The sequence below is a fragment of the Myodes glareolus genome, chromosome 3, assembly GCF_982192425.1.
Source record: "Myodes glareolus chromosome 3, mMyoGla1.1, whole genome shotgun sequence".
NCBI lineage: Eukaryota > Metazoa > Chordata > Mammalia > Rodentia > Cricetidae > Myodes > Myodes glareolus.
Genome location: NC_142028.1, coordinates 121,919,746 through 122,208,103, shown reverse-complemented (window position 1 = coordinate 122,208,103; position 288,358 = coordinate 121,919,746). Strand labels below are relative to the sequence as shown.

Below are 288,358 nucleotides of genomic sequence, written 5' to 3'. Positions count from 1 at the left end.
GCAAGAATTACAATTACAATATTTATAATTACTTTATCTTTTATCATAACTAAGAAAAACTATATTATTACTATCTATACTTCAACTCCATCAAAGACCCCAGAAGGATATATTACATGTAAACAGGAAGTGCATTGTAAGGAACTTCCAAAACTCTAGAATTGACAGAGTCATCGCACTACCTAGACAGTAACCCAAAGTTCTTCTGTACCATTGAGGCAGCCATCTTCAGCCTAGAGGCCCATAGTATTCTGTAGACTTTTCCACAAAGCAGGAAATTTTAAAGACAGTTCTGCCTATATTAGCAGTTTGCCAGTCACTTTCTTCTGTATTCTGCAGAAGGTCTAGTAGAGTCTTTTATAAAGAAGGAACCCCAAAGGACCATTTCACCTTTAGGCAAGCTCAGGAGTCATTTCTCTGTGGGTCCTGCATTTCCAGTCAAGCAGTCTAGGCAAGAGCAGATTCTTGCCCACATTGCTAGAAAACTCTATAAGAAGACTCTTTGATGCCTATCTTCCTCTCAAAGTAATTAGTGCTGCCAGGAGTAGACATTTCTCATTGTCATAAAAAGTTCTAAGTTTTTAAAGCATTTAAATGTAATATTCTGAATGTCTCTGAAAGATGTGAAGAATACCTAACTAACTTTAGTATTTCTCTATATATCTAGAAAATATAACTAAGATGGCTAAAATCTTGACTATTATAGATAATTATCTATTAACCTATATTTCTTAATTATACATTACATTTTTAAATGAGGTACACAAATATAACACCTTAATTAAGATCAGAAACATATATATATACATATAACAAAATTGATCTTAAATTTGTATCAATAAATCAAGATTTATACCAATGCAAATTATTCATATCTATATCATATCTCCACTTAAATATAAGCAAACATTTATAGATAATATTTGGGAATATGGGTATAGTTTTATCCAAACTGTTTTCTGTTGCAGGGGAGAGAACCAACTTGTAATTCCTGACTGCCCAGCTAGTTAGCTCTGAAATAACCACAAAGAAATTGTATCAGTTAAATCACTGCTTGGCCCATTAACTCTAACTTCTTATTGACTAACTCCTACATCACAGTTTAACCCATCTTCATTAATCTGTGTATTGCCACATGGCAGTGGCCTATCAGGAAAGACTCAGCATGTCTGACTCTGGCAACTCCATGGCAGCTCTCCCTCACTCTGCCTTCTTCCTCCTAGCATTCAGTTCTGTCTTCCATGCCTACCAAAACTTCACCCTATCAAAAGGCCAAGGCAGTTTTTTTATTCATTAGCCAATGAAAGCAACACATATAGGAGGACCTCCTACACCATTTCCCCTTTTCTGTTTAAACAAAAATGAAGGCTTTAACCTAGTAAAATTGCATACAACCAAACAGTTATTAAGCAAGAATTACAGTTACAATATTTATATCTACTTTATCTATTATTATAACCAAAGAAAACTATAACTATAAATTCTTCAACTCCAATAAAGACCTCAGAAGGATATAATATTACCCAAGTAAACAAGAGGTACATTTTAAGCAACTTCTAAAACTCTAGAACTGACAGAGACATCTCACTGCCTAAACAGTTATCCAAGTTTCTTCTATAACATCGGGACATCCATCTTCAGGCTACAGGACCTTAGTATCCAGCAAACATTTTCATGAATCATGAAATTTCAAAGACAGTTCAGTCATTTTTTTTTTGTGTCCTACAGAATGTCTTGCAGACTCTTTCATGAAGCAGGAACACTGAAGGACAATTTCACTTTTATGCAAGTTCAGCAGTCATCTCTCTGTGGGTCCTGCATGTCCAGTAAAGCAGTCCAAGCAAGAGTAGTTTCATGCCCAAATGGCTAACAATCTCCATAAGGAGTCTCTTCAAGATCCATCCTCATTCTGAAGTAGATTGGTGCTGCCAGGAGCAGATTTGTCTCATTGTCATGAAAAGTCCTAAGTTATTAAAACATTTTAAGTGCCATATTCTGAAAGTCACTGAAAGATTTGAAGAATACCTAACTGTTTCATATATCTATACATCTAACTAACATGACTATAAGCTTAACTATTATAGATGAGTATTTATTAACTTATATTTCTTAATTATATTACATTTTTAAATGGACTACACAATAACAATACCTTAATAAAGATCAGAAATACAAATACATATAACAAAATTGATCTTGAATTTGTATCAATAAACCAAGATCCATACCAATGCAAATCTCTATTGCATACTTATATCATATCCCCCTTTAAATGTAAAAGAACATTTATACACAATATTTGGGAATATGGGCGTAGATTCATCCATACTGCTTCCTGCTGATTGGGGGCACTGTTAATCACATCTTTTATGGTATATCCTGTGTTCTAGATTCATCTCTGTCAGCAATTGAGTGAAGTAATAATTTGAGGATGTTCACGGGGACCTTTCAGGGGGATGTGATCTATCAACCCATACTTGTCTAGAAGTATTCTACAGGTTCTCGACTTTCATGGAAAGAAAAGAAAAATCTCTTTTCCAAAGCAGAATATCCTTAGAATAAAGTTTGGAATCAAGATGCCTTTGTAATATACATGCTGGTTTAGTTTAGCAGCCCATACAATGAATTGTCTCTCTGTACTTAGCTCCTTCATAGTCAAAAATTTCAAAGGAAACACAATATACATAATCCAGAATCTGTGAATTTTCCATTTTTCTCTACTCTTTTTAATTAAAATTTAAAAAACACAATAGTATACATAATCCAGACTCTGTGTATATTCCATCTTTACATGGCTTATTTTTTAATTCCTTTTAATATATGATTATCTGTACACTGTTTCTTTAAAGACTTTACCCTTTTTCGAAACATTAACTTTATTTTATGACCCTATATATTCTTTTTCATTTCTTTTCCAAGCCTATGGACATTTATTCAACACTATGTCTCATCTGGATTTGTCTTTCTTGCATATCTGTAATTCTTTACTGTCCAGGAGCACTTTTTAAAATGCTACGTTCCTCCTAAAATTTAAGCTGTGACATTACTTGGTATATATAGTACTTTCTGCTTGTCCACCCAGTCTAAAACTTTAGTTCCACCATTACTGTGATATATATGGACTTCCTGCTTGTCTGGCCAATCCAGCATGGTGGAGCTGCTCACCCACCTCTGAGCAATGCACACAACCCCATTCTCAGGCACACAGTCCATGTTGCCATTAAACAAGCTGCAACAGTCTGCTAACAAATCCCATCTAAATGGTATAACTGGATATCAACACGTAAAGGAATGAAAATAGACCCATATCAATCGCCATGGGCAAAACTCAAGTCCAAATGGATTAAAGACCTCAAGAGTTGTAAAAGGAGTGGAAGGCTGCATCCTGCTACCTGGCTAGTTTAACACCCGAAATAGCCACATGAAAATTCTATTCATTTAAACATTGCCTGCCCCATTAGTTCTAGCCTCTTATTGGCTAACTCTCACATCTTGATTCAACCCATTTCTATTAATCTGTATTTCACCACAATGTCATGGCTTACCAGGAAAGATTCAACATCTCTGACCTGATGACTGGCTCCATGGCGGCTCTCTCTGACCTTGCATTCTTCCTCCCAGAATTCAGTTCTGTCTACCCCACCTACCTATGTTCTAACCCATCCAGCCAAGCAGTTTCTGATTAATTAACCAATGAAAGCAACACATAGATAGAAGACCCTCCTACACCAAAAGCAGCCACACTGAACCTCATAGAAGAGAAAGTGTGAAATACACTTGAAAGCATTGGCACTGGAGACCACTTCTGAAATATAACCCCAGCAGCACAGACACTGAGAGAAACAGTTAGTAAATGGGACCACCTGAAACTGAAAAGCTTCTATAAAGTTAAGGACATGGTCAACAAGACAAAACAACAGCCTACAGAATGGGAAAATGACTTCACTAACCCTATATCAGACAGAGGTATGATCTCCAAAATATACAAAGAAATCAAGAAATTGGACACCAAAAGAACATATAATCCAATAAAAAAAAAATGGAGTACAGACCTAAACGGAGAACTCTCAAGAGATGAATCTAAAATAGCTGAAAGACACTTAAGGAAATGTTCAATATCCTTAGTCATCAGAGAAATGCAAATCAAAACAACTCTGAGATTCCATCTTAAACCTGTAAGAATGGCCAAAATTAAAATCATTGATGACAATTTATGATGGAAAGGTTGTGGGGGAAAGGGAACACTTTTGCATTGCAGGTGGGAATGCAAGCTGATACACCCCTTTGGATGTCAGTGTGGCTATTTCTCAGAAAATTGGGAAACGGCCCTCCTCAAGATCCAGTAACTTTGGGGTAACTTTGGGGTATATATTAAAAGGATGCTCAAACGTGCCACAAGGAAATGTGCTCAACTATGTTCATGGCAGCTTTTTTGTCATAGCCAGAACCTGGAAACAAGCTAAATGCCCTTTGAATGAAGAATAGATACGGAAAATGTGGTATATTTACACAATGGAATACTACACAGCAGAAAAAATAATAACAATTTGAATTTGCAGGAAAATGGATAGAGCCAGAAAACATTATTTTGAGTGAGGTAAGTCAGACAAAGACAATTATCATGTGTACTCACTCATAGGTGTTTTTTATTATTATTATTTTTATTTTTTTATTTTTCTTTTTAAAAGTTTCCATTTCCGCCCCTCCTCCCAACATCCTCCCACTCCCCCCACTCCCACTCCTCCTCCCTCTCCATCCTTAAGAACAGTCAGGGTTTCCTGCCCAGTGGGAAGTTCAAGTTCCTCCCCCTTCCCTCCAGGTCCAGGAAGGTGAGTGTCCAGACAGACTGGATCCGCAAAATCCAGTATATGCAGAGGAAACAAGTCCCAGTGCCATTGTCAATGGCTTTTCAGAAAGACTCCGGCCAGTCACATTCAGAGAATCCGGCCACATTCAGAGAATCTGGTTGGATTGCGTCCTCGTTCAGTCCCAGTCCAACTGGCCTTGGTAAACTCTCATTAGATCCGTCCCCTTGTATCAGTGGGTGATCACATCCCTCACAGTCCTTATTTCCTTTTTCATTTTCTTCCTCCTTCTGCTCCTCTTCGGACATTGGGGGGCTCAGTTCGGTGCTCCAATGTGGGTCTCCATCTGTATCGCCATCTATCGTGGGATGAAGGTTCTCTCTGATCTTGCCGTCTTTGCTCACGTTCTCTTTCCTTCTGCTTCTCGTTTGGACCTGGGACTCTTGTCTATTTCCAATCTCCAGGAGGATAGCTACATGATTTTCATCAGATTCATCTTCTTATTTAGCTTCTCTAGGATCTCGAATAATAGGCTCAAAGACCTTTAATTAGGGTTAGAATCCACATATGAGTGAATACATACCATATTCCTCTTTTTGGGTCTGGCTTACCTCACTCAGTAAAGCGTTTTCTATTTCCATCCATTTGCATGCAAAATTCAAGATGTCATTGTTTTTTTACCGCTGAGTAGAACTTTAATGTGTATATGTTCCACACCTTTTTTAACCATTATTCTATTGAGGGGCACCTAGGCTGTTTGCAGGTTCTGGCTATTACAAATAGTGCTGCTATAAACATAGTTGAACAAATGCTATTGTAGTATGAAAGGGCATCTCTTGGGTATATTCCCAAGAGTGGAATTGCTGGGTCCTGAGGGAGGTTGACTCCCAGTTTCCTGAGAAACCGCCACACTGATTTCCACAGTGGCTGCACAAGTTTGCATTCCCACCAACAATGGATGAGTGTTCTCCTCATTCCACATCCTCTCCAGCATAGGTTATCATTGGTGTTTTTGAGTTTGACTATTCTGACAGGTGTGAGATGATATCTCAAAATTGTTTTGATTTGCATTTCCCTGATCGCTAAGGAGATTGAGCATGATCTTAAGTGCCTTTTGGACATTCACAGTTCATCTGTTGTGAATTCTCTGTTCAGATCAGAACCCCATTTTTTAATTGGGTTAATTAGAGTTTTAGTGTCTAGTTTCTTGAGTTCTTTGTATATTTTGGAAATCAGACCTTTGTCTGATGAGGGGATGGTGAAGATCTTCTCCCAGTCCGAAGGTAGCCTTTTTGTCTTACTGACAGTTTCCTTTGCTTTACAGAAGCTTCTCAGTTTCAGGTGGTCCCATTTATTCATTGCTTCTCTTATTGTCTGCACTCCTGGGGTTCTGCTTAGGAACTGGTCTCCGGTGCCTATATCTTGTAGACTACTTCCTACTTTCTCTTCTATCTGGTCCAAAGTGGTCGGATTAATGCTGATGTCTTTAATCCATTTGGACCTGAGTTTTGTGCATGGTGACAGATATAGATCTATTTTCATTCTTCTACAGGTTGACATCCAGTTATGCCAGCACCATTTGTTAAAGATGCTTTCCTTCTTCCTTTATATGCCTTTATCTCCCTTGTCAAATATCAAGTGTTCATACATTTGTGGGTTAATACCCGGGTCTTCTATTCGATTCCATAGGTCGACTTGTCTGTTGTAATGCCAATACCATGCGGTTTTCAATACTGTTGCTCTGTAATAGAGTTTGAAGTCAGGAATGGTAATGCCTCCAAAAGTTCCTTTATTGTATAAGATTGTTTTGGCTATCCTGGGTTTTTTGTTTTTCCATATAAACTTGATTATTGTTCTCTCAAGGTCTGTGAAGAAGTTTGATGGAATTTTGATGGGAATTGCGTTGAATCTATAGATTGCTTTTGGTAGAATTGCCATTTTTACTATGTTGATTCTCCCAATCCAAGAACAGGGGAGGTCTTTCCATTTTCTGGTATCCTCCCCAATTTCTTTCTTCAAAACCTTAAAGTTCTTGTCAAATGGGCCTTTCACTTCCTTGGTTAGAGTTACCCCAAGATGTTTTATCCTATTTGTGGCTATCATGAAAGGTGATGTTTCTCTGATTTCCCTCTCCGTTTCTTTATCCTTTGTGTATAGGAGGGTAACTGATTTTTTGGAGTTGATCTTGTATCCTGCCACGTTACTAAAGGTGTTTATAAATTGTAGAAGTTCTTTGGTAGAGTTTTTGGGGTCTCTTATGTATACTATCATATCGTCTGCATAACGAAAGTTTAACTTCATCCTTTCCAATTCGATTCCCCTTGATCCCCTTATGTTGTCTTATTGCTATTGCTAGAACTTCAAGCACTATATTGAAGAGGTATGGAGAGAGTGGACAGCCTTGTCGTGTTCCTGATTTTGGTTGAATGGCTTTGAGTTTCTCTCCATTCATTTTGATGTTAGCTGTCGGCTTACTATATATTGCTTTTATTATATTTAGGTATGATCCTCGTATACCCAATCTCTCCAACACCTTTATCATAAAGGGGTGTTGAATTTTGTCAAATGCTTTTTCAGCATCCAATGAAATGATCATATGTTTTTTTTCTTTCAGTTTATGTATATGATGGATTACATTGATAGATTTGCGTATGTTGAACGAGCCCTGCATCTCTGGGATGAAGCCCACTTGATCATAATGGATAATTTTTCTAATGTATTCTTTGATTCGGTTTGCCAGTATTTTATTGAGTATTTTTGCGTCAATGTTCTTGAGTGAGATTGGTCTGTAATTCTCTTTCTTGGTTGTGTCTTTGTGTGGTTTTGGTATCAGGATAACTGTAGCTTCATAAAAAGAGTTTGGCAATGATTCTTCTGTTTCTATATTGTGAAATACATTAAGGAGTATAGGTATTAGCTCTTCCTGGAAGTTCTGGTAGAATTCTGCATTGAAACCATCTGGTCCTGGGCATTTTTTGGTAGGGAGATTTTTGATAACAGCTTCTAATTCTTTGTGACTTACAGGTCTATTTAGATTGTTCACTTGCTCTTGATTTAACTTTGGTAAATGGTATTTATTTAAAAACCAATCCATTTCTTGTACATTTTCCAACTTTGTGGCATATAAACTCTCGTAGTAAGATCTAATGATTCTCTGAATTTCCACTGTGTCTGTTGTTATGTCCCCCTTTTCATTTCTGACCTTATTAATTTGAGTGTTCTCTCTCTGCCGTTTGATTAGTTTGGCTAGGGGTTTGTCAATCTTGTTGATTTTCTCCAAGAACCAACTTTTTGTTTCGTTGATTTTTTGAATTGTTTTCTGTGTTTCTATTTTGTTGATTTCAGCCCTCAGTTTGATTATTTCGAATATTCTACTCCTCCTGGGAGAATTTGCTTCTTTTTTTCCCAGAGCTTTTAGGTGTGCTGTTAAGTCTCCAATATATGCTTTCTCCGTTTTCTTTAATTGGGCACTTAGTTCCATGAACTTTCCTCTTAGAACTGTTTTCATTGTGTCCCATAGGTTTGAGTATGTTGTGTCCTTATTTTCATTAAATTCAAGGAAGACTTTAATTTCTTTCTTTATTTCTTCCTTGACCCAAGGATGATTCAGTAGTTGACTGTTCAACTTCCACACATTTGTAGGCTTTCTGGAGTTCGAATTGTTATTGAATTCTAACTTTATTCCGTGGTGATCCGACAAGACACAGGTGATTACTAATTTTTTTTGTATCTGTGTAAGTTTGCTTTGTTACCGAGTATGTGGTCAATTTTCGAGAAGGTTCCATGAGCTGCAGAGAAGAAGGTATATTCTTTCCTTTTTGGGTAGAATGTTCTATAGATATCTGTTAAGTCCATTTGATTCATTACCTCTAGCAATTCTCTTATTTCTCTGTTGAGTTTCTGTTTGATTGATCTGTCCAGTGGTGAGATAGGTGTGTTGAAGTCTCCTACTATTAGTGTGTGTGGTTTGATGACTGCCTTGAGTTCTAAAAGTTTTTCTTTTACATAAGTGGGTGCTTTTATATTAGGGGCGTAGATATTCAGGATTGAGACTTTCTCCTGATTAATTGTTCCTGTTATGAGTATGAAATGTCCATCTCCATCTCTCCTGATTGATTTTAGTTTGAAGTCAATTTTGTTAGATATTAGAATGGCCACACCAGATTATTTCTTAGGTCTGTTTGCTTGGAAAACCTTTTCCTACCCTTTATTCTGAGTAGATGTCTATCTTTGTGTTTGAGGTGTGTTTCTTGTAAACAGCAGAATGTTGGATCCTGTTTTCGTATCCAATCTCTTAGTCTGTGCCTTTTTATAGGTGAGTTGAGTCCATTAATATTAAGTGATATTAATGACCAGTGGTTTTTGATTCCGTTTATTTGTGTGTGTGTGTGTGTGTGTGTGTGTGTAGTAGTAGAGTTTGTGTGTTTCTCTTCTTTGAGTTGTGGTTGTGAAGGGTCGCTAGATGTCTGGGTTATTGTAGGCAGTGATGGCAATGTTGGATTCCTTGGGTTGCGATTTTCCTTCTATTACTTTCTGTAGGGCTGGATTTGTGGCTAAGAATTGTTTAAATTTATTCTTATCCTGGAATATTTTGTTTTCTCTGTTGATAGTGAATGATAGCTTGGCTGGGTATAGTAGTTTGGGTTTGCATCCACGGTCTCATAGTTTCTGCAGTACCTCTATCCAGGATCTTCTGGCTTTCTTGGTTTCCATAGAGAAGTCTGGTGTAAGCCTGATAGGTTTACCTTTATAAGTCACTTGACCTTTTTCCTTTGCAGCTCTTAATATTCTTTCTTTAATCTGAATGTTTTGTGTTTTGATTATTATATGGCGAGTGGACTTTTTTTTGATCCAGTCTATTCGACGTTCTGTATGCTTCTTGAACCTTCATAGGAATATTGTTCTTTAGATTGGGAAAGTTTTCTTCTATAATTTTGTTAAATATATTTTCTGGGTCTTTGATCTGCAGTTCTTCTCCTTCTTCAATCCCTATTATTCTTAGATTTGGTTTTTTTATTGTGTCCCAGATTTCCTGAATGTTTTGTGAAGAGAATTTGTTGGATTTGCCCTTTTCTTTGACCAGAGCATTTATTTTCTCTATGGTATCTTCAGAATCTGAGATTCGTTCTTCTATCTCTTGTATTCTATTGGTTATGCTTGATTCTGTAGTCTCCGTTCGTTTACCTAGGTTTTCCATATCCAGCCGGTTCTCGTTTTGTGTTTTCTTCATTGACTCCATTTCAGTTTTCAATTCTTGGACTGTTTCCTTTACTTGTTTGATTGTTTTTTCTTGGTTTCTCAGGGTCTCATTCACGGATTTACTTATTTCTTCAAACTTTTTGTTATATTTCTTATCCATTTCTATACTCATTTCTTCAAACTTTTTGTTATACTTCTTGTCCAATTCTTTTAGGGAGTTATTCATATCCTGTTTAATGGACTCTATTGCTTTCATAATGAGACTTTTTTCCACTTCATCTGGGTTAGAGTGTTCAAGTCCTTCTGTTGTAGGGTCGTTGGGATCTGGTGATTTCATGTTGTTTTTCAGATTGTTGGAGGAGGTCTTGCCTTGGCATCTGCCCATCTCTTCATTCAAATGCTCTCTATTGGAACTTCTGGTAGCAGGTCAAGTTCCCTTGTTGGGCAGGGAATTCACTGATAGAATGCCTACCTTTCCTCAGGCAGGCTATTGAAGCACAGGCACTCCCTCTTTTTGAGATGCTCCTACAGAGCAGGCCCAGTGTGCAAGGCAGCTGAGCTGGGGAAATTTTATGGTCCCAGTGGGAAGGGAGAAATATAGGAATTTGTACCTGGATGAAAGCTGGGATGGCAGGCGGGAGAGCTTAGCAGGGTGGACCCAGCACTGCAGGTTGACCTGGGAGTCTATGGGGTCGGGGAAAGTCCGAGCTCCTCCTCGCCGGGCCCCTGCCGCAGACCCGAAGCATACTCACCCCTCCGATGGCCCTCTGGATGTCATAGGTGGTTTTTAAACATAAAGCAAAGAAAATCAGTCTACAAACCACAATCCCAGAGAACTTAATCAACAATGAGACACTAAGAGAGACTTACATAAATCTAATCTACATGGGAAGTAGAAAGTAGAAAAAGGACAAGATCTCCTGAGTATATTGGGAGCATGGGGACCTTGGGAAGGAATGAAGAGGGTGGGGAGATGCAAGAACAGGAGCAGAGAAAAATATAGAGCTCAATAAAAATCAATAAAAAATACAAAAAAATGGCAGGTTTTTTTTTTTTTATTTTGCTATCACTGAATTGGAAAACTCTTCTTAAAGGAGCTGCTGCATGCTGTCAGCAAACAGCAAGAAACTGTGTTAATTGTGTTAAACTCTGTATTTTTGTGTCTAGGTTTCCTTTTCAAGCTTTCTTAGATTTCACATGGAGTTTAGTACACTAAGTTGGCACCAATTTGTGTGAAAAAAGCCTCCTCTGTCTTACAGACACATCACTACTTAAAGATGCCTTCTGATTCAAATGTATCTTGCTCTCTTGAGTCTCTTTCTTCAGTCACAGTTGCAAACAACACAGCAATCACCATCTGACTGATCATGTTCAAATTTGAAAGTTCAGTCCAACAAAGAAAATGATAACAGATAACACAAATGGCCTGTATGTTCTCCATGCAGACTGGGAATGCATTCAAAATTCATTCTTGAGTCCTGCAGTCAACAATGAAGTCCTACACTTTCCCATATGGAACCAATAATTTGATTTTCTGCTTGATTTTTCCATTTCTCCTTTTGATTTTATTTACTATGCTTATTTTTCTGAACTATTTAATATTGTACTTCTTTGATACCAAAGACAAAATAAGCAAACTAATAAAATAACAACAAAAAAGGACCAAGATATGACTTCTCAATGGATTTTGCATATAGCCTGCCACAGCATCTGACCACATCCTCGATTTGATCTCATTTTAAATATCACTATTCCCCTTTAGGTCCATCAGATCCTACCACAAAGAGGCTCTTATCTTATACACTGATGTTTTCCCCAATGGTGTCTTGCCAGCTCATGCTAGTACTTCAGTTACAAATGTGCTATTCTTACTCTACATCCAGTTTGCTCTATTTTGCAATCTCATTTCCCCCTGTTGTTACTATGAGAAGCTAAAATCATTCTATCCATGTTCTGGCATCTATGGACAATGCTTGCACATGGTACACATTTAGGCAAACAAAGCTGTAACACATGAAATAAAAATAAATAAATCTATTTTTAAGTGACATTTTACTATATATTCTAAGCTGACTTTTAACACATAATCTACTTGCCAAAGGCTTCTGAGTTCATAAATTACATGCCTGTTCCTTAATATTAGTTATAATAAGATATATTGGAGGTAGACTCAGTTTTCACAGACCCAAATCTCAGGGTCTTTCTTAGTGTTACAGCTTAACACTAGCTCAGGCTCGCCTCTCTTTTGTTGACACCTCCTGTGGATTTCAAAGGCCGTACCCTCATTACCTTCCTTATAGTCTTGTCAATGTGTCTTAGCCCATAACTTGAGTAGATACCCCTTACCCAACCACATTCCACACATGAGAGACCAAATAGGCTGTCCAGAAAACTTTTCCACTCTCTCTGTTTCCTTAGACCAACCATTTACCAAAGTGAAATCAAGATCAGATAAACAATTTAAATAGAGATATAACCCCCAAGGAAACAGACATATTTACTAAAAGTGTCACAACCAGAAAATGACCAGAGGCAGATGGTTTTAGTCTAGAATTCTGCCATACCTTTAAAAAAAAAGCTAATACCAACATTCCTCAAATTATTCTACAAAATAGAAACAGAAGGAACATTGCCAAATTCTTTTTTATGAGGCCACAGATACTCTGATACAAAAACCACATAAAGACTCCATAAAGAAATAGAATTTCACACCAGTTTTCCTCGTGAACAGAGATGCAAAAATACTCAATAAATACAGACAAACAAATCCAATGACACATTAAAAAACATCATTCACCATAATCAAGCAGGTGTGGTTCCAATGATGCAGGGATGGTTCAACATATAAAAATCTGTCAATGTAATCAACCACATATGCGAACAGAAAAGCAAGGACATGATCACTGCATGCCTTTTATCAATACCTAGCACTCATTTATTATAAAAGTCTTAGAAAAGTCAGGGATACAAGGGACAGCTCTATGAATAATAAAGGCAATACATAGCAAACTAATAACCAACATCAAATTAAATGAAGAGAAACTCAAGGCAATCTATTAAAATTGGGGCCAAGACAATCTTGTCCACTCACTTTATATCTGTTCAATATAGTGCTTGAAGGAAATCAAGAAGATACAAAATGAAAAAGAAGTTAAAGTATCTTTATTTGCAGATGAGAAGATAGTATACATAATAATCAACCTCAAAAATTCAACAAGGGAAATTCCATAGCTTATAGATACCTTCAGTGAGGTGGATGGAAAGGAATTAACTAAAAAAAGAAATCAGTAGCTCTTTTATATACAAAAGCTAAAGAAGCTGAGAAAAAAATCAAGGAAACAACATCCTTCACATCAGCCACAAATAATTTAAATTACCTTCAGGTAACTCTAATCAAACAAGTGAAAGACCTGCATGACAAAAACTTCATATATTTGAAGAAAGAAATTAAAGAAGATATCAGAACATGAAGAGATCTCACATGTTCACAGGTTGTCAAAATTAACATAGTGAAAATGGCCATCTTACCAAAAGCAATCTAGAGATTCAATGCAATTCCTATTAAAATTCCACTACAATTTTTCATAAGTTTTGAAAGAACAGTGCTCAGCTTGAATGTAAAGACAAAAAAAATCAAGGACTGATAAAACAACATTGTAAAATTGAAGTACTTCTAGAGGTATCATTATCCCTAATTTCAAGTTGTACTAGAGATTAATAATAATAATATAAAAAACTACATGTCATTGGCATAAAAACAGAAAGGTTGATAAATGGAATTGAATCAAAGGCCCAGAAAGAAATCCACACACCTATAAGCACTTGATTTTCTTACAAAGAATCCAAAATTATTCTATAGTAAGAAAAAAAGCATCTTCAAAGAATGGTGCTAGTATAGAGAAATTGGTGCCTAATTCAACTGTAATCAGAGAGGCTTCACCCAGCAATTTATGCAAACAAATGCAGAGACCCTCAGTAAAACATTAGGCTGAGCTTGTCAAATCAAGTAGGAGAGGGGGAAGAAGGCTTGGAGGATCCAGTGATGTCAAGAACACCACAAGAAAACCCATAGAACCAACTAACCTGGGATGATAGGAGCTTATAGAGACTGGACTGAGAAGCAGGGAGCTTGCATGAGATTGGCCCTAGCCCTCTGAAAAAGTGTTGTAGTTGTGTAACTTGGTCTTTGTGAAAGACACCTAACAGTGAGATGAGGGGATGTCTCTGACTCTGTTGCATGTTCTGGTGACCTATTCCTCTTGTCAGCTTGCTGCACTCAACCTAAATAGAGTAGGAGGTAATTACTCTCACTGCAACTAGATATGCCATGATATACATGGGACGTTTGCCTATATCTGAAGAGAAACAGTTGAGGACGAGTGAATGGTGTGGAAGAGAAGAGGTGGGGGTGGGGGACTTGGAAGAGGGAAGGGATGGGGAATTTTACTTGAGATGTAAAAATAAACAAGTAAATAAATAATCAGAATAAAACAATAACATCATAAAATTTGCAAGCAAATGATGGAACAAGAATAAAAAACCATTCTGCACAAAGTAACCTAGGACCAGAAAGACAAACATGGTATTTACTCACTGGTAAGTTAATATTAGCTGTTAAGTAAATGATAATCATGCTACAATCAGATCCCAAGAGGTTAGGTAGAAAGAAGGATCTTTGGCACGCATGGATTTCCTTGAAAAAAAAGTCAATAGATGCAGATGGACTGGGAGCAGGTTGGGATAGGAACTGGAGGAGATCTTGTTGAGGGGGTAGAGGGATAAAATGAGGGAAGAAAGAATTGGAATTGGAGACCTTGTGGAATTGGGCCTTCCTGGAACCTATGAGGTTGATCCTAACGAAGATTTCTAATACTGGAGGATACAAAGTGTGAAGTGGCCATCTTCTGTAGCTAGGCAAGACTACAGTGGTGGAACTACCTTGTATTTGAGTTATTGGATGAAGGGCTCATGGAGATGCTGAAACAATCTCAATGCTATGACAAAAGGTCACTCCCTGGAAACCGACAGCTGGGCCCCATTACAGAGAGCAATATCTGCACAGCTCATATAGAAAATAGAAAGGATAAGTGGGTACCTTAATGGAATCTTCACCCCTAATTTCTAATCTCTTTGGTGTGGGAAGGTACTCTGCAAACTACTAAAAAAGAAACCTGGACACCAAACAAGCCACAAAACTTTTAACCTCACTCTATTCTATTTGAAAGATGTTCTATTTGAAAGGCAATATTGACCCACAACTTGAGGGAGACCATGCCTTACACTGCCTGGAAGACCAGGAATTAGAGACTGGATAGCCCAGACACCTAGGGAAAGACCAGACAAACATAACTAGCAAAACCAAAACAAAAACTCTCAATGATATTCTATTGTGCTTATAGATGAGCACCTTGTCCTGTCCTCTTCAGAAAGGATTCTCCTGTTAGCAGATGGAAGAGGGTGCAGAGACCGCAGAGAAAATCATTATGTGGAGGGACTCTAAACTGGAGGTCTCCATTGTGTTCCTCCCCTCCAAGCTCAGGGAATCCAACAGAAGAGAGAGAAAAAAGATTGTAAGAGTCAGAGGGGATGGAGAACACCAGGAGAAGAGGACCCACTGAACCAGTTAAGCTGGCCTCACATGGGCTCACAGAGACTGAAGAAGAAAGCACAGGTCCTGCATGAGCCTGCACTAGACCCTCTGGTTAGATGTTATGGCTCTTAGCTTGATGTTTTTGAGGGACACCTAGCACTTGGGAGTGGGTGTGCCTCTGACTCTTGTGCCTCCTTTTAGGACTCTTTATCTTCTATTAGGTTTCCTTGTTCAACCTCAATATGAGGGCTTTAGCATTCTCTCATTGTGTCTTGTTTTGTTGTGTTTGGCTGTGTCTCTTGGCTGCCTGTTCCTTTTTGAAGATCAAAGTAGGGATAATGAATATGGTGGAGACAGGAGGAAGGGCAAAGCTGGGAGAAGTGTTGACAGAGGAAACTGAAGTCAGGATGTATTATATGAGAAAATTTATTTTCGATAAAAAAATGATAAATTTATAAACAGTATATTGATATATCTTTTCCTTTAATATGTTATTAATAGTCTCATTTTCGTAGTTTTATTGATAATTTCTTTCATTCTTATCTGAAAATTTAAATTTTATCATAAATGAACATGAAAATATATATTAGCTAAAGTTTCTAAATAGAATAATTGAAATATTACATTATATATATTGAATAAATATGTATATTGCATACATATATATGTTTATGGAGTATATTGGGTCAGGTTGCATGATAGTAGGATAGACAGGCAAATTATTGAATATATTATTTGAATAATATATTATTCAAAATAAACATTGAAGAGGCAGAGAACCTGGTAGTTCTCCTGTACATGAAGTTGAAAGACTAAGTGGTCATAGTTCATGTTGAAGGTTTAAAAGTCATCTGGAATATCTGCTGTTAAGTCCTCTTTGTAAGGACAAAGAAGTTGTAGCATGTGGATAATAATAGCACTGTTAAATACTAGTTCAGGAAGAAAAGAGCTTGAAAATCTGCACTGGCTTCTCATCTGATTGCCCCTCTGTCTAGCCACCTCAGACTACTAAATAGATGCTTTCCACATCTATTTTACCATTCCTCCATTATTTAATGACCCTTGCCAATCTTTGCTACAAACTCCATTGTAGACACACTCTGAAGTGCATCTTACCACCTACTGGGTAAGCATAAGTCTAGTCAAGTTAACTGAATATTAACCATCATATATATGACACACACATACATGCAAGCACACACACACACACACACAGAGAGAGAGAGAGAGAGAGAGAGAGAGAGAGAGAGAGAAAGAGAGAGAGAGAGAGAGAGAGAGAGAGAGAGAGAGAGAGAGAGAGAGAGAGGTGTACTGTGATTTGGGTATTCATAAGGAATCGCAGAATCTATCCCCCCTAGATACCTAGATAATGGAGCACTACCTTATTTATGCCACCACCCAAACACAAATGTACAATTCATGTCCCATCTGGACTTTTTTCTCTCTGCTTTTCCTTCAAATTTCAGATGATAATATCAGTATAGTCCACTTAAGAACATTATGAACAAACCTCTCCTGTGCTCTCTGTCCTAAACATAAAGAAACCACCTCTCTCAGATAAGTTCTGAAGCTGCTGCAACATTTGTGTAGAAGATGTCATCTCTCCTTAATCTTATCTGTGTCTTGGAAAGTCTGTCCTGTGCTTATTTCATATGGCATGACATTTGGTGTTTGTGACCGTCATACTGGAGTTAACAGCATACGGGAACTCACCCACTCTGAATACTAAGCTTATCCAGTCTCTCTTCCAGAACCAACATAAGACAACTAATAAAAACGCTTGCAATAACAGAGGGTCATATAAATGTCAAACACAGTAGTGATCCCTCATTTTGAAGTTCTATAATGTCAGTGCTTTACCAGCATCGTGGAAGAAAGGAGGGGAAGGCAAAACCTGGTACTTGAGTAACTAGAAATTGTTAATCAGAATTTATTTCAAATTTTTCTATTAAAGGTAAAGACCCATTTTTTAGGGTCACCTTGAATGTGAGATCAAGTTTCATAGTGGAATTAGAAATTGTGTATCCCTTCCAAAGTCCTCTCTTTGTGTTTATACAATTTCCCATACCAAAAAATAAAAATAATATAAAAAGCTATAAGAGAAACCTTTAACTAAATCAGATGCAGATGGCTGTTTGATCAAGCAGAGGTAATTTTTATCATTTTAAAAGCTTTTGTTTTCACAAAGGAAAGAAAATGGGACATGTTTCTTTGCCTCTGTTTTTAAGGGAGAAAAAAAAGCATATGTTTTTTTTTTTAATTTGAAGTGGAGTATTAATGGCATTATCTCCTGAGAATTGCTGCACTACAGTGAATTGTAGAAAACGCATTTATTTGCAAGCTTTCTGGTAAATTTTTCTCTGACTTAGATAGTTAGTGCCATATTACAGCAGCCTACCGCTCCAAGACAATATGTACACACCCAGAGAGTTAATTCCTGAGCCTCTTTTACTAGATCGTCTTGTTTTCTTTGTTTATATTATTGATTTAGAGAAAATCATTCAGTAATATTGAGTGTTTCCCTAAACGAGAAGGTGATAAAATATGGCAGGGAGACTGAGGAATACAGTGTAACTAGGATAATAAAGCCTTGTGTATCTGCTGCAATTTATGACTCACATTATCTTGTGTGAATCTCTCTATACACCTGAGCATTATGGAGATAGGCACAATCACACCAATTTTATAGTTTGAAGTGAAAACATGTGGCATTTAATTGGGTTTCCTATGGTGCCCTCCCCCATACCATCAGGAATTAAATTGGTGCTTGCAGATTCACCAGTCAGTCTAATGCTCCTTTGGCATAAAGATGCTTCTACATTAAACATCAGCCAAGCCATTGAGAGCCTTTTGACTACAACTACTGTTTACCTGACTCTGGAGTTAAAACCATGGCAGGGGTAACAGCATTTTGAGGATTTGCATCTGAACAAAGATGCTTACCATTGAATCTCAAAGACTAACCTGAAATCTACAAATTATGTAAGAGTAAGATACACAAATGAACAACTGCAAAGGTGTTATGTGGCTAAATGAATGAGAAGCCTTCCTAGGCAAGAGACCTTCTTTAAGGCCTATGGTGATGAGCATAAAGTTAATGTTATAGTAATATTTGTTGGACAAATACATCCCTTCCAATCTCTTCAGTAGTGAACTCAGTTACTCAATCAATGAATATTTTCTGGGTATTCATCTCAAGAAAGTGCTGGGATATATAGACAAGAAACTCTGCTTGAATACTTTGAGAACCATAGTTATGAAGCTTCATATTTCTATTCATTAAAAAATGGTTTAGAATACCTTTAGTGATGTGGCAGGGTACAAGATCAACTCCAAAAAATCAGTTGCCCTCCTATACACAAAGGATAAAGAAGCAGGGAGAGAAATCAGAGAAACTTCACCTTTCACAATAGCCACAAATAGCATAAAATATCTTGGGATAACTCTGACCAAGGAAGTGAAAGACCTATTTGACAAGAACTTTAAGTCTTTGAAGAAAGAAATTGAGGATGATACCAGAAAATGGAACAATCTCCCCTGCTCTTGGATTGGGAGGATCAACATAGTAAAAATGGCAATTCTACCAAAAGCAATCTATAGATTCAATGCAATCCCCATCAAAATCCCATCAAACTTCTTCACAGACCTTGAGAGAATAATAATCAATTTTATATGGAAAAACAAAAAACCCAGGATAGCCAAAACAATCTTATATAATAAAGGAACTTCTGGAGGTATAACCATCCCTGACTTCAAACTCTATTACAGAGCTACAGTATTGAAAACAGCTTGGTACTGGCATAAGAACAGAGAAGTCAACCTATGGAATTGAATAGAAGACCCAGATATTAACCCACTAACCTATGAACACTTGATTTTCAACGAGGGAGCTAAAGGTATGCAATGGAAGAAGGAAAGCATCTTTAACAAATGGTGCTGGCATAACTGGATGTCAACCTGTAGAAGAATGAAAGTAGATTCATATCTATCACCATGCACAAAAATCAAGTCCAAATGGATTAAAGACATCAACATTAATCTGACCACTTTGAACCAGATAGAAGAGAAAGTGGGAAGTAGTCTACAAGACATAGGCACAGGAGACCACTTCCTAGGTAGAACCCTAGTAGCACAGACAATAAGAGAATCAATGAATAAATGGGACCTCCTGAAACTGAGAAGCTTCTGTAAAGCAAAGGACACTGTCAGTAAGACAAAAAGGCTACCTTCTGACTGGGAGAAGATCTTCACCAACCCCTCATCAGACAAAGGCCTGATCTCCAAAATATACAAAGAACTCAAGAAACTAGACACTAAAACTCTAATTAACCCATTTAAAAAATGGGGTGCTGATCTGAACAGAGAATTCACAACAGAAGAACTTTGAATGGCCAAAAGACACTTAAGGTCATGCTTAACCTCCTTAGCGATCAGGGAAATGCAAATCAAAACAACTATGAAATACCATTTTACACTGGTCAGATTAGCTAAAGTCAAAAACACCAATGATAGTCTATGCTGGAGAGGATGTGGAATGAGGGGAACACTCATCCATTGTTGGTGGGAATGCAAACTTGTGCAGCCACTGTGGAAATCAGTGCGGCGGTTTCTCAGGAAACTGGTAGTCAACCTCCCTCAAGACCCAGCAATTCCACTCTTGGGAATATACCCAAGAGATGCCCTATCATACCACAAAAGCATTTGTTCAACTATGTTCATAGCAGCACTATTTGTAATAGCCAGAACCTGGAAACAGCCTAGGTGCCCCTCAATAGAAGAATGGGTAAAAAAGGTGTGGAACATATATACATTAGAGTTTTACTCAGCGGTAAAAAACAATGGCATCTTGAATTTTGAATGCAAATGGATGGACATAGAAAATGCTTTACTGAGAGAGGTAAGCCAGACCCAAAAAGAGGAATATGGTATGTATTCACTCATAAGTGGATTCTAACCATAAATAAAGGTCTTTGAGCCTATTATTCGTGATCCTAGAGAAGCTAAACAAGAAGGTGAACCTGAAGAAAATCATGTAGTTATCCTCCTGGAGATTGGAAGTAGAGAAGATTGCCAGGCAACCTCGGGTGCATTGAGGGGTGAGGGGGTTGTTGGAAGGGGAGAGGGTTAGAGAGAAGGGAGTAGGAGAGGAATGGGGAAAGCTCGGGGTATTGGGATTGGGGGGAGGGAGGAAGGATGGATATGGGAGCAGGGAAGTATATATCTTAACTAAGGGAGTCATTTTAGGGTTTACAAGAGACTTGATTATAAAGGGGATCCCAGTTCCAAGGAGAGATCCCCAGATTGTTCTCTGGACAGAGGAGAGGATGCCTGAACCGGCCTTGGCCCATAACCATACTGATGAATATTTTGCATATCACCATAGACCCTTCATCTGGCGATGGATGGAGATAGAGACAGAGACCCACATTGGAACACTGGACTTAACTCCCTGGGTCCAAACAAGAAGCAGAAGGAAAGAGAACGTGAGCAAAGAAGGCCAGATCAGAGGGAACCTTCACCAGTTGATGGATGGAGATTGAGACAGAGACCCACATTGGAACACTGGACTGAGCCCCCAAGGCTTAAATGAGGAGCAGAAGGAGGGAGAACATGAACAAGAAAGGCAGGACCGTGAGGAGTGCGTTCACCCACTGATACAAGGGGACTGATCTAATGAGAGCTTACCAACGCCAGTTGGACTGGGACTGAACGAGCACGTGATCCAATCAGATTCTCTGAATGTGGCCTGATTCTCTGAATGTGACTGGCATGGAGTCTTTCTGAAAAGCCATTGACAATGACACTGGGACTTGTTTCTTCTTCATATACTGGATTTTTGGGATCCAGTCTGTTTGGATGCTCACCTTCCTGGACCTGGAGGGAGGGGGGAGGAACTTGAACTTCCCACAGGGCAGGAAACTCTGACTGCTCTTAGGGATGGAGAGGGAGGAGGAGAGGGAGTAGGGGGAGTGGGAGGGTGCTGGGAGGAGGGGCAGAAATGGAAACTTTTACAAATTAATAAACTTTTATAAATTAAAAATAAATAAATAAATAATAAAAATTTGATTGCTGGAAAAAAATGGTTTAGAAACTATACCTGGTTTTGTAAACTTTTTGTGAACTTATGTAATCTAAGATAAAGTTTTGGCAAGTAACTAGGTTCCTAGGACAATATGAGCTTTTTATTTAATGATTATAGTTATTTTTAATATTCTACTTAAGTCCTAGAAATACAAACCGAATAAGAAATTAACGCCTGTATTAATTAACCCTATCAAGACAAAGTCTGCACACTAATATGGGATTTGCCTCTGTATGCTGTGAATACTATTGGCTAATAAAGAATCTGTTTTGTCTAGTGGCTTAGTAGAACAGAGGTAGTTGGGGAAAACTAAACTCAATGCTGGGAGAAAGAAGGTGGAGTCAGGGAGAAGTCATGGAGACACCACTAGAGACAGGCCACAACCTCATGGTGATACACAGATTAATGGAGATGGTTTAAATTAAGATGTAAAAACCAGCAAATAAGAAATTAGAGCTAATGTGCCAAGCAGTGATTCAAGTAATACGGTTTCTGTGTGATTATCTCTGGAGTCTGGAAGGCTGGGAAATGAACAAGAAGCCTCCTTATAACAGCACATATTTCTTCCCTTACGTTTGCTTGGTCTGCAACTCCTTTTTTGCCTTCTCATTTATTCCCATGGCTTATTAAACCTTTCTTTTTTCTCAAAACCTGTGTGTTGTCACATTCTCTTTCTCCTTCCCATGATTATTTAATTAGTATCTACTCTTTAGCAGTACAAAATATAATTGGTTAGTTTTTAAATTTATACAAGACACTGGCCCAGTCATTAAAGAGATCTCACCAAGGCAGGAAATGGTTCAAAAGCTGCAAACCATTCTTATCATCACTAAATATTGATCACCATAGGAAGTGGTCATGGAGTATAAGCATGAGGGGATCTAGAGAGAGAGGTAGCAGGGCACAGTTACTCTGAATGGGGAAGGGAGGATTGAATCAGAAAGTGTGGAAGAGGGAAAAACAACACTAAGGATGTTTGGAAAAGGCATAGAAAAACCAATAATATTATGAAGAATGTATATATCATAATTACCCCATATAATGGGATAATGAGGTCCCTCCCCACCCCAGAGTCAGGGCTTATCTTACACAACTTCAGGGTCTGGTGGTGATACCTCACCTCTAAGTTGTTAGTCTGGGGGGTGGGGGTCTTAGAGGTCACCCAAACAATATAGGTTATTGTACGTTCTCTTGGTCACCTACAAGAAATTCAAAGTAAAAATCTATTACCAAAGCTACTGCATATTTTGGTGACAGGTTTGAGAAATCAAGTGAGTCCTGATAAAGAAGTTTCCTATGATACACACCCAGTGCCATCTCTCATAATGTTGGGAGGTGCTATGTGAACTGCCGAGGGAGAGAAGTTATGAACAGCCTTATACCAAGGTAAAGCCTGAGAACTCCAACAGCAGACCCAGGAGGATAAACCCAGATGGGGAATATACTGGCACTACTTTCTTAAAAACATCTAGCAGCTGTCTAATTGGACTCATAGCCTGCTCAGTTGGAAGGAACCTATGACTGGTGGTGTAAAGCTATCCATGATGGGAAGCTGCTACTGTATGACTAAAGAAGCCTGCTTTCCAATTGCCTTCCAAATACTCATCCTTATATCCACAGATAAGTGCAACTCCGTTGTCTCATCAAAGAGGCTTCTTTTGACAGTAAATGGAGAACACTGGAACAATTTACACTGCCCAAAATGAAGATCAACAATGACCCTGAATGCCCAGGACCAAACAGAACATTTATAATACACCCCTTACTGTTAAAACCTAGGGGATATTGTAAAACAAAAGAGGGAGAATGCAAGACCCTAATGACCTGGATTACCGCACTATAACAGATTCTTCTGAACAGGATAGGATGTTACTCCACATACTCTGAACAACATGGTTGCCTGCATAAGACGAGCAGATTGTTTTACTGATGTCATTATTGTTGTTTGCTTTTTGTTGTTTTTGAGAGTTATCCTGGTTGGATTTTCATGGATTTTGTTGTGGTCACTGTCAGTATTATACTATGTGGAATTATCTGAGAAGAGGAAACAACAATTAAAAAGTGACTCAATAAGATTGATCTACATTAACGGCTATTGTACATTTTGTTTACTGATGATTGATACAAGCGGCCCAGCCCATGTGGTGGTGTCACCCCTGGGCAGGTGACCCTGAGTCCTATAAGAAAATGGACTAAGTAAACCATGAAAAGCAAACAAGGAAGCTGCATTTCCCCATGGCTTCTACTCCAGTTCCTGTTTCCGAATGTCAACCTTGAGTTTCATTTTTAACTTCCTTCAGTGATGAACTACCATGTGGAATGTTAAAATCATAAACTCTTTCTTCTCCTAGTTGCTTTTGCTCATGGTGTTTTATCACAGCAATAGAAAGTTGACTGAGACAGGGGTTTTATACTGTTGTTGTTTTTCAGGGACAATATTCTAATACTGAGTTATGATCATCCCAAAAGAATATAATTAGGTGAAACGATAAGTGGACACCTTAAGAATAAATAGTTTGCATTTGTGTGTTCCTTTGTGTGTGTGTGTGTGTGTGTGTGTGTGTGTGTGTGTGTGTAGAGGTTATGAATTTGAGGTGGGGTAGTTGGAGTGAGTGGGAGGAGTTAGAAAGGAAAAGAGCCATAAAAATAATTTTAACACACTATACTCCTATGTAAAATCGTCTAATAAAATAAATCCTGACTAGGAAAACACTGTGTGTCTTCAGGATGTAGTAGAAAGTTCCATGACTATTTATTGCCTCAAGCACTATTAACTTTCCAACAGGAACACTAAGATTTTAAGAAATATAGTGAATCAAGTTACATTTGCTGAAGATGCGATAAGAAAAATATACACTGAAGGAAAGTCTACATGACAAATGACTCAGCTGTTTTAAAAAAGCAAAGTAATATGAACTTCATATGAAGTAGAAGATAATCTCTTCAAACAATGCCAAGACAAAGCTGCATGAAAAATTATAGAGTGATAAGTTCTTGCAAAATCAAGGACAAGAATTTTCTATTCTACAGCTAAATTCTGGAGTTAACTTAAGCAACTACAGCTCATTGCAACTTGTACTAGTCCCATTTCAAATGTTCAAATGCCTATTAGTATATAGCTATGTGCTTGGGATTCAAAAGCTGTAGTAGTTTTTCATTTTTATTTTAATAAATAAAGCTTCTCTGAAGATCAGACAGTAAAACAGTCCCACTGGTCAGCCTTACAGACCAGGCTGTGGTACCACAGACCTTTAATCCCAGTAGCCACACTAGTTGCCATAGAAACTGGGTGGTGCATGCATTTTATATCAGTGGTGCATATCTTTAATCCCAGTCCTAGAGAGGCTTATAAAACAGGGTGTGACAGCTCTGTGTCACAGTCTCATTCTAAGATTACTGGAGGCAGGAACATCGTTTTCAGACTGAGGTCAAGGTAAAAGCCAGTAGCTGGCTGCTTTGTTATTTGGGTCTTCAGGTTGAACCCCAATTTCTTTTTTAAATTGTGCTTTAAAAAGTTGTACGTTCTAGGCCTATAAGAAGTCTGAATCTGAAGCCATAGATTGTTTTTGAAACCATCAGTATTCCTATGAACTGTTGGGGTATGAAAGATTTCCACACTAGTCCAGAATGAAGTATAATAAAGGTTTATTTGTTAAGGGGTAAACTCACAGAAAGAGTAGTGATCTACATTTCTTTGCACACTCTGGGAATTGGAACCAAATCCAGCAGCCAAAGGGCCTGAACACACTTTTTGTCTGCATATATGAGACCACGTCCAAAATGGGCCAGTATCTTAAAGGTTATTGCCTGAAAGAGTTTCTATAGCACTGGCACAAATAATTTTCACAGTAACACACAATACTATTTATTGGGCTGAAATTTTTCATTAATCCTGCCATAGGGGGGAAAACGGGTTTATGAAGTTTCAAAGATAAAATTTTCTTCTAGTGGACATGGAATGGAGAATATCTTCAACATACAATGTTCATGAGGCAAGTAAGAAAAACTGCACTTTTCTTCATGTCTTATATAAATATGTCTTATTTCCAAAGAACTGCTGTTGAATAATCCTTCTGGACATTGTGAAAATATATTGGTTTCATTGTTAATAAAAGGTTAACAAGATGATAGCTAGGCACAATTTTCAAGGCAGACAGAATGCTGAGAAAAAATAGGGCAGAGTGAGAGGAGTCAGTATCCAGACAGAAAGGAAGCAGGACATGCTGGAGATTAATAGGAATGAGTTTTAAGTTTTAAGTTGTAAAAGCTAGTTAGTAATTAGTCTCAGATATTGTTTGGGGTATTTATAATTAATAAGTCTCTGAGTGGTTATTGAGGGTCTGGCTGTCAGAGAAGAGCTGATTCTGGTTCTGATGAAAAACTCTGCCTACACACAACTGTTTTTTGAGAGTCACACCAGGAAGAAGCAAATTCAGAGACAGCTTTTGCTCCAGTCATTGCCCTACTTCCATGTTGATGTATAGCATTTTTATCTACTGAAGTCTTTTCTCTTGTTTAGTGGTCAAACACATGCTCCTAGGTTTCCCCTTTTTAATCATCTTTGCTTACTTAACTTGCTCTGGAACATTGAGTCCATCTTCCTTCAGTTCTTAAATATATTTCATTATGAACTTGAAGTTCATCTAAGGGTTTAAACAACACATAAGAGAGTTACTCACTATTGATTGATCATGCACGCCACAAAAAGATAAAAAGGTGTTTTCAGTCTCAGATTCAATATTTTCACTGCAAAAAAAGAGGGGGAGAGAAACTGAGATGTAGGTAATTAAACAGAAGGCTAGGGTCACCCAGGATCTAGGTATACTTGTCTTTCTCTTGTCCCTGCAGTAAAGTGAGAAGGCTTGTCCAAGTACTGTGGGATATTTCAGAAGAAGAACTTTGGGAAAGTTTGCTAAACTTAGGATCCTTACTTGGGAACCTCCTATGTTTAGTTGGGGTGAATCTCAGTTTAAGAAGATTCTCTTGCATTTTGAACAGAAATTAATAACCCAATATTTTGAGCAAAGATTGAAGGAGTAGGATTATTCCCACCTCTGCTATTTTTAAGATAGCAGACAAAAGGGAAAGGAAGAAGATTCTAAATGCCATCTAAAGCTTGAATTTAGAATTCAAGAAAAAATGCTGCAGTCAAACAAAAATAGGGTTAACTGCCTCAAAATGAGCGTATGGAGTCTGAATGGTGGGTAGTTCTGAAGGACAGAATTTGCAATTCAATGTCAGCCACATAGCATTTGTTGAAGGAAAAAAATAGAAAGAAAAACAGCAGATTCTACAGGGAAATCAGAGGCTGTTTATGCTTTATCATTTGTATACAATAAAATACATTGGGAAGAAAAATTGATCCTGGTTCATTTTCTCATTTGAGTTTTATTCACCTAACCTCAGCTTCTTGGCTGAGGCCTGTACCATCCACGTTTATGTGAAAGGGCCTGATACCGTACCCTTGCCTTTCAATAATTATAGGTCTCTCTAGGATGTGTCTTTACAGGGGAATTTTATAAAGGTTTTAAAGATTTTTATTATGAAGGATTCAGCCCTTCTACACTTATTAGTTTTAAAAGGTACTTTGTAGCCATTGCTAGTGGATAGCTATTGATCCCCTTACAAAGGGGAGGCTCACTCCTGTACACCTGCCTAAGTGCTGTACCTCAGCATCTCTTAACCTGATATAATAATGCTGAGAAGTCCAATCATTATTTTCTTGTTGAAAGGCCTTTTATCCCTCCCTATTAATGGTTGCAAAATAAACTTTAGGTCTATGGACAATAGTAGTCACAAAGTTTACATTGGTTTTAACAGATACATGGAAGACATCGATGAATTTCCTGTGCACAATTAATAAAAACCCAGAAACAGAAATTGGTGTTCAACTTGAAGGTCAGAAAAGCAAAACAGTCAGTCACTGGCTTTTTCCTCTACCTTGGTCCAAAATGGTGATCCTACCTCCAGGAATCTCAGAATGAGACTGTGTCTGAGAACGGTCTCCTCCTGCTTTATATTTCTCTGTAGGGATGTGCACAGTTTCAACATTGACAAAATCTCAAAACTGAGCAGTACAAGCAGACACAAAACCCCATGCCTGAGTAAGAAACTATTTGTAACTGATATTTTCTGGCAAAAGGATAATCAGTTTTCTTCCAAGGAGTGTCTCTGGGTATATTAATCACACTCTATGGCATACTCCATTCCCAGAAGTACATAGTCAATAAAAATGAACCCCATGTTTTCTGTTTTGTTTCATTTTAGTTTTACATGTGTTCTTTGTTTTGGTATTTTTGAGTCATAATTGTTTCCATTTTATGATGTTTGTTTGCCTTGATTGTTACTTTTTTGTTTTGTTCTGCTTTTGAGAGAGATGAACGCAAATTTGGATACAGAACTAGCCTGAAAGGATATGGGAGAGGATTGACAAGAGAAAAACACGATCAAAACATATTGTATCAAATAAATCTGAATTGGAAAATCATGAAAATATTTAAGAAAGCAATAATCTATGTAAGTCATAAGGATTGATATGTTATTTAAATGAAAAGAATACTATTGCGCTTAAAATATAATTCAATGTGATAAAGTACAGTGATAAATGTAATAGTTCTTATTCATAGAAACTGCTCCATCTACTGCAGGAAAAGCAAATGTTTACAGAGTGTTAACATAGAATACACATGTGGAAAGACCTTCAAATGCTCTGAAGTTTAAATGAAACCCATTTGCATTAAAGAGCTCTGCCTATAAGAAAGTGACCACAATTTGAGCTGGAAGGTAAAGTGATATTCCAGAGTACAAATTTCTTACAAATAAATCAAACTGAAGCAATGTCAGGGATGGAAAAAGTGTGGAGAACACTGGGGCACAAAGATAATGGAAGAAGATTTAATGGGGTTGGAAGAATATAGGAGTTTAGCCTTGGGTCACGTTTAATGATAGGAGAATTTGAACAGCAGAGAGGCATAGTCAGAGAACAGTTTAGAAAGATGAATTAGCAATAAAGGAAAAGAGGAGGGACCACATGGAGATATGGAGGCCAGTTAGAAGGCTGATATAATAATCCATGTAAGAGTGACTAAGAGAATTAAGAGGCTTAGAGTGCATATTAAATGACGAGTCCAGTGGCTGGAGAGATGGCTCAGAGGTTAAGAGCACTGACTGTTCTTCCAGAGGTCCTGAGTTCAATTCCCAGCAACCACATGGTGGCTCACAACCATCTGGAGTGAGATCTGGCGCCCTCCTCTGGCGTAAGGGCATACATGGAGGGAGAATGTTGTATACATAATAAATAAATAAATCTTTAAAAAAAAAATGATGAGTCCAGATGTGAGAGAGGCTGGTGCTGTGCTAAGAGAGTAAACAATTTTACAGCTATTAGTACTCGGGGAACATTGTAGTTTCTCTAAATTATTGTTATGTTCTGCCCTATAAACCCAGCAAACATTTTTATGTCTACATAAGAAAAAATTATTTCATCAAATGTAAATTTCCTTAAAAAATAAGTTTCTTATGGACACATATTATAGGTTTAAAGACTGGGCTTAGAACACAGATTGGTTTGATATTAACTGCTCTCCAGGTCTGTACTGTCTCAAAAGGTAGCAGAAAATACACACCTTCATTCTGCCTAGTGAGGGGAGGAAAAAAAAATAAACTTCATAGGCAAGAGGCACGGAAGAGAAAGACTTTGCCAATGAATAGGAGAAAGCACTACAGTACAAAGGAGAAATCCTATGTACTGTGGGCCCTGGAGAAAATGGGCAAGGTATTGGCTAATATATAAAAGGAGGTAAATAAACAAACCTAGTTTTGTTGTCAGTGCTGTTATTCTTAATTCTTTTTCTTTTTCATTGATTTATATTGAGCTCTACATTTTTCTCTGCTTCCCCTCCCTGACTCTCCTCTCCCTCCCTCAATCTTCCTCCAAGGTCCCCATGCTCCCAAATTACACAGGAGATCTTGTCTTTTTCTACTTCCCATGTAGATTAGATCTATGTATGTGTCACTACGTCTCCTCATTGCTGTCTAAGTTCTCTGAGATTGTGATTTGTAAGCTGGCTTTCTTTGCTTTATATTTAAAAACCACTTATGAGTGAGTACATGTGATAATTGTCTTTGTCTGTCTGAGTTACCTCACTCAAAATGATGTTTTTTTTCTATCCATTTACCTGCAAAATTCAAGATGTCATTATTTTTTCTATGTACTATTACATTGTGTAAATACATGACATTTTCCTCATCCGTTCTTTGGTTGAAGGGCATTTAGCTTGTTTCCAGATTCTGGCTGGGACAAACAATGCTCCTATGAACATTAGTTGAGCATTCGTACTTGTGGCAAGATTGAGCATCCTTTGGGTGTATACCCCAAAGTGGTATTACTGGGTATTGAGGAAAGTTGTTTCCTAGTTTTCTGAGAAATCGCCGCATTGATATCCAAAGTGGCTGTACCAGCTTGCGTTCCCACCAGCAATGCAGAAATGTTCCCTTTATTCTACAACCTCTCCAGCGTAAGTTGTCATCGGTGTTGTTGATCTTGGACATTCTTAACAGATATAAGATGAAATCTTAGAGCTGTTTTGATTTGCATTTCTCTGATGACTAAGACTATTGAACATTTCCTTAAGTGTCTTTCAGCCATTTTAGATTCCTCTGTTGAGTTTTCTCTGTTTACGTCTGTACTTCATTTTTTTTTTATTGGATTATGTGGTCTTTCGATGACCACTTTCTTGAGTTCCTTGTATATTTTGGAGATCAGACCTCTGTCTGATGTGGGGTTAATGAAGATCTTTTCCTATTCTGTAGGCTGTTGTTTTGTCTTGTTAACCATGTCCTTTGCTTTACAGAAGCTTTTCAGCTTCAGAAGGTCCCATTTATTAAACATTTCTCTCAGTGTCTGCGCTGCTGTGGTTATATATATGAAGTGATCTCCTGTGCCAATGTGTTCAAGTGTACTTTCCATTTTCTCTTCTTGCCAATACCAACCTGTTTTCAGTACTGCAGCTCTGTAGTAGAGTTTGAAGTCAGGGATTGTGATCTTTCCAGAATTTCTTTTATTGTACAGGATTTTTTTGGCTATCTTGGTTTCTTTTGCTTTCCATATGAAGCTGGAAACCGTCTTATCAAGTTCTGTGAAGAATTTTGCTGGGCATTGCATTGAATCTGTAGATTGTTTTTAGTAATATTGCCATTTTTACTATGTTAATTCTGCCTACACAAGCGCATAGGAGATCTTTCCACTTTCTGGTTCTTCTTCAATTTCTTTCTTCAAAGATTTAAAGTTCATGTGATACAAGTCTTCCACTTGTTTGGTTAAAGTTACTCTGAGAAACTTTTGCTATTTGTGGCTATTGTGAAAGGTGATGTTTCTCTGATTTCTTTCCCAGCCCTTCCTATTGTCTGTGTACAGGAGGACTACTTATTTTTTGAGTTCATCTTCTATCCTGCTACATCACTAAAAGTGTTTATGAGTCATAGAAGTTCCTTGGTAGAATTTTTGGGATCACTTATGTAAACTGTCATATCATCAGAAAAAAAGTGAGAGTTTGACTTCTTCTTTTCTGATTTGTATCCTCTTGACCTCCTTTTGGTGTCTTATTGCTCTAGCTAGGACTCAAGAACTATATTGAGTAGATATGGAGAAAGTAGACAACCTTGTCTTGTTCCTGATTTCAGTGGAGTCGCTGGGAGTTTCTCTCCATTTATTTTGATGTTGGCTGTTGGCTTGCTGTATATTGTCTTTTTTATGTTTAGGTATGTTCCTTGTATCCTTGCTCTCTCCAAGACCTTTATCATGAAGGGATGATGGATTTTGTTAAAAGCGTTTTCAGCATCTAATGAGATGATCATATGATTTTTATTTTTCAGTTTGCTTATATGGTAGATTACGTTGACAGATTTAATGTTGAACCATCCCTGCTTCTATTGGATGAAGCTGACTTGGTCATGGTGGATGATGATTCTGAAGTGTTATTGGATTCAATTTGCTAGTATTTTCTTTAGCATCTTTGCATCAATGTTCATGAGTGAAATTGGTCTGTAATTCTCTTTCTTAGTAATGTCTTTTTGTGGTTTTGGTATCAGTGTAATGGTAGCCTCATAAAAAAGAGTTTGGTAATGTTCCTTCTGATCTATTTTATGCAATAATTTGAGGAGTATTGGTATTAGTTTTTCTTTGAAAGCCTTGTAGCATTCTGAGCTGAAATCATCCGGTCCTGGGCTTTTTTTGGTTGGGAGACTTTTGATGACTGTTTCTGTTTCTTCAGCAGTTATAGGTGTGCTTAATTTGCTTTTTTGGTCTTGATTTAAATTTGGTAAGTGATATTTATCCAGAAAGTTGTCTGTTTCCTTTAAGTTTTCCAATTTTGTGGGTTTTTGAAATATGACCTGATGATTCTCTATATTTCCTCCATGTCTGTTATTATGTCCCCCTTTTAATTTCTGATTTTTTAAATTTGGATATTCTCTCTCTGCCTTTTGGTTAGTTTGGATCAAGGTTTATCTATTTTGTTGAATTTCTCAAAGAACCAACTTTTTGTCTCGTTGACTCTCTGTATTGTTTTCTTTGTTTCTATTTTGTTGATTTCAGCCCTCAATTTGATTATTTCCTGCTATCTAGTTCTCTTAGGTGAGTTTGCTTCTTTTTGTTCTAAAATTTTCAAATGTTCTGTTAATTCAATTGTGTGGGATTTTCCCAGCTTCTTTATGTAGGCATTTAGTGCTATGAACTCTCCTCTTAACACTGCTTTCATAGTGTCCCATAAATTTGGGTATGTTGTGTGGTCATTTTCATTGAATTTTAGGAAGTCTTTAATTTCTCCCTTTATTTCTTCCTTGACCCATTGATGATTCAAGTGATCATTATTTAATTTCCATGTGTTTGTGGGCTTTCTGGAATTAGTATTGCTGTTGACTTCTAGTATTAAATCACAGTGATCTGATAAGATTCATTGGGTTTTTCCAATATTTTTGTATTTGTTGAGATTTGTTTTGTTACCGAGTATGTGGTCAGTTCTTGAGAAGGTTCCATAAGATGCTAAGAAGAAGGTATATTCTTTTCTGTTTGGATGGAATATTCTAAATATGTCTGTTAAGTCCATTTGAGTCATAACATCTGTTAGTTCTCTTATTTATCTGTTCATTTTTTGTCTGATTGACCTGTCTAGTGGTGAGAGTGGAGTGTTGAAGTCTCCCACTTTTAGTGTGTAATGTTTAATGTGTGATTTAAGCTTTAGTAGTGTTTCTTTTACATATGAGGATGCCCTTGTATTGGGGGCATAGATGTTCAGTATTCAGATTTCCTCTTGATGTATTTTTCCTGTGACTAAAATGAAATGACCTTCCTTGTTCCTTTTGATTGATTTTAGCTTGAAGTCTACTTTGCTTGATATTAGGATAGGTCCATTTGATTGGAATACATTTTCCCAACCCTTTACTCTGAGACGATGTCTGTTTTTGAGGTTGAGATGCATTTCTTGTATGCAGAAGAATGGTTTCTGCTTTTGTATACAATCTGTTAGTCTGTGCCATTTAATGTTGAGTTGAGTCAATTTGTATTAAGGGATATTAATGACCAGATATTTTTATCTTCTGTTAATTTAGTTTTCATTGTTAGTGATGCCAATTTGTGTGTTTTTCCCTTCTTTGGGATTTGTGGCTATGAGACCATCAATAGTCTATGTTTTTGTTGATGTAGTCAAATTCCTTGGGTTGGAGTTTTCCTCCTAGTAATTTGTGTATGTCTTGGTTTGTGGCTAGATATTGGTTAAATCTGGTTTTGTCATGAAATATCTTGTATTGTCCTTCTATGGTGATTGAAATTTTTGCTGGTTATAATAGTCTGGGCTGGCATCCACGGTCTCTGAATGTCTGCATAACACTTGATCATAACCTTTTGGCTTTCATTGTCTCCAATGAGAAGTCAGGTGTAATCCTGATAGGTCTACCTTTATATGTTACTTGGCCTTTTTTCTTTGCAGCTCTTAATATTCTTTCTTTACTCCATATATTTAGTGTTTTGATTATTATGTGGCAAGGGGACTTTTCTTTTTGGATCCAGTCTATTTGGTATTCTGTAACCTTCTTCTATCTTCATAGGTATATCTTTCTTTAGGTTGGGAAAGTTTTCTTCTATGATTTTGTTAAATATATTTTCTAAGCTTTTAAGTTGAACTTCTCCTTCTTATGTACCTATTATTCTTAGATTTGGCCTTTTCATGGTGTCCCATATTTCCTGGATATTTTGGGTTAAGCTTTTGTTAGATTTAATGTTTTCTTTAACTGATGGTCTATTTCCTCTGTTTTGTCTTAAGCACTTGAGATTCTGTCTTCCATCTTTTGTATTCTACTGTTCATGCTTGTGTTTGTGGTTCCGGATCATTTTCTCATGATTTCTGTTTCTGTAATTCCCTCGTCTTGTGTTTTCTTTATTGTCTCTATTTCAGTTTTCCAGTCTTGAATAGTTTCTTTCATATGTTTAATTGCTTTCTCTTAGCTTTCTTTAGTGGATTTGCTGATGTCTTCCAATGTTTTGTTTGTCTTTTTCCCCATTTCTCTGAGGGAATTTCTCATTTCCTCTTTAAGAGTTTTAAATATTCTCTTGAAGTTATTGTTTAGGTCATTTTCTTATGCTTCATCTATATTTGGTTGTTCAAGTCTTACTGTTGTAGGGTCTTTAGGTTTTTCTGGTGTTGTGTTGTTCCGTGGTATTGTGTGTGTTCTTACATTTTCTACTTATCTTTTCCTTTAATAGGTGTGGTTGGGGATATCTGAGATTCTGTTGATTAACCTTCTAGGTGCCAGTGAATACAAAGTTCCGATGGCTGTTCCTTGTGGTACAGTCAGTACCACAGTTCTAGTTATCCCATTGGATACTCTGTGTTCCTGGAGGTAGCTCAGTGCTCCTGGACTTTGCTCCGCTCCCTTGGAGTTTGCTGTCTCAGCCCCACTTTGGCCTAGGCTTTGACCTGTTTTTGTAAATCCTGGTCTGGATCTACTCCTGCAAAGGTCCCTGGCTTGGAGTTGGTCCTGCAAAGGTCTCTGGCTTTGGTCTACTGCCTCAGAGTTCCCAGGCTCGGGATTATCCAGAACTGCAGGGGACCTGGCTCAGGTGTACTCCCTCAGAGTTCCCAGACTCACACTCAGACCCTCGGAGGTTTCATTTTCCTGCCCATTCCCTTTCATGTCCCAGACTAATGCCTGGACCCTCAGAGGTCCTAACTCAGGCCTATTCCCTAAGAGGTCCCAGACTCACACCTGGCCCTGCAGAGATCTCTGGTTCCTACCTACTTCCTCAGAGGTCCCAGATTCATGCCCATACTTGCAGAGGCCCTGACTCAGGCCAAGTTCCTCAGAGGTCCAAGACTCATGACCAGAGCCACAAGGGGTCCTGGCTTAGTTCTACTCCCTTGAAGATTCCAGATTCAAGTTCAGACCTTCAGCAGTCTCTGGCTCTGGCTCACTTTCTCAGCTGTTACTCCCCTGTACCTGTCCTGGTGGAGTCTGCTGTCTCTGGTCTGCTCTGGACCAAGCTGCTGGTTCAGTCCTAGTCTGCCAATGTTCTATGACTGGATTGTCTCCTGGCTCCCATGAAGCTTGTTTTCTCAGGCCCAATCAGGCCTAGGTAGTTGGTTCAATATCACTCCTGTGGAATTTTTGCCTTCTTATTTTTTTTTTCTTTTGAGACAATATCTCACTCTGTACCTTGCTGGTCTCAAACTTCTCCTAACTCCCCGTTGTCTGCTCTGATGTGTCTACTCTTTTGCTATAGTTATAGTTTGTCTACAGTTAATGTTTTATAAGTTACTACTGTGTCAGGACCTGTGATAAAACTTTATGGTCTTTTTTCACTTAATTTGTGCAATGGCTTTATTAGGCAGAAAGTAATGGGCTAATCTTTATTATTACCACAATTATTAGCCTTCCCATATTAGTATGAAACTAAGGCTTATAAAAACTAAACAGAATTTCCAGAGTGTGCTGCTTGTTCATGGCTGAATATAGGTCACCAGTACTTAGTGATAGGTATGAACTGTGAGCCTACATGTCTCCACATATAATCAACTATGTAATGTTTCATAATTATTTGTGTGTTCTTTATATTCAAGATAAAATATTTTTAGCTATTTATAAAAGTACTCTTTCAAAAATATTGTCATCTGTCTTTCATATAATCATGGGAAATACAGGTTTATTGTCTCTTAAAATTTTTGTTGGAGCTAGAGTCGGCAAATAAGTGAGTACATACCCTATCGACCTTTTTGGGTCTGGGTTATTTCACTCAGTAAAGTGTTTTCTATTTCCATCCATTTGCATGCAAAATTCAAGATGCCAGTGTTCTTTACCACTGAATAGTATTCAAATGTGTATATATTCCACACTTTCTTTATCCATTCTTCCATTGAGGGGCATCTAGGTTGTTTCCAGGGTCTGGCTATTACAAATAATGCTGCTGTGAACACAGCTGAATAAATGCTTTTGTAGTATGATTGGGCATCTCTTGGGTATATTCCCAAGATTGGTATTGCTGGATCCTGAGGCAGGCTGATTCCCAGTTTTCTGAGAAACCATTCACAGGCCTAAAGAAGCCAAATAACAAGGTGAACCCAAAGAAAAACATATATAGATCCTCCTGGAAATTGGAAGCAAACAATATTGCCAGGCAAAAGTTGGGAGCATGGGGGTGGGGGTAAGGATAGGGGTGAGGTTAAAGGAAGTGAAGAGGGGGAGATGGAAGGTAGAGGGGAAAAACTGGTGAGAGCTTGGGGGAGTGGGAGAGTGGAGATTGAGAAAGGGTGGATATAGGAGCAAGGAAGAAGATATCTACATTAAGGGAGCCATTTTAGGGTTGCCAAGAGACTTTGCTCTAGAGGGGATCCCAGGTGTCCATGGGGATGTCCCCAGCTAGGTCCTTGGGCAGCAGAGGAGAGGGTGCCTGAACTGGCCTTGCCCCACTATCACACTGATGATTATCTCGAATATCACCATAGAATCTTTGTCCAGTGACAGATGGAGATAGAGACAGAGACCCTCATCAGAGCAACGGACCGAGCTCCCAAGGTCCAATTGAAGGGCAAAAGGAGGGAGAAGACAAGCAAGAAAGTCAGGACCGCGGAGTGATTGGTTCACCAACTGAGGCAATGTGCCTGTTCTAATGGGCGCTCACCAAATCCAGCTGGAGCGGGTCTGAACAAGTGTGTGATCAACCTGGACTCTCTGATTGTGGTTGACAACGGGGGATGACTGAGAAGCCATTGATAAAAGCACTGGGACTTGTTTTTACGGCATATTCTGGCTTTTTTGAGACCCAAGGCTATATGGATGCATGACTTCCTAGGCCTGGATGTAGTGGGGGAGGGCCTGGCTTCCCTTAGGGCAGGGTTCCCTGCCCTCTCTCAAGCAGAGAGGGGGAGGGAGGAGGGTGAGTGGGGGATTTGGAGGGGATTGGGAGGAGGGAAGGAAATGTAAATATTTGAATGGAAAAAAAAATCTGTTGTAAAGGAACTGTTCATATTGGTAAATATAGATAACTATAAGAGAAAAAATAATGAAAACATGTTTCTTTCAAAGTTCTCTTTTCAAAGAACACTTCACCAAACTATATGTGTGAAATTCATGTATGGAAGTGGTGTGTTTGTGTCTGTGTGTAGTCTAAGTGAACAGACATATGTCTCTGTGTGAGTGTCTGTGTGTGTAGTATAAGTGCACGTGTGTGTGTCTCTATGTGCAGTGTAAGTGCACATGTGTATGAGTGTGTGTCAGTGGTATGTAGTGTAAGTGCACATTTGTATATGTATGTCTCTCTCTGTGTAGTATAAGTGTGTGTGAGTGTATGTCTGTGATGTGTGGTATAAGTGAACATGTCTATGTGTATATGTGTCTGTGTGTGCAGTGTAAGTGCACATGTGTGTGAGTGCGTGTCTGCATTTGTGCAATGTAAGTGCACACATGTGTGTCTGTGTGTATAGTGTAAGTGCACACATGTGTGTCTGTGTGTATAGTGTAAGTGCACACGTGTGTGAAATGGAAGTACATATGTATGTATGTCTGTCTCAATGTATGAGTGTTTGTGTGTTTTTGTGTGTGTCTCTGTGTGTATGAGTGAATGTGTGTGTAGTTGTGTGTGTGTCTGTGTATGTGAGTGTCTGTGTGTATCTCTGTGTGTAGTGTAAATGCACATGTATGTGTAGTGTAAGTAACCTTGTGTGTGTGTCAGTATGTGTGTGTGGTGTAAGTGTATCTATGTATATATTGTGTGTAGAGCTTTCCAGAATTGTTGAAAACAGCTGCTAGTACATGTATGCTGTATAAGAAGGCCAAAAATAGTTGGGGATCTTACATTGCTTTTTGTTAATTTTCTCTAAATACAGACTAAACATTATGCCATAGTTGTACAGAAACAAACTATCCGTCTTTGGAGTAGCTGTGAGACATTCATCATGTGAATATTATTTAATTCATTTGATTGACATTGAGAGATAAATATAAATAATATCTTTGCATATATGAGGTCAAGAAATCATGGTATGTTTTAAACATGAAATGTCAAATAGGTTAAGTTGTGCAGATTTAATCTTAACTAGATCAGCCAATCTCAGTGTATCCATCCCTCAGTAGTTCATGTGGATGATTCGGTTGCTCCTTTGTTTCAGACAAAGCAATAAATACTTTGTTCTTTTCATTTTCTTTTCTTTAATTAAGAGAGAATGTGGCAAAATTGATCTCATGTATTTCTTCAGCAGTGTATTTGTTTCTCTGTCACTGCACAGATTAATTTTCTGTGAAATAAATTTGTTATTCTGCCCACTTTCTCACTTGTCAGTAGACTTTTACTTGACTTAAGTGCTGTTCTTAGAAATTTTAGGTATTTGTCCTTTGTAATCCATATTAAAATCTCTCCTATCACTTTTTGACTTTGGATATGATTCTAAATATTATGTAGAAATATTTATTTCATTACTATGGTTAATAAACTGTGTCTGGGTAGCTTCTAACTTCATAAAATAGGAAATGATCTTTACAATTAAAGATATTTTAAGTTAAAATAAATTTTATTTATTTAGTTATTCACTCATCAACTCCTATTTAATGTGGATGTACATTTATTAAGGGAAGATCAGAAATAGATTCTGCATGTAAGCAAGGATCAGGTAGCAATACCTAAACTGAAGTTATATTTAGTGATAAGAAAATATCCATAGAAGTTTTATATACTAATAGATCACTACATAAACTTTCACTATCTGCTTACAGGATATGCTATTTAAATGACATTAACATAGTTTACATCAAAATATTTTCATTTCTTTATTGTAGAAATATTCAAAGTAAATCTCTAAGATTTTTCAACTATTCAATGTGTCATTTCTAATTACTTTGATATTTGTTTTCTAATTTTAAATATCTTAAAATCATTGGACCTTAAAAGACTTATGTTAATGTACAAACTAAGATGATGCCTTGTCTCTAATGTCACCAACAGATATGTGCAACTTAGTTTGAATTTATATACCAATATATTTTTCCATTGTGCTTTTGTGCCTATTTGGAGAATTTGGATGTGTCCCTAATTTGTTGCCTGTCATGTTTGTTTCTACCCTAGGTCTATGTTAAGCAGCAGTCAACAACGTGTTTTCTTTGCCTTTTTCTGATTATCAAGGTAATATTTTTTTCAAACTTCCCAGACTTTTGATTAAATAACATTAAATCTATTTGCGTCATGTTTTGTTAAACATTTGAAGGAAATGAATAACAAAACCACTCAATAAAACAACTAACCAAACAAAACAATAACAGAAACATTTGTGATGTACATGTCAAAGCAAGATTGAGTCTTATAATTGTGTGGGAGTCCCCTCTGTGTGCTGTGTTTACAATTAATGAATAAAGAAACTGTCTTATTCCCGACCCTCTCTCAAGCAGGGTGGGAGAGGGAGGATGGGGTGTGAGGGAGCTGAAGGGGATTGGGAGGAGGGAAGGAAGTGTAAATAATTGAATGGAAAAATAAAGATAAAATATTCATCAGTATGGTTATGGGCCAAGACCTTCATCGGGCGATGGATGGAGATAGAGACAGAGACCCACATTGGAGCACTGGACTTAACTCCCTAGGTCCAAACGAGAAGTAGAAGGAAAGAGAACGTGAGCAAAGAAGGCAAGACCAGAGGGAACCTTCATCCAACGATGGATGGCCATACAGACGGAGATCCACATTGGAGCACCAGACTGAGCCCCCCAAGGTCCAAATGAGGAGCAGAAGGAGGAAGAACATGAAAAAGGAAATCAAGACCGCGAGGGGTGCGATCACCCACTGATACAAGGTGACTGATCTAATGAGAGTTCACCAAGGCCTGTTGGACTGGGACTGAACGAGCACGTAATCCAACCAGATTCTCTGAATGTGTCTTTCTGAAAAGCCATTGACAATGACACTGGGACTTGTTTCCTCTGCATATACTGGATTTTTGGGATCCAGTCTGTCTGGATACTCACCTTCCTGGACCTGGAGGGAGGGGGGAGGAACTTGAACTTCCCACAGGGCAGGAAACCATGACTGCTCTTAGAGATGGAGAGGGAGGAGGAGAGGGAGTAGGGGGAGTGGGAGGGTGTTGGGAGGTGGGGCGGAAATGGAAACTTTTATAATTTAATAAACTTTGGAAAAAAAATAAAGATAAAAAAACAACCCCCCAAACAAAACAAACAAAAACAAAAACAACAACAACAACAAAAATAAGAAACTGTCTTAGCCTGTTGATAGGGCAGAACTTAGGCAGGTGGGGAGGATTGGACTGAATGCTGGGGAAAAAAAGTGCAGAGTCAGGGGGACGTCCAGTATCTGCCACCATAGAGAGACGTGATGAAACTTTGCTGGTAGGCAGCGACATCTTGGTGATACACAGATTAATAGAAATTGGTTAAATTAAGATATAAGAATTAGCCAATAAGAAGCTAGACTTAATGGGCCAAGCAGTGATTTAATTAATATGGTTTCTGTTCAATTATTTCAGTTCTGGGCAGCTGGGACGAACAAACCTCTCCCCCCAACAATACAGGGCCTTCCTTAGCGAGACCTTTTCAAACACACAAAACAAACATTTCAAGTATGGATAAATGTTACTGTCAATTTGCTTGAGTATTTATTGTGATCATTATAAGGATATTTTATTTTAGTTTACCTATATATTGCATAATAGCAATGTTATATTTAAACTGGAAAGAACTTTTATTTAATAGAAAAATGTTCATGAAATGCAATTTGTTAATCTATCTGATTAGATAAAGTTGCATTCTATTTACTAAATTGTTAAGGTATGTATATCAACAGTTACAAAAGATAGTATTTAAATTTTTTCATTGTGTCCTAAGTGCTTTATTAAAGAGTCAATATTGTCTTTCTCCCTTTATTCACTCCACTTCCAACATAGTTACACACGTTCTGCTTAGTTAATGAATATCCCATTTTCCCAAATAAAGACTTTTTATTATATTCATTAATCCTGATGTTTTTGTTTTCAAAATCATTAATTTCAAATTTATTTATTAATTCTCACTTTCTGTTTTCATTAGCTTTATTTGTTTTTCATTTTACTATCTTTTAAGTGAATGACTAATTTATTTAATTTCATGTTTTGAACAGAGAAATGTGTTCACATCTGGAATTATGCTCTAAACATAATTACCCCTTTTCTATATGGCTTAAATTTGGCATCTTCATTATTACTGTCTTCTTAATATTTAATATTTCCTGTTGTGTTTTTCTTGTGATAAGGGTTACTTACAGACTGCAGTGATTGTCAACTTTTAATGTGTTTTCAGCCCATTTTGATTGTATTCAGATCAAAAACATTATCTTTCATCTTTCCTTAGCTTTTTATTTTATTATTTATTATTTTTAAAGATTTTCTAATGTGTATATTTGTGCCTGTTTGTGTGTGTGTGTGCACATGCATGGTGGTGCACACAAAAACCTGTAGAGGGCATCAGATCTTTTGGAATTGAAATTTCAAGTGATTGTGGAAGTCCAAACTCCTGTTGTTAAAATAGCGTACTGTATCTATAGCTACTGACCATTCTCTAGAACCCCATCTTCTCTTAGTGTTAAGTGTTGTTTAAGTGTTAATAGACAAAACCACAGAGGTGGGCTACACAAATGGTCCTTGACACTTGGAAACAGCAGGTATATACTATTCTCAGATATAAAATCGATCATATCTACTTTATTGGGTATATAATTTAGGTTAGATTTCCTGAAAAGATTTTTTGAATATGTGCTAAATGCATCTTTTAAAATTATGAGTTTAGTTAGAAAGCCCTGCAAAAATTTTTCTTATGTCCTAATTTTAAGCTATTTCTACACAGTTTTCTTGACAGGATCTTTGGGAATAATGATACTTTCATGGGTATATCATTGAAATATATACTTTTAGTTGATAAATTTTATTCTCATTTAACTTATGCTTATAAATTAATTCCTGAGTTAATTTTGTTTAAAGAATAGTCTTTGTTCAGAATTTTAGAATTCACAGATATCCTTCTTTTACTTCTAACTTCATGGTGTGTATAACTCAATATGCTTGAGGTTTTTTATACAGTAACTTGCCCTGTCATAATAAATGATGTCTTTTTACTTAGTTCAGTCATTTACCTCATATTCTTATTTCCAGTTTTGCTAGTTGTATTTTCATACATATTTTCACAGTTTATACCACATAATAATTTTTACACTACAAAATTTTAGCTTCCTTTTACCTCAGTTCTAAATTAAAAGAAGTTTAGTGTATGGCACCTTTGCTGCCACAGAACCTCCATTTTATGCAGTTTATTTTGCTTCACTTTGTGGTTCAATAGATTTTATGACCATCTCGTTCTTTATGTAAGGCTCAGGGGTGACATTTACTCTCAGTTCTACTGTGAATAAAGTGCAAAATGGCTTTGGGGTGACTTTATTCTTGAGCTCCAAATTTGTATGGTATAAAGATTTTGGGTCACCTTTTCTTACCCATGATCAGTTAGGCATAGTTATTATAAAGTGCTACACTGTTTCTATCATTGACTTCTGCCCGGAAATGAATAAGGTTTGCCAGGTGTGGTGACACATGCCTGCAATTCCAGTTTCCAGAAAGGAAAAGCAAGAGAATCATAAGTTTAAAGCCAATCAGAGCTAGATATGAACATATTGTCTCTAAAAGTCTTGTATAAAGAATAAATAGGAAAACTCATCTCTTTTTTCTCCCCTTCCTGGTAGGAAATGTGTGTGTAATCAGGAGGGTAAGATTCTAGATAACTTTAGAAGTCATTCATTGTCTTTGAAACATAATAATTTTATAGCTATTTTGTACATTAAATATATTTTTGTATAATGTATGTTTAAATAATTTTTCTAATATTTGTTATACTCTTGCTAGATGAATTTTCTTATTTAATTCAGTACTATTTTCTGTTTTAAAACATTGTTTGTCTAAATTTTTTTCTTCATCAGAAATACTAACAATTCAAATGTTTGCTTTCTTCTGTAATTCATAGCAATAATTTCTTTTCTAAACAATGTCATTCTTTATCTTTTCCATATTATTCTATATTGGTTTCCTAAATACTCCCTCCATAATCCTGTTGTTAGTATTTACTGATGCCTTAACTTTACTCTTTTTCACAAACCTCTGGGAATTTTTTGTTTACTATTTTATAATTTCATACATGTACACTATATATTTTCATGATGTTAATTCCTCACTTCTTCTAAAATGTTTTAAGATTCACCCACATTTCTGTTCTCTTCCAAACTTCTCATTCTCTTTGATTTTTTTCTGTTTTATAAACTGTCAAATTTGATGTGTGCAGCCATTTGAATTAGTCACTATTTGCAGCAAAAGAAGACTCTCTGAAGACTGAGGAAATCACTAATATACAGTTACAAACACAAAGACTTCAAATCAATTTGGCAACATATCCATTTATCAAAACAGAAGTAATGGGCTCATCCTTCAACATTATGATATCTGCAAACATCAGCCTTTGATTCTACTGACTACATCAGGCATAAGTTCCCTCCGATGGAACAGACCTCAGAATTCAGTTGGTTACCTACAAAACAGGCATGCCACTATTACACCAGGAGGCACATTCTGTCATTTATATTGGTATTGCAGCATTCATAGTGCACAGCTTAGAAAAACCACTGATGACTTCTTCCACTTGGCTTCTTAGAAACATCTGTCACAATGAAAGATAGCCATCGGAAAGTAAGCTTTCTGCTCGATTCCAATGTCAACACTCTGTCTTCTACACCCAAAGTGTGTGTTGTCTCTTGAAATAGGGTCTTAGTATCTAGATCTGGTAAGCTACCAAGATTAATGACAATAACCTGTAGTGCAGTGGGGGTTGGCTCTGTGGCCTTTCTGAACAAAAGCTAATTGGAGGGTATCTGACACCTAATTCTGTGTGTCATTTATAATATGTGGACTCTGTGATCATATATTCACCTGTACAACCTGATTCTTTTTAAATCTCTTTAAAATATGTTTTAAAAGTCATCTTATGAAATGATTAGTTTTTCTGTGGGTTTTTCTGGATATCCTTAGCTTTGATGAACCCACACCTGCTTTTCCCTCAACTACGTACATTATATGTACTTCGATGTTCCCATACCCAGTATTCCCTTCCTCTGCAATCATATCATACGTGTTCTACTACCAGTACTCTCATTATGGCCACCCCTGTGCCACCTTTCTAGTTTCCAGTTCTCTGTAAATATTCCAAGGTAGATATGTGATATTTGGTTTTCTGAACCTGAGCTATTTTCTTGCAAAAATCATTCCTGGAAAAGATTACCTGTGGTAATATTTTATTAGTATTTTAATAAATAAAGCTTGCCTGAAGATCAGAATGCAAAGCTAAGCCACTAGAGCCCAGGGAGTGGTGGTAAGCACCTTTAATCCCAGGGCTCGGGAGACAGAGGCCGATGGATCACCGTGAATTCAAGGCTCCCCAGGGATATACAAGATTGATCCAGACATAGATCCAGGTGTTGGTGGTTCACACCATTAGTCACCTACCTTCAATCCCAGCACTAGAAAGGTGGGAACAGGAATAATATGGCTGGGCAGAGAGAGGAAAATAAACAGGAGGAGAGAGAAGCTCACTGGAGTGTAGAGTCTGAGGTTTGGTGGAGACACATGTCCTTCTAGGCAGCCTAAGGATGGATTGCCCCTTCAGCCTGAGCATTAATAGAAGTAAAAGGCCTCTCTGGTGGCTTACTACTCTGCTTCTCTGATCTTTAGCTTTAATCCCTATACCTGTCTCTGGGTTTTTAGTATTCATGATACATCTATTGCTCAATGTTTAGGGTACAAATTGATGAAACATTTGTCTGTGACTTTACAGTCAACAACATAGGCTGAATCTACAAGTCACTGCACCACCAGCTAGTTTTTTCTTTTTTCTCTCCTGGCACTCTTTCCATGAATTCCCTTTTCAGGCTGATGCCAAACTAGGTAGCTTCCTTAAAATCTAGTCAGGCTTTTAATGTCCTATGCAGCAACAATAGCACTCACATCTTCACCATCATAGGTGGCAGATTTGGTAAGACAATTGGAAATTCTAAAAGGGAAGAATTAGTTAAAAGAGGGAGTTTCTTTCCAATTTGAAAAAATGAGAAACACCATTACAATGGAGAGATTTCGGTCTCTGTGTGATAATACACTGGACAGTTTAAAAATGAAATGATTAAATCAGATAATAGCTAATTCATAAGGAATTTATATAATGTCAATTGCAAACATTATCAGTTTTATCATTTTTGTTTTATTACTAAAAATGTTGGTTAATCTGAGTGCTAAGATACAATTTTTAGAAAAACTTAATAAAACAGATCATAGAGATATTCAAATTCAAGCAGAGTAATTTGATGGAGAACCAACTTTTACCATTACATTATAAGAATAGAGAGGAAGAGCCTAAGGTTTTCAGACAATCAGTATATCCAGTAACCTTACAGGAATTGCCAAATGATAGAGACTCTGTAGAAGCTGAATAGATTCCTGTGCCAAAGTTAGATTTATAGATTCAACGAAGTAATAGTCTCATAAGGCATGCATTCACCTTTTGTGAAGCAAAGGCTAAACTCATAGTCAGTTTGTAATAGACTGTTTATACAAGTTTTAAAGCCTGATCCTCAATTATAATGGAGCATCTAGTTCAGAGAAGAGGCTAAGACTATTGAACAATGGAGTATACCTAGAGAAATGGAAATCTCCCCAGATCAACTACTTGGAGAAGGGTAATATTTTACTATAGAAAGGCAATCCCTATATGATGGGCACACCCTGGCTTTATATCATACAGGAGCTTTGAATTCTTGGAACAGTATTGAAGAAATAAGAAAGAAGATTGAATTATTTACTAAAGTCACACAGGGCCCCAAATGAATCTTTATTGATTTCTTAGAAGATTGACATCTTCAGTATATCAGCAATGATACCAAAATCAGGAACTAGAAAAATAATAATTGAATATCTGGCTTTTGAAAATGCTAGTTATCAATGCAAAAGGATAATTAGGTCATGAAAAGCAAGGTCAACTGTAGGGCCCGGGTCTACCCTTGCTCCTGGGGTGCATCTTGAGGACAGTCTCTGGTCAGCCAGCTAAGCATCCTGTTTGTTCCTGTGCTCCCTCTGCCTTGCCTAATGATTAGCTGTAGGGCATTGTTTCATTTTTGGTATGGTAATTTCCCACCTGCCTGGTCGAAATCCTTGTGTAGCAGCCAGGTATAATAGGATTTCCCCTAAATTGAATAAAGGGTATTCGGCTGATCTCCTTTCAAATGACTCAGGTCTCTTGTGTGTTCTTTCAATCTCCAGGCCCTTGCCTGACTTGCGTATGGTACAGGTACAGTGGCGTGCAAACTGTACTGAGGGGGTAACACAGAATTGGGTGTTACAGTCAACACCTTTGAAGGAATCAATCTGAGATACAATTAATATTCAGTCTCATGACCATAGTGATGTTTGCATTAGGAGAGGTGATTTGCAGAGGTTTGAAAAAAAAATGAGATGTTGTGTGTTTCAGTTGTACAAACAAGGTTAACATAAAAGGGATGAAAACCAGGTAATTTATAGGAAAAAAATTGTTTTTTCTAAGAATAATCCATTCAGACTGCTCCTCCTTTCTGTATTATGCAGAAGATGAGTTAAAGGCAGGCATTGGACTAATGAATGCACATCAATAAGAGATATTCAAGGTAATTCTTTGCCATAAGGAAGATCATTGAAAAGTCTCATAGGCCCCTATGCCAAATCCAGTCCAGTCATTTTCTGCCATTGTAGATTAATTGCTCCTCCCCAGGGCAATTAATAAAACCTAAAGTCTATTGTAAGAAACCATACTCCTCTGGACAATAGAATGGTTATAGAAGAGAGAACAAGATATTCAGGAGAAACCATAAAGTGAGTATTTTGGCAAACTTCAGTAAATGAACAAAGACTAAAATTAAAAATACGAATAAAAATGTTTTCACTGAATATCTGGTAGACACAGGTGTGAATGTAACAATAATTTTATCAAAATCTTGGTATCCAAAATGACCTCTTCATGATGCAAATGTTCAGGTTTTAGGGACTGAAATTTTACCTCAGGTAATGCAGACCATGAGATGTGTCAAATGTAACCATATGTGACTAAGATAGTAAGAAATCTGTGGGGACTTGATTTGTTGCAGCAATAGAATACTCAGATTAACATCCCTCTAATCTAACAAACAAACCATAAATTAACCATTGTTCCATAAAAAGCATTTACTGATCATTCAGGCTGTACAAGATCAGGTCATAACAGCTGTTTATATTTCAAAGGAACCAACAGCTCCCCCCGTTCAGTATGATTGATGGACAAACATACAAGGGTTGTGCAATGAATGGCCTTTAACAATTGAGAAACTGTGCAGGCTTCAGACCAGCTGGTACAAGAGCAACTGATTGCTTAGCATACTGAAGATCAACTAGCCCTTGGAATTCTCCTGTATTTGTTGTTATAAAGAAATCTGAAAAATGGAAAATGGTAACACATTTAAGAGTTCTTATTAAAGCAGTTCAGCCAGTGGGCTTTCTAAGGTCTGGAAATCCTTTGTTTTCTCTATGACTTAAAGGATGACCTCTTATAGTTATTGGTTTGAAAGATAGTTTCTTCTCTGTACCTGTACAGGAAAAAGGTAGATAAAAATTGTCCTTCACAAGTGCCTACTTATAATCATTCTCTGTCTGATAAGAGATATCAATGGAAGATTCTTTCACAGGAAATATTAAATATTTCCCCCCTGTGCCAATATTTTGTATGATAACCATTGGAAATGATATGTATGCATTTTTCTCGATCTATGGTTTACCATTGCTTGGACCATGTTTTACTTTTTGATTCACATGTGGATACTTTAGAATGTTTGAAGAAGTAAAGAAAAGTTTGTCCTATTGAAAATTACAAATTGCTCCTGTGGGGGGAAAAAACACAAAGAGGAGTTTCTATTAATGTTTTAGGCTACAAAATAGGTTAACAAAAAAATTAAACACCACAAGGGCCAAATTAGTTGAGATCTATTGCTAACCATTAATAACTTTGAAAGATTACTAGGAGAGGTTTTCCATCTACAGTCCACTATGGAGATAAATCCTGATGAACTGCTTAATTTAAACAGCAGCTTAGATGGTGACAGGACTTAAATAATTCCAGAAAATTATCAGCTGAGACTGAGAGAGAACTATCTTTGATAGATGAGAAATTACAGAAGGTACAGGTGGATCATGTGGACCATGTAGATCAGAATCTTAGCTGAATTCTGGTGATATTACTCTCCAAATATTCTCAGGAATTTTAATGCAGAGGGAATATATTATCTTTGAATGGGTCTCTTTACCACATGAACAGAGAAATTAAAAAGTTATATGGAAAAAGTCTCTGAGTAAATTCTAAAAGAAAAATCAAGACCTTACCAACTAGCAGGAATAGACCCAGCAGAAACTTTAGTACCTTTTAATAATAAAAAAAAATGACAAATGATGGACAGAAAATGAAATCTTGCCAAGAGCTTTCAGTAGTTTTTGGGAGAGATTAACAATTAATATCCCCTAGTTGGATACTTCCTCACACTGTGCAGGAAACACAAGTAGCTGGAGCCCCTTAATTTTATACTTATGCAAATAAATCTGTAAAGGCAGGATACGAATCAGAAAATTAAAGTAAAGTAGATCAAAGTCTTATAATTCTGTCCAAAAATCAGAATTATATGCTAGTCTCATGGTACAAAGGGATTTTTAAGAACTTCTCAACACATGTGATCAAACCGGATTCTCTGAATGTGGCTGACACGGGGGCTGACTGAGAAGCCATTGACAATGGCACTGGGTCTTGTTTCGTCTGCATGGACTGGCTTTTTGGGATCCTGGCCTGTTTGGATGCTCACCTTCCCGGACCTGGAGGGAGGTGGGAGGAACTTGGATTTCCCACAGAGCAGGAAACCCTGACTGCTCTTGGGAATGGTGAGGGAGGAGGAGAGGGAGTGGGGGAACAGGAGAGTATTGGGAGGCGGGGAGGAAGTGGAAATTCTTTAAATAAATAAATAAGGAAAAAAACAAAACAAAACAAAACAAAAAGAACTTCTCAACATAGTTACTGATTCATAATATGCTGAAAGAGTTGTTTTGGATATTGAAACCACTGAATTTACACAAGATGATACAGAATTGATTGCATTATTTATTTAGTTACAGACACAATCCTTAGTAGGCATAATTCTATATCCATAATATACATCAGATCCCATATGGGACTGCCAGGTTCTCTAGAACAAGGTAATACACAAATCAATCAATTATTGATTGAAAATATGCTTCTTAAGTCCTCAGAATTTCACAAAATAAGAACTCCATGTCAATAGCAAAGGTTTAAAAACTGACTTTTTCATCATGTGACAACAAACCAAGGAAATTTTTTATGTAAACATAAATCACTACCTGCAGGAAGTAATTCAAAGGGTACCCAAGAAATGAAATCTGGCAGATGATAGTGTTCCATTTTATGAAATTTGGAAAACTAAAATATGTACACCACACTGTTGATACCTATTCAGATTTTTGATGGAAAACAGCTTTGAGGTTGAAAAAGGCTGATTCAATAATCACACATTTGTTAGAAATTATGACCATGCACAAATAAATAAAGACAATTCTCCAACACATGTCTCTAAGAAAATAAAACAGTTTTTGTTTATTATAAGATAAGGCATATCACAGGTATACAACATAATCCAATAAGTCAGTCAGTTATAAAAAGATCAAATCAAACTCTAAAAAATAAGTTAAATAAACAGAAAGGGAGGAAAAAATACTCACAGATAGATCATATAATGCTTTACTAACTTTGATTTGTTTTAAATGCTAATGATAAAGGAACAGCTGGAGAGAGGCATGGGATAGCAGAAAAATGTTCAGAATTAAATCAGCTGATAAACTTTAAAGGTGCACTGAGCTCAGAATGAAAATAATAAAATGCTTTACATTGGTTTTGGTTTTGTTTCCACAGGAGAAGAAAAGATAGGGATATCATCAAAATTGATAAAGATTTGATTTGAACAAGAGACATTTCTTAATTCGAAGTGATGATAGTTCATCAAGCAATATGGCCATTTAATCTAAACTAACATATAAAACTACCAAATGCTCTTCATTTTATTAGATGTAACCTGTCAAAAAGATAACTTCCCAAAATTAGGGTTGGGGAAGGGTTTTCTTTCTGTCTTTTTTGGAGAACAAAATACCCAGCTAAGGAATCTGAAAACTACTGAACAATTGAGAAATCTGTAAAAAAAAAAAAAAAAAAAAAAAAAAAAAAAAAAAAAAAAAAAAAAAAGAAAGAAAGAAAAGAAAAGAAAAGAAAAAGAAAAAAATTATCCAGAAAAAAAATAGTCTCAAGAAAAAGTTTTATAAGGAAGCTATAAAACTTTGTTGGTTCCCAGCTTCTCAGCCCTTAAATAATCACACAGAAACTATATTATTTAAATGACTGCTTGGTCCCTTAGCTCTAGTTTCTTATTTGTTAACTCTTATGTCTTAATTTAACCTATCTCCATTAATCTGTGCATTACCATGAGGTTGTGGCCTACCAGCAAATTGTAGCATGTCTGTCTCTGGTTGCTCCATGGCTTCTCCTCGACTCTGCCTTTTTCACCCTGTGTTCAGTTTAGTTTTCCCTGCCAACCTCTATTCCTTCTGCAGGCCAAAGACAGTTTCTTTATTACCCAATTGTATTTACAGCATACAGAGGGGATTTCCACATCAAAAAAGAGTAAATTGGCCTATTGTTATATCACATTTCCAACAAGATAAAATTTTATAAATCTCCCCAAATGTTTGTTTCTGTTATTCCCTACAGACATATAATGCAAATGGTCTTTTTGTAGTTACAATCAAATTGAAGATTAAAGATGACTTTGGAGTTGGAGTATGATACTTTCCTTCTGAAAACCCAAACATGCTTGTGAAAGTAAAATCCAAAATTTCTGTCTCATGTCAAAAGAGCCACATGAAAAGGAATAGAAGAAAAACAAAAATTTAAGAACTATTTATTTTATTGCCACCGATCTCATAATCCTTTGATTTGATATTGACTCTTTAAATGTTTTCTTAAGAAATAAAATTTATAAGATTAACATATATTAAACTCTTTGTCATGAGACTAATAGTTACATAGATTACTATCTAATTTTAGAAAAACACTTCATTTATTTTTCTGTACATACTTTCAGTATTGTGTCTCTTATAAGTTTTCTGCAGTGAACTATGAGCACACCTAACAGAAACTTTTGAAGGCTTCAAAAGGAGGATTGGGCCCAACAATGACCATTCGTCCAGAACTATTCACTCATCACTGATGTGAAAAATACCACCTAAAGACCATTTATGGATTACAAACTGCCCCAAACAATTTCAAGGTGGCTCGTTGAGATGATCTAGTCTCAAAGAGTACTCTGGCCTGAGTCAAACTTTACACTTTCTCATTATGAAGAAACTGGACAACAAATGACAAAGTTATGTCTCCAAGGATCTGGCGATTAAACCAAATTTTTCTTTTCAGGATCCCCTAAAGATACCATTATCCCTAGACAGCAGGAAGTAAATTTAAAAATGCTGCACCCACATTCCCAAAAGTTTCCAAGTTTTTGGTCATTCAGTGGGTTATGAATATTTATCCTTGTTTAGGGGAATTGGTTACAAGTTGTTATTGGTTACAATTAGGAACAAAATTTAACAAAGGAGACTGGTCTTAGAGTTCTTGTTTTGAAAAGAAAAAAGGTAGGATGTAGATATGACAAGATAAAGAAGCAGATTATTGAATCTGTTTTTAAAAAGCAACTACTAGTTTTAAACATTTTACATTGGATTAAACTTTTGTATATTGTATACAATTTTTATTTATTGATACAAATTTGAGATTAATTTTGATGGAACATACTGTACATACATCTCTACTCTTGTTCAAAGTATAGTGTACATACATCTCTAATCTTGTTCAAAGTTGTATTTACCAATACAACTCATTTAATAATATAATGCAAATTTCTAGTCATTGAAAATTAATATTAATGAGGAAATGCAGGTTAGTAGTCAATCGCATATTAAAATCAAACTTGTATTCACATTAGGTTTGTCTTCCAAGGTCAAATAAAGATATATTTTAGATAGAAAGCTCAATTTCAAACACTTCAGAGATCCACATAATATGACATTTAGGATGTTTTAAAAACATAAGCTTTTTTTTTCAATGAGACTTGTCTGCTTCTGGCAGCACCAATCTACTTCACAGAAGATGATAGGTATTGGAGAAACTCCACATGAAATTTATTTTTATTGTGGCAAATTTAAATCACCAGGCAAGAAAATGCCTCTGCCTCAACTGCTAACAGTATGCCATCCTAATTGAACAAGCAGGAGGAAAATAAAATTGACTCCCAAACATTGTCAAGACAAGGAAGGACAGACCTTCAGCATATCCTGTTTCACAGAAAAATTTGTTGTATATGCTAAGCCTATAGGCTGAAGATTGCAGAAGACTTTGGGTGACTGTCCAAGCAGTCAGCTATTTCTGTCATTTCTCACAGTTTTAGGATATTGCTTGCCTGCATTTATACTTACTCAGTTAATATTATTGCTTTATTTGGTCTCTGAGGAAGTTGAAGATTAGATAGTTACAATTTTCTTTGTCTACCAGATGCAGAAATCAAGTTACAATAGAAAGTAAATTAGGTACAAGACTTTGGATATCAAGATAGATAATGGAGTATTTCCTTTGAATTTATTAAAGACAAATAGATGAGGCATTGTTGATGTACTTGTTGCTTGTACAAATTGTTTATAGTTATTATATTTATTGTACAAAGTTTTTCTTATATTAATTATGGCATTTTTATTTTTAAAAAAAGAGATATGAAAAGCAATATTTTATTACTATTTTATTTTTTTTTAAAAACAGCCTCCCTGAAGATCAGAGTGCAAAGGTAAGCTACTAGAGTTCAGGGAGTGGTGGCAGACACCTTTAATCCCAGGATTTAGCAGACAGAGGCAGATGTGTCTCTGTGAGTTCAAGGCTACTGTGGGCTATACAAGAGTGATCCAGAAACAGATCCAGGAGATAGTGGTTCATACCTTTAATCCCAGTGTTTGGGAGCCACACATCTTTAATCCCAGCACTAGGGCAGTGGAAACAGGAGCAATATGCCTGGGCAGAGAGAGAAATGTGAAGAGGAAGAGACAGGAACTCACTGGAGTGTGGAGTCTGAGGTTTGGTAGAGACTCAATTCAGTCTAGGCAATCTGAGGTTCACCCATTTGGTCTAAGCATTGGTAGAAGTAACAAGTCTCCCCAGTGTCTTACAGATTTGTTTCACCGATCTTCAGCTTTAATTCCTCTATCTATTTCTGGGTTTTTATTATTCTTGCTCCAATTATCTTCCATTCTCCTGACTGCTTTTTCACTTGACTGACAGTTTCTTTTCTAAAGAATATCATGAAGTTTCATTTGCTGATTGATAACTTTATATCCTCTGTAACTAGAATCCTATTCAGGAAGTCCTTATGTATGTAATTGTGCCCCTCATTATTATGATTATTTTTTCATAGTTGGGTTAAGTAACATATTCCTCAATGAACATGGGTTGAAAGTATAGGCACATAAGTATTAACCACTCCCATGTTTTACACCTATGAAACATGTATTACACTGAATATAATGTACTATACATATACTCTTAAGTGATAAATTTCAATGTAACTTTGGTTTACATCCTTAACTTTTGTCTTGTGTTTATTATATACAGTACAGCATACACATACACACATGTGTTTACACACATGCTTGTGCATGCACACACATACACACACACACACATGCTAGTGAATGTCATTATTTTTCTTTGAATAGATGCATTTCTATGAAAAAAGGGAATTGTCAGTTAGAATCCTAGATTACAAAATATTGAATCAAATGCCTGTCTCAACATCTCTGCTATGTCCTCCTGCCTCAAGATATTTGATGTCTTAGTGGGAAAATCTCTATGAATCTGAGCAGCAATAACAATAAGCAACAATACCAGTATTTTGCGTGTCCCTACAATTCATACGGATCCAAATTTGACATGTAATAATTTTTATGTCTTTTTCAGCTAATTTTCCCATATGTAATAGATTAGAGATATAATTCAGCAGCAAAATTCCATTCCAAGTAGGAATGCAGGAGATGGGTTCAGGGAAGATCATTAGGAAGTCTGCAATTGTACTACTAGGAGAGAAATCCAGAGTTTTCATCACCTGACCAATGCACCTTTAAAACCTGTGCAGTTGTTCATCCATATGGGAATGGAATAAATGACCAATTCTTTCAAGGCATCATCGAGTAAGTCATCTCTTCACTCTTACTCTGTCTGACTAGCACATATTTCTAAAGGCTTTGCTAGCCAACTCTCTGAATCTTCCTATAATGACCTGAGAACATGTCCAACTTTGAAAGTAATGAGTATCATGGATGAATTTATTGAACTGTCAAATGAAAATATTTGCAATATTGGTTGGTTAAAATATAGAACTATGAGAACCCCTATTGCTAGTGGCAGTTAGCATTGGTTAAGTCATCAAACACAGTTCAGTAGTATCTGACAAAATGAAACATAGTATTGACAATTGAACCAATAGTTGTCTGTCCATGTACCTACAAAACTTAGCTAAACAGTTTCATCTACATAAAATCTGCATATGAATATTTATAGCAGCTCTATTATGAATGTCCCAAACTGGAAGCCGCCAAGTCGTCCTTCAACAGATGAGTGTGTAAACAAATGGATGCACCTGTTCAGAGGGCAATTAAAGGGAATGAGTTATCAAGGCATCATAAATGTGGATAGGCCTTAAATGCACACTCTCGGGTGAAAATAAAGGTAACTGAACATATGACTCCAATTATAAGACATTTGAAGGGTTATCATGGACAATGCAATTAAAGTATTTTCCTAAACTTAAAATAAAATTGAGTGAATGAAGCAAAATGAAAGAAATTATAGGTTGATAAATACTTACTTTTAATCCTTTAACAAGTGATACTTTCCAGTGAAAGTCTGAGCATCTGGAACATCCTCGAGAGTGGCTAATGAGAATATGCAGTTGTCTTCCTGATGCACAACTTTAGGTGTGCTCCACGTGGAAGAAATAAGCCTCATGAGACAACTTCCATTTCCCCTTCCTGGACACATGATGTGACTCATGCTGGTCAGCATCTAGTAAACCCCAATATGATTGCTAAAATCTTCATTCATTTGTTCCCTCTCTTTCTTCTACAGCAGGCTAAACAGTTATGTTGGACATATTTCAAAAACAGAGGAATCTGTATCTCAGTGATACAGTTCAGATTAGAGCTACTAGGAAGAAGCACAAATCCACATGAAACTGTGATATGAATGTGATCTGTGATTTTATTGAATTATAATGCTGAGATGTGGGAATATTACTGTTATGACAAACTCCCTAAGTAGTCACTCAAAAATGTATCTGATGTTTACTAAATATTAAGTGTCTGAGCTCAGGTTTAAAAGTATGACAGTAGAAGCACAATGAACAAACACTGAACTATTTATGGAATAAACTGTAATAAGGATAGTCATAGGTTCCGGAATATTTATCTGTCTATTGTTCTTTTGTTTATTTATGTGTGTGTATGTTCATGTTTGAAGAAATATTTATATGGGGTAACGATTTTGAAGAATTTAGTTTTAGTCTTTTTTAATAGTATGAATGCTGTGCTTTATTGTCTGTGTACAATGTAAGAATAGTACCCATAAAGCCGGAAGTAGGCAACAGATCCTCTGGAAGTGAAGTTGGAGATGGTTCTGATACTAGGTCTAGAATCCAGGTCTTCTGAAGGAGCAACAACTACTTCTAATTGTTGAGCTTTTTCTCCAGCCCTAGTTCTTGTTTTTAAAAGTCCCCTCCCATTCTACAAAGATCTATTAATGTCTATAACAAATCACCACCCATCTGCCCTACCTATTTCTGAAAGTTCTGAATTTCATACTTGGACTTATGAGGAAAATTGATTATGAAGGTGAAGGTGGTTTTACTGTACATAATACTGATAAAAAGAAAACTTCTGGTGCATTACAAAAGGCATTATCCCAATTTTCTTTATCAGCCATATATCTTAATTATTTTTCACAAGGTAGAGGTTAAATAGAAGCACACAGAAAGCTAAAGTTCCCACACTTAATTAGGAACTGAAATGGGTCTGGAAGTGTAACATTTCTGCCCTCAGCATACCATTCTGTCTTAACAATGTGTTTTCTCTGAATCAAAATAAATGTTCTAGTGTCCAAGGGAATCGCAGAATCCAATCAACTCCATGTTTATGTCAGGAATGTAACCCTGAAGTTCGTGAATGACCAGTAAAATCTAAGGACACTTTAGGGTTTAAACACTGGCTGCACAGACATTTGAGGCAATCAGAACACACTCTAACTACTGGTTTTGGACTAGGCCATGCTGCATAGTTTTCAGAGTGAAAGCCTGATGTTGGGAAGAGATGATTTTGAATTTTATCTCTAAAGGGAAACAGATGTGAAAACTTGGTCTCTTTATATCCCTAAAAATCAATCTTTGAATGATTCGCGTTTAAATTACGAATTCTATCTTTAAAATTTTATCTGGAACAAATAAACTATTAAGTAAATCTGTAATCATTATAATGTAATAATTGTTATTGTGACTAGGTAGACAAGGGTTGTGGCCATATTTAGGATTAATTCCAGCTTCAGTGGTATTGAGTAACCTCCTAGTCTACTAATACTGTATGTGAACTGCCTCAGTTTGACTATGACACCTTGGAGCCAGTGAAAAACACACAAAGAAAAGAAAGGACTAATCCATCTACACACCCTAAAATAATCCTATCGTAATAGGAAATTGAATTATACCAAGTATAGCTCTTGATCCAGAAAGAGTAATTTTGTCTTACTTAGTATACTAAATTGAATTTAGGGGCAGGCAGTTTCAATAAGAAAAAGTGGGATTCATTTTGAATGGGTTTTAAGTCACTTTCTCATATTACCACCAAGTATGTTTTATTTGTAAATACTGGATACAGAATATGACCAATGCCTATATAATATGTAGCATTTGGGTGAAAATATATGCTATTTGATTAAAAAAGAACAGTGGTTCCGATTTTGAACATTATTATGTTGATGATAAAATTAGAATTCATTGCAGAAAATACTTGCAAATTTGCAATGGATTGTAAAATTTACTTTTAATCCTACCAACTGTAAACAAGCAACATCAATATTCCTTCATTGTATTTTAAACTATACCTATACGTATTAGATATATGCACATTATATTTCTATTATATTTAGCATTATGAAAGGGGATGAGAATGTTAAATATTTTTAAGTACAGCATCATTTTTTTCTCAGGTAGCAAAGTAAAGAAAATAGTTGCCACAGAGAAAAATATTTTGTGACAAGAAAGTCTTTATCCTTAATGAACAAATATACAATAAATTGTTTAAATGTTTGTGGCTTTGCTGGAATGCATCTAAGAAAACTGTGTTTGAGTCAGGTGAAGCATTTTTCTCTCCCTCATATTTTATTTTTATAGTTCAATTACGTAGAATTTGTTTTGCTTCTAGGTAACTCAAAATAATGTTTGAGTCTGATCTGAATTAGTGGGATCTGAATTAATGAGAATGACTTATGCTTGATTTAATTTCTTCAATTATTTTTTTTCTTCCAGATAATTCCTTGCAATGAAGAACAAGAGTAACACTTAAAATATACATCAACAGAGTACCAGTTAAGAGCACACTTTAAAACATCCATGGGAAAACACTAGGGAATTAAATTTTGCCTTGAAACCAGGCGAATACTTGTGACACCATTTAGATAAACAGTTACAGCATTTATGATCATTCTAGAAAGATAAAACTCTAGATTTCTAGAAGCTCAATTTGAGATCCATTAACAACAACCTTACAACATAATGTATTAAGGAATGTTACAAGGTAAATCCAGTCCAGAATAAATGGCACTGACATTAATGTAAATTGAACACAAGCATGGAGTTCTGTAGAGAGTATCTTTCCCACATGGTGTTGAGTTTCGTTTCCATCATGGTGTTAAGGGTACCAATAAGTGGGAGTTCACAAGATCATAAGTGGGTGTTAGAATTAATTGAGAAATGAGGTAAAGAATATATAAATAAAAAGCAAGAATAGATACTTTGAAATACATGTAAGAACTCATTGATAAGCAGATGAACCAGTTCCTCATCCATACTTTGTATACTGCAAATGTTTCTAGTTTTGGTTCTGGAACACTGACCTCCTTACTTTGTTTGTACTGGCATATCCCACTTTCTAAAACTGAGGATGAACACACTGAGGCAAAGATTTATATGTTCTGTTCTTTAGATTTGAAACAAAATCTTTTATGCTACAAATGTTTATTAAATAAGCAAATGAGTGGATTAATGAATAAGAGAAAGTAAAAAAAAAAAAACCCACTGGTTTCAGAATAGATTTTATTTGTAGGATCTCCAAGAGAGAAGAGGGCTGAGAAATGGATAAAAATAGGATGAGAGTCAGATCTGAACATTTGCCTGTGCTTTGATTTAATGTGAAGTGATTTGTGATAATTAGAGGTTTGTGTTTATCTGAAATATCAGGTATTGTCCTTGAAAATAGTCTTGGGTCTGAAAAGATGATTGTTTTCATTAAATATATGCTATTTAATTAAGTTCAATGAAGGCTATTTGGACTTTTTCATATTAAGAAACTGTAGCATTCTGTATCATGCAGAATCTGAATTTTTTTAAGTTAACAATAGAAGTGTTTGCAGGGAGTCAGAGTAGACCGATATCAGAGAACACGCTTGACAGAGGACATGGCAGAGGAGTAAGAATTCCTGTCCTGGCACTGATGCTTGTTTCCTACAATGTCCAATGTCCGAGGAAATTTCTTTCTTCCTGCTTACTAGCTGGGAACAGAAAAGTACCATTAATTAGAAGCTCACTTCATGCATTTTTTTTCTGTTTATTTATTCCTCACATGAAAAGAATCCATGATTTTTTGGTTGTATTTGAAAGTGCAAGTCACTTTTCCCTTTTGGTATCTGCCTACTTATTGATTTTCTCTCTAATGTCTTGTCATCTTAAAATAAAAATATAGCTTTCAGCAACAGAGGCTTTCAAGGTTGTCTCTGATTTGCAGGTATTTGGTAGTTTGAATAAAAATGGTTCCATAGGCTCACAGGGAGTGGCACTATTAGGAAGTGTAACTTTATTGGAGGAAATGTGTCAACTGGGACAGGTTCTGGGGCCTAAGAAGCTCTATTCAGAACTAATATGCCTAAATCTTTTTTCTTGTAGCCTGCAGATCAAGATGTGGAACTCTCAGCTCTTTCTCCAGCACCACATCTGTTTGCAGGCCACCTTGCTTCCTACCATGGTGATAAAGGACTAAACCTCTGAAGTGTAAGCAAACTACAATTGAATATTTTTCTTTAAAAGATTTGCCATACTTTTATAATTTAATAAACTTTAAAAAATAAAAAAAAGATTTGCCATGACCGTGGTCTCTCTTCACCAAATAGAAATCCTAACAAAGACAAAAGTTGGTGTCACCATAGTGTAGTATTGCCCTGACTGACCTGAGTCTTCTGGAGCAAGATTGTGGGAGGACTTTGAAACTTTGCCCTAGGAAAATCATTGAGTTTTGAGACCTCTGTGGGATGTCCTTTCTCAGCTTAGAAGAAAAGAAGATTGAAAACAGTGTAGAAAATGTTGTCCTGGCTTATGAACTTTCAGAGGGAAGGTAAAGACTGTCAGGGCCATTTGCTACTTTAAATTAGGATTCTCTCATTTTAGTCAAATAGGATTGAAGAGTCAGCCACAAATAATGAGAGCAGAGCCATGAAAGTTAAACCTTTGTGTTACTGGGGCAATTGATGCTGGTTAGCCAGATCTAAAAAATTAATAGTGATTAGGACAAGACCAGCACCATTTAGGTAAAATCTTCTGCAAAGTGTTTTCTGAGATCACAGAGAAGTTATATTCCAGAGGTGGCCAAGGTTGTAGCTAGTGTTGGCTAGATTGGTAATGAGTAGGAGTCACCCAAGTGCTATTGGGATGAAGGGGTCATTGAGAGAAAGCTGAGCCTTGATACTGTGTGAGGTCAAGAGCCCATTAGTGAAGGTACAGTCTCAGTAGCAGTTAAATACACAGAAATGAAGAGTCTTGAAGAGAAGATGAGGCATGGCACCAGAAAGAAGTCCATGTGAGGCAATTAGTAAATATCCAGTCCATGTGCAACAAAGAACCTCAGCAGTTTTGGAGATAGTAGTACCATAATATGACTAACAAGAATAGTGGTGCAGTAGAGCCAGCCAGAGCCTACAAGACAAACTGTGAGCTTCAGAGGGCAGGCTGGAGAAGTTTCCCTAGCTCTTTGAAGGAGTCCAGAAAACCCAGAATGGGTCCCAGACATTGGAAAGTTGGAGTTTGGTTATGCTTTGATTTTACTGATTATGACCGTCCCCTGATTTTTCGATCTTGAAGTAAGAAAGTAGTTTACTGGAGCCCACAGAGGAGAGACTTTGGACTTTAAATGACTGGATTACAAAAGGGATGACTTATTTTAAAGGCACTGAAGTCATACTGTATTTGAGTTTGTAAAGTCTGTGAAACTTTCAAAGTTATTCGTGTTTTTAAGTTGAGAGCTTGGGGATGAATAAGAAAGAATGGGACATGACCTAATAGTTATGAGACTGAGTGTTAAATTGACAAGAGGTCAGTTGTACTGAGCGGACTTGTGTTTACTTTATCCAAGCTAGAATCATTAAAGAGGAAGCGAGGCTCAGTTGAAGAAATGCTTCCATGAGATCGAGATGTAAGGCTTTTTCTATATTACTGATCAATAAAAGAGGTCCCAGCCCATTGTTGATGGTGATATTACTAGCCTGTTGGTCCTGGGTTCTACTAGAAAACTGGGTGAGAAAGTCAGTGGATGAAACCAGCACTTCGTCCTGACCTCTGCATCAGTACCCACCTCCAAATTCCTGTCATGTTTGAGTTCTAGTCCTGACTTCCTTTGATGATGAACAGAAATATGGAAGTGTGAACCAGAGAAACTCTTTCCTCCCCAACTTGTTTTCGATCATGGTGTTTCATTGCATCATGAGTAACCCTAACTAGACAGTTGGGTATATTCCTCTCTATGAAATAATTATGGGAAGTATTATAACTCATACCTCAGCCTAATACTCCAGCCTCAATTCAGTTCATGTAACGGGCAAAGTTTGGGTTTCTGTTATTCAGTCTCAGAGATTTTGAACAGAAATGACCCTAGCCCCAGTGACACTATCCAGAAGACACTTGATCTCAGGAAATAAAGAGTCTCCTATTCATAAAACATCTCTGTCAGGGTAGGTATTCTCAGGCTGTGGATGGAGGGTACAGAGAAATGGATTGCTGTATTAAAGGATCACAGGTTTAACTTAAATCTGATGGTTCACTAGGATGAATGCAGAAACTCAAAATGTGCTACACTCTTCAATGATTTTTTTTCTGGGAAAGTTGAAAATTAAAATACTGAGCAAGAATGATCAAAGTTCAAAGGTGACTAGTTGCACACTTCCAAGGATCAATGCTTTGTAGAACTTCAAGAGCATTCAATTCCTTAGTGACTGTTCAACAATAACCAGGAAATATCACCACCTAGGGACACTCACTTGAGCATTGGCATGTGATTTTCACTGAGGATGAGTTAAACAAGCATGCAATAGCTGCATGATTAGCTTCAATCACAATGGCTGCTGGTTTCTAGAACAAAAATATGTTCAGAGATAACGCTGAGAAACAGAAACAACAACAACAAAAAGATTGAGGAACAAAGTCATGAACATAGAAAACTTCTCTCAAAAGGCAGAATATTTCAGGATCTCAGAGATTATCTCCTAAGTGTTAGCCAAAATCCACTTCTAAAGGAAGCTGTTCTTGGAAGTGCTCATGATATGGTCAAGCCACACATTCTTTCAGCACAATGGTCAGTGAGAAAATACTGAACTATTGTGCTCGCTTCGGCAGCACATATACTAAAATTGGAACGATACAGAGAAGATTAGCATGGCCCCTGCGCAAGGATGACACGCAAATTCGTGAAGCGTTCATATTTTTTTAAAAAAAATAAAATATACTCCCAATAATCAAGATACTACTTTTGATAAATCTATAACTGTTTTAGGTAAAATAAATGAAAATATAAAACTAAAAAAAATACTGAACTATTTCTGAACATATCTTTCATCTTGCTTTGAGCTAGCAAGCTATGTAAGCTCAATTCTAAGTCTAGAGTAGGCACTCAAGTGCATGCTATAGTAGAGGAAAAGAATGAAAGTTTCTACAACATAAAATGGGTTTTTAGAGAGTTTTGTTGGTCATGCTTTCCAAAGCCTCAAGGATGAAGACATTTTAAGAGTCAGCTTTCTATCATGGTTAATGAAAATGGCCACACATACTTTATTTTCATGATCTTTTGGACAGTTAAAATATAGAAATAGGACTCAGGGTCAGGTACACAAACAAACTATGCTTTCTTCATGGGGAAGAAAGCAGAACGTCCACCCTTTACCCTGTTCACCAATGAGCTTCTCACTCATTTATTGCATGGACTTGGCAAGAGAGCCAAGAAAGATTTAAAAGAGGAGCCTGTCCATGTTTGGCCTTGCCCCTGACAACAGCAAGGGATGCCGCATCATCTGAGAAGGAGCATTTCTGGCACATCAGCAGTACTGCTTTAACTTTGTGATGTTTCCGTTTCCTTTGCTTCACATCAGATCTGAAAGGACATCTTCAAGAATTCAAAAATTTATTTTTTAATCAGCTTATTAGTGAGTTCCTTATACTATGAAGCCTTTATATGGCAGCAAATCCCTGCTGTCATGAAGACTTTCTTGCGATGTGACAGATTCAGGTCAGTGTCATTAACACACTTCCAGATTGATGTTGCCAGCCTGATGATCACAGAAGATGGCAAATTCCCTCTGCACAGGGCAGAGGCAACGAACATTTGTCACACTAGATCACTGTGCCCATCCATTGGCAGAATCCTGAAATACTCTGATATAGATGTGCCTAGAGAAATGAAGCTGAATGTCTACACAGGTTTTCAGTTCAGGATTAGAATGGAAGTCAAATGTTTTCCATCATTTCTCTGTTATTGATATACTCTATGGGCTTTGCTGAATTTCTTTCCAACTCAGGGCTTCTGTGTATTTGTAACTGGAGGAAAATACACAAACACTCAGCCAGTGATTACTGAGCACAATCCTGATATCCAGGGCTCTTCTTATTCTATAGATGCAGCAGAATGACAGAAATAAATATGTCCTTTATCTTATTAGTTACCTTTAATTTCTCCAGATGCTTAAATAAAATGGACTTTAGTTTATTCTATAGCACACAGATGTCAGGAATGTTAGTTTCAATTCTTTTAAAATTGCACCTGGCACTGAGTTATAGCATTTGTGATTGTGTGAATGTGCTTGTGTGTGTGTGTGTGTGTGCATGTATATGTATGTGTGTATGTTTATATTAGTTACACATTAATATCGTCGTTTACATATCTACATGTTGGTATATGTGAACATGGAAGACGGAGGTTGACTTTGTATCTTTTTCTATTACTCTCATTGCATTTAAAACTTAGCCTTTTACTGATACTGAAGTTAATTGATTCAAGTATGCTGGCTAGCCAGTGCACTCTGCCAAAATAGATTCAGAGAATCTTGTCTGTCTTCAGCTTCCAACCTTCACTGAGGCCATAGAATTATTCTACCATGCCCAGTTTTTTCATGGATGCTATGGATCCAAATATAAGTTCCCATGACTGTACAGAATATACTTCACTGAGTAGCCATCTCTGTGACCAACAGTTATAACCTTTGTGATTAGCAAGATACCTGTTAATTAATGAAAATCCCTTGATACTTCTTTAAAATTCCATTAATCTCTAACATATAGAGTTCCATGAAAATAAGGGGTGGCTCCTGGTATCTATCTACTGTACTTATGATGCAATAATTATCTCTGGATGCTTTTGAAAAATTCCATAAAGTTACTGCTTTTGTAAGGACCTATGTTAGAACTGTTCATAAAGTTCTCTTATTTGCCTCAGCATCTTCACAAAGGAATGTTGATACTGACTTCAAAGTCTCATAAAAATATCTGTTCTCGGTATACCAAGGTCAAAGTTGCAATAATGGAGTTTCCTGCATGAAAGTAATATTCCAGTTTCCATCCACTTAGTCATGAGACGCCCAACCTACCATGTCCTGTCTCAAAGAATCATCCCTCTTCTTTGATTTAGGCACTTTCTTTATGCTACTTGTCCTGGATCTCTCTTCACAAGACAATAACTCAGTTCTTTTCTATGCCACTGACTAGGTCTCTAAGGTGTGTATAAGAAAATATCATAAATAGATGATTTGAAAAGCATAAATAAACTGTGTTTTGATTTTGTGAACTAAAAGTTCAAGATCAAGATACAACATTTTAGGTGTCTTCTGAGACCATTCTCTGGTTTTTAGATGACTATTCTATGACTTTCTAGCCTTCAAGATAATTCTTATATAATGGCCTCAGAAATGAAGGGAATAGAAGCTTCAGATTTTTTTTCTTCAAATTTGAGAAGAGCCTTTAAAGAATAGAAATGGCAAAATGGGTAGATACCTCAATGGGCTTGTATCTTAGTTAAGGGACCTAAGTTAGGGGCTATGAGAAAACACCATAATGAAAAACAATTTGAGGAGGAAAGGATTTATTTCATCTAATGGCTTTTAGTACACTAGGGAAGTCAGAAAAGGAACTCAGGAAAGGAACTCAGAACCTGTAACTGATTTAGAGGCCATAAAGAAATGTTGTTTGTGACTTGTCCTTGTGGCTTATTCAGTTTGTTTTCTTACACACCACAGGGTTCAGGAGTATCACCATCCATAATGGTCTGTGTCTGGCTATACAAAATATTAATCAACAAAAAAAATCAGGTCAATTTTGTGGCGTCATTTTTTTCAATTGTTTCTCCTTCCTCTCTGCTGACTTTAGTTTATGTCAAAGTAACATAAAACTAGCCAGCAGTAAGTAAATGTGAGAATCCAAGTACAGATTATCAGAATCTGCCACACCTTCTGTAAATGACTTAATTCCTGTTCTTGGGAGTGGCTGATCACGTGTATTTCCTGTACTTTGGGGCTAGAGACATATATCCTCAACACTGAATTGCTAATTCTATATGGGAGCTACAGATTCAGAAATAAACTCTACCTCGGTAAATAAAGTGAAGAAAAATTGAAGAAGACATGAGATAGAAACCTCTAGAATCCATGTGCATGTGAACCTACATACATGTGAATCTACACACATGGAAACATACATATGCACATGTGCACACAGCATACAAATGTAATAAAGAATAGTTTGTTTTTCACATGGTCACACATAAATACCCATAAATGAAAAACCAAGGTAAATAGTTATCTTTGGTTACTTATGATGAACCTACATTTGGGAAAATAGGATATAGAAAATCCTTCCTTTAGTATATGATGCTTCATTAATAATAATAATTATAATAGAAGCTATAATTATTTTGCTTTTACTGTGTTCTTAGTGTTTTATATGCATAGTCTTTTTAATATTCTAATCTTGAAAAAAATCATTGTAAAATTGGAGATCTGTGCAGATAAGGAACTTTCAGAGGATAAGTAGAGTAAATAATATTTACTTCTTTTTACTATATGAGAGGTGATATTTTAGATATTATCTTCATAATTGCTACAAGGAATTACATTGGAATTAAAGATGGGTGATAATATTTTCACATAGGCTAATAAAGACAGCCCCAGAAAGATGAACTGAATTTCTAAAGTTCATATAGGTAAGTGTTGTTGGAGACCAGGATTTACCCTCAAGGAAAGTTGAACAAAGAATTTGTGGTTTTGGTTATTATTCTAAAGCATCATGTCATTTCCAGTTGGCCTAAACCTGAACTGGGGCAAATTATCTGAAGGGAGCTAATTGGTTGCTGCATAGTTGGTAAAATGTATAACAAGATAAGAAAGCTATCGGATTTGGCTGGCATTAGGAGAATGGGGAATGTAGTGATATAACTCAATCTAACAATATTAGAGACTGATGGTTTGAAAAAAAACATGGCTCCCAAAGGGAGTGACACCATTAGAAGGTGTGGCTTTATTGGAGTAACTATGGCATTTTTTTGAGGAAATGTGTGCCTGTGGAGGTAGGCTTTGAGGTTTCTTTCTTTCTTTTTTTTTTGAGTTGGATTTTTTTATTGTTGTAATAACTAGCAAGGCCAAGGACCACTCAAGGCATTCAACAATATGGTAACTTTAAATATAATTTTTGTTTTTTTTTTTCATTGAGCTCTACATTTTTTCTGTTTCTGTTTCCAACCCACATCCATGTCTCCGATCACTTGTTGCCTGCACAAGATGTAAAACTCTGTTGCTTCTCTAGCACCATGTCTGCCTCCACGCTGCTACATCCCACCATGACGATACCTCTGTGTCTATGAAACTGTAAGCAAGCCACCTTTATTACATATTTTACTTCATAAGAGTTGCCGTGGCATAGAAACCCTAACTCAGACAGAAAAAACAGAACAAGGCAATAGCAAACAGAATAAGGTGGTAGGGTAAGTTCTGTGATTGACAGTTCCTAACAAACAAGTCAGAAGAAAATTCAGGGAGATATATATGAAATGAAAGCCAATTGAAGAGAAAGATCCTAGGTCTGAGTACCCACATAAGAAGCAAAGATTTCATGTAATCATATGAAAGATCTTGTCTCCCACTTTCAGCACTGTAAAACAAAACAAAACAACAAGAAAACCAATTATATACATTAGAGAGAACATGTATAACACAGAAAGGTTCTCTTTCTTCAGGAACATGAGAACTTGACAAAAGACAAAGCCAGAAGTGTGAAAGACTAAAAGAAGAATCCAATATATCCAAGAATATAATAATAGAATGTATTATGGTTTGAATAGCAAATATTTTCCCATACATTAATGTTTTTAACAGCTAGTATCCAGAAGGAGACGTGTGTTTAGAATGTTGTAGACCTTGAAGAACTTGATCTTCAGTGAAGGAAGTAGGCAATGAAGGATGGGCTTTAAAATATTACAGCCTTATATTTCATAACACTGAAAGTGTCTTGTAGGCTGCTATGGGAAAAGGCTATCAAGTCTTCCCCAGTTATGAACTTTGTGAGCCACAATAGTGACTTTCATGGAAAGATAGTCCCATGAAGCAAGGGTGGGACACATGATGGTAACCAATGACTTTGAATTAGATTGAATTTAAGCCTGTTCCATAAGAGGACACACATGTCTTAAACTATAAATTTAGCACATATTTCAGAGGGCCCACAGGCCCTAAGATTAAACTTAATAACTATTATTCTGCAAATGGACAAGCTATCAATTGTTCAACTAAATATGTATCCTTGTACTCACAGACCTCGCAAGAAAAGTTTCTTTGTGAAGTAGATGAAAAAAAATCTGACAACTGACCAAAATATAGAGAATAAGTGATTGGGAATAAGTGATTTCTTGATTTAAAAAAATGGGACATCCATAACACTCAAAACCCTATGGATTATGAACCGTTATGGATCATGGAACCGAAAACTTGGGACATCAAGAGGTTATAGATGACTCTGACCGTGACAAGCCCACAGAAGTCATGAACTCTCAGTAGCTGAAGTTGTCTACAAAAGACTTGCACAAAATAAAGCTGGTCAACAATCTAGTATAGGAGGAGGATTTGTGACGTCCCTGCCCCTAGCTGACGAGCTACTGATATTTAATGGCTTCTGGTGGGAAATGGAATGTCATTTTCTTTTAAAGATGAGGACCTTGGCAGGATGATAAACTCTCTTGAGCATATGGGCAGCTCGGAAGAGTTGGGAAGGTGGAAGTAGATCTGATAAAAGTTAATGGGAGGTGAAAATTATATAATTACATTGTTAAAGTTTTCAAGAAATTTATAAAATGTTACATTTAAAACATTGCAAAACTTTTATTGCTTCATCTATCTACTGTCTGTTCCTTGTTTCCTGAAGTCAGACTTAAGGTGACCAGATGCCTCAGGGTAATGTGTAAAATGATGAACTTTATCTATTTGGTCAGAGCAAGAAGGAAAGCAATAAACACCAAGTGGATAATGAGACTAACTGGATTTCATATAAAATCATTTGTTGTCTATTTGAAATTCTAAAATGGCTGCCAGTTCCTCCAGGGTTACAATTGGGAGTCCTCATAGGCGGATTTCTATTTTCAATGTGCTTTATCACATAATAATCTTACCATCTGCTGATTCTACCCTGTGTCCCCAGTCTTAAGTTTCTTGTTTTTTTCTATCACACTATTGTCTCAGGTAGACCTTTAACACAGCAACAACAATGGCCTGTACAAAGATCACTAACTGTTTTTCTTCTCATTTTACTCCACTTACCTTATCATTTGTGATTCAGATATCTGTACACTCTGGTAGCATATCACCCTCACTCTCCTTAACGCATACCACACTTGAAGATACTACCTAACTTCCTCTATCAAATACTAGCTTTGAAAAGTATCTGTTCAATGAATGAGCGAGCTTAGAATTGAACTCCTTCCCCTTCTATTTCTGCTGAGGATAATATTTTTTCCAGATATTTCTTTGAGATTGGACCTGAAGCTGTGAAATAGTTGCCCACATGAACTAAGAACAGGTTATGTCCTGCTGGTCTCAATTGTCATGTCAAAATTCAATAAAGCAGGCTCACCAAGTCCTTCTGTTGGCAATTCTCTGAACACATCAAGTTTCTGCAGTGTTTACAGGAAAAAAAAACTCTATTTTACCAATAATTTAGAGAGGTTATTTTCTATTTTGCTTGTCTTCTCTTCAGTCTTATCCATCAAAGGACTCTTCTTCGATGTGCTTCCAATTTGCAGGAGTCCCTGTCCTGAAGGTGGAGCTTTAAGTAAAAGTTCAGTCTTTGGTAGAATTGCAGTAGTAGCCATTAATGCTTCATCACTTAACTTTTTCTGCTGTTTCTGGATGGGTTGCTAAGCAACAACCCTATTTGCCTGGAAATGGAGTAAGACTGTATGAGGAGGTTGGTTGAGAAAGGATACTGGAAATAGTTACTCAGGGCTTCTTACAAATTTAGTCTCCTGTTCATGATGCCATCTTTACTACTTCATATATATATATGGAGAGAGAGAGAGAGAGAGAGAGAGAGAGAGAGAGAGTCATTGAAAGGATTTGAAAGAGCCTACATACATGATCAAGGACATTATTGGAAAATGATTTCAAGTCTTGTGGGTGAGTCATGCATAATTCAAATGAATCATGAAGGTTAATTTCTATTCTCTGTACCAGGGGACACTAGGCAAGCACGAAAGCACTAAATCCTATAAGGGGTGGGGAGGAACTCCATGAAAAGAATATCTAGTGAAAATTTTGGGAGGCAGCAGTTATTCTGCAGAGGTGACATATGAAAATATTGAAGTACATGGGAATCAAATGACCTTGAATAATCTTTCTATGTACAAAGAATATTACCATGAATTGAGCCCTTCAGGCATCAGAGTCATTATGGAGAAGAACTTTGTGCTTATGCTAAGTTGTAAAGTTGAACTCATCTTATTTTGATTGCTCTGATTTCTTCTCTTGTATAATGGGAATAATGACAACTTTCTTAGAGTTTTCTAAGAAATAAATAAGGTGCATATCAAGTATCTGAGATATCATAGATGCTCAGTAACATTATATTTGTCTTCCTCTTATGTCAGTGTGTACAGCATCCCATTTTCTGAGACTGACAATGAACCTATGAGATTTGAGAGCACGTTTACCTTGTTAGAGTAAACAAGGTAAAAAGTTAACTTAATTTTTATTTCTTTATATTTTATGCATGAAATTTAATGTGTATGTACATGTGTTCAGCATGACATATATGTGGAGGTAAGAAGACAGCCTGTGGGAGGTTCTTACTTTTTACCAGATGGTTTTAAAAGATTAAATTTATATCATTAATCTTGGTGGCAAGCATTTCAATGGGCTAGCAATGACATATATATATATATATATATATATATATATATATATATATATATATATATATTCCCCTTTAAAGAGTGTTTATATGCCAAGCATGGGAACACAGAATTTGCATTTGATCTATAAGTTTCAAAGCTTTTGGAAGAGAAAAAAATAGTTATATATGTTACAAACAATAAAGGTAATTAATTCTATGACTTTGGGTACCATGTTATTCCAATTATTACAATGTGCCAGGAAACAATGTGCCAACAGGGAGTTTATCGAAGACGATATCCTCACAGAACTTATCTACTGTCTATAAAAATCCCTGTTTCTGTATCATCCATTCTAAAGATACCTACTGGATATGTCTGATTGCAGAGGATGAATCTGAAGTGTCTGTTCTGGAGCCTAGGATCAGGCTGATTCTGGCTCCCTGTACACTATTGAAATGGAGGAATTTGTTCAAATAACCAAAAGATTCTCTTTTATGGCAAATTTTTTTTAAAAAGATGAAAATTTTAATCTCCTGACTTCAATTACCCATGCCACTACTTACAACCTGCCTGTTTCAATCCCTCTATTGCTCTCTCTCTCAGGGAAGAACAACAGACATATCAGTAGTGTTTTGCCAAGGATGTAGAAGCTCTACCTGGAGTCAGTAGGTTTCCTAAGCTGTTGGAGAAGGAACAAAAACTACATCTGGGCTCTGAGCCAGAGAGTGTTCTTCCAGATGGAAATCTGCCCTAAACATCCTGCTCTCCCTGAGCTCCTGCTGCAGAAGTCTGAATCTGATGTTAGTGCATTTGATACTATGCTTGACTTTATGTTATGGAGGGACTTAATGTTTCTGTGATAAAGAAGTAGTGCACATGACTTTCAGAGTTTTTTTTCATCTACTTTAGATTGCATTTTTGTGCCTATTACTTGAACTTACTAAGGCAATGAATGTTGTCTTTCATAGCTAAAAACCATGTTTTTCTACAGTGACTGATCATAATATCATTATTGTATAGAGACAGGCAAAATACTTTTTAAGACGAAGTTTCTTTGTGTGTAAAGCTATGGTCTACATTCTGATGTTTCTTCAACAAACTGAAATACTATAACTGATTATGCAATGTGAGGCCATTGAAAGTGGTTAATTTGTGAGAGTTTTACCATCATTGCCATTAATGTGATCAATTTTCTTCTAAAAGAGGCTTGCAAGAATTTCTTTTTCTCTTCAAACCATGTAATGACAGATAGGATGTACCATTTAGAAGGTACATTCCCTCATCATTCCAGACATCAAGTTTATTCATGCCTTGTCTTGGACTTTATGACTTCCATACTGATGAGAAACACATTTCTAAGGTTAACAATTACTCAGTTTTGGTATTGCCTTGTAGTTGTTTAAGTGTACACACACAAACACACATGCACACACGCGCGCGCGCACACACACACACACACACACACACACACACATATATACTGCATGAAACTCTTACTGTTCCACTTAGTCTGTAGAGTGAGCTGAACTGATCACAGATCTTATTATTTTAAGATGCAGTGCTATCTAATTAGTATTTATGTCATTTATTTACCAAATAGGTAGACTTTGTACATGTCAGGCCACTGTTTAAAAATGTTTACTTCTCTCAACAACCAGGTTAGAGAAGACCTATTAAGCATCTCCTTTCTACAGAGAAGAGAATGACTCAGAGAGAGATTAATAAATAGGAAAGCCGCAGATCTGACCACCAGCTTTAAGTTAGCATGTCTATCTACGGTTCTGAAACCTCTGTTACTTTTTTCATGCTAGGAACATTGTCAAATTGCTGTAAAAAAAGTCACTAACCTGGAAATCACAAAATACAAATTCTGTTTCTGGTTTTGTAGGCACTTGATAACCCCAGAATATCTATTAATAATGTAAACCCTCTAAGCTTGGAATCTTTCTGTGAAGTAACAAAATATCAGGTGACATTACTATTAATTGATAATTATGTACTACATGGTAATACCATATAATTAGCCAATGCTTGGCAGTGTTTATAATCATCCTCTAATTTATAAGAACATTATAATTTTCTCACTTACACAGGTGTGTGATAAAGTCAGATCAATTTTCTATTGCTGCCCAACACTTGTAGGAATGGCTAGACGGAGAGAACACAGACATTCTTCATAACAGCAACACCAAAATTTAGGCTTTCAGGCCAGCAATTCTTCCATTCAAGCCCTATGTCTAATTTTAACCAGAGCCCCTTTTCACCCTTGAGGGGAATGGTTTCATATAGAAGTTTGACTAAGACTGGAGAGTTTTAGCAATAATGCATATTGTTTTCCCTAGGGAAAAGAGAATTTGAGGATGTCTCCCATGCAAGGAATTTGGGCTTTGAAGATTAGATACTAACTCAGGGTGAAGCTCACCTTGTAATCCTTGGAACCCATTGGCTTTTTAAGGAAAGAAAGGCTTTCCCTTGCATTTTTAGCACTCTCCCATGAAATTTCATGCCCTCCCTTATACTTGACTAGTGAGTTTGGTTCTGCCTCTGATCCAATATCAAATCTTTATTTCTCATCCTCTTCCCAAACTCACTGATGTTTGGTGTAATAGCCCTTTATTTAGTTAGTACTTACAAAGCACAGATTAATATAATACATTTCGATCTAGAATATGTTGATTTTCATTAAATTAATCATACTACAATTACTATCAACTGGTCCATACTTCAGTAAGCAATGGTAGAGGCAAGGTGATGCCACATAAACTACATGGACTTGGAATGATGTCTTAGAACAAATTGTGCTTCTACCAAATTGGTAGTGTAATGTTCACCAGATGTACTTACTTAAGTTTTGCAACATTTCAGAATGTTCAAGAGAAACTGTTAAGGGATCATGGAAATGTTGATTTAAAGTGTATATTAAGGTACATTCTTTTTTTTTATTAGAAAAAGACCAAAGCTTTTATATCTTTCAAAGACAAGAGCTGTTTCTATTTGTTTTCAATTCTACAAGCATTTACTAAATCTATATGATAAAAGTAAGGTGACTTCCTTATCCTTGATTGGTCTCTATCCTATTTAATCCTTCCATCTTTCTTGATCTGTAAGCTTGTTGAGTAGAAAAGATTGTTATAAGCCAACATTGGGTGCCATGCAATTGACTCAGCATGCTGAAGGTGCTGGAAGGTAATGAATTCTTGTGCTTGTAACTGCAGCCTTTGATGCTTGTTTAGAAGAAGCAATGTCAGAATAGTAAAGGTCACACAGACAGCCATTTCCCTCCAGGACTTTTAGGTTGACAAATCTGTAGCTTCTGATACTATATACAAGGAAGGAAGAAAATGACCTCAACTCAGTCAGAGATCACTGGCAACATCCAAGAATTTGGCTGATCCCTAGTAAGAAATCCTTCGAATACAATTTTGGTGAATAAGAATAAGAATAAGAATATGAATGAGAATGAGAATGAGGAGGAGAAGGAGGAAGAGGAGGAGGAGGAGGAGGAGGAGGAAGAAGAAGAAGAAGAAGAAGAAGAAGAAGAAGAAGAAGAAGAAGAAGAAGAAGAAGAAGAAGAAGAAGAAGAAGAAGAAGAAGAAGAAAAAGGGGATGGTAGAGAGGAACAGGGCAGGGGAGATTATAAAGAATGCCTATAAACCACATGACTGTTGTTTCAGTAACCCACTAGTTAAAATTTCACAAGACAGATTCTTGAATTGATTAGGAAATTATCATTGGTGACATTTAATTTTGAGATAATAAAAAGGGGACTAAGTTCACAGTCAGTAACAAAAACTGATAAAATATTTTTTTCAATAATTCTTTATTGCAGAAATTTGAAAAATCTTTAAATACTAATTTAATGTTAAGCATCTTATTTTTATGTATTTGTCTGCTTATTCTTAATAAAGTGATTATTTTAATCCTTGAATTCTCTTGAAAGCCATTAACAATGGGGCTTCTGTTTTATTTTGATATTTTTCTAGCATATCTGTACTCATTCTGTTATCCTCAAAATTTATTCATGTTTATTTTTAACCAATAATTTGCAACCTGACAAACTGCTCTTTAAAGTATCAATTTTGTCCAGTTACAGTTATTCTGGTTATCTAGATAAAAAGGTTTGTTGCTGTGTATTTGTCTGACTTTTTTACTTTTTGCTTTTCTCACCTTCTTAATATTTGCTTTCCTCCTCTATTAACTGGCAAGTGATATGTCCTGCATCTATTTCATTAGCAGTAGGTCACTCCTCTGCCCTTTGATGCTGTGAAATCTTCTTTTAATCATTTATCACCATCTAGTGGATCCACATTTTTATTAGAATCATTTTCTTCTCACAGAACCATGAATAGGTTAGATTACTTATCATTAAAATATTTGATTTTCGTTTAGAGAAGCCAAGCAGGAACTCTTCTACATAACAACGTTTCTTCCACATGGAAAGTTGTAGTCTCTGGGTAACTACGATTTTAATCTCTGAAGAGAGCCTTACTGTTAGTGCAATCCTTTCCTTGCCCTCTACTTTAAAGAGGGCAACTATACAATGATCTAGAAATTTCCAATGATTTTACTTGATAACTAATTAATGGCTTTCTGTAGTTTCCATGGTAATGACATGCTTTGCTGCCAAGCCTTATCCAAATGGGCATTCTGTTCACTCTTGTGTCTTAGCATCAGCATATTAATAAGAGAATTTAGGTCTTCAGTTGCTGCATCAAATTGGTCAGGGTCTAATTGAATTAAAATCCCACTCGAAAGTTTCAGGATTTTCTTTCTCACAGCAAGAAACAGTCACTGTAGTTCAAAGGGCTCAGAGTCAGACTAAAGCAAGAGACAATGGAACTCTTCAGAATTCTTGTGTTCAATAAGTACAAATTATTTTTCTCTCACCTTAGACTATATTTTAGTGATTTAGTTTTTCTTCTTGAAAATTTCTATATTTCCATAATTTCTCTACATCATACACTATTGTATATCAAAGATGAAATGACTGACTCAATATTTCCAAGGTGAAAGGGGAGTGGCTTTTCCTACACATACCATTGGTAAAGACTGATGAGGACTTCAGATTGAAGGTCTTTATGTCATTTTGATAAGTATGAGACAGTGCTGTTGTGAAGATGAAGACTACCTAGCAATCTTCCAAGTTCTTCACCTTACAAGGAGACTTCAGTTAGAAGTTATAAGGAAGTCCTTGGAAGTTGGAGATAAGTGAAAAAATAAAATGAATTGAATGTAATCTCTCTGAAAAATTGTTTCAGTCATGAACATTGTGAATGGCTGTTTCTATTTCTCCTAAAGATCCAACCTTCTCACTCCTCTAGATAGTATATCCATTCAACAATCACACTTTTAAAAGTTGTTATGGCTAGTCCCTAAACGGATTTTAAAAGTTGAATTTACATATTTGTATTTTGTTTTTACCCTATCTTTGGTTATCATGTTTCTTCTACTTGTCGAAGTTCTAAACCTTTTCCAACGTTGACAATGAACCTATTCCTTCTAAGAGTCCTTCTTCTCAAACTGCCAAGCATATTATAGCTTCCTCAGGCTCCTCTCTCTATGCCCACCTCTATGACACTCATCTTGGTGATATATATGTGTGTGCCCTGAATATGTATATATAATAAATAGTATATATATAATATATATATAATATATCTAAATATATATTTAAACATTGGTTTACATGTATGTCTTCTTAATTACTATTTGAATGGCACAAACCATGGCCCATTTTCTCTCAATATTTGTATTTCTGACATTCTCCAATCATTTACTAGAAACTTCAACAGTTTGATGAGTTCCTGGATCTGTTCGTGTTCTAGAAATAATTGGTAATGTGATTCCTTACATAAATGATTTCCAAACTAAGTGAATTCTGAAGATTTCAAAAGCTGAGATCTAAAAACCTATGCAAGCATGTTTTAGTCAGCACAAAATGTAAATGTATGCTAACTCATACCAAAAATGAGAATATTTAAATTTTAATTTACAATTTTAGGAAAAATAATCTTTTGCCCCTCAGCCTCTCTTTTAAAAGTCAGGAACTTTTCCTTTTGTACTCTGAAGCCCCCATTTTTCACTTTAAAGTATCACTAGTGGGGTTCATATGGTGTACTGATAACATCTAGACTGTGGAGAAAACATCATGAAAGACAAATGCACGCAATAGAACTGAAGTCGGCGTGTGCTGGTGTGAGGGATGTGGAAAGTGTGGAGTGATATCTAATTATTAGATAGTTTTTGTAACAGAAGCTGAAATGAAAATTATTGCTACCTTTTGGTGAAAGCAGCAGTCAAGGAAAATAGAAAATAGAACTAAGCAGTTTCCTGTGCAGACAAGCAAGCAGTGAACAGTGATGACTTAGACCAGAATGCTTCTATTCTCAACTGCACGCTTTCAGGATTCTGCATTTCACTCCCAATGCACAAATGAATATCTAGATTGCAAACAAGTGCCTCTTGCAGATACTACCTAGTGAAAAAGCAAATGCTGATCTCCTAAGGCTAATAAGCAAGGTCTGCATAAATCTTCTGCAGAAGTGTTTTGAGAAGAGCATGCATTTTTGTGTTTCTCATTCTACTCAACCCAAGTCGCTCACAAGAAAACGCAGTGTTTATACTGAGCATACATGTGTGACAAGAGGGTGATGCAGGTACAAGTGTGCTCATGTGTATTGTAAGTTACTCCAATAATAATTAAAAAGTATTTCAGAAGCCTTTCATACTCCATACAGTACTGAAATTTACATTATCATTATCATTATTACTGTTAGTGTTATTACTTGGTCACTGGCTATAGTCAAATTAAAACCATCCTAAATAAGGAAAACATTTCTGAACATTATGATACTATATCTCTTTTTAGAGAAAGTAGGTGGAAAAATGTTTCTTTATGCAAGCAAAACAACTATCAAACACAATCTTGGATAGAGAAATCTTTTTCCCTTTTGTAAAAGCATTTGAAGCATAAAGCCGGTGTCCAGAGTGCTTAGGAAGAAGTGGTGCTGCCTTGTGAACCAGAAGATCAGATTCAAACCCATGTTGGGGCAGTTATTATGGGTGTATTCATGAGAACGCTGCTTTCCTTTGGCCCTAATTTCTAAACAAATCTCTCAAAGTTTGGTTTGAGAGGCTAGTATTTAAGGTTATTCACTCTTCTAGAACTCTGCCAGTTTATGTTCTCCCAGCCCCACCTAGTAGCCAGCTTCCATTAGCTTCCATTTATTTAGAAGTAAAGAAGCCATGTAGACTTTGTAAGACTGCAATGCTTTTGCAACCCCCAACCACATCAAAGCGTCAAAAGAAACACAAAGAATTAAGCATAAAGAGGGAAGAAATCTTAACAGAAGAAATATCTTCTTTATCTACGTCCATTTCCTCTCACAAGGAAAAATGGCAGTGTCAGAGGTACATTACATATATCTCTTTCTTTCTCTTTTAGTGTTTAATCTTAGCACCTGCACAGCAGAGGTCTTTACAATTCATTGTATATGCTCTTCCCTTCTCCCCCCCTTTACACAGCACCTGAGGCCCAAGAAGCCACCACCTCCAAGCTCCACAAAAGTCTGAGACCCTTCTTCATGACAGAATATAGTAGTAACAGACATGCCCCACAGTTTTATACAGTTGCTAGAACACTTCAGTTTCCAACAATTGAAGATTTTTTCCTCCTTTCTTTTGAATATTAATTACATTTTACAAATTGTGTTTGTGTGTGTGTGTGTGTGTGTGTATTTTATTTTGTTTTGATTTGTTTTATTCTGTTGTGTGTACAACAGAAGGGAAAGTACACACCGAAGGGTCCCCAGTTAGCAGAGTTTGGCTGTCATCTGGTCGGACTGTTTGAGGATCTCAGTGTTGTAGAGGTCCAAGGCATGGTTCACCCTGATAATCTCACTGTTAGTCAGCTTCAGGCGGTGCTTCAGCATACAGGAAAACAAGTCCAGCTGGGGCTTTCCTGGAGCCACCGGAGGGGCCAGACGATTTATTCGGTCCCGAATGTCCAACATGAGGAGCATCACAGATGAAGAGGAATAGAACTGACCACCCTGTGTGTAGGACTGATTCACTTGTTGCACGGCACTTCGTAGGAGGTCAGCATTGAACCTCAGGCTGTACCCGAACACCTGCACGTCAGATATCTTAATGTAGAATTGCCTCTTGGAGGGATCCGACAGGTCCACGGGGCCCTGACCGGTCTCATTACGTAGGGTGGGTAGCCGAGTCCGACTACGCAGGTAAATATGGACAGTCTCAAAAAAAGTTTTCCACCGATTGCCCAGCAAAAGAGTCCAGTTGTAGCATTGGCTGTTTTGCAGACGGATCTTCTCCCAGCGTGGGTAGCCGAATTCCCCAAAGGGCATGTTCCAGCCCTCTGAATGGCTGCCACTGAAAGGATTGACATAGACAAAGAACATGGGGTCCAGGCTGCTGTTGCGCATCTGACAGATACGCATGGACATGCCAATCACCATGTGGATGAAGTCCATGCGGTTCTTGTTGCTCTTGAGAGTGAGGGACATGCGCTTGCGCCACCGTGGGTCAAAGAATGTATCAAGGCGAATCTCATTGCTGATGAAGGTAGTGTGAACATAGAGGCGTGAGTCCATCTTCTGCAACAGGTACTTCAGTTCCAAGTCCTGGAAATCCAGGTCGGTCTCAAAGCTAATGAACTGCTCGCTCCGCTCAGAATCCACATTCTGTGGTTCGCAGCGGCCTCTGTACAGCTTGTAGCCCTTATTGCAGGAGCCACAGAGTGAGATGTTTGCCAGGCTGCACATGGCACAGCTGTTGTTCCCACCTATGATGCATGGGATCGGGCGCTGGCACAGTGTGGTACTACCATGGCACACACAACTCCTCTGGCTCTCCAGGAAGGTTCCCCAGAAGCCGTTCTCATTGCAGTAGAGAAGTGACTGGACCCGTGCCAACCACTGCTGAATTGTCCTGAGAAAAAGAAGGAAAATGAAAATGTTAGCTATCATGAATGCGGTTACACAATTGACCATGCAAGTTGGACCCTCCCAAAGAATGAGAAAGGGGATTAAAGTGCTTAAAAAAATACATTGCTGTTCTGCATACTGCCAGAAAGCAGATGTACCACTTTGTATCTGCCTCTCTAACATTCTCTGTGGACATCTATAAAGAAGGGGTTTTCCATCCACTTCTATACACTGCACTATACAGTAGACACTGAGAAATTCGGTTTAGGAAATGTAGTGTCTAAATGTGAAAACACTTTCTGGATGAAAACGAATCATGAAAAAAAAAACCATTGGAAAGATTTGAGGGTCGTTTTTTTTTATGTAAACATCAGAGGACTTAGTGCTTTCCACGCCTTTCTTTAATGAGGTTATGCAATACCCAACCCTGCTAACAACAACATGAAAAAGCCTAATTGCATCATATTCCATAATTCATGGGTGCTTCCATCCAAATCACCTGGCATGATTCTCACAGTGGCTTTTCATAACATGCAATAAAGGTATATGTTCCTCAGGTGTCCAGAGATCTAAATTCTTAATTGTGTGGCATTTCTATTGGAAACTGTATCTCTAGATCTCCTGATTACTGCTTTCCCACATTGTGAGTGATACAATATATGTATTTCAATGATGACAGATTTGTGAGCCAATGAGAAGTAGGAGAAGAATACAAAAAATATGCAAGGCAGTCAGTCCAGAGGCCTCTCATTTTTTTTTTTTAATTTCTGTGGTAGTCACCTCTTGGCTGTCTTTCATGTTATAAATAGTTCTATATATCTGCCTAACAGTCTTTATCCGGGACAGGTCATTTTTACTTCCAGCTTCTCACTTGTACCTACCAACAACACCCAGACAATGACTTGAGATTCAAGTATCACCAGAGATTTCATGAAATTTTGGCTCCTCTATACATGAACAGAGGAGGCAGTGGACAGTTTAGCCTTCCCATTCACTTCTACCACACAGGGCTGTTATAAAGATTACATATGTCAGAATGACCAAGGTCAAAAACACTGATGACAACTTATGCTTGAGAGGATTTGAGATAAGGGGAACACTTCTCCATTGCTAGTGGGAGAGCAAACTTGTATAGTTATTTTGGAAATCAGTATGGCAATTTCTCAGGCCCAATAAAACCACTTTTGGGTATATATCCAAAAGGATGCTCAATCATAACACAAGGACATGTGCTCAATTATTTTTATAGCAGCATTGTTAATAATAGCTAAAACCTGGAAACAACCTAGATGTCACTCAACCAAAGAATGGATAAAGAAAATGTGGTACATTGACACAATGGAGTACTACTCAGAGGTAAAAAACGACATCTTGAAATTTGCAGGCAAATGAATAAATCTAGAAAAAAAATACATTGAGGGTAGTAACCCAGACTTTGAAAGACAAATATGTTATGTACTCACTCATAACTGGATTTTAGTTATGAGTGAGTACATAAAGCAAAGGAAAATCAGCCTACAATTCACAATCCCAGAAAACTAGACAGCAATGAGGACCCTAAGAGAGATCTACACAGATATAATCTACACGGGAACTAGAAAAAGACAAGATCTCCTGAATGGGCGTGTGGGGGTCACAGGACAAGGTAGAAAGGAAGGAAGGGAGGAGAGTGGGGGAAATGTATGGCACAATAAGAACAATTGAAACAGATTTAAAAAAATCACAAAAAAAAAGCATGGCCACAGAAGCTGCAAGGCTAAATGATGAACTTACAGTCATATGACCAGTGAGAAGGGAAGTCTCCGGACACACTCACTTTGCTTTGGGCATTATCTGTCAATCCATAATTTAAAAGGAAAAAAAATAAAATCCTTTCTGAAGACTAAATGAACAGGCTGTGATAGTAGTGATGATGGAGTCCATATTCCACATCTTCCAGTGCTATGAAGCCATAAAGAGACGCTCATCTGAATCCTGCATCCTGAGCTGGAATGTTAGCAAACTGTCTGCCCTATTATGGGCAGTCCTGATTTATAGTCAACAAATGATAAACCCCCACGCTGTTGGGGAGATAGTAGAAGCTAAAGCTGAAGAGCTGGGATGTTGTTGGTTCAAGCAGAACTGATGTCAGAGAAAAAAACCAAAACAAACAAAAACAAAAAGAAAAAGAAAACAACAACAACAAAAAATGAAATCTATCCTAGCACTGAGTCATTGCATCTCTTGAATCCTTGCCATTCTGAGCTAAAATGAGGATAATAAAGTCTGTCTCAAGAGTCTTCCACGAGGATTGCTGAGATGATATATTTAAAGTGCTGAGAAAAGTCTAGCATACAGAAATTACAAAAAAAAGTAATAATACACAGTGCTCATATCTCTGAGAATAACTCTTCCTTTGAAGGTCCTGAGGCACTCTCTGGGATGCTCTGAAGTCTAAAGGAAGCCATTTTGTTACAGTCGTTTGAAAATGGATACTGTTGAAATGGCTGCCTGACTGACTTAGGCTTTAAAGAAGTTGCTTATCGGCTGAGAAAAATGGTGGAATAATTAGCTTCCTGAAACTGTCTACCTACTTAATCCACAGAACCATACCCACCTGGTAATGAAACCTCCCTCACAACACCCCAAGGTATTGCTTTTAAACTCTCTGCCCACTTTTTCTCGTTTGTCCTTCAGCTCCTCAGGTTTGGCAGGTGGGACCCATCTTCCCCCAGCAACTAGCACACAATATAGATAGCTCTACAAATGTTTGCTGAAAGAACGAACAAAGAATATTAATATTTTTCTTCTTACGTTTTATTAACGAAAAGAAATAAAAGAAGAAAGAAAACAAACTTCTCCCTTTCCCTCAAGAGCGCAGTATTAGTTTTCCATACCACCCGCCCACACAGCCGCAGGCCTCACTGGTCTTTTCTTCGTGAGACCAATCCTATTACAGCCTGGAGAGCAGCAGGCCCAGCTTTCAGGAAACGAAGCAAGAATCATAATGAGCTGTGTGGCTCTCACTTCCCAAATCAGAACATTGACTGAATATTGGCGTATGAGTCATCTGATATTTTTTGCGAGCTGCAGGGGCTCTCCACGCGGCTGCGATTGCGTGGTTACATCTGACAAAATGCCTCTTTCAAATGGCCCACACTTGCCCCTGTCACTCCCTCTCCAAGTGACAGCACAGTACCCCATTTAGATCGCCTCTGTTCCCATCTGCAAGGCATTCTATAACCCCGTAGAGCGCCCCCTTTCTCGTGTCTCATCTTTGGGACCCTTTGTAGGGATCACAGCCCCCGCTAGTCCTATCAATGCTTCATTGTGATGGAACTCTCAGAATCCTCGGTGAGGAAAATAAAAAGATGAAAGTTCCTGGTGATGCTGCTACAAGCAAGGGGGCTGCTGGGGAATTAGGATTCCAGCCTTGTCAGGGAGGAGGGATTGGGGACAGAGGCCCTCTGAGACACATTAGCAGGCTGCATGGCACCTGCATCTCCTGAGCTTGGAATAATCATGAGGTTGTGGGCTGTATCAAAGGGGGCATTAATGACACAGCACCAGGACCCAGAAGGGAAGTGGTGTGAAGGAGTGCAAGGCCCAGGAAAGAGGAAGCAGAGGGGAAAGTGCCCTGATGGAGGGGGAGAAATGACTTCATGTTGGGGAAGGGTACATGGGAGCTACTGGGCAGAATATACAGCACAGTTAGAGTGGGAAGGATAAAACAGGTTCAATTATCATCAGTTACATGATTCAGAGAATGTAGACAGCAGAGATTCATAGGCTGGGACAGAGATTACTGATTCATCCCCTTTTATACAAGAGTGGGTGCATCAGAAAGAGTGAGAGCAGTGTTGTCGGAGACTGCTAGTCCACAAGATCGGTGAGCATCCTGTTGCTTTAAAATACTTCATTTTGAGAAGATTAAAACCTGAAAAGAAAGCTCAGTCCATTTCCTCTGTGTGTGTGTGTGTGTGTGTGTGTGTGTGTGTGGTGTGTTTGTGCATGTGTGCACATGAGTATACACACTGTTTTTTTTTTAAATACATGCAACTTCAAACAGTAAATGCCTAATCAAAATTATGTCCTATATCTTCTCCATCTCCACCTAGTGACCCGGGTAATAAAACTGTCACTGGAGGTGGAACTCCACACCAGTGGAGGGATTTCACACCCTGCGTGAGGGATTTACACAGTCGGTCCTACTGTGTATCATGGATGGTGACAGGAAGTGTTCGTGTATACTCTTCCCCTGAGTGTCACATGTCACCACCATGGTGTGGCAGAAGAAAACTGAGCTTGAAAATGAGGTAACCATTGGAACCATATTCCAATACCAACCTTTAGACATCTAGTATAGGTACACTTGGTGCCAGACACCATAATATGGTATTAAAGCAACAAGGAGAACACAGAAGAAGGAGTAGCCATAAGAAGAGAAACGAATGGAAAGAATGGGGAAATAACAAAGTCTGAGCATGTGAGAACCTATTATCACACGCCTTGCTTCCTCTGAACCTTCCAGGGTCTCTCTTCTCCTTTCACAGATAATTGGAACTGTCTGATGAGTGCTCAGGGAGCTGAAGGGGACCAGGGGTAGGAGGGACTGTGATCTATAAATACCATTTCCCAGGCTAGCTGGTGACAGCCACCTCAATGTTGGCGACAGGGAAGCAGCTTAATAGGCTAGTTCTGTATGGGAGGGTCTCACAGGGCTCACACAGACCACCGTTATGCAGTCAGTATGAGACAGCTAGAACAATGTTTTAAAATGCTTTTCTCCTTCCCCAGGGATCCAGTCACAGATTCTTCCATTTGCAGCCAAATCAGCATCTTTCTGTTGGATGAGATATTCAGTTCATTCTGATGGGAGGCAGAGTGAAAGGAGGGGAGAGCAGGAGGGAGAAAATGACAGAAGATAGAGGGTGGGGGAAGAGTAAGGAGGAATGAGGCCCGGAAGGTGAATGTTCACTTCCTAGCTGGTAAAATCTGGTGCTTGTCTGACTAGCACCTATAGTGGCTTCAGACACAAGCAGAGAACTCATAAAAAAAAAAAAAAAAACTGTCAAATCACCGGCCTATCTCTCTCAACTCGACAGCACTGGGTTGATGACTTGGAAAGCCAATATTAGATCACAGCAGTTATCTTTTCACCCACATGAGATAGGATTTGCATCTGATTTCCACATTGTAGGAGGCAGCCATGATAAGCTAAATATAAACAGAGCCCCCAAAGGATGATCTTTACTTCCAACCATTATCACCTGCCAGAGCAGGACTCAGCCATCTATAAGTTTAATGGAGGCCAGAGTCTCAGTAGTTTACCCTGAAGCAATACCTGGTTGCAGGAAGGACCATAAGCTAAGATTACTGAGCACCACCCAAGAACAGAGCATCCAAAGAAAATGTCTAACGTTACAACCATTGTACATAGGATCACCTTCTAGCACACTCACCAGGACACCCTAGACAAATGTCAGCAAATCAGGAGTCCTGAACCTCAGAAACCCCTCACCCCCACCTTTACTCTATAAAAACCCAACTCTAACTGAGCTCTGGGCTCTCCGTTTATTCCAATACATTGGACATGCGGAGGGACCGGGTTTGCAAACTTGCATAAAATAAAGGCTCTTTGTTTTACATACGGGACTCAGTCTTCTTGTTGGGTTTTGGGGGACTTCACGGATTTGGGCATAACACACATCACTGACAGAGGTGATAAAACCGGAGAAGGACTGTCACTGACCCATGGTCACACAGCATGATCACATCTAACTATGATCTCAGCATACTCTTAGTGATCATACTATATATTGCTTGCCCTCTAAACCCCAGAGTGGATCCAAACCATCTCAGAACCCTGGAGACACCTCAGCTGCTTCCCTGCAGGTCCTGTCTTTGCCTCAGCCAGGAAGTTCTGGCAACCTGACAGGTCTCCTAGCGACACAGCATGAGTCCCTTGTCATTTGGAGGACAGAGGCTTTGCCACCCAGGGCTTCCCATCCGTTGTTTAAAGGCTCACATCTCCCATTCAGAACTATCAGCCTGGGGAGCCCTGGCTGGGATTCCTAATTCAAGCAACCTCCCTGCTGATTTTAATTGGAGGTTTTGCCTAAGCTGGGAATGCGGTGCCTGGCCTGTGGCATTTTAGGGGAGATCACACAAATCTAGTGCCAAGAGGTTGGGGGGTTGCATCTAGGCTAAAATAGAAAGCTATAATCCTTATGGCCTATTTGTTTAATAGAAGTATGTTTTTAAAATTGGAGAGGAAATGAAACAAGAAGAAAGAGGGAATACAAATTATTCTTTTATTTATGTCCTGTGTGTCTTCCTAGGTACTTTTTTTACATTGTAATGGGTATCTAGGTAAAGTTGCATGGCTCCACAAAGTGTATACTGTCTAGAAAGCAGGCTAAAACTGGGAGACATATACTCCTAGGTATCAGGTATGCACTGTTTTGTGTACACTACACGTGAATGTCAGCATGTATACATACATACATACATACAAACATACATATATACATGTGAGTGTGTGTGTGTGTGTGTGTGTGTGTGTGTGTGTGTGTGTGTGTGTGAGACTATGCAGCCATGCTGACGCATGTTCTTAAAGAATGGTTTTGATCATACTTGCATACGTCTATAGTATCAGAAGCCTGGAGTATTGGTTCATGGCTATGGCATCTTAATTATAACTAGCTATCAGGCTCACTCTGTTCAACATTTTCCCTGAACAAATATTTATCTTTTACTCATTGTGCTATTTGAGTTTCCTCCAAGGTCTTAATAGACTGTTTCTCCTCAGTTCTTCACATGATCTCAGAGCTCAATGAGCAGCACATGACAATGAGGAAGGAAAGACCAAAAGGAGAGCTGCGTGCTCTCCTGCCATGCTGAGGACATTTTCTAGTTTGAAACTGTGGACTGAAGGCAGTAAGTGTGTAAGCAAGCTTGCAGGGGGCAGGTGTGAGCGTGGAAGGAGGAAGAAGTCAGGCTGCAAAGTAGAAATCCAACCTGGTCTTTGAAATTAGGTTGTCAGAAACTTAATTGGGGAGGATTATGAAACAATTTTTGCAATTACACTGTTCTGTGTCTGGAAGGAGGTGACAGGCAACATCAGCTGCATATTCAAATTCAGAGTTTAGCTTTGGGGCATAGAAGCACTGAAGTCAGATGATGGAAGGAGCTCTCAGAGACACAGGAAGGAACTGAAGGCAGCAGGCGCTCCCATGTGGATGCTGTCTGGAGCGTGCTGTTTGTCCTGGGCAGTAGATATGAAGGAAAAAAGTCTCAGACCGAGAAGAGAAAAGGCACTAACCATAGCCTAGGGCCTGTTTTAAATTTGAAGTGGCACAACAGCCACATAGGCCAATGCTTTGGTGATCACAGGGTGGAAACCAGTTAAACAGAACTGCATTTGCTCTAACACTATTTAGTCTTAGATGTTTGACCTTGAATGAGTTGCAAACTCTTTGACACTAAGCCTTCCTTTCTTTCTTTGTGAGCACATTTTCACATATGTGTTTGAGTGTGTGTATGTGTGTTTATGTGTCCATGAACTTGGAAGCCACAGGCTAACCAGAGTTTCCTCAGGAGCTCACCACATTTCCTGTGCCAGGATATCCCATTGGGAAAGAAAGCTTGCTGGTTGGTCTAGACTTGTCAGTCACTGAGCTCCCAGGATCCACCTCTCTCTCTCTTCCCCGTGCTGGGACTGTCAGCATGAATTAAGAGGGGAGATTTTTCTTAACATGTGTGCTCGTGAGGGAAGCCAGGTATCCATGCTTACCAGGTGAGCACCTTACTAACCGAGTCGCCGTTCTCAGCCCTGACTCTCAGCGTTTTTACCTACCTACTGAGGATCATAATATCAACCTTGTGCTTTGTTTTCAGAGCTAACCTGAATATGAAAAGCTTCTGAGAGTTTCCAGTGCAAGGAAGTGATAAGTACTAGCCGTTGCTGTTATTGAGGGCAAAGAATGATCGCTTATTAAAAATATCCCCTGTGAAAATATTCTTCTGTGATACTAAAACAGCCCAGGTGATTATAATCTAATAGTTTGGTATCACTAGTTACTCATTCTCTACAGTTCTGATGAACTTTGCCACTAGAATGCTTTCGAAAGAAAGAGCTAGACTAGCCATGGGCATTGGAGTCAGAGAAGAAGAAAAATTGTACTAATGAGCATATTCCTTGCAAGGTTGCTCTGAACGTCAGATAAGAGAAGGCATGGACATTTCAGACTTACAGTAGGTGTTCAGAATCTCTTATGAAAAGAGGGATTGTGTTCCCGCCCATGATCTCACATGGTAAATGGTTCCTTGGAAATCAGTAATTATATACTGACAAAAAAAATAGCCTGTAAACCTCCCAGTCACCATAGATCCTTCATCTGGCGAAGGACGGCGATACAGTCGGAGACCCACATTGGAGCACCGGACTGAGCCCCCCGAGGTCCAAATGAGGAGCAGAAGGAGGAAGAACATGAAAAACGAAATCAGTACTGCGAGGGATGCTATCACCCACTGATACAAGGGAACGGATCTAATGAGAGTTTACCAAGGCCAGTTGGACTGGGACTGAACGAGGACGTGATCTAACCAGATTCTCGGAATTTGGCCGGATTCTCTGAATGTGGCTGGCCCGAAGTCTTTCTGAAAAGCCATTGACTATGATACTGGGACCTGTTTCCTCTGCATATACTGGATTTTGGGGATCCAGTCTGTTTGGACACTCACCTTCCTGGACCTGGAGGGAGGGGGGAGGAAGTTGAACTTCCCACAGGGCAGGAAACCCTGACTGCCCTAAGGGACGAAGAGGGAGGAGGAGAGGGAGTGGGGGGAGTGGAAGGGTGTTGGGAAGAGGGGCGGAAATGGAAACTTTTATAATTTAATAAAATTTACTTTTTAAAAAAAAATAGCCTGTAAGAAAGAAAAATTCGTTGGGTGGTGGTGGCGCACCCCTTTAATCCCAGCACTTGGGAGGCAGAGGCAGGCTGATCTCTGTGAGTTTGAGGCCAGCCTGGTCTACAAGAGCTAGTTCCAGAACAGGCTCCAAAGCCATAGAGAAACCCTATCTTGAAAAAAAAACCAAAAAAAAGAAAGAAAGAAAAGAAAGAAAAATTCAGCAAGTGCTGATGGCTGAGTTAATATTAAACAATGGAAATTTCATAAAAATTGCTTCTATTCCATCAAATCAAAACAAATGATGGGAAATCTGTGAAAAGTAAAAAGCAACAAGGACTAAATTATTTAATAAAAAAGGCAAATATTTTCTTTAAAGCACTTACCACAGAGTCAAAAATATTGATTAACAGAAAAAAGCTAAGATTAAACCATACCCAGAAAAAATATTGAAATTAGAGACAACACAATGAATTAATGTACATTCAGGCAACAAAAAATTTCATTATTAACCTAAGCCATGGTCAGACTGTGTGTGTCCTGCTGCGGGAAGGTTCTGATTTCCACCCTCAGTGTCCCCTAAATCCATCAACTGACATCTCAGTTTTCAAAGCAATGGAGATGGGGCTTTAGGGGTGATGAGACCAAGACAATGGAGTCCTTATGAGTGCAATTAGTGGTTTTATATATGGGGATCAAAAGAGACCCGTGAAGTCTTCTATCATTGTAAAACACAGTTATAGGAACCAGAAATTCCTCCTCAGACACTTGTGTAGATATTTTAGTTTTGAATTTCCAGGCCTCCAGAACAGGGGAAAATCGATTTAGCTAATTATGTGATACCCAGTCTATAGAATTTGCTGTAAAATTTTTAAAAATTTAAGACACCACTTTAAGCACCATAACTCCATTAGAACTTGTCGTCACCAAAAATGGAACACGGATAATTGATAAAAGCAGGCCTTTCATTTAACAAGGAGCTAGTAAGCCTATGAAATTCTACTTTTTTCCTCGATAAGATATAAGTCAAAATTTTAATGATAAAAACTTCTGATGAACAGCTGAGATAGAATTTAAATTGGCCAAAAAAAAAAAAAGAAAGTAATCTAGGAAAAATGCTAAATATTGGCAAAGACATAGAGCAAACACAACTTCCCTATGCAGTGATGGGAAAGAAATGAGTTCCAGCAAAAAAAAAAAAAAAAAAAAAAAAAAAAAAAAAAAAAAAAAAAGAAAGGAACTATCTACGAAAGTATTTAGTGAAATGAACATATTAAAATATGTGTTCCAGAATAAACCCCCTTGAATATCCACAACAACAAAAAACCCACAGTACCCTGAAAGGCATTCATTAGGATTGCCGCAGTAGTCATTGCAGCCCCAACCTGGAGATCATGCAAAAGTCAATCAGCAACAGAATATGTATCTGCACACATTTGAAATATCCTGAGAGATGAGCCAACCACAACTACACAAAGCAATGAATGGTAATAGCCACGAAAATTAAAAGGAAACAAAAAAGGTGAAGAGTTTGCACTAATTTTAAAGGGCAGATTTGGGCCAATGATATTGCTCAGAGGGCAAAGGTATATGCCATTAAGCTTGACAACCTAATTTCAATTCCTGAAACCCAGAAGGTAGAAAGAGGGTGATACTCTCATCTCCACTTGTATACTATAGCAGGAATACATGCACACCTACAAATTAAAGTACTAATAATCAATTAATATTTTTCATAATAAGGACAGAATTAACCTAGGGTAAATGTGCCCATCAGAAGATAATTTGGGACATGGAGAGTCTTCATACAGATACAGATAAGATCTGATACAGGTAGAGACATAGATAGAGATACAGATATAGATGTAGCTATAGATGATATAGATATTTGTATAGATATATAGATAGTAGATAGATAGGGTTCTATATGTGTGTACATGATATATACATGCATGTGTGTGCTTACTTTTTTACTTTTTAAATTAAAACATAATAACATCATCTTCTCTCTTCCCTTTCTTCCCTTCAATTCCTCTCAGATATGATAACTCCCAACCTTGTTTCCTTTGGAAATCGTGGCATCTTTTTCCTTAATTGTTATTATTCCATATATACATACATACATATACATACAAATATATACATATTGTGCTCAGTCCACTTAGGGTTACTTATATGCACATAATTTCAGTGCTTACCACTTTGTATAGGATAATTTTTAATTTTAATTCAGGCATGTACACACACACACACACACACACACTCACTCACGAAGGGCACATGTGTGCTGGTGCTTGCAGAAGCCAGAAGATGTATGATCAGCTATTGCCAGAGTTATAGGTGGATGTGAGCCATCTCATTTAAGTGTTTGGAACTGAACATAAGTCCTTGGGAAGAGCAGCAGCTTTTCTTAACCCCAAACCATCTGTGCATCTCCAAGGCCTTATGTCTTGATTTTCTTGATATTTATATAGGTTAAATGAATAAAATTTCACATTGTTATACATTTACAAGGTTTGCCATTGCTGTAAGAACACAACAATTCTATAAGACTTTGCAAAATTAATCCATTAAAATACTCATAATAATAGCATAAAGTAGACAACCAACTGCAGCCGTTTTACATCACCATTAAACCTTTAAGGTCTTTTGTTTGTATATTTCATACTTTCATCTTCACCCTTTTTCTCTGTCTATACTGTGTAAAAAGAGGATTAAAACTGTTATTTTAACATTATGAAACACCGAAGCTCACAAAAGAAGAAGAGATGGCGAAATCGTCACTAGTGGTTGGTTGCAACATTGAGACTATATCTTACCCGTGCGCAGGCTGAATGTAAGGCTGGGGGATGGGATGCAGCACAGAAAGACATTTATGAAGGAAGATTAAAACAAAACGGAAGAAAGACCTATCTACAAAGATTGCGAGAACTCAGTTCTATTTCTAACGCAATCCCCTGAGCCTCTAGATTCTAATCCAAATAAAAAACAACTTTCAAGCTACTGGAAAAGAGGTGGGAAAAAACAAAGAAACAAAATACAATATAGAGAAACTGGAGATACTGATTTTCTTGTCTTACGTCAGCTGGGAGTGAGTCAACTGGCCTATCTGCTACAAATGCAGGATGACAAACATTGGTGGAAATGAAGATGTCCCTGCTGATCATGGCCTTAGTATATTGCACAATGTGGAGAATGAGCTTTAGGCATGCACCTCCACCCCCACATGAACTGTACTCCCTTGGGTTACCAGAGTGTTGGGACTCACTGCCAGTTTTGTTTCTCCATAAATAGATAAGAAATGCCAAAATAATTCTAGCTCACAACTTGATTGTCACATGGTTAGGAAGAAATCCTTAGGCTCGAATGATTGACAGACAGCTGCCCCAGGCTATGCTGGATTTATCTGTGGGCTTGATCCTTTTACTTAAGAAGACACTTTAAAACACACTTAGAATAAGTCATTGCCACCGAAACTATCACCTTTAACACACACAAAAACAAACACACATGCACGCGCGTACACACACATACATACATACATATACACACAAGAAACAGGTAGTCAAGATCTATCAAGGTAGCAATTTATTCTGAGAGGAACAGCTGAGGAGCCTATGCTGGCAGAACATCAAAATCACAGATATAAATGATTCTTCTGTAAGGTCTGGACTATGAAATAGATGGAAAACTGAGACTAGAATCATTAAGTGATTTGCCTATGTTTACACAAATTATATCTGGTAGTCTATAACCTAAATATGTCCCTTAAGAAAGAATTTACACTTTGCCCAAAAAAACAATGTTAATCTTTCTTTATGCTTTCTCCAAAGGAATCTTCATTCCACCAATGTTGTTCTGCACTAAAGAAAGGAAGTAATCTTACTGTTAGGAGTCTGCTGAACACTGGCCCTGAAGACACTAATTTTAGGAGACAGGAAATAGCACTGTGAGTCAGTTCCCCCCTCCCAATTAGGACAGGAGTTCATAGGGTTCAAGTACTTCATGCCTTTTTTACAAGAGCCCAGTGATTATTTTCTGGATGCTTATTCAATTGTAGAATGTACATTTGGAGAGTTTTCCATAAATGACATCTCCAGCAACTTGGAGAATGTCCTTTCTCTCTCCTGGTACCCACACTGTAATCCACCCACGAAATAAGACAATGATTACAGCTTATGTGAAACCATCCCCTATAGTCATTCCCCAGAAAAGCCAAGAAAGAAAAACAATAATTATTAAAACAAACAACAAAATAAATACCTTGGTGAAACACTTAACAATAAGTTCAAATATTAAAATAAATTCACTAAAAAATAATTTTGAGTAAGTTCAATTTTATGTTAAAAAACGTTTTCTCATGAGGTCTATAAGGAATGTGCACCCTTCTGCTGTAACGTGGGTTGTTTGATTAAAACAGAAAAATGAAAACTGTATTCTATATGTAAACTCCTTATAGAGAAAGGAGGCTGGTTATCTTTTTGAAAAATCATTAGATTTGCCATGGGTTTTATTAATAAAATGAGGTAGAACAGACTACTATGCACCGAGAACTGAAGCAGCCAGCTGATTCCACCTCTGTCCCTTGGAAAAATACCTGGTGAGGCTCAGAGACCGTTCTGAACCACCTGGCCATTCTGATCAGGGACCACATGAGAGACCCTAAAAATAAACTGTTGGTCAATAAAAAACAGCCTTCTGACATCTCTGCTTAAGTACCATTGGTGCCTTATTGGAGCCTCCATGACTGGCCAGCTACTAGTTGTACACAATTGAGAGCTATAGTCGACAGTAGGTAGAGAACAATTGCTTTAACAATCCAGGTATGAATTTCTAATCTACGGATTCTGAGTTTAGACAATAATTCTTGTTTTAAGCCCCTAAATGTGGGTTAGTTCGTTGTAGAAAGATAAATATTCTGAATATTTTTTTCCTATTCTGTTGTAAGCTGGCTGTGCTCCTATATGAGGGAAAACTCTAAATATGCTTACTTCCTCTGCATTTTTTCACAATTAAATCTCCTATCACTGTTATTATGATAAGCTGTCAGCTCAGTAATTGTGTTATTTTATATAAGGAACCTAAAGATAGAGAGGTTATCAGGAAGGACTTATTCAAATTAGTTGTGTTACTTAAGAGGAAATAATTTTCAAGTCAGAGGCATCTGAACCTATGTAAAGCATGCTATTCATGACTTTGAAGAGGGTGGGATAGTTTAAAAGTATTGGACAGTGACAATGATGATCTTGCAGAGAATCCTAGCAAAAAAAAAAAAACAAGAAGAGAATGATGACCTGGGTCCTACAACTTCAAATCATTGGAAGGAACTTAAAAGTGTAACTCCATGAATTGCAAAATATAAGGGCTATTCTAGCCAATGCTTTGTTTTTTACTCATAAAATATAACCATATCAAAATATATTGTAGTCAGACTCTAACTCATGGACATTTTAAGACTGTACATCTGTCATTTTTATTTCTAGATTTACAATAGTTTATTACACATCAATACAAACTAATTCAGTTACTCTAGTGGAGACATTTTTTATTCTATTTTGTTTTATCTTTTAATAAAATGATGGCAATTAGTTATGAGATCTTTTAGGTTTCCTTCGAGGAATAACATGTGGTTTTAAGTTTTGAGGTCAATTAACCTTTAGGATGTCACTAAATAAGCTATATTTCAAATAATCTTCCAATAACGACATCTACTATCTCATTCACAATCTCAGTACTTATTTATATAATATACATAACGTCTGGAACTTAGCAGGTATGCACTAAAAATCTCTCAAGTGAAAGACTAGTTGGAGGAATAAATGATTTGGTGCAAACATGAATGCAAATCATTCTGAGGCAAGTAAAGAGGATTAGAGTTGGGCAAGATGGCAACAGGAGAAAGTCATATGTCATAATTCTGAGCAAGTCAGAAACTGAAGTCAACTTTGGCTTTTTAACATAAAAGAGGAGATGAAACTTTGTTCCTACTTTCCCACAGATTATTATAAGGAATAAATATATAACCATCAATGTACAAAGTTCTTTGCAAACTTGAAAATAATCTATATTTATATTGGAGGCTGTTGTCTTGGAGATGCTCATTCTTCAAAATTAGACATGTTCCAAAGCCAAACATGACAAATTTATTCCCAAATTCTAACAGGGATGGGGTATTTTCCTGATGTTACATTGATAGCTGCTGGTTGCAGTTATGTCCCCTCTCAGTAAGGATGATACCTGCAGGAAGACAAAGCAATCAATGTGCACCTGCTTAGGCAAAAATCTTTGGAGCATCCTGCTTAGACAGACTATCTGGAGGATGAGGATACCTACTGACAAGGGAGGGAATCACCATCTTTGACAGCCAGGGCAATCAAAATTCAAAAAGTTGGAAGACTGTTCTTCATCTGGGTTTAGTTCCTTTGTCTGAGACTTTGTTATGAAAAAGATCATCTCCAAAAGTCTTCCAGAACAAAAGTTCTATAGCCAGAAAGTCTTGGGAAATACCCAAACTTTGCCTTTTCTTTATTTAGTTTTTTTAAATACTAAATAGTATGTAAACTTTACTAATAAGATATTACTTTCTCTGTTTTTGCCTTTCACAACATCGTGGAAAATTCATTTCACTTAGTCAAATTTCTCTTTGTTTTCTCTCTATCAAGTATGTACATTGAGGTGAAACCATATGTGTAGCAATAAGTTGACTTTTCTAATAAGAATGTATGGAACTTTAAAATCAACCATATCAATATCAACTAAGATGTAGGATGTCTCCCAGATCTTCTCATTTATAAATCCTGGGTAGGGTCCATTCTTCTATAGTAAAACAGTATTCCAGGTGAGTGTGTCTACCACTATGATCTCATCACTGTAAACACTCTTGTCAACAGAGGGGAAAAAATATATCCCTTAAGTTCAAAAGATAGCCAGATAGCCCATTCTTTCTTTTCTTCCTTCCGTTCTTCCTTCCTTCCTTCCTTCCTTCCTTCCTTCCTTCCTTCCTTCCTTCCTTCCTTCCTTCTTTCTTTTTGTTTTTTTCAAGACAGGGATTTTCTGTGTAACAGTCCTGGCTTTCCTGGAATTTGCTTTGTAAACCATGCTTTTCTCGAACTCAGAGATTCACCTGTCTCTGCCTCCCGAGTGCTGGAATTAAAGGCATGTGTCACCACTGCCCGGCAAGCACATTGTTTCTTTCAAGTTGTCTTTCAAATAACTCTTAGAAAATGTTACAGATTACAATATCTTGGTCATTACCAAGGCTTTGAGAATTCAGTTTCTCATTTGCTGTGGACATGATCATAAAAAAGTTCCCAATAGGTTTTTTTTATGTGCTACTTGGCTAGCAGTTAACCTGTTGGGAATATTTTATTCCTGATGAGCAAATACCTATGATTATGTTAGAATGCTCAGGTACTGACCCCTACCTTGTTCTTGTTATGCAGGGTTTAAGAGTACAATCAGATGGAAGGTGTGTATACAAGAAACACACTGAAGGTCATTTCAAATAGGGCTTGTTAGGCTGTGAAACCAAAAGCTCTTTACGCTGTGACCAAAGATTGATGTTCTTCACAGAAGAAAGCAGGCACTTGATAGTGCTGTGTTTTTCTGAGAAGATACATGCATTTTCCCAGTCAGAAGCTGTGAGAGTTTAACTTAATTCTTTTAACTCCCTTCAGAAATCTGGAAACCATGTGACTCAGGATGTAGAGCAATGGAACCAAATCCCTTAAATTAAAATTTATTGTTTACAATAAAAAACAAATTACAATATCCTATCTATTTTTTCTCTCAATTTCTTCTATTGCCAAAATGATAAAATTACAACTTTACGTACAAGCATTTAATCCCTTTATACTTCCGTATCAGCACAGAGATACAGCTTTAATAACAGTAAAGGCAATTGCAAAAGGTTCTGGTATGTATTGACCATTGTTTATGTGCTTATGAATACCACCTTCATATCTAGAATCATCCTCACAGTGGCCCTGTGGAGGAATTACTAGTATTATACTGTTTTGCAGATGAGAATGGTTTGGACATACAGATGATTGCTCACTAGGATTGACTACATACAGCTGCTTCCAAAGACATGTTGGTGGCGGGTAGGTCAACCATGCTCCAGTATGGTGATACATACAAGAATACATGGGCAGTATAAGTTGGACTCTACAAATTAAAGAAAAAATGAGTATACAAAGTTTGGTGGGTATGGGGCATGGATGGACAAGAGAAGAATTGGGTCATGGAGATGAATATGGTCAGAATACAATATATAAAATTCTCAAAAATTTAATAAAACATCTTCTAAGCTGACAGTAGTGGCACATAACTCTAATTCCAGCACTCGAGAGGCAGAGGCAGGCAGATCTCTGTGAGTTCGAGACCAGCTTAGTCTACAAGAGCAAGTTCGAGGACAGCTAGGCCTGTTACACAGAAACACCCTATCTTTAAAAAAAAAACCAAAAAGAAAATAAAAGAAAAATCATCTAAATATTACAAAAGAAAAACTTAGAATAAAAAGTGTCTACCTCCAGTAGGAAAGATTCTCACAGCTGACCTTTATGAAAGTTACTTCCAGAAAATTAACCCCCTGTCTTCCATCAGATAACAAGTGGAGAATGCTCGTGTCACTCAGAGCGCTCTTGATTGCCTTGTCTCGAATCTGCTTCTATCAGTTGCATTATGACATAATGTGGGGTGCCCTCTAGATGCTGTGAATATGTTTTTTTACCATTAGTTAATAGAGAAGCTACTTTGACCTAGAATAGGCAGAATATAGGTAGGCAGGAAAACAAGAGACTCAGAAACTGCCCAAATAGGCAAAATAGTCTTTCAAATTTCCTACTTTATAGAAAAGTCTGTCAGATATGGTAGGTCTGTAGGCCAAAGATGGATGCCCCAGTGTTGCAGAGAAACTTTGGGTGACTGTCCAGGTAGTCAGTTGTTTCTGACATTATTCATAATTTTTGGAAGTCGCTTGCTTGTACTTTCTCCTTACTCAGTTAATACTAGTTCTTTCTTGGGTCTATGAGGGAGTTGAAGACTACACAGTTATAATTATAGTTTTCCTTGTTTACCTGATGCAGAAAGCAAGTTATCATAGAAAATCAATTACATACAAGACTTTGGATTCACCAAGATAAGAAAAATATGGAATATTTTCTCTGAATTTGTCAAATACAAATGGACTAGACATTATTGATGTATTTATTGCCTGTATATATTGTATATTGTTATTGTATTTATTGTACAGAGTTTTCTTATATTAGTTATAGTCTTCTTTTTTTAATTTTAGACAAAAAGGGATAATGTACTGGCATTTCATTTGTATTTTAATAAATATAGCTTGCCCGAGGATCAGAAAAGCAAAACAACCACACTGACCAGCCTTACAGACCAAGCAACAGTGACATAGACCTTTAATCCTGGTAGCCACACTAGCTTGCCATAGAAACCAGTGGTGCATGCCTTTAATGCCAGAACTAGAGAGGGTTATAAAAGAGGAGGGGACAGCTCTTAGTCACCTTCTTATTCTGAGGATTCCTGGACACAGGATCACCACTTTCTGATTGAGGTCAAGATAAAAGCCAATGGCTGATTGTTTTGCTTCCCTGTTCCTCAGGTTGAACTCCAATTTCTGTCTCTGAAATTTTATTAATCTTGCTTCGATGATACCACAGAGATAATAAAATAAATCAATAATGTTTGAGTTGCTTTTTCCCCTATAGAAAAGTTTATTTGAACTATGCAACAAAATTTGATATAATAGACCAGCTACTAATGATAATGACCATTTATTTAAATAAATTAAAAACAACCGAGAAAGACTTGGAAGGCTCATAAAAATTCTGAAAAACAAAGATTTAGATTAATTCTTATGGCTCTAACTGAATAAATTAATGTGGGAAATCTCTCATAATTGTATTGTTTGTGTAATGAAGCCTGTGGAATGTCAGACTGAATACACAAACGCCCTTAAGAATGAATTTCAAAAGAGTGATAAGGACTACATTATAAATTACATTAAAGTTATTCATTAAATGTAACAATGCACATATTGAAGGGCCTCTGTATAGCATGCACACATCTCCTCTACTCAGTTTTAGTTCTACTCTTCTGCTTCTTTTCCAGTTAACTAACAACTTTTGTACTCCATATAGATCTGGTTAGAAGTCTTTACTTCTATCTATTTACTTACTTACTTACTCACTTATTTTTATTTTTTGCCATGTGATAAACATGCCACATTAAATGCTCTACTGCTGGATTTGAGTGTAAGGGCATAGTTTTACATCTATAACCACAACTAAAATTTGGATATCTGAATACTGAGCCAAGCTTATATCGAGAGTAAATGGCAGTCATCTGTCTTGGCCTGTGAAAGTCCACAGGACTGAGAATCCTAACTTCTATCTCATCATCATTATAGGATTACATTGTGCTAGGCTTATATTTTACCTTATACAACAGAAACACCCACATCTCAGAAGGAGGAACAGATTCTCCAGCCACACTCTAGGCCACTGTTTCTCATTTGGTGGATCACGACAACAAAATAAGAGTTAGGAAGTAACAATGAAATGATTTTATGGTTGGTTTCAGCACAATATGAGGAATCTACCAAAGTGATGCCTCATTAGCAAGGTTGAGAAGCACTGCTCTCCGGATGAGTATTGTTCTGTTTGTGATTACATTCATATTACATCTGTGTATTTCTTACAGGTTACAGAGAGTTGTCATATAATTTTACTGGACAATGACTTTGTATGATACTTGGTCTTATCCTGACTGCAGAGGACGCAGGCAGATTTAGAAACTTCTGAAGGTCACATACCTAATAAGTAGGTTGGCCTATTTAGACTTTTATTATAATAAATAGCAAACTAACTTGAGTTCCATGAAATATAAGAAACCAAGGCTCTGTGTTTCACTGCAGTCGTCTTTGGAGATTTTATCTAGAGATAAAGAAGTTCAAAGAGAAGGGTGGGAACCAGTGTAGATATAAAGAGTTATTGAACTGGGATAATAATTATTCTGGTGGCCAGAATCCTTCCACAGACACCAATTAAAGACCAAATTGGATAAAAAAAAAAAAGTATGCTAAAAGCTGACAAGGGTTCAAAAGCCAAGGCCCCAGGACAAGAGTCTAAGGTTGATGTCTCCAAGAGATTTTTATTTCAACAATGTATAATTACATTGTGCTTGGCTATGGCCTGCACTATCAGGTCAAGGCCAGAAATAAAAATAAACCAAAGAACAAGAGTCATTGGGAAATGCAAATAATTATGCTGCATGTCCTCAATAAATAATCTCCCATTGTTCTGCTTTACTTTACAACATAAACATCTTCAACAACCAGGTAACAGTAGTATGTAAGTCACGTCATAATCAAATACCTGTACCTGGTAAAAATGTCACTTCATTTTACTAAATCTGTTTATAGCCCTTTAGAGTGCTGTTGAAACTACTCTGCTCCCGCATATTATTTTCCCCCTTTCTTCTTTCTTCTCTTCCTCCTACTCCTCTTTTTATCATTCCCTTAATCATCCTCCTTCTCCCTTTCTGCTTATTCCTATGTGGTGCAACAGGAGTTTCTAAAAGAAACAGACTTAGCAAGACTTAGTTCCAGAATGAATGAAAACAATTTATACTAGTTGCTTTGATTTTACTGAAGTGTGTGAATTAATCAATCCAAAGCCCTAAGCTTTGATTTGCTAAGAATATCATTGAGTGACTTTGGACAGTCCACTTTATTTATTTGGTTTTTAGTTTTTCAATTATATATGAGTAAGGAAATGCAATCCGAATTTATTCAATGACTATGTAAAAACTACAGCTCATTGAAATGTTGAAGAGATTCAGTTTTGACAGGATGATGCCTTCTGGACACATTCTGAGAAAAAAAAATAATCAATTGATTTACTCATTGAAAACTTTTCTGGCCCTCCCCTCTCCCTTCTTCGGGGCTTAAATTCCTCCATCTCAGCCAGGGCAGGCACCGCGGGCCGGGGCAGGCGGTGAGAGCAAAGGGGCGGGAGTCCCTTTGTTCTGATAGCCGGCCTGCAGCAGCTAAGACCGCAGGCAGGGACTCTTCTGACCAGCGAGGGGCTCTGATCCTGTGCAGGGGTAAGTGTGTGGACCGGTGAGGGGACACACAATATTCCCGCCATCCTTATCTCCCTGGCTACTCCAAAGGGGCAGCTTCCCCCAGCTAATCCCTCTCTCCTGCTACGCCATCCCAGCTTTTGGCCTCGAGCCCCTCCCCTCCCCTCTCCCTTCTTCGGGGCTTAAATTCCTCCATCTCAGCCGGGGTGGGCACCACGGGTCTGCATAGGCGGTGAGTGCAAAGGGAAGGAAGTCCCTTTGTTCTAATAGCCTGCCTGCAGCTAGCTAAGACTGCAGGCAAAGTGATTCCTGGATAGCAAGGGACACTAATCCAGTAGAAGAAGACCCAGCGGAGGGAAGAACCATTGGAGAGCATCTGAAGGAAGAGATGGGCAGGCGCCAAGGCAAGAATTCCTCCAACAATCTGAAAAACAACATGAAATCACCAGATCCCAGCGATCTTACGACAGAAGGACTCGAACGCCCTATTCCGGAAGAAGTCGAAAACAGTGTCATTATGAAAGCAATAGAGTCTCTAAAACAGGGTATGAATAACTCACTTAAAGAAATAGAAGAGAAATATAACAAAAAAATGGAAGAAATGAGTAAAGAAATGGAAGACAAATATAACAAAAAGGTTGAAGAAATGAGTAAATTCGTAAATGATACCCTGGGAAACCAAGAAAAAGCAATCAAACAGGTAATGGAATCAGTGCAAGAATTGAAAACTGAAATGGAGGCAGTGAAGAAAACACAAACCGAGGGCCGGCTGGATACGGAAAATCTAGGTAAACGAACGGAGACTACAGAATCAAGCTTAACCAATAGAATACAAGAGATAGAAGAACGAATCTCAGATTATGAAGACACCATAGAGAAAATAAACGCCCTGACCAAAGAAAACAGCAAATCCAACAAATTCTCATCACAAAACATTCAGGAAATATGGGACATAATAAAAAAACCAAATCTAAGAATAATAGGAGTAGAAGAAGGAGAAGAATTGCAGATCAAAGGTCCAGAAGATATATTCAACAAAATTATAGAAGAAAACTTTCCCAACCTAAAGAGGGATATTCCTATGAAGGTGCAAGAAGCATACAGAACACCGAATAGACTGGATCAGAAAAAAACGTCCCCTCGCCATATAATAATCAAAACACAAAGCAGTCAGATTAAAGAAAGAATATTAAGAGCTGCAAAGGAAAAAGGTCAAGTAACCTATAAAGGTAAACCTATCAGACTTACACCAGACTTCTCTATAGAAACCATGAAAGCCAGAAGGTCCTGGATAGAGGTACTGCAGAAATTAAGGGACCATAGATGCAAGCCCAGACTACTTTACCCAGCCAAGCTTTCGTTCACTATCAACGGAGAAAACAAAATTTTCCAGGATAAAAACAAATTTAAACAATATGTAACTACTAATCCAGCCTTACAGAGAATACTAGAAGGAAAATTACATCCCAAGGAATCCAACACTGCCAACACTGACTACAATAATTCAGACATCTAGTGACCCTTCACTAGCACAATTCAAAGAAGGAAAACACATACACTCTATTACCACCAAAAAAATGACTGGAGTCAACAACCAATGGTCATTAATATCTCTTAATATCAATGGACTCAATTCACCTATAAAGAGGCACAGACTTAGAGATTGGATACGAAAACAGGATCCAACATTCTGCTGTTTACAAGAAACACACCTCAACCACAAAGACAGCCACCTACTCAGAGTAAAGGGTTGGGAAAAGGTCTTCCAAGCAAATGGACCTAAGAAACAAGCGGGTGTGGCCATTCTAATATCTAACAAAATCGACTTCAAACTAAAATCAATCAGAAGAGATGGAGATGGACATTTCATACTCATAACAGGAACAACTCATCAGGAAGAAGTCTCAATCCTGAATATCTATGCCCCTAATGTAAAGGCACCCACATATGTAAAAGAAACTCTTCTAGAACTCAAGGCAGTCATCAAACCACACACGCTAATAGTAGGAGACTTCAACACTCCTCTCTCACCAATGGACAGGTCAATCAGACAGAAACCAAACAGAGAATTAAGAGATTTATTGGAGGTATTGAATCAAATGGACTTAACAGACATCTATAGAACACTCCACCCAAATAGGAAAGAATATACCTTCTTCTCTGCAGTTCATGGAACCTTCTCGAAGATTGACCACATACTCGGTAACAAAGCAAACTCCCACAGATACAAAAAAATATTAGTAACCACCTGTGTCTTGTCAGATCACCATGGATTAAAATTAGAATTCAACAACAATGCTACCCCCAGGAAGTCAACAAACTCATGGAAGTTGAACAGTCAACTACTAAATCACCCCTGGGTCAAGGATGAAATTAAGAAAGAAATTAAAGTCTTCCTTGAATTTAATGAAAACAAAGACACAACATACTCAAACCTATGGGACACTATGAAAGCAGTGCTAAGAGGAAAGTTCATAGCAATAGGTGCCCAAATAAAGAAAACGGAGAAAGCACACATTGGAGACCAAACAGCACACTTGAAAGCTCTAGAAAAAAAAGAAGCTGATTCACCCAGGAGGAGTAGAAGACTGGAAATAATCAAACTGAGGGCTGAAATCAACAAAATAGAAACAGAGAAAACAATCCAAAGAATCAATGAATCAAAAAGCTGGTTCTTGGAGAAAATCAACAAGATTGACAAACCCCTATCCAAACTAATCAAACGGCAGAGAGAGCACATGCAAATTAATAGGATCAGAAATGAAAAGGGGGATATAACCACAGACTCAGAGGAAATTCAGAGAATCATTAGATCTTACTACGAAAGTTTATATGCCACAAAGTTGGAAAATGTAAAAGAAATGGACATTTTTTTAGATAAGTACCATATACCAAAGTTGAACCAAGAACAGGTGAATAATCTAAATAGACCTGTTAGTCGTGAAGAACTAGAAGCTGTTATCAGAAATCTCCCTACCAAAAAAAGTCCAGGACCAGATGGTTTCAATGCAGAATTCTACCAGAATTTCCAGGAAGAGCTAATTCCTATACTCCTTAATGTATTCCATAATATAGAAACAGAAGAGTCATTGCCAAACTCCTTTTATGAAGCTACAGTTACCTTAATACCAAAACCACACAAAGACACAACCAAGAAAGAGAATTACAGGCCAATCTCACTCATGAACATCGACGCGAAAATTCTCAATAAAATCCTGGCAAACCGAATCCAGGAACACATTAGAAAAATTATCCATTATGATCAAGTAGGCTTCATCCCAGAGATGCAGGGCTGGTTCAATATACGCAAATCTATCAATGTAATCCATCATATAAATAAACTGAAAGAAAAAAATCATATGATCATTTCATTGGATGCTGAAAAAGCATTTGACAAAATTCAACACCCATTTATGATAAAGGTGTTGGAGAGACTGGGGATACAAGGATCATACCTAAATATAATAAAAGCAATATACAGCAAGCCGACAGCTAACATCAAATTGAATGGAGAGAAACTCAAAGCCTTTCCACTAAAATCAGGAACACGACAAGGCTGTCCACTCTCTCCATACCTCTTCAATATAGTGCTTGAAGTTCTAGCAATAGCAATAAGACAACAAAAGGAGATCAAGGGGATTCGAATTGGAAAGGATGAAGTTAAACTTTCGTTATTTGCTGACGATATGATAGTGTACATAAGTGACCCCAAAAACTCTACCAAAGAACTCCTACAGCTGATAAACACCTTTAGTAACGTGGCAGGATACAAGATCAACTCCAAAAAATCAGTGGCCCTCCTATACACGAAGGATAAAGAAGCTGAGAGGGAAATCAGAGAAACATCACCTTTCACGATAGCCACAAATAGCATAAAATATCTTGGGGTTACTCTAACCAAGGAAGTGAAAGACCTATTTGACAAGAACTTTAAGTCTTTGAAGAAAGAAATTGAGGAGGATACCAGAAAATGGAAAGATCTCCCTTGTTCTTGGATTGGGAGGATCAACATAGTAAAAATGGCAATTCTACGAAAAGCAATCTATAGATTCAATGCAATCCCCATCAAAATCCCATCAAACTTCTTCACAGACCTTGAGAAAACAATAACCAAGTTTATTTGGAAAAACAAAAAACCCAGGATAGCCAAAACAATCTTATACAATAAAGGAACTTCAGAAGGATTACCATCCCTGACTTCAAACTCTATTACAGAGCTACAGTATTGAAAACAGCTTGGTATTGGCATAAGAACAGAGAAGTCGACCTATGGAATCGAATAGAAGACCCGGATATTAACCCACAAACCTATGAGCACCTAATTTTTGACAAGGGAGCTAAAGGTATACAATGGAAGAAGGAAAGCATCTTTAACAAATGGTGCTGGCATAACTGGATGTCAACCTGTAGAAGGATGAAAGTAGATCCATACCTATCACCATGCACAAAACTCAGGTCCAAATGGATTAAAGACATCAACATTAATCCGTCCACTTTGAACCTGATAGAAGAGAAAGTGGGAAGTAGTCTACAAGATATAGGCACAGGAGGCCTCTTCCTAAGTAGGACCCCAGCAGCACAGACAATAAGAGAAACAATGAATAAATGGGATCTACTGAAACTGAGAAGCTTCTGTAAAGCAAAGGACACTGTCAGTAAGACAAAAAGGCTGCCTTCTGACTGGGAGAAGATCTTCACCAACCCTTCATCAGACAAAGGTCTGATCTCCAAAATATACAAAGAACTCAAGAAACTAGGCACTAAATCTCTAAATAACCCAATTAAAAAATGGGGTACTGAACTGAACAGAGAATTCACAACAGATGACCTTCGAATGGCCAGAAGACACTTAAGGTCATGCTCAACCTCCTTAGCGATCAGGGAAATGCAAATCAAAACCACTTTGAGATACCATCTTACACCTGTCAGAATAGCTAAAGTCAAAAACACCAATGATAGCCTATGCTGGAGAGGATGTGGGGTGAGGGGAACACTCATCCATTGTTGGTGGGAATGCAAACTTGTGCAGCCACTGTGGAAATCAGTGTGGCGGTTTCTCAGGAAACTGGGAGTCAACCTCCCTCAGGACCCAGCAATTCCTCTCTTGGGAATTTACCCTAGAGATTCCCTAGCATACAACAAAAGCATTTGTTCAACTATGTTCATAACAGCACTATTTGTAATAGCCAGAACCTGGAAACAGCCGAGGTGCCCCTCAATAGAAGAATGGTTAAAAATGGTGTGGAACATATACACGTTAGAGTTTTACTCAGCGGTAAAAAATAATGACATCTTGAATTTTGCATGCAAATGGATGGACATAGAAAACGCTTTACTGAGTGAGGTAAGCCAGACCCAAAAAGAGGAACGAAGAAACCAGGATTCAAATTTGCTTGGTCAAATTCCATTCTTAGCAATTTATGATCTGCAGCTGTAAGTTTATTTAGTAGTCTCTCGAGGGTTGCTATGAGAGTGTCAAAGGAGGGCAGGAAGGCAAGTTGGACGAACACGGTATGTATTCACTCATTAGTGGATTCTAACCATAATTTAAAGGTCTTTGAGCCTATTTTTCGTGATCCTAGAGAAGCTAAATAAGAAGACGATCCTGATGAAGATTATTTAGCTATCCGCCAGGAGGTAGGAAATAGTCAAGAGTCCCAGGTAACCTTGGGTGCATGGGGGGGGGGGTGGGAGGGTTGTTGGAAGGGGAGAGGGTTAGAGAGAAGGGAGTAGGGGAGGAATGGAGAAAGCTCAGTTGACCGGGATGGGGGGAAGGGAGGAAGGATGAATAAGGGATCAGGGAAGAATATATTTCAACTAAGGGAGTCATTTTAGGGTTTATAGGAAACTTGATTATATATGGGATCCCAGGTCCAAGGAGAGATCCCCAGATTGTTCTCTGGACAGAGGAGAGGGTGCCTGAACCGGCCTTGCCCACAACCATACTGATGAATATTTTGCATGTCACCATAGAACCCTCATCTGGCGATGGATGGAGATGGAGGCGGAGAACCACGTTGGAACACTGGACCTAGCTCCCTAGGTCCAAATGAGAGGCAGAAGGAAAGAGATCGTGAGCAATGAAGGCAAGGGCACAGGAAACCTTCAGCCGACGTTGGATGGCGATACAGATGGAGACCCATGTTGGAACACCGAACTGAGCACTCCACGGTCCAAATGAGGAACAGAATGATGAAGAAAATAAAAAAAGTAATCAGGACTGCGAGGGATGCGAGCACCCACTGATACAAGGGGACTGATATAATGGGAGTTCACCAAGGCCTGTTGGACTGGGACTGAACGAGGACATGATCCAACCAGATTCTCTGAATGTGGCTGGCCCGGAGCCTTTTTGAAAAGCCGTTGACAATGACACTGGGACTTGCTTCCTCTGCATGTACTGGATTTTGGCGCTCCAGTCTGTTTGGACTCTCACCTTCTTTGGACCTGGAGGGAGGGGGGAGGAACTCGGGCTTCCCACAGGGCAGGAAACCCTGACTACTCTGGGGGATGGAGAGGGAGGGGGAGAGGGAGTGGGGGGAATGGGAGGGTGGTGGGAGGAGGGGCTGAAATGGAAACTTTTATAATTTAATAATAAAAAAAATAAAAAAAAATAAAAAAAGAAAACTTTTCTGAATGCTTGTTTTGTGACAGGGTCTATGATAAAGAATAAATTGAGGAAAGACGTTAACAGAGATACTTGTCTATAAATGATGGTCTTGTCCACTGGTCAGTAAATTATGAGATAATGGTGAACTGTGATTTGCCATTCAAGTAGAAAGTGAGAATGCTAAGAAACCACGTAAAACAGGAATCAAACAGACTTTTGATGCAATGAACAAGGTCACCAGGAGGGACTACTTAAATTGAGATTTGAAGAACAGATAGAAGCTACTCTTAGGAAGGCAAAAAACAGATACCGTTCAGATAGGAGGAATGATCTCAGACTACTTGTGAAATAGCCTTCAGCCTTGCATTTAGTGAGTTAAATTAGTGGGAACTGTCACTGAAAAAGGCAAGAAAATGTGTAAACCACTATATATATATACATGTATACATATATACACACACATATGCATATGTATAATTATATAACATGGTTTATACCTATATATAATTTACAGTATATAGGTCCTATATAATATAAATCTATAATATTCTATATATATAGCTCATATTTTACATATATATGTGTTATGAGAGGCTCTCACAGGCCAGCTTTTGACAAATCCATAGGGCACCTTAAAATTTCATTCTTTTCCTTATAATCATTATTTTTAAAGACTGGGACAAAACTAGACTTGCTTCATAGGCAAGAATTCTGATGGCTTCTGGGAACAGAACACAAATTGAAAAGTGATCAGAGTAAATTCTGGGGCACATAGTTAAGAGGGCTTTTTACATTCAGGCAAACACACATTTTAGTTTGAACTACTACAGGGTGCTCATTAAATTTGACTAATTAGCATTATCTGAGAGCATCTCTGCTCAAAGATTCAATTATTGACCTTCTACCAATATTTATGAATAGAATGAGTACTTTGCGTGTTAGTTCTCAGAGAGTTGGGAAGGACCTCAGAGATAATTAAGCACCATTGTTTTTAAAAGAAAAATCACCATATTTTAACAAATGAGTTTAACTCAGGATTCCCTCAAAGAAAACAGCTCCCTTTTTCTTAAAACTGAGGTACAATTGTTCTCTCCTCTATCTGCATACCATGTTTGAAATGTTTGCATAACAGGGCTTGAGCTCAGTTACCTTATTTGCAAAATATTGTCCTGCATACTCTACCCAGTGTAGACAGTGATGTCTTAAGGGCTTTGTTTTTATCTTTAACTTCCTCCCAGAGACTAACATGAGTCAGTAGAATAGAATGTCAGTTAACACTTACCATTTTGCATAGAGGACACCTGAACTCAGCATTTCCGGAGAGATTGGCTGCTATGCAAATTTTGTTTTTCACTTCCTTCTTTCCCTCCATACTTTTCCAATTCTTTTACTCCAATTCTTTTCTACCTTCATTTCATCATCATTAGTTCCTCCCTCTTTCTTTTGTAATATGAAGCAAACCCCAGCACTGAAAACAAACTCTGTATAAATATCTCTTGAGTATCTTGCCTCAAGGCTGGGTAGCATAGTACCAGTGTTATAAGAGTGAACTCAGTCTCTTAGCCGGCAAAAAAAAAAGTCTTTACCAGACAATTCAGCATCACTGTGCTTTAATGACCTCATTCATTAAAAGAAAAAGAGAGGGAGAGGGGGGTAGATGTAGATTAATCCTACCCCATAGGACTGTAAAATGATTATTAGAAGCTGGGGTCTTAAGACACTGCCTGATACTAGTTACTGATTACAGGTGTTAACTATTCAATGTTCTACTGGTCCTTAACTCAATCTTGTTCTATTCCCTAGGAGTTTGGATTCTAGTACACCCTACTTACACAGCTCTGTTTCTTTAAGTAGTCCACATAAAAGTTCTAATCTGAATTTAGCACAAGAATAATTCTCTGAGGTAAGCAGAAGTAATGATTCCCATCTTTAATGTGTGAAAACCAAGAACTAAGCTTCGTATGGCAGTACATTGCGCCTGCTTGTTAAATAGCTTGAGTGCTTTATTGTGTACTCCTGCTATTATTATACTATTGCTGTCATTATTATTATTATTATTAATCTTAATCTTATTCTACATATCTGCTATAGTTTCTTTGATCTTCAATTATACTAAATGTCAATGTCTTTTATAGCACCTAATCTTACTGTGCTATATTCAGGCTGATATGGGGTAGTTACACTACAACATAGTTGTGAATTTTATGAACTATAAGAACAATCATCCAGGAAAGATATGTCTATTGGCAATATGGTGGTATCACTGTTATGGAGATAACTAATTACTTTCCTATTGATTTGGGGACTTACTCAACAAAAGGGAGCTTATGTCTAATACGGTATTAAATATGGTCTAAAATGCATGATTTAGGAGCACATTAGAGAGCTTCTTAGATCAATTGGCATATCAACAAATCCCTTCATAAATATCTATGTTAATATTCATAGAGAAAGAGTACTATCAGCCTGAAACAGAAATATCTTGCAGTGATTTATGGTTCCATAAGATTCTGAGAATAAACAATGGTTAAGTGTTCAGCCAGAGGAAGAAATTTACACAACCCCTATAAGGTTCAAGGAACATTTTGGAGGAAACAAAAAGAATGCATAATCTATAGAATTTGAAAAGGGGCTGTAAAACACTATATTCTAAACAAGACACAGAAAACCATGCCAGCCATGAATGGGAACAGGAGCTAGGCATTAGTTCCTTTCAAAAGTCAGCTATGAAGTGGCAAAGAACTCAAGGAGTCCTATCGCATTTCTGCCCTGTTGACAACCAATGGATTTGGGGCAAGGGACAAGAATGATAAGTAGCTAAGTACCCACTAGTGAGCCTCCAGGTTATAATGGTTAGTTGCAAACTCAGGATCACATAGATGGTTCTGCTTAAATTTTGTAAGAAACTAAATTAACCTAAAACTAGTGAATAGGGAAAAAGATTCATGAGAAGTGGAAGAAGTTGGTAGGAACAGAACGGAAATGAGAATGAGAGATCAAAATAACGTACAACTCTGAAACTGTGAAAGAACAAAATTTCTAATAAGAAAGACTCTCCCAGCTTTGACAGCCTTCCAAATTAGGCATGCTTATTGTATCCAATGTCATGGAAATATCAAAATGAGCAGGACATATTCTTTTACAAGAGCCAGTGCTTACTGAAAGGGAAGGGGTCCAACCATACCAATTCCAGGCTATTATTGCTGGTCATTATTTAGACAAATATATACAAGGTTCTCGTCATGCTTGAGGTTTCATATGAAGCTGTGAGGATACAGTGGTGGATTTATGCTGTCCTGCCAGTGAACTGGTTCCTTTGTCAGATCCTACTACTGAAGTGGGGCATGTGGAATGGAGAAGAGATTGACAGGGAAGAGATCTCTCACTTGTCTCACCTCTAGAATATCCTCATAATATTCAATGCAATATTATATAATGCAAGTGATACTTTGTCACTGTCAAGGCTGGGCTGTGGAAATCTTAGTACTGCCTTGGTTCTCAGGGTACTCTGTTAAGAGCCCAGCTGCCATGCTAAAGAACGACATGGAGAGGACATGGGTAAGCACTCTAGTTGACAGCCCCAGCTGAGTCTCCAGCTGACAGTCAGCTTCAATGCCAGCTATGGGAGACAGCTACTTTGGAGGTCCACAGATGGAAGTCACCCAAGGACACTGGCCTGAGCCAATTTGAGAGCCCTCCAACTGTACCAAGTCGATCTACACATGAATGGTGACATTTTACTGTTTTGAGACATTAAATTTTGGGGTAGATTATTTTGCATCAAGTGATGACCAAAACATCTCCTCTGCCCAATAGCCTGTTAATAAACTTTCATCAAGTCAATTGCTAAATACCCACAGTTGACCTCTCACTAAAAAGTAAAAAACATACTTGAAACATCAATAACAATGGGAGATTGTTTGGCGCATCCTTAAGCTTTCTATGCCCCAGTGGCTCTGTCTGTAAAAGGAGAATAGTACCAGTACCTATTTCATCAAACTGTGATCAGAGAAACAGGTAGTTCATGTAAGAAAGGAGGCTTCCAGGCACACGGATCTTACATATTAAATGAATTATCATTCGTGTTTGACTGGTGTCAATTCATTTACTAGACCTTTAAATTTTAAAAATCTTCATCCTCATACTTAACCTAATGACAATTATCATTATCCAGTACCACAAGTGAGGGAGAGGTACTTAAACAAAACCTGATGGCTAGGAAATGGCAGACTGACCTTACTCTGACCTATCTGAGTACAGTAATGTTATATGCTCCTCCCTCCCCCATCCTGTCTCCATTCTGTGAGACAAGTAAAAATCTCAGTGGCACCTGTTGCAATGACAGCACCTGCTCAGAGCACTCAACTCCTATGGAGCTCAACAAGCAGACAATTTGAAGCTGAGCAATCAGTTCATTTGCAAACATAAACTTGCTCAGCTAGAGGTGGCTCAAGGTTCTCACTGCTATCACCTCTGTCTGACACCGCTCTTTGGCAGAGAGGTACCCTGCTAGTCTGAGAAATGCTCATTAAAAGCCTTTGATTCAGATGTCAGGAAGCAGCCCACAGCCAGGCCAAGGAAGTGCAGCTCCCCTGGGAAGGCTTCAGAGCCTCGTTTTGGATGTTCCCACCCTTGGCAGTAGCAGCATTTACTCCTCCCTTTATGAACATAACTGAGTGACTTGCCAATTGCAGATTCCAGCCACTCTCCTAGCATAGTGGGAGGAATGTCTGTCAAGATTCAGGTGAATTTTAAGGAGGGCAGGACAACACGCAGAGTTCTCTTTAAAGATCCCAGGAGCACTGCGATTTCTAGGGGTCTGTATCTGACCCCTTCCACAAGCAGAACAAAGTTCAAGGCAAACCTCTGGAACCCTGAGCTCTAAACAAGGAAGTGACGTTTCCAAGATCCCATAGCCTCACTAATAAACGCTAAGGCACAGTCAAATTCACCATTACGTCAGGGCTCCCCGTTGCCCCTTCCCCACCCTTCTAATGCACATCTGCACCTTTCCCTTTGTGTCTTCCCCAGACCCATATGTCAGTCATGGTCTATGCTCTGCAGATTCCTTTTCACATTTAATTAATGTGCTTCTCCAGTGTCTTTCAACTTGGAATTTCTTCAGTGACTCTCAAAAGATTTGATAGATGTATGTGCACTCTTGTAATGGCTAAACATTGACCACTTGGTTCAGTTTTACATCTGTTTGGTTAGTCTTAGGGCATATGTTTTCTTCCTCTTAAGATGAGACACAAATCATTTTTTTTCTGAGAGCAGAGATCTTCAACCAACCTATGGGTCTTGACTCCTTTGGGGCTCACATATCAGGTTTCCTTACACTATGATTCATAACAATAGCAAACTTGCAGTTACGAAGTAGCAACAAAATAATTTTATGGCTGGGGGGGCGGTCACCACAGCATGAGGAACTTTTATTAAGGGGTCACAGCTTTAAGAAGGTTGAGAACCACTGCTTTAGAGTGTTACGGGCTGGATTATCTAACCTCCTCGCAAATGCATATTTTAAAGTCTTGATTTCCCAGTACTGAAGAACTTCACTGTCTTCAGAGGCTGTTTTTAATTTGAAAGAAGTTCATTAGGGATAGATGACAATCCAGCGAGACTGTGATCCTAAAGCAGAGGAGTGGAGGGCACACGTGTATGTGGGGGAAAGATCATGTGAGAACACCGGGAAGAGACAAGGCACAGACTCCTTAAAAGAAACAACCCTGCCATGAGCCCGTGTTTATATTAGATATTAGAATTATTAGGATCAAATGCAATCAGGAACATTGTTGAAGAGTATTATTGACTACCTTGCTTAAAGAGTCCCAAATATGCTACCTGTAACACATGTCCTTCTACTCCAGGAGAATGCGTTAGCTGACACAGAGCAATCAGGATAGCAACCACTGCAAAGATGTTGTAGTAGGAGCACATACCTCTCTCTAGGCAGCTGGTGGTTGGGATTGTGGCGGCATCGCACACTGAGACCAAAGAGCTTGCGGGCTGTGCGCTGGATCTTCTGCCTCTGAGCCTCAGTGGCGCTCTGCAGGAGCTTGTAACGGCTCTGCAGATCCCAGTCATTACCCCAGTGTTGGTGGATACTACCAATGGTCAGGAAGTGGTTGCTTGGGAGACGCTTCATAAATGACTTAAACTCATCTAACAAGAGACAAAAGCCAAGAGAGAAGAGGTAAGCATGACTGTCAACATCTGAAGTCCTTTAAAATTTAATTCCTCCTTTGTCCTTTTATTTTTTTCTGCTCTCTTTATAACACCATTGAATTGGAAACAACCTAAATGTTCTTTCACCAGCAAAGGGATAATAAAAATGTGGTATATATGCACCATAGAATATGATTGTGCATAAAGAAATACAAAATCATGGAGTTTTCACATAAATGGAGGGGATTAGAAAATGTACTATTTTGTGAGGTAACTCAGTCCCAACAAGACAAACGTTGCATGTTCTATTCTATCAGAGGATCCTAGCTCTATATCTTCAGATATAAGTGTAGTCCTCAACCCTCATTATGGAAACTGGTCTTTGTGACATAATACTGTCCGAGAATCTCACAAACAATAAGAGTACGGAGTTGTGGAACCCAATCTCAGTGAATACATCTACGCAACTACTCCTCCACCCAAGGCTCAGGAAACATTCAGAAAGAGGGACCAGAAAGATAGAGACAGAAGATGAGGGAGTTTGCCTCCTAGAAATGGCAGAAATTGCACCAGTCTCACCTAAACATGAGTTGAACAAGGACAACACCACATATGTTCAAATGGACAGGGGATAGACCAGAAAGGCTCAGCCATACATAAAGCACTACAGGCAATGAAGGAATGTTAAGAAATGAAGAAAAAGTCTTCCCCAGAAAAAAGAAAAAGAAAAAAGAAACATGCAAATCAGTTTTTTAGTCAGGCCTGAATTCCTTCCTGACACTTAGCTCCCTCAGCCAATGAAAGATGCTGCAATTTGTCTGAGGTCAGTATAACACTCCAAAGTCTGTTGTGCTAACTAACATTTTTTCACTACCGAAGATCTTTTGGATAAGGCATCTATGTTTAACATATGTTTCTCCAGACTTCCAGCATTGGGAAACCAGATAAAATACATTCTCTCTGTATTCATTCTTAACAGTGCTTTCAAACCAAATTATTATTATCAAGATGAAAACTGAAAAGCTTTTATCTGATCTACATAGAAACTCAGTATTGCAGACTTTTGGTAGAATTGTAACTGAAAATAAATGTAAAGAAAACAATTTTGATCAATTCTGGTCAGATATTGTTGCCTGCTAAGTGATCAAACCCAAGTGCCTTATTTCTCATTGAAATACAGGATTTTACTAGATTCAGAGTGGTGTTAAAAACACTCAACTGTATCTTTCTCTTTGATGTGTTACAGAGGTTGGATGGAAAACTGAAGAAAGTAAAATTTTGTACTCCGGATTCAACTATTATCTGAAGTCCAGGTGTAAACCATGTAACATCATCTCCAGTGCTGAAAAACTACAATTTCAGAGATGATAAGGGTCCCTTGGTAAATGTTTCAGCCCTAGTTCTAATATTTCAGTTTCTGAGCATCATCTCAGACTACAGTTTGATGCAACCTAAGAAATCACCTAGCTCATCCTTCTTGTTTCATGTATACATCATGGAAACTAAAACCCAGAATGACAAAGTGATTTTTCTAGAGGTAACACAGTCAAAGAGCCTCAAGAGGCAAGCGTAAAACCTGAGCTGCTCTTATTTGCCCTGACACGTTTTCAGCCACATCATCCTGCATTGCATATTTTTTTGTTTTGTTTTGTTTTTGATTTTCAACTTCTGGGAAAATGAAACATATATGGGTCATTTTGCACGTAAAAGCTTAAAAGTAATTGTTGCAGCCTAAGAATTTTATTTTCTGCTACAAAAAAAAAAAAAACAAGGAAATTTCATGCCTGTCCATAAGTTCACTTTATATAAGGAGAAGCTGCATAGGTTTCAACAGATACCAAATCCAGTCCTAAGCACTTCAAACTTATGAATGATCTTCACAGGAAACTATGACAGGTATATCTGTAGTACTTCCACTCTACAGAGGTTGGGCACAAAAAAGGTAGCTAATTTGCACAGGGTCAGTGGCCAGTAGCCAGTTTAATTAAAACTGCAGCCTCGCTCCAGAGTTTTGCTCACCCAAAGTATTAAACTCACTCTCAACACAAGGAGGGCGGCATTGGGGAGGAGGGGGAGAAAATTTGTTAAAAATAAAAATTCTGAATCCGACCTTTAGAAACTTTGTGATAGATATTCAAATATATAAGAATTCACATTCTATTCTGACCACTGGAGAGTTAAAGGACCTTCACTCATTCAAGATCTCAGTCTACACATCTGTCAAATTTGTATAACAGTATCTAATCCAAATTCAGAAATTGTGAAGCACTCAAAAAAGCCACAATCATTATTCCCTCCTGCAGAAGCAGAGACATTAAGGCTAAGGACTAGAAAAAAAATAGAATAAAACAGTAGGTGGGTTTATATTAAATGAGAAGCTGTTTCAGAGGGGTAAGTCTAGGAGATCCTTGGGTAGGTATACCTGATAAAGAAAAAGAGCAAGACAAACTATTTACCATTTTCTTATTCTGCAACATGTCCCTTTCTGCCCCATTACTCACCCACTCACGCTAGCTTCCTTTTGGAATTAAAACTCCTTATTACTGATGCAGACACTCTTCACAGATACTCTTCATTTCTTTAGGAATTTTAGCAATTAGTAGCATTTCTCAGCAGAAGCATTCTGTCAAATGCATTTTGTTTGTTTGAGGCCATGAATCACTATAATACCCTCTATTGTGACCTCTCTGCTTTAAAGATCCAAGAATTTAAAATGGACTAATGGATAAAGCTTCACAAACAAACACAGCAGTTTCATCCAAGCTGCATGACCCTGCAGGAGCAGAATTCTGATGGATCCTCTGCTGGCAAGGTGGGATTTCAAGTTCATGGCAACCAGACATTTTAAGTGACGCTCTGTGAAACTCTGCTTTTTTTTTTTTTTTGAAAAAAAAAATGATACACAGTGGCTCTGAGGTAAAATTTTGTTTGATCAAAGGGTTTTGTGACTAAAGACTTAAATAAATTTATATATTCAAAATGAAAACATGACCTCTAGTTTATCAGATGAGGGAGCTCAGGCCTACAGGGTTGACCAGAATTAATAAACTTAAAAGACTGCTGTGAACACTGGGCTTGGAGTCAGGAGCTCCATTACCAAAGCTGTCATTTACACACATGTAACTTCAAGGAAGATTCTGAGTCTTGTCCTTCTTGCTACCGGGAAAGCCACATAACACTTCACCTCCTATAGTTGCGACAGACAGAAGGCTTATAAAATTGTTTTGAAAACTGGAGCACTGCACTGATGAGCTTATTCAATTAACAGATGTTACAGTATGAACTGCAAGTTTACTATATCTGTCTCATGATTCGTGGAATTCTCAAGGACTTTTAAACTTATCCTGTCTAACTGAGTACATTTTCTTGATTTCCAACTTTCTTGGGTGCTCTAGCTCAGTTGAAGGATACCAACAACCATAAAGTTATCTAATATGCAACTCTAAGCAGAGGTCCTAGACATCATCTTAATCCCTTTTCTCTTCAACTCTGTGTGATAACCAGAATCTAGTTCTGTTGATTTCCCTTCTAATGTCAGTCTTTTTGTGCATTTATGCTTCTGCTCCCTAATCTACATTGGGATTATCACTCATAGCTAACGTGAGAACTGCTTCTCTGAAGCACAGAAGGACAATTAGACTTTCTTTCCCTTTCAACACGGCCACCCTTGACTTTACTGGTCACAATGACTCCATCTCCCCATCATTGTGCCATCTGCTCCACATCCTCACTCATGGACACTTGAAATGCCATAGTCATATGCATCACACAATGGTTGCATAATTCATTTCTTACAGAATTCAAAGCTCCAAGAACGTAAGAATCTAATTTTAGGCCTTATCCTCTTCACGATCTTGGATAACTGACTTTCCTCCCCTGTAGCTCATTAGCCTGAGCCAGTAAATGCAAAAAAATAGCTAAATTATCAGAAAACTAACTTTCAGTTTTGATAATCCATGTGATCTTTGGGTATCTACAAGATTATATATGCATAAAACACATATATACATATGCAGTTATGTGTGTGCATATATATTAAACATAGGAAGACATATATAATTATATACTTATGTGTGCTCATTCATTGATTCATTATTATACACACCGGTGAACATACTCCTATCATACATAAATAGAAACCCAGGAAAATATTCAATGCCCTCTGACTCTCCACTCTGCAGAGGTATCTTTTCAGTCTTACTCTGCCATCTGAGTCCGACAGAGATGATATATATCATATAAGCATAATGCTTTATGATGCCCACTGTTTTTCATTCTGTGGGAACTAAATGTGTGTTTCCTCTATGAGAACTACTACACCCGACCCTGAACTCTCCGACAGAAGCAAGTACCATTATTCTATTTCCCCTTATATCAGTTTTTACTTGGCCAGGACCATTCATGCCAGTTGTCTGTGTACCTGAATTCTCCAGGTCCTTGTAAGCTTCGGTCCAGGCCTTAGCCATGTTAGCCAGCGTGAACTCCATGATCTGGATGTCGGTAATGGGACAGTTGCACTGTGGGAACTCCTCCGCACACTGGCAGCGACACTGGCTGTTCTGACACACATACTCTCCCTCACCGTTGCACATGATGTAGCTCAGAGCTGACTGAACAAACTTCTCTTGCAGATACTGTGGGAAGATTATCTGAAGACCTGGGTAAAAATAGCAAGAAAAGAGAATCAGAAGGTTAACAAGGTACTTTATTAAAAGCCTCCAAAGATGACAAAAATCCATCACTGCTCGGTTTCTCTCTGTGCATTGTATGCAGAATATTTCAGAGCCTACTTAGCTAGAGGTGGGACCTTCAGGTTCACCATATTCAACGTCTGAGGCCATGACCTTGGCACCCTGTAAAATATAAACACTGATCTGTTATATTAATAATGAGATTGGAGATTCTCTGATGTATATTTTTTGCTATGTGGGGAGAAAACTCTTAATGAATGCATAACATTACTGTTTTTATTTATATACTTTATTTTTTTTCCTTTCTTAAAATGTTTATAAATTAAAAAACAACAAAAAAACAAAAAAAATAAAAAAATGTTTATAAATTCTAGTTATGAAGAATATGTTCTGAGATCGGTAGGCATATGAAGATTTATTTTATTTTGTTTTTTTTTTTCTTTTGAGTAAGGGTCTCTCTAGATAGCCCTGCCTGTCCTGTAACTCACACTGTAAACCACAGAGGCCTCAAACTCACACTCACAGAGATTTACATGCCTCTGTTTCCCAAGTGCTGGGATTAAAGTTGCATGTGACCATGACCAGCAGATCTTTTTAATAAAGCATATTTGCAGTATCAACAGGGACAGATGTAAGCACATATCTTTCTAACAGGGCTTACAGCAAAAACAAACACAGGAATAATTCAGGAGTAAGGACAACTTTTACAGGAGAAAGAATGTAGGAGTAAGGACAATTTTTACAGGAGAAAGAATGTTGAAGAGTATAGAAGAGGCAACTTTTAAAAGAATAGTAGAATAAGTGGAAGTACAATAGGTGTGCCTGGGAGTTCAAAACTACATGAAACAAACTTGGATGGGTAGGGTATGGTGTGGTAGGAAAACTGACTGAGAGAGCTTCAGAGGACAGAAAGCAGGAAAGAATTGATTACAGACTATAGATCATGTATTTACCATGTGGTTCACTGAATACACACTGGGAGTTTTTCAAGGGTGAGAATGATATAATTAAAGGAAAATGATGAATAGGGAATGCATTATAAAACCAAACCATTGGCAGAAAAAAAATCCCAGAAACTAAGTTTCTCTTGTTCACTCTCATGAAGAAGGCAATAAGGAACACTAAGGCAAAGTGGCTAACCCAAGGGCATATGAGGAGAACCCTTGACTACATTTTATGACTTTCTCTCTATATTTAAATAATTAGAGTCTTAGAGTGCAAGATTTAGGGGGTTTCAACATGCCAGAACCTAGAAACATCAGCTAAGTGGATGCTTCCACCATTATAATGGCCAGAAAGAAGGGGAAATTTGGATAATCCCATTCACTTTTTCTGGGCTTCCTAATAGTTTTAGCTTCTAGCATATATAGGAATAATTGCTTTACCTCTCCATATGTAAAGAAAGGGGCTATATACTTCTTCAGATGATTATTTCTTTGTAACATATGCTTCAGGGTTCCTCTTCAATCCCACTTACTCTAGATTTTGTAAATAAATATAGTATTTTTTTACTTTCTTTTTAATTTCTCTTTTCAGTTATGTTTATAGGATTTTGCCTTATTCCTTCAAATTATATGTAATGTATACCATTATCATGGTTATAAATACATTGAATTTCTTTTCTACCATTTGGTACCCATATGGAAATTACACAGTATAGTTTGCTGAGAGCCCTGTGAGAAAGAGATGTGAGCAAGTCTCAGTAGTTCTGTGGAATGAGGGCACAATCCGTGTGTTGAGCTGGCCATTGCTAACACTAGGTTTTCCTGTCAAAACCAGCTCAAAAAAGTTATGCATCCTTTCTCTAAAGATCCACTCCCTCTTATGTTCAAATGGAGCTTATTGTATCTAGAGGACAAAAGCAAAGATGCCTATAAATTGTATGGGACATTTTATGGCACACACAGAGACACATACACATATACACGCATACATACAAACACACACACACCCTGAATTATTAAATCTCATTATTAAATTATGTACTTACTTACTTATTTAATTTGCTTATTTTGAGTATTTTTATAGATGTATATGTATTTATGGAGCCCATGCAACAATATGTATGTGGAGGTTGAAGGATAACTTGCAGTAGTTGATTCTCTTGATTATCTCTTTCCATCATGTGGGTCTAGGGTTTGAACTTGGGTCATCAGACCTGACAGCAAACACCTCTACCCACTGAGCCATCTTGCCAGCCAAGTTCCAGTTTTTGATGTGAAGAAACTGCTGCTAAGGGAGATATTGTTAATGATGATGCTTTCCTTCCTCTCATGAAATTCCTAAAGGTTCAACAAAAGCTTCAGCATTTATGAAGAATAGCGGTAGGTACATTCCAAAGGGAATCTTTAATTTTCGGCACAGTTTTCACAAGGAGGCTGGTTTAGACTCTCTGCCTGCTGAAACCAAAAAATGTTTAGTTTGGTGTGCATGACACCACTTAGGAGGCATTCTGGGAAACATATGAAGCTGGTGAGTGGTCTGGTGTGAAATGGGAAAACCTCCTTATCACTGAACAAGACATGAGAGCAAGTGATCAGGCACAAGGGTTCTGCACAGGAAGGAGGTGATCCAGAGAACAAAGACCGGGGAACACAAAGTATAAAGTCCTTTCCGAAGCAAGTTTGCAGTTCTTTAGTGTGCATTATTGAATTACTTCATTTATGTCACCATTTTCTCCTCCAAAGCAACATTTATTTTTAGCTGATCCCTATAGGCAACTGCATCTATGGATTGGGCTTACGTTTCTGGTGCTTAAAGGAGCTCGACTGACTCTATTCTCAGTGCTATTTTTACAGACACCTCATCACCTTATTTCTCCCTTTTGTAGGGGATAGGATATTCTATTCTTGGTCCTCACCCAAAAGGAATTTGGGGAGAGCATTTTTAGAAAATTGCATCAAATCGTTTCTCCGTTTGGCAAGGATACAAAAAGGCAGTATTACCTACCCCATTTAGTGCAACTGAAAACAGATGAAATTTAGGGTTGGGGGTTTTCTCAGAGCAGCTGAAACAGAACACTGGCTGCTCTTTAAAAATGGAAACTCAGAACATGCCGAGCTGTCTCAGAGTCAGAATCTCCTGGGCAAATTTCAAAAGAGAATAATGAAGACATAGCAATTAAAAAGCACTTTTCTGCAAAATGTCATTACTGTTTAAAGTTACACAACCATTTCTACGGCAGCGGAGGTTCACACAGCAGTCACAGCTAGAGTCGTCTCCCAGCGACCTGTGTCCAACAAAGAAGGCCATTGCTGACCCCTAGATTGGCGCCTGAGTCCTGCTAGCTTCAATGGGAGTCATAAATAATTTGGAGGGGGATTTGGCCTGTGGAAGCCCCTTTTGAAAGATATACAGCTGCCGGCTGGGGTGGAATAGTCTATCTCCACGGTTCCCAAAACACTCCCTCTCCAACACACACACACACACACACCACAGAGAGAGAAAGAGAGAGAGAAACTGAGAGAATGAGTGAAAAGGCCACTTTTTATTGCCAAGCATGTAAATTTTTCCTCACAAAATCAGGAAAGAGATGGTTGGGTGTTACATTTGAACACCACCATGCCCACGCTGAACATATGGAATATTTTCCCTTCAACCTCATTAATTTTTTTCGAGTCTGGCTGTACTTTGAAGGGCAGTGTTGTGATGTGCCATCAGGAATGTGTGCAATGCAAAGGCAGGGGAAAATATCCAAGAAGACTTTCTGCTTTTCCTGACACTTGCCTCTTCCCTCTCAGTTGCACCCACCCCATGCAGAAGCTCATTATCCATACATACATCTCATAATGTGCTTTGTGTTCTGCAGGAACTTTGCTAAAACCCCCCAGTTCCTTTACAGCAGCACACTGTATTGCTATGGCTTTGCGTTCTTTATCTCCTAATATTCTCAGCTTTACACACATCACACTATACACAATGCTCTTTGGAGGGGAAGAGTCCCTCCTGTTTGTGATTCTTGTTCTTCTTGTAGTCTTTGCTCTTGTTCTATCCACAGTCTAGAATAAATCTTCCTCAGATCTTGGTCTGTCTCCTTTTCCCTAAAACATAGATCTTTTCACATTATTGGCTCAAATGCCACTTATGTTTGCCTCAATAAATTAAGTGATGACTTAGATTATGCTATTAATTTGTTTGAGTTCTATCTTCCAAAATAAAGAAACAGATTATGGTAAAAAAAAAAAAAGTCTATATGTTTCCTACTGATTCACAAGATAAGCCAAGCCTAGTTCAGGCTCCTGGTACTCATCAGTTCTCCTCTTTATCCTCCTGAAGAAGTGATGTGGGATTCCCTTCTATATACTGTGAATACCATTAGTTAATAAAGAAAGTGACTTGGACCTATAGTAGGGTAGAATAGATCTAGGAGGGGAAAACTAAACTGAATACTGGGAGAAAGAAGGTGGAGTCAGGAGAAGCCATGTAGACATGCCAGAAAGGGAAGCCTGATAGAATCTTGCTGGTAAGCCACAGCCACGTAGCAATACACAGATAAATAAAAATTGGTTAAATTAAGATGTAAGAGCTAGCCAATAAGAAGCTAGAGCTGATAGGCAAAGCAGTGATTTAATTTATAAGTTTCTGTGTCATTATTTCTGGGTTGAACAGCTAGGAACGAATAAGTTGGCTCCTACTACAAATTGGCGCTCCAAGGTGTGCTAGCTAAATTCACATAAAACCTGAAAGGACTTGGGCTTGGAAAGGAATTCTAGACACACCCATCCTCCACTCCCCTCCCCACAAATAAAATTTAGCCTCATTTCCCCACCCCACCCCAGCAGGCAACATGTCACAACTCCGTTAAGAGAGGTCTTTCTGATTCAGCGGTAGCAACAAAAAACAAAACAAAAACAAACAAATCAAAACAAAACAAAAAATGCACAGTTGTAAATCAACAACTTCCTGGGATGTGTTGCCAACACAAACTCTGGCTCGAAAGGAGATCAAGCATTTAAATGGGGCTTGTGAACAGAGTTACACAACTTGCTTAATGGTAACACAGACCTGCTGTGACATGACCCTGAATCTGGGGCGGAGAGAATGGCTCTCAGAAGCAATGAAAAGAGTACAAGCAGTCATAGATTAAAGGAGCAAAGGCAATGAAACATTAAACTTGTAGAAGAAAAATAAGCCATGTAAAGATGAAATATACACAGAGAGTGTGAATTATGTATATTATTGTGTTTTCTTTGAATTTTTTGATTGCTAAAGAGCTATATAACAGAGACATTTCATTGTATGGACTGATAAGTTAAACCCAAATGAAGTTATCTTGACTTCAGAATCTGGGTCAAAGAATATATTGCTTTGGAAGAAAGGTTCTTCCTTTGATTCCTCAGAAGATAAGAACCTATGGATTTCTTCCAGATGAATGTGGTTTGATAGACCAAGATCTTGTGAAAGGCTGCTGTAAACACCCCCAAAATAATTTGCCCCCAAAAGCAGGAAACAGTTTGAAGCGAACTATGCCCAAATTCCCTAAATAATTGCTTATAAATGTTTGTTTACATTTAAAGGGGGATATGATATAGATATGAATATTTTGCATTGGTATGAATCTTGATTTACTGATACAAATTTGAGGTCAATTATATATATATATATATACACACACACACACATATACACACACACACACACACACACACACACACACACACATATATATATATATATATTTTTGCTCTTGACTAAGGTATTGTGTTTGTGCAGCTCATTTAAAAATTTTATGTAAAATTAAGAAATACAGAATAATTGATTGTTATATGTAATAATCAAGTTTATGGACATGTTAGGTTTTCTAGGTGTAGAGGGACATATTTCAGATAGATAGGTATTCTTCAACCACTTCAAAGAGCTACAGAATATGGCATTTAAAATGGTTTAATAACTTAGGACTTTTCATGACATGAGGCACATCTGTTCCTGGCTGCACCAATTACTTCAAAAGTAAGATGGACATTGGAGAGGCTCTTCATGGAGTTTGTTAGCCATTTGGGCAAGAAATTCCTCTTGCCTTGACAGCTTGATGTTATGTTGTGTGAGCTAGACATGTGGGACCCACTAATAAATGACTGCTGAAGTCGCTTAAGGAAAGTGAGATAGTTTTTCAGGGTTCCTGCATCATGAAAGAGTCTGCCAGTCATTCTGCAGGATACAGAAGAAAGTGACTGACAAACTGCCAGTTTCAAAGGCAGACCTGTCTATGAAATTTCCTTCTTCATGGTAAAGTCTGCCAGATACTATGGATCAGTAGACTGAAAATGGATGCCAGAAACATTATAGAAGAACTTTGGGTGACTGTCCAGATAGTGAGATGTCTCTGTCATTTCTAGAGTTTTGGAAGTTGATTATGATGCTCTTCCTGTTTACTTAGATAATATAATATCCTTCTGGGGCCTTTGGTTCAGTTGAAGAATAGATAGTAATAATATAGTTTTGCTTAGTTATGATAAAAGATAAGGTAGATATAAATATGTTAACTGTAATTCTTGCTTAATACCTGTTTGTTATATATATATTTTTTCTGTGTTAAAACCTTCCTTTTTATTTAAACAGAAAAGGGGAGGTGATATGTGATTCCCCTCTGTATACTATGACTACTATTGGTTAATAAAGAAATCTGCCTTGGCCTGTGATAGGGTAGAGTAAAGCTAGGTGGGAAGAAAAATGACTAAATAGCACAGAACTCACAATGTGAATGTTATAAGCCAAAAGTCTATGTCTTGCCCAAATCCATTTGTTGAATTTTTAACTACTAAGAGAATGTTTCTGTTAGAAGATGGGTACTCTGGGAGGTTAAGCTTAGATGTCCAAGAAGACCATGGTGTTCCTACTCCCTCAGTGCGTTGCTGAGTACACATCAAGGAAAGGTCACGTGTAGCATGAATAATAAAAACACGGAGACAGGTACATGTGGGTACTTGGTAAAAGGGCAGCTATCTGCTTTTACCAGAATTCAGATCCTCAGCAGATGCCATGGTGTTTTGGTTTTGGGCCTCAAAGTGCTGAGAGTTTGACAAATTGATCTATTTTGAATACACTACCTCCCCTCTAGCATCTGGGATAACTCAGGTTTTCTAAGGCACTGGCATAATTAAGTGTGCATTAAGTCTGAAGTCTCCCTCATTTATTACAACTCAGAGTATTAACCATTACTAGAACCAAACTAGAGTTCTCCTTGGAAAATGTTTAATGATGGAGAAGTAGGTATGGGAGTCAATGGAAGAATAATCTATGTGGAAACAGTGGCCCCAGGCAAGAATTTCAGTTGAGACCACACTAGTTCTTGCCTCACTTTCTGATTAACACATGCTTATTTCCTCTAAATCCTTAAAGCAGAAAAATGTTCTTGTGTCTTAGACACAATCTGAACGCAAAAATGGCACAGATGAGAATTCTGAGCTCCTTAGAAGGCAAACGATTCTTAAAGAAACCGTGGTGAAAATCCCTATCCACATGAATCAGTAGTTCAAGATACAGAAAAATAATGGAGATCCAAAGGTTGTGGAGTTTCAAGAGTTAAGAGACATTTAGGGAATAAAGGAATGTGAAGAGAATCTCTGTCAGATTCTCTAAGAACTGCAACACATCATTAGTATTGTTTTATCAATCAGAAACCTGATTCAGCTGACCATGCTCAGTGGTTCTGGGGGACATCTACTTTCTGGAAAGAAGATCCAGCATGAGTTGAAGTTGCAATAAGGACATAGCAGATGCATCCCAACTGAAGTTTCTGCGTCCAGACTCGCTCCTGTTATTTCCTCTTAGGCCTTCCCTCTTTTTCAAAAAGTATATGTGGTACTGCTAAATTAAAAAAAGTTTTAATACATTTAATACGTGCTCCTCCCTCTCTAAAACAACAGACAAGGTGCCCGGAGGTACACGTCTTTAATCGTAGCACTCAGGAGGCAAAGGCAGGTAGATATCTGTGAGTTTGAGGCCACCTGATCCACAGAGAGAGTTACAGGACAGTTAGGGCTATACAGAGAAACCTTATCTCGAAAAATAAAACAAACAAAATCAGAAATGGAATTTGATGATTTAAAACTAAAGCTCAAAATTCAATAATAAATAATTTGAAACATTGGTAGATGATTAAAATTTTAAAGCAATATTGTGCTTGGCAATGTTCAACACATAGTAACAAATAGTGAATATTTCATTGTTTTATTTTAGGGTGCAAGACAATAAAATTGAAGATAGCAATTGTGGAAGATTGATTATGAGCTTGGTTTTTGAATATTTATGTTATTTAATTTCTATTTTTATGTACATGTGACTGAATGTGTGTATGTGTACTACATGCATGCAGGGGCCTGTGGAGGTCAGAAGAGTTACAGACAGTTGTGAGGTGTCATGTGGTTGCTGTGAGTCGAACTCTGGTCTTCTGCAAGAGTAGTATGCATTCTTAACCACTGAGTCAGTTCTCTGGCCCTTAGAATGGATTTTGAAGCTTGAGCATAATGTGAACTTACAAATAAGAATAGCTATAAATGCTACCACACAGGGCAGGCATTGATTGAATTTGGGTCTGAGTGTAAATACTTGGGATGATTCTAAGTTTTGTTTAAGGTACCATCATGAGTTACACTTTCTTACATTTGCTTTATTTTTTTCTGTATCCTAATTACCTAAGCCAGTATATTTTGATTGACATTTCTCTTTTCTGACCCATTTCACTTGCTATTAAATTCATGATCTCTTATAGTGCCAAGAGGAAGAGGGAGAAATACAGGATCAATTTTGGTTGCATAAAAATATTTTCTGTACTGTCCTTGTATCAAATGTGGCCCTCTGTTGGTATCCCTGAGCCCTACAGGAGTCCCAGATGTTGTCTTGTACATGCTAGGTTCTACTTGGCAAATCTGTCAATTTCTGAAATGTACAAGGTAGGAAGAACAACAGCAAGGACAGTACCTTTTGCAAAACAAGATCCTGATCCCCTTCTCTCTGAAAGCCAAGGGATTTCATATTGGCAGATAAAGGACTTTATGGCTTACACAGCCATGCTGAACTCCAGTGTAATGAAGGCACGCAGGTCAATTACCCATCTGTTTGTGTTTCTATTGCTGTGAATTACAGTATCCATTGCTGACAGCTCATTGGAGTGGAATGAAAATAAGACAATAATTCACCAAGTGAAACTGTGCAGAAAGGGCGAAAAGGCTATGATCTCATTCAGAAGTTCAGGTCTGTCTCTGTGATGGGTCATTTACACTCTGGGAAATGAAGAACGGCAGCTACCTGGGGGATAAAGGGGTGGGTTCTGCCTCCTTCAATGCAGGAATTAGGACATGCCAAAGCCTGGCAAGAGATATGTGATTTGTTTGTGATGACCATCATCTAAGCTGTAGGATATTAGTGGTATAGATTTCAAATCCTTAAGTGAAAAAATAAAGGTAGGTTACAGGAAAATATGACTGAATTATTTTATAACCAGGAGTTTGTAATGAACCAGAGTTCCTTGATAGGTTAAAACAAACAAACAAACAACAAAAAAAAACTTTTGTGCCTTTGAAGAATAGAAGCAGTGCTGAATAATAACATGGGGGAAACATTTAACCTAATGGCAAGATCTGAATTCCATTCAGTAGATTTATCTATCAGATGTCAAGTAGTAGGCTGAATTATAATTACTTCATGTTTCACCCTTCCCTGTAAAATCCTCTCATTAATATAATAATACATCCCAAAGTCTTAATTTAACATTTTCATATAGATTGTTTTGGAAAAGTTCAAAATAATATGTCAATTCCAAAATAATACAACAAGAAATAACACATGTATCAATCAGTTTCTCTTGTCACAAGACCAACAGTCTTCTACAAAGAAGTGCCAGAGGAAAGAAATCCTACTTAACTTTGTGTCTATCATAAGAAAGAAGCACTCCCTTCTGCAAACCATTGAGACTAAGGAATTGTTTGTTGACATAATATAATGTAGCCCATAGAGATGCACAAGGGACTTAGCATAACATGACCAATAGATCAAGCAGAAACTGAGCTTATTCTTATGAATAAGTTCTAAATGAAAGATTGCACATATGGAAGAATTGATTTGCTGCAATTCAGGCCATGTGTGAACAATGAAAAGGGTTACTATCTGGATCTCAAAAGAAAATGCTCACAACCTTCTATATGAGATGACTTTTAAGATTTGTTTCAACTTCCATGGTTTTACTTTGTATCCTTTCTTTTATTATGCAAATTTTATCATATAATTGTCTCAGGCAGACTCTAGGATTGGTTAACAAAGGACTTAATCAACTGTCCCTGCTCTTTGGGAACTAATCATCAATAAAGGATTTATGTGACGGTATAGATTTAGAGAAGACATGATTCTAAATGACTATTTCAAGTGGAAAAACAAAAATATAATCTAAACAAAATCAACAAAAATCAAAAGGTCAACATATCACCATGCAATTTCATGAAACTTCAAGATAAAAATACTCTTTAAATCATATATAGAAAAAATTTATTCAATTAATTAAAGCTTTCTTTACAGAAGTCATGACAAACCAAACATGATATGCAGAAGGTTGATGATGTTTGATTTTTGCATTAATGAATATCTCCAAATTCTAATTCCTAATCTTACCCATTCCTCTTTGAAAGAAGACCTGGAAGACTGTCTACCTCTGTACCCTGCACAAGTCAAGTTATTTTCTCTTCAAATTTTACCTCAAGATTTTATTAATTAAATGACCTTTGGAAAATAAAGAGGCTCAAGTTCCTTGATCATTGCTGCCTTCAGCAAATCTTTCTTTGTATAAAAATGGAACAAACTGTTTTATATCATGGTGGTACATGGGTGAATATGTTGGTAAAAATTCATAGAACAATAGCACTTAAGAGTCAACTTGGTTAAATGTAAATCATGCATTAATGAGGTTAAAATTTAAGTTAAATATGCAACACTTTATAAAGTTACCTGATATGCGTTATTAAAAGATGGAGTTTATGTTCAACTATGTTGTGTTCCTATCAAGCTGGGCTTGCTGTTGTTTTCTCTAGGTCACAGGCAGCCTCAGAAAGGCACACTTCAAGAAGCTAAAACAACCTGTATATATCTCAAAATTTCCCAGAAACACTTACTGCATTATATTATGTGTGCTTATCATGTTCATGTTCTTATTCTGAACAATTCCCTGAACATGAGAAGCACTCATCTTAAGCATTTCTCTGTCATCTTGCACATTACTTGGTATCAAAATAATACATTTGAATGAAGGTACATTTAAAAAGGCTATGTTTCACAGAAGACCATGGGTCTCTCTTCTATGCAGAGCATGACCCATTACTCTAGACTCAGCTCTCATAAGCAGAACTATATCTTCATCCTCAGAATTATAACTTGATGCTTAAATTTACTTTAACTTCATCTCAGTAGTTATAAATGAAAGTATTTACTTAAAAAAATACACAGACTGAAAATATCATCTGAGAACAACAGGTCTACAGGACTGTCCATTTCCGTGCATATTTTGTTTGAGATTCATTTCCCAAATTTAAGATTTTTGAGGATAGTTGTGCTTTTTTATTTCTTTTCTTTCTTTCCAACTTAAAAAGCACAGTGCGAGTTGATAGAAGATGTGGAAAAATAGAAAACCTTAATTTTGTCCTATAATGTTCTTTCAATCACTACTTTATGAAGTCAAGTGCTGTATTAGATGCCATACGTGTGGAGAACATGATCGAGATACGGTGTCCAACCCCAGAAGCTCATGGTGGATAGTAGGATGAGATTAATCTATGTACAATGACCAGAAACACACACACACACACACACACACACACACACACACACACACACACACACAAGTTTCTATAAAATGAAAAAAGCACCTACTTTTGAAAACCTGTAGCTTGTAATGGTTACTTAGGACTGAGGCAAATCTGAGTGGCATACATACTACAGGATTTGCTAATGTGGATTCTCTGGACAAACAGATTCGCACATGTATTCAAGTTTACATACAACTGAGAAGGTTTATGTAGTTAATCCATCTCTTGAAACTCATTTTCACTTTAGCACAATTTAGGCACTGAGACACTCCACTGTAACAAAATGTGGTTTACAATATTTAATCCAATGTTTCAGTATCAGTACTCTGTTGTTGAGTTACTGAATGGGGAATTCTAGTAGCTTATGACCACTATAGTCTATTAATTTTTCATGCTTCATGTTGAATAGATTTTGGCTACTCTCCAGATGTCTTCCTTTTAAAATTATGCTATAGGCATAATATGTCTTAGGGATATAATAGTTTCATGACAAAGGAAAAGGAGTAAGAGTGAAACCAAGTATCTTCATAGATGTGGTATGTACAATGTCTTTTTGTACTCTATTGCCCAAAGCAAATCACCCAGTTAAGGCCATTTTCCTTTTGATGGTAATTCACGTTCCCCATGCTACAGCACTTTCTAGCATATGATGAACCAAAGAATATAAATTTCTCTAAAAAGAAGGAAACAAGACGGAAATCATAAAATCTATTAATAAACACATTTGATTTTGTAGCAAATCTTTATTTCTTAATTATCATGCGATACAGTAATTTCAGTTTTATAAGGATATCAAAAAGAAGTCAGGACCGTGAGGGGTACGTCCACCCACTGAGATAGTGTGACAGATCTAATGGGAGCTCACCAAGGCCAGCTGGACTGGGACTGATGGAGCATGTGATCAAACCGGACTCTCTGATTGTGGCTGGCAATGAAGGCTGACTGAGAAGCCAAGGACAATGGCACTGGGTTTTGATTCTACTGCATGGACTGACTTTGTGGGAGCCTGGCCTGTTTGGATGCTCACCTTCATAGACTTGGATGGAGGGGGAAGGACCTTGGACTTCCCACGGGGCAGGGAACCCAGACTGCACTTAGGACTGGAGAGGGAGGGGGAGGAGGGGAGAGGGAGGAAAAAGGGAGGTTGGGATGAAGTGGAAATTTTTAATAAATAAATAAATTTTAAAAAAGCACTATAAACAAAACAAAAACATTTTTAAATATTCAAAGTAGATCTAGGCAGTATAGTGAAAAAGGGAAGGTGAATTGACGAATAGTTATGATATGTGACATATCCTTGCAATGGGATTCTAATGCAGTTATGAAAAAGTGGTATTAATATTTATCATAATATTGTCGATGTACAAACATGTAAAGTAAAAGAAGCTTGACTGAAAGCCAGATACTCTGCAAGTCTAATTACTTGAAATATCCAGAATAGAAAACTCCATACATAGAAAGCAAATTTTAGAGTTAAAAAGAGAGAGTAAGATGAGGAATGACTGCTTAATAGGTATACAATTTTTGTTTGAGCCCTGAAAACTTTTTGTAACCTGTTGTGATAATTCCATAGCATTGTGAGTATACTTAATGCTGTAAGTTAAGGTGTATATGTTAAAAATGCCTGTGATGTTAAATTCTATGTATTTTTTATTTTACCACAGCTAAAATCCATATAATTCAAAGAAAATTAACATTGCAGTAAAATAAATCTAAATTATTAGCATTTATTGAGCATCTACTATGTGATAAATGTTATGCAGTTGAGAAATAAACAATAAACAACCAAATTCAATGCTGGAAAGCTGACTAATCCATTATGAGCACTTGCTACTCTCGCCGACTACCTAAGTTTGGTTTTCCAAACCCACATCAAGTAGCTTGTAACTATCTGTAAGTCCAGAGAATCCAATGTACTTTTCTTGTCCACTTGAGCACCTGCATGAGCTTGGCTTGCATGCACATACACAAATGTACACACACAAATAAAAAAAAACTAAAACATTTAAAAAATATAACTCTTGGAGATGTAAGTAACAAGGGAGTGGCAACTCTACAACTGTGTACATAAGAGAATATGTGTGGTATCTGAAGTATAGTAAAGGAGCATCAACTCTATAACTGTGTACATAGAGAATATGTGTGGTGTCTGAAGTATAGTAAAGGAGCATCAGAAGTGCTGTGTGAGATCTGCAGGAGACACATGTTTCCAAGGCAGAATGTTGCAATAAACAAGAATTGACTTAATCATTTTTAAAAAAACCAGCAATTGTTATATCCATATTTAGTCAATAAACAAATCACCTTGGCTGAGTTATTAAGGATTTGTCCATCCTGATGTTTTATTTCTGCCCAATCAATGAGATTGACAAGGTTTCTAATGGACATGATTGTTAAGGGAACCAAATTACCACGTAGACCTTTTACCTATAAGCATTTTCATACATCTTTGACCACAGGTTTATTTGAAGGAAACAGTTCCATGTGACCACAGAACACATATGTGATTCCATGGCACTCTCTCTGCCAGCATCCCCTCCATCCCAGAAGAGGTGAACTTGCTCAGAATTCTATCCTTCGTCCTGCCTGGGTCTGAGTCTGAAGTTCCTTACAATTCCAGTAGTTCTTTCTGCAATTTCACATTCCTGGAGCATCCTGAGGTGGAATGACCACCATTTCTGAGGGCAATGCTGTTTTCTGCTCATAGATTGTTCTGAGAATACCTAAGGAAATCAGCTACACCTGTGCACACAAAGGCTAGCTGGTCTCTTTAGAACAACCATGGACTTTCCACTCAAAGTAGCATAATTTTAAGTGTTTATGACGCAGGAACAGATAAAAGTAAGCTATAATTGCTTCAAAAACAGTGCACTTCTTATTTCTGTATCCCAGGTTGAGAAACACTGCTGTGAAATTTCATATTCATAGTCTTTGAGTAGACCAGGGCACAGCTTCCTGCCCTGCCACCTGCAAGGGACAGAACTTTGGTGAGTTTCCATTTTTAATAAAGAAAATGGATTTGTATTAAGCTCATATGAGGTATTGATGAAAAGAAATTATCTCAATTCCTGATATATAATAATTATCTAAGATGATAGCCATCATTAGTACCGCATCATCTCCTTTAGTTGGCAAATATTTATTTTCTAATTAAATACAAAAAAGTGCTGTGAAGCACATGTGTTATTATTTTCATTTTTGTAGATTAGAATACATAGGGAGATTGAAAATTTGAATTAACTAGTACAATATCTTGTGATCATCAACTCCTCTCTATTAAGCCTTCCCATTCTATTTTCTTTTTGATTGATATCTTCAATCTCCATCTAGACAATAACCCTTCTTCTGACAAATAGGAAAGGAGGATGTTTCTTGGTATAGAAAGGAAAATCAACATTATGATACTGATGGCTTGGTGGAAGTCAGCACACCCATTTGTCACAAGATTCTACTATTGAACACACCTCACAGTCCCAGACAGGTAGAAACATGGACACTGGTTAATACCTCCCATGCCACTGTTAATGAGACAAGAAGACTACTGACTAGGATTCACTCTTTATAACCTTGGAATAAGTGTCAATGAAGACTCACCCTAAAACTGTTCACCAGACCAGCCAGAGGGAGCCAGCACTTGATGTACCCTGGGATCATAAGAGTAAAGTTGTTTCCTTTATGGAACTTTGGAGAGAAAAGGCTTCATGAAAAAAGAGAAGCTCATTTCTACCCTCTTCACAGCCCTGACTTTTGTTCAAGGACATTTCCCTTGAAGCTCCGATAAAGTGTTCTGATTATTCAGCATTCCACAAGAATAATAAAGTAAATTTAGAGTCCAGGGAACCGTGAGCCTGTGGTGGCTTATGTGAAAATGCCCCGATAGGTTCATGTTTGAATAGTTGGTCCCCAGTTGATGGAACTGTTTAGAAGAATTAAGAGATATGGCCTTACAAGAGTAGGTATGTCACTGGTGGTGGCTTTGAAGTTCTAAAAGTTCATGCATGTCTCTTTGCCTCCTACTTCTGGATCAAGACATGAACTCTTGACTGTTTCAGCCACAATACCTTTGTTCTAGCATCACAGACTTTCAGAAAAATGGAAGCTCATTTCAAAACTTTCTTTTATAAGTTGTTTTGGTGACAGAGTCTTATTGAAACAGTAATAAGTAAATAAGGCAGAAGCTCGTGCCAGAGAGTGGGTTATTACTGTGGCACGTCTGACCGTGCCATTTTTGGAGAAATGTGGAAGACTGAGACTTTAGATCAGGGCATCAATTTAATGAAGGAAGGAGGGATTAATGAACCATCTAACAGAAGTTTAAAAGAGAGTTCAACTGGGAGATTGGAGGCCTAGTTAAGTGGTGTCACATGTGAATAATATTAGCAACTGGGCTAGAGGCTAATCTTGTGATATTTTGGTAAAGAATGTGACAGTTTTCTATTTATGTCCTAAAGGTTTGCTGGAGGCTAAGTTGAAAAGTAATAGACTAATTTTTTTACTTCTTACCGTTTCATGGTCTCGGTTTCCTCATTTCTACAGTAAGGAAAACAACACTTAGTGACTAGTTGGTGGTGCAGATAACTGGTCTAACTTATAGAAACACAATGTCTGTTAAAAAAAACAGCATCACAAAAACTAAAGTCTAAGTTAAAATATTTCTCTTATTAACTTTGTCTCTGTTACTAACTAGATGATTTTGAAACTATTAAAGCAGTGGAATTTTCACTGTTTTGTGCAACAGAATATGTACTGAGGACACTTAGATTTACTTACAGGTATTTATTCACCACACTTCTAATGAGTATTTGGTATCAGCCAAGGAAATAGATCATGGAGGAAGCAAAGATAAGTAAAGCAAAGGCATGGGATACACACAAACACAGGAAGTACATGAGAAACAGAGGTCGAAGGCTGCCCTAGCATGTCTCATGTCACTTAATATGCCAAGGGAAGAGCTGATGATGAAGTTCATTTTTTTTCTCAGTTCAGGGCTTTTCTTGAAATAACCTTTGGTTTAAAAGCAATAGACAAAGTTCCAACTATAGAAATGAGAGGCAAACAAAGCAAGATGGCTTTCTCTGAAGAGGCAGCAAAATGAGACAGCACATCAGTGCAGGAGGAAAGGAGAGATCTCTCTAAAAGAAAATCAGTGTGGGGATCCTAGGTATGGAATGGCTTAAGTGGGGAGAAGGATTAAAAAATAAAGGTTGTATGATGATGAGTTGCATAAACTCATCAAAATTATAAGTAAAAAGCAAACAAAAATTTGAACGGAAGTACCATACAGAGGTGGATAATGCTGCTTCCAAAGTCGGAATTTAAAATGAATATCTCAGTGTGAGGTGTAGGATACATTCCCACAAATTGTTAGCTACGGCAATGCCCTTGTCTGAGGTTGCCCACCAGAACTTTATAGTGGCCACTATCTCTGAACACACCCACATATACACACACATGCGCATACAAAGAATGCTATCCATGCAGAGCAGTACAGTGCTGGCATTGCACAAATCAGCAGCAAAAGGTCATCAGACTGAATATAATTCATTATAATATGATAGAAAACATACGGTCATATTAGTTACAGATTCTTCATGAAAAAATTTCCAGAGAAGCACTCAAGGGCTTGAAAAGAGAAGCAGCTACATTTGATGAGATTTTGAGAAGACCACACTGGCTGCTGGAAGGGGATGGGTCATCAAGTCTGATCAGAAGCTAGACGAGTCACCTGGCACTCATCACCATGATCCAGCTTCACATACTGTGACCTTCACCCTCCTTCTATCCATTTTCCTCTATTGCAAACGGGAGACGATAATAACTAAACTCCCTTTTCACTGGGATTTATGATAGAATATGACATTGTTTCTAAGATGCCATTCATCATAAAACTTACCATTGTTTTATGTACACTTTGAAAAAAACACCTTGCCAACTAAACTGACAAACCATCAGTTTTAAGCAGCAATCAAATTGCAGAGATGATACAATCTGGAATCAAGCAACTTAAATCCTATGAAGAGTAATCAAGAAGTCCAGCAAAACATTGACCATTTCACATTTATAAATTCTCCCACACAGGAGCCCATTTTCTTCTTTTCCTCAATTCAGAGAGGACAGCATCATCTATCTGTGTTAGATGATTCCAGTTATACACAAAATGCCAGTTACTCTTGAATGCTCAACTTTGTTCCTGCAGTCACTTGCTAATGCCTAGAGCATCAATCTTTCCCTGTGTATAGAATGATCCTCATAGCCAAATAAAGGTTTTGTTGATTCTGAGTTAAAGGATAAAAAAACAAAATCACTTGACACCACAATCCAGAATACTCCAGGGCTAAATGTAATAGTCCTGTGTAGTTTGCATGAAAATTTATCATACTCAGAATCTCACTATGTAAATGCAAGGAAATCTTTCTCCTTAAGATTACATATACTTTCTTTCACTCCATCCAATATTCATTTTCCAGTTCTCTTCAGTTTTATACTAGCATTATTTTATACATTTCAACACGATCTGTGTTTAAAACAAAAACATACTTGTTTGTTGTTTGTGTTTATGTGTATGCATCTGTGTACAGGCATGTATGACCACAGAGGCATATGGAGGCCTGAATTTGAAGGCAGGATGTATTTCTTAATCCCATTAACATCTTATATTTTTAGACACTTATTTAACTTGGAGTTTACTCTTTCAGCTAGACAGGCTGGTCAATGTGTTATGGGTATCTGTTTATGTATGTTCCTACATAGTTCAGGTTCTCAACCTTGCACAGTTCCCCACTGAAACATTTGACATAAACATTCCTTACTTGGCTTTGTGATACTAAACTCTCTGATTCCTGCCTTCCAGAATAGCTACTACTTTCTCTTTGACTCTGTCTCTGTCTCTGTCTCTCTCTCTCTTGTGTGTGTATAAATGTTTGTGTGTTTACACATGATGCACACGACTAAATGGATTTGGGTGTTGTCACCCAATTTAGTTTGTTTCTTCCTAGATAGGGTCTCTCAATATCCTGGACTTTGTCTAATATGCTGCACTAGATTAAAAGGCCAAGTAAACCTCAGATTGCCTCTTGTGTTTGCCTCCTCACAACTGAAATTACAAGCATGTGAAATCGTGTCAATCATTTTTGCTTATATATAGCTTCTCGAGATTTAACTCAAGTCCTTGTACTTCAAAAGCAAGCTCTTCTCCCCTGAATAATTCCACCCAGCTCTCATTTTCCCTTGCATTGTTGCTTCTTCTCCTACCCTCCTTTCCTCATCATAATATCTAACCATCCCAACCTATGTATGTTAAATTTTCTGTGACTCAATAATTGTATTCCCTTTTATAGTTATATTTTATAACTTTATATATTTTCTCACAGTATAACCTTGTATAATTTCAGTCTTTTTAGATTAATTGATACCTTAACTTCCTTCTCTGACATTCTAAATACCCACTGTCCATCTTCATTTGTTTATTTAATAAATAAGTCAACTTTGAGTTCAACTTTAATTCCTCAAAGCTCATTTAAAATATCCCTCATACAGACAAGCTATGTTCTTAAAGCGGCAAAATCATTATAAGGACTTATTCTGAACTTAGAGGTCACTTTTGATTCTTTCTTTTCTTTTATAAGCTTTTTCTAATCCATTTCCAAATATTGTCAGCATATTTTTAAAAATATGTCCATAAATCCTCTAACTACTCACTACATTCTTTGTAACTATCACAGACACAATCTTCTCATACATTAATAGGTAAACTAGCCTCCAAATTACTGTCCTTGTGCATGCTTTCATCTTGAGCAATCTTTTCTATCCAATAGCCATCGTGATCCATTTAAACAACAAACCAGATTAAGCTACTTTCCCTAAATTTGCAGCGGTTTATCTGTTTATCCACGCCAAATTTAAACAGAAACCTTTTCTGTGGCCTGCATTCTTCAAAAACTGTTCCCATGTGCTCTCTAAGTGTGAGGAAAAGACATTCTTTGATTATTTGTTATTCTCTGTTTCCACGTTGTCCATACACGGAACATAAGTTCTAAAACAACACAGAAAGCAGCTCATTCGATGCTGTCTTCCCAGTTGTTGAAACTGTATTTGACATATAATGGACGCTCGATTAGAAGTGCTAAATAAATGTTTGAATTTCTGAACAGATAAAATTCGACACCGTCCACAACTTTCAGATAAATATTCTGTCTGCATCCATTTCCACATCATTGAACGGCAGAGGCTGAGTGTTTTTCTCTTTATACTTCACCAGATGGTAACCACATTAAATTACATCACCATGTTGGCAAAACATGTGCTGAGCTTCTTGAGATGAGAATCACAAAATAAGAAGTAATCGTTATACCATTATTCTTATTACTGGTAGTTTAGTTTTTGCTGCTACAACTACTAATAGCCTCTGATTCTTCTATCATTTTTTCACTCATTTTTAATCTCTGATTTTTTTATTCCAGTCTCTTTGTACTCTGTTTCAGTGACCACTTTACGTTCTATCACATAGTGTGAAAAGTCATTAAAGTGTCCATTTTGTCTTTAGTCTTCCCAAGTCAACCCCTGCAGTATCTCCCATCCCAGCCTTGTTCAAGCGAATGAAGAGACAGACAGAAGAATGGAAAACTACATTATTTTGAGAAGGAGCCATGAGGTTAGTGAGTCCAAGTAAAAATTTCAACTCAAAACCTTATGGAGCAAGATCAATGAAACTTAGCATTTTCACCTGAAAAAAGGATATTATTTTTACCTTCTTCATGAGAACCTTGTGAGGACTAAAAGCCCAAAATAATAAAGTAAGTAAAAATATTAATTCAAAATATCAAGAAACAAACATGCTTTTTAAGTACATTGGTATGGTCCCCAAATGACTAAATACATTATAACTTTAGTTAGTACCGTCTCAGCTACCCTCAATCCATATGATATGACTGTGGCTGGCCTGAACTCTCTTCTGTGTCTCCACTATATTTACAATTCCTCTTTGCAGAAGTGGCAAGATGGAGTGAAATATTAAATAAATGTTGAATAAATGCATAATGTATATATAGAAATGCATACATATAAATAATGTGTGCTTAACTCTATGGATTTTCAAAGCAAACAAACCCAGGTAAAACTAGGTAGTCCAAGGAACCCCACTCATTCTATTTTAGTCATTTGCAGCATTTATCTTCTCCAAAGCTTCCACTCTCCTTTGCATGTTTAAAACTATGTGATTTTTACAGTTTCGGACCAGTAGAGGAAGAGACTCATATTGCACACGTACATTTTGTATCTGGTTTCTTTTTCTTTCAGTGTTACACCTGTGCGACAGTGCACAAAACAGCAATTCGCTCTTCCTCTTTGCTGTATGGGGGCCTGTGAGATGAACGTATTTATTTTCTTGTGGCTGGACATACATTTTAATGGTTTCTATCTTTTCTTTTGCTATTTTGAATGAATTTGCTGTTAACATTCATGACTTTTTGTGAACTTGGACACATTTCTCTTGGCACATCCCTAGGAGCTGAAATTTTCGGGTCACAGCCAAAGGACATATGCAATTTTTAGTACAGATCATCAAGAGTTTCCCCAAACTATTGCCATTAATTTACGCGTCGCCCGGCAATGTGTGTAAGCGCCCATGCCTCCAGTGCTTATTTCTTGATGCGGTCAGTCTGTTTTATTTGTGACAGAGAGTGTTAGGCACTGGTATTTGATAATGGTTTTTATATACATTTTCCTGGTAAGCAATCATCTTTTCAGATGCTCATCGCCTAGAAATTCTTGTCTTGCATCTGTGTTTTAGCCATTTCCTTTGCTTGCCAGGCTACTTATTAGAATATGCTATTATACATACATTCTTTATACATTTTATATAATAACTTTTCTCATGCATTGTGTGGCTAATGTTTACACTTTATTAATAGTATACTTTATAAAAAGAGTTTTAACATTAATATGTTCACATTTCAATCTTTCTCTTTACACTGAGGTTTTCTAGAATTGCAGCTTTTTCAAATGTCATGAGATAGTCTTCTGTCTTTTAAGAAAAATCCTTTGATTCCCTTTGATATCTTTTGCTAAGACTCCTTCCCCTGGACAGAGGATATGAACAACCTTTTTTTACCCCCGAACTCCCATAATGTTATGCATTGCATTTACTTTTCTTATTACAATATATATTGCCTTGAATCACAGTTGTTTGTCCATATTCTCCATAGCATCCCAACATTCCATTGACTCAGTTATCTAAATGCTTCAGTGTCTTTTTATTGAACCTGGGTCATAATGCCTCCTAAATATCTTCGTAATTGGTCTGTTTCTCTATCTCATTTTCTGAACTCAATGGCCCCGATTGTCACAAATCTCATCTCCCTTTCTCAGCCAATACAGAGAAACAATGACCTTCCAAAATACAGCTCTCTTCATGCAATACTTGTTTTAAAAGTTTTCCAGGATGTCTACTTCTCTTAATGTATGTTCAGGTCATCATATGAAACAGAAACTGCATAGACTTTTAAACACTGCTTTTTTTTTCTTTTTCACCACTTTCTGTTTTAATCTCATGAGACTTTAATTTTCTTGAATGCTCCTTTATAAAGACTCTTGTGTTGGTCTCTCCATCTATGCCCTCCCTGCCTTCCCATTTATCCTTCAGATCCCATGCTGTGTTTATTTCTCACAGGAATAATCCTCCATAAACCCACAATGGGTTATGATGGCACACGTCTTTAAACCTAGCACTCGGGAAGCAGAAGTAGGCAGACCTCTGTGAGTTCGAGGCCAGCCTGGTCTACAAGAGCTATTTCCAAGACAGGCACCAAAGCTACACAGAAACCTCGTTTTAAAAACAAAACAAAATCAAAACAAAACCCAAAACCTCCTCTCATAATCTGATATCATGTAACAGCTTCTCTGTAAAATTCTACTACATTTATTGCTGGTGTTTTTAGGCATCTCTGTGAAAAATACATGTTTTCTTGAAGTAGAACACATGTTACTCTTGATCTCCATTCTCATATTGCTTACCATGCTACTGAAATGATTTGTAAATAATATGTATATGTTTATATGTATAGATACACATAGATACATACATATATAAATATACTATGACAATCTCACAGATCATGCTACACAAATACATCATATTTAATCATAAAACATATATAGACATATATAGAAGCTATAGGGAAATATAGAATCAGATGTAAATACATTGACTTAGGTTCATCAGTGTTCAGACATGCAGTCTAATTTTGAATTTGAGCCAAATTTCAGTAAAAATTTGATGATTCATCATTTTTAGAGAAATCATCATCAGCCTTTAGAAAAGACTTAAAAACCTTCTTAAAATGACCACACTCAACTGAAAAATGCTTATATAATCTAATCAATACAGAATTTCTACCAAATAGGTTCTTGAAATTCTTCCCTAACAGGAAGCCACTACATCAGCAAGTAGCACACTCTATGTTTGGGGAGGAATGTGCCTTGAGCATGCCATATGAGACTTAGTGTCTTGCTCAGTGACATAACGTGTATCTCATGGTGTAAAATCCTGGTTCTGACTCTTTGGGACCATAAAAAGAAGAAAGGTTCATTTTACAATGTGCTAAATCCAGGATACTATTATCTCCTTTGTACTGCATTAAGCCTGGCACATTCTGTTCACATTAATGAAGATAGCTGTTTTCTATAAGTCAGTGCTTCAAATATTTGCAGGCAAATCCTTTGTGCTTCAAGTAAACCTTCTTTCTTACTTTTTGAGACATTTCTCCAGACACCCAGTTTCTCAACACCATTTTTAATATAAAATACTTGCATATGAATTTAATCCTTCAGCTGAACTCTGATCAATCTAGGGAAAGGGACTGTCAATGTATTCCTGTAGGAAGAGCAGCTTTCTAGTAATGTTACCCATGGGATTCCCAGGTTTCAGATGGCAGGATCTTACACAGAAGGGTGTTGTAAAGGAAGAAACTTATTGGAAGTAGAGTTCCATACATTATTCGAAAAAGAAAATGTGAGGGCATAGGTGAAAAATTATTAAACCTTAAGCTTTACTGGATTCACCGTTAATCAGACTCAGTGTCATGAAAACATCACATTTGTCCTTGGTAGTAACATCTGATTTGCCTTACTAAGTTTATTATAATTGTAGTTTACAGTTTTGGGTACCCTCAGCTTGCACAGCAAGTGACAGCACACTCACTGGCATCCAACTGCCTGGATTATAATCTTGAGTATCATGCCAGAGATTTTCTATAGGTATCACCTGAACTCAGATGCTGAAAATTCTAGTACACCCAAGGCACATGGGCTATGCCTTGCTGCCATTTCTTTTTATTTTCATCATACCTATTATTTTCTTTACTAAAGGGAATAGTAAATTGCCTTAGATCGTTTTCTAAGTATCTGAGATGTTGTGTGTGTGTGTGTGTGTGTGTGTGTGTGTGTGAATTTGTTTAAACACTAAACCATCATATTGACACAAGTTTCTCCAGGATATATTTATTAAGGATTTCCAGTGACACTATTAAACCCTGCTTACACTATTTTTCAATTATTGTCTGTAAGAAGTATGTGAATCACAGAATTGTCAAGTTACCAGAACACTGAAAGAACTCTATTAGGCTCTAATAAGCCTTATGCGTGCCTTCAACCCAAGTTCTTCCCACTGACATTCAAAATCATCCTTATCATATACTTTTTAGGAAGGTTATGATTTTGTCTCCACAAAGTTAAAGCATATGATATTTTCCTGACTGTAAAATTAATATATGATCATTGAAGGAAAGTTGAATGGCAACTAGAAGCTTAAAATAGCATGTTATGTCACTCTCCAAAGTACCTTCCTTTGACATCTCAGTATTGCCTCACAGAAGTACTCTTCTTCTTCTCTATTGTTAAGATCCGTCATACTGAATAAGAAATCTTGTAGTTATTAATTAATGCCAAATCATTTTTTTTCCTAGAAAATTCTTTATAAATAACATTTCACTACTGGCCTAATAATATGTTTTAGAGATGTGGCATTGTTCGCTTTTACTTTACACATGGAAAATTGATATGGTTAGATAGTTTTATATATATATATATATGTATATATATATATAGGAAAGGGATAATGATGTGGTTGTATTATAGTCTCAAAACAAAAGAAATTATATATACATATATATTATTTATAATAACATCATTTGTACTGTTATCCTTTTTTGTCTACCTAAAAATTTCCTTCCTCTTTCTGATACTGAAATAAATCTAAATTTGACATGCTAAATGAACAGAAATTTCTACAAAAATAAAAATATTTTCTCCCATAGTTCAATCTAGTCCTCCCCACCTAGTTTTATTCCTCCCTGCGATAGGCTCAAAACCTATCATTAACCAATGAAAGCAACAGACAGACAGAAGGACCTCACACATCAAATCCCCATAACGATTATGGTCATGTTCAAATATAACTTCCTACACACAGTCAGTAGTGAGCATTGTTGATTTCTAACACTGCTAAAAGTGTGTGTTTACTTAAAATTGTGAGTCAATAAAGGAAGAAATTACAGAGAATAACACATTCTATAAAATATTCTTTTTCTTCAGATTTAAATGTCTGCAAAACACACTCTAAATCAAATCAATAAGGAAGAAATACAGATGATAATATATAAAACTTTAATATATAGTAGGTCTGGGAGTTCAGGCATCTATAAATAATACTGTTCAGACATTTTTATCAAAATAATCAGATAGAACTCACATATATATTTATATGAAAACTAATTAATAACCATGAGTTTTAAATCTCTGTATATGTTAAAATTCTTGTGTATCACATCACAGCTGTTTGATTTCCATATGTCAAATTTTCATTGTTTTCTGCCCCTCCTCCCTTTTTCTCTTCTCCATGTGCCTCATCTTCCTCCTCCTCTCTGGACTGTTATTATTCACCCACCTCCAGTTCCGCCCCTTTCACCTTATCTTCCTCATCTTCTCTGGACTGTTTTCATTCGCCCACTCCAGCACTGCCCCTTTCGCCTCATCTTCCTTATCCTCTCTGGACTGTTACCATTCGCCCACCGCCCCTTTCTCGTCAGTTTCCTACCTTGTAGGTGCAGTTTGCTTTCCGTGCTTTGCAGGAGGACAGAACTCACAGAGTCCAGATTGTCATAGCTGTTGCAGCCCAAAGGCCCAGTGCGTGTCTCTGTGACCTGGAATGGACATTAAGTGAGAAAAGTGTTAGCTAGGAGCACTGGTCTGCAGCAGATCCTAAGAAGTGATTCCACACCTGACATGTCTCCAGAATGTGTGCACCGGGCCTGGGACTGTGTGTGGCTCCGATTAAGCAGACTGGACAGCAAGTATGATCAAACAAATACACAGACTGAGTCCATAATGTCCACTATCGACCACCAGCTCTCACTTCATGAGGTCACACTAAGTGTTATATGAGCAAATACATTAGCGCACAATGATACAGTTCTAAAGCCCAGTTTCTGAATCAGAAAAATTATCATTAGTTCCAAGCTGGGCCATTTATTTGCTGTGTAATATAAGGAGGTCACTTAACTCTTCTACGTGTCAGCAAACTCAAGCTATCTTGTCTGCCAGGGAGGCTGAAGGATCATGTGAAGGCTCTAAGTGCCTGGCACAGGAGTGTTCAAAATAGTCAGTTGATTACAAAATATCTCTATAAATTGCAATACATACATAGGCACTATTATCGGGCAAGAAAAGTACAACTGTCTCCATTTTTCCAAAGAAAGTTCAGCAGTAACAACAATCATTGACACTGCAAGGTTAAAATAATTCTGGATTCTATTGTGTATTTCTGACTTTGTCTTCCAAAGTTCTAGGAGGTAACAAAAAGGAATATCTGTTTAATATCTGCTTGACCTGAAGGGTTTATCCCTTTACTCACCATTCTTGAGAGCTGTGCTAGAGTTTGTGTTCAACTCTAAATGCACAACCTCCACTGAGGGAAAGTCCACTTGTGGGAAAGCCAAACGTAACTTCCCTGTCATTTTCCACAAGGGTAACTCTATTCAGGTGTCTTTCCCTTCCTTGGCCTCCAGTTCCCCTCTGTGTAAAGCTAGCAACATTCTTACATAAAGAGGTAAAGATATTATATATTCAAACTATTATTATCATTGTATTATCATTATGTGTGTATGTGCACCTGTACACTTGTGCATGCTTTTCTTGTGGGACCATCCATCCCACAGAATGAGTACAGTGGCCTGAGGGAACTTCGGGGAGCTTGTTCTCTCCTTCCAACTTTACATGGGGAGTGGGGAGAAAACTCAGGCCACCAGGTCACCAGTAAGTACCTTTACTTGTTGAGCCACCTTACAAGCCCAAGGGGTGTTATCTTTTATGTACTTTGTATTTTGGGTACAATAAATCAATTAATGATAATTGCACTTTTAGAAAAAAAATAATGCCTTTCTTTTGTGCCAAATAACAGAGTACTTCTTATTGAGTAAGACTTAACACCACTTTTTTTTTTTTTTTTTACTATAAATAACCTATATGGGTCCAAGGCTGACATTCAAAAAATCTGACATTGAGCCAAATTGTAGGGATCTGAGTCCTGAGACAGTGGTAAGAAATGGCAAAAACTTTTCAGGGCCAAATTGAGTGGAGAAGCCAGGGTTAGTGTAAAAATGGCTCATTGAGAAGCTTCAGTGCAATTTTTCTGAGAAATCCCTCCTCAAGGGGCAGGTTACACATTCCAGGATGCTCAGAAAAAGATTATCTCCTGACAGAGCTTCAATATCTCAATTCTTCACCCCATCTAAGGCCAGAGAACAATTTGGTAATAATGAAAACCAAGCCTTTGTAGCTCCCTGGCTCTGGTGGCTTCATAAATATCTGTCTCCTGATGCCAAGCTCCTTAATAGCATAATCCTCCAAACATAGCTCTTTTTTTTTTTAATAAGCTGGTTGTTTGTTTCTCAGTCTGATTTATTTTGCACTTTACTACCTTCATCCCCAGTCATGCCCTCTTACCCTCCAAGGTTTATCTTCTAGTGATCAATATCTGATTCCAGTTGCCTGAGTCTAACTTGACCTTTCCCTCTGTCCCGTTTCCCTGGAGATGTCTTAGGGATTCTTAATAGCAGGCAAGATCCACATTTTATTCAGAAGTTAGAGTGAAGATATAGAAGCAAATTACAGGCATAATCTAGTTTAAGAAAATTTAGGACAGGAAAAAAAATCCTCTGACGAATTAATCCTTTATTTCAAGAATGTCCTCCCACACTTTCTTTATAGAGGTCATCTCTAAACTCACTGTACTGGAAATGAATCTTAAATTTCCTGTACGCTAAGCCACTGACTTTAAATTCAATGCTTCTATAACCAACATGTCTGCTTGACTTTGAATCAGTTAAAATTGAATCAACTTACAAATGGATATTCTTGCTAGACATAGTCAAGTGTTCGATAATCACATGTGACTAAAGGCTACTTCGTGGTCAGCACAGACAGAGATACTTTCTGTATCTCACATCTCTGAATGTTCTATTGTGAGGTGTTGGTGCAGAATAGCATGGTTCAGTGACCAGTGTGTCCAAGTTTTCGCTTGTGTAAATAAAGATGTATCAGGACACAATCACACATATGTGTATATGCATTTTTCATGGCTGTTCTTATATGATTGTGACAGACCTGAGAAGTAGAAACCAAAAGCCCCCAGACCTGAAATATTTACTACCCACCATTTTGCAGAAAATGTTCCCTGATTCCCAGGTTAGAGAGTAGCATTTTAGTTCCTATTATATACTTTTACAAATATATCTGAGAAAAATGGTTAAAACCGTGGACCTCAGCTTTGTAATCTAGAAAATATGTGATGAGAATGGATGAAAATCATAAAGGCTGTACAAACTGATCATTAGGGCTCACTAATTTATTCTTGCTACCTCTATGATCTTGGAGAAATTATTTACTCTTAAACTCAGTCTCTTCAATTGGAGTGGTGAGTGGATAGCCATTCTCTCTCTCTTACTCTCTTACACACACATACACACAGGCACACGCATGCATTCACACACATACACACACGCACAAACACACATACATACACAAACATACACACACACACAACCCAGTGATTTAACAGAGACTGATAGGATTGTGAACAATTCTGCAACAGCCATAGCCAGAACTTATTAAGTCATGACATAGGGTCACCCTAATAAAGATGCTCATTTTGTCAGAGATCAGTTTGTAGTATCTATCAGAGTGGTTGGCTGGGGGAAAATGAGGTACATTTGTTGATGTGAAGCAAAGAATTGCTTGTTATCTGCTCTCAAAATGTCTATATCACTGCTCCGTTGAATTGAGAATCGAAGTGAACCCTCAAGCCATACCTTGATCGCTCCAGTTGATATCTGGATCTCATGGAGCCTTCTCATGGTGCCATCACGGTCGACAAAATAGGATGATGCAAGCTGGTGCAAAGCTTCAACACTCTGAGTGGCATTCCCTGACTTCCGGTCAAGGCGACTTTTGTCCATGTACATGGTCAAAGCCTCCTCTCCTGAAAGGGAAAGGGAAGAAGATCAAAAAGCTTGCTCTAGCTTCAGTGTGGGAGGAGAGGTTCCAGTGTCTGGATGCTGAAAACAGGCTTAATCTCCAGCCAACGTGTCCAAACAACCTTGACTTACAAAATCAAGGACACAGTGCAAAAGATCAAAGGAGAGTTTGCTGTAGATTCCATTAGAGCAACGGCCAATGAAAAAGTTCAGCCCCACAAGTCCGGTTAGGTACACACGGTATTCCCGCCATCCTTATCTCCCTGGCTGCTCCAAAGGGGCAGCTTCCTCCAGCTAATCCCTCTCTCCTGCTACGCCATCCCAACTTTCGGCCTTGAACACCTCCCATCCTCTCTCCCTTTTTCGGGGCTTAAATTCCTCCATCTCAGCCAGGGTGGGCACCGCGGGCCGGGGCAGGCGGTGAGTGCAAAGGGACGTGAGTCCCTTTGTTCTGATAGCCGGCCTGTAGCAAGCTAAGACCGCAGGCACGGAGTCTTCTGACCAGCGAGGGGCTCTGATCCTGTGGAGGGGTGAGTGTGTTGACCACCATACTAGTCCGGTTAGGTACACACGATATTCCTGCCATCCCTATCTCCCTGGCTGCTCCAAAGGGGCAGCTTCCCCCAGCTAATCCCTCTCTCCTGCTACGCCATCCCAGCTCTCGGCCTCGAACCCCTCACCTCCTCTCTCCCTTTTTCGGGGCTTAAATTCCTCCATCTCAGCCAGGGTGGGCACCGCGGGCCGGGGCAGGCGGTGAGTGCAAAGGGAAGGAAGTCCCTTTGTTCTAATAGCCTGCCTGCTGCAAGCTAAGACTGCAGGCAAAGTGATTCCTGGATAGCAAGGGACACTAATCCAGTAGAAGAAGACCCAGCTGAGGGAAGAGCCATTGGAGAGCATCTGAAGGAAGAGATGGGCAGGCACCAAGACAAGAATTCCTCCAACAATCTGAAAAACAACATGAAAACACCAGATCCCAGCGATCTTATGACAGAAGGACTGGAACGCCCTATTCCGGAAGAAGTGGAAAACAGTGTCATTATGAAAGCAATAGAGTCTCTTAAACAGGGTATGAATAACTCACTTAAAGAAATAGAAGACAGATATAACAAAAAGATGGAAGAAATGAGTAAAGAAATGGAAGACAAATATAACAAAAAGGTTGAAGAAATGAGTAAATTCGTAAATGATACCCTGGGAAACCAAGTAAAAGCAATCAAACAGGTAATGGAATCAGTTCAAGAATTGAAAACTGAAATGGAGGCAGTGAGGAAAACACAATCCGAGGGCCGGCTGGATATGGAAAATCTAGGTAAACGAACGGAGACTACAGAATCAAGCTTAACCAATAGAATACAAGAGATAGAAGAACGAATCTCAGATTATGAAGACACCATAGAGAAAATAAACGCCCTGACCAAAGAAAACAGCAAATCCAACAAATTCTCATCACAAAACATTCAGGAAATATGGGACATAATAAAAAAAACCAAATCTAAGAATAATAGGAGTAGAAGAAGGAGAAGAATTGCATATCAAAGGTCCAGAAGATATATTCAACAAAATTATAGAAGAAAACTTTCCCATCCTAAAGAGGGATATTCCTATGAAGGTTCAAGAAGCATACAGAACACCGAATAGATTGGATCAGAAAAAAAAATCCCCTCGCCATATAATAATCAAAACACAAAGCAGTCAGATTAAAGAAAGGATATTAAGAGCTGCAAAGGAAAAAGGTCAAGTAACCTATAAAGGTAAACCTATCAGACTTACACCAGACTTCTCTATAGAAACCATGAAAGCCAGAAGGTCCTGGATAGAGGTACTGCAGAAATTAAGGGACCATGGATGCAAGCCCAAACTACTTTACCCAGCCAAGCTTTCGTTCACTATCAACGGAGAAAACAAAATATTCCAGGATAAAAACAAATTTAAACAATACGTAACTACTAATCCAGCCTTACAGAGAATACTAGAAGGAAAATTACATACCAAGGAATCCAACATTGCCAACACTGACTACAATAATTCAGACATCTAGCGACCCTTCACTAGCACAATTCAAAGAAGGAAAACACATACACTCTATTAACCCCCCCCCCCAAAAAAAAAATGACTGGAGTCAACAACCAATGGTCATTAATATCTCTTAATATCAATGGACTCAATTCACCTATAAAGAGGCACAGACTTAGAGATTAGTTACGAAAACAGGATTCAACATTCTGCTGTTTACAAGAAACACAACTCAACCACAAAGACAGACACCTACGCAGAGTAAAGGGTTGGGAAAAGGTTTTCCAAGCAAATGGACCTAAGAAACAAGCGGGTGTGGCCATTCTAATATCTAACAAAATCGACTTCAAACTAAAATCAATCAGAAGAGGTGAAGATGGACATTTCATACTCATAACAGGAACAACTCATCAGGAAGAAGTCTCAATCCTGAATATCTATGCCCCTAACGTAAAGGCACCCACATATGTAAAAGAAACTCTCCTAGAACTCAAGGCAGTCATCAAACCACACACGCTAATAGTAGGAGACTTCAACACTCCTCTCTCACCAATGGGCAGGTCAATCAGACAGAAACCAAACAGAGAATTAAGAGATTTATTGGAGGTATTGAATCAAATGGACTTAACAGACATCTATAGAACACTCCACCCAAATAGGAAAGAATATACCTTCTTCTCTGCAGTTCATGGAACCTTCTCAAAGATTGACCACATACTTGGTAACAAAGCAAACTCCCACAGATACAAAAAAATATTAGTAACCACCTGTGTCTTGTCAGATCACCATGGATTAAAATTAGAATTCAACAACAATGCTACCCCCAGGAAGTCAACAAACTCATGGAAGTTGAACAGCCAACTACTAAATCACCCCTGGGTCAGGGACGAAATTAAGAAAGAAATTAAAGTCTTCCTTGAATTTAATGAAAACAAAGACACAACATACTCAAACCTATGGGACACTATGAAAGCAGTGCTAAGAGGAAAGTTCATAGCAATAGGTGCCCAACTGAAGAAAACGGAGAAAGCACACATTGGAGACCTAACAGCACACTTGAAAGCTCTAGAAAAAAAAAGAAGCTGATTCACCCAGGAGGAGTAGAAGACTGGAAATAATCACACTGAGGGCTGAAATCAACAAATAGAAACACAGAAAACAATCCAAAGAATCAATGAATCAAAAAGCTGGTTCTTGGAGAAAATCAACAAGATTGACAAACCCCTATCCAAACTAATTAAACGGCAGAGAGAGCACATGCAAATTAATAGGATCAGAAATGAAAAGGGGGATATAACCATAGACACAGAGGAAATTCAGAGAATCATTAGATCTTACTACGAAAGTTTATATGCCACAAAGTTGGAAAATGTAAAAGAAATGGACATTTTTTTTAGATAAGTACCATATACCAAAGTTGAACCAAGAACAGGTGAACAATCTAAATAGACCTGTTAGTCGTGAAGAATTAGAAGCTGTTATCAGAAATCTCCCTGCGAAAAAAAGCCCAGGACCAGATGATTTCAATGCAGAATTCTACCAGAACTTCCAGGAAGAGCTAATTCCTATACTCCTTAATGTATTCCATAATATAGAAACAGAAGAGTCATTGCCAAACTCCTTTTATGAAGCTACAGTTACCTTAATACCAAAACCACATAAAGACACAACCAAGAAAGAGAATTACAGGCCAATCTCACTCATGAACATCGACGCGAAAATTCTCAATAAAATCCTGGCAAACCGAATCCAGGAACACATTAGAAAAATTATTCATTATGATCAAGTAGGCTTCATCCCAGAGATGCAGGGCTGGTTCAACATATGCAAATCTATCAATGTAATCCATAATATAAATAAACTGAAAGAAAAAAAAAACATGATCATTTCATTGGATGCTGAAAAAGCATTTGACAAAATTCAAAACCCATTTATGATAAAGGTGTTGGAGAGACTGGGGATACAAGGATCATACCTAAATATAATAAAAGCAATATACAGCAAGCCGACAGTTAACATCAAACTGAATGGAGAGAAACTCAAAGCCTTTCCACTAAAATCAGGAACGCGACAAGTCTGTCCACTCTCTCCCTACCTCTTCAATATAGTGCTTGAAGTTCTAGCAATAGCAATAAGACAGCATAAGGAGATCAAGGGGATTCGAATTGGAAAGGATGAAGTTAAACTTTCGTTATTTGCTGACGATATGATAGTGTACATAAGTGACCCCAAAAACTCTACCAAACAACTCCTACAGCTGATAAACACCTTTAGTAACGTGTCAGGATACAAGATCAACTCCAAAAAATCAGTGGCCCTCCTATACACAAAGGATAAAGAAGCTGAGAGGGAAATCAGAGAAACATCACCTTTCACGATAGCCACAAATAGCATAAAATATCTTGGGGTAACGCTAACCAAGGAAGTGAAAGACCTATTTGACAAGAACTTTAAGTCTTTGAAGAAAGAAATTGAGGAGGATACCAGAAAATGGAAAGATCTCCCCTTGGTTTGGGAGGATCAACATAGTAAAAATGGCAATTCTACCAAAAGCAATCTATAGATTCAATGCAATCCCCATCAAAATCCCATCAAACTTCTTCACAGACCTTGAGAAAACAATAATCAAGTTTATATGGCAAAACAAAAAACCCAGGATAGCCAAAACAATCTTATACAATAAAGGAACTTCAGGAGGCATTACCATCCCTGACTTCAAACTCTATTACAGAGCTACAGTATTGAAAACAGCTTGGTATTGGCATAAGAACAGAGAAATCGACCTTTGGAATCGAACAGAAGACCCGGATATTAACCCACAAACCTATGAGCACCTAATTTTTGACAAGGGAGCTAAAGGTATACAATGGAAGAAGGAAAGCATCTTTAACAAATGGTGCTGGCATAACTGGATGTCAACCTGTAGAAGGATGAAAGTAGATCCATACCTATCACCATGCACAAAACTCAGGTCCAAATGGATTAAAGACATCAACATTAGTCCGTCCACTTTGAACCTGATAGAAGAGAAAGTGGGAAGTAGTCTACAAGATATAGGCACAGGAGGCCTCTTCCTAAGCAGGACCCCAGCTGCACAGACAATAAGAGAAACAATGAATAAATGGGATCTACTGAAACTGAGAAGCTTCTGTAAAGCAAAGGACACTGTCAGTAAGACAAAAAGGCTACCTTCTGACTGGGAGAAGATCTTCACCAACCCCTCATCAGACAAAGGTCTGATCTCCAGAATATACAAAGAACTCAAGAAACTAGGCACTAAAAATCTAATTAACCCAATTAAAAAATGGGGTACTGAACTTAACAGAGAATTCACAACAGATGAACTTCGAATGGCCAGAAGACACTTAAGGTCATGCTCAACCTCCTTAGCGATCAGGGAAATGCAAATCAAAACCACTTTGAGATACCATCTTACACCTGTCAGAATAGCTAAAGTCAAAAACACCAATGATAGCCTATGCTGGAGAGGATGTGGGGTGAGGGGAACACTCATCCATTGTTGGTGGGAATGCAAACTTGTGCAGCCACTGTGGAAATCAGTGTGGCGGTTTCTCAGGAAACTGGGAGTCAACCTCCCTCAGGACCCAGCAATTCCACTCTTGGGAATATACCCTAGAGATTCCCTAGCATACTACAAAAGCATTTGTTCAACTATGTTCATAGCAGCACTATTTGTAATAGCCAGAACCTGGAAACAGCCTAGGTGCCCCTCAATAGAAGAATGGTTAAAAAAGGTGTGGAACATATACACATTAGAGTTTTACTCAGCGGTAAAAAATAATGACATCTTGAATTTTGCATGCAAATGGATGGACATAGAAAACGCTTTACTGAGTGAGGTAAGCCAGACCCAAAAAGAGGAACACGGTATGTATTCACTCATAAGTGGATTCTAACCATAATTTAAAGGTCTTTGAGCCTATTATTCGTGATCCTAGAGAAGCTAAATAAGAAGACGATCCTGATGAAGATTATTTAGCTATCCGCCAGGAGGTAGGAAATAGTCAAGAGTCCCAGGTAACCTTGGGTGCATGGGGGAGGGTGGGAGGGTTGTTGGAAGGGGAGAGGGTTAGAGAGAAGGGAGTAGGGGAGGAATGGAGAAAGCTCGGTTGACCGGGATGGGGGGAAGGGAGGAAGGATGAATATGGGATCAGGGAAGAATCTATTTCAACTAAGGGAGTCATTTTAGGGTTTATAGGAAACTTGATTATATATGGGATCCCAGGTCCAAGGAGAGATCCCCAGATTGTTCTCTGGACAGAGGAGAGGGTGCCTGAACCGGCCTTGGCCTATAACCATACTGATGAATATTTTGGTTATCACCATAGATCCTTCATCTGGCGATGGATGGCGATACAGATGGAGACCCACATTGGAGCACCGGACTGAGCCCCCCAAGGTCCAAATGAGGAGCAGAACGAAGAAGAAAATGACAAAGGACTGTGAGGGATGCTATCACCCACTGATACAAGGGGTCGAATCTAATGAGAGTTTACCAAGGGCAGTTGGACTGGGACTGAAGGAGCACGTGATCCAACCAGATTCTCTGAATGTGGCCGGATTCTCTGGATGTGGCTGGCCCGGAGTCTTTCTGAGAAGCCATTGACAATGACACTGGGACTAGTTTCCTCTGCATATACTGGATTTTTGGGATCCAGTCTGTTTGGATACTCACCTTCCTGGACCAGGAGGGAGGGGGGACGAACTTGAACTTCCCACAGGGCTGGAAACCCTGACTGCCCTTAGGGACAAAGAGGGAGGAGGAGAGGGAGGGGGGCGTGGGAGGGTGTTGGGAAGAGGGGCGTAAATGGAAACTTTTATAATTTAATAAAATTACTTTAAAAAAAAAGAAAAGAAAAAGTTCAGCCCAGAGTTCCTTACCAAATAAACCTGTTTATACATCTCAAGAGTGTTGTCTAATCTGATAAAGTCTGCTACTTCTATGAAAGTTCATGAAAAATCTGGTATAGATATTCTTTCCTTGTTTCTTCTGTTTCCTCAACACAGTTTAATTCTTCATTCTTCTCTTCTCTACTCTTTCTAATCATTTTCATTCATCCATATATTCTTATCCTCCAACTAACCCATTTTAGACAGACAAATGACAGGTTATTGATACATATAGCTAAGCAGGCATGAAAAAAAAGAGTGGATAGCAAAATGCTTGGAATGATGTGGGAGGAGAGATGGAATTGACAGAGAACTCTCAGAGGACTGGCAAATGTGCAGAGGAATTAAGGTGTGGATGAAATGCATCTTAGAAAGATAGAAATATGATGGTATAAATTCATAAATTTCTTCCATGAGTTTTCCTAGAAATTAATGTAAAGATTTATAACACTAGCAAGCTACAATGGTATTTGATATACCTAACTGTTTCAGTGGAAGTTGTGAAGGAATCTCTAATTGTGGCCAATAAGTAGACATGGCTGCCACACTCTGCCTCTGTTCTCCACTGAGATAACATGATTGTATTTCTTAATTTATTAGACCCCGCTAACTCACCAACAATTATGAAAAAGAGACAAAAAAACCAAACAGACCACTGCCACAACAAAATATCCTTTGGGATTATAAGCAAGAATAAATAAGGTAATGTGAGAAAGGAATTGAGATCTGTCTTTAGTTCATTTTAGCACTTGAAAGTCAATTAGCATTGTGCTCTGACCTCAGTTCAAAGGTAGATCATGTTCTAATAATGCATAGAGCAAGCCCTAAATTCAATCTTCAGTCACCATACAGACAAAGTGACAGAGGGAAGATGAGGAGAGGTATGGGAGCTGGGAATGAAGAGGAGAGGGAGGATAGTAGAGTGGGAAAATAAGAAAAAAAACCCACAAAGGTAAGTCAGGTGTGGTGGGACCCACCTTTATCACAGCACTCAGGAAGAGGCAGAGGTAAGTGGATCTCTTAATCTGAAGGAAGACTGAGCTCCAGACCAAGCAGAGCCATATAGTGAGATCTTGCCTCAAAACAAACACACAAATTAATAAAAAACTAGAAAAAAAATGAAAATTGAACAAAGAGATAAAGGTTGGAGAGAGATTGGGGAAACAGTACAAACAGAGAGGACAGGAGAAGTACATACAATCATATTTCCTTTGCATGTATGTCCATCAAAATGGAAGAATTTGTAAAAATAAAATAAAATAATTATTAAAAAGGTAAGTTAGTTGATAATAGTACTTGTTATATATCCAGACACTAGGACTAGCCTACCTTAACTGGAACTAGTTATCACCCTTAGACTTCAGATCCTTCATGTGCAAAATAGTGATACAAGCTATATCTACTTCATAGGGTTGTCAGGAGGACTAAATCTTTTAAGAGAAATGCTTAGATATTGCATGGCATAGAGCAAATCTTGTGCTTTAATTAATTACAATTTATTATTAATTACAATGATTGATAAATTTAGTTTACATATGATATAGTATTTACCATTACATATAATCAAGAAAATAAAATATTTAGAGATCAAAACCTCACAGTGAGACACAAACCTGGTATCTAGGACAATTGGAATGTTTTTAGAATACTGATGAGTTTTTGATTTGAAGAAAGAAAAGGCAATTTACTTTCCAGAGGCGTTTGTCCTCTTCCTCTCCTAAATGTTTGGTTTTTGTTTTACCCAGCTTTCTAGGCCAGCTCTAATGTCCATTCCTCTTGCCAGTCCTATACTTGGCATACACAAGCGCACCCCTTATAGGAATTACCTCCAGTGTCACCCTATGGTTCAAAAAGAAGAGATCATTTGTCTTTAGTGCACCCTAGGGTGTACATTCAGCTCAACCCCTGTGGCTGTGCTGGGCATTCCCCTGCTTGAGGACTTTGACAGGTGTCACAAAGACAAACAGACAAAACATTGAGCTGTGCTAAGGAATGACAATAAAAGACTTAGTGTAAAAGTTTAACACTTCTTATTAGTATTTCTTTTATTGATACCATGTTGACATGATACTATTATAAAATAAAATTAAGAAAAATGGATTTCCATCTTTTTATTTTTCTTTCAAAATTTAAAAATTTCAAAAATTTAGTCTTGAGAAGTGTATCTGGTATATTATAGCCCCTGAATAACTGATTAGGATAGGGCTGGGATGTAGCTCAGTGGTTAACTATCTCTCTGAAAGAGGTTTTTTAAAAAAAATATATAAAAAGAAGAAAGCATTAAAAGAGAGAAGAGAGAAAGGAAAGAAAGAGGAACTATCAAGAATTGGTGAAAAGCAGAAGTAAAAAAATGAGAAAGAATGGGTGATTTACTTTGTTACTAGTGCTTAAAGGCACAGAGCTAGACTAGCCATACCTGAACTAATTAATACTCTGAGAGAATTTGAAATGGTTTATAGTGCTCACACTTGGGCTTACATTCTATACTTATTATCGAGAGATGGTTCCAGCAGACAGCAGCTTAAGGTCATTCCCATATTCCAGATGAATCACTAAGGCATAATAAAATATAGATAGGAATGCAAACCAATACATAACACCTCAGTAGATAACATTGGCCACAATTCCTGAGAACCTGGCCTCTTCAGTTGTGGATACACTCCGCAAGTAAGCATGTCTCACTTTATCTTAATATTGACGTCGCTGACCTAGAAAATGAACCCCTTTACCTCACTGTCAAGACCACTGCTCTGACAAATGTAACCCTTTTTTTCTCACAGCTGACTATTCTGCTCTGTCAAATGAGCCCATGTTTCTTCACTCTACTTTTCTATCCTACATAATATTCACCCATTCCTCTTGTTCTTATATTTTCTACTTTTGGAATGTGTCTCTCTGTCTCACACTCCTTACTCTACCCGGCTTGATAGTACTTTCCATTTATGCCTACAATTATCTTTATTTCTACAACACAGTACCTATCTCATTCTTTAGAGATTTCTGAAGTAACAGCCTATTCTCTCCACTAGAGCAGAAATACTGTGAGATTGGAGCTCTTCTAATAGTTCCTTGTCATTCCCACTTAGCCCAATGTGCACATGGATTGTGTACTTACCAAATATTGATAATAATATCCATGAATAAATATGGATGCATCCCATCTCAGCAGTACTTATTTATCGACTTATCTTCCTTAGCAACCAGACTGAAATCTCCCAGATGAAGGTGATACTAAAATATAAGCCTAGACTTAACTGAATTTCTAGCAAGATACACATCTTTGCATTTTCTCATGAATCCCCAGTCCCTGTAGGACAGTATGGAATGCTACTATTCTCTTTAAACTTGGAAAGTTCTAGTTTAGAGATGGTTTTATATTCAATCACACTTTGAGATTCAGGGACAGTAGGTGGTGGGGAGAGGAAATGTGAATCACCCAATTCATCTTTCTAATGGTCCCAATACTTCTCTTAAGGTACAACAGAGAACAGATGTTCAGTTATCATTTGACAGGTAAATGGATGGACAGAGGATGGATGTGTGGACAGATGATTGGATAAATGGATGCATCAATAGATGGGCAGAGAAGTGTATGGTAAGTGAATTCTAGGAGTTAAGGCCATGAGTCAGTGGAAATAAATATTCCACACGTCAGCTCAGACTCTCTTAGGAGCCTGAGGAACAGAAGGTGAACCAAGCCGGCTCCCTCTGGACTTGGAGCTGGCAGAAGCAAACCTTAGATCAAGAGGGGTTAATGGACTTCTTGCTGCATTATTAAGACTTAATTTCATGTATATTAAGAGAATGTGCTGTTTGGAGCTGCATTCCCACTTGGGCATTTCTGCAAATTGCCTCCTCACCGCACACAGGCCTTTTCTCGGTCTTCTAATCCTCTGGTACCATTGCTTCACTCTCTGCAGCATCTTTCCTCAGAGAGACAAAGCAAGACTCAGACACACAGAGGATGGAAAAAGTCGGGAGCTTGTCCTTCTGCCTTTTCATAACTAGAAGATACAGTCTGGGATACAGACTGAGGAGACTGTACACAGGGATGTTACATCATCCCTCATCCTTTCATTAGGTACTATGTGGTTTTATTATTAGTCTTCTTCCCAGCCAAATTAAAGTTTTTGTGTGTGCACTGTGGGGAGTACCACATACACTCCCAAAGAAAACACAAAAGTCTAAGCAGACTAAGCCCTCACGGATAAAAGATGGGGATGCAGTAATACATGTCCATATATGTAAAAGCTCACATACAAGCCTATATGCATCTGTCATACTTGTATGTATACCAGACTGTGTCTATAGATACACCCTGGGGTAGTCACTTAGAGTCAATCCTTGGGAGACATCCATGTGTATATTTTAAACATGTGGGCACATATTCCAAGCATGCCTGCAAACTTAATCAGACACATCCCACAGACAACGAGTCTACTTTGACCCAAAACATGATTTTCAGAGGGACTAAGGAAAACTACAATAATTTAATTCGAGAGACAGAATTTGTCCCTAAACTACCCTCCATCCTATCATTCACATCAAGTGTTTTTGTGAATTTAACAGTTTCCATTAAAATTTAAAGAACAGTGGAAATGCCTTAGTTGTTGGACCCCCCCCCCCCGCTCTAATGTGTGCTTCTCACTCCCTGCCCTCTCTATGTCCCTAAAGTGCTGAGCAAATGCTCTTCTTGTCCTGTACATGACAGTTCAAAGCTCATCTTTTGTTATTTAATTATGCCTTTAGGAACTTACTTGACACCTCAAAAGGTTTATCAAAGCATTTATTCTCTGTGAATATAGTGTTCCTAGGGAGAAAAAAAAAACCTATAATAAATAATATTTCTTCACTTCCTTCTGTAGAGATTGGGAACTGACACCCGGATAGGAAAGTGAGTTTCTAGCGACTGACAGGATATGGTTTCAATCACAGGTTCGCTGAGTTCCTTAGGTCCATTAAATAATAGTAGGGATGATACTGTCAGCAACAACAACAAGTTGTTAGGTGCCAGTAGGATAAACATTTTCTTCTCTTCAGTCATGTGCCACTGTTTGATAAGACTTTTAATCCATACATTTGTTTTTAATCCTCACAGTATGTGTTAGGGCAGAACCATTATGATGGCTCAGTATGAAGAGGAAACTGAGGCAAATTTTGATAATGTGCAGAAGTGGTACTAAACTGATAAAAAAAAAAAAACTATGCTGCAGAACTACAAATTAGGCCATCTCATTCTGAATCTTGTCCTTTTCATTACAACTCTCTCCTAACCTCATCTCCCACCCCCCAGTGCATCAGGAGGCCCCTTAGGGAACACTTTTCCAAGCATGGATGAGTGAGTGAATGAGGGAAAGGACCACACGGGAAGGATCTACACAGTTTCCACGTCATAGTATTTGATCAACAGTGAATCTCTCTCTCCTCTTTGCTCAGTCCCTTCACAGTGAGGCCTGAGAGAACACTAAGGGACTGCTGTCCAACACCAGATTTCAATCCAATGCTTTGCATATTTTAAAGCATTGTGTTGTAAAAACAGGAGAGGAACAAGGCTATGTGAATAATTTACAACTTTGCCTTGTAGAAATTAAAAATATATTTCATGGAGGGAAAAAAACTGTCTTTCGTTACTTGGGGTTCCCAGGGACTGAGACAAAAGCACAACTTTTAATAGAAAAATCAAATTGGCTGTAACAACCTTCTCCCCAAGTGAAGTGGGAGTTGGGAGTCATTCAAAGGAAAGTGTAGAGGTGAGTATCACACTCTACAGAAATCTCCTCATTTTCACTTACAGTCAAGCATGATTTAAACTAATGATTTCACATGGAAAGTCCTACTTAACTTAATATCTAATTAACAAGAGACATAAACAATTGTTGATCAGTTGATTGTTGGAGTGGATAGGTAGTTTGATTGGTGACTAAGTTGGTTAAAGAGATAATTGATACTCAATTTTAAAAAATATCCTGGCTTTATACTAGGAAACCTTAACGTTTTGATTTAGCTGTGTTACATTAGCTCTAACTCCTCCAGGGCCTGATTTTATTTTTTAAAATAGAAGTAGGTATTAGGATTTAAATTGTAGTTTTGAGAAATACAGACATTATAAAAAGCCTAACCTGAAGCTATCCTCATTAATTAGTGGCTAAAATAATTCTAACTGTGAATGAATTTTTTCCAGACAAAATCATCACCCATATTCCCCAGGTTATCAAATTACTGATTTTCCACTTATCAAACTGCATACAAAGTGTCCTTGGACATGCCTCAGCGAGCAAAGTGCTTGCTGTGAAAGAATGAGGATCTGAGTTTGGATTCCCAGCACCTACGTAAATAGGTAGGCGTGAGAGCATGTGCCAATAATCTAAGGAAACAGAAAGCAGCTCAAGCCCATGTCGACTTCCTGAGTCCTTGCATACACATGCACACACATGAATGTCCACCGGCACACACGCTGTACCTATGAACGTGTACATGCTCACAAATTAATAGTGTATAGTTAGCCTAGAAAGCACTGCCACCTTATCAGGCCACTACCCACTGAACTGATGTGCCACTGCTCCCATGAGGCTAATCCTGAATATCCCAAAAGAAAAAACCCCTGTTGCAATCATACCTTGGTTTGTCCAACAACATCTTAAATTCTTTCTCCTGACAAGATCCATAACTAAGGGCATTTCAGCAGCTCTACACAGGTGTTGGTGCACTGAAGATTCTCAAAAGGTACCGTGAACTTAGCTACTGAAGGAAAAAAAAAATGAAAAGAAACTACCTTTGTGCTTGAGGGATATGAAATGATGCATTCAGGCAAGACACATAACCTAAATGCCCCAGTTTACACCAGTTCCCATAGTTCTCATTGCCTTTCTATTGGTTTCATTTGACTCCCTTTCCACATTCTCTCACAGATGGATTGCCCTAGAAGAGAATATGGGTAAGGCTGAGTAGAGCAAAGCAATTGGCCTACTTTCCTGTTAACCTGTTCCAAGCCCACAAAAGATGCATATGAAAGTCCAGTTATATAATGCTAACTTCAAATATTACCCCTTAATATCGACTTAAACAAAAGAAATTACTTAGAAATGTCTGACCTTTAATTTTCTTGAGATTAGATCCCACTCCAGAAGAATAATGACAATGATCACATGAAGCATCCCTAACAAATATTATTTCCATAAGATACTTGCAAATTAGATTTTATGTAGATGTGGATGTAGATGTGTGGATTATCTCTTCACACATGATCACAGCAGCCAAGGCAACTGGCATCTCTGGAAATACATGGTTTGGGGTGATATAGAATGGAATAGAGTCTAATATATTTTGACTGTCACAGCATCCTGTCTTCCTGTCAACCTGGACACAAAAAGATAGAATCCTGGCCCAGTAGCTGCTGACCTACCTCCCAGTGTAGCAGAGATGAGCAGGTGGGTGCCGTATTTTTTGATGATGGTATCAATGAACTGCTGAGTGGTTGGTCTTCTGCCAAGCAGACGGATGCTCCTTTGAAACTCCGGCATGAGGGGCACTGGATGGCGGACCAGGTCTCTCCTCTCTATGGCTGTGTTCCTCACCTTCCAACGGGCAAACTCCCTAGACAGGAAAAATGAGCAACATTCTTCAGCTTTCATTTGTAGCATAAGCCAAAGACCACTCATCCATCCCATGCAGGTATCTCTTTGAGATGAAAGAGTGTATACTGTTACACTTTATGTAGTTTTTGCTGCGGGAGCTCCTTCAGCCTATTTCACACTGTATCTCACCACGTACCCAAGCTAGGATGAAATTCACACTATAGCTCTGGCAGCTGCGGAACTCATGATCTTCCTGGCTTCACCTCTCAAGTACTCGATTGACACCTGTGTCCTCAGCTCTACAATTGCTTTTTATACTTGCTTTGTGACACTTTGCTTTAGAAAATGCAACTATAATCCTCAAGTGTTTATTGAGAAGTACTGTGATCATTAAGATATTTAATCGAGCCACAGACAGGCCCTGGAGTTTCTTGGTAAAATCAAAAGAACAAATGGAAAGTCTGAGTTAAATGAAATAATAATCATGATCCACAGGTAATAAAATGATTGAGATGACCATTTCCATGCATTTATTGTCACCAAGAGTAGCAATCTCATTGTTTTAAGTATCACACTTCTTCTGTAAGAGCAGATTACTATCCATCTCTGATTCCTTTTGGATGCATTAGAATCTCCAATCCCACCTACTTATTTGCCAGTCACTCTCACTAGATTGCTAATGCGTTAAACAAATAGAAATTTCTTAGTTAATCCCAGACTCACACGCTAATCATAGGCAGGATTTAAAATAAATCTTGAAGGAGGAATGAAGAAGCAAGTGGATGAAAATATGTAAGGGCAGCAGGAAGAGAGGTAGTGAGGGAGGCTGGTACAGAAACAAAGGACAGAATCTAAGCACAAACTACCAGACACACAAATCATTTCACAAAGTAAGTGTTAGGCCCAGAATTCATGGTAATGCTATGCTTTAGTGGGAGTTCACAGAACTCATAGTATTTGGAAGGAACTGAGCAATTATATGAATACCATATGGAGAAAATATGAATCTCCCTTTTCACTGAATGAAGAATTGACCAACACAGAGAAGCACTGAACTTAAGGATGCAAGGATTATTCAATATACTACAAATTCTGTGCTACAACAATGGACAAAGCATTTGCTTTCTCTGTACATCATTCTTCATCTATAAAATTCAACAAACACCATTTCCTACTGTTGGTATCAGGAGTCTATGAAAGATGGGGTGAACATGTCTTTTGAAACTATAGGACATTAATGTGAAATATTGTTTTATAACTTTTTTCCAGTGATGGTATACCAGACTTGTTCTATTACTTTATCTCACAAAAATTCCCCTGTATGTACTTGTAAATCATTAAAAGCACATTCATAGTGAACTTAAAAGATGCAAACTAGGACACAAAACAGAAGCTTAATAAGATTTTGTCTAGGTTTTTTTTTTTTGAACTAATAACAATTACCATTTTTACCAATGATACAGGTTGCCCGGAATGACCATCTAAATAGCCTGCCTTCATTACCGACACTGGATCCCTTGAGATAAATACTATAGCCAAGGGGCTATTAGGTCAGGCAAGATAAATAATGAAAACAAACATTTAATGAAAAATTCTCTCTCTCTCTCTCTCTCTCTCTCTCTCTCTCTCTCTCTCTCTCTCTCTCTCTCTCCAGTACAGGAGAGACAGATGAAGACAGAGTAAGAGAAAGCAGAACAATAAGAGACTGGAATAAGATTTGATAATTCACTGGTAGTATCTGAGTCTTGGCTTATAGAAACTTGCATTTGGAAAAAGTTTTGAAAACAAAATACATATATGAGCCTGAACATTTATGATTCATACCTATATAAATTATTGCTGTCTATGATTCTGAATAGAGGTCCAATTTCAAGAAAACATGAGGCATCATAGACAGGTATGCAAGTCAATCAAATGTAATCAACAAACTACTAAAGAGTACCTATGATCACACTACAGTGCCTGTCCTAAAGAGGCTACAGATCATCAGAGAAAGTATAGCACTTGTAGATTGTTGTAAGGTAATTTGTACAGGACAAACTATGAAGAATTTGAGTATTCCATGCTTTTGAGGAACAGATCTGAGAGGAAGGTATGTGACTACTCGATGTTGAAGCTTACACGAGGTGTTGATCAATATAAATGCAGTCCAAAACATTATCCATGTGGAGAAATGGACAGGAACAAAAGCAGTGATCAATATAATTAGAACATAGTATAGAAGCACCAGAGTAGAAGGGTAGTAGGATGGAGGGATGACATGAGGAGAAGATAATACAGCAGGAGGACTGTCCAGGTCTAGGGAAGAGTGTGGAGAGCCAGTAACAAAGTAAGGGAATAAGTTACATTTTTATTCCAGTGAGTACTGGACTCAGCAATATTGCTTATACTAAGGAATATGCAAATGATAGAATATTGCTTCATGATTAGATCATAAAATCTGAGAATCTTCTATCTTCTTCACTCTCTGTCATATATATACATATATATACATATATATATATATATATATATATATATATATATATATATATATATATACTCACTACCACAATATATTAGTCATTAGTCATCTGCATAAACTGGGAAACTGATCTTTTCCAGCACAGTTAGAGAATGACTGAAGCTGTATGAGATATCCACCCAGCTTGCTAACCAACAGTAAGATGAAATTACAACTTTGGTCACTAAATTGTAAGCAAATTCACTAAAGCATTGATGATCAATATGAAGTAAGATGAGTCACAATCTATATCTGACAAGAGAGTCTTTCTTCAGTAGCTTGTTTTAAACTTATAAATTTATATATAAGCATGTATTTCAGAAATCAATCACATGTTGTTCCTCATGTGCATATTTATTTAGAACTTACTTCTGTGGAATGCTTTTTCATGTGTACTTTCCTTTATGCTTCAAAATGAATATTTATCTACATATACAATGCTTTGCTAATTTCCTGAGGGTCACTCAGCTAGTTTGCTAAAGCAAGCTGGTAATATAACTAAACTGGCCTCTTAGTTGTGTTTTAATGTAAATATGAAGAGAATTTACAGAGAGAGAACCAACACAGACATAGAAGACTAAGTGTGGAGGCCCAAAAATGTGAGCTTATTCCATCTTGTCTGAAAGTTAGAGAGTTTTAGCTTATTCAAAGTTGCTGACAACTGTGGCTATGTACCCTGACATAGGGTGCAGTTACTTGGTGGTTTGGACATTAAGATGGCCCATAGATGTAGATTCACTCCACCCTGATCAAAGATCAGAGATTCAAGCATACTTCTGCTCCTTCCTTTGAAATAGGAGGTTGGCCAAGAGAGTGGCTGTTTTCAGGATACTTGGTCTAGGATGGGTTCACTGCCTAAACAACATTATTTCTCAAGAAATAATGATTGGATGTCTCAAGTATTGGGGCAAGTAACTGTTCTGGTTGTCTTTTGTATCATGTTAAAGCAGTCTTTTGCCCTTTTCTTGTTTTTGTATTGGGGTATAAAAGTGTATGGAAACTTAAACATGGATAAACTCAGAACTCAGAATTCAGTATGCAGGAGGCACAGAGTGATCCTCCTAATACTCTCCTATGTCTCTGTGTTTCTTTATTATCTCTGTTCCTTCTACCTAACATTTCTAATCCTCATGTCCCTATCTTGGAACATGCAAACCCACCACAGCTAGGATCACAGCTCCCAACAACTAATGCCATCCTTACTGAACAACAAGGCAAAGGTTAATTTCTTCTTTAACAACCTTCATATTACTTGGGACATTCACTAGGTATCTATCTAGGGCCCACCATGGATGTTTCTTCTGAAATAAATAAGAAAGAAGCCAACATTGAATTCCCAACTAATCTTTCATGGAGTATAAGTTAAGACTTGTAAGGAGAAAAGGCACATGACATCCCAAACATGGTTCCAGGTGCACTTAAAAAGCTTGTATATAGAACTTAAAGGATGGCTCAGCTGTCAAGAGAGCATACTGTTCTTTCAGAGGACAAGAGTTTGATTCTTTATACCTATTAGCAACTCAAAATGGCCTGTCATTCCAGCTCTAGGGAACCAGATGCCACTAGCGTCTATAGACATTAGCAATCATGTACACACCCACACTTGTATGCATAAACACTCATATGCATGTACATAATTAAATAATTACATGCATACACATGTACATAATTAGATAACTGCAAATAATACAAAAATGAATCTACAAAGAAATGAAGGAGGGAAGGGACGAACTAAGTTCTTGTGTGGACATCGTGCTCAGCACCATGGACAGAGCCCCTGGTCATTAATAGGAGGAGAGCTTGGCTAGCTGCTGAGCAAAATTTATAAATTGTGATCTGCTGTGCTAATCATATTTCAATAAAGGGATCCAAAGGGAAACGTCCTTGGGACAGATTCTATTGACAGAGAAGAAAATGAATGTGGGGTCTCCAGAAATTCTGTGCAAATTGAAGCTTCGAATGAAACAAAATTTGACCATACAAAGAGGAGGGGATTTCAGAAAGCATGTTACTTTTGCAAATATGGAAGATAATGAGAAGGGATAGGATATGTTTAAAAAGTGAGTGTGTATCCATATAAATATCAAGGAGGAAAGACAGACATCAACAATACTATTACATGACTTCTGTGGGATGGCTATTTTAACGTTCTGTCCCTGGATCTCTCATGAGGCTGTAGTTATTACAACACAGGGCTGGGAAACAGTTGGAAACATTTGGTACTCAGTTAATACATGCAGTTACTGTCAGAACTCTTCATCTATTTATCCTATCTATCTATCTATCTATCTATCTATCTATCTATCTATCTATCTGTCTATCTATGTGTATATGTGTTGTGTGAATGTCCATGTATGAAACTGTTAAACTGTTAGTCACTGCTGTAAAGTTCAGTCTACAACATGCATTCTGTATGTGTGTTGGTTGTGTATACACAGGCCTTTGTGAGCACACACTTGTGAATGTGGATACTTGTGTGTAGGCTAGAGGACACTGCTGGGTGTTTTTTTCAGTCACTCTTCAACTTATTTTTTAGTCAGTACTTCTCACTTAACCTATAGCTTACTGATTTAGCTTGAAAACCCTGGGGATCCAACTTTCCTTGCCCTGACACTCTGTACTGAAGCAACAGATTCAAATCACTGCACATTCTTTTTTAATTGCATACTAAAGATCTCAGTCTAGGTCTTTGTAATTTTATGGAAATGTTAAGTCCTAACCCATGCTTCCCATCACACCAACATGGTTACTTTCAAAAAGTACATTTAATAATGATAATAATAATAATAATAATAATAATAATAATAATAATATTAATATATGTGTTTGTCAGTGTGCATAGAGGAAAATCTGAGGTAGTGAATCCTTTCCTTCTACTATGTATGTCTATGGAGTTGAACTCAGGACACCAAGTGCCTTTAGGTGGGATACCAACTATTATTTCATAGGCAATGACACAGACTAAACGTATTTAGAGAATGGTTTATGCAGCTCTATAGCAATTTTATGGGTGCCTGACCCAGTACTTTAACAAGAACTAGATTCTAGAGTTGGATATCCTTTGCCAAAATGAACTCCAGTAGTAAATTCCACACCACCTAGATCTGATACATACAGTTGAAAAGTAAATTATGTATCCATGATTTTAGTGCCGGTTATTATTCCAGCTCTTAAGTTTAAGAAGTAAGCAATACTGATTTTTACAAAGATTCACTTTAAGACAACCTATAGGCCGGGTGGTGATGGCACATGCCTTTAGAGCCAGCACTTGGGAGGCAGGCAGATCTCTGTGAGTTCAAGGCCAGCCTGGTCTACAAGAGCTATTTCCAGGACAGGCTCAAAAGCTACAGCAAAAACCTGACTCAAAGAACAAAAACAAAATAAAACAAAAAAAACCCAAACAAACAAACAAACAAAAAAAGGATAATCTATATTCTTGTAAGAAAAGATACATCTCAAAAAAATTATAAAGTACAGTCTGTTGTTCAGGCAAATAAGAAAAAGAAGAGAATGAGTTGTCTGGGAGGCTGTCTGGCAGCTCTATACTGTGGCTGGAATAGTCCTTTCTCTTTTGAAAAGCTATTTGAAAGAAATGAAAAACCATGGAGCCATCTGGTGGTGGAAGAATGATCTTCAATGAAAGATGAGTGGGTGCAAAGATCCTGAGGTAGGAGCAGGATTGTCTTGTATGGGGACCATCCAGGATGGAGGCAGAGATGAAGAGAAAGGGTAAGATTGAAGGCTGATTACAGAAAAGCAAGCAACATCCATATGTGGGATTGGAAGGGTATAAATATTGAAATGCCCTGTTAGACTTAGCAAAAAGTTAAAATGGACTCTACCACAGAGCTACATTTTCAGTCCTTATTATAAATTCTGAGTCATATAAAATGCTAAGAGACTGTTTTGAGCCAATTCAATCTGATTGTGTTTGAAGGAAAGGAGTTAGGGAAGTGTTTTCTGAAAAGGCCCAGATTTAAATTCATTAGGCATCACAGAAAACCACTCAAATTTATTCTTGTGCTCTGAAGCAGCTACAGGTAATATGTAAACAAGTAAATGTGGCTACATTCTAATAAAATAATATTTACAAACTTTAAGTGGTAGACTAGATCATGCCTGTGGAGAGTGTAAATCCTTCTTTTGAAAGCTTCATTTTGATCCCATTCATAGAAAATAGCAAATTCAATTTGCCCAATTCATGGATTGGAAAATGGAATGTCAAAAAGCTTAAATTAAATCCAAGAAGAGAGAAAACAAGAGACTAGAATGACTTAATCAGAGTCTGAGACTCATGACTCCAGGTGCAGTGACTTCCTATGTACCATGCCACCTGAGAACAAATATGATAAAATAATATGAAGCAAGGAAGAAATGTGGCCTATGTGCTCTGCTGACCCTGGAACAATTTCATGTAAGTGCTCAGTGAATTGAGAACAACATAAAATAGATCTTTCCTTCAGAGCCCACAGAGCAAGCAAATCTCCCTGGAGGAGAAAGAAGAACCTACCATGACACAGGATCGGCAGAATATGCTTATGCCCAATTAAGCATCCCAGCAGGGTGGTTGAACCAATTAGACTGAGATTTAAAAAAGGATTCTGGATGGAAGGCATGAAGCGACTACTGCAAGACCCATCCCACTAAGAGAACTGCAAGCCAGAGAGTGAACGATGACAAGGACAGTACATGGAGTGAGAATGGAATCTCAGATACAGGACTTAAGAGGCTGAAAGAAAACTGTAAGATCAAAGCTTTCATTTTAGACTAAGCATTCCCTTTACAGGCAAACGCTTCACGCTCTTTAATAACTCTCTGCTTTTGCATTTTCTCTCTCTCTCTCTCTCTCTCTCTCTCTCTCTCTCTCTCTCTCTCTCTCAAAATGATACTTTGAATGCATGTTGCACTGAAGTGGGAGAAATGATTATAATATAGGCAGGAATCAGGTTCTGTACAGAGATGTTTTCCTCCTACACAGCCATGCTTTTATCTGGTACACAAAACTTACTGAGTTAGAATACCTGCAGCCCTGACTACTTCAGTTGAGGTGATGAAGGTAGAAATTCTGGGTTTTGCAACCTGACTGTGGCACCTACTGTTTACAGTCTATAAAATGTAAATGGTACCTAAGTGGGATGTCTTTCAACTGGCTCTAAATCATAAAGCACAGTGCTCAATGCAGTCAGCCCTCAATAAAATGGTAATGCAAAGTTACTTCAATATTACCATTGGTATGATTATATAAGAGGCTCCAATAGGAAGCTGAGTGGTTATGGGTAGATGTTGGGAGGGAAGAGAGAAAAATTATAATTTTCATCATAAAGTTACCCATAGACAAAATCTGGGGGAAAGGTAGGATTTCATAATTGTGAAATATATTAAAAATGGGAAGTCTGACTATAAGTATTACTTTCTTCAGGTCTATTTCCTAATGTATACAATGAAGATTAAAACCACATGGCCCCAAATAGTGCCCCATTAAAAGTCAATAAGGGAGCTGCAGAGATGGCTCAGAGGTTAAAAGCACTTCTGTTGCTAATGGAGGAGTCAAGCTCAATTTCCAGGACTCACATGGAGGTTTAGAAGCATTTAGAACTCCAGTTCGGCGGGATCTGATGCCCCTCCATGGCCTTCAGAGGCATCAGGCATACACGTTGTGCATAGACATACATACAGATAAAACAAACAGACAAAATAGAAATAAATAAGTCTTCTAAATTTTATAAAATTCACTGAAGTAACACAGGAAAACATCTTGTAAATTGAAACAGACTACAAAAGGAGAGTTGGCATCTGCAGATATTATGTATTATCATTTTAATAAGAAATAATGTCATGTTCCTTTTGATTCTTTGTCTGGAAAGTGAAATGGAAAAGAGGTTCTGACTCTATTGGAATCACAAGTTATTGAAACCACTGTAATCTCCAAAATAGGTAAAGGGTTAATCTGCTTTCGATATAGAGGGTTTCATATTTACTTGTTCTAATAATGTAGTAGACATAGTTCAGACTTAGTTTTCAAAAGCATACATACATTATCATTTTAAAAATGCATAAAAGGGGACAGGGAGTTTAATACGTGGGCAAAAGTACTTGCTGGACAAGTATGATGAACAGAGCTTAATCTTTAGGTGAATGTATATATACACACACACACACGCACAAACACACACCCTTTCCATATCACACAACACTATATCTCACATAAAACTCCAAGGCTGTTGAGAGGAGAGGCAGAATAATTGTTGGGACATTCTGGCTAGCTTGTCTATCTGAGGTAGTTCAGTGAGAAACCTTTTCTCAAGAGAATAAAGCAGAAAGTGACATAGCAGGATGCCTGATATACTCCTTTGACCTCCGAGCAGGGAGAGTGAACAAGCATGCACATTATACCCCCCCACACACACACATATGTGTATACACAACACATGTACACACACAAGTAATAATAATAACATAGAAATGTAGGGGAAATAAGAAAAAATAATAGAAAAGGAAGTCTGGATTAGAATACATTAGAATACATCTGGATTAGAATCATATCAGAGTGATTCTATGAAATCCTGAACACTTGAGGAGGGTGAACTACCAATATCTTCGAGCACTCCTATGTTCAAAAGACAAAAGCAAATCACAGCCAAGAGGAATGAAACCAAGAAGATAGCAACATGGCTATTGCTTAATGTGTCTGAGAAATGTAGATTCTCCGGATTCATGGTAAGTCACAAGCACCTGCTATGATTTCCCAGGGAGACAAAGACAGTAGATTCTGAGTGGTGTCCTCAAAACAAACCCTCTGCAGAGTCTGACTGACTGTAGGCAGCCTGATATCTGTGTGAAAACAACACTCAGTAAAATGACTGCATGAGCGTCAAACCCATTAGAATGTACGTATGCACTTCTCTGTGGTTTTCAATTCATCCAAGGAAACATCTTAGAATATTTTATGGACACTTTATGTCCAATAAATGTTTGTTGAAACCATGATTGATTGCAGTTGCAGGATGTTTGCATTTGTTTATTCTTGGATGGCTTATCCTTTTGGTTGCATTAACTAATCACTTAGAAATGGAATAAACAGACGCTTCAAAGTTTTGGGGTGATTGAGAACTCTGAGACTGCTTCAGATAATGTTAGCAGCAAATTCTCCCCAGAGATGAGCAAGGGGAAATCACAGAGAAGGGAGGTAAGGAAACAAAATCATCGCATTGAGAAGAGAAGCAATGGCATTTCTCTTGCCTGCTGTTCCCATTCTCTCCCACAGATCCCCAGCCAGCTCAAGGAAAGGTGAACCCAAGGACACATGTGAAGTAGAAATGATGCATTTTAACGAGCAAGGGTGTCAGTGCCAAATCCCCTGCCTGCATTCATGCCCCAGAATGTAAGAGGGAGGGCAGTTGAGGAGCCATGGCATCCAAGTGAATCTTTCAGAGCATTCTGGCTCAGAAAGGGCAAAAGGAGAAAAGCAAACAGAAAAGAAAAAAGGCGAATGGAAAGAAAGACCTGTCTCAGAAATTGTGATTATGGATGTGCTGTTTTTATTACAAGTAAGGACACTGACTTAAATTTAAAGAAAAAAATAATGTTTGCTTAGAATTTGCATATCTCTTTTCCAAAGTATGTTCATTTAAGTAATTTGATATTTTTAAAATTTAATGTGCACGTTCACATGTTCTACAGCATAGATGTGGAGGCCATAGAACAGCTTGTAGCAGTGGATTTTCTCCTACTGTGTGGATTCTGAGTATAGAACTCAGGTCTTCAGGCTTGGTAGCAAGCATCTTATTCTTTTGAACCATCTCACTAGCATAAATTATGATAATTTGATTCTTGTACCACTCACAGCACAGACCCATAAGGAAACACATGTTGGAGAAGTGAAAATGTCCAATCCAGGGAACGCATCAACGAATGGAGCTTATCTTCTGATTGAGGAACAAAAACTTAAGAAACAAATGAACAGAACCATGAAGAGCACACAGAAAAAGACACAACTTTCTTATGAATGGATCATTCCCAGAAACACAAGTGGAATTCTTCATGCCATACTTTTAGTGAACACAAGGACATGTGGAGGTGAGGGGAATTAATATTGGGGAAGGCAGCTTAAAGCCGACTTGCTTTGTTTCATACTGAGCAACTGGCATTTGCTGTGAAGTCCCAGTATATTTGCCCAACCCCTTACTGCTTTTCCCTGGAGAATCCAAACATGAGGGTGGGAGAAAATTTAAAGTAACCATCCAAGGAAATTGACATCATTTCATTATGGAGAAAATCTACACTCAAAAAAAGAAAGGGTTGTCTCAAATTCACAGCACCAACTGTGGCACGAGGGGTGAGATGGGGACAGAACAGAGGTTCTTAATTTCAAATCCTTCATGCCCCACCTTAAAAACAGTACTTCATCTCTTTATGGAGATTTGTGGGTACTGTAGAGGACCCAGTTCTTGACAACTCTTCATAACCATTTCTGTCCTGTTCTCAAGAATCTGTAAAGTAGAAAAGATATAGCCCAAAATACTGAGTCTCAATGAACTGAAGCTCAGCTTGGCAAGTCTCTGCTAGAATATGGCTGGGAATTGATGCTCTGACTGCCCTGGTCTCTTCTCCTCTGAACTCAAGGATCAAGGAAGGAGAAAATTGACTTTCCCAGTTGTGTCACCACAAGGACACTGTGTTGTGGGGCAAAAGCAAGCAAGCAGAGCAGGACAGATGGTTCTGTTGGCAAAGGGCTTACATGATGACCTAAGCTCTATTCCCAAACACCCATGTGAAAAATCAATGAAATCGCATAAACGTCTAATCCCAGTTCTGAGGAAGACTAGAAATTGTTCAACTCGAGGTTCAAAGACACTGTGACTTAACCATAGAAAATGGAAAGTTGTTGAAGAAGACACCCAGAAATGATGATTGACTTTTATCCTAACATTAATATGTATGCATAGACACCCACACTCATGTGCCTACATTTACACAAACAAATAGAACACCACACACACACACAGAGAGAGAGAGAGAGACAGAGAGACAGAGACAGAGACAGAGAACAGATGTTTCCTGCCTTATGTGTCTGAACAGAGGTCTTCTCCCAAAGGTGCTATGACAATGTGGAATGAGCACAGATTTTACAGCTAGAAAAATCTGCCTGAAGCCACAGCATGAAACTGTTCATTAGCGAGGAAACTGTGTGCACCTTTCTCCTCACCATCTCCAACGTTGTCATCAGTGCAGTAGAAATATCAGGACTTACCTTGCAGGGTTGCTGGAAGTTTTAAATATAATGAATCCAATTAATCTGGTAGTAGTAGTTACTCAATAAATGTTAGCTCTTTATCCTTTGGCAAGGCATTCAAAAAGAGGAGTTTGTCGCATAACACATAACTTTTAATGGATATTTTAAATGATCTTAGTATGCTCATGGGCTCCAGGGATTACACAAACTGCATATAAATAAAATATTTAAAATTCTGTTTACTCAATTTGTCTCTCCACTGATTTCCAAAGCATCTATTGTGAAAGCATGACTCATAACTAAATATAGATAATAAAAGTTTGGAGCAGCAATTATTTTCCAATTATCACAGATCCCATTAAACATTGCAATTATATGAGCTTTCTTTTTCAGATCACAAAATTTGAGAGCTCTGAGGGACCACAGAGAATGTCTCCACCATACCATCAATCTTAAGATGGAAATATGAAGACTCTGAGGCAGGAAATTTTCCCAGAGACACTCACTGTTAGCAGAAAAGCTGGTCTGAAAAAATAACAGGTCTTATTTGTTCAGGTCTCTTTTCGTTTTCCTCACCAACAGTCTATCTTCTTAGAAGAAAGCAAACTTTTCCCAAACATGTACTGCTACACTTAATTATCATCTTCTTTCTTAGTAAAATGTTTATGGTCAAGAAGTGTTTCTGCCAGATAGTAGCTGCCTCAAAATAGAGATCCTCATCTATGTCTCTCTTTGGTTTTCTTAAGTAGAAATCATCTATTTAAACTAGTTGAGAAAAACATGTATTTTTTTTTCAGCTCATTCTATAGATAGCCTGTATGTTTCTGGCCCTTTATTGGGATTTTTTTTTCCCAAAGCAATCCCTTGTTTCAAAAAATTTTGAAAAGTTGGGGACTACAGAAATTAGAAAACAAAGCTATTTCATTATATAGAGTGGTACTGAAGCAATTTTTTGCTTCTTTCATTATTTTGGTTGCAGTCGAATTGTTATTTTTGAGACAAATTTCACTATGTAGCCCAAGCTGATATTAAACACAGGATTCATCTACCTTAGGCACTAAAGAGATAAAATATATTGACACTGTTTTAAACCCAAACAAGTCATTCAAATACACACTAAGGTGTATAAAACACCAGTGACAAACACATCCAGATAACAACCATAGGAGAAATCTACCTCTGCAATGGACTTCATAATGTGATGATCAAGTAAAGAGATTGATATTGGAGAAAAGATGAGGCTAGAGCATCACCACAGGAGCATCTAAAGCATCCTAATGGGTATCTGATTGCCTGAACACCAACCACATTGAGAATGATGGCACTGTTAATTTTCATAACTAATGAGATCACATTAGTTATACTTGACAAGAATATGGCTCTCAGGTCTGGAATATGAATGGCCATAAATAACTGACAGAACATCAAAGCCCTGATCAAGAAAGCATAATCTGTCTGTCAAACCTGAGGAGAGTAGAATCATATGCTTGGTGGGACCCAGGAAAGTCCCTGTCTTGAAAGCTCCTCAAGAATTTACAAGGATGATTGATACATACACTTATAGGTATAATTCATAATCATAAAGATGGTTAGAAAATGTCAGTGAGTCTGTCCTTATTGACGACATACTGTGAATTGCCGTACGTGCACGAGACATATATTGGACATTAAGATTTGCCTTCTGAATTCTCAGGGAGAATGAAAACATGTCAGTAGGAAATTCATACTTGCTATGACCACTGACATATGTGTTAGTTTCATATATACCAAGATGATAGGCAACTGTTCAGAAGGGATTACCTTTTTATCTTTTTCAGCTGCAGCAATGGGATGATGTTATAAAAGATGTTGGGGAAAAAAATAATAAAATTTATGATGAGTCTTTATTTTACTCTATTCTACCTTCTGAAGCATAAATAAACGTTGCCCTCCATCAAATTATTTTTCAGGGTTTTTTTTCTTTCTTCAAATGTCCTTCTGAACTACTAGTAACAAATTATTTGTACTAAACATAAAAGCATTATGATGACTATATCGTATAAAAGCCATTGTCTGCAAGATCACAAGGTGTTTTCCACAAAATAGTCAATTTTCTTCTTCTCTGTCTCTCAGTCTTTCTTTGTTTCTGTCTCTCACATAGATATACAAATAAACACATCTCTCTCTCCTTCCCTTTCCTTTTCTCTTCAAAAGAATATGGCTCCCAAGTCTGGAATACAAATGACCTTAAATAACTCTCTTCCTCTTGTGTGTGTGTTTCTGTCTCTGTGTCTTTCAGACTTTTTATCTGTTTCTCTGTCTCTGTCTCTGTCTCTGCCCTCCCTCTCTCTCACACACATTTTAAATTTCTATACTTACATACTGTTTTTACAAATTCATTCTCAACAATACATATTATGCAACTGATAGAGGTGATATGAGCCAGGCACTTTGTGTTTTTAGTCTTAAGAGTCACGGGAGCTATTTATGGTCATGATATACACTATGCAGAAGAAATTCAGTATACAGATGCCAATCAAACTCGGACTTACTGTATGCATAACAGATATGATTTAGGATTACTTTCAACTCAGGATTTTTTCTACAAACAAATTGCCTGTTATGAATCTGAAGTTCAAGGTTTCATGTGGATAATTCCTAACCTATTATATATTTCTTACTTAGTTATTATTTTGGCAAAGTTGTCAATACTTTTGACCTCCTTAAAAGCTGCAATATGACATGAGTAATCTATGACAGCTCTGGACTCTGAGCAAAAATGCTGCAAATTGACCACTTACTGTGATGTGGAATGCAGAGTGTGTATCAACTTAAATATGGTACAATTCTTTGATGGATTTTAATTTCCCATTTGTAAAATGGAGAGGTAAACCTGATTGCTGGCCTTGAAACTTTTGACCCAGAAATCTGTCCTTCCATATAATTGAATAGGAGACAGCTGTTAAATATGGTTTCTATTTGGATGCTGGGGCTGTGAGAGTGAATATAGATAAACAACTAGAATTTTGATGGGGAAAGCCAACCAAATAGGACAATGAAATAGAAGTATACTTTCTTGTGAATGGAAATAGCTGCAGGACCCTATCACTCCCTTCAATTCCCTATACTACGGATGAAGGAGCACAATCTCAGATCTGTTTAACTCAGGTTCTATTCATGCTTCTATAAAGTAAGTTCCCTTGGACACCCTCCTCAACAGAGTGCAGTAAAAGCACATTTTAAAACACAGAAATAAGAATCTACTCAAAACTTCACCACTCATTCTCAGTATCAGATTCTCCAACAAGCTCCCAGGTGACTTCATACAAAGGAAAACAGGATACAACTTCCATGGTTTCCTCTGCTGTAGACAAATATCACACCTCATTCTCACATTCAATTCCACTATTGTAGCTGGAGATCACTCCTGCAGGATGCTTTTCCCAGCTCGTGATATCCCAGAACCACAAAACATACCATATCGTTTACAACAATGAAGTCATGACACTACAGACTAAATTCAAGAATCAAGAATCACGAACTATATCTATTTTGGATTTTTTTCTTCACTCGTAACACTGCCTGAGGTCTATAAAACACCCAATAACAACCCTTAAATAAACTAAGGCAGTGCCAACAGGCTTAGAAATGAATCTTCTCTCCTTCACAGCATGCAGTGGCCCATGTTCCCTGGAACTCCCCACATTCAAATAGTTTCACAGCCAACACTGTGCCCCTGGTGCCTGGCGTGTTACTCAGGACTCTGCTTCCAAATTGCTTAAATCTTCAGTGACTTCCTGTTTCTATTTATTACAAACCCCCGTTTCACATGTAGGCAGGGTGACAATTAAATATTCAGAAGTGAGGAACTTTGGAATTAATCCTTAACACTTTAGTGCTTTTATTTTTTCCTTTTCTAATCAGTGGCATGTCTAATATGTCCTAAGACATGCAGGAAATGTGCCTTGTGGAATTAAATAAAGCAAGTTCTTGGCCAAGACACACAGAAGCACAAATGCTACCCACCTGGTCCCTTGCTTACACCATGATAATTGTAAATGAAATTGCCAACATCATCTTCTCAAAAGATGGGTTGTTCATGGCACTCCTACAGCTGCGGGTAAGCAGTCATTAATCCCACTGACTATAAAATAACCAGGGAATTGTCTTCATTCACATTGAAGACTCCTTACATCTTGAAGTAAACTTCAAGCGCCTGCATCTTTCCTCTATTTCCCTATCCTCATTCCAGACCCAAGAGAGTTTCCTACAGATATACATGTTAATAGCTCTGTGGGAGAGTATAACATTTAGAAAGATGGCAAAAATAGTGAGATTTGGTGATGAAGAATACCAAAATACAGGCAAAGGGACACACAGTTCTGGATGAGAACATAAAGTTAATTGTCATTTAGTTTTTAAATTTTTTAATTGTTTCAACTTCATTGTAGGTTCCTCTCTTTCTTTGGGGGAACAAGTTCATAAAAATACAATTAATAGTGAAAGTGTAAGACTCTAAGTGAACCTCCATGCCTTCAGAATGGCCAGTCTAAACATATAGAAGTTTCCTGAGCTATATTGCTTGAAACTGGACAAATGCTGTTGGAATTACTCTGTGTGATATTTCTATCTGTTAGTTCATTGCAATTAAGTGGTTTAAAAAAGGAAAAAGAGTATCGCTCACTTCCATCCAACTTTTCTTCATATTTGAATAAACTTTTAGCTTTACCCCAAAACTCTAAGGAGGATATTTACTTCTTCATCTTGCTTTGGACTCCTAGTTTTTACTCTTCTCTGGAGTTACATGGTTTTAGTTCTTTGTTTTCTTCTTCTTCTTCTTATTATTATTATTATTAAGCTCAATCAAGTGTGCAAATACATTCTAACAAATCCATTCAACTTCATTTCTCATATGGGAGAAAAACCATATCCTACATTATGTCTTTCAAACTTACTAATAGTGTCTATAGCCCCAAACCTGTGTCCTTTGCATTTAAGCTCTCAAGTCAAGAATCACATATTACTCTTCCCTTTCCTGTTCTACATCAGGAAGTCTTGTAGAATCCACATAGCAAAGTTATTTCCTATTTTCATACTTATCATCTTGCTCTAGACTATTCTAGCTTTCTTTCAGACACAATACAGCAATGTATCTATTGGCATTAGCACCTTCATTGTCTTTCCTAATTTCCAATAACATCTGTATCTTGAAAGTTATGCAAAAATTGCTTCTCTCTGTATGTCTCTCTCTACTTCTCTGTCTCTCTGCCTCTGTCTCTGTGTCTCTGTCTTTGTCTCTCTCTGCTTCAAGATATGTTTGGAAATGGAAAATAAGTGACACTCAAGGTGTTCTTAACACCATCTTGAGGTCTAAGAAATATCATATTTCACCTTTAGTTGATTCTATTACTTAAAGTCTATTCATTTCCTCAATTGATAGGTTAAGAGCATCTTCCTTATTTTAGGAAGTTTTGCAAGTGCTAGAGATTGAGTGGTCAGTGAGGTCAGACAAATTGCTGCCCTTGGTGAGCTTATATTCCAACAAGTAAGCCAAACAATAAATCCAACATTGTTCATGTAATGAAGCATAAGTTTGTGCATTTCATGGGAAAGACAAAGCAAGTCAAAGGAAAATCCAGTGTTATAGAGCGGTGGCTCATATAGGTTGGGGACGTGAAAGATTCCCATAAAAGCTGCAGCTGTTCCTTTCCAAACAATGAAAAAACAAGAACAAAAGTGCCCAATGTAATGAGTGAACTGAGAATTAATAATGATAACGTGGCCATCATGGAGTGATTAGAAGACTAGCAGCATCTCCAAGAAGTGGAAACATTGGGTCATACCTAGTAGGTTGGGTTTTATATTGTGAGTCTTGATCACTTTCTCATTATTGTGACAACAATTTTGCCTGATGGGTAAAAAAGCTTATTTAAGCTTATGGTTCTTGAAGGATGAGGTCTACCCTGGCAAGGGAGACATGACAACAAATAGGAAAGACATAATGCAGAAGAAGGAACCTGGTTCGTCATATTGCATACCCACAAAGAAAAAGGAGCATGAACTAAAAGTGAGGTCTCAATGCCTGTTCCATTTCTTCTGCAAGGCCCTACCTCCTAAAGACACTGCATCTTTGTAATATAGCACCATCAGCATGGGATCCAAATGTTCAGACATGGGAACCTGTTGAGGGCCTTTCCACACACAAACCAATACAGTGAAATGAAAGCCACTTTAGAGGGCTGAGAAAATTAACAAGAACTGGATAAGTTTACAAAAAGATCACAATGATTACTGTACACAGAAGAGTTGAAGGCAGGAGAGAGAACTGCAAGCTGAAATGCCTATAAACACACGGCTGTGCTGTGGTCTGAAAGAAGGTGAGAATAGTCTAGAGCAAAATGATAAGTGTTCACGTGGGAAATGTCTTTGCTGTGTGGAAAGAGAGGGTAATAGATGATTCTTGACTTGAGAGCTCAAATACATAAGACGATAGTAAAGTCTTTAAATGAAAATGGAAAGACTGAAAGAGGTACATATTTGAACAAATATCTCAGGAATGCAGAACCTGACAACTCTGTGAAGGTTTTTGCATTGCTGGTCTGTAGTTCTAAAATTTGGGACATTTGTTTAGGCTGCAGAATATGAAAAAGCAGGATACCCCAATTCTACAGCCATGAGAACAACTGAGACCAAGGGAAAACCAAAATGCAGGCACAGACAGTGGCCCAAGGATCAAAATCCCAGTTGTTGCAAATCTAGAGAAAGAAAAGAGAAGCAGCTCAAAGACAGCGAGAAGGCTATCTCAGTGCGCCACCATCCACGAGGCAGAAGATAAGAGTAACACTGAACTGCAACCACAGATTCATATGTACTGGCCTATATTTACACACTAACAACATTCTCTGCCACACTTCCCATAGCTATTCTTCAACACAGTTACCTTTTCCGTCTGAAAAAGATTCATAGAGATTGAGTGCATTTCTAACCTGTCTTATATCCAGTTCAAGGTAACTACCTAGCTCTTATTAATCCATACATGTCAACATTCATTTAGCCAACATTTATTAATCACCAGACACTATTCTAAGCACTTGCAGATGTTTCTCATGAAATATCTTTTCTAAAACAGTATTTTAAAGAAGTAATTTAGAAAGTGATAAGTATTATAGAAGAATCAAAGATTAACAGGACAATATAGATGCAAGTGGTAGTAGAAACGCTCCGTAAATCTGGAAAGCCAAGGTTGGTGTCACTGAGAAGGTGATCAATCTGATCATTCACTTGGAGAATATCGAGAGTGAGCAGTGTAGACACCAAACAGAAGAGCTTTCTAAGCAGAAGGAACATCAGGAGATCTGGTTCAAAGGTTAATCTTGATTGTCACTTTGATTAGATGGGGAAACGTCTTGGTGTGTTTCTGATAGTGTTTGCAGGAAGGACTGGATTATGAAGGCTCTTATCTAACTACCAGATTAATCCCCTGATGTGTTTAATTATTGGGAAGTAGTTTACCGATATAAGGTGGATTCAAGTTAGAGAAAACGCCTTGGGGCTTGTTTGGGGGATTTTATTATGCCCTGATCTTTTCCCTTCTTGTGTGGCCTTTTCACTGCTTTCCTGCTCCCTATGAGAGGAATATCCTCCCTCATCCTTCTAGGGCCATGATTTTTCTAAGCATCTGGGGCCAGAAGACTATGGATCAGACTTTAAGAAACAATGACCTAAAATAAATATATCTCCTTTAAACTATTCTCTTAAGCATTGTGGCCACAGCTTTGCAAAATCTGATACTGCAATCCAATGACTAGAAGGGGGTATTGACTGAGGACTAGGTGCAAGTGATAGGGTTATGAGAAACAATAGCTACAGTCCTAATTCAGGAGAGAGAAAAGGCTTGAAGGAAGCAGGGAGTAACTGGAGAGGAAATAAGACTTTGTGAGATTATGGTTTTATGTTAGTAAAACCATAATATCCTACTGGATTAGCTGTGGGTTTTTTGAGAGTACAAACAGGATCAAGGAAGAGTAGAAGGGCCTAGAATTGAGGAACCTACAGTGTGGACCTTCAGCTACCTGATATGGAAAAGACTATGGCTAAGATGGTTCCAGCTTGCAGTAGGAGGGACTGTTGGAGGAACATAGAATGGAAGCTGAGACATTTACTATATCTCCATGTAGAGATATCTACTGCAGAGTGCGGGATAATATTTTATTTTGGGGGAGGGATGATTTCACCAGGCAATGTTAATTTCTCCACTTATGTTTAAAACAATCCTACTAAAGATTTATTTCTCTAACTAATGTAGTGTAATTTGTAATTATTATTCAGAACAAACTATGCTAGGCATTGGAATTGATAGGGAAGACAGAGAATGGGTATAGGATATTCATAGACAGTGTTCACAGTCTATCATGAAAACTGAATATATATCTATATATAAATAATCATATATCACTACGATAAAAATAACTATAAAGAATCAGTTCTACTGCAATATGATTAAAAGATTTGTGGTAACAGTAAGTGGGTACTAGCAGTACAGAGCTATAGCACTTGACTTAACTTGAGGATGTTATTAAAAGCATCCTAGGGGAAGTAAGATTTAAGATGATAACTGATAAGGCAGTTTGCCAAGGGCATAGAAGGAAAAGGAGCATTTTTAAGGCAAAGAGAATTGCCTGGGGGTGAGACAGAAAGGGATGTGTAAGAAGGAATAAGAACATTAAAAAGCCATTGAAGCTGGTATAAGGGGAGGAGGCTGTGTAGAAATAATAAGAGCAAAGTCAGGAAGGATGGTCAGAGAGCAAAAGAGATGATTCATTTTCTTTTTAAATGCCATCCATCGCCTTTGGATTAAGGAAAGGAAAGGTAAATGAAATAGTCTTTGAAATGACGGCAGGGTTATATTGTAAAACAGTTACAAATTTCCTTCGGGATTTTAATGATATACTTGTTGATTTAAGTTTATGTATATTTATTATTTACATGACAATGTGTTATTAATGTCAACTTAGATGTTAGTTTGTGCATGCCCTCATTCCAAACAAAAGCATGACACAATATTTAAAAGCAAGGCATAATCGTGATATCTATAACTTATTTTCTACTTTTTCAGAGTCAAAGGAGAATTAAAAAAAAAACCAGAGAAGTTCATATAGAAAAAAAAGCACTGATGACTAGAACATCTGGATATGATGCACAAATCCTCAGATGTGAGCATATAGCCTCAGAAACCAGAATAGTATAAAGGGTGATAGGCAGGGAGAGCAAGCAGGATTTGAAAGTGGAATAGAATAATATAGGTGCTAAGAAGTGGGAAACAGAAAAACTTCATGGAGCTTCCAACTGGGGAGAAGATGGAGCCAGGTTAAAAAACCTCTCAGGTTGGAGAGGTGGCTGAGAAGTTAAGGATACAAGACTTCACTCTGGATGACCTTAGTTCAAACCACAGAACCATTCGTGCAAGTTTATTTTCTGATCTTCTTATGTGTGTGAAAGCATGAGCACATGTACATACAAACAAAAATGAAAACACATAAACAAATAATAAAATCATATGATTGCTGATTTCCCCTTTGTTTCTCTTTTTCTTAGTGTTTACATTAAAATACTTAGCATTTAAAATAAAAAGTCAAGGAAATAATTCTTAGAAAGGAAATATTATACATATTGTATGAGATGGGACAACCAGGTATGCACACTGGCAAAGGTGTGACGAAGAGAAAGCTGAATTCCTAAGACAGACAGGCACATCATTACCTGGCATGCTGTGAGGTGCCTCTGGAACACCAACTGGAAGTCCTGATACACTGGCTCCTCAAAGGAAATCCAGCAGCCCAGTCTCATCCTGGCAAGCTGGGCATATGGAAAGAGACTAGGAATAGGAATATGCTAGGCCCTATGGTATTGATCTTGGTTTCAGATGTTTTGCCCCCAGGTTCGGCTTGCTGTAGCAAACAACAGCAACAACAAAAGCAGTCAACTTCCCTGGTGATCTAGCTGACAGGGTATCTACTCTCCAGCATCAAACACACCATGGAAACGGATGCCCTGTTAGCTCTCTCTACTGCCCAACTAATAACCCAGGCCAATGTGTTTATGTGCTATTGCTCATCAAACCCATTGTAAGCGATCTATGCTATCGGGTTGCATAGCAGACCTGTCTTTAAGAAGTGTGTTTTTGTGAGACTGGAATAAAAGTGCACATAGAGTTTCTGACTTCTCTTAAAGGGGACATGCTGAAATATGCTAGCAGTGGAAACTTTAGAGCCTACAGACTCCTGAAGGACACCAGTTCTGGATACTCTCTGAACTTTTACATAGAAAAAGAAAAAAAAAAAGAGAGACAACAGCATAGATCTACAGAACCCAAGGCGATAAACACAGGAAATATTGGGAAACAGAATGAGCCCATTACTCTTTCAGTAGAAAGAGAATACTATGCCAGGATTTATCTGCAAAGTCTTTCTCCAAAGTTTTCTAGGAAATTTTAAAAACTGTGTCATCCAGTGGGCCTCAGTTTCCCCATCTGTAACAGAAATAGTTTTGAGCAGTGTTTTTGTTTTCAGAGTTTCTTTTAAACTTTGTTTTTATTTTTTCCCCTTTTTAATTGATTTTTATTGAGCTCTACATTTTTCTCTGCTTCCCTCCCTGCCTTTCAAAGCCCTTTGCAATATGTAGCATGGTTCTTTGTGTTCATTTGTTTGTTTTTAATTAGAAAACAGAGAAATGGGTTTCATTACAGCAACTTCATGCATTGCTTTTCCTGTTCTTCTCTCCTCATTCATGGAAACAGAGTCAGTGACTGTGAGCACTGACTCTCAATCTGGATCCAAAGTGAGGAGAGGACTTAAGATGGGGAGCACTCCTGAAAAAGCAGTTTTACTGTTTACTGGTGATGATGAAGGTTTCAGTCAGCAAAGGCAGGAGAGAAAGGGACTCTGGAAGACGGGAATACTGTGTGAAAGGCTAGCCTGGTGACAGTGAAGGGATCAAAATTACAAACAAAACCAGGTACTTCTTCCAGGAAGCCTTCTAGATTACCACTGTGCATACCATCTCTTCAGCTTCAACCAGCCCTTTAGAATGATCTATTGTCATTTGTAGATATGAGTTCTTGACTGCCCATAGTAGTTATCACATATTTTTAATACCACCTCACTCAACTTTCAGAAGTGAAAGCTAAGGAGTTATTAAAAACCAAGGTGCAGTAATAACAGGCTTGGAGGTATTCTGTTATTCACCCGAGGGTGTCCAGTCAGCTGCAGACCTCTGGTAAATAATTCTTTCCAGTTTGCTCACAACTTACCTTTCTACTGAGTGGAAAGCTTCTCTAGGAAAAATCATTCCTACATGTTTTTTTTTTTTCCTGCCTCAGAACCTGGTAAGGAGCTAAATCTGATGGTCAAGAGTAAAATAGAACAAAGAAGATATTGTATGCTGAGGTTGAGGTACAGGCTGTAGCAGGCTAGGAACCAGAAAGGGGAGAGTAAATGTAATTGGCACACTGACCCAACTGAGTCACACATGTTCTGTTTATCCTGAGTCTTTCCCCAGGTTGTCCAGCCATGAAAATGTTTACCCACCGATTTCCTCCCACTAATCAGCTGTGTTCTCCAAATAGCAGGTATTTCCCAGAGATACAGAGAATGTCCAATGAATGTAGGTGGTGGAAAAGCTAAGTGCCATCTTCTGGAGCAGAGTAATCTAGCCATGGAACATAGGACCACGGAATATGAGCATACATGGAGGGATAACAAAACCACAATAAGGAAAACAAAATGAAAAGTGAGCAGAGTTAAATGGCAGAAGCAGAGTAGTTGAGAGGCATATGGGGTGGGGATTACAGACAACTTCTGAGAGCCATGTGTTTCTGCCAGTGGGTCTGGAACCATTTCACTGCACTGAACATCAGCTGGCCCAGATTGGAAAGAGAACATAGATGGATTCTCTCCAGTTTGCTGTTCAAGAATGTTATATAAGGTAGGAAAGATTGGACCATTCCCACCTGCCTCCCCTGTCAGTCATAGGAACCAATATTTGTCATAAGCATTCTACAACTATGAAAATGGAACTTTGAGATAGGCATAATTTTTGATAAAAATGAAAATCTCATCAAGAATTGGTGCCAAGTTACAGATAATAAATGAAACACAACATGGAGACTCTCATATAGTCTAACTGTTTGCCATATATACAAATATAAGTACACTATATACATGCAGAGTATGTATATGTCTCGATGTTTATGTGTCCACACACAGAAACTGCTATATATTTTATATAATTATATGATTTAATGGCTATAATATCTTCATGATGCAAATCATATCTCTATTCATGATTTAGAAAATTGAAGCTTACAGAGAAAAATGAATTGACCAAGGTTAATTAAAAGGAAAAATAGAGTTTGAATTTGAACCAGTTCTTTCTGACTATAGATTTTTGCTACCTGGATTATAATACTATTTAACTTGTGGTAGGTACTTAAAGTTTAAGTTACCAATAAGAATGTTTATATTTTCTAACAGATATTTTAGGTTACAGAGGTCTACTCTCAAGCAGTGTTATCCCTTATTACCCATGAAGCGGCACCACAGTTTAATGGGGTTTAATAGCAAGCTATTTATAAACACCTCACAATTTCATCCTTAAGTTTTGTACATTTCCAAAACCTCCACCAGGACAAGGTTATAACCTGTAAAGGCTCTAATATCCCTGTTTGCTCCTGTTCCCTCTAACACTGTCTAGAAGACAGCTACAGCCCCTTGTTATGGTTTACTGTTATTAAAGACTTGTTCCTCTGGGTGGCTCCATTGACAAAAGAGAAAACTGGATGTGATGATTAGTGAGATATCCTTATAACATCAGAGGCATAGTGTGCTTCCTGTGTGACCCCTCAAGTGTTTCTTGCTACAGAGGAGTTATCAAAGAAGGAAGTATGGTCCTGCCCACTTGCTTTATGTCTACTGCCATTCTGATGAAGCCGTTGGCCCACACATGAGCTCTTGCCATCATGCATTGCCATGGGAACTCTCACCAAAAGTCCTTGGACCTTGACTTTTCACAGTTCTGTGATGAATAAATTTCTTACTGTTTATAAGTAGTTCATGTCAGCTATTCTGTTCTGCAAATGAAAAAAATGATTGGTATGGTACATTCTTGAAGTGCATGTAAGACTGTGAGAAGTATGTATGTAGTATGATTTGACCAGTTGATTTTAATAATCCAATTTGTTTTTAATAACCCAAAAGTGGGAAGGTTCCTTAAAACCAATACAGTGTGGGATAATTGTCTGTATTCTGTCAATCATGTTTTAAATAAACACTGATTGGCCAGGCAGCAAGTATAGGTGGGTCAACCAGACAGGAAGTAGATGTGGGGCTATGAGAAGAGGAGAATTCTAGGAAGGAAGAAGCCCATTCCCTTTAATCCTGCCCAGATCACAGAAGAGGAAGGATGTGACCTGCCCCACTGAATAAGGTAACGTGCCATGTGGCTAACATAGATAAGAATAATGGGTTAATATAAGCTATAAGAGCTAATAAGAAGCCTAAACTAATGGGCCAATCAGTTTATAATCTTATGGAGACCTCTGTGTGATTTTGGGGGGGCTAAACAGCTGTGGGAACTAGGCAGGACAGAAACCCCGACAAGCAGTGCCTCATGTTCCACCAATATATTGGAATTTAGGACTATCCAGAAATGAAGATGCCAAAGGCTGGTTCCACTACAATGTATGAACGTTTGGTACCTTGGAGCATCCTACAGCATCAGGAAGAGCTAGACCCAGTCACATTTGCAATGCTGTTGTCACTGGTCTTCCCACACCATGAGCTGTAGGAATCTGGACAAGTTTCTCTATTTTTTATTTTGAGAATAAAGTATAATTATCACATTTCTTGCTTCTACTTTCTCTTTTCAAGGGGGATATTATTTGAGGTACAATATTGAAGCATTTTAAAAACAAATCCTGTTTACTGGGAAATGAATCACAGGAGTCTGGTTCCCTAGAAAACGATTCTTCCAGAGCAGGTCGGAGCCATTGCCATTGTCCTCCCCATCTGAGAGTTATCACATCTCTGATATCTCAGGTTCTTTCCTTCCTCTTCCATTTATCCATGGTCATTTCCTCTCATTCTTTTTATTTTCTTTGTTGCTTGTCCTCTTCACTTACTTAGCATTTATCTTTTTTATCAACTCCCTTCTTCTTTCCTTCTCTCTTATGTATCTCCTCCAATAGTAGCCAGACAAAACATCTTTACTATAAGATTCAATTTCCTGAAATAACTCTAACAGTCATAATTGGGTTCTTTCCTAAATACATCTAAAAGAAGGGCTATAACTTTCTATCATACTTCCTAATTACAATCATTTATGTTAAATTATCCAAGCAATATGTGAATACATTTTAAAGTTTTAAAGATAGTAATGGTGAAACCTTCTTAACTTTCCTTTTTAGAATTGCATGTGTATCAATATACTTGTCTGAAGTTTACAATACTATTCTGTGTATACACTAACTAAATATATATGCAGAATAGTATTCTATGGATAACCATATATTTTAATAGAATATTTTATCAAGCTATTACTGTTAATAGCAATTTATACTCCAATTTTATAATCACTGTAACATTCTATATTATCAACGAGATGTATCATACACATACATTAACAATATTCATTGTTCTTCCATTTTCAGCCATAAGTAGACCATCAGCCCATACCTCAGTACACAGTCACCTGTCATTATTCTCCATAACAGATACTGAAAGATGCTAGCACTGTGGTGAAATTTTGTCCATTACACATGATACCGATAGCACTTGATCTCCTTCTAAAACAACTGTGAAAATAGCAACTACTTTTGGCTTCTTATTTGTTGTGTTTCTCTTTCTATGACCTCTCTTAACGCTCGTTATTGTTGTTAATGTTTATAATAATATGTGAAAGACTGAACATTTTGTGTATTGCTCTGAATTTTGACCAAGTTATACTCTAATAACGATCAAAGTAGAGCTCTATCCTTCCTCAATCTACCTTTGTCATTAAACTTTCTCCCAGTCTTCTGTCTCTAAAAAGTCCATTATTTTTCCCATTTCCATAGTTCTACCTTTTTCAGAAGGCTATGGAGATTGAATTAAAGAATCTGCTAAGTCTGCATTTTTATTTCATTTTTTTCTCTATGTAGAATCTGGATTTTTACACTTGGATAATACTTTTTTGACTCATGACTCTTGTGCTTATCCATAGTTCCTTTCTCTCACAGTAGCATGTAGCATGGATGCACTACAGCCTGTGCAGCATTTGATAGTGAAGGACACTTGAACTACATTTTGTCTTTATGTAACCCTTGTATCTGTATTCCATCTTCCTTTCCATCATCCCTCTGTCTTCCAACATTCCAACCTCTGCCTGGATGACATAAAAGCTCCAAACATGAAGCTGAGAGTGAGCTCCCATACTTGACTGAAAACTGAATGCCCTCTTCTCTTCGTAATTCAACATTTGTAGATATCAATCTGGAAAATTGACAATGAGAATATTTATACCACTGGAAACTGGCAAGCAGTAAAAAATCAAACTGTTTCGTAGAGGTGATAGAGGGGAGGAATGTCAACAATTTTTAAACATTGCAGTCAGATGGTAAACACAGTTCTAAGAGAAGTGGCTGAAGGCCAACCTAAGGCGACCTTGGAGCCACTTGTCTGTACCGACTGAGTGTGTAGATCAATACAAATGAATATTGAAGGAAAGACTACCTTGTGCTCACAAAATGACGCCCCATAACCTGAAATAACACAAAAATGTCTCAAATTTTCAGCAAGAAAAGTATCCCTGGACTTTTGGTCTACTTTAGGAGTCTGTCCACACAGGAAACAGAACATCTGCGAAGGGGACATTGAGGAATATTGAGTGACAGGTTACGCTATCTTCCACTCATCACACATCCCTCAAAGCCCACGCCTGATACTTTATATTTTTAATTTTTGTTTGGTTTTGTTTGTTTGTTTTGTTTTTTTGAGACAGGATTTCTCTGTGCTACCCTGGCTGTCTCTGAACTTGCTTAAACTCAGAGATCTGTTCTCATCTACCTCCAATGAACTGGGATTAAAAGAATGTACCACTACCATGCAGCATTTGATACACTTTTAAAGAGTTCCTCTTACCTTTGCATATATAATTTTCCTGTGGCTGGCCTTTTTGTTTTTCACCTCAGTGCCTAGCTGAGATGCATCAGTCTTGTTCTTGTTCCTTCTCTTCCCAGCTATGATTTTATGCCAGATGATTGCTCAGGTGTCCTCCAGAACTACGGGTTTCTGCACCCAGGTTTCTCACGGACCCCGACCCATTGCCACTCTCATGCTCTTTAAGCCCACCACTCAGCCACTAACTACACTGAAAGCTTTCATCTTTCTGATCAGTGAACCATTTCCTAGCAGTCAGAGCCAGTGTTGTTTCTAACTAGTTGTTTGCTGATTCTCTCTGGAGCTTTTGTTTTCTGGCCTCATATAGAGCTTATTAGGAACTATTTTCATTTTCTATAGATTATATTTGTGCCACTGCTCCAATGGAGAACTTACAACACAGAGATGGATGATGGGTACCGAAGAGACTGAGGCAGTCCCTGTAATAACTGAGTAAATAAGGAAAATTAATTTATCTTGCAACTTCTTAAAATATAATTTAAGCTGTTTCTTCTTTATTGAAAATTTATATGCATCATATTAAAACTAAAAAGTCATGTATAATAGTTAACTTACAATTTATTTATGAGAAATTAAGGTTAAGAAATATATTCCAACTCCTCAGGACTCGAAGCAAATGGTTGTCAGGGCCAATCAGAGACTTCCAGCTTCTTAGGTATATACTAGAGTTTTTCACATAGGAGAGAAATACAGCCATATGAATTTAGGATGCATAAGACAAATTGGGTCTGAATTAATGAAAAGGTTGAGTCATTTATGCTTGAATACAAACATCCTAAGATGGGTATTATAACTGAAAAAAATTGTTCCCATCTATACTCTTTGGTTGGTTATTAATAATCTTCACTCTTTTTAAATTTATCTCTAAATTCATCAGCTCTGTGATTAACTACGAGTATCTTAGTACCTGCCTGTGTGAGGTTCCCATCAAAGTGATAGCCTGCTTTCCTGACATTTAGCAGTCCTTTTCACCATCCAGGGTGCACCTGTTTGTATGCAAGGCTCCCCTACACGAATAAATTGCCGTCAAAAGAAGGGGCCATGTTTTGCCCACCTATGTATCCTCTACACCTAACATAATTCCCAAAAAGTAATAGGAGCTTAATAGGTATGTCTCAAATAAAACCAGTGGGGAAGCATTCAGAGGTAGCCAAAGCACCATTCACATTAATTGTGTAGAAAAAGGTGGAAATTAGTTAAACAAGTGTTGATCATTGAAGGCCTGTGCTAATGAACTGATGATAATAAATTATAATTAGCATATCAATTCACACACAAAGAAAAGATGCTTACCAAAAACTGCTCAAAATATTCATATGAAATACCAATGATACCCCAGAAAATGTGTTGTCGCCAATTTCTTATTTAATGATTTTCCTGTCTAAGAGAGAGCAAAATAAAGATCCCTGCATTCACAAATTATCACAAATGCAGAATTAGTGGGGTCAGACTTAATGAGGCTTATGAGAATGTTCCTATGCTTTGACCTAATAATCCTTCTCTCGGGAATCTATACTAAGGGAATAATTCCAAAGAAGAAACATGCTAATGCACACAAAGAAGATCATAACTGTCTTCCTGACAATATTTAAATGGAACCCTCACTCACCCTCCCACGCACAAAGACAAATGTTCAACACAAAGAAAACAGCAATCTCAACAGACTTCTGTGCACACAGGTAAGTGTTTGCCAGTTTACTGCTCAACAAATGCAGGATGCAACGTTACAGCATAACTGGAAAGTAGAATATACTGAGTGAGATAGAGTACTGTGGCCGCAGATAATGAGAGCATGCAAACAATGTCTAGTTTGTTTAAGCTCCATTGAATTAAGCTCAAATGAGACTTAGCAGTACTTATTTAGCAGGCCTCACTGAACTGCAAGTAGGTCTTGCTATTCGATTTATCATCTAGCAATTATTTTTCCTTTTCTTTTATCCTTTGTACCATCTTCAGGTTATCTTTGTAGGAAAAAATCATTATACAAAGTGAAATTCAAGATCCCTATGCTAACAACTAACCTGATATGTAGAACCAGCACTGAACTCAGCTTTGTACAGTCCCTCAGGCTAACTCTGAGATGTACTAAGTTCTCAAACAGTAGGGATGCAGAAAACTTTGGAGCACAAAATAAAAAAGGCCCCGGGATCCAAGACTGAATAGCATTAATTTTTTTTATTAAAATGAGACCATAACATTTCCCATTTTCCTTTCCTTTCTCTAACCCTTCTCACATTTCTGAACCTTATTTTAAAATTCATATCTAAATGTATGTCTACATATGCATAATGGCTGAATCAAGGAGTCCAGTTCATATCACCAACCCTGGTCCTGTGAGTCTAGAAATAAGACCCATTAACGAAAAATCAGGAATTACACATGACTCTCATTGCTCATTGCTTTTCATGCCTGGTCTGGAAGAGATTCCTCCCCAAATATGGAATATTTTATTCTCTTTTTAAGAGCTTTTCATTTGTCATCAGGGACAGAAAGTTGGATCCAATTGCAAGCTATCATCAATCAGCCTGCCTTTATGGAAGAGCTACCAGGAAACTGGTCTTCATCTGTAGGCATTTCTAGATTGAAGAAAGCATTCAAAATTCACATAGGTAGTGAGTGAGTCTTGAGGAGTAAGGGGGCTCTGGTAGACACAACAAAAGGAGAAACAAGGTTGGTAGGACAGAATACTATTCTCTACAACAAAATGAGACTCACTCGAAATTGACAAAGAGTATGAAAGGTTACAAAACCCCTCACAATTCTTCATTCTTGTATTTTGTCTTCTCCTGATATAAATCCAGTATTTATTCATATTAACACATAAATATCATCAAGTTGAATCTTGGCCATAACAGATGCAGGGATACAATATGTGGAATTGTGCAATTTTTCTCTTTGAAGGGTTCATTTTTTCAGATCAGCACACACAGATAATTTTCATTCATTTTTGTAGTTTTGTGATATTATAAGGATGAAGCACAATTTCTTTGGAAAGATCCCTTATTGATAGATATCGGTTGTTTCCATTTCCTCTTCTTGGCTGGAGCAAACATTGCCATAATAAATACTGTTGTTAAGTGCATCTTTGCACATCCTGCATTTCATAGAGATAATTCTTGAAAAGGAATTATAGAATCATACCTCATAGGTGTCTTAAATTTTCAAAAGCAGAGATTTATACTTCCATTAGCAAGGCCTAAATGTATGAGATTCACACCCTCCACATAGTTAAGTAACTTTGACAGAGCCCTTTAATCCACTGTCTCATACTATCTCTTGCATGAGAATCACCATGGATACAAGAGATGTTACTGGTGAGGAATGAGCTGAACCTGAGAGTGGTATTTAAATGGGGAGTAGCTGAGACCCTTAAGAGAAAGAAGACAAGGTACTGGGCTGGTAGCCCTAGACCTGCAATTGAGTCATAGGGAGATTCTGCTGTGTCTGTTCTATGAAATATAACAGAAGTGAAGCTCTCTGAAACCTGCTTTTCCAACTCACAAATAAGGACATGGATTTAGATGGATGATATCTTTTAGCTGAGATACCTAGTGTTGTCATGGAAGGAAGACTCTATAAGAAGGATAGAGACAGGAAGGCAGGGCTGTAAAGTAGGAGAAAACAGGAGGAAGGAGCAAAATGAAGAACAAAAGGAAAAGAACAAGAGAAACAATGAAAAACCCATCTCTACAGTTATTGTTACAGAAGAGGCTTTTTAAAAATTCACCGTGCAGCAACGCAGGAGCTATAACCTTTAAAAGAAAGAAAAAGAAATTCTGAAGGGGACCTAGGGATTGAGAATGCTGTTCTTTCATTTTCAAAAACCCCAAATTTAATTTTGCTCAGAAATAATGTTTTTCATGTTGAATGAAGCCATGGAGAGAATAATAGCTGATATCAGGGGAGAGAACAGGATGATAGATTACTGTTCATGGTTGCATGTTTCTATAGGCACCACAAACATGGCATTTTTCTCTGCCTCATGATGGAAGGTAGACTCTTTCCAGGCTAATGCAGTATTAATCACAGCTGTCTAAGTCATCACCCTCAGTGACTGTCTTCTTATGTTTCTCATACTGCTTCTCAGAGTACAAATGGATGATGATAGAGAGAACGACTCGGTCATACAAGACCAGATTTGGACCCTTCAGCATCCAAGAAAAAAAATCTCACCTACAATCCCTGTTCTGAGGAGGCACAGAAAGGGGGATCACCCCAGGGTTTGCTGACTATTCAGAGTAGCTTAACTAGTGAGCTCCAGGCTCAGTGAGAGACTCATATCAAAAAATAAGGTAAAGAATGATTAAGGAGTATATCAATGAATGATATAGATTTCTGACCTTCAACATGCATACATGTGCATGTGTAACTGTTTGAACACAGGGGTGGGGGGAGAAAGAGAAAGAGAGAGAGAGATGAATGATAAAAGTTAAATGAGCAAGGGTGAAATCCATGCATAAGGAAGAGCTCACATGCTTGAAAGTTAATTCTCCCCATTTATTGTTCTGTAGTCATAAAAAGATCATTTTTGCCTCTCTGGGCATTCTTTTGTATTTCTTCATAAAGGAAGGGCTAATAAAGTCATGGCCATCCCAACCCGTGGACCAGCAGCATCAGTAGCAATGGCATCACCTGACAGCTGGTAAGATACGTAGTATTTAGACAGGCCCCAAACCTGGTGACTCACAACCAGTATGGAGGGGTCTCTACGATCTCTTTGAGCACACCTAAAGATGATTTTAAGGAAGGTTCAAGCTTGAGAACTCTAAAAATTTTCTGCTACTTTCCCATGATGCTGCTTTGTCCTGCCTGGAGCTAAAGAAAGGTGAAAAATAAAGGTGAAGTGGCACAGCATTAAATAATATTTTCAGAGTTTCAAATTCCTTAGTCATTCATCTCAATGATAGTTGATAATATCATTTCTCCTTTTCCTCCCTAGATTGCTCTTTACCATCTCACTGCTTAAATCACAAGTATTAGATCATTGAGCTTGCATTCTTTGGTAAACTTTTGAACTACTCAGGGAAACTCAAGAGCCAGGTTTACCAAAGGCTGAATGAGTCACAATCTGTCTTTAGTTGGGTCACAACTGATTAAAATATTTTATTGACTCAAAAGATGCCTCTCTCTTTTGAGGCCTCTCTCTTTCCCTCCCTGTTTGATTTCTTTCTATGCACACCCTTACTTCTCTTTACAGACCTTTCCTCTTCAAGATGCTCATATTTTATAGTGATGATGCTTTAATTTAGGCTGACTTTCAGATTTAATATATTTTGCAGTACTCAGTGACTTGATTAAATATCACAGTCTGAAGAACCAGAAGCCAGAGAGGTTGTATTCTTCACTAGCCCTTGTGGGAGGCAGTATGATACAGTCAGCAGTCCTGGGTTCAGCTATCCATCATCTATTAGGTTAGAGTTCTAATCCCAGCTCAGCTCTCTATTAATGACGGACAAAGAAACACAATGAACCTCCCAGAATCTCTTTTAAACGAAAACAATCATACTTTTTATTTCTTGGGGGGGTAATGTAAGCTGTGAATTAATAGAAATAAATGGAAGAGCTCAGATTCAGGAGGAAAGAAATTATAATGGCTTTATTAAAGCCACTCTTTCTCTACCCTTGACTTGGGACTTCTCCAGGAGCTTACCTCAACCACTTGCCCCCTAGCTCTGTGCTGCAGAAAAGTAGGGACCGTTATTCGCATTTCCTAGCAAGATCTGTAGGGTTTTATTAGAGAAGCAAATAGCAGATCACTTCACTCACTCCTCAATAAATGTGTTTATTACCCTGTAAATTCCAGCATATCAGTAGCTTGTTATGGAGAGAAAAGGTCGCCGCCAAGAAAGATATGTCATTCCACAGGAAATTTGGATTTAATATATACAAGGGAGCCAGCACATGGAAATCTCTTTGGAATGATAAAGTTCTATAATGAAAAATACCACTACAATACTAGACTCATTTCAGCAGATAAATATTTAATATAGATCATCCAAGATTAATTGCCTACTGAAATATGCCTGTCCTCTGGCTGAGGAGGAAAGAGAGTATCTTTACGTCCATTTATGACAATGTTTGAAACCGACAAAGCTGAACTTGTCTGAAGTTCATTTTTCCTACCATAGAGCAATGCATCACAAACTTCCCAAGGCCTCCTGCTTGCCTCTGGGATCCTACTGCAGTGTGGCATGGATAGCACTCTTTTGCATACTAATTAAGTTCTTACAAGCTTGAAGAAAAAATAGAATTCAATAGAACCACTCAAATCAGTACCTGGAAAAAACAAATGCAGAAAACGGTTTGGTTCTTTTGGGGCTGATGCAGAATGGATATGAAAGCTGGGAAAAGTACAAGGATGGCAAAAGGGAATAAAAGTCAAGAACAAAACAAAAATCCTGAGAAAGCTCATCCATGGGAAGTTAGACAGATATGAGTGTCTTCGTGTACAGATAGGAAAGTACTGACACTGGGATCTGTTAGCTGACTTATACAAGTCCCAGACATGCTAGCAAGTGGTGGAGATAAAATTTAAGTTAAAACCTTTCTCATTATAGATACTATCTTCTTATAACTGTTCTTGCGGTTGTGAAAATTTTAACTTTAGGGATTAGTGACATGGATAATTATCCAGTTTAAGTTTTGGGGTCCTAAGACTTTTACCACTACAATCACCACACTGTTGCCTCCTTCCCTCTCCTCCTAATTCCTCCCCTCCCCTCCACTCCTCTCCTCAACCCTTCTCTTTTCTTCCCCTCAGTTCTTTCTGTTGCCTTTTCCTTCTTTCTTTCCTTCCTTCTCACATGACTATTTAATAGGGTTTCTCACAGTTTCAATGATATTTCTGGACCTCAGTAGTAGTTTTTGAAATTTAAGAAGGTGTTAAACAATACCAGAGGCTTTTTGTTTAATAATTATTAGAAGCTTACTTCTAATTCATTCTTAGAAACAGGATCCTACTTATACTAGAAGAATGAGTTATCATCAAACCAATTAACATAAATTTAAATAGAACCAGAAAAATACCTAGGCAAAAAGTTGGCTGCCAAGTCCTATTCACAATCTCCTGCCAGTATCAGTCAGTATCATCCTCACAACAGATGAAAACTTCAATAAATATATGTGACCTAGGCACTCTGAGTTCTCTTGCTGAGGAGAAAATGCATCAGGCAGACTTTGAGTACTTTGCCAGAGTAAAAGATTCTATGGGATACTTAACATGAAGTAGGATTTTTTTTTTTCACAGTATCATCAAACACCCTGGTGATTTTACCTTGAGGAAAGCACAGAGAAATTTGAGGAAAGAGGGAGAATAATAAAACACCTTGCTAATCTTCTCTAATCTATCTCTCCTCTTTGGGGACCCAATGCTGGGTTATTCCAAATGCTGTTTAGGGTGTAGCACATTTGGATTTTAAATAATTTGTAAAGTCCTTTAACTTTCCCATTTGAGTAAGTTTGGAATTAGGAGAGACGTGCTTCCAAGAAACAATTCTTGAATAACATCCTAAATATATCATTGTGGGATGAAACTCCCTCATGTGACTCAGAGATAGTTCATTTTTTTTTTTTAACTTTTATTCTACACGGTCTCTGGAAACAGAAGGCACTAAGCTTGACTTTAGCTCTCATTGTTTTCTGTGCAACCTAGACAAAGCTCATCACTTCCCTAAGCTACAAATATCTCACTGGTATAAATTTATAAACACATGTCTGTCGTACAGTATTTGTAATAATTTGACTGGTGATATACATCAGAATATAGAGTCTTCTACACAGGACTTAACCTGCAATTAACAGAGAAACAAATATATAAGACAATACCCAGATGATTAAAAATTCAAAGCTTTCCAGGACCACAGAAGTATGGTTCAAGTGCACAAGCACCACAGTAACCATCTTCGTGATGGAGTCGGGGTAGCAAGCATACTCAAAGGTGGTACGGTCAATCTATTCACCAGTTCATTGTTGATTTTAGCAAGGCATTTAAATTTTTAAATAAAAGTCAGGCATCTGTATTTTTCTCTGAAATACTTCAAATTTCAATAAAGCTGTTACTTTAAAAACTCACTGTGAGCCAAGAAAAACATGTCTTTGGGCCAAGGTTTAGGTACTGTATTGCAGCCTGAGAAGAAGACTCCAGGTTGTTAAGTGCCTGAGAATTGATATGCAAGGTCTGCTTCCCATAACCTTTCTTTAGCTTTACCTCCTCAAAAAGATTCATTTAAGGAGGATAAATCACTTCAGCCTAACAGCAGCTTTCTGTATACAATTAACTCACTTGGAATATGAGTCTTAGGGACCTGGTATGTAAAAGGTAACAAACATTGCTCAGTATTTTTTCCCTTAAAAAAAAAACTATCAAAATAGTCACAAATGCATAACTTGACACATTTAAAAAACCATGTTGGGCATTTTGGAGAAAACAAGTTAATTTCAATAAGGACTTTGTCCTCAAATGGCTAGAGAATATTATGTTACTAAATAGAAGGGAAGATATCCAAAATCACTATTCAGAAAAAAAAATAATATTATTTAGAAATTTCCAAGCTAATAAATTATCACTGTTTACTATGTATGATATATTGAAGGGAGAAGCAAATGTATCTCTGTGAGCTATTATGAAATGTTTTTCTTTAGCTTTAGACTGTGCCAAGCATATGGTAAGTAAAGGTATACCACATTCTGAAAAGAAATTTAATAGAGAGGCAATGAGGGGCATACTAAGCTGGACCACTGGGACTTCCACCTATAGCACAATTTCTAGTTCATTTTAATGAACGAAAACCCAGAATCAGATATAGAAGTTAAAGCTGGAGATCAGAAAAGCAGAGCAGTATATGACTAAACAGATATTTGACCTCTACCAATGCTCAGAACAAAGTGGTGATCCTCAGAGTCTAGGAGACTGCACTGTGTCTCCACAAAACCTCAGACTCCACAGTCCAGTAAATTCCTGTCTCTTCTCCTTTATATTCCTCAGCTTGCCCAACCATATTACTCCTGTCTCCACCTCTCTAGTGCTAAAATTAAAGGTATTTCACTCCCAAATACTTGTATTAAAGGTGTGTTCCACCACTCCATGGCCTCTAGTGGCTTAGCTTCGCACTCTGATCTTCAGGCAAGCTTTATTTATTAAAATACAAATATAATATTACTACATCCACCCTTGTACTCTGGAGGCCATTGATTTTTATCAAACCTAGGGCATAGCACATAGCTAGGCACATGCTGTAACTCTTAGTCACATTCCCAGTGTAGAAAGCACACACACACACACACACACACACACACACACACACACACACGTGTAAGAAATAAATAAAATTAAGCTGAATTTCGTCTTAGAAGATTAGTTAATGCTTTGTGATTCATAAAAGAAAATGATCTAATTAAGCTAGTGTTACAAGTCGGGGAATGAGAGAAAGAAGTTAATGACAGGAACTAGAAAAGCATATTCTAAAAGTGGTATGAAAGGAGAACAGAGGCAAAGTTCAATGACTTGTTTGATAGACAGGGCTAATAGCTGTCTAAGGTCTTCTATTGGTTTGTTTTAGAATTCTCCTTAGGGATAGCTAAAAGACATATAGTCCAGCTACCTCAGGTAGATTGCTAAGTGTCTAGCAAGATAATAGTTACTCATTTTAGGTTTTTCATTAACTCAGAAATCTACAAGAATGTACACATTTGTCAAATAATCACTGGCATAACTGGAGAGGCTGCTGTCTCTGTTTTCAGTAGTTCTTATAACCCAATCATCTTAAGTTTGAAAATCTGATAATTTCTTCTAAATTCCCTGAGCTCTTAGACCAGCAGCTCTCAGCCTTTCTAATGCTGTGACCCATTGCAATAGTTCTTCATGTCGCACTGTATCCTGCCATAAACTTATTTTAATTGCTACCTCAAAAAATAGTATTTTTGCTATTGTTATGATTCATAATGTAAGTATGTGAAATGGGAGTGGTTTTAGGTGACCCCTGTGAAAAGGTCATTTGAGCCCCAAAGGGATTACAACCACAGGGTGAGAAGTAGTGTCTTAGACAAAGCTATATGCTGTCTCTTGCAGGCTTGAAGCTTACAGTATCTTCATTGGCACAGGATTTTCTATATTTCACACCTTATTCTTGATTCAGCAAAGATTGTCTTTAATAAGTGACTTTGAATTTGTGTAAAAGCAACCAAGGCAAGTGGTTTGCTATCTATCTGATAGATACTTTTAAATTAGTTCTTCTTCTTCTTCTTCTTCTTCTTCTTCTTCTTCTTCTTCTTCTTCTTCTTCTTCTTCTTCTTCTTCTTCTTCTTCTTCTTCTTCCTCCTCCTCCTCCTCCTTCTCCTCCTCCTCCTCCTCCTCTTCTCCTTCTCCTCCTTCTCCTGATTCTTCTCCTTCTCCTTCTTCTTCTTCCTCCTTTTCTTATTCCTTGTATCTGATCTCTGTATATGTTCATGATGGTGTACATATCAAAGGCAGATGAGTGTGTATACATATTTGGAAGTTGGAGTCTGACATTAGGTATTTTCCTTGAGTACTTTTCATTTTATTTTTGGAAACAGTCTCTCATTGAAACCTGATTTCATTGATTCAGCTAGACCAGGGAACAAATGAGTTTTAGGGATTGACTTGTTCTGGCTAGGCCCTGAACACATTTTCCCACCATTTCTACCACTGAGTTATAAACACATGCCATATATTGTACATGGATGTTATATCCTGAATTGGTCATTGCAGATGCATGACAAACATTATACTGACTCATCTATCTCTGTAACCCTTTATTTATTTTAAAAGAACAACATAGCTAGATGTAGTGAAACTTGCCTGCAATGAACATACTAAATTTAAGGACAGCCTGGGTTGCCTGAGGAGAATGTGGCAAATGATCAAATCAAGAAATAAGCACAGATAGATCAACAGTACAAGGGAAATAAAATGTAAAAATTATATCTCTCCGTCTAATGTGAAGGTGGCCACAAACAAAGATAGAAATCCATATAGGGTCAGTGTGATGCAGGACAAAACAGTGACCAGGAATAAACACACAGCTACAGCATGACCACCAGACCAGTCAATAAAGACTAACTGTTACTACAATTTATATTACTGTTGTTGTTTGGTAGGCAAAAGGAATGGCTTTAGAATGCTGATCATCCTAATGACTTAGGCCTTTAGCCAATGACACTGTTATTATTGATGCCAGAGTGAACTAAGGAAATGGAAATTTGAGATTTTTTTTAAACTATCTGATGGCAAAGTACTCTTGGCAGTGAAATTCAAAAACTAGAAGAGTGGAAGAGTTATGAAAGCTGAAGATAGAAATTCAAGCAGCGCTGGGAATCAGTGATGACTGAAGAGTGGAGGTTGGTGTGCTTTTACAGGAAGAATAAAGAAAGAAACACGTTGTTTAATATTTGGAAAAGAAGAGCCTCAAGTATATTGGTTAGACAAAAGAGTGACCTCTGGATTGAGGTGTGGGTTCCCACTCACGTAGCAGATCTCACATATAAATTATTAAAGGTCTTTAATCTATGTTCACCAATTACAAAAATGCATCCTTCCCAGGCATGAAGCAGTACTGTTGTTGGCTACAAATTCAATTAACACGATTTATAAAGATTCTTTTATGCAATGAACCAAATAAAAAACTACCAAGAAAGATAGCCCCAGGTAGTCAACACTGTGAAAGGTTACTGAAGCCAAAGTCTGACTTGGTCAAACATTCTGCCTCCAAAGTCTATGAAAATTAAAATTACTGAGTTGCTAAGAGCATGACAGCCCCCCTCAGTCTCATAAAGGTGTTCTATGTCTGGTATATCTAGCCATTAAAGTTTTTGTCCAAAACTCATCTTCTAGCAAATACCAGCAATGATCCCTTTAGAAATAAATGACAGGAAGATCTTTGTTCCCCATTCATATTTGGTATAAAATTTCAATGCTTCCAATGCATAATAGTTACTATCCCAATGTCAGTAGATATTTTTGCTTGTTATGTCTAAAAAAAAAAAGTTCCCAGATAATGCTAAAAATTCAGATGAGAATCACAAGTGCATGAGGAAAAAGCTGAGACACCCAAGGGTGTCTTTCACTCGGACTTGTCTCCCAGATACATGTGGGTGGTGCTCAACCAAAGAAAAGGATTCAAAGTTGGGAGAGAATTTTAGAGTGTGCTGAAAGAGAAGTGTCTAATAGGTACAGCCATGACCTTCTCTCTACCATCCTCCATCTTCAAGAGACAAAAGGAAATCTGTGCTGAGGCAAAGCAAGCTGGCTGTGTTTAATGATACATCAGACTGCTAATTTCGGGAGAGGAATCTTCGTTAGAAAAATACTTTATTCGTAAAGTCCAAGGATGTCAGTCAAAGAAAGCAGTAATTTTTGAGAAAGGAGGGTAACCATGGTATCAAAGTATGTAAGAACCAGAAAGGCTCCTGGGAAACGTTTAGTTCTATTACCTCATTTAGAGATGAATACATAGAGCTCTGGACTTAGCCAATTACATCTCATAATTTAGGTATAAAGCGAGGATCTAAAACCACGTGTTGTAGTAGCTCCTGTTAGTATATGGGATGTTTCTCAAGATATGGATAGATAAGATACTTTTTTAATGTGAGTCATTTTCAGAGCAGAAAGAAAAAATGTAACGACATTAGCTGTGTATGCTTTCAGCGTAGCTTTAAAGCATTATTTTATAACTGTTTACTTGTCTGTCATTAACACTATGCCATTAGCTCCTTCAGCTAGGAGGTTATGTTACTTACTATTCATATCCATGGTAACCGGTAGAATGCTTGGCACAAAATAGGGTTTGAATGCCTGCATTATGAAAGGACATGCAAATGATTGAAATGAAGACAGATAAACACTAGGAGTTGAGACACTGCTCTTAGTCTATGTCTTCCTTAAATTCAGCCTTTTATACATCCTGCCAAAGCGGAAAAATTTCTACCAACCTGCCTAAAAATTAAGTAATGGTTTCCTTTCTTCAATAATAGATGTTTCATATCTATATCAGAGATAGCTAGACCAAAGTTTCATGTCAAAAGGGATATAAGATTGGGATATACTTAATAACACAAAGAAGTTTGTATGAGAACTTTCTTCTCCCCTGTCTTTCTCTTTATCTTTCTCTCTCCCTTCTACCCTCCTTTCTTCATTTTTTCCTCATCTCTTCTTTTTGTGTTTCTTTGTTATGATGATGACTATATAAATGTCCAATTTTAACAACGTTCTAGCACATAGGAAGCTGGGCAGTGGTGGCACACACCTTTAATCCCAGCAATCTCTAGGCAGAAGCAGGCAGATCTCTGTGAGTTCAAGGCCATCCTGGTCTACAAGAGCTAGTTCCTGGACAGGCTCCAAAGCTAAAGAGAAACCCTGTCTCAGAAAACAAACAAACAAACAAGAACATAGGAAAAATAATTCTGAACTCAGGTAATTAGCAAGAATTTGTAGAATATAGCCATGTATTTACTGATTTAACTGTTGATTGACAATTATCTGTTGGCACTCCACACTACGTGTGAGTGTGTGTGTGTGTGTGTGTGTGTGTGTGTGCCTGTGTATGCCTGTGTGTCTGTGTGTTTTGTGCAATTTTGACTTTAAGTAGGTAACAGGGATTAAGGGAAAATCAAATACATGACCCTACCAAGTTTCCATTATTGCTCAACGTTTCCAAAAAAATTATGTGCTTTTAGAAGAGTCCCAGTACACGAAATGAATAATCAGTAAACTTAAAATGAATCCTCCTCATCACTGGAGTGTGCTATGTTATAAAAATGCCCAAAGGAAAGTGTTAAGATAAAATCCTCTCATGATTATGTTCTAATTCAAGAATTAAGAAAAAGGAAAATAATCTCTGTATTTTTTATGAAATCTGAATATTCTTCATTGTTGCTTCTTGTGTTTGCAGAAGCTGCTCTCTAAGATTCATCTTTGAAAAAGAGTGAAAGAGGCAACACTAATTTATCTAAACTGAGTGATAACCATAAAAAAGGGTTCAACAAACAAAAAGTCATCCATGGAACAGTTAAATCAGTACCTAATGTCATATGAGAAGCCTTAGATAGAAGGTAACGCATCACCACTCAGCATAGAATTTATAATAGGCACAAGTGACTTGACATAGAGCCTTGGTTTCCTCATCCATAAAATGTGTTACCATTACCTCCCACATTAAATAACATGTTTTCTGAACTTTAGAATATTATGTACATTTGGCATATTTGCATATGAAGAAGAAGAATTGGAAGTGAGAAAGGGAAAAAAGGAAGAGGCAGTGTGTGCTATTTAGAGTGAAAACTAGAAGTTCTTCCTCCAAAATCCAGTACAAAGTAAGGCTATTTCTTACCTCCCCTTAACTCAATATATTACTAGAAGAAAATTTAAAAGATTTTAAATTCGAGGAATAAAATTATCAGATTGAAAATGATATATTTTGAAAACTGTGAAGTCACAATAAATTATCTTAAGATTTGTCAATGAATTTGCTAGATACAAAATCAGCATAAAAAGTTTTCAGCATTTCTATACACTAATGATGAATTGCCTAAAAATGAAATTAAAAAAAAACTATTCAGTTATAATTGGCAATAAAATGAATAAAAACTGAGGAATAAATGTAAGCAATGAAGTTCTAGATATTGGCACTAAAAAACATAAGACTGGGAGGAAAGAAACTAGCTAAATAAGATAGCAGTTTATGGAAAGACAGTCCATGTTCACTTATTGAAAGATTTAATATTGCTAAATTTATCATATTGTCCAGAGTGGCATACAAATTAAATGCCCTCCCTATTCAGTTTAATGATGTCCCTTTATAGAAATAGAAAAAAATAGACCTAAAATATACACACAACTGCTAATGTCCCAAATGGTCAAAGAAATGGTAGGCATGAATAACAAGTGTAGAGGCATAACATTCACTGGCTTGAAGGCATATTACAAGCCATAGTAATAAAAACAACATAATTCTTGCCTAAAATCAGACACACAGATCACGGTAACTTAGTAGACAGAGCAGCTGCACGACATATATGTTTATTCTATCTTCAAGAAAGTTGCTAAGGATAAGCAATAGGTAGTAGGTTTCAGTTATTGCTCTACCCAAACATCAAGTGTTGCATAAGTGCAAATCACGGATCATGTAACAATGATGAGCAACAAAGCTGACCAGCTTAGACTAAGATTTTTTTCCTTGACAGACCACTCTCTCAAGTCAGTTCCCAATACTGTCCTCAGACTTTAAAAGAAGACTCGCTAGGTTTCAGTTATCTGACCTCTTAGCTGTGTGAAACTGGGCAAATTAAGTTTCTGAGTCTCTGTGCATTCATGCATGAGATTGGAGGGAGTAGTTACCACAAGCTACATATACCTGCAGGCACTACTAATCCCATGTCATTTCGCTATCATATCAATGCCCCATCATCTTTGTTTATAAGGTGCTGTCTTCTTGATTTCCATCCCAGGTTAAATAATTCCAAATCACTTTGTTCTCGTGGTCTCCCCATTTCTCTTTGTTTCCATCTCACTTGCAACATTAAGACTTGGAAAGGCACATTCTACTGGTGTTCCACTTCCTGAATAGTCTTCCTGTGGAAACCCCATATTCTAGTGGTTTTAGTCATCAACCTTCTTTATAATACTAATAAAAAAACAATTTAAGATCTAGTTCTGCTGACGCTAACTGTAGTAAGGACGCCATGCCTTAGGAAGGAAGAGCAACACAGTGTCCATTTTCCTTTTGCTGATAAGTATGCATGGGCCTGCTTCTCACAATATCTTTTGGCAAAACTGAAGGATATTGAACTCATTATGCTGAAGCAAAAGTAATTCTCTCAACGGTCATTTTGCCTGGGGTCAACTGTTCTAACACATTATTCTGAACATCTGAAAGAAAAGATATCTAACGGTCCATCTCCAATATTACAGCTACTGTTCATTTTGTTATCCTAAAATGGTATTCTAAAATCAGGCTATTCAAATGCAATTGTCCTGTGCACTATCTTGTATCAGTGCAGGGAAAAGAATCCAACACCAGTATCCAAATGTCAATACACAGCAAAATAGTGCCCATATTAACAAGAAGATGCAGTAGTTACTAAACACATTTAGTTTCACTTTCTCTTTCCAACATCAGACTGTTTCTCTGTGGGAGAGAGAAAGATGATATATTGTTCTTTAGAAAGAGTGACAGAAGGTTCAGAAAGGATAAATCACTACTCAAGTATCTAAGACAAAACACAATAAGACTTAAATATAAAAATGTTTTACAGATTGAATCAGCTCCATGTCTTCTTATGGCCTTTTTGTTATACTCAGTAGCTGTTACTACTGAATACTATTTGTACCCTCAACACATCGTATGCTTGTATCTTAGTAGTCCTCTCACCCAAGACGGTGGTGTTGAGAAAGAGGAAGCTATAATCGGTAAGACCTAATGGGAAGTACTGAATTCTTGGAGTTTCTGTCATTGAAAGTGATTAATGCTGGTGTCCTGGAATAGACTTGTCAAGAAAGCAGAGTATAAGTTCCTCTGTCTTAGATAACTCTTCTAGAAACTTCAAGGAAAGAAGACTTTCCCTTCTAAGTATTTCCACCATGATGGCATCCATCACTTTGTGATGAAGGTAGAAGCAGACCCCCACCAGAGCCAAGTTGATATTGGTACCAAGTTCTTAGACGTTTAAAATGATAAGCTAAATAAAGTATTTTCTACACAATGTATAAAAATACAAGTATTTCACTATAGCAGCATAAAATGGTGTATGACACAACGTTCATAGTATTCGCTTATGTTGCACAAGAAATTTAGGACATCATTTCAGACTGTGACTTAACCCAATTCATGTATTCATGCTACAAGCTTTGTACCAACTTTCCCGAGAGCTAAGTCCCCTGATCTACTTTAACTCGGTGACCTTCACCATTGCCCTCTTCCTGTTCGCTAATTCCTCTCTAGCTACTCTAGAACATGTCATCTCCCTAAACCTTTCAGTTCTGACACACATCAAAACATCCCAGTCTCTGGCTTAATTATCACAACACCTGCTTTCCAAGACCTCAAAGCCTGTGACCTTCAATCACTCTACATCGTGTCTACCACCTTCACCTCTCTTTACATCCAATTTGCATTAAAAAAATCCAACCATATATCTATTTTTACCAATATCCTTTTAGAATACATTTTAACTGAATATATTATGATATATATTTATAATAGTTATATATGGCCCCATGATTTGACACATGTATACATTTTAGAATGGCTAAATCAAAGTAATTAGCATATATATTGCCAAACATACTTATTTTTGTAGGATAAACACTAAAAGTTTAGTTTTTCTAAGATTTTAAAGCGTACAGTACACTTATTAATTATAGACATAATACTTAATAACAGCAGATTTTGGAATTCAATCCTCTTACCAAAATTAAAGTTTTCTGTATTTGAGTAGGAGTCCTCCAACTCCCACATTCTCAGCCATTGGCAGCTAAAATTCAGTTATCTACGTTTAGTAGTTTGGCAGTTTTAGGTTCCACATATATAAGAATGTGTGGTAATAAGAGTTGGTCTTTCTGTGTATGGCTTATTTCACTGACTGCAATGCCATCCAGGCTCATTAGTGTGGTCACAAATGGGGATAATAATTTCTTCTTAGAGACTGAATAATATCCCACCATATGCACATATATCCCATGTCCTTTACTCATTTGTATATTATTGCACACAAGTCAATCCTATATCTTGGCTATGAAAAATAATGAAACAATGAATATGGGATTGTAGATAACATTTTGATATGCTAATTTCATATCATTTACCTTACAGATATATTTAGTTATAGAATTTCAGGCTCATACTGTAGTTTTAATTTTTATTCAGTATTCTCAATTCTCTTACCTAATTATCTTTCCCCCTCCCATGAACACCAACACTACCATCACCCATATTCCATTATTAAAGCTTTTCAGTTACTCTGGAGAGGAATATCTCAGTTTTAAAGTCTACAGTCATTATAAATAAACTGATCACCAACTTTATGAAAACCTTGCTTTCTGGAATTTTGTTTTTGTTTTGTTTTATTTTGTATTGTTGCTGGTTTTATTTCTTTAATGAAAAACTTCCACCAGTCTGCAGGTTGACAACTTGAAGCAGCTCCAAAGAGTTCATTTTCCAGCTTTCCCTGTTATCATTCTTTATACTCACAAGTCATAGCAAAGATGTGCAAGATAAATGCTAAATAGGAAAAATTATTTATTAACTTTACCTCTTTTTTCTTTCTTCCTTTTATAATGGAAAGACATGCCTCTTTTGACACCTGTGTTCTCCTTCTTGCATGCTCAATCCCCCTTTGAGACCCAGACTCAATCACTCCTATAAATGCCCTCTCTAAAATGAACAGAAAAAAAAATAACAAAATGTCTTCATTTCACATCTCTACTCCATTATTGGCTGTACTTCAATAAAATATAAAAATGAAACCTTCCCCTGTTTCTTCTTATGTTTCAGCCCACTGCAATCTTGCATCTTTCCCTAAAATTCTATTTAAAGAACACTTGAAAACAGAACGATTTTTATGTCTTTACGTCTGTCTTGAGGTTCTGCTAGGTGAAGAATACGAACTCCTGAGTGCTTGTGGCTCATGCCACCTCTCCAAGTGTCCCTTTATTTTAGACTCTACCATAAAAAGCATCTATGGTGTTTCTTCCACATGCTTATCTCTGTAATTTTCAGTGTTTTTCTATGCCCATGCTAAGTTGGCTTTTCATGAACGAACATATACCCAGGAGCTGCCCCTGGAGGTCTGATGACTGTGAATACTATACTATGTTACCCAACTCTGTTTTAAGAGCTGAAAACCATTTCTACAACTGACTCTCAGGTTTCTATCTGGATAATCCACATAATATAAATTCAAAATTTTCAAAGCTCACTCACCATGTTGAAATATATACAGCTTCAAAAATGCATTGCTGAGGTCTACATCTTGAAGAAAAATATCGCCAGCTACTCAGTGAAGCAAGTCAACAATGTTCACCTGTTTCCCGTTCACCCCAGAACTTATGATTCATTGCTGAAAGTACTGTTTTGACATTTCCCTTAGGTGGCAAGTTTGTGCTCTCAGTCTCTAGACTGAAGCACTCAACAAGTGCTGACCCTTCTGATTCCTTAAATTATCTCAGGTGATAATTACATTCATATAAAATTCTCAAAATGACAAAACCACACACGCAAACACACACACACACACACACACACACACACAAACACACACACACATACACATGACCATACATGTATGTTAGAGTTTAGTGCTGTAGTTGATGAAAGAGTAAAGTCTGACCTAAAGAGTTAAACAAGGCATCTTGGTGTGATAAAATGGATCTTGATAGAAAGGGGCCACTTTTCCTTCTTGGAGGCACCTTATCAAGTTATAACAGTTGAGAATAACATATTTGAAAACATTACAGTATCCATTTCTGCTACTTCTTTCCATGTGATTTTTTTTTCTTTTCTAGAGCATTTTGTAACTTCCAGTTTTCCCCCATCATTCCACTCTCTACTTTAACAAGAACGAGCTAAGACACGGTAGAGGCTGTGCTGCATCAGTCCACATCCTCTGAAAGGCTACTTGTTCCTCTCAGGATAGAGTTGGCAAATTTTGCACTGAGATGGTCACAAAAAACAGCAGGACATGTCAACTGTTTCAAGGAAATGAGTGGCACTTAGTATTTGGCGGGGGGGGGGGGGGCGGTGCCACGAGGAAATACATAGAGGTTTGCTTTCAAATATGGAGTATCTTTGTGAAATAATACTTTGCACATCTTGCAAATTCACAAAATCTTGCCCAAAATAAATGGTTGACATGACATGAAGAAGGCAGCAGTAGAGGTCAAAGTGTGAGAAGTAGTCGGTAGCTGTGCACATCTGAGAATTAGATGAGATTACTACTCTTCATTTAGTTTTGCGTGCATTATTTCTTTCTTTAAATGGCCAATAAGCATAACAGAACATAAATAGTTCATTAAATTGTTTTGTTCTGATCACTTAATAAACATAGTTATTAGTCTTTCTTTGGCCTAGAGGAAATACACCAAAAGTTCACTGAAGCAATAAGATCTTGAGTCACAGTAGGGAATCATGGGAGCTTTTGCCTTAAGACAAGGTTCAAAGTAGTTTATATAGAGTGCATGGGGTTTTGTAACCCGACAGTGCTTCTTACTAACTGCTGGCATGCTAATATATTTTTCTGTGGCAATTCATACTAAACTACTTGAGAACTGCAAAACAAGTCTTACTTGAGACTCCTTCAAACATATACATGCACATGTATGTGTACACATGAGCACATGCAGGCACACAAACACTTGCTCTCTCTCTCTCTCTCTCACACACACACACACAGAGAGAGAGAGAGAGAGATAGCCTTGATCTTGCACGACTGATTTTAGAGCCCTTCTTGACATTACTGACCCATTATTAGCAGTCCTCACACTATAGGTCAGTTTGGCTGTTTTTCTTTAGCTCTTCCCAGTTGTCTTTTGGTGCTCTTGATGGGTCACTACTCATTTAATGACATAAAAGACTAGCATAGCATTTGCAGATAGGATGGGCCAACAAGTGCACAGGCACTTCCTTCTTTTCACAAGGTACAGCAATCACAAGCAATCTTTCAACACTGAGACTCTCCTGTTATTTGTATTCAGTTTATTTCTTCTAATTCAAAGCACACTCCCATGTCAATATGAAATAAAATGGCTGTCACATGAGAAGTATAGAGGCCTGTCACAAGCTCTCAGGGAAAGAAGCGGCACTTTGCTGACCCTCTTCGAAAAAAACACACTTAAAATTGCTTTAAGCAGAGCTCCCCCTTACACTAACACACACACACACACCTCACTCTGAGAGTTGCTGATTGCTGTGAACACAGGTGGGAAACTATCCCTAGGGGCCTAAGGTATCCAGAGAACATACATCAAAGATAACCTAGCAAGCACCCTGAAGCAGGAACTGGAAGATGAGATGCCACAGATTGTCTTAGACTAATTAATTAGAAGCTTACAAGTCATGGGATGTAGAATATATCTGGAACTGATGAATGTATGCCAATAGCCTGAAGATACTTTGCCATTGTGTCAGCCTCTTATTCCTATCACATGGGACCTCAGGGAATCAGAAATCTCTGTCTCTTTGGCCTTATATCTTTGTGGTTTTGTTAGTAGCATCCTCTTGGACTAAGAAAGGTACACAGTCTACCCTGAAAAGTTATCTGTTACACAGAACTCATGTTCTGGAAGTTAAACTAAGACACCTCAAAAAGAATCAGTAATATAGAATCTCCAGGTTTCTGTGCCTCAGCTACTTGTTTCTGTCATCCGTCTTAAAGTACTTACACTATGTTATTATATATTCTCTGTGTGGTTCTTCCCAATAACTTTTGAATTATCCCATCGTTGAAGAAGTTGGAGTTCAGTGAATGTAAGCTATGTATTTACGACTTAATTAAGGCTCATAGTGAGACTAGCCTCACTTTAAGACTTCCTGAGCTCCACTGACCACTTTAGGATTCCCTTAAGTGAAATACTGACTTCCATCTGGATTCTCAATGCAAGTGAGCAAGGACGAGTCAGGTAGACATGAAGGGTAGAATTCAAAATTATTCTCTAGACCAGTGGTTCTCAATCTTTCTAATTTCATTACAATTTAATACAGTTCCTCATATTGTGGTGACTCCCAAGCATAAATTTTTTTGTTGCAATTTCATAGTCATAATCTTGCTACTGCTATGAAATGTAATGTAAATATTTTTGGAGACTGATGTTTGCCAAAGAAGTCATGACTCACAAGTTGAGAAGCAATGCTCTAGACAGTCTGAGAATACACTTTTAATGAGACCCAATAATTCTTGTGTCTAGTAAGTGGGCCTTCAGAATTAAGGAACTTTCCTGGAGGCAGGAGCCTGAGCATTCTGGTTGCTTTCACACACACACATACACACACACACACACACACACACACACACAAAAGTATCCAACAGATGGAGAATTCTGCAAGAAGTATGTATCATGCCAAAGGTACAGAGCATAGAACTGGGGAAGGTGGGTTAGGATGTAGCACAGAAAGAAGCTGGCTAAGAGGGAAGGCTGAAGCTGAGGTGGTAAATGGAACTTGTAGTCCATTGACTAAGTCATCATTGATAAAAATTCTCCTTTTCTAACTACTACTATAGCGTTCTTCTTTCCCCCTCCCACACACATCGGTTTCCTGCTTCAGACCTTCACCTTTCTGTCATCTTTTTTTAAATTAATTTTTAACCTACTGAGTCCCAGGAGTGATGTCCCTATGTGTGTGATCAAATCCCTCATAAAGCTGACTCGGCCTCTCCAGTAAGCTTTTGTATGCCAATAGCTCCTCAGATAGATGGTTGTGGGGCCTCATGACACTACCCCATCCTGTAATTTTCAGCTGGCTTGACTCATGCAACTCTTTTGTATATCAGCACCACGACTATGAGTTTCTATGGCAGCAGACATTCCATGTCCAGAGGATTTTGTATTACAACGCTCTCCATCCTCCAATACTCACATTCTTTGTTCCCCCATTTCCTATTTTTCACTGAGCCTTGGCAGTGGGATGGGTGGAGCTCAAAGTAAATGTCAGTCTATGGCTAGATACTGATAATATTAATAGCTTATGCTCAGGACATTAAACAGTAATGATTTTTTGCATTAACCACTACCCAGGGCAATAAGAGTCATAAAATTTAGGGACAGAAAGATGAACTTTCTTTAAGAGAAATTTATTTTCTCGCCAAAGTCCTGGGTTCAGTTACCATCACTCACTTGGCAACTCAAAACCATTCTTAGGCACGTGCAAGGTATGAATTTATGTATGTATGTATGTATCTATATACAAATAAAACAAATCTTTAATATCTTTAAAGAAAAATAAAAATTTTAGACTTGGACTGCTCCAAACTTTGGTCAGAAATGCTTTTTTTCCTAGTTCTTATATGGCAAGTGATTCTAACTCTGTGACTTGAATCCATTATAAATCCATAGCTCAATCTTCCTCCAAACCCATATATTTCACTAGGTAGACTTAAAGTCAGTTTTTACCACATTGCAAATTCCATTAGCAAAAATGAGAATTAACTTTTTGGTAGGCACAAGTATTTTACAAAGGATGCACAAAAGAACAAATTATATTTGAGTAGATAAAGCAAAATATATCCTAATGTGTCATGTTTAATAAATAGTTGAAAGTTTTTGTAAATATCCATTAAAAATTTATATTTGTAAAATCTATGTCACTGATTATGATTATTGAAACTCAATGTACAAAATCTTTCACTGCATGAGTCAAGGTCAAAACATAAACATAAGAAGAAAGTATTATAAGAAGCTATCTAATATGACTCTGATAATTATCTGGAAATTGAGGATGGTTGAAATGAAGCAGCAGTCTCAAATTCCATCCATTGTTGGCTCTAAGGCCTGGATCTTATGATCAAAAACACTGAAAACATGTGCACACAGTCCATGAGAATTTAATCCCAGGCTATGTCCTGCCTCCTTCCTAGGTAGTGTTTCATCTGCCTGAGGTGCTTCTCTCACTGGCTTCCAGTGATAACCCAAAACTCCTTGAATACTGGCACACCACCCATTCTGTAAAGAGCCTTCCAAATTTGTGTACATCTCCCTTCCATCTTTCTCCATCTTTAGCACACCAATCTACAGGTGTCTTTCCCTTCATAACCATAGTTCCTGTAGTCTTTTGATCATTCTTCCCAGAGATACCATGGATTGTTTTCAGTCATGGATAAAAGGGTTCTGCTCCTATCCCCCGTGAAACAGTTCAATGCTAAGTCATCAGAAATTTAGTAAGCAGTTTAAAAGTGAATGTGTAAGGGCACGTGGTCCAGAGGAAGGTTCTCTATCATCTTTTGTTGTGGGATATTTGTACACTGTGTGAAGATATATTACTTTGATTATTGTAACAAAAGACTGAACGATCAATAGTGAGGCAAGGTGCGTAAGAGAGAGAACACTGGAAAGAAGACAGGTGGAGATGCTAGCCAGAAGAAGAGGAAGTGGGGCATGCAGGAGGAGAGATGATAGCCATGAGCCATGACAGGGAAAGATGTGGATTAATAGAAATGGGTTAATATAAGTTTTAAGAACTAGTTAGAAACAAGCCTAAGCTACAGACCAAATTTTCATGATTAAAAATATGTCTCTATGTCATTGTTTGGGAGCTCGCTGATGGGACAGAGAAAGACCTGTTACAATCCTTAGCCCAGGATTTAGGGCAGAATCTACAGTCTTAAGAGCTTAACTGCACGCCTTCTCTACATTTCCCCTACCAAATTAGTAACCATTTGGAGGGTCATCTTAAAGACCTTGTAACAGGCTGCTTCTTTAAGAGAATGGGCAAGTAAAATTTATTTTTAGACACTGCTCATGATTAAAGCCAGAAAATAATCTGCAAAGATTTCAATCGTTTGGAACTCATAGAAAATGTTCCAGTAATGTCACTGGAGCAAAGAAGAAAATATGACACAGGTACCAACTGGGTGTCAATAAAACCATCATGCTTGGAATTGGAAGGTAAATTTTAAATAATCAACACTGCAGATTACTTTTGAATTGTCATGGTCCAAAAAAGAGTTGTTGATTATCTTTCTGTACCCATCTACATTTAGGGAAACTTAACAGGAATTTTGGATCAAGTAAGGGTAGAGATCACAGCTCTCTACAGAGAACCTGAAATTGGCCATATGAACAAGGAATACTGTCACATATTCATCTTTTTTTTCCTCTTTTTCTGAGCCAAATAAGCATTCTCTAGCAAAGGAAGAAAAATCTTAGTTATTACAGTTGGTCTGAGCTATGTTGTTTTCTTTATTTTGCCTTTCTGAGGTCATATATACCTAGCTGAAAGAAAGTATCTAAATATCCTATTTCCTAAAGAATACTTCAGTCAGAGCAGCACCTCTGAGAACTCCTAAAGTAAAGATTACTTGGAATGGATTAGTAACTTTCCTTAAACACTTGTCTAAGTCAAAAAGCAAAATGAATTAGGCTCATTTCTGAGTGCCTGCCACCGAGTAAACATCAATACCAGAACATTACCTGAAAAAACCTTTTCCATTTGCTTCTGCAGCAAAACACTTTGAGATCTAACCTCTAAAATGTGGCCTTCTTTTAAATCACCCCAACTCAAATTTATAAAGAGCAAAACCTATGAAAATTTATTATAATATTCGTTTTAACATCTCCTTTTTATTTTTCTAGAAATACAAATTTCTTTCTCAAACTTTACAAACTGATTTCAAAACTGAAATAAAAAATATTTTTTAAAGATATAATAAGCTGAATGACAGAGCAAAATTAAAGCTTTTGATTCCATTGCTGTCAATTAAACATGAGTTTCAGACCCAAATAACCAGAATAAAAATCCCACATGATGATGGCACTTCTTAAGTAGGTGCCAGGTACACAACTGGAGCCCAGACAATACCAGTCACTTGTAATCTATATTAGCAAAGGCAGCATTTTAGACATCTTTCTCATCAGAAGGAGATAAGCCAAGGAGATTTGACCAAATATCAGAAAATAGTCTGGCAGTAATAAAGTCCTTCAGTAAAGAAGTGAGGTTTAAGTTTCCCCAATGTATATTGGCATCAGCTGGGAAGCAATAGCATGGTTATATTGGATCAAACTTGCCTATAACAGCATGTATTCTGACATGAATTAAATTTTTACCTTGCAGATAAAAGAATTTACAAAGAATCATTGTAAAAAAAAAAAACAGTGGCAAACATTTTGACAGTGGGCACTGTGCAATGTTAGGCGCTGAAAATAGCAATGTATCATGTTAGTTGTTTTCTTCATCAATATTACATACAATAGTTATTATTATTAAGCTCATTATGAAGTTATTTTTCCAGAAAACACCGTTTAATATCATGTGAACTAATAATCACTACACTGATAGAAATACTGTCCTAGCACCAAGGGTCAAGGCTGCACACAGAATCAGAGGTCTGAGACTTTCTAAGCAGTTCCTTGAATGAAACAGTGATTGGCTTCTCTTTCATATTTACTTTCCTGAAAGTTTTTTACAATGTCTACCACCTTTAATATCTCTGATTCCTTCATGCAGAGTTTCTTCCATACTTGATTCCTCACTGTGTATCAATGAGTGAGTGTTAGGTTAGAAATACTTCTCATTCATCTTAGAACCACACAACCTCATATCCATTCACTTATTCAATGAGCTTTGCCACAAAACCTATTAAAAATATTTTGTGTGAAAAACATGAGAGAACATCAGGACTACACATTAGAGCTGAGGTTAATGCAATTCTGAAATAGATATGGAAGACAGGCAATTAAATTGAGTTTACCAATATTTGACTTATATTCAACTTGTAGGTGCATGTACCAAGCTCAAAGACAGGATCAGCATAAGCCACAAACCACTTTCATTGATACCTTCAAGGAGAGCTACTCAATTAAAAAAAAAAAAACTCTCAGCTACAGCACAGTGAAGTTATTGGCCACTGTCTTCCCTCTGACTCAACTTTTTAGAATCAAGGTGCATAATGACATCCTAATTTTCCTACAAAAGCCAAATTTGAAATTAATAAGTGATAGATAGAAGCAAGAAAATTAGAAGTTTAGGACTAATCTCCACCACACAGTGAATGAGACCAAACTAGTCTATATGAGTCAATTTCTTTTTTTTTTTTTTTTATGAGTCAATTTCTTAAGAACAAATAAACACTAATCTTTCCGTTTTACTCCTAAAAAGGAAAAGCAACAACAACAAAAAAAACACTTTTGAAATAAATGGCCAAATTTATAGTAATTACTGATGATTTCAAAATCCATAAACAGGTAACAGAAATGTAATAAAAACATTAACAACATATTCGTCTATTTGAAACAGAGGCTAGAATTCAAGTTTTCTTAATCTTTCTTCTATAAAATTCCTAGCACCTTATACTCAATATTTCTTTTCCTCATTACAATTATACGAGACATTTAATACCATCTCAGTTTTTACAGACAAGAAATGTGAGCCTCAGAAACGGTAGTTTGCCCATAATAAAATTCCCTTTGACTAGGTAACCAGCCAAGCACTAGAGCAGGGGCAGACATGAGATCAAAGTCTGGGATCATATTAGAGTGTTATAAACTTGCTCTTGGACCCTCGTTTAGAGGTTCCAAGGGTATGATAAGTCATCTCACTGAAAATATGGGACAGGGTCAAAAGGTAACTGTGAGGAGGTAGTAACTCCCACACTTGTGCTCCTAACCTAAAGTTCAACGAGTTATTTAATTATTTTTATCATAATCCGTAGTTACAATTTAAACTTTATAAAGTATTTTCAAATAGTTTGCATGTGACTAAGGTGGTTGAGCAGAGCTAATTCTCTTTCTTTAGAGTACCTAACAGAGACTTTAAATACAATACATCTTGGGTCCTCAGACTCTACATCCATCATCTCTTCTTCAGAGACTTGCTATAATATTTAGATAATAAATCATCATAGAATATGGAATATGGTTCTATCTGCTCCCAGGTTCCTTCCCTGACTTTCACCCTTGAGACCCACCAGAATCTGGAATTTCAGAGATGGAAAAGGCCTTGAAGACTACCTCAGCCAACTTACCCTTTGACCATATGAGGAAAGTGCCTCAAATCATTCTATTCCTTAATCAAAACATGAAGAAAGACAGCAAGAGAGGTGGACAATATCAAGATTCTCTGACTTAGCTGAAGATTCTACTACTACACCTTAGTCTATTTGAGAGACAAAAACTTCTCTCAGCTTCATACATCACCCTTAGCTCAAGTCTCCAACTCCATCATTCATACTGTCTGAAGTGACAGAATATGGACCTAGCAAACTCAAGCAACTGCATACATACATCAGTAGGCTGCTCATGTGCAACCACAATGGAATGATCTTCAGGGATTTTAACAGTGATCAGTTGATCACTGGGAGTGACTCCTCACATAACTCTACAGTCTGTAGGCAGAATCTGCGCACAGATAAGAAGATGGCTTTAATCTGCATAGGTAAGGAGATGACTCTTTTTCTTTTGCAGCTTCCAAGTCACCCTTGGTAGTAACCTAAAATCTGGAGATGAGGGAACTAACCAAAACTTAAGGACTCATTTCTGAACAACCTTCTAACATTGAATAATATGGAAGACTTTTAAGACATCTCTTCCTTTAGGAAGCAATATCAACCTTCAGTATCCATGTTAGCTTACAACAAGCAAGACATGCACATTGAAATACGCTTTAATGTTTCAGGAAAGTGGCAAATAGAAAGGATACCAAATCAACTGATAATTGGCTCAGTTAACATGAGCTAGTTGGTGCTCGTTCTGACCTGCAACTGGGTGAGCATATGTCTCTGTTTATCCATTTACATGCGTTTTCATGCACAGATTACCCCAAATGCCAAATCAATGAACACAGAATTCATTTTCTAGGAATATCAATTCTGGATGTTTTCCTTTGTAGCACTTAATATAAGTGTGTGCACACACATGGTTAATCAATGTCACTCTCTCATCTGAGAGGAAAGGCAGCGTTTATTTTGCTCATTATTGTACCATCATCCTTAAACACAGTGCTGCATCTATAGCCATTGTTTAATAATTATTCAAGTATTAAATAAAGGAAAGATAGAATAACTAGATGACCAAGGGCTTGGCTTCTGGGTGAAACTCCATTATTTAATTAACCAAGTAACCTTTGTTAAATCTCACACTTAATTTTAGAGCTATAAGAATCTTAAAAACCATCTCACTGAATGACTGAAATATATGTTTAAATGTTTGATTCCATTTCAACAGAGAACCCATGTGAAAACCAAATATTAGAGCGGATGTAAGCCTCCTCTTTATGGAACGGAAGGGCAGAGAACACTGCCTGGTCAGCCTTTTTGAGCTTCTCACCATACTGCGGTGGTTTCTATAGCTACTTCAATCAGTCACCAGCAATTCATGAGAGCACAGGTTGAAAGTCAGTAACCTGGATCACCTCTAACTTTTGACAAATGCGAAAAGTGGGATAAGGAGAAAAAAACAGGGTTCCCTACACTGTACAGTACACAGACAATTGGAACTGGGACCCACCTACCTAGAATTCTAGCACATTTGTTAGTATGGTTATGGACTAATAATCATACTTGGTTTCAAGCCCACTTTCTAAATTCATTGGCTCTAAGACTTTATTCAAGTCACTCATAAAATGGTCTTTAAAATGGAAAAAAAAATACCCAAACGATCCCAACTTTGAAAGTGTCCTTGACAGGCTCAAATGAAAGACAAAGTTATACACAAAATGAAGGTTTAATTTAAAAAACACAGAGAGAATTAAATATCTGAATCTCAAAGACTCATGTCATGCCCCAGCTTCAACGCTCAAATCTCCAGATTACCCTGGATCAAGAGTTTCTGAGATTGGCACAGCATCTCCAGCAACCAACACATACTCATAATCCTTAGCTTATGCATAATCATAAACACCAATAGCTGTATTCTGCTAGAAATGGTTTTAAGGATCTAAATTTGAAATGAGGCATTTAAGTATTGTTCTCAGGTGATTTACGAATAGTACTCCCAAGAGGAAGCCTTTTGAATCAATCATTATGTTAGAATTCTGATGTTTTCTTTCAAGAGTAGAAATGCCAACATGCTTTTTATATTCATACTTAGTTTCCTTATTTTATACATTTTTTCTTTGTACATTACATTTTCATAATGTTCATAGGCACCTTTCCCCAGCAGTTCAATGATTATTTTCTATTCTTCAGGGCCCAAAGAAAGTTCACCCATGAACTCTTGCAAGGCAGAACTGCTATCGTGAGACCTCAAGACATTAGTGCAATAACATTCATATGATAATCATTTTCAGTGGGTTGAAACTTCAAAATTCACTCATCTCCAGTAATCAGGATCACAGAATGGTGTGGCTACTTTCCACATCAACCACTTGGAAAACTAAAGTCTTAATTCAAGCCTTGCTCTCCAAAGGCCAACAAGCTCCTTCTACCATGCATGCTTGCTTTCTTGTTCCAACTGTTTCTGCAATGTCAGATTTGCATTTTCTTTCTGAACATTAAGACAAAACTTGCAAAGTGGTTTGGGCATTTCTTCCATTATAATACTGTACTCATTGTGTCTTTATGATAACAAGCATATAGCACATGTAAACCTGAACATCAACTACAATGACATAAATAAATTTATACATTTGGATAAAAACACACATGAATATGTGACACTAAAAGAGATTTAAATTACTTATATAAAGAGTTATTTAATTCAACTTAATAAAGAAATAGAGACATACATTCTAATTGAAAAACGGAGGAATAAACTAGCATTTTATAAATATGCCAAGGATAATATAGTTAACTAGAACATGGAACCTAAGAAAAGTACATGAAGAAAGTACTGGTGGCTGAGGATCAGAAAACAATACTTCAAAGTATAGCACTTACTGTCCTGAGTATCGTGAACTAAAATATCTGTTATCATCTCCTGCTTTTCTATCTCCTGTCCCTCTCTGTCACCCATTCACCAAGTAGAATTCTTCCTGAAGTTAACTTACATGACTACAGATAGATTCCCTCCAACGTAGACCATTGGTTATAAATCTTGTGCCTCAGAAATCTCATCACCAGGTAATAGTAGCTCACAGGACAGGACACACTAGCCCAGATAGATTCTATCACAAACTATCGCCCGTTGGGATAGCTTGACGCTCTGAGAAACAATTTCTACCATCCGAGGCATTTTATCTGCGCCAATCAATTTCCCCCTCATTTTCTCCCGGGATTCTCGGGAACGCAGGACTGTTGCAGCAACTCCAGGCATGTGTCCTTTCCTAAGTCACCTATTTTGCATGACTACTACGAGTATGTAAATAATTCATGTAGTTTTCTCCTTTTAATCTGTGGCACACACAATGTGACTCATTTACTGAGCCTTCAGAAGGTCATTCCTGTACAGAGCTTGGTCTTTTTCTGTGGGTGCAATTACCATAGGTTAGTAACCAGGTCAGACTTGCTTTAAAAAAAAAATAAGGCTCTTCAGTCAATGTCTCTACTTTATCACAAATAAATCATGACTATGTTTGCTTAGAAAACTAGATTCACTAATAGTATTTGCAAATCTAGAGGATTATCATGACTAGGGATTCAGGAAAACCAGGGGTTAAGTCTAAGTTTTAAGAGCTTTTAAATTGTTTTTTTAGCAACCATTAGTTGAACTAGTTTAGTGTTGTGATCCAGCTGCCCTCACTTCCCCTGACCAACAGCAGAACTTCCTTGTGGTCTGTAATTGACAAGGATGTTTGTGTTCTTTCTGACCAGTGGGTCGCCACAGAAGGAGTAGAGGTATAAAAGGTTGCTGGGTCCCCTCCCGCCTGCCAGTCTTGGCTATCCAGGCTGCGCTGGCTGCAGCAGTTTAGGCTCAGTTGCCTAGTAAAGCAGAGGGAAAAAAAAAAAAAAACCAAAACCTACATCACATGAATAGAAATTATAAATGACATACTGAAATAAGTATCATCTAGTCCACTAAGTACTAATAAATATTGGTTATTTGGACTCATTAATATTTTATGCAACATTGAATAGATTCAGCTAACAGCCTATAGCAAGGTCATAGTCCCTTATCCTAGAATATTTCCACACAGCCAGGTGTCAGACAACGTCTGGTCCCTCCACAGCACAACAGAAACGGGCTGCAAGGGCTCTCTTAGACTAAACCATACCTGTATATTTTATATCTGGTTGTAAATCCTTGACGGTGTCTTTCCACAAAGGATAGGTAGCTCCTGGAGTGGTGGAAAGGCCCCCTGTCTGAAATAAGCCAATCAAATTCCTTGGAGACATGTTGGTCTGTCCCAGCTGGCTCCTGGTGGGAGGGCTGCACTGAGATACGGCCCCATACAAACAGGAAGTAGAGGAGCTCAACAAACCTCCAGTTCATGCTTTTCTGCCGGCCTTTTTCCTCTCATTCTTGCTCCATTCTGTGGAGTCCTGTACAGAAAAACAAATCAAGAAGAGAGAAAGGAAAGGGGAAGGGGGGAGGGGAGAAAAAGACAGTGAAGAGAAAAACAGGAGGTTAACATATCTTCATTAGTAGGTCTTCAGGAGATTGCATTAATGTTTATAAAAAACATTACCGCCTTGTTAAAACTGGGGGACCTATGGTGACTGGGACACATAGTTTTACTTTGCCTTGCTGTTCACATGCAGTGTGAAGATACACGAACTGCGTAGACTATAGAGTATAGTTTCCGTATATATAAAGTAAGAGCATCTCTCAATCCTTGATGAACTACAGATTTCCATGTATATGTGTTTTAAGGGTGAAAGAAATAAATTAATGAAGTAACTAAGTCTAAGGCGCGCAGGTAGAATTATGGGACAGAACTGATGTTTGCCCCATGTTCTGCCTTAACCAAAAACTGGCCTCGCACTACTGGGACTTGATGAACAAGAGTGCCTTTCTCTTCTTCTATGTCATAGGTAGGAACACACTGAGGATCTGTTCTCTTTTAGTCTGGTCGGGTAATGCACAAAGTCTTATGATGCTCTTAACAACTGTCTGTTCTGGGTGGATACATTAAGATGCAGAACTCTTACAACAGGTGAGAGGACAAAGTTTACCCAGTTCGGGGAAGGTCCCTGGGCCCTCACGGGAGGTTTTGAACAGACTATTCATTTGTTGGTACCTATAAGCTTCAGTGTAACCTAACGTATGAAGAGGACACTAAAGATCAAGGGTTAGGAAAGTGGGCAGGTCTTGCCAACCTCTTTAATTGAACAGTGGGCACTATATTGGACAACATTTGGATTTGGAGAGAGAGCTTAGGTGGCATTTTTTTTTTTCCTGAAAAGAACAGAAGCAAATCACCTGCTTTAAAATTTTCAAAATTTAGTTTTATATTCTATCTGGTAGTCAATTGCTGCTTGCCCCACCTTTTTTTTTTTTAAACTAAATAAGCTTGCCCCACTTTGCATGGCAAAGGCAATACATATTTAAGTGGCATCATCTATAAACAATATTGTTTCACGAAAGTTCTTGTTTGCCTTCTTTTCCTCATCTATAAAATGCAATTAATGAGGATACATGTTGCTATTCCTTTGGGTCACTTTAAGAACTAACCACGCCCACGTCCAGCCACTTCTGACCTCGTCGCCATCTTGGCTTTCCCCCTTTCTTGTCCAAAGAACAATACATGTACCAGAACTAACGTGGTGATGAATCACACAGGGCAGAGTGCTCCCTTTCCCTCCCAGCACAGAACCAATGCTCAGTGACATAAATAATAAGAATTGTGAGCATCAACATGATATTAATGTTTCCAGGCTTTGAGATGTAGCTCAGTGGTAGAGCACTAACTGAAACCATTGACTTGATGTTGTCAGTTTAATGATCTTCTAAGAAATACTTTTGTTCACCTTTTGTTTTTTTGTTTAAATAAAGCCTGATTTAGCCTTGGAAGTCACCTTGGGTCATGTCGTCAGGGACATTATCTTCATCTACTCCTTTGAAAAACTGTTGTTCTATTCTGTCCACCCAATTCTATTTTCTCATTCTCTAAAAATCTATGTAAGTGGCAATTGTCTTGCTTTATACCTCTTTATTTTATGTCTGTTTTGTTTACTGGAATGTGAGCCTTTAGCTGGCAAGAAACTTTAGAAAGTTTTTTTTTTTTTATCTTGGCTAGTCATGTGACTGTGAAGTCACAACCCTTCTCTAGACCTCATAATTTTATGGATATCATTTAAAAATATGATGAGGACACACACATTTTGTGAGCTGTAAAAGCTATATACATGATTAAGTATTCCTCATTTGGTGATTCTCCCAGTAGAATATGGCAGGTCAGCAAGGCTAGGAAAGGAGAAATCAAACAAGGATGCATGGTTCAGTACAGCTGAGTATTTCCCTCCATTGTTCAATTGCACCATTTTATAATGAGATGCCACAAAAAAAAAATCTGCCTGTTGTTGAAATCCCCAGCTGTCAGGGTAAGGGAGGTAGGCATGTGTGCTGAGTGTGAGATGGAAAAAAACTAAGGCCCAAGGTTTTGTTCAGATCCTAAAACAAAGCTCTCCATGTTGAGCACAGAACTGTATCAGCGACAGCTGCCAGGATTGTCTGCCAGAGCCCACCAGAGTGGCGAGCAGAGTGTGGGAGCAATTGTTCAGATTCCTGGAGTGAACGGCAACAAGCTGGAACCCTACTGTGCTACCAACACAGCCTTCTCCAGAGCTTCTGCTGTGAGTGGGTGTGAATGGGAGCCTGTGAGAGAATGTTTAACTGTTGCTGTGAGGAAACAGGATTCAGGGCATTTCAGCTTGCAAAAGGTTATGTATCGAACACTGGAATGGTGTGTGTGTGTGTGTGTGTGTGTGTGTGTGTGTGTGTATGTGTGTGTGTGTAAGAGAGAGAGAAAAAAAGAGGAGAGAGAATCTTCAGTCTGTCATCCTAGAAATATATTTTTTTTAAAAAAAAACTGTTTAACCAAGTTTCTCACAGCCCTAGGAACACCTCTGTCACAACCTTACATCTAAAGTGACATTCTTTATATCTGATGGATAGAGGCTAGGATTATTACTAAAATCCCCAGCATATACTGGAGGGCCCCTTATAATGACATGGGGTGAGAGATATTAATGGTTCCAAATTGAGACTCTCATGCATTTCCTTTTACCATGAACCCAGCAACATACATTGATTCCTGTCTTCTAGCTTCTCTAAAGTAGTTATACTTTCTGACTTTGTTTTTGTTAGGTAATGCACCCTCTAGCCTCTTGGCTTTGAATGTCTGTGAAAATCTAAATTACAGGATTATGTGAGGTTACAGTGTATTTCTGTTGACTTAAAAAATCATAGTCTGGATGGAAATACAGCTCAGTGGTTGAGAGTTTACCTGATGTGCATTAAATATTGGGTTTAATCCCCAATACTGGAAAAAAGGAAAAATGAAAAGAGAAAAAAGGAGAGGGAGGTGGGCAAGCATCTAGTAATAAACCACATGCCCAGCCTTGTGCAAATATGGAAATCTGAATTCAGGTCACCAGCACTCTTGTAACAAAAACAAAACAAAATAACAACAAAACTGGTGGGACCGTGTGTGCCTATAAGCTCAGCTCTGGGAGGCAGAAACAGAAAGATCTGAGAGCTTGCTAGTCTGCCAGGAAAGACAACCAGTGAACTTCAAGGCTTAGAGAGTTACCCTATTGGGGGGTGGGCAATGTGGTGATAGATAGAGGAAGACACCCAACTCCACATTTCTGTGTATTATGAGGAGCTTCCTTCACTCTGCCTCATAACTCAGTCAAACTACCATCCACATTCATCCTCCAAAATCAACAAACAGCAGAGACACTGCAAATAGAATCCCCTGTGCTCCAGGACCCAGGCAGCTGACAGAGACCTCAGAATCTTCCACAATGAATTTGAGAATAGTTGATTTTCTAAAAGGTTCATAAAGGGGATTCCTGCCACCGGGGATTACAGCCAGCAATTCAGGGCTCGGCTAGTTGTATACCAAATGTGGCCCTTAATCCTTGTGACCTTCAAGGAGTCATAGGCACTACTGCCTGACACACTAGTTGACCCAGAGAGCTGACCCAGGCTGAAACATAAAGATCATTTGATGCCCATGGCTGAACTGGACTCATCTGCTTGCAATGCCAAGAAGTGAATCAAGTTCAGGACCTACACAGCCAGCTTTCTAATTGTTATATCCAAATTATTTACATCAGAAATAACACACACACACACACACACACACACACACACACAGAGAGAGAGAGAGAGAGAGAGAGAGAGAGAGAGAGAGAGAGAGAGAAAGAAAGGTAACAATAGCAGGTCCCTAGCAACCCATACATAGTTCATTCTCTGGAGTCTCCACATGGATTACTGGACAAAGACTCACATTTTGGACAAGAGTGCTGGAAGGGAAGTCCCTACCCTTGCCTCAAGTTTCCCTGAGGACTTGGGTCAATAATTACATCTTGAACGTAGCACATAGCCCCTGATAGCTCCAGCTGATCCATTCTGGTGGTCTCATCAGGGCTTTTACCTCCAAATCTGTGTCTTCCCTAATAGGAAGACCTAAAAAGCTGAAAGAGATTGGCTATGTTAATTAACTCCCCTGAGTCTTGGTCTCCTGCAACTTTTAGAGTACAGGCAGGAATTGAACAGGATGTTTTAAATGTAGCTATTTCCGCTTTGGTTTTAGCTGAATCATACAGCATTGACATACCAGCCACATCCTGAATGGAGATCTGTGACCACCATATCACAGTTACCAAAAAGGCAGCCAAAGTACACTTAGAGATAGCTTTAACCTCTCAGCCACATCACAGCATACAATGTCTTTAAGACGAGGAGTTAGATTTGTGTGGAAGCTGGCAGTGCTGAGCCTCCCACCCTCTCTCTTAAGCTCCTCTGAGGAGGGGGTAAAAAGGGGAAAGAACTCCTCCACCTCCAGCTCTGAGAAGAACTCTCAAACAGCACGTTAAATGTGCCCTACAGCTTAGGGAAACATGGTAGAGCGCTGCCTAACTCATGCCAGAGAATTCTAAAAAAAGAATGCAAAGAGAGGAGTTGAAAGAGGCAGGCTGAAACCTGGCAAAAGAGCAGGGAAATGACTGCCTAAGGCGTGGGTAAAAGGAATGTGCAGCCTCCTCCTTCCCATGGATTAGAGATGGGCCCCATGCTAGAGAGAGTCAGGGGAAGTTACCTAGCATTCTGCCTCAGAGCAGGAATGAGTCTAAGTACAAGGAAGCGAGAATGGTGCTAAGGAATGAGTTACAGCAATGCAGATGAGAAAAGATATATTTGCCCACATCAAAACATTCAGTAGCAAGAGAACTGCGTGGAGGTAAAGAAGCTCGGATACTTCAAAAATGTTGCTAAGGAGGTTCATGCAACCAGACATGATGACATGACTCTGTGATGTCAGGACTTAGGAAATGGATACAGGAAGAATCTCAAGTACCAAGCCAGCCTGCACCACAGCAGCAGGGCTTTCTGAGGGTTCAGAGCACCAAAACCACGTTATCAAGAGAACTAGCCAGGGAAGGGATTCTGTCTTCCTCATTTGTCAATTCTTCACCAAAACTTGTGTCCTCAGGAAACCAAGGAGTCGGAAAAGTACAGCAGGCAGGGGAAGGCACAGCGACGGTGCAAGAAACAGAAAACTCTAAACAGTGAGATCTACCCTGCTAATAAAATGATTTATTTATGGTAATATTCTATATTCTACCATGATACGAACTTGCCAAAAAAAGCAGGGACGTAAGCACCAGTTCCAGGAATGACTTTGCTTGAGACCATCAGTGGCAGAATATTTCTGTCTTAAGTCCAAATGAGGACCTCTGCCGAAAAGCTGTACATATGCACATGACTAAAACTGAGAGGTGGCACCTGGACACCTGGTTCAGACAACTAGACTAAGTAGCTTATCCCACCACCCAACACCTCACCACAGTTTCTGTCAAAAGTTCATTTAAAAAGCCCAGACAAAGAGCTGAGTGTTGTCCTCCTTCCTAGGACCCATCCAGCAGGATAAGAGTCCTGGGGATTCTCTCTTTCTCTTAAGTTTCCTATATTTAGATACATCTTCCTAAGACTCACCCTCCTTTATCTAGGAACTCCAGTCTTTCAGTTTATGACCAAGAACCAAAAAAAGCCACTGATATGTCCTTGGTGGCCCTTAGGATCCCAGGACATTACCTCTCCAAGCGAAGCAAAAGAGCTAAAAAAGCTTCCACAACTTTCAAATGCATACAATATACCTATATTATTTCAAGTTTAATATCTGAACAAAGATTGCAGGGAGTAAATAGAAGTGAGCTAAGACATTTCGTGTGTGTGTGTGTGTGTGTGTGTGTGTGTGTGTGTCTGTATGTATCTGTAATGAGCCATACATGGCACTGCATCCAAGTAGATATCAGAGAACAGCCTGCTGGCATCAGCTCTCTCCATCCAGCACGTGGGATCTAAAGAAGAAACTTACTTCATCAGGCATAAAACAGGCACCCTTACCCTATGATCCATCTTACCAGTCTAAGAATTATTTTTAAAGTAACCTTAAGATGTCCAATCTTATCTAAACCTTTATCAAACTATCAGGAAAAATCTTACCTCCGAATAGGTTTAAACAGTGAGAGAAAGCATCACACAGATTTGATTTTGTTTGCCAATCTTGCCATAGATATCCTATTCAGCCAAAGGAAAGGTTTCACATTAAACGCAACTCTGAGTCGATTTCCATTAGGCTTCAATGTAAAAGTCTAACTAACTCCAATTTTAATACATGACTCAAGACATACAAGGTAAGAAAATCAATTAAAAAGTCTGTTAAATATGTTTATTGATGATTTCCAAGTTGCACCTCAAATATCAGATAACCACAAGTCACCAAAGGCAACGTAGTGCAGAACACAATCCTGGCAGCATTCACTGCCTGTCCTTTTGCACTTATAGGACACTGTGATGCCATAGACTTTATATGTGCTGAGTGATACAACGCTCAGTGTTACTTTATCTGATTGTCACTAAAGCAATGGGCATGTGGCTTAAAGTTAACCTTCTTCCTCCAAAACAACAACCGTGGACTGGCAATAATTGGAACAATTCGAGGCATGTGAACCAGAAAATAGCAGATACCTATGGAGGGCCAGTCACACTACAAGAGTATGACAAAATAGTATTATCCAATCACATTTGCCAATAGCTGGAGAGAACCAGTCAAGATATTTATGAAGACAGACACACTGTAGTTCTACATTCCCCTTATTAATGGTAACCTCCACTTAAGTAGCTTTTGAAAAAAAAGTGACAATTGAGATAGGCACTTGAGTTAATGAAATAACATATGTAAAAACTTTACATGCTTAGTCATTTAGCCATAGGAAAAGTATATTCTCACCTTTTCGGTTGTGAACCTTAGGTTTTAATGACTGCATCCCACAGACTTTTTTTTAACTAAATGTTATGCTTATTCTAAAAATAATTTAGGACTCAATGGGATGGGTACTTTTTCTTATTTGTAAACTCTGGATTTTAACTGATAAACTTCTCTAGAAAATCTCACTGATTTTTCAAGTTTAAAATATTCAATTCTAAGCATACCATTGCTCTATCAAAGATGACCGTCTCCCTTTATTCCCTGTCACAGGGGCCCACACAATCTCCTAAACCATTCCTTTGAGAAGCTTCGAGCTTTTCTTGACATTCAACCACCATCTCTATAACCCATCAACATACATTCTTTCATAGACATCCAGTTCATTCGACAATAAAGTTTCTGCCTGTCATCATAGTAAGCTCAGAGTGATCCTATTGCTGTTTCCCTCAGAAATGTGTCTTCTACGAGTACATTAACCTTTTTGGAATATTCCTACTACAAACATTCATGACTCTCTATCACCTTTCTAGCCTAAACACAGTTTGTCAATAGGATATATCTATTCATCTAAGTACAGCTAAGATGACACCCCTAATGCAGCATATTGAACCATTCTCCCTTAGATGTTCTCCCCTCTTAGTTTTGCACTCAGCAATTCTTTCCCATGCCACTCAGTTCTCACCTCAATGGCATGAATGAAACCTTAAGACCTGCATGGCTCAATAACTTTGCTTCTTTTATTTCCTCTCCCTGCTGTGTCCATCACAACTCTCCAGTTTTATATTAGACATGAAAGACATAGACATTATAATATATTTAAATCTGTGATTGAGAGCCAGTAATAGACCATTGAGCACATGCTACATCTAGATAGCATGTCAAATGTCTTTTCATTCTCCATACCATAAAAATCTATAGAACAAGCCTATCAGTGAGATAAATTTCAACATATGTATTTTACAGACCACAAAACTCGGCTCTGTTACAATGTATTTTATTTTTACAATGTAACATGTTCTAAAAATATCACATTGTACAAAAGTGTTAGAATTTAACTGGATTCTAAGCCAATTATTTGTTCTATGGAAGAGTGCTTTAATACATCCATCTATGAATGCAAGGCATCCTTAGCAGGACAATCACAAGCTGCCACAAAGGTGCTGTGAAGATGCTAATGAAGAGAAGGGGAAAAACACCAACCTGCAATATGTAAGATCTAGCAATACTGAATCTAAAGAAGAACACTAAAATCCTGATTAAAAGCTGAAGTATGTGGACTTTTTATGTGATTTATGTGAAGTGTGTGGAGTTCTTGTGATCCTAAGTATTACATTTGAAATTAATAATGTAATCATAAGAGGAGTGTAGTATTACCTATTGCATAAATATTTCATATGAGCCACATTTAGAAATGGGATGGTCTGAATTCCTACATTTCGAGCTTTCTCCCCAGGTTATCAGCAATCTCAGCAGGCAATCTTTCAAAAGAGTAGTGAAATAACATTTCAGAGTGTTTTTCTGTGCTCATTCGTGGAAATGCATCAAATATCTATTGAGTCCATGCCATCAAAATAGGCTCTTACAGACTGCGACACAAGGTAGAAGAGAAACAGCTGATTTCTGGAAAAGAAACACACGGAGGGGACCCTTGAGAGCAAGGACAGAGTATGCCTAGAGCCTCTGGCCTCATCTCCTCTGAGAATGCTTCCTGTCCGGGAAAGAAGCACAGGAAAAAGACTGAAAAAAGCAGAATTACTATGGAAGCAATTTTAAAGAGAGGAATCCCGGAGAGTGAAGCAAGAGCCAACTGCTACCCCTTGTCTCCTACTTCACTTCTATCTGTAGTTAACGCTGGCACTTGTCTTTTATCTCCTTCTGTGTATGCCCATTTCCGGGAACCAATCGTGTGGTAGAAACTAATCAATATTTACTGAGTGAATGAACTGTACAAATCAAGAGCTAGGATCACTCCCATGAGATCATAGCAAACCACTGACAGCTTTCAAGCAGAACAGTCCTGTTAGTGTTTTAGTTTGGATTGGTTGAGCTGTAAGGGATACTGGAAAGTTTTTTAAATGATAGTAAGGTAAAAATGGAGGAAGCTAATTAAGTAGACCATGTATAAGTGGCTAGAACAAGATCCCTTATACAATAAGCGAAAAGAAGAAAAATAGCAAGGTTTGGTGGGTGGGTAGGTGAAGTGAGGAAACACTACATAGGCGACTCCTCGGACTGGATTGGTGATTAGAATCAAGGACAATCCTATGCAAAATAACAAGTAGCAAAGGCAAAGGATTTAGAATCAATAAGTGTCCAGGAAATATCCAACTGAGAATTTCCAACAAACAATGGGATCCTTTTATCAAAATGGGAAGAGACATTGGTATTAGCAGCAGAGAGGGTTGATCACTGTGTTCAAGTAGTGGTTAGCGCTCTTGGCATGGATGAGGCCACCCTGAACACCTGTGACTCGAGAATAATGAAAACAAACAATAAGCAATGCTCACACGAGCAGCAGGAAGAAGGAAAGAACCCTGTGAAGAGTGCTGCGGAGAAACGCCATAGACTCAAGAAGAGATTCAGAAGGCAGTAAACATTGTCAAGCTTTAACAGTTATAGAGTTACACAACATAAGACCAGAGATGTCTGTTGTACTTCAGGGAACAGAGGTGGTAAGTAGTCATTAGAAACTGAAGATTCCAATGACATTTAAGCATGAGTGGGAGACTGGGAATAGACATAGACTAGTGTAGAGACTTGGCAAGTGAGGAAACAGCTAAACAGTGACTGCCACAGTTCTCCATTCTGCCTATTAGAGACGGGATACAAGTGGCAATGAAATAAACTTCTTCTCATGGAAAATGTTTAGTGAATTTTATAAATTCAGAAGACAGCTATAATTGAAAAAGAAGATTAAACGTATGTGAGAGAAAAGAAGTAAGTGCTCATTGAGAAAACAATATGAGGCCTAAGGTTGAAATAAAATGCCAAAGATACCGGGTCATTAAAGAGAAAGATGAAAATGTTCATGACTTTAGGGATCCATGTTGAGATAAAACTGTAAAACTCAAATTGCAGATCAATGGACTGAGTTTTCCAGATACAACAATATAGCCCATTATTGGAGCAAAGGGAAGGAAAGCATAACTCAGAGAAAGCAAATTAAGGAAAGCCTCTTAAAAAGGGAGCGCCCTTAGGGAACTGACATTTAATTTGGCCTATAGTTGTTTAAGTTAGGATTTGACAGATAAGAGAAAAAGAAAAAAAAGAAAAACTTTCAGATAACAGGACCAGCATCAGCAAAACCATTTGAACATAAAAGCTCACCTACTAGGTACAAATCAGTAAACCAAATGTGACTCTAGATAGAGGAATGAGTTAAGAATAGTAGTGCTCCCCCCACAGAGGTGTATGGAAGAGCAAGGAAGCAAGGAGGATGCTGAAGATGGCAATGAGCTCCACATAGGTATCAATACTAAGACAAAAACTACTCAATATAGAAACATGGTTTTCTGTGGAGCTGATGTCTCTGAGTTTTGTCCTATGTTTACTCTGTGCTAACATTCAGTAGACAAAATGAATTAAGCACAGATAACAAACACCTGGCACAAAGTTATACTCTTATGAGAAAGCACTTTCACCTTCTCAAGTAGATGCATGCCAGGATTCAACTCTCTTTTAAGCATGCTTGTCATCACGTTAGAGTCCGCACCATATTAATGATGCTGACAGACATAACTTATGAACACAGTGAACTGCATCAGCTGTGCCAAAACCTTTACAAAGTTACGTTTCACTTTGTCTCTGTGACGGGGATACTTTGTGCTAGGGTGCCTGTTTTCAAGAATTATTTTCATTTCTTTCCCCCCATTTTTGAGTGAGTGTGCCTCTCTTTCTCTGTGTGTGTGTGTGGGGAGGTGATATGTGTAGGTTCACACAGAGACCAAGCTAAGTCACTAAATGTCCTGGAGTTGGTGTCACAGGCAGCTGTGAGCTGCCACACATGGGTGTGGGGAACAAAAATCAGGTCCTCTGAAAGAGTAGCAAATGCAGAGCCATCTCTTCTAGCCATGTAGTTTTGAATGTCCAGAATCATCATGTTCCCTATCATTAAGCACTTTGTCAAGGAGTTTTACAACCCTGAAAAAGACAGAACCCAGTCTGTCATTGCCCTTGCTTTCTGTGGTACTCTCCTCATTCTCCAGCGTGCTTCGCTCCTGCGCTGTACTAAACCTCTCATCCTATATTGCTTGAAAAAAAAATGAACTCACAACTGATGAACCACCTGACAATTTTTCCTGTGCTACTGTATTTTTTTGTTTGCAATTCAAAGTATAATCAGGGAACTAAAGGACCTCCTAGCCTACAGAGTAAGGCTAATTAAGGCAAACAACTGAATAAGCAAATAAGAAACAATAGAATGCTGAAGGAAGACAAAAAGAGACCAGAGAGAAACAGGAGTAACCTCACTGATACTAAAGTCAATGCTGAGCTTTGATGCCAGGTTTTCTCAGTTGCTTAGGTGTCTTTCTGTTTGGGTTCCTTTAAACTTGCACAGCATGGGAGAACCAGTCAATCTCTGCTTTTAAAATACACGTTTCCTCCAAATTTTATCAGAAAATTTTACCAGAATCTTAAAATACTACCAGATTTTTGTTTTCATTTCAATAATAACAAATCAGGACTCTTTGGGACATATTTGGAGGAGGGGTAGAAGGCTGGGGAACAGCCCCTGGGTATTCACTGAGGTTGTTACCAGGCATAGGCTCTGAATATTCAGCCTAATCTAATCCACCTGTGCATAAGAAATGAAGCTTGAAGGTTTTAAGTCAGAAAGGAACAAGGTGTTTCATTGGGAGCTCAAGGAAAGGGGGAAAAATGAATATTTCGCATGAAAGGACTCTTAATCTTCAAAACATAATCCATTTTTCATACCAAAGCCCCTTCCAGCTTAGGAAGTCTGCTGAGGCCTCAAGTCAGGCAAACAGCTTGTGTTTTGCAGATTAAGGGACCTTTGGCCCCAAGGATCCTTTTTTTGTAAAACTCTGATAGAGAGGCCTAGTTTATTTCTTGGGTTTCCTCTCCCTGATGGAGACAGCCCTCAATGCATTCTGAGGACAAGACTACTTCCCTGCTGGGCCTGCCACACAGTAGGGAGTTAGATAAATGGAAAAGCTCCTCAAAGAGATCTTTTTCCCCAAAATAACAAGCCTGCTTCCTTACCAGGATGCCCCAAATGCTCTTTATAGAATGAATACAACTTTGATATATTGAAAGGTCCTCAAGGAAGGTGGCTAAGTTAATAACAGAGAGCAGTAGGAGTGGGTGTAAACCCAGCACCTTAGGACCAAGCGGCACACTATCTCACCGCACCCCACCCCCACAGCAACACACCACCACTAGCACAATAGGAAACAGAATTCTAGAGAGTTCCCTAAGATCACAGGCCTAAAATTGTACAGACTTTGTCTTGTGTTCTTCCAAGATCTTACCATTTCCACTAGGGTGAGAAGCCTTAAGCAGGGTCATTTGTGAAACATGAACAAGAGAAAGGCTTAGCTAACACAAAACTAACCTGAGTTAGGATACTTGAATTCCAGACTATTCCACCTATCATTGAAAATGTTACAGTTGGATCATTGTCACCAGAAATTTAGAATCTGTTTTTGGTCTATGTATTCTTACTTGAGTCTTCAGGGTCAGAGTCTGGGCCTGAAGTCCTAACAAGCTAGTCTTGGCCATTTATCTTGAAGAGATCAACTAAACAGAAAAGCATTAGTAAAGACAGAGAACTATATATTCAGTGTGGCTACATTGGTAACAGCAACAAAGAGGTCTGGGGACTAACCAAGCCCATCTCTGGGGGCTTGAATAAGGTTTGGGTTTAAATAGAAGATAAGTAATCCTGTTAATTAATCTATCATTGGTGTGGTCTTCCCTGAAAAGGAGTATGACAAGTTGTCAGAGCTGTGTGGAATATTTTAACTGGAGACAAGTTCCTCTTGGTTATAAATAAGACCCTAGCTTTCTCCTCCTCCTGAGATTTCTGGAGGATTCTAATTTCTTGGAGTTCAATGTCTCAAAAGTCTGACAGTGAAATGGAAAGAAATGAGCGTTTCTCCTTACAACATCTTTACTCATGACCTTTACAGTATGACTTGAAAGGTCATGTTAGGTGTTCTACTGTTATTACTGTGTTGTGTTTAAATTTGTTTCAAGCTTAATTTGTCTCAGGCTATTTCTATATTGACAGACCCAGAAAAACTTTGCATATTGTGTCAGACAGAGAAAAGAAAGTACACCACACACACACACACACACACACACACACACACGGGGGGGACATCAAATGAGCTCAGTGGGGTGGGGATATCAAGTGAGCTCAATCTTGGCTCGTCTTGGATGAGAGGACATGGTGCCAGACAAAAGACATTGAGTCTGGGGAATTGAATGGATTTGATTTGTCTAAGCCTTAAGAAAGCAAATATTACTGAAATGTTTGGAAGCCACTGACTTCCAAACAGAAATGGCTTCCAGATATACTGTGGGTTCTCAGCAGGGTCTGTTAGAGTGAGTGATGGAGTGGCTGTGCGCTGCTGAAAACAGAGAGACAGATTATAAAGTTCCCTTGACTGAGACAAGCAGAAAGTCCCAGCTCAAGAGTAAGAACAAAGGTACCATTTGAACCTCTCCCTGAAAGACTCAGAAAACTCGGGCAAACCTCATAATGGCCTCTGGAAATGTCTAAATTAAGGCTGCCTGAACCAAATTACACAATGGTAGGAGTGTAAGACCCAGGCACAAGTCCCAATTTCGTCTTCACTCACATCAGGTGTGAGTGTTTATAGACGGAAAGCAGCTGGACATTCTAAACAATCCCCAAGGACCCTTCTGTCACAGGCATTTTGTAGTATACCATGGGAGTATTTCCACTTAGCATGTGTCTTTTAGATCTCTGACCAGTTTTAATATTTGTGTGTACTAATAAGACACTTCTCATGTCCTAGGCATTATGCCGTGGAGGTGACTGATTTCTTAAACTTATAGTCTGCTTTCTATAAGGTCACCCTTATCCTCAGAAGGTAGCAAACAGTCCGAAATCATCCAGTCTAGCCGTCTATCTTCAGGAAGTACAGAATTTAATGCTTGATGATTTGACATTTACATGATGATGTAGAGAGGAATGAAAGGGTTTTCCTCAAGAACCACCATGATCTTTCATGGTCACAAAGTTCCCTGGCATTTCCCTTGAGCCTTGCATGCTCTCCTTGTAGACAGTACTTGTGGAAGCTGACACAGTTGAAAAAAAATTCTCTGTTTGCCCATTTCTTAGGTCGTGAATGCATCCCCATACACAAGCCAGGCACAGCTGCCCGAGGAAGAGACTTGTCAGAATGTTAGGGTGATATTTTCTCCCCGTGTTCTAGAATATTCCAGGTTGTGTAGTCCTTAAAGAGAGTCTAACTCAGCCGTTTCATTTTTCTGGAAAGAAAAACCATAGCTTATTGAAGGTTCCACTACTAGTCAATGGCAGGAAATCAAAGTATAGGTTGATTACTGAATCCCACTTTTACTGGTTGGAGTATTTGCCCCTGTTTCTACCGGTACTACTTTTTCTGGTAAGATTTGGTTGTTGTTTGTTTGTTTGCTTGCTTGCTTGCTTTGTTTTGTTTTTGGTGTTTTGGGTTTGTTTTTCTAACTTTGCTTTAGCACAGGGACCATTTCTTGTGAAATCAACATGACAAATCGAGAGTCTCATTCTGAAAACAATCATACTGGAAGTGTACAAGGGAAGGAGAGACATTTGAACTGGGAAATACACAGAAGAGGTATCAGAGATGGTGAGTCTCAATGGTAGGAGTGAAAGTCAGGGAAGGAACCTGGAAGCAGACAGAACCTGAGTGCTGCAATCAAATGCAGAGATAAAGGCAGGGCAGTTGTATTGGTTTGCAAAAGCAGTTCTATTAGGCAGCCTGGCTTTTCTTGGTCTGCTGTCTACACTTTTGTGAAGATACACACACCCCTCCAGGTTCAGATCTCTACATCAGAATGCAATGGAAGATAGGAACAAGACACTAGACATAATGACAGAAAGAGAACAGAAAGAAGGAAATTTAATTCAAGAATGCAGGAAAAATGTATAATAGAGATGAAGTGAAAGAGTCTTACCAGAGCTCCCTAACTCTGGAAACCGATGGCAAAGAGTTTTCTTTAAAAGAAGGGCTTAGGGGATGGAAGAGTAAAAGCAAAGAACAACTACTCTTTCACCTTAGTTCCCTTTCAGTCTTGATTTTATCCTGTCTCATCAGAATACACCAGGTGCCTTGTTCACCTTCCGGACTCAATCCTTTGTTTCTAAATAAACCGTTGCAGAAAACAGTGCTCAATAAATGTTTGATGAGCAAATAATCAGCCTCAAACATTGATTTCATCATGCCATTGATGGCAGGCTTTTTTTCACCATTATTTCTTCTACATAAATAAAATCAAGCAGTTAGAGAATACAGTCAACCTTGAGGGATAAAGTACCCCGGAGTAGAGTTGGCAAAAGTAGTCTGTCAACAAATATAGACAACAATTGTCAAGCACATGCCCAAGTCTATAAGGACAGCAGACTGCTTTTCAGCAGGAATAAGATCACTAGGTTAGCAACTAACAAGCAGCCAGAAGAAAGTACAAGCCGTTACAGAAGATCTCTCAATGTTTAAATATAGGAAAATGATCTCTCCTCCATTTCTCTGGTAAGAGTTAAAACTATAACTGACCTATGAACCAACCAACAGGCACATCTTCCTGTGACCTCAGGCTTACAGAATGAGGGCCTCACATTTTAATTTAAAAAAGTCAAGACCTTCCCTTAACTAGACCTAGCACACACCCTAATTCTTCTTTTGGCCTCTATCCAAATCTAAGCAATCGTATAACCACAGTCACTCTAATTTCAACCCATGACAAAAATTATGTTATCTATAAACACACAATGTTTTGTTTTCCTGTTTCCCCAATCTTGATCTGAATGTGCAGGTCACACCTAAGTCTTGTTTTGAATGTATATCTCATTTAAGTGTATATATGTTTGTGCCGGTGTTCATTTGTGTGTACCAGATTATATAGGTGCTAATGCAGGCCATAAGTTGTTGGAGCCTCTGAGACTGAATGTACAGGTGATTGTGAGCTATCTGTTAAGGCTGCAGGGAACCAAATCCATGTCCTCTATGAGAGCAGTATACACTCTTAACTACTGAGCCACCTCTTTAGCGCTCAAATATATTCCAAGGTTTCTCCTAGTTCTGATATTTAATTGTATGTATTTCCTTTGTGCATTTGCAACTGGCAAACCTGACATCTCTGATCTCAGCTAACCTTCACTGACTATATGTTCCAACCACATTACTAAATGTCTTTCCTGTATTTGTCTATCTATTATCCTTTCCTATGTCCTATCAATGTATAGGGCACAGGAAAAGAAAAGCAACTGAGGCATGGCTGTCCCTTCTGATCCACTCAGAAGCCACATTATTTCACCACCAATTTTCATTTCTGGGATTCGGTATCTTTAAAAATAAAGAACACTGAACTAGAAGGACTCTTTCATCTCAGAAGCCTAGATATAAGGTGAAAGAAGGTAGAGATGGAGGAAAGGGGAGATGGAGAAGGCAGAAAGTAGAAGACATAAAGAAGGAAAGAAAAATGAGGCACTACATGAAGGGGACCAATTAAACACGATTTCAAGTCTACATTCACCGATTAAACACGATTTCAAGTCTACATTCACCTGCACAGCAGCGCCTAGTGTTTGCTTTCTTTTAAATTAAAGGGGAAAGACTCTTTCTGCAAAGTTACTCAATGTTTCAGACTCTGTGGGTCGCACTGTCTTATGCTGATCACTCAGCTCTATCAGGACAGTAGAAAGTGGCTCTTGGCAATGAGTGGATGAATGAACATGGCTGTGTTCCAGTACAACCTTATTTGAACAAACAAGAAGAGGGCCAGACATGGCCCACTGAGATATTGTGGTGACTATTAAGCTAGATATTAATTAAATGTTTATTTCTATAGATAGTAAAACTAGCTCAATCATATCACATTTTGTTTGCTTGTTCATTGTGAGCCTTTCACTACTAGAATATCTTTGCTCCTTAATACATAAAGTCTCATCCCATAGTTTATAAACAAGAATGAGAATCCTACAGTAGAATTGTTTGTGTATCTTTAGTTCCTAGAACAATGTCTAGCACCAAACATGAACCCAAATCAGATCTTTAGAACATGTACATGTGTGATGATGCATGTTTGAGTAAGTGAGTGCTATGTTAATGTTTACTTTCAGCTTGATAGAATCTAGAAGACCTGGGAGGAAAAACTCTGAGCATGCCTGTAGATGCTAAAGGTGGTTCTCAACCTTCTCAATGCTGCCATTCTTTATTACAGTCTTCAGGTCGTAGTGACCTTCAACCACAGAATTATTTCATTGCTACTTCATAACTGTAATTTTGCTGATGCTATGCATCATAATACAAATATCTGTTGTGGAGGATATCTGATATTCAACCCCAAAACTGGTCGCTACTCACAGGTTGAGACCACTGATGTAGAGAATTATCTTGATTATATTAGATGTAGTGGGAAGATCCACTCACTACTAGAATCTCCATTCTCGGACCTCGTTCCTGTTTCCTATTTTGTCTAAATGGAGAAAGTGACCTGTGCAGCAAGCACACACCCCTATATTTCACTGCAGTGTCTTTCATGGATTGACGTCAACTAGGAGCTAAAGTGAGCCAACCCCTCCTTGTGTCATTTTTGTCAGGGAATTTTATCACAGGCACGGAGCAATTCAAGACAAATGCCGACAGATATTACCAAGCAAATCTCAGGCACTGGCAGTTGCTCTCTTTCAGATTTTTTAATGAAAATTATTTCTCCCATTTTAGAGAATAGAAAGCAAACAACATAGAGTGACTTACCCACAACAAACAGCGTATTTATTTAAGATAAAACATCTGAGTCCCAAACTGTCTTACTATATCTCAGCAGGTGTACCTTGGTCTTTCTGGGTTACACATGGTACAACCCGAGATTTCAGGTTGATTTCAATTTCTCTAATGACTTCTTTTGCACACTATTGCTTCAGGTAGCTCTGACTTCTCTGGATATTTTCTCCCTCTCTTATTTCCTCTTCTGCCCACAGACAGTTCTCCAAGCCACTGATTTAGAAGCCACCTCAGCCTCTGTTCAAGGAGGACTCTGGAACTGTTCTTCTCTTCCAGAAATGAAACCTCATGTGATTATAGGTCCTGGTTTAAAATTCATGCCCTATCTAACCCCCAAGACACAGTTAAAGTGATATTACAAAGTTAAATAAGATATAAATCAGGACAATTAAAATAAAAATGGAACAAAGAATACTTAAAACAAGTGAAGGAATAGATGTAACCAGGCACCTGGGATGAACTAATTGATCTGGTTTTAGTTCTGAGGCTCCTGGCAGCTGAAGTAAAGTGAAGTTAATTGGCCCCCAAGGGGCTAAAATCCATGAACAGGGTCTCATTAGCATGGGAATCCAACCACCGAACAAAGAAAGGCAGAGCTGAGAGCTGTGACAGTGTGCCCCAGCCCCAGGATGCAGGGAAGGATCCAAGAAGCATCCAATCCACAACCCAAGCATCATGTCTTCTCTGGAATAGACACATCACAGCAACAGAAGGAACGTGCAGTCTTTGGGGACAGTCACATTCTCCAGGTCTCTGAAGCCATGATACTCACTGGATCCCTGCACTGGCCTTATCTTTTCTGATATGTAAAAGGAGTCACCATCCCTTGCTTATTTCATCGGCATTTTGAGCTAGTAACCTAAATGTTACCTAGTCAACAATGAGGTAGAGACAATTCATGTTCATTCCTCCCATGGAATAATTGAAAGGCAGTTACTCATTGTGCACAGCTTTAAAAAAAAAAAAAAAAAAAAGAACTAGTCTTAAACGGGTAACAGCCAGGAGCTACATCTACCTCGGTGTGAAGACCCAATCTTTCAGGTGCCACAACTACTTTCGGCCTTTTGCATTACATACCTCTATCCTTACTTATGTATCCACACAATGGAAAAAATGAAAATTCCTTCATGGCCAGGAACTAGATCTGAAGGTAATGTACCCAGTCTACCCATGGGAGACCTTCTAACAGGGCTACCAGGAAGACTGCCTCGTGGGCAACTGGTGATTTGTGAGCAAAATTAACTCAATGGTGTTTGTGATGGCACTAGATATTACTTTCGTCCCTGATCCTTAGATATAAATACTATAAAAAACAGTCACAGCTGAACCGTACCTGCACTTTTGCTTGAAAATCCACACACAGCATCGAGCAAGCAGTGCACCAGGCCTTAACCCCACAAGACTCTTATATATGGAAATGACTTTTAATTCAGGGGTAGAAAGTTTCTTTAGCATGCGCTAGGCCCATAGTTCAATCCCCAGCACACACAGGAAAGAACCAAATTTCTTGAATGTGTCACTATCAACTGTTCCATCTTGACAGAGTCTTTTATTTCTTTAACCTAAATTTATGTCACTATAAAACAGATATTTCTAAAATACACTGGCTGTGTTCACCCTTGCAGAGCATCTAATGCAATGCACCTAATTAGGAAACACACACTAAATGTCTCCATTATTAGTAGGACACTGTGTCAAACCCAGCTTCCACCAGTTTATCCAGTATACTGGTACTTTGGCATTTATGCTGCTGTCCAAAATGTGGCATGCCAGGTGTGACGGGAGAGGGCCCATAGCTATATTAAGTGCAGATACAAACAGATTGCTCTGCACTGCCTCCAGGGAATGAGATATGGAGTCAGCGAAGGGTGAATTTTCACAGAGCAGCCGATTAAAAACACATCAGTGAGAGAAAGCTGGCTATATGGGTCACGTTCTTCAAGTTATAAGCCCTGAACGTAACATCTGCTCTATTCCCCACCTGGCACCAAGCACTTCGGTCACCCACGCACATTTTCCACAGTTCCCTTTAAGGTTCTGATATGTTCTCCAACATGTTCGCTCCTCACGCAAAACACCAACACCCCGTATGACAGCCATCTCAAAGGTGTTCTTACATCTAAGAACCCATCTATAAACATTTAATATCTATTCATTCCTTCTTTCTTTCCATTTATGTTGGGAGTTTCCTAAGTCAGTGAATCATCCCTCCTCCCACCCTCAGTCCCTGAAAAATGATCGTGGACAGATACTGTAAATTGAGATGCCGTTACTTCCCTGATGCTGTCCAATACAGTGAGACAGAGATGCCCCAACTCCCCAACTGTTCCTAAACCACCTACTCAGAAGTTCTTATTCTCTCTCAAGGCACATTGTTCACACAGCCTGCAAGGGACTTCCCCAATGTGCCCTCCTGATAAATTTAATACCTCTACAGTATTCATCTTAAGCATCTTTAGTGACTTAACTGAGTTCTTAGTTTTTCCTCCAGAGCACCTAAGGCATGTTAGGGACGTGAGACAGAGGGAAAGAAGCAAGAGAAAGAGAGAAGGCTGAAGCAAGAAAACCTCTCTTTCTTTCTCATTTTATTGAGATTCTTCATGTTTTCTTAGTAACTTATTTAACATCTCTGACTATATTTCTTACTTTTAAGTTTGGGGTAACTATATAGTTTTCCTAAAGTGTAGGATAGCAGGAAGAATTGAAGCAGATCATAAAGGATGTTTTGGTTCTGTGTTTCTCATGTAGTAACTGTCAGATAAATTGTGTGACTATCTGAAATACATACACACACACACACATGCACACACACAAACACATATTCTAAAACTTTCTTATCATACTCACTATTTAATATTAATATTTAATATCAATCTTTCTAACTATAATGTCATTAAATGTAAAGGCCATGCTATCAGTTTGTATTTTTATCTCCAACATAAAGCACATGGTAGGTATACAATATATATCAAACCTTCAAAGTCTTCTAGGATATTTCATATTTTTTCTATAGCTTCTAGCAAAAAGTAGAGTCTATCTATGCATGTTCATGAATAGGTGAACAAGTGGGCAGGTGGATTTAAAGATTCTACAGTGAAATGCTTATCTGAAATCTTTTAGCAAGGTTGTAAGCCTAACCTCCAAATCATAGCTTCCACAAAAATATATTCAGCTCCAAATGTTTGACCATCATTTGCTTGCAAACCTGCATTTATTTTCCTAAAAGGAGCATTAAATCACATTTCTATTCAGAATATTTGTTCACACCTACTCTATGTGTATGGGCATTTGTAGATGTGTAATCATTTGTCCTCTCCCCCCCCCCCCCGCAGTGTGAGTGTGTGTGCGCACATGCATGGATATTATGAGGTCTTGATGTTAGAAAAAAATTTCCAAAGTATATTTAAAAAAAATCTTCGGCTTCAGACTTTCTCTCATGCACCAAGACCAGCTTCCTTTCACAATATTAACGTGCAGCAGGTATTTCTTCTGTGCATGAAAGTAACATCATTGTTGAAAAACATCATATTATCAAGTGAATCCAATGCAACATCTTGAATGCAGGTAGTAGCCAGATGGCAGCCTAACCTATGGCAATAGGCAAAATCCTGAGAGCCAGAGGCACCACAATCCCTGTCTCATTGAATATTCACAATCACATACACATCTGATTCCACTCACATAGTGCCCGAAACCTTTCCAGACTGATCCAAATGTAAGAATCTTACCAGATTCTAAGCAGCTTCATTCTAACAACTTAACTTTACTTCATTTCATTTGCAACTCTACTGGCATCTTCTCCTCATTTCTTTGTGCTAAAGTCTTCACAGCAATGAATTTCTGGGGAGAACAGAAATCCTGTTTCTGGTATCTCCATTGAAAAAACTGCCCCATCAGCTTTAATATTGCAAGCATTCCTCATCCAAAATGATATAAATAATTTTACTAAGACTCTTCGAAACACTTCCCAAAGGAGAAAAGAAGGAGGTCCCAAATCTCCTCCACAGCGAACGTCATCGCTTTTTACTCTCTTCATCCCATTTTACTCTCTTCATCACAGTAACACATCATGCAACTTTAAAGACTGCTTATGATGAGGACTTCTGAAAGTAACTTGAACCCAGGCCTTCTGATACAGGTAAACCAGTGCTCCGAATTCTATTTTTTCTCATGTGTGCCTTAAACACAAGAGTAATAATTGACTGAGAACCTGCTTTGAGTCAAGTCCTGCTTTAAAAGTTCTGCTTGTTCAACTCAACGCAATTTTCACAATTACAGTTAGGTTTTTTTACTCTCCTTGCAGATAGGGTAAGTGAAGTACTATATTACTAAGCATCCTGCATAAGAATACATGGGTATTGAATTTGGATGCATGATTCACCTGGTACAAAATCAGGGCACTTAATAACTAAGTTTTCAAAATCCTTAGACCTTGAGGAAAGCTCCATACTGGTCTGAAATGCATCAAATAGGCTTGAACATAGAAAAAAAAAAAGTACATCTATATTTTTGGTTGGTTAGAGATTCACCCACTTATAATACATGTGATGATAAGAAACTCTGGACAAGACATTCACCTAGGTATTATGGATTATGGTATATACAAAGACATCATTATAGTATCCTCTAGTCAAATGAAGAATGAGAGGCTGTTGGTGATCTTTAGCCTTCTATGCTATAAAACCAAGTCAAACATATAAGACCAATACGTTGGCAAACTTGAAATTATACATTTCTAACATTAATATGAAGTCAGAAGATAAAAATGCAGGAGTAAAAGAGATTCTACAAGTTTTTATACAAGTAACTGGTGAGCATTTGTCCAAGGAGGCTGTTAAAAAAAAGTGCACACACGAAAGAAAAATCCAAAAGGCACAGTGCAGGAACACAAAGGCTGAAGGAAGTGCTGCTTGCATTGCTATTCGCCGGCCGAGAAAGAAGAGGAAAAAAAAAAAATCTCATAGACCTTTCAGATCTCAGAGTTTGTGGTTCTATAGCTTTTCCTTCAAGGAATTTAGAATGCTATAAAAATCTAATTATAGAAGAAAAAATAAAGGTTATGAGTTGTTTTATGGCCTTTTCACTTTCGGGTTCTGTCTCCAGGGAATTGCCAACGAAGGCAGCTTCCATGATGTTAGCCGGAAATGTTAGGTATCTGTACTGAACCAACCAATAAGCTAAATGTGAAGATGTTAATTAACAGAAGCCCAGGAGCCCAACTCCCTTGCAAACACCCATTTCCTTTCCAGATGAAGCAGTAAGTTGCCCAAAAAGATGTGCTTCTAAGAAGCTCTTTTTTTCCCCAAACACCTCCTTGAAAACTTTCAGAATAGTGCCTGGAACTCTACCACCAAAGTGATTCCTTTTCTTGGAATTCTAGAGAATAGTCTTACTCTCAAGAATAAATAAACATAATTTGTCCCTTGCTCAACATCCTCATCCCAGAACTACAGAGACATTCCTACAATGCAAAACTGATCTTGAGGACACTATAAAGCAGTCGAATTTTATTTTGGGTCAAGTTGCGAGAGTTACAATCTACGCGGGCAAATAACGTCAGTTCTTTCAAAGCCAATTTCCTTGTCAAATTGTTCTTTGTGAGTAGTGTCTTTGTGTGTGTGCAATGAGTGACAAATGCAAACTGATGACAGGGTCTGGCAAACAGAAACTGCGCGGTAAAAGGCAGCTGTTGTCATGATTGGGTTCCTTCCTGGATCACGCCCGGATCAATGGCTCCCTCCCACCTCTAAATGAGCACTAGGACCAGTTTTCACATTCCTCCATTGTTATAATCTCGTGTGTCACTCTTGAGCATTTACCAGCACTTCTACCTTTGCTTTCTAAGTCATCTGGAGATACTTTCAGGAACTCCAAACCAATTTTACCCCGCAGCTATTTTCCCTCAAGACATCCCTCCTCCTAGAATGTTCTTCTGACAGACCCCATCTCTACCCTAAGCCCCCACTGCACACAAACTGTATTTCTCTTTTTTTGTTGAAGATTAATTTCAGATTCATACTAAAAACTAAAGGAAAGGTAGAGAGCTATCCACATAAAGTCCCACTGCCCCTTCATATACATATGACTACAAAGCCCACCCTATTTCGTATCCTAAACCATAGTGAATACTTTTGTGTCTGTTGGTGAACTTACATAGATTGACACATAATTACTCCCCAAAGACTATAGTTTAGATTATGGTTTAGTTTTGGTGATGTATGTATTATGGGTTCAACAAAAATATAACATCGTGAGTCTAATCTTACAGCAACAAACGTAAGCCTTCTTCAGAATACTGTATGGTTGTACTAAAATGGTATGTAGCCTTTCCAAATTAATTTCTTTCACTAGTGATGTGCATTAACCTTTACTCACATCTTTTCATGTCATAATAGTTCCTTTCTTTTTAGCTCTCCACTACCTGGATATTTCACATTTTGTTCCCATTCACCTCCTAAGGGACATTTTTGTTTTTTCCAAATTTTAGTAATTCTGAACACGACTGCCAAAAGCAATGTGCAGGTTTCTCATATGAACATAGAATTTCAATTGCTTTAGTTAAATACCAAAGAACATGTCACTGAAAGCACTAGTAAGAGTGTGTTTAATTTTGTAGCACTGGAGATATGCTAATAATTGTCAGGATTGACAATTTTGGAATGATTTCTTCTTGGACACTCAGCTCAAGGTCGTTCCACTCTCCAAGAAAATGAAACAGAAGCCGACCACTAATCCATATCAGAACAGTATGCTGCAATACATGGGAGCTTTTGAAAAGCATGAATTTGCCTTGTTTTGATATGATGTAGCAAGGCAGGATTTAGTGTATATTGTTCACCCAGCTAATAATCTATTAATAAATAAAGAAACAAACAAAAATGAAGTGACAAATGAATGGGTTGGCTGGATCCATGCAGCCTAAGTGTAGTATTTCACAATTTGCAAAGCACTTTTGCTTCGTTTAAACCATTTGATCCTCACAGGCTCCTGGGACTTTTCACAGGAAACTCAAGCTCAGAAAGGATGAGAGATTTGCCAAGTTAAAGCATGGCAAATCAAGGCTTAAACCAGGGCTTCCAATGCTTCTCCCACAACAAAATCTAGTCCTTTTATTAAGAAATGAATGAGAGCACATTAGAGGACCACAACACAGTGGCTGCAAATGTGACTCAGGAAAGTGCTCATAGTGCAAATGAGAGAACCTTAGCTTGGATCCCCAGAACCCACAAGGAATCTGTATACTGGAACACAACCGTAACACTAACCCTGGTGAAGGGTAGGGTCATATCTGGACCTCTGGAGCCCATTAGCCAGCAAGTCCAGCTGAACCAATGAGCTGCAACCAATAATAGAGACCTTGTCTGAAAAATAAGTGATTGATAAAAACACACATATTGACCTGTGACTTCCATTTACATACTCAGACATAAGCACTGACATGTACATGGATACAAACACACAGAAACATGTAATAGATGTATAACACATACACACATGGCGGGGAGCAGACCTCAGTCCAAGAGCCTTTCCAGAACATAGAACACACAATTGTGAGAACAAAACTGATGACTCCATTTGGAAGACAAAGTGAGAGGAAGCAACATGGAAGTGTCTAGTCAATTGTAGGCACGGACTGAAATCTCAGTGGTGGTGGCTGAATATAGCAGACATCTTAGTTGGGAGAACAGATGATCAAAAAAATACCAAAGACAGATTTCATCAATTTTCCTACTTCACCAACGCCTGGCTCTACTTCCTGCCCAGCATATCATGATACAACTGAGGCTTCAACCCTTGGAGAAAAGCCGAGAGATTTCTGCAAATGTTTTCTCTTTGACAGATGGAACAGAAACTGAGTAGCATTACAAGAAAGATGGATCGGTGTATCACATTTGCAACAATAAAAATGCAGCAGCGGTTAAAAGCCAGTCATGGTTAAATAGAAGTGGAAACCCAGGGTTGGCCTACACCTTTTTTTTTTTTTTTAATTAAAAGTGAAGCAGAATTTCAAAGTTCTATTTCAACCACTCCAAGCTTCAGTGCAATGAATGCAGGATGTTTGTGCATCTTGGCTAGATGTCAGACAGCATAAGATTCATATGAGTTCAGGACTTAGCCAGGGAAAAACCCCAGTACAGGAAACTGGAGAAAGAAACTGGGCAACCCCACAGACATAAAGGTCTGGATACTTGAACCCATGTTACTTCTTCCTCTTTCTCTCCATCTTCTTCCCTTAGAAAAAACACTTACATTTACTGTATATGTTTCTATCTTTGTCTATGTTAACATTGAGATGTGTAATTCTCAGGGGACATTCTCAACTCACCTGACATGGTCACATCTAAGTGCTTTTCAAATGATTTGGAGATCCGACCAGAGACAAAGAACACTGGATGCTAAGCTACTGTCTGTCTCAATACTGAGGACTCATCAGCATCCAAACTCTCTGGTCACAGCTACTCTTCTGAACTATTGAAAAAACTTTCACTAGATGCTCAAGGCAGAGCCATAACCAGAACACACTCACTTATTTACATAAGATACAACCTTCTGTACACACACACACACACACACACACACACACACACACAAAACTATATTCATGAATCAGACCACTCAATACATTAAATCCAGTTTATCTAGCATCTTTGGTATCGATCATAACTTCAAAACAAGAGACGTATTTGAAACATCATTCAAATAAAACTTGAAATGGTTACTTAATAGTTATAAATACAAATACATTAATATTCATTTAAGCACTTCCTTCATTGATAGAAAGATTATAGCTGCTTAACAAATGCATATCAAAACCATGCAAGCATTTACATGCCTTACCTCCTGATGAGAACGTTCATTTCCATGCAAGTTTATTCACATATGAATACATTTAGAAATCCATGAGTACATTCAAGCACAAACAGCACATTCACATTTGGAAGAGTTAAGCTTTCTATCTGAGTTAGACATGTGTCTACATACACATGTATGCTGTGGGATAATGCTCTTGTATCTTGTAAAGATTAGTCATTTGTATTGGTTTAAGAAAACAGTGATTGGCCAGTTGCCAGGCAGGAAGAATAGGTGGTGTGACCAGACTAGGAGAATTCTGGGAAGAGGACTCAAGTCTGCAGTCATCAGCCAGATGCAGAGGAAGCAAGATGAGAATACCTCACTGATGAAAAGGGACCAAGCCACAGGGATAACATAGATGAGAATTATGGGTGAATTTAAGTTTTAAGAGCTAGTTAATAATAAGCCTGAGCTAATACGCCAACCTTTTATAGTTAACATAAGCCTCTATGTGTTTCTTTGAGACTAAACTACCATGGAACCAGGCAGGAGAGAAACTTGCATCTATACATGCAAACTACACACACACACACACACACACACTCACAAAACGCACCACACCAGCACTCAATACATACTACATATCATATATCACACATATCACAGCATACATAAAAACTCACCCACACGTACTACCATACACAAACCACATACTACATACAACACATAACACACATACCACCCATATTCACAGCAAAATACACACCATACCACACATACTATACACACACCCCCTATATCATGCATGCACACATGCATATGTATACCACACATACAGTATACACATTTACATACCACATACAACACACACACACACGCAATACACTCCACAAAACACACACATCCTAAACTTACCACACATATATACACACTCTTCTTTCTACACACACTACACAAAATACACAAGCAGGGTAAACACACACACACACACACACCACCATCATCACCACTACCACTCACAAAAGCATACAGCTTTCATGGTCTCACTCTACACACTTCTCCAAATCAAGTTTTTCCTCTTCCTGTCAAAATAGACCACAGACTATGAAGACCTGTGAGAGAACATAGAATCTGGAAGAAATAAATGTCACATATAAAACAGATGCCAAGATTAAAATACGTCTAGATGGTCTGAGCCAATGTTTCACAGGAAACATAAGGCAGAACGCAGATCAACAGTGGTTTATCATGTGTACAAAAGAAGAAGAGCTGTGGGTAAGAACAGGAATAAATGTATAAGTCACCAGACAAAACTGCCCTAGAAACAGCATAAAAGTCAGAGTGCCACACATGAGTATTAGTCTATCTGAATCTAGCATTGTCCTATGACAATGCGTATGTAGAGAAATGCTTTCTAAAATGACAGTCAACATAAAGACTATAACAGAGCTGGCCAGTGAGTAAAAATGTTAATTCTACTTTGCTTTAAGCTCTCTCTTGTTCAAGGTAAGTGTTTGTCTTTGGGGTCAATAAAGGCAACCATCACCCTGTCAAGAAATACTACAACATCCAGAAGATTTATGTGTCACCACCATGGATGACATTTGGCCAACGGGTCTAGCAGAAGTATTATAGGTATTTCATCTCTCGTGTTTATATTGTATATGCATATTTATCTAAGAATAATCTCTAGGTTGTTATACACATATTTTTCATGAATTGAGAAAGAAAGTAAAGAAGACAGCCACCGGTACCATCTTCTAAAAAAAAAAAAAAAAAACTCTAATGTCATAATCCTAGGACTTTCAATATTTGATGGTACTAAGATTGGATTTTTTTTTTCATTTCATAAGTGCTCCTTTCTATGAGTCTACAAGATAACTCTTAAGTTTTTATTATACTAAGATTCTGTGATTTAAAATTTTGATAGCTTCTAAAATTCTACAACTATGGTTCTCAAATGTCAATATTATAAGAATTTAACATTTACAGCTTACAATTTGAAGATCAATTCTCTTGATGAGAATGAGGTCGCTTTGTCATTCTCTGAAGCACAGAAACCCCCAGGGGTCAAAGTAGCTGTACTAACTGGTGTGGACAGAGAGACCACGAAACGGAAAACACCCTGTAAAGAAAAGTCCTGTGAGCGTGCCACTTGTCCCTGAAGGTACAGCTCTCTGCCCATTTTTGTTTTCAATTTCATTTTATGGTCCAAAGTTTGAGAATATTTACAATGCAAGTACCATGGAAGCAGACCCAGTGGTTTATCCTAACCTCTAGCATGAATCCTGAATTCCTGAACAGAAAGCTCCTAATAAATTCTAAGGGTGAGATAGCTGGGCTCACTGTGACATGTCTCTCCCCTCTTTGCCAATTTTTTTTTCCAAAACGTTTTGTCCTTTCCCTCTTCTCTTCTGCATCCTTCTGTATCATCTCTTAACAGTTTCAATTTTTCATGAATATTAGTTACACAGTCCTCTTAGACATCCAATGATTATTTCTACCATTATACAGATAATGAAGCTGAGGCTAAACGTGATTTATAGAAATTCCTTAAGATGATAGAAAAAAATGTTGAAGCTGAAATTGTTGACTCCAATATAGTCACCCTATACCATCCTTATAACCAATAAAAATGTCAACTCCACAAAACACTGAGAAATCCAAAACTAAGATATGTGACCACTGCTTTTGATTCCTCAATATAATTCTAATACAATTCTAAATACAATTTCTCAATCAATGTTAACTCTATTTTATGATATCCAATACTGTTCTTCCATACTGAACAGTTCATTTAATTTTCTAGCCTTTTTTTTCTCCTCCTGAGAGTGCTGTACATGGCATGTGTTTATTTTTCAATTAAAGCAAATTAAACTTAATTCTGTTTTGAGAACTTTTGTTTTTAGAATTTCACAGCCCACGTTGAGATAATTGAGACCCTGCTGTTTCTGGAAGCGGTGTTTAAAGAGAGGAGGCCCTGATCTGACACCACCTTAAAGAAGTCATCTTTAACCCCTCCCTTTCCTCTACCTCAACAGCATTTCTCTAGACCATACACTTCCCTGCCACTGTTCTAGTCTAGATGTGCATCTTCTGTACAATAGCTATACCACAATCAAGACCTGCAAAAGGGCTAGCAAGGCTTTTCCTTACCCCCCCCACATCCTCTGTCATTCTCAATTGTAGATCTAATCAAGCGAACAACCCTCTTAGTAGTCGTCAAAAATTGTCTAAATAGAAATTAGTAGATCTAAGTCCCGAAGCTTTAAGTAGCTGACTTTTGCATTAATCCTCTAGCAGGCTCTCTCGACACACTGTTCCTACTCTTCCTCTGGAATGGCTCTTCTCTGCATCCTAGCTATGTAACGTACAAGGCTGCCTCTTCTCTTCTCCTCATCATACATAGGTGCACTCCAGGTTCAGCACCAGCCACTTCACACAATCTCAGACTGTACATCTGTCTGCTCTCACACTGTCAATGGCTTCAGATCAGGAAACCAACTCTATCCATAAGAAACAAAAATCAGAATCAGATATGTAGTTGATCCTCAAGAAGCATGCCTCAGAAAACATTAGTGAGATGTGAGCAGTAATGTAAGAGCAATAAGCAATAAATTACAAGAGGACACAGGAAGGGGAAAAGCAAAAAAGGGCATTACTACAGTAACCTAATAACAGAAATACAAAAAAAAAAAAAGGGAGAGAGAAAGAAAGGGAAGTTAACCTTACATTAAATCAATGAAGAAACTTCTTTTTTATCTTATAATAATTTTCTTAGTATGATCATAATTTCTAAAACAATGTAGATCATCAAAATTACCTAAACACAAATTTATCACAAATGCAATATTCCCATATTTGCATAGAGGATAGATTTTCTACCGTTTGGAATTTCTTATATATCACATGGAGTACTAATATTAATTGAAAGAGAGAAAGTTGAAATTTAAGGTCAAATAATTTTGAGAACACTTGAATTAAGAATAATTAAATCTTCCTTGTAGGACACAAAAGAGTCTTTAAAATGTTTACGCATATAATATAATGCTTCTCTCAAATGTATTATGCTACCCAGTGCACTATCCTCAGGGTTTTCAAAGCCCCAAGCAAAACAAAATAATAAAATAGTGCCTAATGAGAATGTTATGGAAGGAGAATGATTTTAGAACTGGACACAGGTAACTGGTATTCTAGGCTTCAAGATTGCATGATTGAATATGATGTTTATCAGTTCAGTCCCTGTTGCAATAGTCTTAAGTTTTCTCATGTGTGTGAGTATGCACATGCATGTGTGTGTGTATGTGTGTGTGTGTGTGAGAGAGAGAGAGACAGAGAGACAGAGACAGAGATAGAGACAGAGACACACAGAGAGAGACAGAGAGAGGGTATGAATGTGTGCTATCAGAATTCAGGAGTGTATATACTTTGGCACATGTGAGATCAGAGGACAACCTCAAGTGTCAATGCTCACCTTTCACCATATTTGATATAGTTTCTTGGTAGTTGCTGCTGTATATTGTTGAGCTTCAAGAAATTCTGCCTGTGCTTCTTACCTTGCAATAAGAGCTTTATGATTACAGTTGCATGTCACACTGCCCAGCTTTACAGTAGTTCAGTGGATCTGAACTTGGGTCATTATGCATGTGGATGCACATAAAGGATGTGCATTACTTACACTCTGAGCCATTTGCTCTGCCCTCGATTTCTTTACCTGTCAATAACAGTGGACCAGTTATGCGGAGTTTTAAGAATCTTAGCGTAGCTCTAATATTCCATGATTCTGGAATGAAGGCACACAATCTTTATTAGATTTACCATGTTCACCACATTCATTTATTCCCAGGAGTATGAATTGTTCATGTTCATCTCCAGGGCAACCCCTAGCCTTCACCTTTCAGGAAGACTCAGAGAGACGTACTTTTAGTCCTGAGGTTTATTAGGCAAACAACATGTTTCAATTGGAGCCTATCTCAAAGGCAGAACACACTGTTGGGATAGCAGTTGATCTGCGGACAGTAAATGTATGCTCTGCATTCTGATCACAAAGGTGACAAGGCACAGCTTTACCTTTTCTTCCCAGGACCCCTCAGGGGTATGTCTAAGACATACTGGGCTTGCAAAGATCGCAATACAATGGATTAAATGGCAATAGAATTTGAGTACAATGTATTCAAGTCATTGTCAAATTCTTGAACCTTCTTATTCAAACCCTATCAAGTATAGTAAAGTAAAGCAGGTAAGAAGAGTTACTTGGGTGCAGGCAGAAGGTGAAAAGCTGGGCTAATCTCACATTATCACCTCCTCATTACTTCCAAAGTGTCTTCAGAATGGTCCTATGATCCTCAAGCCTTCACTTCATACATGAGAAAATGGAGGTTTGGGAGAATAATGTATTCAAAATACAAAATAAACAGAGAAAAGGCCTCCTGACTCACCCATGATTCTCAATGACACAGAAAGTGTCCTCTCCTCAGAAAATAGTTTCATGTAATATAAAGGTGGCACTACTTTGTTTTAAAGGACGAAGAGCTACTCTTGTTCATTAGAAATCACAAGTCACTTAGACAATCACCAATATTTTATGAATATTTTCACTCAAGCCAATGGTGAGGAAGAAAAGAAGGTGTGCCATCTAAATTTGACTTAGAATGACTTACAAATGGAGCTAACTATATTCACGGATTCTCCAAAGCTTCAGTTTTTCTTCTAACCTACCGTGGATAGCTCATTAATCCCATTAATCTTACTAATTAAAGCACTGATTACCCAACTAATGCACACTCATTATAGAATATAAGGAAAAACAGGGAAGCATCAAAGAAAGAATGAAATTCATTCGTAGAGCCTTATCCAAAAATAGCCACTAATACATATGTGCATCTCATTTAACAATCATGAATTCTTTGATATTTTGTTTCTTATGCTCCTTCAAGCACTCACCAAAAAGTAAGTCAATATGGAAAGGTCCCCTTTCCATAAAAGGACCTTTCAAACAGAAAGGCTGCTCTGGAGTACTTGCTGTGCATAAGACCTTTTCCCAAGGGTTTTCTGTATGTGATATGCACTCTCACATCAAAACTTTATGGACGGTCCTGTTGGTAGCCCATTGTATAAATGATATTTCCTATCATCTCATCTACTGCTACATAAGGATGCCTCTCAAACAGAGTCTATTCTATATTTTGTTTCATTTCAATTTTCTTTTGTCCTCAAAGGGAACATTCTTCATAGACTGCACATCTAACTGATTTCTTAGATGGGGTGTCACATTCTTAATTTAGAAGCATTTATACTTCCCTTCTAAAATTTAGCATAGCCTGGCAATGTGTCTGGATGTCGCACCTGGTCTCTTGATAGAGAATCCCCCCCCCCCCCCTCATTCCTGTTGCTCTCTCCACCTTAGTTACACTGGCTTCCTTACACTGGATCTTGCTTTAAAAGATCACTCAGGATGATCCAACCTCTGGTATTTACTTTCTCAACCACTTGCAATTCTCCCTTCTTTTACTGTCAGACATCAAGAAGATTCTACCTGGCTATCTCTACCTAGAATGCTACTTCCAAGGGTATGTGCCAAATGTATTCTGAACCTCCCCCAGACCTCTTTTCAAAAGGTAGCCCTTCCCTGGGCATTTCCCTTCCCTATTTACATGAATTAGCATGCCCTCTCCCACCATGCCATCTGTCCCACCCACCTTCCTTCTCTAGTCATGGTCTATTTTTCTCTTCTCTATTACGCTTATCACCATCTGACACACACTGTATTTTGCTTGTTTATTTATATAACGACTTTTCCCTCAATTAGAGCATACATATTGGGGGTCTTAGTCCTCTGTGTTCACTACCTTTTTCAGTGCTCTTAGAACAGTGTCTGACACAAAGAAGTGTACAATAAGACATTTTCCTTGTATTATTTATTTTTCTTTAGTGTGTGCATGTATGCAGGCACACATGTGTGGACATGTGAAACACAGATTGTGCTGTCAGAAATCAACCTCAATTATTCTCTACCTTTTTCACTGACTTGGTTGACAGCTAATTCAGACCTTCCTGACAGGGCTAACAGAGCCCTGGGACTGTAGGTATGACCATGTCCTTCTGGCATTTACATGAAGTCTGGGACTGTAAACTCCACTCTCACATTTACTCAGAAAGTAGGCTAACCACGGACTTACCCTGCCAGCTGTAGTCTTCTGTTCTAAAATGAAGCAACCACAAGCCACGTGTGTTGCATGTGCATTTCAGGGGAGCCTCTGCTTTCCTGTACTGCTTGCCTGGATGGCACTTACCGCTAAAACAGCTGACAACAGCAGCATCAGCAACAAAGACAGAGACATCTTGGTGATGCTAGTTGACATCTTGCTGCTTTTGCTCTTACTTGTCATCATCTTCATCATTATTTGCTTTCATGTAGCAAAGTAAAGCTTTGTTGCATTACATCTCGATTTCTTGCTTAATTTTACTTCATTTCTCTTGTAGCATTTTGTTTAGATGTCCAAGCAAGCAACCAAAGCAAATTAAAACTATTTCTTTTTGGTGAGGTAGAATGTAACTGTGGCATTTTCATGCAAACATAACATTCTGTGTGTTCCTACTAACCTCCTTTCCTCACTGTCTTCCACTCTACATCCTTCCTGATTGTTCCTTTCTTTCCTCTCAATTTATTCCCACACTTGTCTACTCTTGTTTTAAATGGGAAAGGAATATTTTCTTTTTGAAAATACAGGTGGAGTCATACAAGGTCTCCATTTTAAAGCTCTACCTGCTTGCCTTCTAATAGCAGGTAATCCTACAATTACGACTCAGTTCATGGGCCAGTAATATGAAAAGGCGACTACTTGAGCATTTTTCAGTATCTCTACAATTCTCCTTTCTACTTGTTTCCGAAGTGTTCAATATCAATTCTCTTGAATTCATGTATGTGTGTGCATAAATTATAGAAAAAAGATACAGAGTCAGAGAAATATCCATAGCAATATGTACAGTATCTTGCAACATCTGACTGTTGAAATTCATGCCATTTCCACCCTACAATTTCTTCAGTTCCTTTTAATGGTGACAGTGAAATCACTGCGATCACAGGTGGGTTTGCAGTCACTGTTTCCATTAAAAGAAAGATCTTGGCACTTAGCTCTGGCTCAGAGTTAGAAAATGGTTTATTCTATGATTGCTGGCCCTGGTTTCAGCAGCATTTGAACTCACACAATTAGGGTGCAAATAAACAGACTACGCTAAGGTTTCCTGCAGAGGCATTGTGAAGTTAAATTACTATTTTAAGAGGCTATGAAACTGGCAGCGAGACCGTACTGGAAGAGTGGAAGATATTCAGGATACTGACAGATAAAGAAGGAAAGGAAGCAAAATGCAGATTGTTAGCAAAGATTTAGAAAGCGCCTTCCAGCAGTCCCATTTAGAACTCCTCCTGTAGCAAATACAATGTATGTCTTCACACTTTAGACAGCTGAAAGATCAGACTGTGGGCAAAGTCTTATGACATAATGGCTGATGATTTGCGATGACTGACCCTACCCAAGACAATAGTAGTAGGCATCAAGCTCCACTATAAGAAACCACCACGTTGCATGTGAGGGCAGGCTGGAAGTTGCTACTAGCTGAACAATGCCTTAGACTAATGCAAGGAAAAGGGGTAATTCAGGCAAAGAACATCACATTTCATAAACACGGACTTACGGTCTACTGTTGTTACTTATTGCATATCCTACAGCGAATTTCCCATGTTTTAGACAGAATGTTCTTGTTGGGAAACTGGAAAGAATAATTTTAAATTTGGTATAACACAAAGAAGGATACATGCAATTTAAATGATCATTTCAAGATATTCCAGAATTTGATAAAATAAATGACATTAGTAGTGTGGAAGGGAATCCTGAAGACAAAGATAAACATGATATCAAGCTACTGTTAATCATCCACGCTTTCAGGTAAACCTGGCAGACAACACTGGCCTTACATATTAGAAAATAAAGTAGATAGATACAGGGAGAGAGGTTGCAGAAATTTGGGGTGCCTGAGCCAACTCAGGTTCTGTTTTACCTTAAAGAGAATGGTTCCATGTATGAAATAAAATGAAAGAAAAAGTGGAGAAAATTAAACAGACCTATATGGACTTTCAGCTCTCATGGCCAATGACCTGTCTACATTTGCTTCCTGACCCATAGCAACACAGAAGTCAAAATTCTACTTTAGCAGTTGTGCATACTGCTATATTTGTTCCCACTTTCTCAGTCTCTCCTATAACCACTGCTATACTGTGAGATGCTGGGAAGGAGTTGCTTTGTAAAAATGATCCTAAGATTTCCTTTGCAAGGTCATGTCTCAAACAGTAAAATAATCTCTTTTGTATATGATTTTCCCAGTTTGAACACAAGTCTAAGAATTCAGACAATGCTCAATCTGATACATCAGGGCACAGCAGTAATAAGAGCAAAAATGATTAATGCTATGTGGTTGTGACAACTGACCAGGAACAGTTTGAAACACTCCCTGAATGAACTCATTACATTGCCATCTCATTTCCATACAGAGTTGCTATTGTTCTCCCCATTTTACAGATGGTGAAACAGACATGGGACCATTAGGTAACCTGGCTAATATCAAAGGCCTAGTAACTGGTAGCACAGATATTCAGACTCCAGGCCTCAAGTTTTTAATCCCTCTTAGTCAGATAGAAATGGGTTCAAATACTCTATGCCACAACATGGGCTCACTGTTTGGTCTTCAACCGGAAACACTGCTGCTACGCACCTCAGTTTTCACGTATTCAAAACAGAAGATTATTCTACTTACTCTGTGCTTGTAGACAATATACAACAAAAATCTATTATAGTACAAGAAATACAAAACAAACAAGTTTGACACACATAGCACCAGGCAAGGAGTATTTTTTTGTAGTGACATTTCAGTCACCCCGACATATTGTTGGTAAAGATCCCGAACTCTGTATAAATATATTTTTCTATGCAAGAAAGAGAGGAGAAAATGAAGAAAAAAATTGTCTGGCTTGCTAATATTTCCAGAAATCATTTGTAAGTCTTCACTGGACTATGAATGACACTGTCCTGTTGATATGCATCCAGAATAAAATTATTTATAATGCTCTCAGTGCTCCCCAGCCTCAGCCATATCCGGAAATTGCCCTTGATGATGACCACTTCCTCTGAAAGAGTCGTATCTTCAGAATGTGTTGGAGGCAGTACCGCATTACCAGCCCTGCCAGGTAATCTATTTTTCAATCTTTCCCCCACACGCCTACACATACCAAAATGCTGATTTCTTCTTTTTAAATGGCTTCTGAACTTGTGCAGATGTTTTTGTAGTACTAGTAAGGCTCCTTGTAGGTGCTTCCCCTGCAATAATCCTATAAACGCAAAACTCATCAAATTCTATGAGAAATTTAGTTTACCCAGTACCATGTAAACAGCGACACATTTGCTCAAGGCTATGGTCTCAGTTACATACTCAGAACGGCCTTCCAGATTTATCGTGAGGCTTCTGGATACTCCAGGGATTCCCACAGGCATCAAACATTTCATCTATTTTTGCAGATGACTAATTCTTAATATAGCAACTTGAGAACTTATCCTTTAATAGGATGGGTCCTCTAAAATGCAGATATCCCCTGGATATGTATGAAGCCTTCCTCCATCCAAATCAACTTGTAATCTGTAAACTGGTTTTCCACACTACCCCCACACAGGATCTGTTCTTCCCCACTGACTCATTTTCTGGGCCTCTGAAATGCTAGATAAATTATATCTCAGAAAGCCTTTGGGGCCTGTGTTGGCTTAACCCTTACAGAGGGTTCTGGCTGTTCAGATGGGCCATTTACTTGGAGCCCTGCTGTTCCAACCTTTACAGTTTACACAAAAACGATTGCATCTCACTTTTGTTAATTGCCTTATGGATCTACCTCTCATCCTTGGGGGGATTCAGTTACTTAGCTATTCCCAAGAGGATGCCAACATACCTCTATATAGCTCTGCACCCTGTGAGTACAGAATTTGTTAAGAATGATAGATTGTGCGCCTTCATCAGACTCCCTCTTCCTGGGTACGCAACACTGCTAACGGCCACTGTTCACTTTCTCACACCCAGGCTTATTCAGGCTATTCTCCTCAAGGCCACTTGCAATCTCCAAAAGAAAGTTCCCCTGGGAGACAAAAAACCCCTTCACTGTCATATAAAAAAATTAATTTCACTTCTCCTTGGCCTCATTATTTTCTTAATTGTCTTTTTTGCCCCCTCAGTAGCAAGGACTGTCTGTGGATTTGTAGAAAACCTTTTTGGGCTGCTCTATTCCAAAAGGATAGTGGGTTTCATGTTAACACTTAATCACTTAGCTATTAAAGGTTGCACTAGTGGTTCCCCATCTATCCCACTCAGCCAGCCTGCCTTGAATCACAACCGGGGCTGTAGATATGACTTTCTTTAGATTTCTCATCGCCGAGAGGACATCTAACTCATTATGAGGCACAGCCACCATTCACGTGTCTCCCTCTCTGCTTCTACAAGCAGAGAACTTTATCATGCTGCATTCCCATACAGCCTAGCAGTATCTCTTCAGTGGGCCAAGAAACAGTATGGTCCTTCTAAATTCACAGAAGGCTAATCTAGAAAGAAAAAGACAGGCTCTTAAGGAGTCTTTATAAACACTGAGTGGGGTCAGGATTAGAATTAAGAACCTTATGTATCTGGACTTGTATCCTATAAAATTTTGAAATAAAGGAGATATAAAATAAAAAGATACAGTCTGAAAAAAAAGAGATATAGTCTGTGATCTCCAAAGACTTACAATTACTGTTCATTCTCATCACTGTCTTTTCTGATGTGTCTTCCTTAGCCTTCCCCTTTTCCTAAACTCTATGAGATTCTGAAATGGCAATTACTATCCCATTAAGAATATTTGGGAATTTGCATATCTCTTCTGTTAGATGGCCTGCATTTATCATCGTTCACTAGCGTATCTGCTCAACCACTTTGTACAATTCCTTCTGCAAATAATATATTTGATAAATCTTTGCAGTTGAAACTACAGTCAGATTCTACTCTTTCCCTCAGGTTTCAATTTTCTCCTACCCACATGCTAACTCTCTTTCCCTTTTTTATCCATTTACTTTTGACTTTTAAACCCAAGGTTTTCTAGAATGTGGTACTCTAAACAAGACTGGAAATTAAGATGAGCAGAACATATTGCAATGATGGAATAAATGTGGGCATGATGAAAACAGAAGAGAAAGTACCTAATAATGACCTCCTGTCAATTCCAGAATGCCTTCCTTCTCAGACCTCATACTTCCCAACTAAAGATATATCAAGAGAAAGATGTCAAAACCTCTCACTCCTTTGTAAAGGACATTTTCAATGTGGATTCTGTCTGTCTCTCCTGTTTCATCTCACGTTGCACTCTGCCTCCTTTAAAGCTATATACACACTGGGTATCTGTACTTCCTTAGCTTTCCTAACCATTTCCCTGCATAATTTCCCGTTTTATTTAAATCTCAACATCAGTATATTACTCATAAATGTCTTTTTATGACTCACTCATATAAAGATATATCTCCCACCTTTGTTTCTAGCATAGGGTCCCTAGTTATCTATATGACATTTAATATTAGATTTAATTAGTGTGGTTTTCTATTTGTTTAATCATTATCAGCCATCTCTTCCTCTGTACATGTGCTCCATGAAAGCACACATGTTCATGCAACACACCTGATGTATAAACCTGAACTATTCATTTTAATGGCCAACAGTTACATACAGCCACATAAATCAAAATGAAAGACAAATAAATACTAAACAAAACCAAAACTCACTTCACCAGTAGCCTTGAAACACTTTTAAGAGTGCAGTGGGTACTAGCTAGCACTGAGAATATTTTTCTTATTTCACAAAGTTTTCTGTTGGAGAGTACTATCCTAGGGCAACATTTGTCAAATAGAGGACACTCTGGTAACATCTACAGTTACTGAAAATAAGTAAATCTTTTCTTTCAACCCTAAACCAATACACATCTTTCTTAGAACTTTGTGTCAAAACCCTAAAGGTGAGATAATCTAGAGAATGATCATAAATTATTGTACAATGGAAGGTAGGCTTTTTAAATGGATATCATAGGGTTCTAGGGTTTTTTTTTACTTAAAGGAGAACATTTTCGATGATATGATTATATTTATTTGCTTATATGATTATAGTATATAAGGACCTGATGACTAGAAAATAATATTTGTTTAATTGCTGGCACTTATAGATAATGGGAAGGTTTATACTCAAGATTAAAAAAAATATCCTGCAAATCTCTTCAGATTTAACAGCCAGCTGATTTGGGTGGGAATGAACTCACTATTAATATTAAAACTGAGCCTTGGAAGACACATATTGCCTATGTTACCAAAAGAGTCTTGATTCCAGACTATGGAGAAAGGTTTCATTATTGAAAAACGTTCAGAGGTTTCTTCAAAAAAAAATTACTCAGTGAAAACACTATTTTTATTATAAATCCAGACGTTCTCCAACAGTTTTATAACATCAGCTCCAAAGACTCAACAGTATGATCCAGCTGTTACTAGCATCAGCTGAACAAGCAAATCTCAATGGTGACCAGTGATGTTGATTGTGTAGTAGAGGAGTAGAGATGCTCATGCAAAGTTCAAAGTGTTGCCCTATTACTTAAAAGAAAGTTGGAAACACACAGCTTCACTTTCCTCTGTAGAGGGGGTGCATCTGCCTCACTAGATGGGTCGTGGGATAAAAGGAGAGAATATAATAAGATCCTTGGACACAGTACGGAATATTGTCAAGTTAGATATAAATACCTGTCTATATCTTCACCAGTACCCTCGAGCTGTTGGGAAAAGTTGTGTAATCGGGTAGCTATAATGGCTTTGCTTTGAGTGAATGAGGATCAATTTTTTTTTTTTTTTTTTGAGAGAGAGGAGGGCGACGGGAGAGCAGAGAAAATCTGACATACTGTTGACACTGGATACGACATGCAAAAGCAAACACTGATGAAACAATTATTGTGTGCCAGTCCCTAGGCATTAAAAGAAAAATGTTCCTATTAAGAGCATACATTGATGCGATCAAGAGAGACCTGTACCTGTGTGGCTGACAGAGTAAATAGTGACAAAAACTAAATAAATCAGGTTTCCAAAAAAATTAAATCAAAATCCAGACAAAAGAGCTTGGTCTTGGGAAGACTTCTTCGAAAGGATTATTTAAACCAGGTGCTAAAATGTGATTAGGGCTTGTGGAATGGAGAAACAATGTATGATATATTCATTATCTTTCATATGAAAGATTACAATGAGAAACAATGGGGAGAAATTGTTTGAAAAATTATATTTGATGACTCTTCCTCTTTTTATGCTTTTGTTCATATGGTTACCAGGAATTCACTTACTTATTTGTTAAACTTTGGGTTTTAGGTCAGAGGACGTATGAAGAGAAGGACATTATGACAAACTGTGAGGGCCTGTTTTCGTGATATGTCCTAAAGACTTTCTCTGATAATCCAGGAGGAGAAAACACATGCAAATCAGACAATATTTCCTCACAAATTGCAAGGTCTTTTGATGCAACAACACTTTCAGAGAAACAGGACTTTCTGATCAACAGCATAAACTCTCTTGAAAGCACTAAGAAAGAGATGTCCCATTTGAATGGCACAAGAAAGAACATCTTTTACAGTCCCCACCTATGCTGCTACAGACATATTCCCTGCAGCCTGAACTGGGCCTTCTCAACCCAGCAGGAGGGCCCCAGAGCTGGTTTGGAATAGCCAAGCTGTTTCTCCTTGGCTGAAATGGAGTCACAGCTCCCCCTTCTGGGAGCTAAAGTGCCGTCTAGCTCCAGAAAGGCATCGTTGTGAGGTGGTTAATGGCTTTATTGCAGATGGGCCTAAAATCCCCATGTTTCTCAGAACTTCCCTGCACTCCAAAAAGAGCATCTAAAGACTGGCAGCATACTTTTTAAACATGAATCTGATTTAGGCTTCTGCAGCACCTGTGACTGAGAGGACTGTGATTTTCCTTTCCCTGAGGTTTTGAGAACCATTCCACCTCATGCGTTACCCAGGGTAGCTCAATTCCTATAGAGGTTAAGTCTCAGCGGAGGGAATGTAATAGGAAGGGAGACTTTCTGGCCCTGTATTGCACACTCCTGTGTATGGATGCGTGCATATTCTTGCATATGCTCCTGTGCCTATACCATGAATGTAGAGAAGTGAGATTTTAATTAATGTAAATAAATTCATTTTCCTGAAGTAATTGCATAGATGGCTAAGTATATACTTTGCTCTCAAGAAAGCAAAGCTTTTTATCATCAAAAGGCTCAAATATAGTCCAAATGCTCTACTTGGTTCTATGTACCAGTCACATAGCCTTGGGTTCCCAGATGCATGAAAATGTCTGGTGAAAGTGAAAGGAGAATATATCTTATCTTATCTTTCTTTCTCCCTCCTCAACCACCTCTTGTGTGTACACATGTGCATACGTATTAACACTTTTGTGAAGTAAGAGGAATGACTGAGACACTAGGCACTGTCTCTCCTGGGTCAGGATTCCACAAGAAAAAGATCTGACTCCTGGAGTTAAAAAGACATAGATCTGGCTGAAAAACAACCTGAGCCGTGGGCATGCCACCAATTTGCTAGGGAATACTGGGGAAATGTTGTCCTCTCTTAGGGCCAGAGTCCTGCTTCTTTACTCTTTAGTATGCATTCCAGTTCTGATCATTTAAACATTAGAAATACATAATAAGAACCCTTATCAACATGAGGGCCCTTTCTCTGTCGATACCCCCTCCCAGAAATACACGAGAAAGTTGTGCTCTAACCAGACCTTTGCAAAAAGTCTACACTGTGGCCATGGCCTTCTGAAGGCTTCAATCAGAGAGATCAGCCCATAGCCAGGGAATGGTATGTGTGCAGCTGCTTGCAGGTAGAACAGTCACCCACCAGCTCGGTCAGGTTCCTACAAACACACTCATTTGCTTTTATCTCTTATCAAAAGATATAGATATACATATATAAATATTTTTTAACTGGTATGTTTTTATTTTGCTTCTCTCCCAGAGGCCTTTCCAGTGAGCCTTTGGAGACACTGCATCCCACCACTTCAGCCTCGTCTTCCAGCTTCACTGCTTACAAGCAGAATGGCTGCCATTTACCTTGAGAAAGTAACAGCTGCCTAGTCTGGAAGCCATGCTAACAGCAGTAAAACTCAGCATTTTTGCTGAGTAGGGCAAGCCTTTAAGAGGCAGCCGGGAATCAAATCAATGGCTGGCTCCAGAACCACGGCCCAACACTACCTGGGTAGGGTGGCCAAAGTATTTACCTATACAAGCTCCTAAAAGGTGGAGGAAATAGGGAGGAGACCTTTAACTCAAATGATCTTCCTTCCTTCCCGAGAGCCTCCTCGGGGACCCCTGCCATGGCAGTATTTTAGAGTCAAGTATCATCTGCGAGGTGCAAATCAGACAGCTGTTTAAGACAACTACCACGTTCTATCGTGGATTCCCCATTCACAACCCCTCACAAATTGTAGGTCTCCGTTGGTCCTTACACATATAGACCACCACATCTGCACACATATCAATCTCTCTCCCTTCTCCCAGTATCTTCCTAACTTCCTGGAGCCTCGGAAAAGCAGAGCTTTTAGAAGAGATTCTGGATCTTCCAGAGCTTGCTTGAGATGGAGAAAGCAAAAGGAATAAGTCCTAGGAAAGTACGCTATCCATCTCGTGCCCGAGCACCCACAGCTGCCCCAAATTATATTTTCTCTAGGACCCTGTGCGACTGCGGTGGAGAAGCACATCCCCAGAGGATGCTTACTCTTTTCCCCTGAAAAGATTCAGACAAACTTGCCCAGATGACCCTCGCAAAAAAAATGGTGGGGGGCTCTGCTGTTATGTCAACAGGGAGACAGAGCGATCGCTCTACTCCAGACTTGCCTGCACTAGATAAGGAGATCCCTGACTTCCTCCTTTCCTTTGCACTCATTACCCAGCCTCTCCAAATTCCCATCACAATCCTGGAGTCTGACCAGTGTGGAATTTAAAGGGACAGCATCTCCTTTGCCTCGGATTTTGGACATGTCTCTGTCATTTTAAACAGTGAGTCCAAGTGTGCAACACTCCCCATGGTTTAGAGGACATTTTCCTTCAATGTACCTACACTGGGTTAAATAAGGCACAGTCTGTATTCCTGTCATCTCCCCCAAACAAGCCCAGGGCCCTAAGAGGATGTCCACAGCGGGCTTCCCCGTGGCTACGTGATCGTGTAGTAAGAAACCCATTCCATCCCCTGTAAGCTGAAGAGACCTAATTAAAAATACACAGACGTGCACAAATGCAAACACATACACACACACACAAATACACACATCGCACTGAAAGTAGGTTATAGGGTTTACACACACACACACACACACACACCACAAACGACGCCGTACAGGCAAACACACACGAGCACCACATCAAGTTCCCACCATGGTACACACGTCGGGAGCGCGCGGGGACACACACCACTTACTAAAACCCGCATTTAACCCTTAGAGTCCAAGCTACAGGGACCCCAGTCTCCAGAAGCGGCGAGAACTTGAAGGCTAGGGAAACCGGACGAGGGTGGGAGGGGGAAGGGAGGAGCAGGCAGGGGCGCCCAGACTGCGGTCCGGGGCGGGTTCCAAGGGCAGAGGGGCTGTGGGATGCTGTGCCGGGGGTCGTCTTACCTGAAGTCAATGTCCGTCTTTGGCGGAGAGCAGCGGAAGGACGCTTTTTATTCGGTTCGGTGGGAACTTGGAAGAGCCCTGCGTCCAGCTCGCATACCGGGGACGGCGCGGGGACTGCAGGCGTGGGGGTACCTGGCTTCTAGCAGCCTGGCTCATACTCAGCCTTAAAGTCCCCTTTGCTGGTCCCGAGGACAGGCATGAATCCCAGTTGCGGAAGGCGGCCACTATTCCCTCTGCCTCCGGCTCTCTCGCCCTCTCCTTCGCCTCTGCTCTTCTCCTCCTCCTTCCTCCCCCCCACCGCGCCAGATCAGTTCGCAGCCGTGGGGACCAGGAGAGAGGCGGCTGGCGAATGGAGAGGGAAGTCCAAGTACGCGGCGGTCTCCGGGCGGGGAGAGGAGGAGGCCGGCCTAGGCAGAGGGAGGGACTTCGCTGGAGATGGAGGAAAATGAATGGGGGAGCCACTGCCTGGGGGCGGGGAGGGAGGAGCCTAGCGTCCGGGTGGATTCCTAGGAGTGTTTTGTACATCTTTAGTCGGAGGAAGAGGAGGGAGAGAAGAGGGAGGGTCGGCCTGGGTGGGCCTAAGATTAGCCACTGGGGAAGTCTCATGGGTCTGGGGACAGCGCGGCAAGTATAGGAGAACCCAAAGGGACCGTGTGCCCAAATCCCGAATCCTGATTCTAGATGAAACGGGTCTGTAGCTCAGTGATGCGTGAGCATCCGTGTGTTTCCGATTATGCGGGAGCTTGGCGTGACTGCGTGTACGTACCTGAGTGTGGGTTTTGTCTGGGGTGACGCACGTCTGAGTCCCGTTGTGTCTCTTGTGTTTTCCCGTGACTGTTAGAGATTGTTTTTGTGTGTAAGCGAGAGCCCACTTAACCTCTCAGAATGCATGCTTTCTCTTCCTTACGGGATGGATGTCGGAGTGGGAAACCGAAGAGAACGCAAAGTTCTCTAGGGACCACCAGAGACATGAAAAATGCCGGGACAGGGAGTCTAAGACAAGAATACAGATAGCAGGAATACTCGGAATTCAACCTGAGATGCAGGAGGAACCTCTCACTGAAGGGAAACAGAAGGAAAGCCCTAGAAAGATTTGAATCCCCACAGGGTATGCATTCTGTATATTTTGCTTAGTTCGCTGGAGGCTTAAATCACACCAAAAGTACGGATTCCTAATCTCTTGAAGATTTGGTCAGGATGAGAAGCTAGGGTGAAACTACTAGAGGGAGAAGCAGGAAGCCACAAGAAAAATGTTGGACATTGTAAAGAAGTCCAGATTCAGTAAAAAGTGTAAGTGCTGGGTGTGAACTGAAATTCTGTCGGTGTGTGAGCTTGGCCAAGTTATCTTAGCCTTCACATTCTCACTTGTTTAATACGATGATATAATTTACCCTCTCTATATAATATAGGGTTGCTGTGAAATCGAAAACGAAATATATATGAATGTATATGTATATATAGACGGGGAATGATCCCTCCTATATAGCTAAAACACAATGCATAGCATGCATTGCTTTGATTACAACTGTTATTAATGTATCTATTGCCCAAAAGGTGACGAGAGAGAGGGATGCAGTCAGTTTAAAATAGTAGAAGGGCCTAGAATAGTGACTAACTGGAGGAGTTTTGAAGTAAAATGTAAGAAAAATTCTTGAAAGCCAATTTAAAAATTTGAAAAAATGCGGTAATTGATAAAGAAGGTGGGGAAATAGAGGAGAAAGAGGCAACGACGAAAAGAATTGTACTGTCTAGCAAGGGGTGGAGAGAGAGGAGAACCCGTGACCAGCTCCTCTGCAATCAAATGAGAGTGAGTCAGTACCACGGACAGCTCTCCGGCCACTGACCAGATGAGCGATTTTTCTCTTTCTGATTGATGGAAATTTTTCTTTTTCTTGGGCAACAATTTTGTTCTTTCTTTGGTTTTTGGCCTGAGTTAAGGTCCTCGCCACACTCCTGCTTCCCCGTTCATATTAGCATGGAGCCCCAGCTGTTATCTCTTAGCCTTTCCTTCTGTTCTTTTTCTTGCCCTCTCTTTCTATCTGTATCACACTGCTTCCTAGTTATTTGCTCCATCCTGTTTTTGCTCTGTCACCCTGAGCTCAGAGCAGCCTCACTAAAAAATACCAACAACAGCTGGTGATGCAGTCCAGAAATTGATACAAAACAACCTAGTCCGATGAAGACCAGGATACAAATTCATCCCTCTTCCTAGCTCTTCCCTCATAATTAGTCTCTTATGGTAGGATGCAGTCAAATAGGGCACTTAAAAACATGAAATGTCAGTCTGATTTTACCCATCATTCAACACAGTCAATATTTCACTCGGAAACACACAGCCTTTTTAGTTCTAAACGTTGTGATATAGAGATAAAGAGAAAGGAAGGAAATTATTGAAGTTTTACCAGGCACTAACCTTCATTTGAAGTATTTTCTATATAAATTTCCAAATGTCATGTGATGAGCCAAGGTTGTAGTTCAGTTGCTAGAGTGCTTTTCCCAAATACACAATGCCCTAAGCTTGATCTCTAGCACTGTATACTAGGAGCATGTGCCTAAAATACCAGCACTGGGGTGTTGAAGACAGAATAATTAGAAGCTCAGAATAATTCTCAGCTATAGTGAGATTGAGGCCAGTCTGGGATACATAACACACTACCTCAAAAACAAAAATGTTGAGTGTTTTGAGACAAATAATACTGCCCCATTTTTATATAATGGGAAACTAAGCTCCTTGACACATGAAGAGCATACTTAGATGCATGTCACTATGATTTGATGATCCCCAGAATTCCACACTCATGTCCACGTCTGAAAATTTATTGTGTCTCCAAAAAATAATGGGGAAACCCTGGGATGATAGAAAGGTGTTGGAATTTAATGGAGCACTGGACCCAATTTAAATACAAACCTAAATCCATGGAATCCTTCCCTGATATGTGCCAATGAAGGATTTAGTAGCAATTGTCCCTAGAGGAAGATGTGAAGACTTTGTAGGACACATTCAAGACTCACTGGAATCTCACTGGTTCTGAGTTCTGGATAAAACCTCAACCTTTCTGGGACTTAGCTCATTTGCATTTGGCTCTGTTTAGCTGCCCCATTTCTATGAAGCAAGGCTGAGAGAGCCATTTAAAACTGTCTCTTTGGAGTCTTTGGTCATCAGGAAAGTTCCTAGTGCGAAGCATTCCTAATGACTTATGGAGAAAGCAATCAGAACCATATGGATCACATTTCTGCAGAAATACACACTGGTGGGAAAAGGTTTAGAGGCCAAAAATATCCTTCTTTTTTTTTCTTTGCCAAAGAAAGAACATTTAAGGAAGCTTGAGATATGTGAGAAATGTCTTGTTCTTTCTTTGGGGTGGGTGTTGGTGAGCAGCTGCTTGCTATTTCCACAGAATTTACAAAAAGCTTGCATGGGGGAGGAGTTTCCAACAAATTAAGGTGACTTGAGTGAGAACTTACTCTCTGTGGGCCTTGATCTGATTTTTACGAAAAGACCTTGATCAAGGATATTTACTCAGAAGATGGGATTGTGCACTATCTCATTCCTAGTGTGATGGATTAGATAATTCATGTAAGTCTCGGGTGATTTTGAGGTTCACGATTGCTACTGACTCTCTGTGTTGTGGTGAGAAAAAATGTTTATGAAAATGTCCTGAACCTTTGACAAGGCTTTTCTAAATCCCTCTTTGCCAGTCATATTCACTGATATCTGTCCCTGGGGAATTCTGGAACCTTCTTTCCCACTTGCCCTCACTTGTGAGAAATGCCTCACAGAAATTAAAAGAGAAACCAACAGGAAAACAAGCAAAACACAACATTTGATTGGAGAAGTACTAAGAGGTACGCATAAATGTTCAGGATGAAATGAAGCCCCTGATATCCTCACCTGAAATAAAGATAAGATTTTTCTCTTATTTGTTTAGGATGCTGAGCCACATGCTGCAGCCTCCAAGGCTGTCAGACCTCAGAGGAGTTAAAAAAAAATCCCTTACTCTGGGGTGCTTTGGGTTCAAAGTGGGCTGAACATCTGTAGAAAGAGCCTGCATTTCTTTAGAGGCTACTGAAACTTAGATCCTGAGAAGACTTCGAGAGGAGAGATGACTTGCCTTCTGCTGCCCAAGAGTCGGATACGCTTTGCATAGCCAGCTGTGGGCCAAATCATCACAGCGTATCAAAGGATATAGTCCTGTTCTTCAGAACACTGACAAACTTCCGGACAAGCATTCATTTCTCTATCAGGGCTCGCATATTGCAGGTGTGGTATAAAACAGGAAGAGCTGGTTTTTAATTGCATCTGGAAAACAGTTGAAAGAGGAGAAACTAGTATGTATTAGCTTACATATACTTATGTTTTATTTGGAGGGCATACAGGCTATATTTATTTACTTTTGTATGTGGAGCATATGCATACCACTGTGTGTGTGTGTGTGTGTGTGTGTGTGTGTGTGTGTGTGTGTGTGCACATGTAAGTCAGAGGACAATTTTGGGGATCAGTTTCTCTTCTTTCAATACATGGATCCATGGGATTGAATTCAGATAGTTAAGATCTGCAGCAGCAAGCATTTTGACTCAATTAGACATCTCACCAAATGTATGCACTTATGTGTATGTGTTTCAGGGTGTGTACATGTCTGAATGTGGAGTCCTATGTGGTTCTATAAGTGTGGTTCACCTGCATATGTGTGTAGGCTTGTGGGAAACATGAGATTGATATCACATAATATCTTTTATCATTCTCCCCCTTATTTACTGAGGCAGTTCTCTCAGCCAAATCCAGTGTTCACATATGGGCCTACTCTCACTGGCTTGACTTGTCTGGTCGTCCCATGTATTCACCTCTGAACTCTGGAGTAAAAGGTGTAGCAACACACTCACAAATTTTACATAAGTTCCAGAAATCTGAAATGCTGTCCTTGTGTTTACTAGGCAAGCATTTTGACCACTGAGCTATCTTGCTAGCCTGGAACTAATATTTATTAATCTATGTAGGTCAGAAGAATTCAAGCTTTGCCTGTCCCTCACTGAACAAAACTCTGTGTCATGTGTCCTCTGTATCTCTTTTTTCCCCAAATCTCTCCTTCTGATCTAAACCTTCTGGAGGCATTGTGCTTAAAATGAAATTCTTACCATTACTGTACTTATTCAAGGTCTGATGGACAAAGAGTTGCACACCAAAGTCAAAACTGATAAATTCATACTTCAAAATACTCCATTATCTGGTTCCTGTATTATTTATATTCATTTTATGCCTAGTTACCACCCCATTTTGCCTCTGATTGCAGAATTGAACTGCTGGCAGATGGTCAATTCTGAGCTTCTATCTGTACATCACAGTCATGTCAGTCCCTTCAATGTACTGAGTTTGCTCCCAACACTGCTATGTCTTCATGAGGACCTATCATCTCTTCTTAATAATGTAGTTCACATGGCATCTTCTCTGTTGCTCCAACTAAGATAAGACCGCACATGATCTAACTCAACTTCATCTCTTTCTAAGACAGTGTACCCATCTCTCAACTCTAACTACCCTGGTACTTTTCCAGGGTTTATAATTTATCTACCTCCTAGTTACCTGTAGGCTTATAGGCAAGCTTTTTGCTAAATAGGTTCCCTTCTCCCCCTTCAAGTATCATTTTAAATACCACTTCATACCCCCAGACAGAGAGTATAAACTCTCTCATAACCCTTTATGTCTCATTTATCATAACTGTAACTAAATAATTATCAATGACATTATTCATCTAATGTATATTTCCTAAACTGAACTCAAAGGCATAAAAATGGATTCATAATGAAAGCTGAGGAGACAAAGACACAATGAACACAATAGCAGCTCCCTGACCTCCACAACATTAATTATCTTAACTTTTCAAGTCATTCTGTGATGTGTCTTTTGCTGCTGTGCTCATCAACCCATTTTCAGGCAAGAGAAACTTAATAAAATCAGTCTGAATAACATAATAGAAGCAGAATTCAAACTTGAAGCACCCTGCTACAAAAGTCAGACATAAGACCATGTGCTACTTGCCCTTTCACATGGAAGGAGCCTAGTGCATATTAATTCAACACTTCAAAGGTATTTCCAATCCATTGAATCCTTATGTGTATATAATCTCTTTTCGTTCTACAATACCCTCTGTTTTAATGAGGATTGACATTTGTATATGTCATTGCAGGGTTCCAGATATCAGAAAACCAATACTCATATTCGAGAGCTTTGCTGACACATACTGATTCCCTGAGGAGGAGTTACACCTGTATAGGTTTCCTGTGAGACTTTCAATATGTAATCATGGATGCTGTGGGACCTGAGTGCTTGCCTCCTAGTTTTACTACATATGACTGCCCCCATGTCCTCTCTCAACTCTCCATCTTATGATGGTAAAGTTCTGTCTCCCTTAATCATCAGCCTTTCCAGCTCTTTCCCCTGGCAACATAAAATTCTAATAAAAGAAGCATAAGAATATGATAATGTTGATGAACACCAAGAAATAGCCCTCTTTCAAACTCCTTTAGTACCCATCACTTTTACTGGTAATTCAAAAGGCAAAAGGCATTTTAAAATCTCACATTGCTCATCCTCTGCTTTCTACATCTGTACTTTTCTGTAGAAATTCAAAGAGGAGTTGGACACAGCAGGTAGCCCCTCTTTATAGAACACCAGTTAAAGTCTGGTGAATGACTTCCAGAACACTTTGCTATGAGGGTCCATCGCTTGATTTATATATTCATTGTGGCCAGGGCACTGGCCCTCTCTTTATTCCCCTGCTCCTGTGGTTTAATCAATTGATCAATTGCAATCTTTCCGGTCTTAGCTCTTCTATTATCTCTATCTCTTTCTCTCTCTGTCAGTTACACTCCCCCATCTTTCTCTCACTCTCTTTCTTTCTCTCTCTCTCTCTCTCTCTCTCTCTCTCTCTCTCTCTCTCTCTCTCTCTCTATTTCTCTGTGTGTGTATGTGGTGTGTGTGTATGTGGTGATTCACCAGGGGTAGCAAACATAGGCTATATTTTGCTTTTTCTTGCCTCCAGGCCCTTTTCTTCATTTGCTAAAGGGGCCCCTTTTCTTTTTGGGGAAATCTCATTTCTAAATTTCTCACATCATATGTTTCTGGAGGTGTTACCTCTTCTTCTGAGTCTATGGCATATGAGCAAGGTTAGCAGCCACAGCACCTAACTGTAATTGTTTTAAAAATGGTCTTGGTACAGATCTATCTAATCAGTTCTAGAATATTTTATCAAATCTTCATTATTCAAGTATTCAAATACTTCCCTAAAATGAAATTGTGAAGTCAACAAGAAGGTTCAGTAGGTAAAGGGACTTGCCATAAACCTTGATGATCTGAGTTAGGTCCTCAGCACTCACACACTGAAAATAGAGAACTGGCAAAAGTTTTCCTCTGACCTCTACACATGTATAGGGTATGGTGTACTTACACACACATACACACAAATGATGATGATGATGATAATAATAATAATAATAATAATAATAATAATAAATGAAACTAACATTCATAAAATCAAACAAGAACAATACTTATAATCAATAGCTGGTAACCAAGCCTGGAATTCTATCAATCATTTTTGCTACTACACAGAAATTTTATTGGGAATGAAGAAGGAAGGTGTAATGATAATGGGTGTGGTCGACCGGCAGTTAGAATTAACCAGACCAGCTCAAAAGCAAGTAATATAATTTAATAATTGGAAAACAGAGAAAACTTACATGATTGGAGTCCAGCGAGCATGGGCAGCTGGTAGAGAGAGAAAACAAGGGGCGGGCATCTGGATTCCCAGGTCATTCTTCCTTGGCCCCAGGCGGCCACACCCTAGTCAAATGTGATTGTCTGAGCTTTCCCATCATAATGATCCAGATATCCAGATTCATAATATCTTTGCTGTTAATTTTATTTGAATTTGTATAAGTTTTTACCAAGTATTTCCTAGTAGATCATGATAAATCAGGTAATTGGGTTAAATAAATCATCTGACTTAGACCAGAAGTAGTATTGCCATAAGTAAAGAAGTAAAGAAATGAACTATAAGCCAAGTGAATAGCAACCAATAGGATTTTGCCTCTGCTAAGCACTACACCAGATAAGATAAGTCTATCTGTCATTCCTGGCTATATTCTGAACCTTTGTGGTAGGCATAACTCTACAATGACTTCTAATAACATTGATCTTATGCAATCTCCTCTCCTAGAAGTGGTTGCAATCTTTACACATAATAAGATACCAGTACTGTTATTATTGTTTAATGTGGCAAAAGGGTGCACTAGCTAAAGCATAATAACTTTTAAAAGAAAGCGTTTTCTCAGGTTGGTTGCAGAAGAGGAGACCTGAGTGATCCACTTCAGCTAATGTGTAAGAAACTAGACACCATTCATATTTTGAACTATCTATGAAGACTACAAGGAATAATGAGAGACACCTAGATATTGGCATGCATCTCTAGTTGACAGCGGACAAAGAAGTGGAGCCTCATTTCTACAAACACACACACACACACACACACACACACACACACACACACACACAGAGAAATTCCACCAACAACCAACAAACAAGGAAAAGAGAAAAAATCACCATATTACAATATCTGTAATTGAACTCTTAATTTCAAGCTAATAGTACCACAAGTGAATAATATATTCATTGCTTTCTAAATGTCTGACATACAGAAACCAGGAAGAGTGCATATATAAGTCTCTAGCTTTGTGAGGAGTAACAAAATGTTCACATAATCTATAAGTAAAGAACCAGGATCAGTCTCTATATTCCTGACTGTTGGTTCTGACACTGTTGAATCATGTTATCTCTATTACTAAACCATTTTAATATTCTTAAAGTGACTCTCCTTATTCTCTTAAAGTGCATTTCATCTCCATCGTTTCTATAGTTATATAGAGAGGGGAAGTAAAACTGCATCCTCTATTCTATTCTGTTCACAGAGCTATTATATTCGGTGATTTCTCTGTATAACATCTGGCCCCACTGATGTAGAGTTAAGAAGTTGTACAAACATAACAACTGAAGATGGAGTGTGTATATGAATTGTTGTTATTTGCTAACACATATTACTCATAGTAAAAGGATGTTTTAATCTAGTAACATTATTTTTTCTGAGGTATAAATAAACAATAATTATTCTGAAGTCAAAGAACATAATGGATATGAGAAATTCACTTTGGAATCAAATAGATTTGAGTAAGAATCTTGAATCACCCAGGAAGACATTATAATAATTCTTACCATGAGCATTACAGGTATAACTAACCCAATAAAACTACATGCCATTGAGAAATTTAGATCCAATAATTTATTTCAGAACTCATGTTTTGAGTCTCTTCTCTAAGCCAGAAATGCCATGATTACAGTTTTATTCAGAAGTGATGCTTATCCCAAACAGATTTCTGTAATAATTTTTCAAGGTGAGTGCTCTGTGTAGAGTTTGAAATACTGAGACTAAATATCAGTGGAACTCATGGTTAGAATAGTTACATGTCTTATAGGAAGAATGCAACTTTTAATGACAGCTTTTACTGAACATTCACATAGAAACAAGCATTTTTCTTCTAAATGACAGCTTTGTGTAAGTTCATATAAATGCCACAAACAAACCACGTAAGTGATATGACCATCACTGCCAGTAAAAACAGATTTGGTAAGAATCAATCCAAGGTTTAAATTCAGGTTTTTTGTTCTCAAGTAAAAATAGTTGACTTCATTGCCTCTTAACACTCACTGCATGCCTTTAAAGTAAAGGGGTAGTACACAAGAGATGTTCATTTGTTTGTCTATTGAATGGTGGAAATTTCTCTAGTCACATATGCCACTTCTATACCATGAGTGCTCCATATTTGAAATTCTGGCCAAACCGCTAGCACTAATTTAAGTGTTAAGTAAAACCACATTATTATTACTATTGTGGTTATGATTATTTGCCATTTGCTCCATGCCTATGAGGTTCCAAAGAATTTTCTGAATGCTTCACAAATATTGTTTAATTAAGTTATTCAAGTTACTGAATTGAAATTCAAAAGTTTGTGAGTCACAGATTATCCAAGTTGCTATTAATGAAAAAAACTGAAAGGCAAAGTAATTTTCTTAATAATACATGGCTAGGAATAGCTGAATTGTAGCTATAATTTACAGACCCAGAGAAGCTAAGTAACAAGAAGGGTTCCAGGGGGAATACATAAATTCCACTGTGAAGGGTTGTTGGAGGAAGAGGTCATTTGTTGGTTCCCGGTTGCTCAGCTCTGAAATAATCACATCAAAACTATATTATTTAAAACGTTGCTTGACCCATTAGCTCTGGCTTCTTATTGGCTAACTCTTACATCTTAATTTAAGTCATTTCTATTAATCTGTGTATTGCCATGGGACTGTGGCTTACCAGGTAAAGCAAGACTACTTGACTTCGCTCTGATTCCACCTCCTTTCTCTCAGCATTTCATTTAGTTTTTTTCACCGAGCTCTGATTCCCCAATAGCTCTTCTATAGACTTAAAGCAGTTCCTCTATTCACCAAAGATATTTACAGCATACATAGGGGAATCCCACATCACCTACCCTTTCGTGTTTAAATGAAAAGGAAGGTTTTATCTTTAACATAGTAAAAAAATATAACAAAACAGACATTACATAAGAATTACAGTTGCAATATTATATTTACTTTTTCTTTTATCATAACTAAGGAAAACTATAACTATTAATTCTTTAACTCCATCAAAGACTCAAGGAATATATAGTATTACTGAAGTAAACTGGTGGTAAGCAACTTCCAAAACTCTTGAATTGAGAGAGACATCTTGCTGCAGGGACAGTCACCCAAAGGTTTTTTTACGGTTAGGGCATCTATATTTAGCCTACAGGCCCATAGCATCTGGTGTTCTTTAATATGAAGCAGGAAATTTTAAAGACAGTTTAAATTTGGCAGTTTGTCAGTCACTTTTTTGTGTGTCTTGCAGAATATCTGGCAGACACTTTCATGAAGCAGGAATCCTGAAGAATTGTCTCACGTTTAGGCAAATTTAGCAGTCATTTCACTGTGGGTACTTCATGTCCAGTTTATCAAGAAGTCCAGGCAAGAGCAGTTTCTTGACCAAATGGCTAACAAACTCCATAACAAGCCTCTTTGATTCCCATCTTTCTCTTGAAGTAGATTGGAGCTGCCAGGAGCAGATGAGTCTCATTGTCAAGATAAGTCCAAATTTTTAAAAACATTTGAAATGTCTTACTCTGTAGTCTTTGAAAGGTTTGAAGAATACCTATGTATCTGAAATACTTCTCTGTACACCTAAAAAAATCTTACTAACATGACTACAAGCTTGACTATTATAGATGACTATCTACTCACCTTTATTTCTTAATTATACATTGAATTTTTAAATGAGTTGGACAAACATAATACCTTAATCAAGTTCAGAAATGTATATACACAGTATAACAAAATTGACATTAAATTTGTGTCAATAAACCAAGATCCACGCCAATGCAAACCTCTATAGCATATCCCCTTTTATATGTAAAGAAACATTTATAGGCAATATTTGGGAATATGGACATAGTTCTGTTCAAAGTTTTACCTGCTATTTATTGAGTGAAGTATTTTTTGAGGGGTACTCAAGGAAACCTTTCAGGGGATCTTGGTCCATCAAACCACATTAGTCTAGAAAGGTTCCACAGGTTCTCATTCTCTGTGGAAACAGAAGAAGAGCCTCTTTTCCAAAGCAACATATCCTTAGACTCAAAATTTAAAATCAAGATACCTTTACATTGGTTTAGTTTAGCAGCCTGTACAATGAATTGACTTTCTGTACTTAGCTCCTTTACAGTCAAAAAATTTTGACAACGCATAATAATAATAACCCAGAATCTCAGTGAATTTTTTGTCTTTACATGACTTATTTATTTTTACTCTATTCCTTTTTCTGTACTCTGTCTCATTAAAGATTTTGTTTTAATTTTTTATAAACCGTTTAAAAACATACTTTCTTTTGTAACTCTCTATGCCAGTGGATGTGAGGTGGGATTTGGAAAGGGGAATAAGGATGTAAGCAGGAGGAACCAGGTAGGGGGAGGATAGAGGGAGAGAGTTCTGGGACAGACTACTGGATTCTGGGAGCATCTCTGGGATAAATTAGAAATTTCAAGCAATGGAAACTCTAACACATCCATGAGAATGATTCTACCTAAGACTCTTAGAGATAATAATATAGAACTAGCCAGCTCCTGTAATTGTAATCAGACAAGACTTCAAGCGGAGGAACTGGGACACCATCCTAGCAACAAACTTTTCAAGCTACAATTTCCCCTACCTACAAAGATGTATTGGAGTAAATAAAGATGGCACAGAAATTGTGGAAACTGGCAAAACTGAAGACCCATACCTTGAGAATGAGTTACCCACTGAGGGACAGGACACAGAAGAATGATACCCAGAGACCTAGGATAGAACCAAATAGTACTGGAAAAATGACAATTGTAACATGAAGGCCTGCTTGTTGGGGTTTCTGTCCTGCCTGGTCCCCCAGCTGTTTAGTTCCAGAGAAAATCACACAGAGAGCCTACATTAGGTTATAAACTGATTGGCCCATTAGCTCAGGCTTCATATTAGCTCTTATAACATATATTAACCCATTATCCTTATCTATGTTAGCCAGATGGCTCAGTACCTTTTTCAGTGGGGCAGGTCACATCCTGCTTCTTCTGTGATCTGGACAGGACTGCAGAAAGAGCTTTCTTCTTCCCAGAATATTCCTGTTCTCATTGCCCCACCTCTACTTCCTATCTGGTTGTCTCACCTATATTTCCTGCCTGACACTGGCCAATCAGTGTTTATTTAAAACATAATTGATAGAATATAGACAATTCTCCTGCACCAGTCAATGATATGATTTCTAATGTTATTTTGCTATAATAGTAGATTGGTGCCTTGACCAACTGTCACCAGTGGGGCTGTATCCAGCAACTGATGGAAGCTCATGCAGAGACTCATATGCAAACATTAGGCCAATCTCAGGTAATGCTATGGAAGAGGCAGAGGAAGGAGGGTAGAACCCATTGTTGTCAAAGTCACCACAAGAAAACCCACAGACCAATGAACCTGGCCTCATAAGTGTTCACAAGGACTGGATCAGCAGCCAGGGAACTTTCATGATACTGACCCTCTGCATATATGTTATAGTTGTGTAGCTTGGTCTTCTTTTTGAACTCTAACAGAAGGAGCAGGGGCTGTCTGTCACTATGCTGCCTTCTTTTGTAACCCTTTCCTCCTTTTTGATTGTTGTATTTAGTCTTAATAGAAGAGGAAGAACTTAGTATCACTGAACTTGATATACCACGATTGGCTGCAGTTCATGCAATGCCTGCCTATAGTTGAAGAGAAACGGTTAAGGAGGAAAGGATTGAGGTAAATGGGGGAGAAACTGGGAAGTGGGTACAAGTGGAAACTTTGGTTGGGAAATATAAACAAAAAATACATAAACAAACAAGTAAATGAAAAGAGAACACATGACTAGAAGAGCTGAATTGGGGCTTGAAATCCAGTACTGTCATTATTGTTTCAATTGCTATGTTCTGTACTCAGCACCACTGTGCAATCTAAAGCAGTTTGTAGCAGGGTGTAAAGAAAGCCTCATTTATTTGGGTCCAGAGTGATCTCTCTGGCAAAGAAAGTTAACTTTACAACTACAGACTCACTGTTTGGAGAAAAGATGTTCGACTTGTTGCTTTATAAACTAAACTTTGTATCACTGTTTATAATAAACCTTCCTGGAAATTAGCTTGAGAACACCTGGTTAATCTTTTGTTCTTTACATCACATGTTCATAGATTTTTCATTGCCACTTGCTGTTTCTTATCCATCTCTCACTTAAAGAAGCCATTGCCAATTGATTATGACGGTCTCTCCTGCAACATCCCCTCCCAAAGCTTCTTATCACAGCCTTCAAGTCACAACCTCAAATAAAATACATCTGGCACTGGAGGCAAAGCCTAGAGACAGTCCATGTGCTCTCTCTCACACAGGTAAAGGTCCTCATAGACTTTAGAGATAAAAGCATGTTGGGCCAATGGAATAATTGAATAGAAAATCTGTATGCACATTGTGAATTAATCATATCTTCACCCTTCTATTATAAGAGTCAAGTGATCAAAAGTTTGTATCATTCTCCTTTTTGAAATGTAAGCACAGAAAATTGTTTACAGAACTGGAATCTCTGCTTCAATTGTGTAAAATGCAATCACTATGGACTAAGACATAGTTGAAAATGTCAAAATCTTTTTCAGTAACATGGGGGCACTGAAGACTTTGCTTGTTACATATATCACCTGAAAGAAATTGACAAATTAATGTCTGCTTTACTTAATAACAAAAGCATGAACAAAGCCTTGGATAAGACAGTTAGTCATAGCTTATCTCTGCAAAAAAACATTTGCTTATATTAGATCTTGTCAATAATAGCACTGTTAAGTATACAAATAACGATAAATTGAGCCATCCACTTTGGTACTTAAGTCATCTTGCAGGATCACTACACACTCCAAAAATTTATAAGAATTTCAAAATTTTCGAGGAAATAGTTATTTAAAATTGCTATATAAAACTGTCACTGCTTTTCTTGAAAATTGACAGAAACAATTATTAAATAAATCAAACCAAAAAGCAAATGAAGATGAAGGATGAAGAATAGAAAGAAAAGGAGAAGGAATAGAAAGAGAAGTTCTACTCAGTGGTAAAAAACAATGACATCTTGAATTTTTCATGCAAATGGATGGAAATAGAAAATACTTTTCTGAGTGAGATAACCCAGACCCAAAAAGATGAATATGGTATATATTCACTCATAAGTGGATTCTAGCCATTAACAAAGGTCATTGAGCCTATAATCTGTGATCGTAGAGAACCTAAATAAGAAGATGAACACAAAGAAAAACATATATTTATTCTCCTGAATATTGGAAGTAGACAAGATTGTGGGGCAAAAGTTGGGAGCATAGGGATGTGAGAGAAGGGAGAAGGGGAGGATTTTGGAGAGCTTGGGGGAATGGGATGGTTGAGGTGGAGGAAGGGTAAATATGAGAGCAGGGAAGAAGATATTTTAATTAAGGGAACCATTTTAGAGGTGGCAAGAGACTTGGCTCTAGAGGGGTTCCCAAGTGTCCAAGAGGATGTCCCCAGCTAGGTCCTTGGGCAGCAGAGAAGAGGGTGCCTAAACTGGCCTTATCCCATAGCCACACTGATGAATATCACCATAGAACCTTCATCTGGTGATGAATGGAGATAGAGACAGAGACCCACACTGGAGTACTGGACTGAGCTCCCAAGGTCCAGATGAAGAGCAGAAGGAGGTAGAACATGAACAAGGAAATCAGAACTGCGAGGGGCGCATCCACCCATTGAAACGTGGGACTGATCTAATGGGAGCTCACCAAGGCCAGCTGCACTGGGACTGAATGAGTATGTGGTCAAACTGGACTCTTTGAATGAGGTTGACAATGAGGACTGACTGAGAAGCCAATGATAATGGCACTGGGTTTTGATTCTACTGCATGTACTGGCTTTTGGGGAGCCTAGTCTGTTTGGATGCACACCTTCCTAGGCCTGGAGGGAGCGGGGAGGGCCTTGAACTTCCCACAGGGCAGGGCACCCTGACTTCTCTTAGAACTGGAGGGGGAGAGGGGATGCAGAGGGCAGAGTGGGAGGAAATTGGGAGGAAGGGAGGAGATGGAAATTTCTAATAAATAAATAAATAAGACAGAGGAGGAGGAGGTGAACATGAAGACTATATAATAATAACCAGGACAAAATAAGGAGCAGAAGGAAGAGGAGACAGTAAAGGAAGAAGAAATTTGTTGGTTCAGGCATCTAAAAATAAAATAGTTAAACATGCTTAAAGTTATAATCTGTGTCACAAGGATCTACCTTGCTTCTCTCAATTCACTCTCTGTGTCAATTAACATGACTCTCAGGTACACTTTGTCCATCCAAGGTTCAAGTGCAGGGTTAACCTGTCATACGAAATGTCTTAAGATTCTGTTGGACTGGTTATGACAGAGCTATATGTTTCTTCATGAATTGCTATCATGGTCCATGAATGCTGCCAGTCTAGAGAACAACCAGATGGACTAAGGGGAAAGGTTTCCTCCCCCTGAGAAAATCTGAGATTCTGTTTCCATAAATATGAAGAGATAAAGCTGTGGAAGTATCAAATGTATAGCCAGGCCCTTTGACTCTTAACAAATGTTTCTATAAATCATGTGTAGGCAGCCTCTAAAGCAAATAATTCAAAATTTTAAATATGCTCACCTAAAGTGTGGTAGAGAATGCAAAAATGATCAATTTCATGTGTTCCTGTGTGATTCTCAGCAATTTGATAGACATGGTACTTCTGTATCAATATAGAAGTAATATTTTTTTAGTTTATTTAGTGTTGTTTTCTAATTCCAGGGGATTTACTTTATTTTACTTTCAATTTTTAAAACTGACAGTTTTATGAATTTATATAATGAATTTTAGACATTTTCCACCCTCATTCTTCTCCTTCATCCTCCCTCACTTTCCCAACGACACGCTTCTTTTTAACGAATCTGTCTCCTACTTTCATATCTTCTTTTTGGTCCTTACCCCACATGCGTGGGGTTTTATTTAGTGAAACAAGGGCAATTCTTCTGTGATTAAACCACTGAAAAAAGTAGCACACCTCTCCTAATTAGCCTAATGGCTAATCCTTCTCTGAACAACGGCCATCCCCACTCACGATGAAAAGTTGATGGGCCCAATCTTGTGGGAGTCATGTATAGGTATCCACAGTTGCAATGAGTTGATAAGTGCAACAACCATGTCATGCCTAGAAGATGTCTTTTGCTGCTATTTATCTCTTCATACTCAACTATTATACTATACTATACTATACTATACTATATTATACTATACTATTAATCATTTCTGTCTCCTGAGTTTGAAGGGAGTGTTACAGATATTACAAGTAGAGCCAAATTACTTCACCAGTACCTATTCTCCACAGCTAGCTTTGTATGGGGTTCTTCATTGATAACTTACCTGCTTTAACAAGAAGTTTCTCCAAATAAGGTCATCAGCAACACTGATCTATGGGTACCAACAAGAGAGTTTAGAGGGCTCTTTGATGGTATGGACTACTTAGCAAAACAGTAATAATAAGTTCCAAAATATTTTATCAAAAAGTTTTTAGTTATTGCTCAACCTTACACATTTTATTGCAAATGGTCATAGTAAATCTTGAATATCTTAGCGATTTATTAAACATTGAAGCAGACAGTCAAAGTGATTTTATTTTTTAGTTATACATGCCCAGACTCAAAAACACCATAAAGAACAGGGTAAGGTGAATGTGATTAGGAAGAGGAATTTTAAATGTTATTTTTAATTGCTGTTTTTCCTCTGTCTCAAGTAGACTACAGAGCACAATTCATTCATACATATAGTTACAAATAAAATACATAATCTATTTTCCTACTCTTTGATTCATATTAGTAAATTAAATATAGCGGTTTATTTAGTAGGCATTGAGGACTCCGTGTAATCACCATGTTGGAAGACATATGAGATCAGATTATGTAAGAAAGAATGAGAATTGAGATCAGAGACAGATGTCTTTCTTGTGGCTGTTCTATTCTTTCAACCGTGTAGCCCCCGTGGTACTTATTTTATAGAGGTACATGATGGGGTTTCCCACACCTTTAATCATATATGATTTAAAATATTTCAGCAAGGTCAGTTTTTGATGATATTAGTGTCCAAATGAATAAATCAGCATGTCTTCTCTTATGTTATAGGGCATCATCTAGCTGGAGAAAGCCTTCAGAGAGCAGAAGCACTGACCTTTTTACCTCTACTCTCTCTGTGCACGAAAGAATTCCTCCTTTCTGCTTACCTTCAATTCTAATTGAGAAGTCAGTTACACTTTGCCTTTAGACTTAAATTGAAACAAAAGATCACTTTTTCTCCTCTTCTGGAGTCAGACTTGTTCTACAGTAAAATTTTTTATCAAATTATATCTTGAGGTCTTGTTGAAGTATTGAAATATTGAATACTGAAACTTATCAACCACCATAATTATATAATTCAATTCCTTATTATCTATCTACCATTATCTATCTATCTATCTATCTATCTATCTATCTATCTATCTATCTATCTATCTATCATCTATCTACCTCAATATCTATCTAATCTGCTTGTTAATCATCTATCATATATCTAGATTTGCCATCTGTATTCATCATTTAGCTATCCATCTGTCATCTTTTTATTATCTGTTTATCATCTATTTATGTATTTATGTTTCTATAGGCAATTCTAATACATACTATAAAATTTCTATTTAACTCTTCTGAGTCTCAATTAGAAGAAAACCAGATGAAGTTATCACATTAACACATTCCGTTTCAACCAGCTGGTAAGTCCCTGAGTTCTGGCATTGATTCAGGAGCTAACTGCAGCTCAGCTGCCCACTGTACCACATCCATCCTGAAGCTACAGGCCCAGGACCAGGTGCAGCACAAACACTGCTGCCCAGGTCCCAGCTCTATGGCAACAGAATTCTGGCTAAAGCCTTCCTCAGATGCACTGGAGACAGGGGAACTGAGTAATCGACTCTCAATGCTAGCAGGCCATTGTTGGCTTTCCAAAAATTTGTCTGGTAAAATTGATCTTAAAGATTCTAATCTTCCATAGATATATTTAAAGTTAATATATGAAATTAACTATATCATTCATAAAATGTTATAAGGTAATGATTCTCTATGGGTATAAATACATTCCCATAAAAAGCACATTTTCATTGTATCCAGAAGGACATAGGTTCAAATCCTGTCTTTGTTTCTAGTTTTATCAGTCCCTATTGCTGCACCTCAGTGAATTTCATTTGGTGTACAAGCAAAGTTGGGCCAATAACATCTAACTTAGAACTAAACAAGAACTAAATATATGGCAGCTTGGTATAGGTGGGTCTGACACAAATTTCAATGCAATATATGGTTAAAGCAGATGTGTTTTGTCTCATTGCCAAGAGAGTTATGCAAATGCTCTGACCTTCATGGTGGAGCCAGTACAAATCCCAGCACCAAGAGAATCCTCTGGTATACAGTATTTGTCCAGTTTGTATCTACTGAGTGAATTAATGAAGATAATTAAGATATCTAGATTCACCAATACCTAATTAAATTGTTTTTTTGTTGTTTTATTTTGGTATATGAAGGTATTAGGACACTAACATAAAGTCAGTGATTTGAATATGTTTCTTGCTTAATCAATTAACCTGGACTGTAACAATTAGTCCAAAGATGAGACATTTTATTCTGTTATTTGAAAAGTTATCATCTTTCAGTATCAGAAAGGAGGTGTTTTTTTCTATTTTTAGTAGCATTTTTAAAAATTACATATAAGCTGTAGTTAGCCTGGGGGCTAGGCAATGCCACCTAATGGTCTACTCTGGCTGGTTCAACAAATCCCCTAGAGATGACTCTGGGTGCACCACCATATGACCAAATTCCTTGCAAAGCTTATTGGGAGAGAGTGAAGAATTGCTCTGAGAGTGGAACTCTATTCTACATAGATATTCTGCAGATAAGACTTACTGTGAAGTTCCTTGGTCAATGAGCTGGAATCAGAGATGCTTCTTTTCTCCTCTGAATGTTTTATAAGCTGGAAAGATGCAGGTAGGTTGTTTCCTAACCCATTTAAAGTGCTTGCAGCATTCATTATTTTCAAGCCAAAGTTGTCATGCTGTTCATCACAAGCTCAAAGCTGGTTGAGTTTGCTCCTATAGAAATGTGCTGATATTCTGCCACTTTCTGGGTCTCCCACGGGATGGAAACTGCATTTCTCCTCTGCAAACAACTCTCACTCTGGTGAGTGGTGATCCCGTTTGACTGGGCCCAAAATTCATTGCACAAACATTTCACTCCGGGGAAGGTGTCATCTACTTTATATAAGATCAGTGGACCTCCACTTACTGACAACTAAATGTTTCTGGATCTGCACCCCAATTTAAATACATCTTGAATTTTGCAGGCAAATGGATGAAAATAGAAAACACTATCCTGAGTCAGATAACCCAGACCCCAAAATACGAATATGGTATGTACTCACTCATTAGTGAATTCTAGCCATAAACAAAGGACATTGAGCCTATAGTTCATGATTCTAGAGAAGCTAAGTAATAGGGTGAACCCAAATAAAAACATATATAGATCCTCCTGGAAATTGGAAGCAGACAAGATCGCCTGGCAAAAGTTGGGAGCATGGGGATGGGAGTGGGATAGAGGGAAGCGCAGAGGAGGCAAGAGAGAGGAGAAGGGGAGGATTGGGGAGAGCTTGGGGTAGTGGGATGGTTGAGATGGAGGAAGGTCGAATAGCATGGAAGGAGATATCTTAATTGAGGGAGCCATTTTGGGATTTACAAGAGGCTTGGATCTGGAGGGGTTCCCAGGAGCCCACAGGGATGACCCCAGCTAGGACCCTGGGCAGTAGAGGAGGGGATGCCTAAACTAGCCTTGTCCCATAGTCAGTCTGATGACTATCTTGCATATCACCATAGAACCTTCATCTTCCAGTGGATGGAGATAGAGACAGAGACCCACATAAGAGCACTGGACGGAGCTCCCATGGTCCAGTTGAAGAGCAGAAGAAGAAAGAATATGAGCAAAGAAATCAGGACCATGAGGCGTTTGTCTACCTACTGAGACAGTGTGCCTGAGCTAATGGGAGCTCACCAAATCCAACTGGACTGGGACTGAACAAGTATGGAATCAAACTGGCCCCTCTGAATGTGGTTGGCAATTGGGGCAGCCTAAGAAGCCAATGATAATGGCGCTGGGATTTGTCTTTACTGCATGTACTGGCTTTTTGGGATCCTATTCTATTTGGATGTGTACCTTTCTAAGCCTGGATGTAGGAGGGAGGGCTTTGGACTTCCCAAAGGGCAAAATTTCTTGCCCTCTCTCAGGACTGGAGGGGGATGAGGGAAGATGTGTGGGGGAGTGGGAGGGAAGTGGGAGGAGGGGAGGAAGTGGAAATTTTAATTGGTATTATTTATAAAGTAATAAAAAATTAAAACAATACAGTGACCTGCAGAAACAGAGGAATCCAACCTTCCTTAAGGTTCAGTGCTTTTAGAGTTTCAAGGCCACCTGTCTGTATTTAAATAGCTACAGAATCTCAGGATTAACAGATTCACTTAGAGCTCTTTGAATCTAGGAAATCTTTGCTTTAGGCAAGAGAACTGATAATAAAAAGTGTTATGATTAGTAAGAGGGGTCTTTATCTTATTTTTGTTTTGATTTTTTATTGCTGCTGATGTTATTTTTTTTAAACAGCAATCACCATTCTCGTCCAATTTAAACCGCATAATCCTCCATGACTCAGTGAGCCTGCCAAGTTCAGGTTATGGTAGACTGAGCAGGGGTCTTTTACATCTGCATCCATAGTGCGCAAGCAGAGCCCCTCAGATTCTGATGGAGCATCCTATCCTGTGAGCATTATTGGAAGGAAAGTGAAGGGCACAGGGGTTCTAATTTGTTCTGGTCCACTCTCTTCCCAGAGTGTGTTTTGTATGTTTAACTGAACAGCAAGGCATGTGTTTAAAATTACCAATGAGTTACTGAACCAGGGCTAAAATGTTCTTTGAAGGTCAAGTCCTACATTGCATTGCATCGCATTTTCAATTTCATGTTTAAATCTGAAATACTAGGAAAAACAGTCAAACTGATTAAAACTTTAAAGTTCTACTGATGTTATGAATGCATTCCCTAAGTTATTTTGGGTCACTACTGCCCAAGGACAACAAGAAAATGTACAGGAAACAGAAAAATAAAGTTATTCTTCTTGAATTATCTATGGAAGAGAGAACAGCTGGTTACAAATGGGTACTGCAAAACAAACAAACAAACAAACAAACACAGGTTTGTTCTAAACTGAGATATGCCAAAAGTGTAAACTCTGTACAGGATAATAAAGAGAGAATGTGGAAAAAGAATGGAACATGTCTGTCAAAGCTGCACACTGGTTATATGATGTTGAAATGATGACTTTATGATAAATGGCATTTAAAATGCTATTATACTTATTTCACTTATTTAGCCCACCCTCTGTTTAGGTGAACAACACCTAAAGGCAACAAAAAAGGGTCAGTGTAGCTGAAGGTAGTGAAGAGAGAACATTCTGTTAGGAAAACACCATGGAAAATGAAGAGAAGGCAAAAGATGAATGCTAATTGGGAATGGTCATATTTACTCTTACTAATTATTAAGAACAAATACATGGTGAAACTGACAGATGTATGTCCATTTGAAA

General features: G+C 38.0%; 1 protein-coding gene and 3 non-coding genes across 4 annotated transcripts; 3 read left to right on the top strand and 1 right to left on the bottom strand.

The window, feature by feature from the left end:
• The first annotated feature begins 62,320 nt into the window (after positions 1 to 62,320).
• Positions 62,321 to 62,427, top strand: LOC125416491 (U6 spliceosomal RNA). Its single transcript, XR_007236905.3, has one exon. It is a non-coding gene; the product is annotated as a U6 spliceosomal RNA (small nuclear RNA).
• Positions 62,428 to 77,698: 15,271 nt separating this feature from the next.
• On the bottom strand, positions 77,699 to 266,381 carry Brinp1 (BMP/retinoic acid inducible neural specific 1). The gene is made up of 8 exons (XM_048459244.3): positions 266,008 to 266,381; positions 221,304 to 221,571; positions 161,405 to 161,595; positions 146,914 to 147,083; positions 143,643 to 143,748; positions 117,494 to 117,730; positions 112,848 to 113,070; positions 77,699 to 79,305 (listed from the first exon to the last, which is right to left on the bottom strand). The coding sequence occupies exons 2-8, from the start codon at positions 221,519 to 221,521 to the stop codon at positions 78,168 to 78,170; spliced, it is 2,283 nt and encodes a 760-aa protein (XP_048315201.3). The 5' UTR covers positions 221,522 to 221,571; positions 266,008 to 266,381; the 3' UTR covers positions 77,699 to 78,167.
• LOC125416502 (small nucleolar RNA SNORA32) lies at positions 95,435 to 95,556 on the top strand. The gene has a single exon (XR_007236915.3). It is a non-coding gene; the product is annotated as a small nucleolar RNA SNORA32 (small nucleolar RNA).
• Positions 95,683 to 95,811, top strand: LOC125416500 (small nucleolar RNA SNORA25). The gene has a single exon (XR_007236913.3). It is a non-coding gene; the product is annotated as a small nucleolar RNA SNORA25 (small nucleolar RNA).
• Positions 266,382 to 288,358: the final 21,977 nt, after the last annotated feature.

Excerpts from the sequence above, each read along its gene's own strand:
- Brinp1 (XM_048459244.3), bottom strand. The coding sequence starts at position 221,521 with ATGAACTGGAGGTTTGTTGAGCTCCTCTACTTCCTGTTTGTATGGGGC. Across the intron at positions 143,749-146,913 it reads TATCAACTGGAGCGATCAAG|GTCACAGAGACACGCACTGG; the intron begins GTATGGCTTGAG and ends TGTCCATTCCAG. Across the intron at positions 117,731-143,642 it reads AAGCAAACTGCACCTACAAG|GTCTTCAGATAATCTTCCCA; the intron begins GTAGGAAACTGA and ends ATTTTTACCCAG.